Below are 260,240 nucleotides of genomic sequence, written 5' to 3'. Positions count from 1 at the left end.
AGCTGGTCTAAACTCAGTTGGGGTACCAGGCTGCTGCAAAGACAAGACACTTAAGGTGTCTGTGGTTCTGTGTAGGTTTGCTACCTTTCCCTGCCTTCTTCCCCATCCCCATTCCCATCTCCTTTAAGTTTTTTCAGCCTCCTGCTCAGCCTGCTAACACAGCTCCATGATCCTTCTTCCTGGATCGGCTGACAACTGGTTCTTGGGAAGATGTCACCATCAACCTGCCATTGCTGTGGCCTAAGACATGGCAACATGGGAAAGAATAAATGATCAGCTAGTTTTGTAACAGTGCTGACCATTGCCTCGAAGGGTATTCAAATGTAATCAGCTTTCTAAACTGTATTACAAGTGCCTTTAAAAGGGATGACTTTTACAATCAAGAATTTTGAGCTTCTGTCTTCAGCTTACTTGAGGATGCTGCATTACTATGACTGAGTCATTTTATTTGGACTTGTGTCAATGGCACTGAACTGTTATAAAGTTGTTCAATTAAGTGAGAGAATGGACCTTCTTCACTTGAAGTATTTCTGTCTTCTGCTATTATTCTGTTATTCTGCAGGAGGACAGGAACACACGTTCAATAATCTTTTCTGTTTTGTACAAGTGGGAGACATTTAAATATGGGTATGCTTTAGAAGCAGCTAGAGGAGATTGGACAGGTAACAGACAAAGCATCAACAGATAAACCTCCTGCAGGAGTCAAACCATACTGATGGATAACATCAGATGACAAACCTGATTAGTTCTGTTCCTCTGCTTGGTTTTAGTCTTGGAAAGACTGCTATACTTGTGTGCTTAGCTTTCTTTATACGTATGGAATTCCTTCTTAGAACTACCCATTGGAGAAAACAAAAATCTTCTAAGGAACTGCGGCAAGCAACGTTGTGAATAAGAGCTTGTTCTTTCCTGAGATTCTGTTTAAGACACGTGTGGCCATTTGGTTTTACTCCTTTGGCCAAGAGTTCTGAAAGAAAGCATTGCTAATTACAATTCTGTAAAACTTCTTATCTTTTTTTTTTTTTTTGTTAAAGTGAGAGATGTATGTGACTGGATAAACAAATTGCAGTGTGACTATACATAGACTTTGTCTCAGATATCTCTTTACCCCTGCTAGAACTCAGAGAAACAACACAAAAAACAATTTTCTATATCTGAACCTACAGTACTTTTATTTGAGTAAAAATACAGTCTTTCATTAGGCAAGAGATTTCTCTAGCTTTTGTTTTTTTGTGAAAATTTCAGGCTGAGAAATACAAGGATCGCAGCTTTAAAATTTCTTGCACCTCCTACATAAATCATGTGTATTTACTTTCTGTACAAATGATTTGTGTCTAGTAACACATTGAACTTGCATTGCACATTCCTCCAGCCCTCTTTGAATTTCAGTACTTTGCAGTCATTAAAGAGCTCAGCTTTCCTCTAACTTCAGTTAACCAGCATTTTGTTTTGCAGATGCAGATACTAAGGTACCGGAAAACTGAATAATTTGTCCCAGGAGAGAGAGTAAACCTTTGGCAACTGTAAGTCCAGCGTTGGGGTCTCCTGATGATAACAACTGGAACATATGCTATTAGTGAATTTGTATTAGACTGTATTTTCAATCTAAAAGGTAAACATATTAGTTCCCAGAGTCTCAAACTTGTCTGACCATACTCAGGCTTAGATGTAGTTTCACTGCTTTTGCTCCAAGGGGAGAGGCACATTCACAATGAAAGATTGTGTTCAGTGTCGAGTTTTAATACAGATGGTATTTGCAATTGTTAGATACCCAGTAATGATTTTTTGTAACATTGAGAAGAAAGAAAAAATAATAACAATGTTTATTTTGAAACACTATGAGAAATCTGACTTCTGAACCAGCGAACCGTGTTTATAACTGCTCTATAGCAGCTACTGCTCACAAAAGATGAAGGTGCCAAGGTTTTATTTATATCAACTAGCATTTATCAGATGTGCACATATGAAAATATTTAGAAGGAAAAGGTACTTTCGAAAGAGTAAGTTCAGTACAATAGTGTGCTGTGTGACTCCCCAGCCAACTCTCAGCTGCAGACATTCTGCAGTAGACTGTCATTGTATCTTCTGGGAGGAAAGGGAACATTACGTAGAATATCATACTGGAGGCAGGTGAAACAGAAACTACTGAGTTGATAATTTATCTGTCAGCTGCACTGGCATGAAAAGTGTCTTTCCTCCTCCTCCCTTTCTCGCCTTTAACATTGCCTGATAATTATCAGGTCATTTTACCATCTGTGCCTGGAATGATATTTTGATTGTCCTCCTTCAAATTTGGATGCCTCAATAGCTTGAAACGGTGTATAATTAGGTAGCATGTACTTCAGAGCTTTATGCAACTTGAATACTGAAAAATGCTGAAAAGACTGGAAAATGTGAATGGTGAAAAATACTGGTATTACAGGATTCTGTCATTCCTGTTCTGAAATGTTAAAAAGCTGGGGAATAAAGTCTAGATCTGGTGAAGTATGTCACAAAAGGGGACAGTGGACAGAGGAACCCCAAAAGCATATTTAATGCAAACATCCTTGTGTCTTACAAGCAGGCAGCATTACAGCGAGACACCACCACCTGTCTGTCATCGACTTCAAGAAAACCCTGGATGCATACAAGCTTGGCCATGAGAGGCAATTGTTCCAGTTGGGAGATAAGAGAACTGCCAGCGCCCCGAGGGCACTGCCAGCCCTGCCTGCCCCTGCCTCATGTCAGCCCCTGCCCCAGTGCTACTGCAGCAGGGCTGGTCCCCAGCTCCCCACAGCCCTGCCCTGCCTGGCCATCTGGCCACCCCACTCGTGGGCCCGTGTCCCAGCCTGGCTTGGGCCTGTCCCTGTCCCCAGGAAAGTGCCCAATGCCCAGGGCTGGGGCTGCTCCCAATACCCCTGGCTGCCCTGTGGTGCCCTGCCACCCTGGGAACCCCTAAAGCTGCCTGCCCGCAGGGAGCTGCCGGCTTTTGCTGCTCCCTGACATTAACCCGGTGTTAATCTTCTCCGCCTTGTTAGTTGAAGCAGTGAACGCACGCATAGCCTTGCAGTTCAAATCAGAAGCAAGTGGTACAAAACCAGAAGAGGCAGGCTGGCAGAAGCTTGTGGGTACCAGAAGTTGCAGCGTAGTCATAAATATGAAAATATGATGCCAAAAAGTAAACTGAAAACTCAAACCACCGTATTTCTGATTAGCACTCTCCTTAAATTTACAGCCATTGAGTTAATTTGACAAATACTCTACTGCCTTAACAAGCTGACTTTACATAAATTTGGTTCAGGAAAGAATTTAATCATGAGAATGTAATCATTTCACTGTCTGGTGGAAGTTGCGGGATCCAGAAATTTGCATTGAAAGAATAGAATATGCCTGAAAAGTTATCTGTAGTAATCTCCTGTTGGGGGGCCTTCCTTTAAAAGGGAACCATTATGTACTCTTTCCATTCAAAAATTTTAAAGGACAACCTGTAAAACTATTTCTAACTCTTTGCTAAGAAAAAGTATTGAAACAGTCTATAGAAAGAAAGAAAAAATTGCTAAAGATGCTTATTAACGTTTTACACCAGAGCAGACCAAGAGTTGTTTGCACCTGACATCTGTGTTGGTGATGCTGTTTCACACAGCGTTGCAGTGCAGAAAGGACACATGATATAGTTAGATGACATTTTAGCTTTTTCTCTTTGCTTTTGATAGGGAGAGTTATCTGAGTGATGTCTAAGCTAGACCTTATAGTGTGCAATGTAATACAGTGTCTTCTTTTTCTTCATTAGATAAAGTACCTAGTGTTTGATAACTTTGGTAGCAGGTAGTCTTCATCACATGTTGCTCTCTTAAGGTGATTTCAGGCATGACAGCAAGTGACTGGGACACAGGAGTGCAAATTTTTTTCACTTTGTTTTTATTTGGGTTGATTAAACTTCCTTGCAATAAACAAATGACAGCCCCTTCTCGCCCCCTGCAAATATAAAAATGTACTTGTCTCTTGATAGGCTGTTTCACTGTTGGAGGAACAAGAAAAGAACCCCGAAAGCAATACATTAAAAAACAAACAAGTTTTTTTTCAGCTCCTGTGTTACTGTCCACAAACATAAACATATGCAAACACTGAACAGTAACAGCCAGGCAGCGTAGAAGATCCCTTTTACCCCTTGGGAGCCTGTTAAATCGTCTTCCATTTCTCTGAATAGTCAGTTGGATGGCAACTTGTTATCTCTGTAAGTGATACCTTTCTCTGTTGTTTCTCAACACCGTTAGAAGTATGTCACATACCATCCTTCAATCTCTGTGTGACTGTAGAAGTGGTATAACCCTTAATGATAACATTTAACCCAGGTATACATGAAGCTTGAGTAAATATAGTAGATGTTTTCCAGGTGAAAAAATGCAATTCAGATTCAATTATCAATTCAATTATTCAGTTATCAATTCAACTATCTTGCTAAACTTTAAAAATTTGGGTTTTTTCCTAGACCAGCTTGTGTCCTCCTTTCCTGCCCACAACATGCATCGGACATACCACACAACTGTTGAACATTTTTATACCTGGGCTGCATAGAGTGAAAACTCCTTATTCTAAGACACTAAGTAAGAAGAGCTGTAGGACCTTTGACCTAGGAATGGATTCAGTTTGCTCCCCTCTCATTAGTGGAAAGCTTAGTTGTGAAGATCCATAGGAACTGTCAGGAGTAGTCTAGGCAAGTAACGTCTTCATTGATATGGAAGTATTTTGACAGAATCCCATTTTGCTTCCTGTGATACGGTTATCACTGGGGATAAACAAGTGACGGCAGCTGAGAATATTGTTGTTTCCAAGAAAATGGAAAATAACTCTTTATGTACTTTGGTCAAATTTTGTCAAATTGGTTGATATGTCTGATAGTCAGAATCAGACTATCCATGCACCATGGAAACTGTTTCCATAGTGAAAATCTCTTAGCTCAGAGACAGTTCTTTCTGGATTAAATCCAAGGATTCAGACTGATAATCTAGAGTTTTCTCCAACAGCTGGGAAGGTCAATACTTAAGAGGAAAATGCCACACAGCTATATGAAGGTTGTACCATCCCACTGCTGGAATGCATTTTTACTCTCCAGAGCAAGAGAAGTGCCATGGTGTTTCCTTCCATTCCAGGCATCTTTGGTGTTCAAAATGAAATTGCATGGTTTAGAAGCAGTTGCATATTCTGTCAATATTCTCAGTTACCTGCCAGAAATACAGATGATTGGTGGCATCCCTTTGTAGAACAGCTGTAATACAGTCTTCCTTTGTAATGCCTCAAAAAGACCAGTTACTCCACTGTAGAAAAACTACTTTTAACCAATGTAGTGAGGATGGAGAGACTAGGAAGCATATAATGGCAGTGTTTTTCACATTAGATACATCATTACCTGTTTGAAAACTGCTTAAGAAGGAATTATGGCCTCTTGAATACTTGTGGATCGACATACTAACAAAGCCCAGGAAGAGCACTGGTTGAAACTTGTTAAAGGCTAAATGAAAAAGATGCGTTATTTCCTAAATGCTACTCCAATACACGGAAATAAAAACTCTATTGAATTGACTGTTCTTTGAGAAGAAGTTATTTTATGGCCTGAGGACACAATTCAATGATTCTTATTTCCCAGGGAACAGGACAGCACTGGCTAAAAGCCCATCCTGGTTCATTAGTGAAATAAGTGCAGCAATTAAAATAAAAGCAAAATGCAACAAGAAAAAAGAGAAATAATATAGCAGTGGATACACCCATTCTACACTTCATAAATTCTGAATTCCAAGAGGATCTAAAACCATCAGGAAGAAATCAATGACTGGCAAGCCTAAGAACAAAAGGGTTTAAATACATTGGGTACAGTGTAAATCCTAGCAGTGGCAAAAAGCCAGCACTTGATGGGTAAATTGTTAATAGTAATGCAGAAATAGCAGAAGTGTTCAATAGGAAAATCTGTTCTGTATTTGGAAGGAAGCAAGAAACAACATTATATCCTTATACCACAAGAGAATCGGGAAGTCATTTCAACAGTAGTCAAAGGGGAACATGAACAATATCTAACGAGGGATAAAAAAAATATTAATCAACGTGGCCAGAGAAGCTGTGTCCTGGCCTGTCATGATTTCAAATAATTGGTTTTCTGAAAAGCTTCTGGAGATGTTAAATACAGGTCCATGTTACATGTTACAAAGGCAAAGTGGCTGATCTAGGTAAGAATAAGCTTCTTGGTCTGACACAAGTCCTAGAGAAGACAGAGGAGTGGTTCGTACAGGGTGCAATTAGAAAAAACGTCTAAGGATTGGAGTGGAAGTAATGCTAGTCAGTGTGGTTTCTGAAAAAAGATACCTTGAAAGACTTAAATCAAGTATGCTTGAGTATAAGCTATCCCTCTGGAAGTTGTGTTGATTGATAGGTTATCATATACGTGCAATATATTCAGACTTTTGAGAAGTACAATACATGATTTCCTATTGCCTAATGTTCTGATTAGCATAAATGAAGAATAGCTCTAGGCAATAACATGAAAATTCACGGTTTAAGAGCCAGCTGACAGATAAACGCCGAAAGTGGTGGTTATTAGGAAGTTTTAATTAATGGGAGCCATCTAAGCAAGGCTCCATAAATACAAATATTAAGCCTGATCTAGGATTTTCATTTCTGATTTGGAAGTAAATGTAAAATCACTACTGAAGGCATTTACTTACAAACCAAAATCAGCCAGGCAATAATCAGAGGACCAATAAGTTACAGAGACTCATTTAGGTGGCTTAAATTCAGTATATCTTCTTTTCCTATTTGTAAATGGATGATTTATAACATCTGAGACAAGTATCCTGTGTTTGACAGGATCCACAGTAAATGTGGAAGGGACCATTAGCTGAGGTGGTTTAGTAGGAGACAGGGATTTGCGCAGTTTCCACTATCAGGGGATAACTAGCATCTGAATTACCCACTACATATGAAATACCAATATGAAAGCAAAATTACTAGATGACAAAAGAAACCAAAATGTATTGATGTGTATTTACCATGCTGTTGGGAGACAGCGGCTAGAATCTGGGGCCAAGAGTCTGAGGGATTTAACTTTTTGACTGGACTTTGCTGCTAGCCTGCTAATGACCCTGCACAAATTACCTTGTTTTCCTCAGCCTAAGTTTCCCTGTCTAGAAAAAAGATATAACAGATACTCACCATTTTCAAAGGGTACTTAGTGAAAAGTAAGTGCCAGCTAGTCTTACTGGCTTTGTATTATCTTAACTACAGCCTTCTGTGATGGGTGTAGCTGGTAACTGCTCTACAACATCCTTCTGATAAGGAAACAGACTGACGAAACAGTTAATGAATGCAAAAGTGAGGCTGCCTTTTGGAGTCTTGCATCCTTCAATGACATTCAGAGTTCAAAGAATCAGAATGACAATATATCACCACAACTCACTGTGCTGTTTTTGCAGAGTAGCCCCATATAGCTGTAGAGACATACTCTGCCTTTCTAGCTAGTGAAGATCACTTGTGGCATGGGATAGGTAGTTGCAGACAAAGCTTCAGGGTCTTCTTTTGGCAGTTGACCAGCAGCTGACTTTGACCACCAAAAATTCTCAGTAAAAATGCCATGTTCCCTTCTTCACAATCTTTCATGTGAAATGTGTGGACATGCACCTCTCCTGCTTGTCCTGAGGTTTGCTTGCGAGTGACAGCAATGCCTCTAGAAAATGAGGATAATTGACAGAGCCATCCCTATCAAGAGTTATTATATTTTAAAAATAAACCCATAAAAAAGCACCCCCACCCATAAGGCATACCTGATACTTCTAATTTTCCAGCTTTCCTGAAGCACATCAGCCTCATAGACTTGAAGAGCTGGAGGAGGCACTGCCTATGTGCAAGTCCAGTGCTAAAGCAAGAGCTGCTGTAAGGGGTGAGTGGCTCCCAGAAGCACAGAGAACCTATCAATCAGCTTACAGAAAGGCTGTCGTAGTACCTCTACCCCTCTCAGACAACATGACGCTGTGTGACAAATCACGAGGGATACTTGTAGGAATTACTTTTAGAAGCCCCTCAGCACTGATAACACTGAAGATTTCTGTCCAAAACTAATGAAGGTTTAAGCCAGAGACTATGAAGAATAAACTTTTAGAAGGGAGCAAAGGGCGGGTATGAACCTATCTCAAGTGCCTATCAAGAGCCACAGTTCCTCTAGTCCAGTTTATTTCCTTTAGCTGTCCCAAGTAGCACTTTAGTAGAAGACACAAAAAGCCTTAACTTGGTGTTTAATAGCCTGTCTCTCCCATTAGGTTTTTATCTGATCTCTCTAACAAACATGGACTGTGAGGACTGAGGTTTCACACTTTTCGTACATGTAACTTATTTTCGAGATACACCCTGAACTTCTAATCACGTCTGGGAAAACTTCACTGGGGTCTGAAAGTCTCCATTCCAAAAGTTCAACCATTTTTTAAACCCATGATGAACGCCATCTAATTACTGAGATTGTGTATTTGAACAGTCATTCTCTAAAAAATGGCTTAGCTTTGAAAACGTAAAAATCTTTTCTGCTTTATTTCAGAATCCTCACAATATCTTTCACTTTGATTTTATTAACCAAGTTATAAAACAGCAGACATTTGTTTCTTAAACTGATTTATTAAGAAAGCTACTCTGACCCACTGGAAATAATTCACTTCAATCTCCTGCCATCTAGTGTCAGAAATAACACATTTTCACCTCCTGCAGCTGACATGCTCTTGCAACTTTAGACTGTGTAACAAAAACTATAAAATACCGTGGAATTATTTTTTTGTCAGTGTTTAGTACCTTAGCATGATAAAAAATAGGTGTGTAAGTATATAGTGGTATATATGACAAAAGATCCTTTCTATATTTATTGATTCTGATGTGTGCACTAAACCCTTGCTTTCAGTCTTTGGGGTCCATTTGGCATTGAAACAAGGTGCAGATTCATACCTGAGCATAACATAATTTAAGAAAACCCTGTATGGTCAATCAAGTAAGCATGCGTATTTTCACATATGTTTTTGGGGGTAATACAAAATATATTAAGCAGTGCTCAGTAAAACATACTTTGCTAACTTCTTCACTGATTTTGTGGTGTCTTGAGGCAGTCTGTTGTTGCAGCAGCCTAGATGAAGGTTTTGGAAGGCTTCTGTATCAGCTCCTAGTATACTGGCTCCCTCACAGAAAGATTGGGTTGCCGTGAAGAAAGGGAGGCCGGTAGGACCTTCCTAAGGCACTTCAGTAAGACCAATGCTCCTTTCAGAGTGAAGTGAATCCTGTTATTATTTCCCATCCCTCAGTGTATTAATTCACTCCACTTGTCCATTAGTTTCCAGTTCTTCTAATTATGTATGACTACATCTTCCTCTTTTTCTTCTTCTTTACTCTTTGCAGTAGTTCCTTTGCAGATTCCTTTCCAGTTCCTCTATCTTTTATCCTAGCTGTCTTTTCCAGTTGCCTCCTGAACTCTCACCCTTTAGTGATTACATTCCCTCAACACAGCAGTTTCTTCCTTTCCTTCCTCTCCCCTCCTACTTAATTCCTTCATAGTTGTAGAATCCTAGAATAATTTAGATTGGAAAAGACCCGTAAGATCATCGAGTCCAACAGTTAACCTAGCACTGCCAAGTCCACCACTAAACCATGTCCCTAAGCCCCATGTCTATGCATCTTTTAAATACCTCCAGGGACTCTGGGTGACTCAACCACTTCCTTAGGCAGCCTGTTCCAATGCCTGACAACCCTTTTGGTGGAGAAATTTTTCCTCATGTCCAATCTAAAGCTCCCCTAGTGCAACTTGAGGCCGTTTCTTCTTGTCCTGTGGCTTGTTACTTGGGAGAAGAGGCCAACACCCACCTCACTACAACCTCCATTCAGGTAGTTGTAGATAAGGTCCCCCCCTCGAGCCTCCTTTTCTCCAGGCTAAACACCCCCAGTTCCCTCAGCCGCTCCTCATAAGCCTTGTGCTCCAGCCCCTCCACCAGCTTCGCTGCCCATCTCTGGACACGCTCCAGCCCCTCAGTGTCCCTCCTGCAGTGAGGGGCCCAAACCTGAACACGGCATTCGAGGGGCGGCCTCACCAGTGCCCAGTGCAGGGGGACGGTCACTGCCCTGGTCCTGCTGGCCACACGGTTTCTGACACAAGCCAGGGGGCTGTTGGCCTTCCTGGCCATGTATTGCATCTTAGTCCTCTTCCTCTTCTTATCAAAAAATCTTTTTGTTCAGCAAATATCTCTTGAAAAAAATGTATCTGAATTTTCCTCATGTCACTTTGCCACATTCTAGATAGTGGTCCAAAATTCCTCTGGAGGCTGCATCACTTAGTGCAGGAAATAAGCAACAAATTGTTTTTAGCCTCTGACAACCTGAGTGCTAAATTAAACACAAAATAAGTAGGACAGGTTGATTTTTCTTTTTATCCTTACTTAAGGCTGAGGGAAGATTCATCATTAGCAGAGGTGAAGATCACCTTTTCTTAAAGTTAGCTGGCTGCAGTTTATATTAGCATTTAATATAATAATGTAATACACTGTCATTAATTCATACTAATATAATTTAATGTAATAGCATTTCTACACATTGTTAAATGCATGTTTTTTGCAGGTATGCACACACCTTGCTTTCCATTATAAATGGAAACAGTGAGAATATCTGAGATTGAAAAAAAAAGAATTTGTCAGTGCACCCAAGAAATAGGTATATCAGAAAGTACGGTTACTCAAATTACCCTTTGATCTTAGCAAATACAGGTTAGGACTTACTGCTTTTAAAATGTCATATCTTAGTATCTCATGTGTCAGTGATTACTGGCAATTCAGCTGCCTTTCTCCTTTTTTATTGGGGAGGAGAGGTTTGTTGTTCAACTGAAGGCTCCATCCAAACCCATCAATGTCTGCACAGGGAAGCTACTAACTTCTTGTGTGTGTGTGTGTGTGTTTGTGTGCTCCACATAATGCTTCATAATGGGAAACAACATGAAGAAAGCGATGTATGAATGGTAGTGTATTCCACTCTTTTCCTTCCCCAAACTTTTTTATTTGAATATTTGTTGAAACAGTTGCTAGTGCAATGGGTATTGATCATGTCTGGGACCTGTTGTGCAAATAATACTGCAAGTATGGTGAAAAAGTTTTTCTTCATATGTCATCTGAACTTCTCTTGCTTCAGTGTGCCTGTTGTTTCTTGTGTTCCCACCATGCACTGCTGTATTAGCCTGGCTCTGCCTTTTCAATGAATTCCTTGTAGGTACTGGCAGGGAATTATTCAGTCTCTCCCAAAGCTGTCTCTTCTCCAGGCTGAAGGTCCAGATTTCTCAGCCTCTTCTCATAGGAATGTTCCAGCCCCTAAGCATCTTGGTGGCCCTTCACCAGATGTGCAGTGGTTTAAGTGATGTCTCTACTGTATTGGGGTCCCAAAACTGTTCACAGCATTCTAGATGCTGTCTAACAAGTGCCAAACAGAGGGGAATAATCACTGCCCTCCACCTACTGGCTACATGGCTATTAGCATAGCCCAGGATCCTCCTTCCTTGTGTACTTGCTAGGCTTTGGATTGACAATCCTTTCAAATTTGCTGCCAGTGTTTCACTCTTATTTGAGCTCAAAGGGTCCGAGGTCAAAACATGGCATAACGTTGACCTGAGGAATAGATTTTAATTTTGCTGCAAGGTGGCCTGGCATAGTGGTGAGACAGATTCCCATGAAGTTTTGACAGACTCCCACAAACACAGTATTACTGCACTGATGAGCTCTTCTAACACTGGATATTTGGCAAATACCATATAATTTACTTCCCTTGAAAATTTATCTCCCTTGAACTTTGCAGGTTTATACATACAAACTGATATATATCTAGATTAAGACTACATTTTAGCACATATGCCAGTCAGGAAGACTCTTGTGATAAGTAGGCAGATGTCAATGTGCTTTTGTGTCAAGGAAGCTGTGTAGGAAGGCAATGAGAGAATTAATAGAGCCACGGATCTTCCCAACACTTGTGGTGGAAGGGATATGTAATAGACAAAGATCACTCCCCAGTTATTGCTTCCCCTTTAGCAAAGGGAAATTGGAAGAAGTTTCTGTCTAGACTAAGCCACAGAGTCTTTTCCAGGCTGCTGGACAATGTATTTCATGTTCATCTCCTTTCTCAAGACTAAAGACAGACTGGGAGAAGCACTGTAGGAAAAACATAATCACCACTGATGATATTTCTAGCCTGCAACTCTTTTAAGTGCTTTTTATTGTCTACTTGCCACGTAGTTATTCTTTGAACTAAGCTGCAAATGGATAAACACGTGTGTTCAAAATGAACTTCAAAATCACAAAGTCCACTGAAAACAGAAGTAGGATGAGCTCTTCCTTGGTACATTCCCTCGGTCTAGCAGCAGGCAGACTGAATTTTGGTACTTTTTGCATGTTCTGCCCAACTTATTTACTTAAACCAAAATTCATAGTGACCTATTAATTCTATAGATAGTGCCTGGCATTCAGAAACAGGATATGTCTCTTGGATAAATTCCATGGAAAAGGCATAGTGAGCTTTTGACAAGGCACCACTAAGCCTTTTGGCTAATTTCCAAGCACCTGCAGATAAATCCATTTCCCTTAAATGAGAATGATGTCAAATGAAGTACTTAGCACCTAATTTAGCCTATGTATAATTAAGTCTGTGGTTAATTTTAAGCAGAAGACTGGTTTCAGTTCTATATATGTATACGTGCAATTTATTTGCTACATTCATATTTCAGCAGGTGAGAAATGAGTTGGCAAAAAAAAAGTTTTTCTGGAATTACAACAATCACCTCTAGTCCTGGCAACCATTTTTTCTTGAACAGTATTTAGTAGTCCTGTGACACTGGAAAGAAAATCCCTCAAAACCAAAGAAAACAAAATGCCAAAATTGCATTGGATACTGCTGTAGGAATGGAGCACATTGTCAACTGCTGTAGGAAGCTAAGATGATGTGCTGAGGAGGGAGCAGCATCATTCTGCTTTTATATCGCATGGATATCTGTCAAATTAATTCTTGCTAGCTTCTTAAAAAGCTTTTCTAAAGAGTAGTTGCATTAATCTCTGCACTTTTGATTTATCTTTTTATGGGAAACATCATCTAATATAACTACATAGGCTCTAAACAGGATATTTGGGTTACCAGAGTAGGACTTCTATGGGAACTGTGGACCTTGAAATTCTAACTTAAGAAATACCAGTGATGTTGGAACAAGATCTACCGGTTGTTTGAAACAACTGTTTTGCCTCAATGAAACACCACAGTGTTTCTTAGCACCAGTTTAGTCTGTATAATTGATAGAATATAATTATTTTTTTCAGAAGAAATAGCACTACCACTGAAGTTAAGGGATTTGCAAAGAAGATGTGAAATGCAATAGCAGAGACAGGTTGGAATGGAAAAGATTTTTCAGTGGTTGGCACCTCTTATCTTTGATGAAAGTGATGGAGCAGGTTTCAGCTTTGAATATGATGAGAAATCAGTTTGCTAAGTTGTTTAATCGGTTCAAAGGATCTGACAAAGAGAACAAGCTAACAAAGAGCTAGATGTTATTGCTTACTGAACGCTTCTCAGAAAGATAAAATTCAGCAATCAATACATAAGAAATCTTAGGAATCTACTTATTGCATGAATAGGACAAGCAGGAACCCAAATAAAGAAAAGTTGTCATTTTTACATTGTGGTACCACTGTGAAGAGCGCTGCAATGGCATTACAAATTTCCATTCCCCTGTAGCTAGCTCATTGTCTAGGAAGTTTAGATGAAATGCACAGAATATTACCAGATAGGCTTATTAATTTCATACGAAAGAAGGCTTTGTCTGAATGAACTTGTGCTGATTAAAATAACAGAAAAATCCTCTTTAGGCTGTTTTCAGTGAATTATAACCTGAATTATATATGAAGGCCAAGATCGCCTCTTTGTAAGGAACCAGTTAAACTTGTTTTTCACTCTGTAACGTATAATGGGCTATCATTCCAGTTTCCCAACAACTGTAGTACATCTTAACACTGATATATATAGGAGGAATTCTAAACATCAGTGAAATATTTTAAGACAATCCCCTGAATGTAACCATTCCTGTAAATACCCTCTACCATTATCACAAAATAGCTCAGACCACATCTAAAAATTCTTATATTCCATGGAGGACTAATATATGATGTGTACATACACCTCTTGTACTGCTTACTTTGCAGTCAGAGCTATTTTGATCACATCAAGTTTCTCCATGGGAAGCAATTAGGGTGCTTTAGGATGTGTGTGCATGGTTTGGAACATCAGGATGTGCTAGCATGCCATCCAGGCTTGTATGGATCAACTCCTGTGGATAATATGTGTGGGATCAGGATCTGGTCTACTATCTTTGAACCAATGTTTAACCACAATATTATAAATATTTACATCCAGGTTTGTCACTTATGTATACTTGTGTTTCAAAATCAGTATATCTGTTTTGTTTTCTATAAGCTGCTTAATTTTTTTACCTATAAGCACTTGCACTAGAAAAATAAAGTATTATAATATAAAAAAATATTGTAAGGCTTGGGGAATCTATCCTAGGCATTTACCATAACCAAAGCACTATGACTAATATATGTCTAATTATGAAATAGCCACTGAGAGGTTTAATTAGCACATTTCACTTTAGTAGTGTAAAGCTTTTTATTAATAAGCTTTTTATAGATCATACAATTTCTTTACATGCATCTCAAACTGATAATTTCTAAATTATTTATTCTCAAAATATATGGGAATTTTCATGTTATAATCACGAAGAAGTCTAAGAATATTAGTTCTATTGGTAGTATTCTGTTATACTGTTTGAGTCAAAATATTGTAATGGCTAAGCTCTTGCAGCTTATTAGGATGTTTATTGTGAATAAGTGACAGAGGGAATAGTGTAAACCACTAAGCTGATACAAAGCAAAGGTAGCTGGGTGTGGGTCTCTGCAACAGGGGATCCCAACAGTGCCTGCAGTATAACTGCGGAACTCGTGAGTGCAGGCAGGCAGTGCTTTTCCTTTCTCCTTTCCTTTGTTCCCCAGCCAAGACTTAAGTTTACCTAGTTATATACCTTATGTGCCCATAACCAGACATCAGATCTTTTAATTTTAAAATTTTAAAATAAATTTATTTTCTATGGTAATCATGTTAAAATAGATTTTATCTTGCTTGCTAACTCTTGTTGCATTTCCCTGCAGATGTGTCGGGGTGTCAGACTGGAATGGCAGTTGTTGTCAGGTAGGCCTGGGGAAATACAATTGCAGAGGTCACAGGGACATCATACCCTGGGCTACATTCAATAAAAAGTAATGTCTCCTATAAGAAATTGACAATGTCATTCATTGAGAATTAAAATTTTATGGATCTGCAGAATTACGGGACATTTTTGAGCAGCCAAAAATAATGTACAAAACCAAAAAAATCCCACAAAGACCCTGCTGTTCTTACAGTACAAAGTGCCTCTTAAAGGGCCTTTTACATCCTATTAACTTAAGCCTCATAAAACTAATAACCCTAGGCTTCCACCAGGGCTCTTCTAGAGGGAGATGCACAGTGACTGAAGCGGGACTTGTTTTAAACTGTGCCCAAGAAAGCTTCTCTTTCACTGCTGAATGACGAGGAAGATCAGAGTCAACAGTCTTCACAGGATAATTTTAGGTTTTAGGCGATCCCTTTGGATTTCTTCCTGTTGTTTGCAGAATTTTTATTGCATATGGAATAATTTATCTTCTAATATCAAGGCCTGAACATCTTGCTAGGAGTAGCTCCCTGACCTGTGTTTAGAACGATAGTAGTATCAATGCAAATAAGTCATTATGGACATAAAAATCAGTTAATAACACATTCCATGTTGGATAGATAATGACCAATAATTACCATCTATTTGCTGTTGGGAGAACTATGTGACATGTGCTGGCGATCTTGATTCAGTTGGCTGCTAGCATTGCAAACCTTGGTCACATCAGAAACCGTTGCCTAAATTGGGTTTATATGAAGCTCACTGCTTCATATTTATATGAGGTCACTGGAGGCCAGGGCTGATGGCTGTGGGTAAGACAGTGTTGAGAGGCTGGTGCTGGTTCTGCTCAAGCTGAACCTTCTTGTGGATTCATGAAGGAATAGAGTCATCATGCTGTCATTCACACACTTTTCTGTACCTGTAACTCGACTAAACAAGTCAAAAGAGAGAGAAAAAATCCCCAACAGATTTCTGACAGAGCATCTATGCTCTTGTTTCATAACCATTTGGGAGCAAGGTGACTTGTCACAAGGGACACTTTTGGCAGTGTATCTGAATCATTGACCTTGTAGACTTAAGTGCCTGGAGTACACAATATTAAGTTGGGGTATGTACTAAAGTGCAATGCTCCTTGTAAGAAAAACTTGTATGTTTTGGGCAATATTCTCTCTTTAATTCACACTGTGTCTGAATCACTGATGTCTCTGGTTGCATAGGATCTAAATCCTCACAGAATATGTGCAAATCTATATTGTGCTGGTTTTTAATTTGAATTTCTCTCTCACTACATTTTGCTTGGGCACCCTGTTCCAAATGTTGAAAGAACATAAATACTAGATATTACATGTTTTTCTATCACTGAACTAAAAAGTTACAATTTTACATTGTTCCTTTGCCTTTTTTTCCCCCAATATTGCCAAGACTTGTAGGTGAAATATCAACACTAGGAACAAATACACAGTATTAACTGTCTTCTTATACTCAGCAACCTCAACCATTCTGTGATTCTGTGATAGGCGGATATGCACCCCTTGTGGGGTGCAGACCACCATGGCTGAATTAGGTTTGAAGGAATAACATATAACGTGGCTGGGCAAAGCTGAAGATGAAGGCTGCTTCATCTGTAGCAGGCTACAAAGCTGTAGCAGCAGTCAGAGATATATGGGGCTTTCCTGGGCCAAGAGATAGTGGAGGTGCTGGCCTGGGACTGGCACCATGTCTCTATGCCCCACACTCTTTTTTTCCTGGGCCCTGGGAGTGGGAAAAGAGAGAAGGGCAACGGGGCCAGCAGGGCAGCCCCTGTGTTGGGGAGCACACAGCGCTTCCCTGCCCTAGCATCAGCGAGGGGGAGTGAGCCAGGACCTTGTCTTGCTGTTTTTGTGCTTTCTCCTCCCTTGGGAACCTCTGCCTGAAGCTAAACCTGTGACTTTGACATGGTACCTTTGAGTAGGATTCATGTTAGATGCACACAAAGAACAGAAAAATGTGTAAAATTTAAGTCTACATGGTTACACAACAGCATTTAAATAATCTAGCATCTGTTTTTACCACTGTTATCACTACTAAACATCCCAATTGAAATCACTTACATCTTCAGCTGCTGAACTATGACTTCGGTCACGTTTGAATTTCTCCTACTGTATTTTAATGTATAAAACTTAAACTTCAAGTTAATTAAAGCCATCTAAATATTCTATTCTTTAAAAATACAGCTTTCAAAAATGGTGCCTCCTCAGACAGCCTAAGGTTATTTTCCTGTCTTCTGTCTGAAAACCATGTGGAAATCCTGGAAGCCTCTCAGTTGAAAGAGAGAGGAAGAAAGAGGTGAAGCAGCTGGTGGCAGGGAGGGAGCATAGCAAATGTGTTACTGGGAGAAACCAAAGATAAACTGCAAAAAAACCCCTTGAGGTTCTGGTGGATGCCAAGCTGACCATGAGCCAGCAACATGCTCTTGCAGCAGAGAAGGCTCATGGTTTCCTGGGCTGCATTAGGAGGAGGGTCACCAGCCAGTGGAGGGAGGAGATCCTGCTTTTCTCTTCAGAACTGGTGAGGCCACACCTGGAGTGCTGGTTCCTGATCTGGGCTCCCCAGCACAAAAGAGGCATGGACATATTGGACAGAGTCCAGTGAAGGGCCACAAAGATGCTTAAGGGACTGGAGCATCTCCCATAAGGAAAGGCTGAGAGAGCTGGGACCGTTCTGTCTGGCGAAGAGCAGGCTCAGGGGGATCTCATCAACGTATTCAAAAACCTGAAGGGAGGATGCAAAGACGATGAAGCCAGGCTCTTTTCAGTGGTGCCCAGTGACAGGACCGGAGACAATGGGCACAAACTGAAATGGAGGTCTCTCTGAACATTGGGAAACACTTTTTCCCTGTGAGGGTGACTGAGCACTTGACACAAATTGCCCAGGGACATTGTGGGTCTCCATCCTTGGGGTACTCAAAAGTCGCCTGGACATGGTCCTGGGCAACTGGCTGTAGGTAGCCCTGCTTCAGCAAGGGGGTTAGACCTGATGACCTCCAGAGGTCACTTGCAACTTGACCATTCTGTGATTCCGTGAACTCATCAGCTGTTTTCTTAGGTGGTTTACTGGACTTTCAAAAGCCATCAGTATGAACCCTTTTCTTTGCTGATTTAACAATGCTGCTGAATAGCTTTCCAGTTAGCATTTGAGAGCAGAGCAGAGCTGTCTATGACATGAAATAGAGGATCAGCAACGCAGATTCTCATTAAGTCCATAGACCTCATTTCTCCGAAGACTTGTTTGTTTCTCTTCATAGAAAATAGCTTAGTCACTGTTTTCCACATTTTGGTTGTTACTTTGCAAATTGCTTGCAGCTCTCATCTGTGCAAAGCATTCTCAAGATTTTTGTCACAACTTGCTTTTCTCAAAATTCCTGGGAATATCATATGCTATTCTGATCACCATTCCATCACTTAAGTGAAATACCCCTTTGAATATACTTTCACTTCTCAAATTACTATTTATAGGTGTTGATTTACTGGCAGTTGTGTAGTTATTTTTACCCTGCCATATTTTCACCTCAGTGTGGCTTAGTATTTCCTTGCAAGGCTGCAAATCTCATTGCTCTGAGCAGTATTGCCAGACAAATATGTAGCACTTGCTCATGTTTACAACAGAGGGTTAACAGCTTTTTAAAAAGGGGAGCCCCATTAATTTTTATATGCCAGAAGAACATAATATGATATGCATTTTTTAAATGAAATAAAAAATGTGTTAGATTTACACGATTACTGTGACTAATACAACCTCCTTTGAAGATGTTCCTAGTTTTCCTTGTCAAAAATGAAGTATTAGTTCACTGGTACTAGTGACTACAGTGCTTGAAAAGCAGCTTTCAAGCAGAACTTTCTTAAAAGTGGTGTGAGCCGTATTGATAAGTAGCATGTACCTGAAAAGAGAGGTTGAAGTTTTTCACCTGTGTGACTGAAATGAAAAGAGCTACTGCTTTCAGCCATGACACCTGACCTTCATGCTATGTTAAACTTGCTACTAAGTTGTCCTATGTAGCTCTTACACATCTCAAACAGTATGGCAGATGCTAGTTTTCTTCTTGATATCGCCATGCTCTGATGTTTGCCTACAAGCTTGATGTGGGCGCATCTTGCCAATCCTTGCTTTCCTTCAGAGGAAAAGTTTCCTGACTGTGAAGAAGGTGTTAGCTAGTTAGTAACAGGATACTACCGGAGAAAGGATGAAAATGACATTGTCCATGTATCAAAACAGGAATAAAAGGCTCTTATTTGTTCAGTGCTCTACTAAAGCAGCAAACATTGTGATGACTAATTGGTCTTTTCTATCTGTCCAATGCTGAGTGACAGCTGTCTGAATATCCTAAGATTTGTGTATGTACTTCTGTATTTAGCATCTATGCTTGTTTAAATCTCACTTTCAGACCACTCTGGGTCTCCGAACTCAAGTTTCTTCTCTTGCCCACAGAGAGGTCACCCCGTAATCTCATATTCGTTTTGCACTTCTCTTTGCCTCTGGTTTCCCTCCACACTTGGATAGCTCCTTCAAAGCCCTTGCTGAGAGCATGTCCAGGTACTGTCCTGCTGTCTGTGTGTGTGTGTGCATGTGTGTGTTCCTTGTCTACAGAAAATGGTGCCAGGATGTGTGCTCCTGAAAACACACAGGCAATAGGCATCTTGGCCTCTGTGCATACAACTGACCAAACATAGCTCTCAGCAGCCAACTGCTGCCATTCCAAAAATGTTTTTGCTTGGATAGATGCTTGGGTAGATGGACTGGGTGGGAAAATATAGTTAGCATCTCAACCTCTGCTCAGGTTCTTCATACTGTAGTTCTTTGTGAACTTAAAACCTACACAAATTTGTGTGGATTTTTCAAAAGGAAGAAAAAGCCACATTCTTGATAAAATGGCTGGCATTCCTCCACTTCCCATTATTGCCCACCTGGAATTCACATCCCTACTTCAGAGAACCAATTGCTAGAAATTTTAACAAAACAAAATTACTTTTTTTTTAACACAGGCAAACCCACCTTCAGCCAATTCTGACTAGCCAGCTGAATTATGTTTATTGAAATCTGTTCCTTTCCTTCTCTTGCCCTTCCTCCCCAGATTTCAAACTGACATGATGTTTGGCCTGGAAACAAATTCTGAGGGTGAACTATTAGTACTTGCCAAAGTGATAGACAACTGAACTAAATTTCAGGTGGAAAGTGGTAAAGCTGATAATAGGTGCTGCTAGTGCCATCTACCATAAGAAAGAAACAATACACCATAGAAGGAAATCGGATAAGGCTGATCTTACTTTCTGCTACTGCCATGGAAATCAGTGGAATCCACAAGTCTCTAAAACTCTTTATGGACCCTTTTCTTCTGCTGAATCCTGCTTTTGCTCTGATTTTACTACTGCAAGAGAGATCAAACAAAACCAGCAGTATTCTTGAGCCTGGGACCTCTTGTGCTAATAGAAAAGTAGAGAATAGGTGCAAACCAGAATATCATATCAGTGCATGAGAACGAATCTCGAAGGGAAACAGAAGAACACTTTCTTTTCTAAAGCTGACCTACTCAGTTTGATTGGATGACCAGGGAGGGAAAACTTTCCTGCACTCATTCTATAGCATTTCTGGTTGGCCCAGATAAAAGAATTGAAAGCTCAAATAGACTTCAACAGAATTTGAAATTCCCTGAAGTGCATTCCCCTTCTAACCATTCTAAAATCTATAGCTGTTTTCTTCTAGCTGATTCTGAAAGATAGCCTCAGTTTTTGATGCTGATAAAGGGTATAAAGGCATTTTTGTAAAGCAGATATACTAAAATCTGACAGTTTGCTCCATAAAGGATTATATTGCACAGACATGCAAATTTTTCATCCTGTCTGTTTGTTCCTTGATGTGTATTTAAAAATGGGCAATGCCACAGAAGCTGTATCCTGAATGAAGCAATTGAATAGTACTGCATATTCTAGTTCCTGAGAGTCAGAAGAAATGAGCACAGACACAGCTGTGTAGCAGAAAGTCTCTGGTGGAACCTTTCCCAGAACTGTAGGATGTGCTGCTGGCATGGGGCAGTCTATACCCTTGATCTGCCCCTGGATGGTGGCAATGAATTCAGACTGTGGACTGAATCTTCAGTCTCACTATAGCATTGAACTCCAAACTGTGTTATCCCTCATCATGTCTGGAGGTAGTCATGCGATGTAATGGTTCATCTCCAACACAGGCTTGATTTTGTTTCCCGTCAAAGTCGTTGGCCAAGATCCCTTGATTTGAGTGATAACAGAGTTAACTACATGGATTAAAGTCCTAGACTATCAGGATATGATTTTCCTGTCAAATGTCCATCTGCTTGTTGTGTGAGCATTGTGGGATGTAGACTTTTTTGATAGGGGTGAACTAAAGAATAATTTACCCTGTTCTGATGTCTTGATTTAAAATATGGTGGAAACAATCTGTGTATTATGTTCCTTGATCAGTGGCAGGGCTTTTTTCGTCATACAGTAGTTAACCATAATAATTAAGAGCTTCTGATCTTTTTCCTTATGACTCTCAAAATTAGTTGCAAATCAATTGGGGAAGGAGGTGGAAGGGAACGTGGGGGTTTTTTTGGACTGGGCTGAATGCAGTTACTGCCACAGGCTTTTAGCCATACACTTTACAGACTGAAGCACCCTTCCTGTGGCATGCCTTTGAGTACATCTGATTATGTCTTAAAAAAACCCCATCAGCCAACTACTAACCCCCAAATTCAGAGATAAGTTAATAACCTAGTATCGCGTTATGAGTCTGATGAGCGGCTGGGGGCAGGGGACACAGCCCTCCTGTTGAGTCACAAGGTTTGGAGAGGATCCCCTTGTTTTCTAAAATCCTCCTCAGAGAGGAGTCTAGCTGTGGCTAGATCCAGTCCCAGTCTCACGCTTGGTCAGCAGGTTTAAACCTAAAGGATTATATGTACAGTCACTCATCAGAGTTAATCTTTCCCTGTCAGAGTGCAGTTAAGGACTTTTACTGAAACAGTTTTGCAAAGTTGAAAAAATATTTTTTTTATTAAGGTGACAGATATAACAAGTTCAGAATTGCCATTGATAAATACACTTACTGCAAAAATTTAACTTGAGTTAAGAGTACAGCACTTTTGTTTGTAATATTGTCCTGGGTAACATCCGGCATAGACAGAGGTGCAATCTTACCAAAGAGGCATCCCTGCTTGGGGAGGAGAGAGGTCCAGGCCTGTTGACCTGTCCCATAGAGTTCTCATCCTTGGAAAAAAAAAAGATTCTAAAATGCCAGATGTTATACTCGTGGCAAGATGGACTGCATCAATTATTGTGTGCTGATTGGCCCTTAATAAGGTGTCAATTTTGGAAGGTCAGTTGGGCCCGATGCTTCAGTGTGGAGTGAGGAGGATTCAGTACAAATCCTACAAATTTATGTACAAATTCAGTACAAATCCTACAGATTTATGGTTACAGATGTGCAGGGAGCCTTCCTGGCCTTCACTGAAGCAACACAGGGCTGTGAGGCCCCCATCTCACCCCACCTGGGTGTCACTCAGTTGGTTTGCTTTTTAGCCTGCATCTGTTACCTGTTTTGCCAGATAGACATGCTGCTCAAATCAAACTCCCGACTCCACTTTGTGCTGAATACAGTCATTCATTGTTAGGTCAGGATGCTGGGGGTGGGGGAAGCACATCACCACACCTACCCTGTATGATTTTGAAAAAACAAAAACAGCCAGGAATTTGTGAATTTCAGAAGACTGAAATGTAGAGTAACTCATATTATCACAAGCAGTGAACAACAGTGTTGATTCTCAAAGGATCTTTTTTTAGGATATTTGCAGATCTGTCTTGCTCAATGTGTCAGTTGCGTTGAAATTATTCTTTTTTTTTCAGCTTGTATAAAATGTACCTTCTGGTAGTCAAAATGTGGATGTTTTACCAGCCTTGGCCTAAAAAGATTATATAATAAATTTACATGAGTTCTGAATACTTTCTGTTACTTATAAATGCCTATTAAAAACCTCTGTAGACTTTGGTTTCGTTTTAAAATACTTGGCCTGATTCTGAAGTAGCTTAAGGCCTTCATTATTTAAAGTGTTTTTCAATTATAATGGATACAAAGAGAAAGCTTTGTAGCTGAAATTATCAAGTTCCAATCTAAGAGATATTTTGATGTAAACTCCTATGAATAGGTATTCCCTGAAGACATGAAGAGCTGCAATTTGAAGTACACGCAGTGCAAAGTGTTAATATATTTATCCCTGCCTGAGAACAGTTCTCGAAATGCTTATATATACATATATACATATATATATATATAAGTATGAACTCCTGTGGACGTACTTCTGTGGCCGAATTCAAGCATGTAGAGTCTTCGCAGGGCTTGGGAGAGCAACCTAGGACAGGTGTATGTATATTCTTGGTGTGTTAGGGTTCTTTTCGGGTTCCTTTGACACCAATCCACGAGAGGGCAGTCCACAGCAAGAGTCCCGGCAGGAGCGTGTCACCGCAGCTTGCCTCAAACAGCACCCAAACTACCAGAATTAAGGAGGCTGGTCCCCAGCATCGCTCACTTCTGGTATTAAAAAGTACCACCGTGAGCCAAGTCTGCAAGAATTATTATATTCAGTGTAATTTTAGGTGAACTTTTTCTTCTGACGCTGGAACCTGTTGTTATACTTGGTTCCTGTTTTCGCAACTACGAGTTCTGTATATTTATTGAAAAGACAAAGCTAGATGGATTTAGAAAATAATAGTGATACTAAAGGTTCTGTGGCCATAATGGAAAACCCCCAAATATAGGGAAATAAAATCTATGAAAATTAGTGATAATGAACGATCACAACAAACGAAACAGCTGCTTGAAGAATTGAAATAGAATTAGGCAACAGAGAAGTGCCTACAGTATGTATAGTTTTGTACTTAGACAGTGGCATTTTTGACACTGTCAGATTGTCTCCTTCTATTAAAAAAATATGAATTCAAATATTGTTGCAGTACCTGGAACAACTAAACTGTTTAAAACTGATTCGAGTTTCTCATTTAGACCCAGAGGCTTGGCATGCTATGTTTCTGATTGCAGCATTTCATTATTTAGTGATTAAATCACCCATGCTTGTGACAATAGTACATTTGCTTTGCAGTGTGGTGGTGATGATGAAAAGGAGGCACCTGATGTATGATAAAAATTCAGCATACCTTTGTGACTGAATTATTTTAATTCTGAGCATTAATGGAGTGAAATTTGTCTTCCCTAATAGAAGCTGACTTTCTGAATATTACTTAGTCAATGAACTAATGAAACTGAAAAAAAAAAAGATTTAAGCCAAAAAGGCAAGTGCTCCTTTAAGCATTTCACAGACATACCAGGTATTTTTGTGTGCCGCTCACTTTTCTTTCCTGTGGTAGAAGATGCCATACCTCATTTGTCACACATTAGGATTGAGGTTTGCCTTCATAGAGAACAGGTGTGTTTCTATAGATACCTACAAGAAGTTTCTAACCTTAGCTTTCCTGAAAACTTCTGTCCGTGCACTGACTGAGGCGTGCAATGGCCAGTTTAATCTGGGTGCTGGTCTCCTATCTGCAAATGCCACGATAGGCACGATGACTGCATTAAGCGTCAGTGTAGAGCAAGCTGCAATGTGGCCCTGGTTGTTTTTATGTGTTCTGCATAGAGGTAAGCAGCACTTATTCTCTATGGCTACTTCTGCTGCACCACAATTTGAATATTAGTACAGAAAAAAGTGACTTGTACAGGCAGGACATAAAATTCATTCTCCCTGGGGGTCAGGTACAGGGATTTCTAGGTGCAGGGCTTCAGCTTTCCTTATTTTCAGACTCTGAGTATGCAGTTAGATGGTTTAATTTACCCTTGGATTTGAGCTCTGCTCAGCCCTGAGAGCAGCAGTGATAAAGATCCTACATATCGCAGCTTGCAGGTGGAGAAACAACTCTGTTCCATTCACTCCCTGTGAGGATCTGGTATTGTGTCCTACTGAGCTTGCTTGTATCCTCTTCTACTCCAGAACCCAGCCAAGTGCATGTGTATTATGTGTGCGTGCTTGTGGATAAATATACACCAAAGCACACATGGAAAATGTGTGTGTAGATATATACACACACATTCATACAATGTCGTAGTCCCTCTCTGTATTTTGTTTTGCATACAGAAGTGAAGAATGATGGATGTTCAGAGAGAGGGGCTGTGAGCAGGTGAAATGTGCATGCATGCAAACCCCCATTTCTGCATAGCTGGGATGAGCAGAAAGAGGTGAATAAGTAGAACTGACTGATGGAAATAAGGAGCGTGTTCTGTTTGAGAAAGGAGTGAATGGAAAGGCTAAATAAAGGTAAAAAGCCACAGGAAAGCCTAAGTGCTGAGTGCAACTGAACAAGTAGATTGGGAAGAAAATTAGTTGTGTGTTTGTGCAAATGAGTTGACCCAATGCTAATTTCTGCATGATGTATTTAATGGTACACAGTTACAAGAAAGGAGAAGGGGTGGTGGAAGCAGAATTTTGGAGCACAGAGCTCCATGAGTAGCCCTGTGCTCCCTTTGTAGCAGGACAGTGGCTGTGAGAGAGGGAGACTACAGATGGTTGTGTTGAACTTCTGGGGAGAAATTTAAATGCCTTTCAGAATTATACTGTTCCTCTATAAAAAAATACAGCATCAGTCACACAAACGTTCTAGGGGAAACAGACTGAAGGATGTGTGTAGTGATCCTGACCAGAAGACCATTGTACATTGCGGAGTTTGTGATCCACAAAACAGTCAACCTGATCAGGCCCAGGATGGGGCTGGGCTGGGCTGCACAGCCAGCTTTGCCTTCAGGCTGGTGCTGTGCTGCTTGAGTCCCTTGGCTTGGAGATAGACTCAGCCAGCTCATTGTGAAAGGAGAGCCTGCAGGCAGCTCCCACGAGGTACCTGCAACGACGCCACCTGCATGGCCTTGCCTTTATCTAAAAGTACAGCGAGATTTCATGCGAACATCCTTTCTGTTTGACAGTAGAAATTATTATTTTTTTCTTGCAATAAAATCCAGTAATAGCTCAAATGACCAAAAGTCTATGGATGTGGTCTGCATGATGTGCTGGCTACATGTGATCAGAGGCTCATTCGATGCTACACTACTCAGAGCATCTAAAGGGATGTAAATTACATTTACTTTTCTCTCATAGTGTTATCTCTAAAAAATAGAATTCTAAATGATGCCTTACCAGAGTCTGAGTGCCTTTCTTACTGGGATCATAACTGACCAGCAACTCGGTGCAAAAGGAGGTGTCAGGTGAGAGGCTGGCTGTACATTATCTAGATTTTCTGAATGATATCCTCAGCCTTAACGAAATGAGTGCCAAAACTTGTTGACAAAGGCATGACTGGACTCTGACAGCTCTTTGGAGCTCTTATTACAGAATAATGTTGCTCCATGATGCTAGGGGGTTTTTTTTTCTTTTTTTCCCTGTTGGTGACAGAACTGAGGAGGTAAATGTTACAGCTTCTAGACATCATGAGAAAGAACTGTTCAGCTCCAGACTGCCTTTGTTAGTCATGAGTGGACTGCATAGGGCTTGAGGTGAGCTTAAAACTAAACCGATCCTGTGAACTATTTCTGCACTTTTCCCTTGAAATGGTCTCCTTTAATAATAAGATTCTCTCAAGTCTTTGGCAGAATTAATAGAAATTGTGAAAGAATGAATGAACATATTAAAAAAAGAAAGTAAATTTGCCTTTGACTTTTGGACCAAAAAGATAACAGTAGGCTTGTAGCTGAGAATTTCACTTTTACAACTTCTTGGAAGATTTTCATATTAATAATCTTGGTCATTTTATATTTTTCTGATGTTCCAAGATTACAGCTTTAATTCACTTTAATCTGTGTGTGAATAATTGATCAGAAGCTTTTATATGGTGTCAGTCCAGTAGAACTACCCAATGCTTCCAAGCTTTTTACATGAAAAATGAGCAGTTCTGCCAACAGAATATGGTTAATCAAAAGAAATTGTAAATTATGTATGACACTCACTTCTTTTTCCTTTTCCTCAATAACTATGCATGTGACATGAAGTAAGTGACATTTTTATCATTAAAGGAGAAATAAGTTAATAAATGAAAATCAGATAAAAATAGAAGTGAAAGTAAGATATTGTATTGTTTGATAGATGTAGTTTAAACTACAGACTGTACAGACTGTTGATAGAAATAATTCTCCTAATCATTACTGGCAGCACAAGTAGAACAGATGGAACATGTTCCAGAAGAAAAAGATTTTTTTCTGAGTCATTCCTATTTGAAGTGAGTAAAGAAATTTAGTATCTGGGGGTGAATGTGTTGACGTGGCAGTGTTGTTTTTATCATGGTATCCGTATGTGGAAGAGATACATTGAGCAAGACAAATGAACAGAAAAATAACTAGGAGAAACCAAGGCAGATCCTAAGTTTGTGGAGTCAAGAGCAAGGACAGGAGATGAATGAGACCATAGCCTCATGATGCCATACTCTTAATATCTGTTGCATCCATGACTATCAAGGCTATCGTGAAGCAATGACTGAAGGCAAAGAGAGTATATTTGGTTAGACTAGCTGATATGGCTGGAAAAAGTAAATAATCTGTTTTGTTTAGGCACACTGAGCTTTTTTCAGCTGTCTTGTTCTGTGGAGAAACAAACAGCACTTCTAGCTAAAACCGTAAAACCTCAATCACAGCAGTGAATTCTTAAGTCCGTTTACTTCTAGGTATAATGTAAGTGATGATTTTTACTTCCGAGACCCTTGTACTAAATGGTACACAGAAGTTTTGTTTTGTTTTGTATTGTTTTCTCGAGGAGGAAGGTCCTTCCCTTCAGCTTTATAACACCAATCATTCCTACAGCAGATATGTGTGAAAGGGTGATTTTTATTTCTTGGATGGAGCTGTCTTTTCAGCTATACAGGTAACTGTGTGTGCCTCTCTGGGCACCAGGAATGTAGATTTCTGTTGCTGGCTCCAGAAGTGAATAGTGTTTTTAAACTGCATGATGAATCAAACTCTGCCTGTTATTTTTGTGGTTTATGATGTAAATTTGAACCCTTTTCACTTGAGGTAAGAGATGTTGGATTGAAAGAAGTACTGAAGTCATAAATGTATATAAGGACCTCAGGTGACACAGTATCATATGGTTACAGATGCATGTAAGTAGCATGTAAGTAGCTGTAAGTGGCTGTAAAGTAGCTGAGTCTGCAAGTGCTGGTAGTGCACAGCTGGAGCTTTATGTCTTATTGGATAAGCTGATTATTTTTTTGGTGTAACAGATGAATGACAGTTATGGGATGAATGAATCCTTACCTCATAATAAAGATGTAAAGGTAAAAAGAAGTTCTTAATGTGGTTAGCAAAGAATTTGGTGAATACATTGTGTTCCCTGTGTTTATAGATAGACACAATGGTTTATTATTTGTTACTTGAGTGGTATCCCTTCCCAAAAGCACAAAACCCCCTGAGTTCTCCTTTTACTGTAAGTGGCTAGCAATTCAGCACATGGAAAAATAGCCTGCTTGGTCAGATATGAATCTGCATTGTTTCATAATTTTCTAGGACTTCATTTCAGAATACTAAGAAATGCAGTTCAAATAAAAAAAAATTGATAAAAACTTAGGATCAAACAGACAGTAGAATGTCATCCTTTGCCAAGAAATGTTAATTTTACTATTCTTGTAAACAATTTTTAGAGTGAGGAGACTAACTTAAAAGTATACAAAAATGAACTAACCTGCCATATTCTTTCCCTTTCCTTGGTGCCTTTGAAATAATTAAAAGGTACGTGTTGAAAAGGATGATTAAAACATATTAAGTATAGTGAACACCTGCAATTATTAAAACTGAGTTTTTTCATAGATTGTTTGGCCTTCCCTGTTTTCACTGGGTTTTTTTGCTTCCTTGGAGTTTTCTCTGTCTTTTCCTTGATGAGTTACTTTACCAAAAGATTACTTTTAGAAAGCATATATCTGTAAGACTGACACTGCTATTTTCTCTTATTTAAAATTTTAAGCAGGTACCCCCAAACCTAAAAAATCAAATGCTAATAAGATATAGGGTAGTCAAAACTACTGGAGAATGGTATAATTTTCTCCTTTATTAGTGATGGAGAATCCAATACGTGCCTGCCCTCTACTCCCAATCTTTTTAGACTTTTCACAAAAGAAATATTATCTCGGTTTTTTTTTTCCTTGAGATTCTGTACTAGAGAACATATTAAAATGTTTTTGAATGGTTTCAGAATTCGCAGTGTGTCTTTGCTTTGCATAGGAGCACAATTAGCTGGCTGAGTTATGCAGTCAGAAAAAGTATCTTACTGTAAATTGTTTTGATCATATCTCTTGTTCTGTTACTAATGTATCTACTTACCTTTATTGATGTGAGAAGTACTTTTTAAAATCAGTGGTGCTACTGTTTGAGGTAGAGATAAAACTGTATGGATGCCCAAAGTCAGAGCATCAAGCTCCAGTTGTTCGCTGAATACAAGGCAAAACAGGGCAGTTTAAAACCACAGAAAAACCCATATATAAAGGGGGCTTATAAGAAAGATGGGGACAGACTTTATAGTAGGGCCTGTAGTGATAGGGCAAGGGGGTAATGGCTTTAAACTGAAAGAGGGTAAATTTAGATTAGATATTAGGAAGAAATTCCACCACCTGTGAGGGCGGTGAGACACTGGAACAGGTTGCCCAGAGAAGCTGTGGATGCCCCATCCCTGGAGGTGTTCAAGGCCAGGCTGGATGGGGCTTTGAGCCACCTGGTCTGGTGGAAGGTGTCCCTGCCCATGGCAGGGGGGTTGGAACTAGATGATCTTTAAGGTCCTTTCCAACACAAACCATTCTATGATTCTACGAGTCTATGAAAAAGTTCATTCCTTGATGAAAAACTTAGTATTTGACTAATTCTCTGGGTTTTTTTAAACTTAAGAATGGCCTTGAACTATATAAGTACAATTTGGATTTTTTCCATCAGTGGATACACTGGACAATAAAAAACAAGTGAAATGAGATATTGTGAAACTTGTGGTGGATTGATCCCAGCTGGCAGGCAACCCCCTCACCCTGCTCCCTCCTCTCTTCGCTGCCCCTTGCCAGTCACTTGCTTACTTTCTGCTGCAGTGAGACGGGAGAGAAAGTCAGAATGGCAAAGATGATAAACTTATGTGTTGAGATAAAGACAGTTTAGTAGGTGAAGGGGTAAAAAAAAGAAAAAAAGCAAACAAGTGACACAAAAGCAGAAAAGCAGTCACTCATCACACAGACCGATGCCTGGCCAGTCCCCAGCTACTTTGGAAAAAACTTCCCCTCAGTTTTATTGCTGAACATGACATTATATGGTAAGGAATATCTCTTTGCTTAGGTTGGGTCAGTCATCCCAGCTGTGTCCCCTCCCAGCCCCTTGCCAACCCCCAGTCTGCTTGCTGGTGGGCAGTGTGAGGAACAGAGAAGGTCTTGATGTTGTGCAAGCACTGCTCAACAATAGCTAAATCATCCATTTGTTATCAACACTATTTTGGTCACCAGTCTACAACACAGCATCATACAGGCTGCTGTGATAAAGATTAACTCCATCCCAGCCAGACCCAGTACACCTGTAAAAGCTGACAGACCTGTCAACATTGTGGCTTCTGTGCATTTCCATGCTTAAGAAGGACTCTATGGCTTATCTATTTTAAAAGAAAATAAATGAGAGAAGAAGATGTGAGCTCATGCTTTTATTTTGCATTTACGTTGAAAATTTGGCTGTTATCTGTAATGAAAGGTGTGGGCTTAATTCAAGATCACAAATAAAAATCCATACTCTCTAGTGAATATGGAAGAATATGGCAAATGATATTTGGGCATTTTTCATTTCTTATCTGCATGTCTGTTCTTACTTGCTCTTCAGCTCTTGGTGTTATCAAATTGTGTTCATTCACAACTCAGAGAGGTTGCTTTTTGTGAGAAAATGTCAAAAAATGTTTATTTGTTATTTAGGTATTTTAAATATTTTAGTCATCAGTTTGGAAATAGAACCAAAACAAATACATTTTTTAAATAGATGGTTCATTTCCCAGACTAGACAGTGCTGGATGATCTATAAATACACTGTATGTGTCTGTTCCTCTACTGGGAAATCAAATAATGTTAAAATACATTTTGAAGAGCTGTAAAGATTGATATATAAAATGTTTTGGGTTAAGTCCCTACACAGTGTAAATCAGTCTGGAAGCTATGAAAAATGTGATCAAACTGCATCTGATACATAGCTAATGACCAGAGAGAGGCAGCATCACCACTCTGCTTGTGTTTAGTACTCAAGATGCTCTTAAATGTTATTCTGTCCTAATTACAGTTGCTACGACAATATTACAGTATTGGCAGTGGATTGACTACATTTAAGACATATTTTCCAGTGGCATATCAATGAGCTCTTGTTCCTTCAGTTGCGTTCCACTAAATGACTCAACTTGTTCTGTGATTTACTCAAATGTTCCTCATGAACGTTTTTCATAGTTCTCATATATTTTTAGTTTTGTGAACTGTGTTGGTGATCACGACAACTGTTTCTGCTTCAGAGTTACTCTTTTGTCACTCTGGTGCCACATTAGAATCTCTGAACTTCCGCTTTTTTCCAGGTGTTTTTGGCACACAAGGGAGTCATATTTTAATCTTTCAATAAATATAAAAATAATTGCATTATCAAAAGTGCTGTTTGCCAGTTAGCTGGTAAATGGCTGGGGGGTGTTGGTGTGGAGGTGGTGGGGAAAGGCCATATACTGATGGAATAGTACTCAGAGAGAATAATTTGTCTGCTCTCCACCATGTGAAAACTTTGCTGTGAGGGTGACTGAGACTGGCACAGGTTTCTCAGGGAGTCTATGGAATCTCCATCCGTGGAGATACTAAAAAACCACCTGGACATGGTCCTGGGCAACCAGCTCTAGGTGGCCCTACCTGAGTGGAGGTGGGTAGACCATATGACCTCTAGAGGTCCCTTCCCACCTCAGCCGTTCTGTGATTCTGTGAAAGAAAATATATTCTCCACACATACAACACAAATCCAAACCAAACAAAAAGCTCCACCAAAATGAAAATGAATGTATTCAGCATAATTTTGTGATAATATAGACCACACTTTTATGACATTACAGTATAGACCCATTTACATAGTTTTAAATTACTTAACATTGTTTAATATTGGAGTTAAATTTTGCTTCTCCCCTAGAAATGTCCTCAGGATATGTAAATGTGAGTTACACAGGTAAAATCCACAGCCAGATCTCTGGAACCCTAAGATGACTGCAAAAATTAATCTTGCTAGCGCCTTAAAAAAACACAGTTATTAATCTTAACTAATACTCAAAGATTGTGCTCACACAAGGTGTATATTGTCATTTCTTTGTCCTGAAGACAGTGACTCTAAACACTTAAGAAAAATGCTTAAAATTTAACTCCAGTGATGCTAAATATGCATTCAAGTATATATGTAATACTTAATGTATTTAGGAAAGTACTTACACTCACTTATCACTCTCCTTCTGGTCTAACTATAGGGATGTGACCGTCCCCCTGCACTGGGCACTGGTGAGGCCGCCCCTCGAATGCCGTGTTCAGGTTTGGGCCCCTCACTGCAGGAGGGACACTGAGGGGCTGGAGCGTGTCCAGAGACGGGCAGCGAAGCTGGTGGAGGGGCTGGAGCACAAGGCTTATGAGGAGTGGCTGAGGGAACTGGGGTGTTTAGCCTGGAGAAAAGGAGGCTCGAGGGGGGACCTTATCTACAACTACCTGAATGGAGGTTGTAGTGAGGTGGGTGTTGTTCTCTTCTCCCAAGTAGCAAGCCACAGGCAAGAAGAAATGGCCTCAAGTTGTGTCAGGGGAGCTTTAGATGGGACATGAGGAAAAATTTCTTCACCGAAAGGGTTGTCAGGCATTGGAACAGGCTGCCCAGGGAGGTGGTTGAGTCACATGTAAATATGGTCCTTAGGGACATGGTTTAGTGGTGGACTTGGCAGTCCTGGGTTAACAGTTGGATTTGATATTAAAGATCTTTTCCAACCTAAATGATTCCATGATTCTATGTGACTGGGTCCATACTGACTTCAAAGAATCATGGTTGGGTAGATAACACAAGTATTGATTTAGAAGTTTTACGCTTTTTTCTTTACTATGATTTGAGGTATTTAATTTTTTTGATCAACTAGCTTAAATAACAATTGAGATATGGAGGATGAGCTAGTTGTGTCTGTATGAAGTGATACTCCTGTTTTCTTTCATTTTCTGTGCATGAGGACAACAGTGGTATGTGGGATGGCTGTACTGCAGCACATAAGGGAAAAATCTTAATTTGACAAGTACACATATATCTTTGCTTATACATACAAGGTACAATTACATTTTTAATGTGGGAATTTGTTGCCATTTTTAGCATATGTATGAGTAACAGGGGGATGTAATAATTATGGGAAAAAAAAGTACTTTCTAGAAGATGAAATATGGTAAACAGCAAAGTAGAGTCTTCATGTCAAATTAGGCTGGGAGAAAGGTGATAACGAGAAAGAAATTCTCGCTCCAAAGCAAAAAAGCTCTGGGAGACAAGCAGATATATAATGAACATTTCAACTACATGAAGTCTTTCCTGTGTTGTTCATTACTTTAAGCTTGTAAATGGATTCTATGTTAATTGTTGTGATCTGGGCGAGTGCTGTAAAGCACGCAAAAAATATTTAGGGCAGAATAAAAAGACAGAAGCAATTTTTCAAGGAAATGTGGACTTACATAAAAAACACATTACAGTGGCAGCATCACTAGTGTTTTGATAGTACAGGAACAGAAACATAGAAGATGATGGAGGGAGAGTCTGTAGCTGCATCCAGCGGCTGCCAGGCTGGGCTGTGGTGACAGGGCCAGGCCAGGCCACTGGCCTGCAGCTGGGAGTCAGGATCATGCCTGGTGAGGAGAACAAGGGTCAGACATGGCTGGGCAGTGCCACGGCGATGTGGCTGGGCAGAGGCCAGGCTGGGACCTGGGTGGGCCTGGTGTGGCAGGGCCCACGGCTGGGTAAGGCAGGGCTGTGGGGGGCTGCTGACTGCCTTGCTGCTGCATCACTAGGGCAGGGTAGCTGGCCTCGGGGGGCTGAGATGGGGTCCTGGGCTGTGGGCAGGGTTGGGGGAGCCCTGGTAAACTAAAATGGCCTCCTGGTCGTAGCTGCGGGCAGGGTTGGGGGAGCCCCGGGGGAACTAAAATGGCCTCCTGGTCATAGGCAGTGTGGGGAGCCTGGGGGAGGCAGGGCAACGTTGTTAAGGCTGGTAAGTGCCCTCAGGGCCCTGACAAAGCAAATAGGTCTCTGTACACATACTTGACAGAAAATTTATCTGTTTTAATAATCTTAACCTGAAGTTGCTGTCTGTGATTTTTTGCAGGTTTAAATGGCAAAGCAGTGTCACCATTGTGTTTGTACAAAGGCAATGACACAAAATCACAGAATGGCTGAGGTGGGAAGGGATCTCAGGAGGTCCTCAGGTTGAGCCTCCCTGCCTGGACAGGGCCACCCACAGCCAGCTGCCCAGGACCGTGTCCAGACATCTGATCCCTGACAGAGATGAGGTGAGAGTTCTTTCTCGCCTCCAAGTAAGAAAGAAAATTGGACAGGGTTTTATCTTGTCTCAGGTATGCTGAGCTCACTAAGGTAACTAACTGGGCTGTTTTCAAGCAGTGAGACTGCCCTTTGGCTGTATTTCAGACATTTTCTTATTTCAGTCACTGTCTCCTATGTAGTCTCTAATTAATATAGATCAGATTATTGATTTCCTGCTGTATACATAATGTTTTTCCCCTGTGGAATAGGTTATATCCCACATACATTTTTGTTGTTTAAATCCTTAACACAGCTCTTCTTACTGTGCATGTGAAATTTTTCAGGGAAGACACCAGACATTGTACTTTAGAATAAAGGACAATGATTGCTTTCAAAGTAAAGTTGCTTCAGAAAAAGTTTTTACTCTGATTGCTTGAGACTGGGGAACTGTTCAGTTAGGTAACATACTAGTAAATCACACAGCAGTTATATTGTATTTAGTTTTTGAGCTACCATGCCAAAACTTGAGCAGAAGCTGTAGAGTTTGCGTTGTACAAGTGCTGCAGTTAACACAGCTAAATTCTAAGTGAAAATCAGAACAAGTGTATTTAGGTTTTGGTGGCTTGCTGATGTTGTCTTATTGATTCTGCTTTCTCTCATAGGTGATTGAGAAAACAGGGAGGATCAGGACAGTAGAGCAAATAGATCTAATCTGGAGCAACAGCACTGCTCCAGCTCTGCAGAGCTACATGCACGATGGGCCACACCAGCTGACATAGCAGCACTGGGGTGAAACAAAACTGAGGTAAGAAAGCAACTTTTACATGCTTGAGTAACAACCTGAGACTAAATTCCACGCGATGACTGAACATGCAGAAAATGTTTTCTGACTAGAGAGACTGGTGTACTTGGTTAGTGTTTGGTATCAGGGGCACTGTTGGCGGCATAATCTTGTGGTGGGTTTGTTAGTTGTTGGGATGCTGGTGCAGTATGGGTGCAGGTCAAGGGAAATTTTGAGGGTCTGTAGGGAACAGCAGGGTGACTTCTAAGACTGTGGGGGTAGGTTCTACATGTGTGCATGTGGGGAAAAGTGTCAAAGGGGGCTTGAGGGATGGTTGGGTATGACTGCAGGAATCAAAGGGCAGTCATGGGCTAAACAGACTCCAGCTGGAGAATTTATTGCCGATTGGCAAAAATTGATTGGGGTATTGAGAAAGAAGACAAACAAGACTTGGGGAAAACACCTTTCCTTCCCTCTTCCAAGACTTAACTTTTCTCCAGACACTTCTTCGATCTTCCTTGTCATCATCTCCCTTATTGTTGCTGTGGGTTATTCTCAGTCTCTTTTGTGAGGTGATGGGTGGCACAGGCAGTTGGGGTTGGTGTGTACCAGTTTCCTTCTGCGGCTCCTTACTACTTTTTCTCTTGCTGCCTCTTTCTTCTTAAGTTTTCCCTCTGCTCTGTGCTGGTCTTACATGGGGCTGCACCACATTGTTGGCTTATGTTAATCTTGACCCTCAGGTCCTTCTCTGCAAAGCTGCTTTCTAGCTGGTTGGCTGCCACTGCATGCTGATGCTTGAAGTTATTCTTCCCCAGTGCGGGACTTCACATTTCCTTTTGAACTTCATGGGTTCTTCTCTGCTTTCTTCTTCAGCCTATTGAGGTCCCTCTGAATGGCAGCACAATGATCTTGTCTATTAGCCACTACTCCTGGTTTTATGTCATATGTGAACTTTCTGAGGATGCACTCTGTCCCATCACCCAGATCGTTAATGAAGTGGTTGAATAGTATTAGACCCAGTATCAGCCCCTGAGTATACCCCTAGTAACTTGCCTCCGCCTGGACTTTGTGCCAGTTACCAAAACCCTCTGAGCCTGGCAGTTCACAGAATCACAGAATGGCTGAGGTGGGAAGGGACCTCGTGTCCAATCCCTCTGCTCAAGCAGGGCTACCCAGACCTGGTTGCCCAGGACCATGTCCAGACAACTCTTGAATATCTCTAAGGGTGGAGACTCCACAACCTCTCTGGGCAACCTGTGCCAGGGCTCAGTCACCCTCACTGTAAAAAAGTGTTTCCTGATGTTCAAAGGGAACCACCTGTGTTTCAGTTTGTGCCCCTTGCCTCTGGTCCTGTCACTGGGCACCACTGAAAAGAGCCTGGCTTCCTCTTCTCTACAGCCTCCTTTCAGGTATATGTACACATTGATGAGACCTGCCCCTCACCCTAACACAAGCCTTCTCTTTTCCAGGCTACAGAGTCCCAGTCTAGGCTAAACGGTCCCAGACATAGATAGTAATGATACCAGATAAAGTTCCTATATTACCAAGTGTGTTATAGTTTTTCAATGAATGACACAATGAAAAGGATATTTTCTACTAAAAGGACTGCAAGCCTTGGACTTTGAAGCTGTGCACTGGAGGTGGCTCAACTTCATCCTACAGCAACAGGACCATCCTGGGCTTATTACTGTGAATCTTATAGAGATTTTTCAATATAACGATACTGCTCAGCTGCTCAAATCAAACTCTGCAATCATTTGTAATTTGCTGGATAAACCTCAGTTCACCAGTCCTTGCTGGAAGTCCAAATCCTGTATCTAGCATTATTAAGCATTCATGGAGTCAAGTACCAGAACTATATGCCACTGTCTCACAGGGAAGCAAACTGCACTAGTAAAGTAAAAATCTTGTGTATTGCAGTCATTTGAAAACTAATGGAAATTATAAATATTGAGGGAACATTATTATTCTAATAGAATAAATTCTCTTGTCCAAGAAGGGAAAACCTATCAGATATTAAAATTTATACTGATTTGTATGCATGTTACTGTTTAGTTTCCTACAGTGACATTTCTGCTAGTGTGAGAGCTGCCCTTCACTGATACTTCCAGTTCACACCAGCAGCAAATGTAACTCTTTTCAGTGGGAGGTACTTTGGGGAAGCACCACCAGGTATTTTTCACATTATATGAGCAAGGAAATGTGAGTTATGAAGGTCTATGAAAACATAACAGCTGCTAAAAAAAAGGACCTATATTGATTTGAGGGTTAATGGTAGTCAAGTATGTAAATAGAGCTAATAGCTGGTAAGAACCCAGATGTGAAGGTAGTGAAATGACTTAATGGTGCTTATATGACAAATTAGTGGTAAGCTCCAGATTCAGTTCTTATTTTACTGCTTCCTGGCTGGTAAGCCATGCCTCTTTATCAGTATATTTAAACATGTTTTTAAATTGTGATTGCACTGTTGACAGAACATGTTTGTGTGCTGTTTAGCCTCACAAGCATTTCTGCAGTTCCAGCATTCATGGAGCACCTGTACAGGAAACATTCTAGATTTCAAACAATGTCATAGTAGCTGAGTGGGAATTCTTACTGTGGAAAATAAAAATGTTACTTCCACAGGAAATTCCCAATCATCCATTCCCATGGCTGCCTTACTGCACTTATTGCTACACAGTCTTTATGGATGGCCATAAATGGATTCTGTTCCAAACCTATCCTTTATTCAAATTACTGATTTTTCAGCACTCATAAATCAGTGTGCTGTCACTGGCAGGCATGCTGATATCCTGCATCTAGTAAACTTTTGTCTCAGAGCAGCATTATACTGCTGCTGATCTTTAACTCTTCTGTTAGCCATAGACTGATGCTAAACTTAGCTAATAACCAAGAGGAGATTAGTATTAAGTATTCATAACACTTGGCTGTTTCAGGTTGCATTGATTCTTGGCAGAACAAAAGTGTTTTAAAATTGGCATAGTCAGCAAGTCCTGCATTCTCTTCATAAGGAGAAGTTATTCAGGGACAGATGTCATACCAGGCTGAGTATAAGAACAGGAGTGTAGCCAGCAGGTTGAGGGAAGTGATTCTTGCCCTGTGTCTTGCCCTTCAGAGGCTACTGTTGGAGCACTATATCTTTTTGGGCTCCTCAGCACCAGAGAGTCATTGACATATTGGAATGACTCCAGCAGAGAACCAACAGGAAGCTTAGTGGGGCTGGACAGTGTGATGTATGAGGAGGGGCCAAGAGAACCAGCTGGGTTTGTTCAACCTGTAGAGGAGAGAGATGGAACCAGAATGTTCTTAGAGTTGTAAGGTGGACAGATGAGGGGCAACAGACACAAGTTAGAACATGGAACATGCTGACTCTACAAGGGGAGCAAACCCCATAGGAGCAATGAAACACTGGAGCAGGTTGCCCAGAGTAGTAGACTAAAAACTCAGTTGTGTAGCCTGCTCTAACTGCACGTGCTTTAAGCAGGATGTTTGGTCTAGAAGTGCTCCAGAGGTCCCTTCCACTTATATGAATTTTTCATTGTATGTCACTGTAACAGTTCTTGTACATCCTTCCAGACCCCTGGTGTAGGGACCAGGCAAAAGGGATTTTAGAGTTCCAGACAAACCTACACAGATTAGAGGAATCCAGTCTGATTTACTTGGCTGGGTCAGAACTGATTATTATTTGGTCCCATGGTGCTGGGAAAAGAGATATAACATCAAAGTCTAGATTTACCTGGTCAAAGTATTTCTTAAACACTTGTATTACTAGTTATACATGTGAAAAAAAGAAATTTTCTCATAGTCTCAAAGGGCTGCAGTTAACTTATCCCCAAACTGGGTACTGTTGTAGTCTTAACCAGTTCCTGCCTGAAGTGCAAGGAGTGTTGCTTTGACTTTCTTCCATTATAAATAGCAATATTTTGTGCTGGTATGTGATTTTTGTAATCCCAACCTTAACATGTAACAGCATAGGCCTTTTTTTCTTAAAGGAAGGGTAAGAGAATGAACACATACCAGATCCCAGTCATGTTCCTTAATGCCTGAGTAGTAGTCACTTGGATCATACCACAAAGACCAGGTAAAAATCTACACAGAAGAGGCTACTAAAAATACATACAATACTCTCAGAAGTGTGCAGTCAGTGCAGAAAACTGTGGGAAGGTGGAAAAACTTAGGATCAAAAGGTATTAGTTTTGTATGTCAGATGCTTCTGGAGGACCATCAGCTAAGGAGGAAAGCTGTGATTATTGATAGGCTGAGATCCTTCTACCCTCAATGTAACCTCATCTTGTAGTGTCACATAGGAACAAACTGGGAAAAAAATCTCAAGAAGATTTGGAGTTTAGTTGGTATGACTTGACTGCAAGATCTAGATGTTTAGGCTAAACTCACGTAGAAGTAAGCATAATACTGAATCTTTTCACTTTCTACTGTATAAAATTAGTTTTGTATTTCCAGCTTAAAATTTAATTTTTGTAAGCAAATTTTCAGTTTAAGTAATATATCAAAATGGTTGTGTTACAGAAACAAAATCCTGGAAGACAGAGGAGCTGAATGAAGACATTTGTCTTTTTTAAAAAAAAGTTACACATCCTTGTTCAATCAGTCTTGCCTGAAAAAAAAATTGTACTGCTATAGCTGACATTTTATAGCTCGCTGGGGGCAAATTATGTGAATATATTGGTAAAGTCATATATGTTATTATGATAGGTAGACATGAAAGGAAAGGTTAAAAAGAAAGAGACTTGAGTAAATTATCATGTTTTATTTAAAGTATTCTACAAACATTTAGTATTAATGTGTAATCCCTTTATGCTTGAAGAACTAAGTATACTTATGAAGGAATCTGTGTGGTTTTTTCTAGTTCATAGATTTTTTTGGTAGTGATTTTCTATTTTGCTTTTAATGATTTATGTCCTTCTCCTACCTTCCCAGAGAAGAAAAGTGTATTAGGAACATGCTGTAAACCAGCAACATTTCTGCCTCCAAATAACTACTGCAACTCCATGGTAATATGTTTGGTTTTTTCCATGTACATAGCTAAAATAAATGGGTGATAGTTCAAGTAGGGTTAGACTGCTAGTCCATATTTCATTTGAGTCTTTAATGGTCAGTGAAATTAATGGAATTATCATATTTATGTCAGCTGATGATCTAACCTTGTGTCATGTTTCATGGTTAAACGACATGGCTTGGACTATGGAGCCTTGGCTTGGATAAATGAACAGAGAACATCAGAACGTACAAATCGTAGTTTGTTTGTGAAATAGCTTGCTATAAAATAGTAAGTTGCCACTGTGGTAAACTTACCATTCAGATTTTTTTTTAATCCTGCTTTTACGAACAGAATGGTTTCAGTTCTTCATATAAAAACCTTTCAGCAAATGAATACTCTGCTGTACTTGGTCATGATTTCAGGACATATCCAGTCTTACTCTGCTTTTCTGGTAATAACTTCTAATAGAAGAAGATTTTTGAAGGATTTATTTTGGCAGAAGCTTCATCTTCTGACAGTAACAATCCTACCTAAGGAAGAACATATTTAGGTATCTCTATAATAGTTATCATTCTTTCAGCACCTTAATGAAGAAAATGCATCAGCCATAATACAATTCAAATTAGTTTTTCAGTTTAAAGTTTATCTTTTCCTGACTGACAGGTCTTGCTAGAACCCCTAATTCGAAACAGTTTCAAAATACTACTCTCTCCAGTCTTCTACTCTCTGATGGGTTGGAAATACAAAATATCTGCTTTAGGTATCATCAACATTAAACCTCTGGAGTATAATGGCAGTTTGTTCTGTACTTTCAACTTTTAACTAGTGAACTCAGTATCTCAGCTGTTTTTTATTATCTATACAAGTTGTTGCATGGCAAAAGAAACTAGGAGAAAAAAGCAGCTTAGCTGCCACGTACCTTATAGCATATCATAACTCCAACAGTCTATACTCTTGCTTTGGCAGAGACAAAGAGATACAGTGCAAGTGTTGGTTACTTAAAAGAAAATGGAAATCTTGAGACCAGTGTTGTTTTGTGCTGGTATTACCAGTGTGACTTGTGCTCTGTTACATGTATGTATAGCTTGCTTCTGGACATCTGCTTTATGTTACATCTCCTTGTCTGCTCCCCACCCTCTCTCAAACACACATTTGCAAGCATAAAAAATAATTTCTGACAAAGCAGGAATTGAGGGTTTGTGGTTTTTTGTCTTGGGCTTTCAAGTGATTGATATTTGAGGCTCCTGTATCACTTCATCCAGCAATTAAAGCAAGATAGAATTTTTTTTGACCTAATTAGTAGCCTTGCTTTATTTAAGATTAAGATTTTCAGTAAATATTGACAGTACATTACACTGCACATGCAATGCCTAGAGATTACTGATCAGTTTTACATCAAAAAAATTGAAAAAAACTATTTTAAGTCATTGTACAAGGGTAAGAACATTAAAATAGCTGAGAAAAAATTCAGCTTTTTGAGCAGCAAAAAATAATTTTGTTAAACAAAATATTTAATGCATTAGCCTCTGAATAACTGTAGTGAGTCTTTACACTTTGAGGAACAAAATTTCCTTACTTAAATGCAATAAAATTACCTCTTGTATCACAGGTATTTCAAGCTGAGTGAAAGAGTGCCTTCAAGTGGGTCTACATGTCATGTACTTGCCAAGGTATAAAGGATGCCTGTCAAAGTCAGATAGAGATGTGTCTATCTTATAGCTTGTATCAGCTGATGAATCTAATGTTCTTTCCTCCTTCTAAATACTGCAGAATAGTTGGGCATGTTCATATAATAGTTCAGCCACTATTGCTGGAAACTTATTGATGAGTACTGTCCTCATTAACTATAGACAAACAAACATGCTATTGTCTTTGGAGAGCTCACTGTACATCAGCTAGCATTTCTCCTGAAAGCTCATAATTAGGTTCTTATTATTAGAGGATTTTTTTTTGCCCTTAAGTAAACCAAATGGAAATTCATTAATGCTTTCCTTAATAGCAAGTTTTGTTTAACTGTCTGTTATCTGAAAGTCAAAGAAGTGGCTGAGTTATTTTTCTGTCACTGTTTCCACATAAAGTCCTGCTCCTCAGTCTCTGTTTGGTTGTTCTGCAGAGCTCCCGTGAACAGTTCAAAAAAGGTGTTTTAATTGATCAGTTACGGTTTCTTTCCCATTGAGAATCTACGGTCATATAAATCTGGCTAGCAACATGAAAGACTTTGTATACTCTGAAGTTAATTTGTTTTATTTCTCACTAAGATGTGGGAGTTTTTTTGAGATTACTTGTGTAAGTTGTATTCATCTTATTTCAGCTTGCATGTTTTATAATTAGTTTCAGTTTCCTATCATTTTTTAAAAAGGTTGCTAAATGTCTAGTATGAAGAAGTTACAATCAGATGTCCTCTTAAAATTGATGTGGAGTAACTGTCTGCAGCTGTCCATTCTGTCCTTCTGTTTAGATACTACATAAGCTGAGGCTGTAGTTTGAATAGCTTTCATCAAGGTACACTAAGCTGGTGTTCAACCTCGTGGAGACCATTTTTACTTTGTTGTGCTGGCTCCATGTAAGGTCTGTTTCTTCCTGAGCTAATTAGTTCCTGAGGAGATCTTGCCATGCATTTTTGTTGGTTCATGTTCTTTTAGTACTAATTTAAATTCAAAAAGTATGTGAACTAACTGCGTTCCTGTCTTGAGGTTCCGGAGATGTGTTGTCTCATGCTAGATAGCCTTCTGAAGAAAAACACCTATAGAGATCACTTGCCATTATGAATTAGGTGGCTTCTTGCTGAAGGATTTCTTAAAGGTGCAATTGATTCTTACAGGGAAAGTCAGATACACTCCCTTAAATGAATCACACATCACCCCTTTTCTTAAGAGTTATACTCTGTATATATCCTTATAGATTTATTTTTGAATGAATCAGATTTGGATCATGCAGTAGATCCTTACACGCTAAGTAAAGCTGAGTGTTAAGATTTTGTTTGCTACAGATGTTTGCCATGTCCCTTGTGCTGGTGGGAATAATAATGGTTGAAAGCCTTGCAGATAGATAATCATCATTATTAGAGGCTTGTGGAAAAACTGTGTGGCAAAGTCCAGAGCATTTATACTTGGAAAGTAATCATGTAGCATTTTGGGGTAAAAAAAGTCTGTTTTGGGGCAGGGGACACACAACACCAGCCGATATTCAGAATACCTGCAGAAATCTTTTGATTATATGAGCTCACTGTAGGCATTATGTTGATGACTATATTATGTTGCCTCCACAGACTTATGGTGGTTGGGGCAATTTACATGTCTTTGTGGTTAAAGTACCTCCATCTTCCTTCAAAAATGCAATAAAGGAAGATAACAGAATGGATTATTTTGGCCCATTCTGTACAAATAGTGACTTAAAACCTGTGGCTGCAAAGATGGTTTACTTTAAACTTTGTGGTGAATGAGCAGGCAGCAATGTGTCAAAAATGAACTCCTCCATTTACTCACCCTCCAACACTTACTTCATAACAGTTTACAGTTAGTCCTGTACTTATTAACCTTTTCATTGCTTAATACAGTAGTAAAGCCACCAGTAAAACTGTTTTTGTTCAGATGAACTTTTTTAGCATTTGTTAATCACATTTATTGGATGGATCTCTCAAGAATTCTTACATGGTTGCGAAGATTGCTACAGGAAAAATGGCTAATTTTAGCTTTGATTGATAGCCATTTCTGCATTTCATGGACTGTTCAAGGCAGGTTAGAGTAGGAGAAATTGCTGCATTATCAGTATTATCTGGAGAAAAGGGACCTCCAGCAGTGTTTTCTTCAAGGGGAGTAGAAATGGTTGGCTTGTATTAGTCTGTCCCTATTTTTGTTCTTCAGGGAAACTAACCCTGGAGGGAGAAATGTCTTCAGTGTCAGCAAGCCGCCTGCAGAATGAGCTATCCCATCTATTGATATAGCTTCAGAAATGTATTTCAGCCTTCTCTGAAAAGAAGATTTTGAATTCCCAGCTGGACTGAAGAGACCTTTGCAGTGCTGTGATACAAGATAATATGCCCTGCAGAATGTTTGCTTTTGTTCACATGTGATACTGGAGTTGTCTTGCACTGGTAGCCATCATTCAGTAGCAACAGAAAAAAATTCATGTGGTTTTCCCATAAAGTACAGAAGTGTCATGGCAGATCATTGAAGTTTGTTTACTACCATCTGTCATGCATAAGGGTTTTAATATCTGGAAACCTGTTCCAGGTCATCAGATAGGATCACAAAGATGATTAAGGGAATGGAGGCTCTTACACATGAGGTGAGGCTGAAAGAGCTGGAACTGTTCCACCTGGAGAGGGGAAGGTTCATTGGCAATCTAACAATGTTTCTAAAAGCTTCATGGGAGGGAATGAAGAAGGAGCCAGACTCCTCTTAGTAGTGCTTGCTGACAGGACAAGTGGCAGTGGGCACATTAAAACCCATGAAATTCTGTTTGAACACAAGAGAGGACTTTTGGGTTTTTTTACTGTAGAACACTGGTCAAACACTGGCACAGGTTTCCCAGAGAGGCTGTGGAGTCTCCATCAGTGGAGAAACTCAAAACCTGGCTGGACAACCTGTTCTGTTGCCCTGGGCAGCCTGCTGTAGGTGACCCTGCTTGAGCAGGGGTGTTGGACTAGATGATCTTAAGAGGTCCCATCGATCCTCAGTTATGTGGTTTTGTGAATAGGCCAAAAGTTGTGTCATGACATATTTTTTCAACAGGACTCTTTAAACGGAGTTCAAACTTGGGCCTTGAGTACCCTTGGACCAAAATAGTTCTTGTTGCATTCCATATTACAGCATGCCATGGGAACAATTTTTTCTCTAAACCTGTGGCTTTCACCATAGGGAGCAAGAATTGCTCTCTCACATGGTAGCATAATCAAGAGACTGTTTTACATAACTTTTTTCTGTAGCTAAGACAGGTAGTGCTATTTACTGGTTAGGTTCCCCTATAAATCACAGTGTGCCTAAAACATTTTGTTGGGCTGAAGTTTTTCATCTTGTGTGTATGTTCTATCTTTCTTTCATTTTATTCTTTTTCCCAATGTTGGTGTAGTGAAAACTACAATTGGAGCAATTCAGCTCTTCCCTGAAACTAGAAGAAAAGAGTAATTTGCCCTTGTCTTTAGTACTTCGAGCAGGTTGTCAGGAAAATTGGCTAAGCCTGTATGCACGTATGCTTTCCATACACAATCCATAGATTGTCTATGGTGCTTTAAACTACTTTTCCTATCATTGCACATCTGCGTGGGCTTTGCTGGGTTCAGTGGCCTTAAGTGAGTCATAAAAATCTTTTCTGTGTTGTCAGGAATGCTTTTGCTGGCCCAGATAGCTGGAGCTGTCTGCCTGAATGAAGGGGCGCGAATCAGTTGAGTGAGGGCAGCAGGAGTGTAAACTGGGACAAGGATCACTTCAGCTTTTAGGTCTCCTGGCAATGAGATGACAGATGTAAATGGAAGGAATTCTTACTACTATAGATGATGGGGAAGAAAAAGACAGTAAGCTGCTGCTCCTGCCTCTTTTAGACTTCACCTTGGTCTGTGAGTGTGCATGTGGGTTGTGACAGCTAATGGCATGTGGCTGAAGCAAAGAGCAAAGGGGAATGTCTGAAATAAGAAACTGTAGCAGTCCCTTATTTGTGCTTTCCTAAAAGAAAGAAATGGTGCTTGCTGGCAGGAAATTCAACTAGCTTGAGGCACTTGGCTATGACTGCCTGAGAAAGGGCACCCACAAGCATTTAGGAGTGGCAAAGCAATAGTGTGGTGTTCTCTTCCAATGGTTCTGGATCCTTTTGCTGGTTATGACTTGAGAAAACTTCATTGTGGGGTTCAGTGTGTCACTAATGTTTTGCCTTTCCACCACAGCATCAGCCTTCCTGGTGCTAATGCAAGTGTGAAGCACTTAATCTCCTCCATAGGATCAGGGCAGATGACACAGGGCTTTGGGACTTTGGTTCTGTCCCTCACTGGTGAAGCCCACCTGAGAGGGTGAAAAAGTTTTGAGCTAATAATCAGACATGTTGTCTATTTGACACAGTTTTTCTAAGTGAACTCGCTTCAATAACTGAACTGTGTTGGCTTTTCTGCCCCAGCCTGTTTTCAGCCCATCAGTCCATTTGAACCAGATTTGGCAAAGGAGTGAGGTCCTTGAAAGGATGAAGTTCTGATTTTCATGAAAATCAGTGTTGTTTTTTTGGAAAGAACTAACGTCTCACTGAGGAAAGAGCTACACTGAGGTCAGCAGACAAGTTCACAGGCCTGGCTGCACATGCATAAATGGCTAAACAGGGTATCTGTAGCAGAACCAGCCCCAGAAGCTGCTGCTTCTTGCCTAGGTTTTATGCGAGGGAGCTGTGTGTGTTTGGGAAGGGGAGAATGCAGGGAAGTAGGACACATTCAAAGAAACAGGCTTTTTTTATTTCTGCTCTTTGAGAAACCTTTTGGGAACTATGTTTTCCATTTCCCAAAAGATGTCTGAGGCAGACAGCTAGATGACGTTCAGTTACCAGAACATGAATATCTTTGCTTACTCTCTCCCGGTAAGGACTCTTGCTCCCACAGCTTGTACTGTGGCTTTAGAAGTGTTTTACACTTTGATTTTAATTTTATTCCTCCCTTTTAGGATGTTGCAGGTTTAGAAATATACTTTGACATTGGAACCTTTAAGTTGAGGACCTGGGTTTTCTTTCCAGTCACAGTTTGAAGAGCTAGCCAGAGGAACCTTAAGCTCTCATCAGTGGTCTCAAAATGCACATGGTAGTGTCCTGACATCTCAGTTTTCAAGAAATCAGTGCCTTTTGTATAAAGTAGCTGTATACTTCTTGCTAGCTGTTTGAAAAGTTACTGAATTCTTTTTTTTACTCTTTTAATGTATCGTGCAAATCTGGACTTCCAGTGCAGACAGGAAAGCTGTATAACCTGGGGATTTTATAGCACCTTGTTTCAATAAACAAAAACCCCCTACAGAACCCCTTATCTCAGAAGAACTTTTCTGTACGTATTGCAGAATGTACTGTTTGTACCTGCTAGCACATGCTTAGCTCAGTGTGTGCCGAGAGGAATATCAAAGCATCTATTTTCAATACACATCAGTTGCAATACACATTGTAATATACACCTCGTGGGAAGGCGTGGAAGGAGTTGAGATGTCTCTCTTGCTGATGATTACACGAAAACAAAAACAACTGTCGATTCCCTGGCCAGCCAGCTTGCTGGGACATTTTTATAATTCTTGTGCGATGTTGCTGGAGATCTCCAATTAGCCTCAAACTGGAGCTCGCAGCTTGTGTGTGAAACAGGCAGCTGCTGGCACGCAATCTTCCCTGAAGTTGTTTCCTTTCCTTTTTCCTGAGATTTAGCGAAGGGGGGGAAGGGGTTGGAGTCACATGGATACAAAGCTTTTGATTAATGTCCAAGTCTGGGCTGCTGCGGAGGCTTTCCAACCTCTCAGCTAACAGGGCGAGCTGGGAACCAGTGACCGCTCGTTTCCTCCAGGCTGTCCCCCCTTCCTGACTGGAAAGGCGCACGCACTGGGGTGGCTCCTTGCCTCCGGACCTCGGGCCGCTGCTGGAGCTGGGTGAGAAGGGACCGAGGCTGCTGCGCGGCTGGGGACCGGCCGGAGCCCGGCCCCGCTATGTAACTTAGCGGGGTCTTTTGTTGTCCTTGTCCGCAGCGCAGTGCCGGGGCGCTCGGGCACGCTGCCTGCAGCCGAGAAAGGCGCCGGGCTGGGAGCACCGTCCTTCCCCGCTGCACCATGACAGAGGAAAGCAAAGGGGAAGGCAAGGGGGAAAGCGTGAAGGACTTGGAGAAGCAGCTTCGCTTGCGCGTCTGCGTCCTCAACGAGCTGCTGAAGACCGAGCGGGACTACGTGGGCACGCTGGAGTTCCTGGTGTCGGTGAGCGGGGGGGGCCTCGCCTCGCCCGGCGGGGCCGCGCTCGCCGCGCAGCCGCTGGTGCGGGGCGCGGGGCGGGCGGGGAGCGGGGCGGGCTGCTGCTGGCCGCGGGACCGCGGGGCTCGCAGCGGGGGGGGGTCTTCCGCCCCGAGCTCTGCGGGGCGTCCGCTTTTGCCGAAAAGCGACGGAGAGTAACAGGTTTTGAAATAGCTGGGGAGGGGTCGTGTTGTGTCGTCCCCCCCCTCCCCAGCCGCTCTCCTCGGAGAGCCTGCACTGGTGACCTCACTTAAACGCTGATGATCTCATTTCTCCAGGCAGGGAAGCTAAGGGGGTAATGTGTTTGGGGTCAGGTCTGCCTCGGGTGTGAGGGCTTGTGTTCCAGGGCGCCGTAGTTCCATTACTTGCCTTAGTCCCTGAAAGAGGGCGGTGCAGGGAGGTAAGGGGAGGACAGCGGGAGTGCTGGTGTGCAGCAGCTGCCTGGCATTAAAGCCACATGTGGTACAGGGTCAGCTGGGAAGGTAGCAAGTTCTGGTGAGAGCACTGTTGGAGCAGCTTTAGCTTCCCTTTACGTCTGTCAATGTTGCTAGGTTTATTTGTGGCAGGTAATACCCTAATCAGACCGGCAGCGGTTTTCACTCTCAAAAAGCCAAAATGACAAATTATTATAGAACGGATGCAGGTAGTGTTCATTTGCACATGGTCTTGACAGCATCGCTTTAGGACCCTGTTGAGATAAATATGTCCAAATCAGCTGCATAAGTTAAAAGATTTCACAGTAGCCCCCTCGTACTTTTCTCTCCTCCCCTGTCCTGCTGAAGAGGGGAAATCCTTCAAACTGCAAACTTCCTGCTTTGCTGCCTTGAGATCTGTGAACTTTCTGCTTATTATCATGAAAGAGGAAATTCCCAACTTGGCTGTCACAGGGAGAATAAAAGCACAGACACTGGCGTGAAATAAGATCTGCAGAGTAGCTTATTTTCTCCATATGTTTATCCTCAGCAGAACCATGAAAAATGGTAAATGGTCCAATGTGTTTTCTTTTTTTTTAGAAAAGAAGTTTAACACGTATGTTTAACAAAGTGACCGTGTGATTATGCTTTACTTGCTTCCATTTAACAGTCAGATTTTACCTATTGTAAAAAATTATCTATCCTAAGGGAATGTTCTTCAGTATCTTCAGCCTCAAATTTGGTGTGTGTTGGTCTTAGATCATTTCAGCAAATTGAAATAATTTGTAATGTCTTTAATTTTGGACTCCACATTTTAAGACACAACAGATGTTGATGTTTGAGCAGTAAGTGCTCAGCTTCTTCTAAAGACCAGACCGTACACATTTCAAGTTGCATCCAAATACTGAATTCAGTAATAACTCTTTTTGCACTTCGGATCAAGATGATCTAAATAAATTGTATGGAGAAAGGGAAGAGGGCTGGAGTCAAATACCTGGTTCTGTGTAAAGTTTTTCTTACTCATTAATGGTTGCAAACAGGGTTCAAGTAACAGTTCAGAGATTAAGCCTGTCAGAGGGAAATGTCATGTGTTCTAACTGTGCTTCAGCCTTGGTTTCAGGAAACAACTTCTGAGCTTTCCTTTGGCCTGCCTGATAGGACTGCTATTGAGAGCAGCTGTGGTGGTGGATTTATAAGGGCCACTGGACTAGGGCCAGTATGGAGACCTTCACACTTACTTTACATAAGGCATCAAAACTGTCATTGTATTTGTTCCTATGGTTACTTGTTGATCTGGAGGCTAGATCCTCTCATTTATGTGTCTTAGGCTTATGGCTGGTTCCCTCTCTTTTTATTAAAACCATTATCAGTCCTAGGACCAGCTCTTCTGAGATACAAACACTGTCCCAGTTTACTTTGTTTCACACCATGAGGTGGTTTTGGGGCCCACAACTTGGGTTCCTTTTGGATGCAAGTGATCTGGAAGGTTTTCTGTAGGAGCACATCTGTCTGCTAGTGAGCGTGCAGTTCTTGGGACTAGTCTAGAGCTAGTCTGAAGTGGCCTTCCCACCAACAGTGTGGGATCCCAGCACTTACTATTTCTCTGTCCAAACCTTACCCTGTTTTCCAGGATGTCATGTGAAAGTATAAGCAGCCTGAGGGGTTGAAGTTCCAGTAAAAGTTAAGAGTTAGGCTTCCAGGTTGCCTCAGTTTGTTGTAGAAACCGTGTTTCCTTTTTGACTGAGAAGCTGAAGCTATTTATAGTCTTTGTAACAGTCTGCACGGAGTACCTGCAGTTTTCACTGTAGTTAACAGTAACAGAGTATTCACTTAGATAAATGAAAAAACCCTGTGGTTTCAGGGTTAGAGCCTATTTCTTCTGCTGCGTTCCAGAATGTAATCTTTGATGATGTGTATGGTTCATGCAGAAAAATACGTTAGGACTTGTGTAGTAGCGGTGAGCAAGACAGCTAACTTTTCACCAATTTGGATTGCAGTTTCCATTTTGTATATATGCCCTGTTGAGGAGGCAGTTAGATTAAGGAACAGGAAAGTCCAGATTTCTTCAATTGATTGTTCTTGCATTGGAAAGGGGCAGGATATAAGTGAAGTTTGTGTGGAAGCATGGTGTACATCATACTACACATAACTCATTTTCCTGAGTACTTCATGAGATCATATGGAGTGAATTGATAACGTGCATGACCCCTTTGGCTGAGGCAAAATTACACTGTCGCAGTGGGCAATATATAATACAGACAGGAGTGAAAGGGACGCATAAGCCTGATTTATCCGAGTGGTGGGAGAAGGAGGCCTCTGTTGCTGATGCAGTCACGTTGGAGAAATGGGGCTTTCCCTGGTACAGCTTGTGGCTCGCTGGAGAATGAAGAGATTATAAGGAGCAAGTGGCTTTGCTGGTGTGCATCAACATGGGAGATGCTTTGCTGGTCTCACTGCGTTGGAAACATGTCTATTATACGTTACATTTATTCAGGTGCTTCAGTTTATGTTAAAAGGAAAGAGTGTCTCACTGAGGACAAATTTCTGGTTTTTTTATTTAGAGTATTCTTGTTGCCCTACTTCTCTGTGATTCTTCGTCTTCCAGTTGTCATGAGTGTAGTGAGAAACAGCTTTGTTTGTGTGTTCTGTCAAAAGTCTACAAGGCTATTAAGTGCAAAGCAAAAGATTTAATATATTCATTATTTTATTAGATAATGTAGCTGAGTAATCATTCCCATGTGAGTTCATTCACCTCTTCTTTTTGGCTTTACGCTGTGTAAATACAGTGTATTGCTTTTAATTTGCACTCATCACAGATCAGGTCTGAGTGGAAAGGTCTTGTTGTATTAATATTATTCTTTCAGATCTCCTAAATCTTCCAGTAATAAACTATAGTAGCGCAGTATGTTGAGACATCAGTAATACTGAGCAATAACAATTTTGGACCCATTTGAGTGAGTTATGTAAACATATGTGAGGTGGATAAATGAAATCCACCAGTAGTTGCAGCAATGTCAGAGGGAGGAGGCATGCACAGGAAGTTATGAAGAAAGGCTTACACTTTTCCTTCAGATACTTCATTGTAACATTGAGTGTCATTGCCATACCAGAGGTTTTGTTCTTGTTAGCATTTAGCATTTCTTAAAAGAAATAAATCTAGTGATGGGAGAATTTACCTAAGGTGCTAAAATGTCTTTGAAAACTGTATCTACAGATGGAGCTTTTGATGAGCTACAATATAAGGTTTCTGTTAAAAACTATTCATACTTTACTGGCTAAATTAGCAGTTGGGATTTTTCTGCTGCTGGGTGATCTCGCTGGTGATCATATCATCTTCCTATGGCAAAATCTTTGTTTTCCAATTAAAAAGAAGCTGTACTTGCAAGGATAGAGGAGAATCTTTTTGCTACCGAAGTGCACTGTCTGGAGTGGAGAGAAAGCAACAGTTGGTGAATATTTATGTGTCATCCGATTGTGTAACTCAATAAGTAATGCTACCTTGAGCGTTCATGGTAAAGATGCTCTTTAAAAAAATGTTGTGACTTTATCAACATATACCTTAGCTATTTCATTCTTTACAGCAAATGAGAAAGCATGTGTATTTACTGTGCACTGTGTAAACATAATGAAAATTTTGTATTTTGCTCTATAAGCACAGTTAGCTAACTAGAGTAAAAACTACATAAACTTTACCATGATTTTCATTGATCCATGATTTTTTTCTGGAGAATTTATTTGAATTTTAATGACTTTTTAAAAAATAAGTTGCGGTGGTTTTTTATATTTGTGTACTGTTTTCATGTAAGGTTTCATTTACTGTATAAATCAGGGTACTCACCTGAACCCTCAACATAGCAGTAGTAAAGAAACCAGTCAAACTGTGGGTAGAAGTTGCTGAGAAATTAATAAGTATTTAACAGTAAAGAGTTGCCAAAAAGTGGCTGGCTTAATTTGTCACCTTGTAACTTGGTGTAAGGCTTAGTTTTTATAACAGTGCTTTACATTGACTGACTGGCCAGTAAAGGCAAACCAGGCCATAAAGAGCTGTAGGATGCAAGTACGCTGCAGGGATATAGGCTAGACACAATAGTAGGCAAATATATATATGTATGTAAAAAAATATATATGAAAATGTATATATATATATATATTTGTGAAAAATTTTATTTTGAAATAAAAATTGGAAATGTAATGGATCTGCTACATTTGGTACTTCAGGGGATATCCACGGAAGTAGAGTTTATTTTTCTATGACAGGGATTGTTTTTCTGGGCAGTTTCATGTTCTGACAAATTTGACGTTGATGGGAATAGAAGCAGATGTTGGCACTTGTGTAAGCCTTCCAAAATGCCGTGGCCTCAGCTGGGGTGACTAGTTAGATCTTGAAGCAGCTGGGTGAAAAAACAAAGCCAGTTTATTATGTAGACTATACTATGGTTTACAGAGTCTCTCCTGTGAGTATATATACATTTGTGCCAGTTAGCTTTCAAATCTTAGTTTAATTCCATTAGATCCTACTGTACTATCTTCTCCCCTCACTTCTGCTTGCACTAAAGTGAAAAAAAGGGGTTCGCTTTCTTTAAATGTGTGCCCTGTTAAGGGAAGCTGAATCCTTGCTTTTCAGTAGGCATAAAGAGATCTTGTTTATAAAGTTTGTTGCCCAGCCTTCTCAGTGGCTGTGCGACTCCTCAAAGATCTGTATTTCCCTGCCATGCTGAGTCTTTCCTTTCGCTTGGTTCAATAGGTATTTCTCTGGTTATTGAGCAGACCATTTAGTTGCACAAGTGTAATTGAGACTCCAAGTAAACTTCAGTCAAATTCAGTGTTACTCACACTGACTGGCAATAGAGGATTTATGGCCTGGATTGCAATTCCTGAAATGGTCATGCTAGACGATGACATTAGGTGTTGGGCCTTTCACAAAAGAACCATTTTTAAATGATCTTTTCTGGCTGTAGTTTGATACGGTAACAATGTGTGTGTGTTGTTTCTGTGTGTATGTGTATATATCATAGAGTATCTCAAGTTGGAAGGGACCCATGAGGATCATTGAGTCCAAATCCCTGAACGTGTTATATGTATATCTCGATTACAGTAATGATTAGTGACTTCATAATGGTTTGCATAATTGCATTTATATTCTATAAAAGGGATTAAATGAATGGAAGGGAAGGGTTTTAGCTGGCTGCATTTTTTGATAAGGTTATGTGATTTCCTTTCTCTTCAGAAAAAGAAAAACAACATTCTATGGCTCCTTCATCATAAAAAGTCGAAAGGAAGTGCAAACACAATTACCATAGAAAGTCAATATCTTTTCCATTCACTTCCAATTTCTGCTGTTTTTAACTTGCTTAAGTGTTACAAAAACCGTTGAGTGTGGTATTCTATTCTTATTTGACTTTGCTTGGCTATATCAATAGCACCACCTGTGGTCTTTATCAGAGTAACGGTAACCACTTAAAAGCTGTTTATTTCTTTGTAACTCCTGCCCCCAAGGTTGAATGCTTGCTTTATAGAACGGATTAGCAAGAAAGATTATTGGGGTCTCTACTAGCTAAGCACAGAGTTCATGCAAGGTATGGCAACAGCAAAAAGTAGAGATTTTTCAGAAGTTTGGAAGCATAGGGAATTATACTGCATTATACTCTAGACAGATGTTTCATACTTTTCAGTGGATTTCATTTTACTGCTCTCAGTTGTACCTAGACTATATTGTGAAAAGCTGCTCTTTAACAGGAAAGGTTCAGCTGTTTGTTTAGCTGCTCAGTGAAAATAAAATACTGAAAGGAGAAATCTTTGTTTCACAGCACTTAAGAAACTTTTCTGTTCCTAAGACTTACTGTAGACTGAGACACATCATGCTGAAGACCATGATATGCTTAGAAATGTTGTACAATTTCTTGATTTGTCTGTATTTATAAATATCATCATATTTGCAGTATTCCATTTATTCCTTTGCTCTGCCTTATAGCTCGGTGCTGACTCTCCTGCCACATACATTTCACAAGTTTGTAATATGAGGTGCTAATTCAGAAGAGACTACTTGGAGGGGACCATCAATCAATAACTCTAGAATTAAGTTACTCCGTGCAGACTAACACTGTTGAATAGTATGCTGTTTGCAGTAATTTCAAAAACTTATAGAGACATACTTTTCAACCCTCTTCAGTAGTGATTTTTTTCACCATTTTAAAGCACCGAGTACTTTGAAATGATACATTCCAAGGCTGGTTTGTATTTTTCTGGTAGGGTTAGCAAGAAGAACAATTTTGACGAAGATGTCGAAGGCAGAGTTAGTATTATACTATAAGAGGAACTGAGAAGTTCTTCACATTGGAAACCAAAAGGAACTGAATTTTGGCGAAAATAAACAAATCCAAACTGGCTATGGTTGACCTAAGATACTGATGGGGGGCAACTTCCCAGTCTGTAGGAGGCTGTAACCATGTGTCTGTATGTTAAGTACATGTCCCTGTTTGGAAAGGAATTGGGCTACTCATGAATGAAATACAGACTTGAATAAGGTAATCTCAGTTAATAATTAGAATGATTTAGGTTCTATCTTTTTATACAAGTATCTTGAATAACTTCGAATACCTATGTACTCATGCATATTCTTTTTCAGGAATTTTGTTTAAATGTTTTTGCTTTAATTCTGAACTACATGCATATTGGTTCAGTTTTCTGTTTTGGACTGAGCAGGATTATGACTGTCTTTGGTGAATAGATTGTCTGTGTTGGTGTGGGACTCAAGGGAGAGCTTAGGGACAGGTTGCTCAGGAAGAATACAAAGACATGCAAGAATGGAGATAGCGAAGTCAAAGCTCAGCTGGCATTGAAATTAGAGGTGTGAAGGGCAATGGAAAGAACTTCCATAAGTACATTGATAGCAAAGGAAAGCTAAGGAAAATGTGTGCCTACTGGTCAGTGGGGCAGGGAGCCTTACGAAAAGGGGACATAGGAAAGGCTGAGTACTCCATGCTATTTTTCCTGGTGTTTTCACAAATGAGGGTTTTTCCTTAGGCCTCTTGAAGCTTACTTGAAGATTTTGTGAGAATGTGTCACTGCCTACAGTAGAGGATGGCAGAGTTACAAACTACTTGTGACAATTAGACATACTCAAGTCTAAGATGAGATGGGATGTGTGTGAGCAAGCTGGCCAATGTCAGTGTGAGGCCTGTCTGTCATCTTTGAATGGTCATGGTGACTGGGGGAAGTTCCCAGTGACTGGGAAAATGCAGATGGCAAACCTAGCTTCAGGAAGGCCAAGGAAGAGGATCTGGGGAAATGCGAGCTTGTCAGCCTCACCTCATTCCTTGGGGAGGTAATGCCGTGAATCATCTTCAAAACCATTTCCATGCAGCTAATAGAAAGGAAAATGATTAGAAACAGCTTCTGGAGATCTATCAAGGGTGAATCATTCCTGGTTAACCTGATTGCCTTCTATGAGGAGATGACTGGCTCAGTGAACTTTGTGAAAGCTATGGATATTATTTGATTTAACCAAAGTCTTTGCATGGTTTCACATAGTATCCTTACATCCAGATCTCATCAGTTTGGACTGGGTAAATAGACAGTAAGTTGGGTGGGAAACTGATGGATCTGTTAGACTAAAGGGACAGTTGTCAACAGCACAGGGTACAAATGGTATCCAGTTATGGGTAGTGTCCCTCAAGAACCAATGCTGTATCATGTCTTCAGTAACGTTCTGGATGCTGGGATAGGATGGTGCACTTTGAGCACTCAGATCTCACAGGGTGGGGTACTGACAGTACTGATGGGTGCCTCATGAAGTTCAGTGAAGGCAAATACAGAGCCCTGTACCTGGGAGGGAATAACCCTGTCCACCAGTAGAGGCTGGGGGCTAGGAAGCAGCTTTACAGAGAGGGCTCTGGAAGTGCTTGTGGACAAGAACTGGAACATGAGTCAGCCGTGCAGTCTTGCAGTGCAGAAAACAATCAGCATCCTGGACTGTTTTAGCAAGGATGTCACCAGCAGGTCAAGGGAAGTGATTCTTTACCCTCTACTCTACAGTTGTGAGACCTTTGTGGCATACATTTTGGTCTCCATAGTTCAAGAAATAAATTTACCTACTGGAGCAAGTCTAGTGGAGGGCCAGCATAGTGAGGAGGGTCCTGGAGCATATTACTGTGAAGAGGGGCTGAGAGAGCAAGGTTTCTTCAACCTTAAAAAAAGAAAGGTCAGTGGAATTTTTATTGTTGTCTGCAACTCCCTGATGGGTAGATATGGAGAAGATGGAGCCTCATTCCTCTCAGAGATGCAGTGGAAGAAGGAGAGGCAATGGAAGATGGGAAATTCCAATTCAATGTGAAGGGAAAAAATATTATTTACCTTGAGGATGGTCGAAAACTGGAATAAGTTGACCAGAGTCTGTGGAATAATAATCTTTATTTTGTGCAAAGCTGAACTGGGCAAGACTGGGCAACCTGTTGTAGTTGATATTGGTTTGCTTAAGCAATTGGGCTAGATGAACTCTGGAGGTCCCTTCCAACCTACATGATTCATCCATTTTGCAATTTATTGTTGGTATGACGGGGAAAAAGACTGTCTTGAAGTTTCAGCTGTTCAGGACAGCAATTTTTTCAGGTTTGTTTCCTTTATCCTCTGAAATGCAGTACAGATGGCCAGGCTATACTTCTCAGAAAACAAATATTCAAAATCCAAGAAGAAACTCAGATGCAAAGATTTTTTTTTTCAACTGTATTATATTTACTCAGGAAACAGATAACCTGGCACTTCTGTAATATTTTCTATTCAGAGAGATCTCAGTGCATCACTGTCATTCATAAATCAAATCTGAGTAGTTTTACAAATGGGAAACTTGGAGACAGATCTTGATTTTTGGGTCCCAGTGGAAGTTAGTGGCAGAGCCAGAAATATAATCTGATGTCTTGATTCCCAGTTCAGTAGTCTGACAGCAAAGCAGCCCTTTCCCTTTATGTATAATTAATGCTAGAAGAATGGTTGTCTACTTAAAATGTCTGAGAAACTGCAAGGATAATTCTTCAAAGCCAGCTTCATTTTGTGTCAGCTTTATTGCTCCTATGATTCTCTCATGGACTGTTCACAGCTGAATTTCTCCAGTTGTAGGGATAGAACTGAGATACTAGGGGATGACACTTATTTTAAGTCCTGTGAGACCTCCTGATTCTCCTTTATGCTCTTGGCAGCCTGATTGCCATGTCACCTGGCATACCTTATGAGCTTTCAACTTCAAGGCTGGTGAGCATGAGTTTAGTGTAGGGGAATGGGTAGGAGAAACAGCTAGAACTGAAGAATAGTGAAAAGACCAGTAATATGATGTAGTAGGGTAGATTTTCTTATTTCAGCGTCAGTTATGTGATGCAGGCCCCCTGACAAAATGATAATACCTTGCTGAATGGAGCAAAATAAATCATCTACTCCTTGACCTTCCTAGGGAAGTTTTATATGCATTCTCACTTCAAAATTAAATTTAGCTGTAGCTGCTGGTATTTGCACCTGGAGTTTAAATACATGATATGTATTGATAAGTTTGCTTTCTAAATACACTTTTGCCTATTGTAACAACTACAGCAAGTGACCGGTAGCAACTGACAGGTGAATTTACAATAAATAAAGTTTTTTGTATAATTTGCCCTGTGAAATATACTAGTAATTTCTCAGGCTGTTTAAATGGAGTCATTCCTAGAGTGAGAGATGAATATGTTCCTACATGTTGACTTAACAATCCCAGCCTTCTTATACTAAATCAAACATGATGTGACAGAGGAGCAACAGCAGAGATGGAATGCTCTTAGAGAAGCCTCAGAAGGTAACTTGCTGCCCTACCCAGTATCCATGTTAGTAACGTGTCACAGTGTAGCTCAACAGTAATGTGGTAATGTATTGGAGAGCCAAGTTGTTTGAGGTGTGTGCCTGGTGTCTTCTGTGATGTTCAAAAATGAGGTGTTAAGAGCCCCATCAGCGATATAAATAAATTGGAATAGCGTGGATTAGTCAAGAGCAATCAGCAGTGAGGCTGAATAGGAAAGGAGAAACAGGCTGCAAACATGGAGACTGTCAAGGCCAGGATGAGTTATCCATGATGCTTATGCAGTTAATCCTCATTGTAGCTAGTTAGGTATGGGCTGGGCCATTGGAAATTCTCTGTACTTGGGACTGTAGACTCTTGGTAGATAACAAGGATGTTTTCATTTGTATCACAAAAAGCAATATAGAGAAAATATAATTGGGTAGTGGCTGGTCAGAGCCACAAGGCTGGCCAGGTCTGACTGGTTGAGGTACAATGATTAGTGTCATGTACTTGGCAGTCTGAGAAAGAAATCTGAAGGTGACCCTTTGGAATATGTGTGTGGCTGTGACCTCTGAGTCCCCAGCTGAAATGGCTGGGGCATATTTCAGGAACTGTAAGCTAGAAAGAAAGACTAAACCACAAGAAAGTTTTCTTACTTGGTCTAGAATTGTGTTTATACTTGTACTTGTCATAAATGTCTAGTTTTTTGAAAAGCCTAATTTCTTTGCCTTACTAACTTCATGAAGTTGTGCTTACAGAAAGCCTTCAGTGACCTGTATCTTGGGGCTTGTTTAGGCAGGGCTTGTTGGCAAGTAGTGAAGGGTGAGTTTGGTAGCCAGTTACCTGTACTGGAAAGACTACCTTGTAATAGGCACAAAGTGGTGAAGTAGACGAGACACTTTGAGACGTGTTCAGTGGCAAACCCTGAATCATCTGTATCTACGTCCTGACAGCCCCCCCCCCCAAAAAAAGTAACAGTTCAAAACATGATGAATGTGTTTCTAAAACAAAGCTGGTTTTACGTTATTTCCCTGCTAAAAATTGCAGATTGGGAATTAAGTTAAATACTGATTACTAGGTAACAGCATTAAAGTGGAGCAACCCCTGAAGTAATTCAGTAGTTTTATTTTCTTTAACAAAAGATACCATAAGAGTCATCAACTTCCCATTTTATGTTATTGAAATAAACTAGAAAGTACCAGATAGAAAATGGAAGAATGGCAAGCAAGATTCTTCTTCCCTTCCCCTTAACACACTTTCAGGATGCTCTCAGTTCTTCTGTGAACTTAATTTGCCACGTTTTTACTTTTTAATCCCTATTATGACATTTTGAAAAAAAATTGGGCACTAAAAGCACAAAGCTGTAAAGTTTAAATGATGTGCTGTGTAACAAAGTGATTGATGCCTGGGATGCTATGAATTTGTGTAACAAGACTGGAAAATCACTTCATTTTATTGCTTAGTATGTGCTAAGTTACCTTACCCAAGGAATTTAAGCATATGGTGTGTCCACATGCCTAGAAGAAATAGCATACAACAGGATGCTTTGAGACAACATCCTCAGATTCTGTAGTGTGAGCATGGTAAAGGGAGTTTTAAGTGTGTATTTTTGTTTTGTTTTTTTTTTTAAGTGCTTTGAGAGTCATAGAGGCATTTGAGATTTAAACATCTGGAAGCAATGGAAGCTCTAGTGTATAAGAACTGCTTTCATTAAGCAGATAGCAAAGGTAGAGGGAGAGAAGAGTGGCACACACCTGTAGAGTTAGTGTTTTGTCTCTTGCAAAATGTTCATTGCTGAATAGTTCCTATTTATCTTTTTATTGCCTGTGGGGGAGACTTATTCTGTAGAAGCCATATAAAGCAGGAAGACAGTAAATATGTCCTGATTTGTAGAATGCCTTTGTAAAAATGGCCACCCTAAATTTATAATGATAGCTGTTTCCTTCCTTCCTTCCAGTGCCTGCTGATATTTGTTCCTGAAAGCTTATAAAATACCACTTAAAAATGAACTTGCAGTATAAGATAAAGACCTAAAATGAGAGGTGTTGGAATTGCTGTGCTAGATTTAATAATAGGTTTACCACAGTAAATTTTTTATAATGGTTAGTAGCATTACTTAAGGATGGTGTACTTCAGGCATGAATGGTTTGGGGGCTGTCTCTACTGGACATTGTGTATGCAGGGTCTGGATGTAAACTAAGTAATCTCTGAGTTTGCCTAGTTTATTTTTGTACAGTTTATATTTTTTTTGGCACCTGTAACTTCTGAATGTGTTTCCCACAAGATAATCTCTTTTGCTCATTTTAAATGTCCTGCCTGAAAAATTCACTATGTGCTTGCGTCACTATTTTTCTTGTTAGAAGTCCAAGTCTAATTATTCTTGTTATGAAACCCTTTTCACGCTTCTGATCATCTTTCAGACTCCTTTGGGATGAATTCTTCTGGTGTCAGTATCACTGATCTTCACTCAAGTTTTGTTCTTCATCTTTTTCACAACACTCTTCAGAGGGTAAAAATTAAAACCCCCAAATATGTATAATAGATGTTTGAGGTACTGAGTTATATTTTTTCTTGTACCAAAAGATGTTAAAGAATTCTGTTTATCCTTCTTCTGCGAAGTGTTATTAGCACATTGCTTAGGCCCTGCTTTCCTCTCTTCATTTACCTTTGAATATTGGAAATGGTATTTTTAGAGATACGGGAACATGCTTGAAGTATGAGTTGTAGCTGCCGTTTGATCCTTCAGACCACTCTGTTTTGCAGTGTGAAACAGTATGTGGGGAAAAGTTATGGAAAAGAGGTCTCAGTAGAGGATAAAAGTAGCCAGCAACAGGAATAAATGTGAAGAATGAGAGGTGTGAGATTACTGGAGAAACTCTGCTTTGGAAACCAGGGGGAGGGAATACTGGAAATGGAGGAAAACTGCACAAACGAGGCAAAAAGGAAAAGGGAATGGTTACTGGTTCTTCTAAAAATGAAAAAGCGCACAAAACCCCCGTTGGAACATGTCAAGTATGTGATGAGATTTCCTCATACTGTAGTATTTGTGTTAATAAGACAGGCATCACTGTATTTTGCAGTGCTAAATTAAGTGCCACTTGTGGTCTCAGGAGTTAACAGTGTTGGATGGCAGAAGGGAGTGTGACAAGCAATAAGGTAGAAATGTGGTTTCTTAGATATCTTCAAATACAGTCAGCTTGAGGCGTGAAAATATCATTATTTTGCATTTGGTTCTTCTGTGTTTATTTTAATTTATTTTATGATGAAATAGGAAGTTTCAATTATTATTAAGAGATAATTGAATTTTGTAATTAGAGAGCAAAATGTGAGCTGTCTTTAGCTGATCTCGAGACTTCCAGGTTTTCAAGATGATGTGACTGATTTAACATTTGGAAAGTGACAAGTTTTAGATTGCTTTATAATGTTGGAAATATTGTTGACAGAGTTCAGATCTTTCTGTGTGTGAGGAGGAGACCTCTTAAACGGAAGGATCATATTTGCTGTTTTTTCTAAGTAGAAAGGCTCATTTTCTAAGATGTTGATTCTATAGTTCAGCTACACAAAACCACGTGTAACTACCATTAATAATAACATTGGAATTAATGAATGGAAATTAAAATATTAATTGCATGTGGTTACTGCATTTCAATATGCTGTAATATACTTGGAAGAATTCTTTATGTGGAGAGGGGCAGGAGAGTGAAGACCTGATAGCAGTAACTTTTATTTTTGTTTAAGTTTACTCCTCATTCATTTATCTCTTCAACACTGTGAGATCCTGTTTATTAAGAATAATGCCTGGAAGTTGGCAGTTATATTCTGAATGAGTGTGTCAATTTCTTCCCATATGCTACGAGGTTGTCCCCACAGGAAATAAAGGGACTTTTTTCCATGTTTAGTTATACTGAACTGTTATAATAGTCAGACCGGACAGAAACAATGGGAAGGAAAGTTTCCTGTTTTCCGCAGATACTGAAGAATTCTTTGGCCCCAAGGAAGGCAAAGCTTTCTTCAGTCTGAGTGTAAATGCACAAAGAACTGGTTTTCATTAGTATATGAAGTTGCTGCGATTTCTATTGAAAAGCAGTGGTTCACTCTATTAAATGTTTTACAAGGCAATTTACTGTCTGTTCTACCTGTCTTGATTACATTTCAGTACTTGCAGTTAGCAATAGTAAATTACAGCAGGGAAGGCTTAAAACTTCCCCTTAGAAATGCTCAAATATATTGTGCTGTGGTTAGAATGCTTTTGGATAGGTGATGAAACACAATTATTTTAAAGAATCCTCACGTTTGTGTGCCTACTACGGACCTGACTTTGACATCCTCAAAAGGGAAATGGAGGAGAATATGAATAGCAGACTTGAAATCTTTTCAGAATAATAAAATAACTGCAAAAAAGAACTGTGCTTTGTTTTTTTATTTTACTGTGCCAGGACAGAATTGGGGAAGGCTGGTAAATCAGTGTCTCAGCAAATACAGTGATGAAATTTTCATGTGAAGCTGAGGATAATTTACACTGACACTGCTGCAATATAAGCTGTGGTTTTCCATAGGTAGGGAGAGACAAAGCATCTGACCCTCCAAAACAAAAACCCTCAAAAAACCAACCCATTGCAAAAGCCCTTTACGGTGAGATTCAGCCTGATGTGTTCATAAAAGATTGCTTGTCTTCAGATTTCCTATACATATCTTACAGAACACTCCCATGAGTTGGTAGAGATGACCTTCAGTCATGATTAAAGCTTATTCTAGTTAGAATACATGAAGATAAATGTTTAACAGGAATCAATCGTTTCATTCAGTAGACCAGATGAAGAAACTTTTGCTAAATTGAGTAGTTACTGCTCAGTCTTGGTAAATTCTTAACTTGGATGTTGTAATGGAGTTGTCAATATGTACAATCACATAAAACATAGGTTTTCCAAATTTGCTTGCAGCACACTTCACTGAGAAATGTTTTCGATAACAAGATCCTTTCAGACACTTTTCATGGCTCTGAGTCAAAATTGTCAGGTGAATTGGTAAAAAGGAATTGCTTTTTACTTTCTGAAGCTTCTCCTATTTCTGTGTCAAACCTGCTTTGGATATAAATGTGATTTTACAGCAGTTATCAATGTCAGTGTTATGTAAAATACTCTTCTCGTGACGTTTAAAGTGATTTTATGTAGGTTACTGTATGGAATGTGTGAGTCAGTGTTGCTTTCTGCTGGCAATTGTATCATGAAAATGAAGTTAATTTGGGCATTTTGTGAGAAATGTGTGCTGAAAATACATTTGATTAATTAGTTCTTACCTGTATTACAGCAGCTTCCAGCACAGAAATTGACAATGAAGTTTTGCATTTGTAGCTTTTACTACTACTACTACTAAGAGAGCTAGATTTGGATTGAATGGTCTCTCTCTCTCTCTGTCAATATGACCACCATGACTACTATCATGCATTTGCATATTATGCATCTTTGTACTGAAAAATTCCCCATATTTACTTGCCAAGTGTGGTTTGGCTTTTGACTGCAAGAACTGTTAGATGTAAAACAGGATTTTGGCAAAATGTTATTGTGTGTCTAAACTGTTTGTTCTTTGTATACTGTTGTCTGTCTTAATGTGCCACGGCAATAAAGGCTGTAATGGCTATTCCATTCCTTTTCCTGTTGTTTTGCAGCCACCAAACAGCTCTGGGCTAATGCAGCGCTCTGAATTCCCCATTTAATTCTAAATCTTTTAATTTCACAGAGTAAACATTTCTTATATGCTGGCCAGTGGTAATGGAATGAAGCATTCATTATAGTTATCCCATGAAATTCCAAAAGGAATTTACCAGTATATCACAGAAGTTCTGGTTATTGACCCTTTATTTTATCTACTTATTTTTGTCTTGCAGGAGACAGTGTTGTTCCTTATAGATAAATGGACTTAAGCAATAGTTGCAATAGTCAGTGACAGTAGGGCAGCTGTAGCTTTACTGTGCACTATGGATGGGAAGCAAATACTTGCACGTTGAATATTCCTGTTGTGGTATGAAGTCTTGTACGGTGAAAGGTTATGAGATTTTTTTTCTGGTTAATGCAACATATAAGTGAACTAACTGCACACTTGTCACATGCAACCAAATTTCTAACTCCATTCACATCTAAGGTTTTGAGAGAAAATGAAGGCTAACTGGTACTGAGAGGATCTTAAAATAATGGGGTTTGGCCTCGAAAAAGCCTCTACTAACACGTATATCTGGCCCACCATACCTAGTATGTCTCTAATTCTAGTTTACACACATCCTAAAATATTATGTGGATTGTAAAGCCATGATGAGTCACGACCAGACCTCACACATGAGTATAGTTTTTTATCACATTTTAATTGTTACAGAAACATATTGCTAAAACAAATTTTAAACCTTTCATTTTCTCACTTTATTTTATGCCTGTTGTGTGTTATATGCATATTTTCTTCTCTGGTAGCTTGTCTTTTTTTTCCTTTCCTTTTTTCAGTTTTTTGTGGAGGTCTTTTGGGGGTGTGAATGTGTGTTGTTTTTTTTAAAGAAAAAAAGCTTAGTCTGTGGACTTTAGTAACATCTCATTGATATTTGAATTTAGGTCCCATATTTTGTATCCAGGGAAAAGTGTGTTATAATTTTTCTCTTTTTGATTAAAAGTGTACAATAAAATTGTTCAAAAAGCACGGTAGATCAATGGTAACTAATCTATTTGAACTTGAGAGATAAAGATAGGTCTTCAAAATATTTAAGGGCTATAGCCAATCTTGGAAGCATATGCTCTGATAAATGGTGCAAAGAGATTTAAAAATCCTTGTGAAATCCCTAAGTGGTAGTTCTCTGTAGATGGGTGCATCCACAGGAGGTGTCAGCCTGTCACTGCTGGTCCTTATGCCTCCGACTCTCTGTAGCTGTATGTGCACAGGCTGTGTCCAGGGTACGGAGAAGAAGTAGTCAGCTGTCCATGTGAATCTGCTCTTTCTAGGGGATGATTAATGTCCTGGTAAAAATGGATAGTTAACATAAATTATGATGTAGCCTGATGCTATGCCCAGGAAGACCTGAGGAACCAGATACTGGTTAAATTTCAGATTCTCCTCCAATCTCCAACACTTCTGGTGCAGAGTGAAAGCGGTTCATCTGCCAGTGCTCTTGCCACCCTAACCTATTCACATGGGAACAGGACTTAGGCAGGGCACTTCATCTCAACCTCTGTGTGTACTTACACTTGATAATTTTCTCTCTTTTTTTTTAAATGCTCTTTTAATGACTAGTGTTCAGGACTTTGCCACCTGGCCTTGGGGAATTAGATACTGATGCTTTTTCTCCACAGAGGCTCATATTTTTTAATTATAAAGTCTATGACCACTTTTTCCCTTAATGAGAAAGAATGGCTTCAGTGATAAGGACTCTGGTAATGCAAGAATGAAAATATGTTTAGTTTGCCCCTAATTTTCTGTAAACAAACTTTTGCACAATAAGCTTCTAAATTTGTATGCTCATACTTATGGATGTCCTGTTAATTGGAAATTACAGGGGGAAAAAAACTTCCCTTAGATTCTGGGGTGAGGTGGAGAACAGGCTACTGATCCTAGTCTAATAACAGTTTTATTTCCAGGCTCTTTTTAGATAAAGGGAGACAAAGCAATGCTAAATCAGAATAGTAAAAGAATTATGTTGTGTAATATATGTATATGCAGATATGGCTGTTGGTCTGTCCTAACCTGAGGCATCTACTAGAGGTACCTGTTTTTGGAGTTGTTTATCTAGGTAGTTAATTTGGGAAGAGAAATTGCCTCAAGGACTAATTCAGAGCACCTTGGTTAGGAGGCTTTCTGTCTCTCTTTCCTTTCCATCCCATTACGTATTGTTAAATACCTTTCCTAAATGCTGACCAATACATAATCCCTCCCGCCCCCCCCCCTTTGTATGATCCATTTTCTTTATTGGTGTTACGTCAGCAGCCAAGATTTCCATCAGATTTGTCTATGCATTTTCAGATTTAGCTTTCCCATTAAAAAATCTGTTCTTACACTGTAAATAATTTATTCACATTCCATTTTTTTACTGTCAGTCTTTTCTGTCTGCCCCTAGTATGGATAAAAGATGACCATTTTTGTCACTTCTCTTTGGTAACCACAAAAATGAATAAATTAAGTGACCATGAATAAAATACTTAAGTTTCCAGAAGCATACTTAGTGTTTGTGTTTCTACAGGCTTTTACAGGAGCTACTGTACGTACTTGTGGCTCAAGAAAAGCACTAAGAAGTTAGCATTATCCTGGAACTCTAGTGTCATAATGGAAGTGCTTTGTCTTCGTTTAGATAAATATTTACTTTGAAAGTCTAAATTTACATTAGCCAAAAAGACTGTTAATGTGTATTGTAGATTGTGTGTTCTGATAGTAGTGCTGGATAACACATAATGGATAAGCATTCTCAAAATGCCACGGTTATTTTGAGATTTGCATGTTATTTATGATAGATTCAGGGTTTCATTATTTGGAACAACTGGAACTCAAACCATGCTGTTCCTGTCAGTGGTGCCACTGTGGGTGGGTGTTCTGATGCCTGGCATCTGGAGTCGTTGCTGAATGAAATATGGGGAGGACCAGAGACAGAGACTGCTGAATGTTACAGCAACTGCTAGCCATACCAATAACAAATTGCAAGAGAAGAGACTTGAGTGTGTGGAATTTTATTTTCTTAGCTCAAGCATTTTAATAACTAGGGTAACTTTAAGTTTTAACGTGTACCTATGGACACTGGAAACATTCTATAGGTTTCCTGTATTTGGTTAGAGAAATAGCATAAAGGGTAAATTTAGCTGTCTCTTAAGTGATGTGTCTGAAATACTGAACCTCTAGCTACTTCTGAGGTAGGTTAGCCTGCCATAGTGCAAGAAAACGTGATGTGTAAAGCTGATCCACTATCCTGCTGAACAGGTTCACTGGTATGAGAGTAGCCATTGATACTGCTGGGGGAAAGAGCAGCAGGCTTTGGGAACCTGGCTGAGACAACTGTTTTGGAAACAGATAAAAGAGAGGACTGGTTAATTTGAAGGTACTGCAGGGAAAACAGCAATGGGATAAGAGAAAATACAGGGCTTTAGGTATTAACAATAGTTTAAATATAAACTGGTGCCTTTCAGTGATATGTATGTGCCCTATGTTAGCAAAAGGTTGTTGATAGTGCTTTATTAATTTTAATTTTAAAAGCCCATTCATTTGATCTCATGATGTAGTATTTAAAGTTTTTAAGGTGAAAAGAGCATTTAGTGGTTTTATATTTCAATACTTTTATAGTATAGAGAAAATATGATGCTGACTTTGTATAGCATGGTGAGTAGTGACTTCGTTCTGCATGTATTTAAGCACTCGGCACAAATGAAAAGCTTATCTTTATTGTTTTATGGCCGTCAGTAAAGCACATTTACTTTTAATGAACAGATAAGATGCAAGAGTAGGGTTCTGAAGATGCAAGAATAGGGTTCTGTGTGTGTTTGGTCAGGAAACTGGCACCTTCATATTTCATAGAACTTTATTAAACATGAGAGAGAGCAAGACAAAGTGGAGGATGTGGTGGGGTTATTTTCCTAATGTCAGAGAATTGGCTTTTACTCTTGTGTGTGAATCCAGTCGGTCCAATCAAGTGAAAAGCTCGGAAGCGCTTGGTGGAGGCTAATTAGAAGCCTCCACCATCGCTGCCCACAGAATCTGTTTGCACTCAGTGTTCTTGGCACCCTGCACACTGCTGCACTGATTTCACTCTTCATCTGCCATCTCTGTACAGCCGCTGAGCCTGTTCCAGTCCAGAGCCGCTGGCCTGAACAGGATTTTTTGGGCAGTTATGTCTGATAACCTGCACCCCTTCAGTACTGAATCTTAAAGCTGAATTGGGAAAGACTGTGCCTATTCTCCCACTCAATGAATGTGTTGATAAATGCAGGATCAGGGAAAAGGAGCATGAAAGCAGAAATCAACAGAATTATGAGGCAGGAGTGGATGACGAGAGTAGAAATGGCAAGCAAGGGAGCACAGGCAGGAAAAGCCAATAAATTCTAAGCAGAAATTAATACATAAGAACACAGACATAAGAACACTTGAGTGTACTTGCCTAAAAAACTTGGACTGAAATTCCGTGTTCTTAGGTCTTCCTGTTTGTTCCTTGGCTAAGAAGTAATTGTGAAACACTAGGAAAGTGCAGTTTCTTGCTCTGGTAAACTCTGAGGATTACTTAATCTAATATTATTACCAGTTAGTCCACTGAAGCAGTAGAGATTTCTGCTCTGAATGTAAAGGCTAATGACTTAAGCAGAGGTGAGTATCAGTTTACATGGCAGAATGTATATTTTTCAGCTTAAAAAAAGATACTACTGAAATGATTGCTAGAGTAGTACTTCACTGTTCATCTTAAGTGAGTTGGACTGAGAAGGGCAGGGCAAGATCAGTCTTTGTTGCAGTGCCCTTGGCTGGTGTCTGTTGCCCTGTTACTCCTCTTGGTTGGTTGCACTGTCACCATAGAACAACTTTTTTTTCTGTATAGAATCTACTCGGTGTTGTAGATTAAGACGTAATTTGTGCAACAGTGTTATGATGTTGGGGACAAGTAAGCCATCATTCAGCTAGCCAAACTATGAATCTTGACTCTTCTTCCTGCCATGATCATCACTTTGCTTGACCGACCCCATTTTTTTTTTTCAGCAGCCAGGGAATACATTTTACTGAGGATCTGTCATGTGACAGGGAATGGGCGTGATCACAGTAGAAGTCCATTGCTTTTACAGTGTAACACCTGGTATTAAATCTTTGTCTGAAGACAGCCTTGAGTCCTATCTTTCAACTTTTGACAAAGCACCTGACACTTCATCTGCAGTTTTGTTGTCTGATGTACCTTTGACTATGGGACAGAGAGATGCTGCTTCTGTTGGATAGAGAGAGGCGAAGCTGCCTCTGCTGTCATAGGGGTCCTGTGCTTGGGGATGATTTCTTGCACGTGCTGGAGATCAGTACCCTTCCTTGCGCTGGAAGCCAGAAGCTTCCTTGACAATTCATAATTGATCTGTTGCGCTCTTTGTATATAAGCATAGGTTACTTAAGATGCACTAGAGTATACATTTTTAGTAAAATGGAATGCTTTTATAAGTAGTTTAGCAAAGTAGAAGCATTCATTAATGAAAAAATGCAAAGCCCAAGGGTTTAGTAATATTTACTATTTGAATGGAAACATATCTGCATAGATTCTTTGGGTGTATATATAGAGAAAGAACTTTTCTCCTGAAACAGAAAAACTTGGATAGTTTTCAAGATGGTTCTGAAAACTGAAGTGATAAACTTGAATTATATGCTAGGAGGTTTAGTAAATTCATGTTTTAAATGAGAGAAAACCATTAATATAGTATTCTATGGAAAATGGTGGTATTTTATAGTTCTACTCTTTTAAATATATATTTGAAATTGTTTTGAAAAATGCATTATTGAAGTTGTTCTAAGTAGTATTTGAACATAGACTACAGAAGAGAACTGAGCAAATACATATATGAAACAGACATTGTGTTTGTTTTTTGAAATTTTTAATAGCCTGTTCTCCAATCTGACTCAGCTTCTAAGTTAATTAATTACTTGACAGCAGCTCGTTCTTTGTCCAGATCCAGCAATATTCTATATCTACAATTTAGCTTGTTATGAACTTCTTTGTGTTAAGTAGGACATCTATCACTAATTTTGAAGGAAATATGAAATTTCATTAGCCTAAATAATTATGTATTATTTTGTATCTCCTGAAAACTCATTGGCTGTAGTACTTTAATCAAAAACATATGGTAGTTCTTCAAGTGAATAGAAGAATAGGGACTTTACTGTTAAAGTAATTGTATAGTAAGAAAGTTTTTTTTGGTTTGTTTGCTTTTTCTTCTTGATCAGTATGTCCCGATACAAAAACAGAGACAAACCTGTATGGGCAGCAGGGTGCAGAGTCTCTGGGGTCAGCAGTAACTTAGGAAAAGTATGCAGAGAGGTCAGAGATCAATTTAGGGGCCTATTTATCAAGGGAATGAGTCAGGATGGCTGGTTCGCCATTGGTTCACAAGTTGATTTAGAAACCAGGAGTGAAAGCCGCAGGATGGAAAGTGCAGCTGAGATCTCTCAAGCGTGTGCACTGATGGTACTGATGCCTTTCTGGGTCATGGTCGTTTCACCAGCAAAAGGTTGGTTCCCCAGTCCCCCCAGCAAAGGGAAGGGCGAAGGCCCCGGCTGGGGGATGGAGGAGGAGGAGGGCATGTGGCTCACGCCGTTTCATTCACAAGCACAAGGATGGCAGAGGGCCCAGATTCTTCATAGAAGTCCTGCACAGCAGCTTTCAGTCTAAATTCATGCCACTGATTAGATGCAAAGTTTCTTTTCATTCATAGCAGCCAATTCGTTCCAGTGAGCTGAGAAACATAACATAAAGTATAGAAAACACAGCAAGTGATTGCCAATTTCTAGGGAGATTAAAACCTTTTTTCTGTAGCTGAAGTATGCTTATCATGTAGATTTCCCTCATCATGACTTGTTTTCAAAGTTAAACACAATAGCAGAGTGAGCTCTAGTAAGCATTTGGTATGCTTTGAAACTTTTCTCCCTAGCTAATTAATGTGATTTCATTTTGGAGGATGGGTGGTGATGCTGATACTGTTTTTGTAAAGAAGAAAACTCGATGCAGAGTTTAGAATAAAGCTGTAATGATTGGTGTGACTGTAATCAGCTTTTTGTCAAGTTTTTTTTAACCTTGAGAATTATCCATACCTGTTTTCAGATGTAATATTTTTGTGTATGTCTCTAATTAGAACTGTATAATTTTTTATTTGTGGGTTGGTTGGTGTGTGTCCTCCCCTCCCCCCCCCAGTTATGTTAATGACTAAAACCTGTTAATTATAGACAAAACTGTTCCATTAAGAACAGAGAATTCTGTGAGTAGCAGAAAAAATTGCAGAAAGCATTCCTAGTTATTAGCTATTAATGCTCTAAAGATCAAGGTAGTGTGTACAACTTAGAAAATGAATGTGCTTACCAGCTTTTGATATACATGAAGCAAATAATTTTCTCCTGTACCGTCATGGCTTTGCTGGGTTTGAATAGTTCTGCAGAGCTAGAAATGTAAGCAGATTTCCCCTCATTTTTTACTTAGATGCCAGAGTAACAGTCACTTTCAAAATGCTGTCGTGTTCTAGTTTTGTGGCTTGTTTTACATAATCAATATGATGTATACAGTCAGGTTTGGGGTTAGTTTATGTCTCAGTTGTTTTGTAAAACAAAATTAAAGCCACAGTAGATTCATTTTTGTGTATGGAATGAGCCTGGACCATCTTACTGGATGGTAGGTAAAGGGTCCTAAAACTTTTTCCAAACTGTACAGTCAGAAACATTCAAGTGGTGGTACAGTTAGAGGTTCAATGCATGTGCAAAATTTAAAAATTTAAATGAATTAAAGATGCTGAATCAGAGTAAAAGATCTTTGTGATCTACATTCATAGGATGAACTAAGAACTGTTGTGCCCTATCGTTACTAGGTCTGACCAGAATAAAAGGGTGTTTGTTTATTATTGCCATCTGAGGACATTCTTCTTCCCCTCTATTGCTCTAAGCTGTCTGCAGTTTCTTATTGTGCTTAAAAATGGAAATAACTCTTCATAACTGAAATATTTGTGTAGCTGTTTTGTTTAGTTCTTAAACATACTCAGCTGTACTAAAGCAGAATTGAGAGGTGGTATTTAAATTATTTGCACCTGATAGAAAATACATTCAGGAAGAAGAACCCCAAAAGTGCATGAAAACAAAACAGTGGTTATGACATTGGCCTGGATGATGATGATGAGACTAATATTTCTACCTTAGTTTTCAAGTGGTAAGAAGTGTTCTCATTGTTATTCAGACCCAATTAAAAGTAATTGTGTTCTGGCATTTTCCTTTCTGATAAATTTGAACTGCAGTGATTCTTCATTCTCTCCCTTGAAGTCTGGGATATGAATCGGAATTTTGGGTTTTCAGATGTGATGAGTTAAAGATGCCTCTGGCATGTTAATATATTTGAAATGCAATGTGTTATACCTCACATTCCATGAGTCTTGAATTGAAGGTCAGAGATTTCAGCAACCATATGCATTGACTTACAAAGCTCAGTGTGTTAATAAAAATACTTGAATTTTTTATCCCTTTGAAATCCAACAGGCAGTTGCAGAATTTCACTGAAATTTGCATTTTCAAAAAATTACGCTCCATAAACCCAGAATTGTTTGAGGACTTTGCTTCATTACACGTGGATAATTATTTCCTTTGTTTCATTTCTATATAGTTTGGCAGGTGTAAATGTAAAGTAAAAAAAAACAGATTCTGATGCAACCTTTTTTTCTCTGGCGATGCTTCTGAAAGATCTAACTCATCCTTCCAGTGCTGCACAGATTACCTAGCTTCTAATCTATAGATGGGGGAACAAAATTATCTGCTTTCAGTATTTGTAAAAATTTTCAATCCCTGAAATATTTATTCAGTGGAGCACCCAGGAATTTGAGAAAGAGAATATGTTGACTATTCTTGATGATGCTGTGATGATGAAGATGTGGTGATGATATGCAGATGCCATTGTTTATCCTGTATTGTCCAACAGAAGGATAGGATGACCACAACTAAGCATTGCATTCTCTGCTTTAAGCTGATTTTAAAAAGCAAAAACCTCTGATACTTGTCATAGTACAGTTAACAAAGTTTGGCAATACTAGAGGTGTGTTCATTTGGTTTATGTTATTGTTCTACGTCACTGGTTTTTGAATCACATGACAGTACAGAGAGGTAAAAACTAGAAGAATTTTGAATCTTCAGTTTCTGAGGATTTAAAGCAATACACACAAGCAAAAATATTTCCGTAATGAAATACTCTAATTAATTCAGTTAATTAAAAAATAATCAAAGAAAGGAGTGTATATTTTTATTTCAAAGATCAGTTTATGCCACAGTAAATGAAGGAAGTCCAAATTTAGGATTAATCTTAATAATCTCTGGAATTTGGCCCATAGGCAGAATATTAAGACATGTAAGTATTTATTTCGTGTACTCATCTTTCTGTAACTTCTCTTACAGTCTTTTTGACTAAAAGTGCTTTTGAATATATTGCTTAGTGGGTAAATTCCTCCACACGGGTTCCTTAAATTGAGTGATTTGGTTACTGTTGTAGCCTGTTCCAGGCATGTGTGATGTGTTTCTAACTCTGAAATTCTAGCTTATATGAGCTTACTAACAGTTAACTAACTGTAGGTACTGCAGGTGATGGTGATTTTAGGAAACAAGACATTTACGTAGCAGATGTTGATAAAAATGCTCTTTGAACAAATCTGCTGTTATAAATTCCCTCAGTTCTCTGAGGTGGTAATAATTTGTAATTTCTTTTTGTTTAGCTTGCAAGGCCTTATGAAATGATAGTTTAATAAGAAAAGAAGTAACTAAAACTTCTCTTACTGTAATTATAAATAAGCAACAGTAACATACCTTCAGCTCCTTTTTTATAATACCAGCCTCCCTGCTTGCTACCAAAAGGTGGGGCAGGCAGCAGTCGTAGCCCCTTCACAAAGATGCCTTGGCCACGCTGTCTTCCTGTGTCAGCCAGTGGCCCCTCTTGTAGAGGAGCGTATGTGAGATAGTGCCATATAGCAAAAGATCACATTATTATCAGAAGGAAGCAGGAACTATTAGTACCTGAGAATATGTTAACAAATGGTATAAAAAGTCAAAGGTAAGTGCTGGCTGTGCTGCTCTTGAGAAAACCCAAAGCAGCTGCTGTTAGCTTCAGACTTTAAAGATGATCTGTGGTAAACTAACTACCATTTTAGCCAGTTCTTTAATCCCAATTGAAGGGATTGGTTTCTACAGGTCAGAAGTCTTATTTTTGTGAAGGAGATTGACAGAATTCTCAAATACTGAGCCTTTACAGGGCAGATGATGATACTAGTCATCATTTGACATTGCTCTTAGAAGTACAGCTTTGTGCAGGTTAAGAAGGCTGTTTCAACAGTTGAAAGCAAGTCCTTACTTCTGAAGAAATCCTATTTCATTCATACATATGTTTTGGGAGTGAAAGAAAAAAACAACACTATAATAATTCACTGTAGAGTTTCCCTGATTTCATATAAAGGATGAGACAGACATGATGCCTGCCTCCCTGGCTCTGATCGCAGGGTTGCTGTGTTAGAATTCAAGCCTAAACTATCTGCACTTTTCTCTCAGGGCACTGAATTTCTGCATTGTGTGTGGAGAAGGTAAATGGTGAATCTTCCTGCTGCAAAGGCAGCTATTTCCCAAATGTTCTTACCTGGGGTGTTGTCGTAGGGTGAATAGATGTACGTAATTTTTCTTTAGATTTTTAACTCACTTAAAGGAAGGAGACCTCTTCACATCTCAGTTTCATTTGCTATTGCAATAAATTACATTTTTCTGGAGACATTGAGTGAACTGTTCATAGGAAGACGATAAACTTCAGCAGTAGTCTCAGAAATGCTTCTCACAGGTACTGTCTCCAAAAAGCTGTAATTTACAGCCTTATGGTCTTGAGTATAGGAATGGATGGAGCAAAATGAAAGGAAGTAAGTTAATGTATCTTATGTGACATGTATTATACATGGGAGAAAATTATTACTTTGGTTGTTTTCTTTTTGGATTTACAGAGCATCTCTTGCTGCTATATCTGTGTGTTAAATGTAATCCACAGCAATCTGGTGTCTATAGGACTGTGATCTGTAAATTCAGGAAGGGCCTGCCATTCTGCCCAGTGCTCCCACAGTTCCATGGAAGAAGTTAACTGGTCGTGTGGTTAAGGTTCATGACTCTGTGACCTTATTTTTTAACTGTGGCTTTTTATTGTAACTTCTTAGTAGTTATTTTAAAAAAAGGGAAAGATAATGGTCTTTCCAAACTAATGAGGTAAGAATTGCTGTAGCTCAAAACCTCACTTAAAAATTGCTTCATTTCTAAAGCGAAAAAAAAAATAATTTAAAAAATGAATCACTTTAAAACCTCATAGAGCTATCTATTTAAAATCTGGGATATTTTATTTTTGTGTCTTTTACACAGTTTAAAGGAAAAAGCAATTGGTAAGAAGTGCACTGGCAAGTTTTGCCTTTCAGACTTGCTGCAAATTTTATAAAAAGCGCATGCACAGAAAACAGATACAAGCAACTTAATTCTGATGCAAGAATGAAAGGATATGCAAAATGGGCTGCTTCCAGCACTTAAACACAAATTTTGAAGGAAGGTTCCAAAGCTGTATGCTTCTGAAAAACTTGGAAACCAATGGCAATTCAGTGTGTGCATTGGTTGTAAAACTATCTGCTAAAAATATCCATTCAGGATAGTAAAAGCACTCTTAAACTTTTAGCCCTATGTAAATTCTGGTATCATGGACATTATTAGTGTCTTCCATTTATATAAGAAGTGATGTGACTAATATTTGTCATATGGTCTTTGCTTTTCTGCAAGGTCTTTTGCTTTTCTGCAGGGGGTTAAAAGCAAATGCAGTTGAGTGTTTTGTTTCGAGAGGTTTATGGTTTTTTTTTTTGTTTGTTTGAATACACTTGTTGTTATGTTTTGTTAAGGGAAGGCAAAATCAAAAGAATGTGTTCCGCACTTGAACGGAAGGTGACCGAGACAGCAATGTGCCTTATTTCCTGTAAGAACATCAGGAAATACTTCTTGTAAAACCACTAACGATGGTCTAAGTTTTTTCTTTTTGTATGAATTAATTAGAACATTACTTGCAGAGAGCTGCATGGAGCCTCAGGAGCAGAAATGTCCATCATAACCATTAGTCTGAGATTTGACAATCTGTTACATCGTCAAGGCCCTGTCTGTGTGTTTCCTTGAAGCCATACTAAAATTCTGTAGAGAAGGCGAATAGGCATGATGTTCTCAGTTCATTTTGCTTCAGGGTTGTGTCTGCGTTCTGCACTAGTTGGAGTTATTAGGCGCTGAAGGCTTCCTGCTGGGGTACATTTACAGTTATGTAGATCTGTTATGGGAATACAGGCCTTAATAATTATTCCAGTTGAATGTAAGTGGATTTAATGAATTATGTGGCTTTACTCCTCTCAGTGTTGATTGTTTTTCATGGAAATTAAGCCTTTTAATTGCATCTTTTCAGAACCCACTTTCGTTTGCAAAGAATGCCAGTTGATTTTTGTATATAGAAGTTGTGCTTTGTTGCAAATGTGTGGCAGCATTCCTTTTTCACTTTGAGCTTCTACAGTTATTTAATGTTGCAAGTATGTTGTGGAAGCTCAGTGTATTGTTTGTAAAGTGCTTCCATACCCCTGGATGACTGTGCCTCATATTTACCATCCTCCAAATATTGAGAAGCTGTTTTTTACTTGTGATGACAATAATCTTTAACCCTGCCCTGCCCCAAATAAACAAACAAACAAACAAAAAAAACAAAACAAAAGAAGAAGGTAGGGAGAAAAAAGCCTGCAGTAAACACTGAGTAAGTACAGTGTGTGGATATACACAGATAGATAGATCTGCCTCACTGACTGAACACTTACTGGAGCCCCATTCAAAATAGAAAGCACAGATCTGTCTTTGTGGGCACCTTAGAAGAGCTCCCCAAGACAGCCATGCCCCATTTGCATGGTCTGAACAGCAGTGCTGGGCTTGCTGGTATAGCAGAACCCAGCAGAAACAGCCTCAGGTTCAGTCACCTGGGGCTGTGGGCGTGCTTCTGAAAGCACGGCTTGTCTTAAATGATAAAGGATTTTTTTTATTTTTTTTTTTTATAGGAGTTGGTATTTTCCTTTTAAGATGTAACCTGCATATTTTATAAGACTTGATCCAGAAGTCTACATTTCTGCAAACTGCAAACATAATTGACTAATGCATGAAAGGAGGTAGAAGTACAAATCCTCTGATGTTGCATCACTAACATTGGGTGTGCTCTAGTGTGGCACAATAAAGAGAGACTGTCCTGAACATTGTTTCAGCCTGGAGTTAGTTACCACCCTCTTACCAATGAGGTCTCTGTCCTAATGTCTCTTTGAGAGGGGTGTTCTTCTAACATGAAAAAAAGGGTTGAGTTCCTGCTTGCATCAGCACATCCTTACTGTTCTGGCTGCTTCCTCCAGCATTTTTTTCCTGTGAGTGAGGTTGACTGAAATGATCTTCATGGCTTTGTTTTCATCGAACTTAGAAGAAAATGTTGGACCTTGAAATTTCCTACAATCTGTTCTGGCAGGAACACGTCAGTGGTTTCAGGTTAAATTAATACACTCAGTCAAGGATTACTCTTTTTCCAAAATACTATGTTAAATTCTGTGGGAAAAGCAGTTCTTTTTGCATCCCAAATATCTAATTAACCAGCGCTTTTATGAGCCTTTGAGACTTGAATCTGATACGTTTAGCATACAGTCCTGTGTGATAAGGAAAAAAGATAGAGAAAAACATTGATGCTGGATTTTGCCTTGCATAGACTTTGACTGAACATTCATATTTGAAGAATGTGTTTCAGTTAGAGTGTCTATCCTTTCTAAAAATGAATGACTGTACACCCAATTAGAAAAATAGCTTGATCCTGAAGTTCTAACCCAGTATAAATTCAGTCAGATACTTGGAATCATGTAAGAGGACTTTAAAACATGTTATAAAATTAATGCAGCCATCTAAACCAAATTCTAAAAAAGTGGTATGGTTCTTTCTATGTGTATGGAGTGCTGCAAGTGACAATACCCTGACAAAATCCACCACTGACATTTTACTTTACTTTTTGCTTAGAATAGCCTGGTTTAACATCATACAGATAGTGTACTTCAAAAGGGTAACATGACATATTTATTGAAAATATGTGGCTGAATTCAGTTATTTTCTCCTGAGGTTCATCTCATAGCATGAGAACTACAGGAGTAGGACTAGACCATACAAGTAAAATGTCATTCACGAGGAATGCCAAACAAGGGAACAAACCTGCTTTTTACAATGGCAACAGTACCACAAAACTAAACCCCAGGAACTCAGAACAGAATATCCTCTCAATTATGGATAATTTTAATTGTATCCTGACTAGTTTCACTTGTAGGACCTCCTCATGTGAGACAGTGCATTTGTAAATGTACATAATCTAACAGTCTGGGCTCTACGTAGGGTGGCTTTAGCCAGTGAGAAGTTACTCCAGTTTATAACAAATTTGGTATTTCAGGCTACATAACAGGGTATTGTACTAAGATCCTAATGTCCCATCTATCAGCCTTTGCTCTGCCCCCTCGGTCCTTTTTGCTTTTTTGGAAAGCTCATTCAACCTGATTCATGAGGAAGTCTTTACATGTTATATAGAAATAACGGAACTCTCAAGAAAGTGCTTAGTAATTATTACTTCTTGTATTTAAATAACTGACTAGGCAGGAAATCTGCTGTGGACTTTTGAAGCCTTGGTAATTGTTACCCAGGTATTTGTCTTTCTGATGTGTCCCAGGTCACTTTCACATTGCTAGAAAACCTGTTGTTATTTTGAACTTAGAATATGTTGATTTTATTTACCATGGTAGTGGATCTGATAACAGTTGATATATTTGACTTTGCATCAGCTTCTGCCAGTGTGAAGACTGCTAGCAAAGCACCTGGGAGCAATAGCCCTGTATGCATACTCTTGAGGCAGAGTGAAAAGTCAGGTTTTAGCAAAATCTGATTCAAGTTATTTATAAAGTGATCAATAAACACAATTTGTCAACTCAGGATAAGAATTGCAAATTGATGACAAAATATTAGTTTTTTCAAAGTCATTTTTTCACTGAAATCAGTGACTAGGCATGTAGGACTTTTTTAAGGCAAAACCAGATGTGTAGGTCCTCCTTCCTATCAAAGTTGCAGTTTTACATTTGCTCCAACCAGAGGCAAACAGTAAAGCTGGGGATGTTTTCTTGTGGTCAAAAATTAAACCATTGGCATTCATGGGGATTGCAAAGCACATACATAGTCTAAACACAGGAGCTGGGAGGATTGTGTCTACTTGACTTGTCTCTAGTGTCCAGGAATCTCAGAAACTACACACAAGACCTTTGTGCACATATTGACAGCACTGGAAATTGTGAGACTGAATAGCCTGAAGGAACTGCTGATAGTTTTCTCATGGTGATTACAGGAGCATTCACATGAACATTGCACCCACTGGTCCAGTACTGTTGGCCAAGCTTATTCAGACTCCGTTACTTTATCTGAATCGTACAAATTCTACTACCTTATCTAAGAAAAGTTTTAAATAGCCCATAGCTCAGCAACCTGGCTATGAATTACCAGGAACACCTCTCAAAAACAGCATTATGCACTGACTACTCATGGGATACAGGGGAGGTTTTGGACTCTTTAAGAAGCCAAATCTGCCTGTCCTACACTATAGTATGTGATCCAGTGTCTGGTTGTTTGCTAAGACAGAGGCTTCGGGATACAAGATGTGAACTTTAAGAGTTTGATCAAGATCATACAATTCATGGAGAAAACTGGGAAAAATGCTCTTTCAGAAGTAAGGGCAGAACTTTGCCTCAGTTCCTCTGTTATCTAGGACATGAACAAAACAGAGCAAATACAATAAGCAAGCAGGTCCTTTTTTCTCCTTTGTGGTGAGCGGAGAGGAACGCTTCAGGAAGATGAGAGATTTATTTTGTTTTGTTGTGTTTTCTCAGAGGATTCCCTGATGCAGTAGTCTTTTGAGGACCATGTAAAAATGTGATTATGTAGGAGCAGGAGGCTCATGCCTATTGACAACTTTGCTTGTTCTTTAGTTTGGGGAATTTCCAGATCTTTGCATGCTGCTTAAATGAAAAATGTGGAGTAGCTATAGGGATGGATGCCAGATTGACAGCATTGCACAGAGACTTGTGCAAGGTGCATTCAGAAACCCTTCTGGTTTCACAGTGTGCTATAATCCAGAACTTTGCCATTGGAATTTTTCATGTGCAGAAGAAATTTGACAAAAATGGGTACTGTGGGAGAAGCTGGCTGTGCAATAATAATATTCTTGCCCGTTCGTTGAATGGGAGCATGTTATGGAATCTTTTCAAATCAGTCTGCTTTTTGAAGAGAAGACAAAAATACAGAGTATTGTGCAGTATTTACAGAATGACTTAGTCTTTTTTTCTTGAACATAATTAATTGCATAGGTAGATACTTGTGTGGAGCTATGCTAATTACTATTACCTGTTTACATACCAGCTGTGTGACAGACAGGATATGTATGTACTTATGATTGATTTCTCAGTCTGATCTAGCTGCTAATCTGATTGTTGTCCTGCCTTAGCTCCTGGAAAAAGGCCAATGGCTAAGGCCCCTTTCTGTCTGAAAATGCACAATCCAATGCTAGATAATATCACACGACCAGGAAAACTACATTGGCCATAAAATCCTTTGTGCATTTGCCTTGCAAAGCATACTGGTATATTGAACAGCTCTGTGTTCACTGGGGATTTGGCCTCAGTTTGGCCCACCTTTTCTGCACATAGAGATTTCTTATTTCTTATTTATTTATTTAGTTGTTTGTCTGTCTGTCTGTCTGTCAGGCTTATTTATTTGTGATCTGGTTGCTGCAAGTTGACATGCTGAGTGTTGCCTATTTCCAAGCGCTTACTGTGCTTCAGGAGGACTTTGTAGTGCTGGGGCCTCCACCCTGCTTTGTTCCTTAGGTGAACTCTGATTTTTTTCAAAATAGGCAGGAAATTGTGCTCTTTTCCTTTGGTCTATTTCTTTGGATGACAATGAAAAAGAAGTGTCCTCGCAGTCTAAATGGACAGTTGAAAAACAATATCTGGATGTCACCCATCCCTTCAGAAAATGAGACAAGCTTTCTGGTGCTTCCAGAAGGGATGCTGTATCTATGAGCTGCTTGGATCTGGGAATATCTACCCTCATGTATGACAGCTCTGTGAACTTAAGCCTTGCTATACTGTCCTTATCACTAAATGAAGACATCTCTAGAAGGCTTTTCTGTTACGTTACATTACATTGCAAATGGATGTTGCATTTCTTTATTATATATGACCAGGATGCTTGTCCACTCAGGGTTCAGAAGGAAAATGTGCAGTATTTGCCATGCTATCAAAGTTCCTTGAAATTTTCTTTCTGTCTTAGTCCTGGATGCTGAGTTTCTTTACAAAGAGAGTAAAATGTGATGTGTGCTTACTGAGCTTCATAGATAACAGCAGAGACTACAAAATAAAGAAGAAAGTATTCCCTAATACCAAGTTAGTTTTTCTTTCATGCTAATGTTTGAATTCATGTTGTTCAGCTGATTTATTATAAAGGGACCTCAGTTTTCTGTGATGACTATTGTATTTCAAAAGTTCTGCTTTTGAGTTGGTCATCAAGAGAGGGCTTATAGTATCACTGATAAGGATTTAAATTTTTCCATAGCTCGTGTGGTAGAGTTAATCCTATTATCCCAGACTTAGAACAGAATTTGCTGAAAACCATTTAAATGGTAGGAAATATCAATTATGTAGTGAGAGTGTCGCATGCTGGTTATTGAAGAGTTACCCTTGTGGCAGAAATCATAGTGGCAATATTAGGGCTGAGACTGTATTGTGGCTTCATGCTTTTCCCTTTGCACGTTGGTTGCTGGTAATTCTGGTGAAGCAGCATATTAATGGAAAGGAAATTCCATAAAAATTTAAAAGTAGGATTAAAATGTAACATAACACCCAACAAATAGAAGCCTAATTGTAAACTTTAAATCTTTTTGTTTGTTGGACCTGCAGTGGTCTCCTCTTTAAATGACAACATACCAGATTAACATCCTGTTACCTAAATATTCACGCCATGTTTGGTCAGTAAATGTCCAGTATATTTAAAATGCTTTTCACATGGGTGTGTTTTTGTTACCCTCCTCTAGTCAAAAGAGCCATAGTTCTGCTCATTCCCTCACATTTGGGGGAAGATGTGAAACTGTTCCTGCTGTACAACACTCTTTTCAGCATCTTTGGGATGAGAAGGTATACAGGCTGGGTAAGTGTTTGAAGTACAGGCAGTGAGTTGCCTCCAATGCTTGCCTAGTTTGGAGTGAGTTGAAGGAACAGGAACATGGTATCAAAACACAACAAGCCAATTTATAGTCAGCAAACAGGATGATAAACTTCCTGGAAGCTTGTAGTTTATTGCTGTAGTTGATGTAACGATGATGTAAGTTTGTGCATTTTTTGAGCACTTCTTTTTAAGAACAACAACGAATTAAACAGTACACATATTCCGTCACCATTTAGTTGCTGGAATTTATTTTCTGGCAAACTTAACTGTTAGGTTTAGTTGTATATTTTATTCTTCTAGTTAGTTGCAGTCTGTAGCAAACCTGAGAAGTCAAGACTAGTACTTAGTACCATAATTCAGTCAAACATATTTTAAGGATGTGGGCTGTCTGCTGCTATGTAGTTGGCCATACTATTTTAGGTTGGAAGGTGAAGGTCAAATCTCTTGGGAATGATGGTTTTGTTTATCTATAGAGATAGCATCCATCATTGCACTGCAGTCTTCACAGTAGAAGAGGCTAGAAAAATATTTTGAAATGGAACTCCGTCTCTTAAAAAAAAAAAAAAAAAAAGCTTGTGGAAAGTTTCTAACTCTGTGGATTTGGCAACTTTCCTCTGTACTTATCCCAGTTTCTTTCACATGCCACTGGAAAAAATAAAAGTCTAGCAATTAGTAACTTTTTAATAGTCAGTTTGGGGAAAGTAATATTCAGCCTGCAAGATCAAGTAACCTACTTTTCTTTTTGCTGCTCTCTGACGGGATTTCAGCCTGTTAGTGCACTTTTGGCTTCATTTGTGTGTGTGAAGTATTAATTCTTCTTCAGGGCTTGTGCTTCCTAATTTAAAGCAAACCTGTCTTCCCACAAGTTTTTCTTCCTCTTTCCCTTCATTTTTGGTATAATTGTGAATAATGCACATCCGGGAAGATGTTAATAGAGAATGTGTTGCCCTGGCCTCACTGCCTCCCTGCTGCTGGTTCTTCCTACAGGCAGGATCAAAGGGAAGGAGGGAGATAAAGAGAATTCTACCAGGATCATGGATGGACCTGAAGACTGTCAGACTTGGTCTTGGCATCAGCTCTCCTCCTAAAGCTGCTCCCTAGCCATGGTATTGCTTCTGAGGCTATTTTGCCTGTATTTTCAAGCTGTCTCTGCTGATAAAGTCATGCAGTGCCATGGCTCAGATGAATTTGTCATCTCTGAGACAGCTGTACTCTGTTCCTTAAAAGAGGGGAATCAGGCTTTGTAGTGGAGGAGCAGCATCTTGTAGTCAAGAAGTGAATCTGTGGTCACAGTGGCTTTTATTGCCCAGCAGATGGGCCTGTGCATGGCTTACCATCTGAAAGTTCAATGCCTTTGGTTTGCCCAGGCATGGCAAACTATAGTGGTCTATTGTAGACAAGAGGAAAACTTGTGGAGGCGTCATTTCCTCACCCAGAGGAAGGACTGCAGGATCTAAAACTATTGAAGATGTTGGAATACAATACTTGATATTTATTTATGGTTTCTTGATTTCCTGGTCCCACTAACACTATTGTTCCCTTGTGTTGTTCTTAGAAGTCTGGTGTCTGGGGTTTTGAATGGTTTAGACAATTTTTAAATTTTTTTTTAGTTTGGAGAATAGGAACTGAAAGTACGTTCCTCATGACAAATTCATGAATGAAATAAAAATAATAATAATAAAAACAAATAAATGTTCCTTATCCTTGTGTAACCTTATGTGGAAAGACTTGGTGAGACTTTAGTTTGAGTAATCAACGTGGGTGTCTTGGTAAGCAGCATTATGTCCTGGTATGAGCAATATTCAGTGCTGTCAAACTCTGGCTGAGTATTAACAGATGGCAGTTGCCACCAAAGTGCTCTGCTTGTACTTGTCTGCAGTTACAGTGCAGGTGAGGAGGGCAATTCGTGTGATGCTATGACAGCTGAGTCTTCTCCTTTTTTAATTTAAGTAGCGGTCTTAGACTGCCCCTGTGGACTGATTAGGAGTGGCAGTTTTTATTGTACTATTATTTACAGAGTTAATGTCTGAAAAAGTCCCCAATTCTCTCTGCTTCAGCTAGAGGATGGTTTAAAGCTTTTGATAATAACTTAAAAGAATGAGCCTCTTATTTCAAGAAAAGGTAGTAATAAGCTCTCTCATCTTAAGGTCCCAGCATTCAGACAAAAATTTAATTAGGAAGGCAATGAAAATTGTACTGTAATCAGATTTTGTCTTTTGTTCTCTTATAAAAATAAATGAAAGGAGCAAGAACAGCCATGCAGTCTTCGTGTTCCTGAATAGGGAAAGGAGAAAAGAAAGGACCACTGAGAGAAGGAAAGCCTGTTAGCATGTGTGGGGTTATTTCTCCCCAGCATGCACACAGAATCCCGGTCCATATTTCTTGAAATTACACATTTATTTGACAGTATGGCAATCCAGCTAATGTGGATAAATTCAGATGGTATGGCTTTATTCCTGCAGCTGTATTCTGGATGTGAATATGCTCCATTTATTTTTCTAAAATCATGTCCTTGGTGATCATTGTATCCTTCAAGAAATGAAACCTCTTTGATGGATGTAAACTGAGATTAGCATGTAAATATCCTGTGATATAATTAATGTTCACCAGATGTTTAGATGGTAGCATGAACAAAAAAGTTGGAGCGCTAGAATTTTTTTATCATGTACTCTTTCTGATAGTTATCAAGCCAATAAAGAAATTAAAGATGAACTGTTCTTTGCATTTGTGCAGTTGAAGCATCTCATGAATCAAATATAAGCCAGAAAAAATATTATTAATGATTGCATTTCCATGGAAATTGGCTCAAAACCATATAGGCAGATGAAAATTCATGAGACCAGTTCATGGCAGGCAATAGGGGCATGTAACAATCTTTTGTTTGTTATGAAGCTGTGTGTAAAATAATTTAAATTTTGGTGTGGTTGTATTCTTGTTGGAACAGAGTTAAGACAACTAACATCGGTATCTAATCTTCAGAAGGCAGTAGTTTCCTCATTTACTAATTTTATTCTTTAAGTTCTAGATTGAAATAAAAAATCAGTTTTTCAAGACAGGCTGCAAAAAATTGCATAGCTGTAATTGTAGTTTTTTCCATGGATGATACAAGAAATGTATTATTTTTTCCCAGCACTTGAAAACATTTGTTTGGAAATGAGAGTTTAAAGTCACAAATCATCTAAGTATACATGTGCCACTGCAGTATTTATTAAATACTTAAAAAAATGTATTTTAAGTAAAATAGTTTTAGTTTTTCAAGGTGAATTTTAAGTCCACTTCTTTTCACCAGAATATCTTTGATGGAGAATCGATCGTGGTTGTAATTTAATCTTTTAACACTGCGGTAAGATCCAGTTGAATGGGGTCCCGTTCTTTCATTGAATTGTCAGTGATTCCTGTAGGATCCTGAATCAGAAGTGCTGGGGGTCTGACCCTACAAAACTGAAAGCTGGGTCTGTGCCAGTACTCAGAAATTGTAAACCTCAGTTTACTGCTCCAGCCAGTTGGATTTCTCAGAGTAGTCTAGTTGTTTAGTTTCTTCAACCTATCTACTCTTGATCATTTAGCAAGAAAAAAGATGTTAAAATTCAGGAAAAATACTCCAAGAAGAGAAGCAAGAGTTTGTCACCTTCTTACAGTAAAGTTGTGTGTTTCTGCTTTGAAACAATTTCTTTTTAATTCAGACCTTCGTGCCTTAAGTAATTACCATGGCTTTGGTCAGCCTTTCTGCGAAGAATTGCTTTGGTCAGCCTTGCTGACCAGATACCAGTGAATTCAGTGGTGTGTGCTGCCCTGGGAAGAGTTCATTACTAGATTACAAGAAGATCTCATTACTGTTGAGAAATTCTTTAATTTGTTTTCAATTCCAGCATGTGACAAAGTGGTACAAGGTGCAAGTGCTAAATAAGCTGCTGTTGGTAGCAATTAACAGAGCCTGGGTTTTGTAGATGGGCTGTTTCTTGGTTTGGGATGGTGGGGTCATTCATATCAGTGTTACATTTCATTTAAAATTCTGAAATGCGAAAACTAGGAGTGATAGTAGGAGCTTTGATCTTAAACAAATATTAAATATCTAAAATTGTTTTATACAAGTGTGATAAGACTGTATTTGTCTGATGAAGACATTTTGTACTACATGATGGTACAGCAAGAATAGATATCATTATCTCTGTAAGCATGTGTGTTTCTATGTTTTGTTAAATACTCCCCATTATCACTATCTTCAAAAGTAGTCTGTCACTAAATTTATTGCTGGATAAATACATTACAGCTGAAACTGCTTTCTGACCTACTTACAAAGAGGTTCTGCTCTCAGTGTTTGAATTTTCTTGTGAAGATGATCCAGTTTTCCAATGAAATTTTGAGAACTTCACAGCTTCACAAAAAGGGGTGGGGGGGAAAGAAGTGATTTAAACCTGCAAACACATGTAATTTCACCAGGGCAGGCGTATAGAACCTCTGCTTGATTTGTCTACCTGAATTCAAATATGTCCATGAACATTTGGATCAAAGATTAATGGCTCTACATATCTGTGTAGAAGGAGAATTACTGTTAAGACAATCTGCTGTCAGAATGGTTCCCCTGATGCAAAGTGTAGCGTATATAATCTTGGATTTCAAATTAAGGATCAAATTCATGGAGATGCTTCAGCCACTTTGTGCATGGGGGCTATTATTAAAGCCCACTTTAATGACCATTCTGGCTGCTTTGGGTGTTCTGGTACATCATTTCTTCACAGTTGTGATTGAATTGATTTACAGTTAATGCTACACATCCAAGGCCAGTGGAAAGGTTGCAGGTTAGTATTCTCTTAACGTTCAAATAAACTCTGGTTTACTGGACTTGAAATTTTAAGTTTTTTCCCCCCATGATTTGTAGGACATGAAAGCACGTGAGTGCAGCCATGATACTTGAACATATGAAAATTGCTGTGAAATTATTTCAAATTAATCTGGAAATGCAGATGTTACTGGGTGGAGGTAAACATGCTTGGGATAACTGTAAAAATATGGATTCACTTTAACTTTTGTTGTATTTCTTGGGAGCTTGTTCTCCATGATGCTTTTTTTGTTTACCCTACCTTTTGTTGACAGTAGTAAAGCCTTGCTTTTGGTCTAGGATTACTTGCTATGTTTTCAAGGCCTTTCCATGACTTACCGTTTGTATTTATTTAATTGTATTATAGATCCTCACGTCTTTTGATTATGCAGATTCTCAGTTTTGTATATTTTATAGGTGAAGCCAAAGTATATATAATTGTCTGGGAGTTTTACCAGAATAAGACTGTTGTCATAGTAAGAGACTCAGAAATGTTGCACATGATTGTTGCATGAAATGAGGCACCATTGCATATAAGCCTGTTAATTTGGTTCCATTTGGTCATCCCAGAATCTATCTAAGTGACAAGTGATAGGAATCAGCGATATGTATCCCAGACATAAGAGAGATTTCCTTATGCAGGGAAGTGTTCTGATTTCTACTGATTGGAAAATAACTAAATGGGATGTTCCTGCTTTCTTCTGTGATTGGGAGGGTACTTTTTGAAGGTGCTGTATTCAGTAAAGCTTCTCTGTAGACTTTGTGAAGAATTGAAATTGGGATAGAAAACTGCTGTTTCATATTCTTCCCTGCTTCATATTTTTCTTGGCATAAGTGTGCAAATACAAATGGCAGCCAGAATTGGCACTGAGTAGTGTTTGAAAAGTACAGTTTATACAGCTCTGGCAATAAAAATTGTAGAACTCTCAAACAGTCTAATTCCTATTTAGCAACTAACCCTATTAAACATTAAATAAACTCACAATTGAGGACTGTGCAATCCAATACTAGAAAAATAATGTATTATGAATTGAAAACTGAGCATATAAAAAGAGTTTGGTGAGCTCCCATTATGATCGACTGTCAGTAGTTTCAGGTTTTCTCAGTTTATAGGTAAAACAGGTAGTTTTTTAAATTGGCTGCCTTAATCATTAAGGATTTAATTAATTTTCATTGGTGCTGAGTCGGCTTTCCTCCCTTAATCAAATGCAATAGGAATTAAACTTTAAATTTTAATTCTGAAAGTGGAGACGTGATGTGTTATTTCAGGTTTCTTTTTCACAATTGGGGATAAAGATTATGGCTCTTTTAATTCTGGTGGATATTTTTGAGTCAGAAAAGACTCAAACTTGTTTTTAAAACATGTTAATGAACTTTGGCAAGCTAAAGAAGGGAGATTAGCAGAGAATTACTTTCTTGTACTATTTTTGAGATTTGTAACTTATTTCTAAAATTGAATCAGAAAATCTAAAACATTCTTTCAAAGGGGTAATTTGTGTCAAATGTATTTCTTGACCGTTTTACACTTTCTGAAATTTGTGAGTTGCTGAAGGAAATAAAATTTGAAGTGGAGAATTAAAAAGTTTTCTCAGAAATACTTTGGAAGTGTTTAGTTCTTCCAAATCTGTGTTCTCCTACTAAAAAAAAAAGTTTAGAAAAATCATCATTTTGGGAGTAAAAATTAAGTGAAAATTCAAGATTTTTTTAATTAGAATAAACAGACATGTCTGCATAAAAAAAGCAGAAACTGTAGTATGAAGTATAAAAGTTTCAAATTATTTATTATTTTCTAATTATTACTGCAGTTTAATGGGAACATACTGTTACTTCCAGATGTACAGTTGCTCTGAAGTTTCCTAATTTCTTGTTCTGATTTGCTGGTAGCGGACACAGCTGATTTCACTGAGATTTCCCAGTAAGAACCTAGTGTTCTGTAAATTCAGGAAACTGCTGACTTTTATGAGGTAGACTTTGTTTGTAGACGTCATTTCTTTTCCATTCCACTTGAGTGATACAAGATCAGTTGTATTATTAGCAGTATATTATTCACTTTGTAACATGCACCAACAGGACCGTATGTATTACCAGAGGGAATTCCACATACATGTGAACATCTTTCAATCCAGAGTATCTTCAGTCCAGAGCATCTTTTTCTTCATCAGGAAATCTTCAAAATACAATGAAGATTAATCTTGTACCTCTTCACAAGCATGCTGGAAACATTTTATTTATTGATATGGACGCTTCTTTTTTTGTCGGTTGATCTGTTGCAATCTCAGCAGTCTGATCAGAAATTCATATGGGACCGGCAAATCTCTCTTTCCCCCTTACCCTTCCAAAGACTGTCTGTTGGTGATGCTGAGGCTGGAATCTAACCTGTTTGTAGTTTTAAAGGGATAAAGGCCCAGTTAGCAGCAACCCATGTTGCATGAAATATTTGCCAAGAATATTAGGCAGACTGTCTTCTGCTCAGCTTGCAGATGGGTGTGTTATGCTGGTGTATAGCCTTTCTCTAAAGCTCTAGTTAAGCTACATTTTAATCAAGAAAGAATTTAGATGATCTTCAAGCAGCTCTCTGCACATGGCTTCAGATTGTAGCAGCATATGTGAGCTGGCCCAACATCCAGCCTCTGATTTGGTAATTCACTTAGGCATGATCTTAACTGAGTATGTGAGTAACTCCATCTTTACTCACCAACCAGACTTGACTTGACCTGCAAGAGCATAGCTAGTCCTCAGAAAACCATTCTCCCCACGTGAAGATATCAGATGTGAGTGTTGGGATCCTTGACATCTGGGAAGAAAAGGGAACAGATACCTTCTGATTCTGGCCAGGAAAAGGTTGTACTAAATCTTTTTGAGAATGGCTTCAGGACAAGGAAGAGGGTGGAGACATCTGACTTCCTGCTTGGCTGAGGGGAACTGGACTTTGACTATAAATCCCTTCCTGTCATCTGCTGTGGAGCTGAAAGGAAGGAAGGGATCAAAAGTGAAAGCACAGTCATAGCTCAGGTGATTTGAGAGGTGGGGGAGATCAGTTTAGGGCGCAGTTCCTCATCAAAGGAGGAAACTGAGTTAGCAGTCTCAGTGGGCATGATAGGATGAAGAAAATGGCAGTATAGAGTTGAAAAATATTGTCAGTGGTGAGGGAAATATGGAAAGGGTGACTGAGACACAGGACAGGGTGAGGAAAGGTTTTCTTGCTCTTCTCTTGGAAGAAGTTTTCTGATACAATAGAGAAAAACTTTATCAGAAAATAAAAGATTATACATGATGGAGAGAGGGTTAAGATTATCCCAAAATGTGGCAGTGTATTCACCATGTATGACAAGGTTCTAGAAGATCCATGTTTCTTCAATGCAATAATTTTTGTGTGTGTGTTTACTTCTAAATTCATGTTTACTTTAAGGAAGGAAGCCAGGGATGCTCTTTCAGGCAGACTCGTGCCCCTTTGGGGGCATTCTGAATGAACGGAGAAGGGAATAGTTCTGTCTGTTGTGAAAGGAAATTAGCACTAGAATGGAAAATATTGCAGATGCATCCATCTATTCCCCTGTCCTTACAGGCAGCAGAATCTGAAGCCAGCTTTGAAAGTGGCTGTAGTAGGTGCAGTAGGGAGAAAGAATACATCTGATCTTGGCTCACGCTCTCACTGCTGGTTTTGATTTATCCAGTCCTGCAGGCAAGATGGGAGAAACAGGTGGTGCCTCAGCTGGTGAATTACTGGAGAGAGGAGTCTTTTGTTCAATAGCAGAAGCCAGCCTGAGCCTCTGCTGCCACTGCTTCTGGCACAGGTTAATGGGAAGAGGAGGGTTAGCACACAGGGCTTACCACAGCTGCTATTGCTGCTGCTCTACTGAGATTTTTTTTTTGTGGCAAAATCAAGCAAAAGTGCTTCAACAAAACTGGCGTGGTGTTCTTCTGGGACCTGGAGTCTGACGTGCATTAATTACAGTGTACAGGACCTCAGACTCCTGTGCAAAACACTACCTCAGTGTCTGCAAGCTGAATTAGCCATGATAAGAAAATACATTGGGCTAGTCACCTATGATCTTGAGCAGTTTTCTTCCAAAGTGTAGGTCTCTGTGTTCTCCTTAGGATAATTTTGAATATTGTGAGAAGAGCAAAATATTTTCCAGCATCCAGATGTCTATAGATACACTAAGAATGGAATGAAAAAGCACAAAAATCACAAGTGTTTCAAAATTTGTGAAGACAAGGCTATTATCGTAGACACAAAATTGTAATATGTGAACATTTTCCTTGTTGTGGCTTTCTTCTAGGATTTTGTCTTTTGGCAGTGTGCAAAATAAGATTTTATTCAGTTTTAATGTACAAAACATCTTGCTAGCTTTATTCAGCAGGCTTCAATAAGATAGATTGGGTGCTTCAGTTGAACTGGTTTTCCTAAAGTGAAAATATACAGGAAATGACCTTATTAAAGATACCTATGTTTCTGCAGTGCACCTTGGTTTTGTTTATGACAGTATAGATTTAGGGGTAGAAACAACGTTAAAAAGTCTAGGGGAAAAAAAAACCCTTTAATTCTTTTTTTCAAATGAAAAAGCATATTTCTTTCTAGGCTCACAAAAGTAGGATGATTGCTTTCAGAAAAAATAGTTACATGTATTTTGTGATCCAGGTGCTCTGACATAATTTCAAGACTTAATTTCTTGTCTGTTGAGAAGGCAAAAACTCTTTGTACCCTGGGAATCTTCTGCAGACAGACTTCTTTGTCTTCCCTGATTTCATTCCAGATGCCAGAGAAGTCATTTGTGCTGTTGGCAGCTTCTTGTGCTATCTGTAGTGGTGGTGTGTTTTGGGTTTTTTTCCTTTTTCGTATTTTTTTTCCAACAACACATAGAGCAACTATGGAGAAAAAACCCCTCACCGAACAACCCAACAATGCTACTCTTATTTCGGTAAGACCCGAAGTAAAATCCCTGTAACAGGAACTCAGTGTGTGTTCTCTGAAACACACTGCCTTCCAAAATGGCAGTAGATCAACAGATAGGCACACACATTAGTGTTTATTTGGCATAATGAACAGATTCTTTCATAAGTCTTTGAATTTGGATTTTCAGTCCCAGTGTTTCCTATAGTGTGTTACAGCAGTGTCAGGCAAAGGGTAAAAGAGTTAGAAACAGGGACTAGTAGAGAAATATGTAAAAATATTTTGTAGGTAATAAATACACATTCATGAGAAAAGGATATAGTTGCCTTCATTGTTATTATTAGTATGAAATCTTCTGCAAATGTTCTGTGTAATGCTTTGCCACATTTCTCAAAGGTAGAGGCAAATTGCCCTACTCCTTACCAGTGTGGTACATAGCCAGAAATAAGAGGTTTTATGTCCCAAGTAGGACCTGAGTGGAGTTAAGGAACCTAAACTGTTATCCTAAATATTTTATATATAGCTTCTCCCTTATTCTGAAAGACTCAGTCAGCACCCCAGGTTTCGGTCTGAATTTGTCAAACTTCTAAAGGTGTGCCTCTTCGTGTTTAGAATTTCTCAGCATTCTTGGGCATTTCTTCTCCAAAGCAGCTATACACTGATCATTTAGATGCCATTTTGTGTTAATGAAGTTTCCAGAAGGATGCCTGAGGAAGTTCAGGTTTGTCATTTGAATGTCAGACTTTGCAGAAGCAGGGGTTGTAGCAATCTGAGTGACTCAAGGATATTCCTAGAATGACATTTTTCCATAGACACTTCTAAACATTGATAGATGAAACTGGATTATTTATTTATTTTAATGTAAACAACAAACATCCTCTCTTTTATCTTTCCTCTTCACTTGGTCTTTTAAATACAGACTTCACTTTGTGGTACCCAGCCAGATTGCTCCTCTGAAATGTTTGCTGGAGATCTTTTAAAAGAGCCATCAGCAAGAGTCATCCTGGCAGAGAGTGCCAGGAGCAGCAGACCTCCATTCGCAGTACTGCAAGGGTGAATCCATGTACTATAGCAACCTAGTTAGAATGCTGGTAGCCCAAGATGAAAATTTGGAGAGTTTTGTTATGTTAAGCTAAACTACATGGCTTTGCTGTTACTTGAGGAAAATCAGAATTGAAGGTAAGTTAAGGGAAACTCTGGAATACACTTGAAAAGCTTTGAGAAAGTTGAGGTTCACTGTCTAGGTGACAAGGGTCTGGAATCCTGGAGTGTACAGGGATACACGTTATTCTCTGCATTTGATGTTGTGGTAAGAAACATCTACACTAATGTAGATTAAATCTTGAAGTAACCTCAGCAAGATGTGCAATATACTCCAGGAAACAAAGATGAGTCATGATTTACTGACAAGTGTGCATGATAAATGAAACCGCTTTAAGTTTGAGCTGATTTGTGCTTTGGTGGTTTTTTTGGTTGTTTGTTATTTTTTGGTTTTTCCTTTTTTTTTCATGAGCATGGGAATCATGTATGCCAATTGATTTCTACAGTTGTTTGCTCAGTCCAGGAGCAGGGGCTGTTCAGCTGTGTCCTTGCAATTTGTAATACTTTGCTCCTTCATGTAATTTGGTGCTCGGTAATGAGTGTGGACTTTGAGCAGCAGGCTTGAAGTTATGGTATAATTTTTAGAAACCACTCTCTGCTATTTCAGAGGAGTTTCTGACTTCTTTGTGTGTGTTCACTTCTTTAATTAATCCTAAATTGGCTGAGATGTCCATTTTACTTCTCTTTCATTTTTGTACAGGTGTGTTTTTTCTATGGTTAGTAATTGTTTATGCAGTGTATTTTCAAAAGCTGCTATGAACTTTTTTCTGTTGGCTCAGCAGCTGTCAACTCCTGAGTAGTTTCTGTGCATCTTTATATATTTTCCTTTTAAGGTCTGTTCTATGTTGGGGTCCTCCTCCTTAAAGCTGTGTCTACAAATGACCTGCTTTTTCTTTGTGTACTAATTTTTGAAGAACTTTTCTTGGTTGTCCTTAGCTGATGTTCAGATAATACTGGAGCCTCTTGAATAGTCATCTGTCTCTCAGGCCTACTGCGTGTTCACGCGAGTTCAGAGACATAGGCGTTTCCGTAGTCAAAGGGCTGGATTAAGTTATTTTACACTGTAACAAAAACAGTTACTTCTCTACCCTCCTGCCTGGTGACAGCTGGCCTGTTCTCCCTAGCAATGTCCCAGAGCAGAGGTGTGGTGTGTGTGGAGTCAGTGCTGTCTTCTCTGTTCCAGGAAGGGAGTTGGTGAGGGTATTTGCATAATGGGAACCTGGGTTTCATTGTTGCTTTGCATTACTCACTCCACAGCAGGTGAAATACACCAAGGATGGGTCTTGGTGGCAAGTGGATGGAGGTAGACATTTCCATCCTGCCTGCACTCCTTGAATTCTCTTACACAACTCTTCTAGAAAATATGAGTATTTCAATTATTTTGAGATACGTGTGGCTTCATAGTGCTCTCATCTAAGTGCCCTGAAAGGTTCAAATGGTCACATCCACTGATTTGTGGGACAGTATTATGATTTTTTCAGGAAGCAAATCCACATTGATAGGGACAACAAGTCTTTAGGAAAAACCGGAATTGTGACTACACTACTCCTGCAGTATGAGTGCAGCAGCATAACATACGGGCTTGCACCATGTTGCTCAAAGGGGCTGAAATCATCCTAAGCCTCCCTACCTTAATTAGTGACTTGTGTCTGGGTTCTGTGTTTGGATTTTCTGGGATTCAGTTTCTGATAACCTCTGCAGATGTGGGGTCTGAGACAGTGCTGCTTGGGCAGCTCTGTTTATTGCAACTGATGTATATTCTTTTTGACCTCATGACTTTTGGCTAGTGTCTTGAATCACTCAAGAATAACTAATGCTGCAGCTTCCAGGTTGGTCTCGGTTTTGCCTTCAGCCAACTGAATGTTCACCTTCCTTCACAGTTACAGGAAATGAAGATCTTCTGGGATAACATGAGTGTGGATGAGCAGTATGTTTGGTCTATGGGGAAATAATTTGAACAGAGAGAGATTACAGATAGTAAAAATAGACATGAGTTTCAGATGTAGTTCTTGCAATTCCGCCCACCCCCCCAAGTGAATTTAAAACTGTTGGCTGGTTCTTTCAAAGATTAATTTAGAATCACAGAGTGTAACAGACTTTCACTCTATGTGGGATTGCTTGTACACTGTACAGGTGATGCACACAGCAAATTTGCCATAACCCCTGTGGATATTTATAGCAAGGAAGGATATAAAAGGCTGTCGTCCACCAATGGTTAACTGCTGCAAATGAATTAATGGCATTTTTTACCATCAATAAAACATTAGAAAGAAGGCACAAATAGTCAAAAAAAGAGGGGTTTAAAGAATTAGAAAAACTGCATCGCTGTGGATCACTGTAGAGAGTTATATGAAGCATACAATATACTGGCAATATTCCAAAAATAATTCTGTTTATGTCCTGGATAACTAGATTTGTCTCTTCAGTAACAAAATTGTCTAATGCCAGTTACATAGTCTTTTTCAGCAGAGAAAGGATCACTGCTTGGGAATGAAAATGTTTAAGTCCCAGCAGAGAGAAAAAAAGGGTTGCTGTGACTGCTGTACTTCCACACAGGGGTTATTTATTGCCTCTTTTATGGAATTTGCACCATGCCAGAATTTAGATGAGTTCATGTACAGTGTACAATGCACAGTGACTTGAAGCTAAATGGTTATGAAAGACATGACGTTTGTGCATTTGTGGTGCCAGTTTTTAATGACTAAAGAATATGCATGTCTGTGTGAAGAATTTTAATGTAAGAATTCAGTCTACAGTGTGTAGATATTTTCAGAATGTCCCCAAGTCTTTGTAATGGAATGAGTTCCTAAAAATTAATTTTATCCTTTGTGCCTAAATGTGATTTATTTCTTTTGGAATAATTTACTGTACATTGCTCTTTCTTGTTGTCTCTAGTTCTTGAACATGAAGTATAAGAAAACTTACTCTTTTGGTATTTCATTAGTGGTATTACTATCTTCTCATTTGATCCCCAGGGATAAGGTTCTTTGGGGTGGAAGAGTGGACATTTTCATTAAGTAAAATCAGATGCATCTGGCTTGTTTGAGCCAATTTACTTTATAATAGGTTTGATTACTAATATAACTCTTACTTGTGGTTACTAAGGTAAAAGTTACATTTCATAGTAGTACCTCCTGACTAGTTTTAATTTAGAAATTAGTGGATTATTTTGGCTTGTCTTGTAGTCAATTTGTAAAGTGCTAGAATGAGATTTTGAAAATGGCCCATTTTGCTCTTGCTTGATTGTAGTATGAGTGCAGGGTGGAAATGGCATTTCAGAGAATGTTAGTTTCTCAGCTTCATTCATACTTCACTGTTTAACTCTTTAACACTACGTAGATAGCGTTTTATATCATGTTAGGATGACAGGAGTACTAAATGCTTTATAAATAAAACACTTGTTTTAACATCCAAATAATATTCTTATGTGACGCCAAAGTGTAAGAAATTTGGGAAAGAAATTATAAGTGTAAAGTGCCAAAAGTTGTTTGAGTCTTCTTGAAATGTTTTTCCTTATTTGTCTTATTTCATGCAGGCTTTCCTTCACCGAATGATCCAATGTGCTACAGCCAAAGTGGATAAAAATGTCACAGAAGAGACAGTTAAGGTTAGTCTAATTGCATATTTCTTCTGTTTTGCATCTGATGTTTTATTTATGTATGCTTTATTCTTTTGCAGATGTTGTTTTCAAATATTGAAGATATTCTTGCAGTTCACAAAAACTTCCTGTCCTTGGTGGAGGAGTGCTTACAGCCAGAACCTAATGCGCAGCACGAAGTTGGAACCTGCTTTCTTCATTATGTACGCTATCTTTTATTACAGCCTTATTTCACATTTTTCCTTTATTAATTGTCTTTTATTAATTACTGTTATGATGATGAGTGTACATAATCACGAGGACAAAATACAACTTGATTGCATAATGTGGAGTACTTTGAGATTATCTCTTGGTTACTGTCATTTTAAAAAAAAAAGAGGAGTAAAATGGAGAATGAACATATCAAATGGGCAACATTTGTTTGAGAGGTGCAAGGCTCAGGGTTGCATGAAACAGCAAAAGTAATAGTACGCTTTATTTTTATTCTGATTTATGTATATATTTATAATAAAATTTTATTTTATTATAAATATATATTTATATATAAATACAATAAAAGTTTATTTTATTAAGAATAAATTATTTTATTTATTATATAATAAATATATTGTTATTATATATTTATTATTTTGTTTTTATTATTAAAGGGTATTTATACCCTTTGATGCTAAGCATAAATGTGAATATTTAACAAAGAATTACATATGCTGGGTAAAATATCTCCATGGCTCTGGACTGTGAAGATATTTTACTTCTGACAGTTGCATTACTTCCACAAGTATGTTTGTGTGCCCTGTAGTAATTGTTTTCTAGAACTATTATTTTTCCTGTTGGAGCAAAACAAGGATGTCAGCGTTACAGAGCTCTGCAAAATCAGGACAAGTTAGTTTGCTTTGGTTTGCAGGCCTAACAAAAAGTCTAGGTTTCATTGTTATCTCCTGTTAGGTTAGAGTCCTGTTTGTTTGCTAAGTCTTTATTTATTCATTGTGGGAGGAGAAAATTATTAATGGTTCAGGAAACATTTTACAGAAGTTGAGTAACATCAGTTTTTGACTCTGCAGAAGTATGGATCATATTTGCAAATAAGTGTTTGCAGATGAAAAAGGTAATGATGTCAGCAAATAAGCCTCTTGTGCATTTTCTTCCTAGTTTTTTTTTCCCCCCCGGTGTTTTGCGATAGTTCAGCCTCTGAAATTTTTTAGCAAAACCTTATGAAGTTCAACAGAGACAAACAGGGAAAACATAATCCAGGAGTGCAGCACAGGCTGGGATCCACCCGGCTGGGGAGCAGCTTTGTGGAAAGTGACCTGGGGGTGCTGGCGGACCACCAGCTCACTATGGGTGAACACTGTGCTGCTGTGGCAAAGAAAGCCAACAGGATGCTGGGTTGCATCAAGGGCGTCACCAGGAAAGATAAAATAGAAGATAAAATAGTAATTATCCCACTTTATTCGGCACTTGTCAGGCCACACATGGAATACTGTGTTCAATTTTGGTCCGAGCTATATAAAAGAAGATGTGGACAGGCTGGAGAGGGTCCAGAGAAGGGCCACAAAGATGATCAAAGGACTGGGAAGCCTGCCATATGAGGAAAGGCTGAGAGAAATGGGTTTGTTCAGCCTTGAAAAAGGAAGGCTTAGACGAGACCTTATCACCATGTTCCAGTATTTAAAGGGTAGCTACAAAGCAGGTGGAGACTCCCTTTTTACAAGAAGTCACATGGGTAAGACAAGGGGTGATGGATACATAACAACAGGTATGTGTTACTCCTGGGGAGATTCTGATTGGACATGAGGAAAAATTTTCACAATGAGAGCAATCAGCCATTGTAATAATTTCCCAAGGGAAGTGGTGGATTCCTCAACACCGAACACTTTCAAGGTTTGGCTGGACAGGGTGCTGGGCCATCTTGTCTAGACCATGCTTTTGCCAAGAAAGGTTGGACCAGATGGTCCTTGAGGTCCCTTCCAACCTGGTATTCTATGATTCTATGATTGAAATTCCCAAGTGATGCTTCCAGACTGTTCATAATTCTAATTTGAGGCTGGGCCTTAAATAATAAACGTAGAAGGAAAAGCTGACCTTCCAAAATGAAAACTATATTGGCTATTAGCTTTGAAAAGTATTAATTCCATGTTTTATTAATTAAAAAAAAATTAAATCAAAATGGCAAGTGAAGAACAATGTATTTCTTTGTTTCTGCAGAAAGAGAAATTCCGTATCTATGATGAATACTGCAGTAACCATGAGAAGGCACAGAAAGTTCTTCTTGACCTTAACAAAATAAGAACAGTGCGGACGTTTCTTTTGGTAAATAAACTTTGAACTGGTTATGGTATTAAGCTTAATACTTTTGACTGGGCAGTGAGTTGTTAGCACTGTTACCTCCACCATAACAACTACAAGCACACCTGCAAGTGGTTAGCAGGCGGTTTCAGCTGGGGATGGTGATTCTAGGGGAAGTGGTTGCCTACGCCATATTTTCACTGCTGCACTTGAAGCTGCGTGTAATACAGCATTATAGGCAGTGTGCCTTGAACTTGCTGATCAAGAGGCAAGGGTGTAAAACCAGCTGTGTCTGTAGAAAGGAAAAGGAATAGGATAAGATATATAAGGAGGGATAGGGAAAGAAATTACAGAAAGGGGGCTGGAGGACTCATCAGTACTTCTGAAGAGAAGGTTCATGTTCTGGTATTGTAGCCACAGCTGTGCCACGTAGGAAAATGTTTTGTTATGGATCACAGGAGTAGCCATCCTGATCTTAGATGCTGACTTAATATGAGGTCAAAAGAAACAACTACACAATTAGTCTTTCACTGTATAAAGCAAATAAAGGAGGGGTTTTAAAATGTTATGACAGTTGACAGGCCTTATGATTTTCTCACAGCAAAACCAGTTTCCATGTAAATACTGAGTTTCCTAATAGTTGACATAAATTGTTAAAAGAAGGATTCAGCGTGGAATCATTTTTGTGTTTTCCTTCATGGTGTCTTGTGATAACAAGGTCGGCTTTGAAATGTGGAGCCTACTATATTGGAACTTCAATACCTGAGAAGGTGTCCATAGATACATCAAACTTCAGAGTGATCAGATCTGATTATTGCATTTTGGGACTGGAGAGCAAATGACACTACCAGCAAAATGTCACAGTGCTGGCAGTATCACAAGTTTTATTTAATTTTATTAGTTATTTTTAGCATGCAGTAGGCTTTCACTGCTGCTGTTGACAGAGTTCGTGGTGAAGCTGTCCTATTGCTGGATACTGGATCTGCCTTCCTAGCTGCATTTACTTACAGACAAGTTAATGAGCATTGTGTGAATTTCCTTATTGTAGGGGGGTATGGGGTGACATGAAGTGCCATCTGCCTTTTTGCTAAGAGTCTCTTATTCAGCAGTATTTCATTCATAGTTAAAAGCAGCTTCAAAGTTGCCCTGTTTTTCCTCAGCGGCTGACACAGGTATCCTTCACCTTGCCCCAGACTGAGGAGCTTCACACACATGGTTCTTGTATTGGGATCAGCATGGCCAGACACCAGAAGAAGGGGTGAATGCTGACTACAGAGACAAAAAGCAAAATACTCTGGAGAAAGACTGCAAAGAGCTTGTTTTGTGAGAAAGGAAACAAAGTGTGCAGTTGTGGCAGTTCATGATGTGTCAGTGTCATGTACTCCTGGGTGCATGCACAGAGCTTTCACAACTGCTTTCGGTTTCTCATAGATTCAGGACAGGTCTGTAGAATAAGTGGCAGCAGTCTAACCTAGAGAACAGGAGGTCTGACTGTGTGATTTGAAAGTGCAGTGAAGCCTTCTAGCCAGACAGAACAGTTCAGGTCATTAGAGATACAATTACCTTTAAATACTTGGGAGCTGAAACCAGACTTTTGAGCCTTTGAGTATAGGCTCAAATATATAAACCATAGTCTGCATTGCCATTATCTTGCTTGGTCTTTATCAGTAAAGCTTTTTTTGTTGGCAGGTTGAATGAAATCCTTTAGGATAAAGAATCCTTTAGGATAAGACAGAAACTGCTTAACCATGAGTACAAAGCGGAGACTAAGGGTGGGCGTAGAAATCCCCATAGCAGCACTGGTTATGGGGTATGTGCGTTGTGAGTTACGTGCTGAGTGGAGCAGCCGTCTGGTTGTGTAGCCTCTGTTCCATCAGCAATGTGTCTGCATCCAGATTTGTGGCCTGCGTCAACATACCATCTGGCTGTGCTAAACTACTTTTGTTTAGTGTTCTCAGTTTAGACATCTTGCTCTTTGAAGCTGTAGATTATCTCATGCCATTGCATCACAATTCCTTCTGATCTCTCCATAAAATAATTTTCATCATTACTTTAGGTCTTTGTGTACTTACACTTTAATTCCAGCAATTCCAAATATTTGCTGTGATGTCCCTTGCATACTTTGTTATCCTAAATAGTCCTTATTCTTTTCTCTGGCTCAGCTGCTTTTTCACAGATGCTTCCACCCAATATTTCATGTATTATTCTCTGCTTCAATAGTTTGATGTCTTGTCAAAGCTTACTTATTCTTTAGCCCACGGCTAAGTATATTTTATTCAGTACACATAATGTTTAAATATAGAAACATGTAAACAGAACACTTTTTTTGGGGTGTGTATTAGGATGGCCATGTTCAGACCTTTCAGACCATCTTTGATGCTACTTAATGTTGCAGACACGTTTTGAAACCAAAAGCCCCTACAGTGGACACCCTGAATTATTTTTTTTTGTGTTTGTTGACATATGAAAGCATATTTTTAGCATTTTATTTACTGTCTTTTATTTATAAACTTAAAAAAAGCCCTCTCTTAATCACACTGGATGAACAAGGTACCTAGGGGAGATACCTGTGTAATGCCATTGTGTCTTCCTTGTCATGTATGGTAGTCAGTGTACCTACCTGTGCATGTGTTCAGGCCTGTTCTTTTGACAGTCTTGCAAACTTCCTTCATTACATATATGTATATAATTTATATATAGCTTAGCCTATATTGCTGTGTACATACGACCTTGTCTTTATTTCTGATAATTTTCTTGGGATTTTTTAATGATTTGTGAAACTGTTCACATCCCAGAACTGCATGCTCCTTGGAGGACGCAAGAACACAGATGTACCATTGGAGGGATATCTAGTAACGCCGATACAGAGAATATGCAAGTATCCCCTTCTTTTAAAGGTACTTCCAAGATTTTTATTTAGGACTTTATACTTTCTGTATAAAACTGGTTGCTAAGCATATTTCCAAACTGCAGGAACAATCTCTCTACACAGTGAATAATGTCTTTATTAGATATCGGACCCAGACTTGCTCTCATTAAAGCTAGTGGCAAGTCTTCTGACATCAGTATTAAAAAAACAGAGGACTTTGGCTGGGTCAAGACAATTAGCTCCCTTCTGCATCTAATTGTAAGGTTGACTCTCCATTGTTGAATATAAGTGAGCCATTTAAGGGAGTTTAATGAGACTGATTTCAGCTGGGTTTGACCATGCCCTTGCTTTAAGTGCTTGGGATAGCAGAGTTGGCGACATGCTTTGATGATTCTAATTTACCATCAGCAAACTGTAAATGAAAAATATTTATCAAAAGGATTTGTAAGAAAAACTGTAGAGTAACAGTAAGATGTTGTAGGTGGTTCTATGCACGTTTATATGTTTATTCTTATTTTACTGTTACAACCTAAAACTTAATGAAAAATGTAAATTTACACTGATAAATATTAGATATTAAAACCTCTGAGTTACTGAAATTTTTCCATGTTAGGAAATTAAATAATACAATTATCAGGAAAGTAAATATTGAAAAAAATATTTTTGCTTAACACATTAAGGTCTAATACTGTTTATTGTTTCAAATAGAGAGAGAAAAGCCAGAGCAGATAACGTTCGAGAAGCTACTTGAAATCTGATTATGGGACAGCATTTTTTACAGTGTGTATGAGTTTCTATCTGAAACATTGCCAGTTTTGAGGCATATGCATTTCATTGCACTGACATAAAAACCTAAAAGTAAACATGTTAAAATAAAGATTTTTAGAAGAAGTTAAAGAATTTAATAATTTCAGTGATGTTTGAGTCATCCCAGATATCTTTGGTTTTACAGTTCCCTTGTCCTATTTTAAAATTATTTTTATATTCTATTTTTTGAATGAAGGATCTACAGATAAAACAGGGAAATGACTAATTACTCTAGGGGACAATTAAATTAATATAGTTATGTTAAATAAATGTAAATATAGGGTGTTGTGGCAGCAGGGTTAGGGCTCCAGAGGAATGTACCCACGCCTCCGTCAGCATATGCACTGAGGGCTGTCCGTAGTCAGTCCAGATGTAAAGGGGTAGTTGGCAGATTGAGATGGGAAATCTCAAATGAGTACTGGCAACTCCACTTTTGTTTTCTAGTATGGCTGCCATTACTAGTAACCATCTGAAATCAGTGAGTCACCTAAGCTATTGTTCAGTTTTCTGGTGTATTGCACTAGATTAAACAACAGTGTGGAGCTAAAGGAACATGTGTTTGGCCCTGAGTTGCAGGAAAGGCAAGTGTTAATTTTGACATTAGTAAACTAACATTTTTAAGCAGAATTTTACCCTTGCTGTCGAACAGTTCCATCCTGTGGATGGAAACAAAAAACGCCCCAGTCCCCCAAAAAGAAGCTCAACATGAAGAAACGTTTTTGGAGGGAGAAAGTAGCTGAAATGCAAACTTTTTCCTAAGTAGTTTTTTTTATTGTTAGTCATTTATTTCTCTGAGTTTTAGTGTCATACTAGGACACAATGCTGGAGGGTTTATTTTCCACCTAGTAAAAGAGAGGTATGGCTACTTTTTGATTTTGTATCCTAGTCTATTTAAGTCTCCTGTAATGTACATTTAGAGATCAAAGACAGGTTTCTTTTTTCTTTTTTCTTTTTTTTCCTTCTTTTTTCTTTTTAAATGTCTAAATAGGAATTACTGAAGCGGACTCCAAGGAAGCACAGTGACTATGCAGCGCTAATGGAAGCCCTCCAGGCCATGAAAGCTGTCTGTTCCAACATAAACGAGGCCAAGAGACAAATGGAAAAATTGGAGTTTTTAGAAGAATGGCAGTCTCATGTTGAAGGATGGGAGGTACTGTCCTAAGATTTGTCACTTTGTATATTGAGGGAGTAAGAGTTTTCAACAAGCATATATTGTACTGTTTTTGTGACCCTGAGGTACTGTCAGCTCCTCAGTTCTGTGAAATCTCAGCTTTTATTAGGGATCTGCTCTGTAAATTGTGTTGTCCATGACTGATCATCTCTGTATAAAATATCAGACTTCCAGGAAGGAGGGCAAATATTTAGTGTCAGCCTTAGGATATTGATCATTTACATCAACATGCATGTGTGCACACATACACATCTATAAATCCTCATTTAACTGCTGCTGTGATTTAATGCTGTCCATGGCTGCCTAATTGCATTTTGTCTGGTTGAAAAAAATAATTGATAGTTTATTATTGATTAAGCACTGAGTCCATAAGTTTTTTTCAGCTTGTAGGTAGTCCCTTACTGTTTGCTGAGCTAAACTAACATAAATGTATTCAATAGAATCTGTGTAAGACTTATTTTTTTTCCATAGTTTGCAAGTGGAAGCTCTTTAATGCTTTAGTTTGTGAAGAAACCATAGGTCTGTTTCTGAGTTAGTTTTCAATAGTAACCAGAAGAGCCACCCTTTCCCTTAGATAACAAGATCAAGTACTTGTAGTAGTAGAATCTTCCTTTTGTATTATTTTGAGCACTATCATTAGTTTATACAGAAAGATAGATGTAGATAGGAACGTATCTTTAAATTGCCTGAGTTTTTTTCTATTGAAACATCTGAGCTGCCTGCAGTGAGATGAGAGGGAAACACAAGTGCAGTTCCAGTAAAAAAAAATGTAAGCAATGTAAATGTTTTTTAAAAACCCCATTTTGAATGTAATACACTTTTTTTTTTTTTCAGACACAAATTTCAACATGGAAGTAGTTCTTCCTTTTTTGAATGGTTTGCTCAAATGTGCTACTTCTCTTCCTAAGAGAGATACTTAAGAACTAGAGAAAGATATTTTTATCCCTTTAAGCTCTGTGGAAGGCTTGCTGACTGGAAAAGGTAGCAAGGAAAAGGTATTTTTTACATGGTAGTCTGATAGACTGAGACCTGATCTTTCGGCTGTGTAGTGGGAAACGACATTTGTACAGTGCAGAGAAAAGAAAGGATTAGGGACACTGATGGGACACTGAATCAGAGAAGGCTTTGAGATAGACCTGTCTGAACTTCAACTGACACAGTTTGTCAGGAAGTGTGACAACTAAAAACTAGAATATTGATTAGAAGGGTCAACTTTTAAGTAGATGCTCATAGTAATAGATGAAACAGCAGAAAGAAAAAATAGTGTCTACACAGTTCTGTTCCCTCTCTACATCTCCTCCTTGCCACCTGCTGTTTCTTGAACTTGCTGTGCCTAAGTACACACTCTGGTTCTGCAGCCGTGGATTCAGTCTCTCCGATGCTTTCCAGAAGAGTGCAGCAGAACAAGTAACTATCTGAAGTAAGCATAAAAATTGTGCTGAACAAAGAACCTCCTAAATACTGCCCATGACACCACAATATTATTTCCTGTCTGCTCCACATGAAATCTCCTGATCTGTGGACTTATGCAAACTTTTGGTTTGTTGTTAATTGAGTAGTATGGGAAGATTTGATTAATTGTAAACATGGATTAAGCAACCAGTTTTACTTTAATCAAAATTCTTTGTGTTACTTCAGTGCATTGTGGGATTTGAAATGTATCACTCAAGGTATTTTTCCTGTGTAGCAGCATTTTCAAGAACAGCTCAATTTCTGTAATTGGGCTAGGTATAATTAGAGCACAGCAACCCTCTTATGCTGGAGTTCAGGGCACTGTAATCATTTGGTACAGGACTGTTAGTATAGCACCTTCCACAAAAATTCACTGTGCCTCAAGAGAAGGAATTTTAGCAAGTAAAAAAGCTATATAATTACTGGTTTGTATTCAGACAAGCCTTTCTACATTTAGTTTTAATCTTCAATCTTAATTATTTATAAAAACAAAAGCGTCATTAAAGACAAATGACTTGTGTGTGTGTACTCACGCTATGATATCATTTGTAGGATTTTGAAAAACAAAGGACTAGTTAGATAAAGTAAACCTCTAAATGTTGTAATTGAGAGGAGGTCTAGTTGACCTAACACTTTCCAAAAGAAGCAATATCTTCACAGCTGATTTTTTTAGACTAGGTGAAAATAAGTTTCTTTTTTTTAATTAGCTTGAACTTGCTGACATCAGCAATAACTTGGAAAGACTAGTGTATGTGAAATTAAAATGCATTAGACATGCTTGTACAATAACTTCATGATGGAAGCAACAGCAAGTTAAGTGCTTATAGTGCTGAATATTTTATGGCAAGGAAATTTGTTAAATAATCCTTATTGCCTATCACTGACTTTATTCCTTCTATTATTTTCAGCTTTTCAATTAAATTTTGTACTGCACTGTAGTGATTAATATTATTCTACTTGATTTCAGTGCCTGACTCTTACAGATATTTATCAAATCCATCTTAATGAATGCTCTGCAGTGTAGAATTACAGTATTATTAACTCAGTGCATCATTAGTCATGGAAGTCGGTTAAGACTGTTCTCAAACCTTTAAACCTGAAAAGGGAATCCACTTTCCTGCATTGTTTCTTCTGAACCCTTAGTAAGGCATACAGTAGTAAATATGTTTGCTGTTGGAAATATATTAATAAGTCAAGCTAACAATAAGAAAGGATAACAATACGGACAGAAGCATGGGAAACAGTCTGCTCAGAATGTGTTCTGTGAACCGTAACATAGGAATTTCCTTCCAACCTTGTGGGTTTTTTTTCTTTGGTTGTTGTGTACCCACAACCCCCACCCTCCACCCCAATTTAAATTTAGGATTTCACTTGTGCTTGAACTCTGAAATGGCATCATTGTTTTAAAATACTATGTTTTCAGTGGAGTTATGTGGTGCTTATTGTAGTTTAGCTGATCAGGTCTGCTATTATCATATGGCAACTACAGGGTGCCCAATCTGGCAAAATTGCACTGATCTTAATATGCGCATCCTTTTCAAACATAATATACAGTTAGTCCTTGAAATGGTAAGAATCCCAGAGCATGTATAAGAGCTAATCGTATTTTGAATGATTCCCAACAACAACTACAAAAAAACCTCTGAATGCAATGTATGAGAGTGGATTTAATTAAATAAACATCTGGTTTTCTGCATTGCCTAAAAATAAAGAGGCAAACTTGTTGGAGATTTCCTTCCAGAAGGAAATGCTTTAGCACATTGCTTGGCCCCAACTAGAAGGAAAGGAAAAAAACATACAGACTATTTTTAGAATCTGATCAAAGCATGGCTTGAATTCCTATACATAAGTGTCACAAAGTGAAGCTTTTCTTTATTATGATAAAAATACAGATTCATGGAAAAATGGAACATCTGTTTCAAGAAAGTCATTATACTAAAAATTTTCTTTCTCACTTAATTTCCTAAGTGGTTAAATTTATTGGCCTGAATTCAGAACTTGTGTAGGTGGCTGTTTCAGCTGGAGAATGGCTCAGCAACTGAAGGAGTCTGTCAGTAAAATTTACGTGGAAGTTTCAGTGAGAGAAGAAAAAATAAAGTTGTTGCATTTGTTGTGATCTGGAAACTGAACAACAGTGTGAGTCACGGACCAATTTAGTGACAATAGCATGGGGTATTCTGTTCTTTTCCATTCTGCCATAACAGCAAGTAGTATTTTAATAGAGATTTCTGTTATAAACACCAGAAATTTTGGCCCTTTCCCCTATTTTATTTCTATTTCCTATGCCCATGTGCAAGTACTGAAGAGTATGTCAATATCTGTAAAATCTGACATTTATCACTGTTAATGTGTTGGCCACTGAATCAGTATGGTCAGACCTCTGTGTTTGACTGAAATTTGCCTGGAATATGTAGATAAGTAGCTTTTGTAACAAGCAAAACCAACAAATGCTGCTTTTCATTGCAAGGTAATAAAAGTCATAAATTTTAATCTCAAAGATGGGTATTTAGTGACTTAAGGATTTTTTAAAAACAAAAAAAATACTGTTTTAAATTTCTTGCATATAGTCTCTTTCCTTCCAGTGCATTTTAAAGCATTTATTTTATGATACAGTCATGGTAGCCCACATTTCAGACCTCTTGCCCAAGCCTTTGCCTTAGTGGAATGATAGGTGACTGACTGGCAGCCAAAGGTTGCTAGAAGCAGTTTTACCTGAACAGCCTGCAGGCTCTGAGATCTTACAGGCTTTTAACTTCCTTACCAGCTGTCTTGATAAACCACAGAGTCCTTGGCACTAGTGCTACCCACAGGAGAGGACTGCTCTAGTTAGATGTTCGGAGTCTTCAGTGACTCAGTAGGATAGATGGAGGAAAACCTAATCTAGATTCACAGTATAAGCCTGCTTTGCAGGTCAGTTTTTTCCAATTGAATCCTTTATATGTTTTATTGGAAGATGATTAAAACAGGTTTATTTCTACAATACATGGCATTTCGAAATTGACCTATTACAAAAATGCTGGTTTCACTGAAAATGCCCCATCAGTACTAATTGTGGGTAATTTAAATGCGTAGAAACATGAATTGCAGCGTAGTAGTAATGATTTTACATTTAGGTTGAGCAACTGCATGATCTTCCCTTACAAGCCCTGAGTATAAATGTACGTATTCATGAAATCTTTGAAATAGCAAATTACTTTCCAGGTCCATATTGCTCATATTTGAGATTTCCATGGTAATTTCAATTGAAACATTTAGTAAAAACATGCTTGCATTAGAAGGTTTTCGTAATATTTGTTAGAAAAGTATGGCTTGTAGGTAGTATAGTTCAGCTTTAGCTGTGCAGTAGATAGCCTCACCTGCTTCTGGGACAAGAATGATCTTTCATCTGTTACTGCAGCCTCAAACCTTTCCCTATGAGGGAGACAGCTCGGAGTTGGATAAATGAATTATCCTGCTGGGCTGGATATCAACTGTAGCTTGGTGCTCCTGCTTTAAAGCCATGTGGAGGTTCAAGGTGTAGCTACATCCTTCATGAAATCATTGTTTTAGTTGTCAGTCCTTGTTTGAATTGCATGGTGGATATGGTAGTGCTTGTGTGCCCTCTGCTTTATCCTTTTTTCATCATGTTTTTCATCCCTAAAGGAAGCGCTCACCCCAGGTGTATAGACAGCAGTGTTTTCACATAACATGCCCTTCCTCTTCCTTTCAACTCCATGCCCACCTGAAGTCTAGGAACAGGCTGACCCTTACAGTGTTACATAGACAAGAGGTTGGCAGGTTTTTTTTCTCTACTAGCAGGCTTATGTAGGACAGCCAGATGTGGCTTCTGATCCTGTTACCTTATTCCCTGGAATTCAGCAGATAAACCAGCAGTAACAAAATTCACTGACCTGTGGCCACACCAGCACAGGTTGTGATCTTGTCAGAAGGTATCTGATAAAGTGAACTGAATGCTGTTCAGTGTTTGGATAGGAGGGCCTCCAAGGGAAAAAAAGTATCTCTAGAATGTTTTTTTCATCATTTAGCAGTTTATATTAGGAAAGGAAGAAAATGAAGATGAAAGCAGTAGCAAAGGGTAGTAATGTGATACAGATAATTTTCACTGCCGTATTGTAATGTTGAACTTGAATCATGAATGAAGTAAATCCTGACGATTCACGTAGCCTGAATTATATATGTTTTAAATATGTATAAAATATGGTATTTCATAACTTGATGCAGGCAAGTAGCAGATCTTTCTAGGACTGTTGGAAAGAGATTGTATTTTTCTACAGTGAAAATGAAATTTTTATGTAAAAAGAGATGAAATGTTTTCATAAGACCCTTTCTATGAAAAAAATAGACCCTTTTGTAGAAAGCTGAAACTGCTGATACGATTTTGAAGCCTTAAGCTGAATTTTTTTGGCTTCCCTACAAAATAACCCCAGATTTCCAGCAAAACTGAAGTTTTCTGTGAAAAGAAACAAGAAACATTTAAAAAATATCTATCCTTTTAAAATGCAAATTATTATTAAGTACTATTCCAGCAAATTTTAAAAGCAAAATCAGATATTGTTTACTCCTTTTAATACACAAAGACAACGAAATAGAATGGAACAAAATTATCTGCTTTTCTGTAGTTGTGGTCAGCAAGCATTAAGTACAGCCCTAAATTATGCTCAACTTATATTACTGAGTGTACTTTTAAGGTGCTCCAATATTTGGTTTTAAATAAAACTGTAAAATTAGTGTGCCGGCTTCTGGTTCTGATGCTGTCGTAGGAAGGGAAGTATGGTGTAGTCTCTATGGATGATGTTCATTTTTGGCTCCGTTCAAACCTAAATGGAAATGAGTAGGTAGGTAGTTCTGATGCTGAAGCTGCTTTATTTAGAGACCTGAATTGTGTTCCAGTGTGATGGCTGTGCAATGTCTCTTATCATCTCTGTAAACAGACTGCATTCGCCTCAGAACAGTCTGAGCTATTGCTCAATATTCAGGGATGTGATGTACAAAGGATGAATGGTAAGATGAAGAGCTGAGAGCAGAACCCATGATTGCTTCTTGGCTCTTAATTGAATGCATTTTCCTTTGGGCTACTGTGGTTAGATCAAGAAGAGGAAGTAACTACAGCTATTGCAGGCATAAGTCACTCAGATCATCTGTAGTTGAAAGGAAAGTCCTAGCTTTTGTGGGTTTCCAAGCTGGCTGTTGACTGCCTCAAGTTAGGAAACTCCTCAAGCCATGGATGGGTATGCTTGATGCAGCCAGCAGGCATAGTTATCAATAAGGTCACATGGCTGGATGCATATAGCTCATGGACAGGAGCTTTGCCCCACAAGCACGTGGATTTTCAGAATAGCAAAATACACCTCCGAATTCAAGGCAGGCTTTCTTGAGAGGTAAATTTCTCTTTATAAGGCGTAGAAATGCCATGACTTTTTCACAGAAGTATTTTGAGGAAAATGTTAAGCTGTGTTAATTGCTTCTTTTTCATTAACCTTTATGAAAATGCCTGAAAGAATGATCTACCTTGAAGTAAAAATGAGGCATGAGAAGTTTCATTTGAAACATTTAAGCTTAGCAGAATTCTGATGTCTTGAGATTGTGTTATGAGGAAGTATGCTAGACAGTCTTAGTTGTATGTGCCACTAATAGTTTGCCTGACTTTTAAACTTAGCTGTTTTTTGATTTTGTGTTTAGCTTTATTTAATGTAGAAATATATACCCTTGATGATGTTCAAGTTACAGGTTGCTTCAGCTTCCAAATTCATCTTGGCATGGATTATGTCAGACATTTCTGACTAAATAGTAAAGTTACTGAGGATAAGAGTTGTTGTATGAAGTTGGCCTGATTTTTCAGGAGTGATCTTGTGCACATACGTAATACAATTTGGAAACTTTAGCAATTAAACCACACACCCTCTCCAGTTAATGGCAATACTGAATGAATACAAAGCTGGTGTTAAGCATCATTAGAAATTATTATTTAATTACAATGTAATAAATTACCATGAATTTTATTCTTGGCGTTTCCAGAGAATCATTATGGTTGTGAGTTTGTATAAGAAACTTTTCCTTAATTGGTGCACAGTCCTTCAGTTCTCGCAGAATAAAAAAATAATCTCTTTCCAATTGATTTTAGGGGTCCAACATCACAGATACGTGCACAGAAATGCTGCGAAGTGGACTACTACTGAAAATTTCAGCAGGAAATATCCAAGAGAGGATATTTTTTCTTTTTGATAACCTTTTGGTCTACTGCAAAAAAAAGCACAGGTAAATGATTAATTTATACTTTCAAAAATAATGTATTTTTCTCACAGCAGAGCTAATCCTTTGTATGCTCTTTCATAAGAATATTTGAACACCACCAATGTGTTTACTGCAGTTAACTGCAATATAAAAGTCAGGATTTTTAGAGGGGAACTGTCACCCAAAGAGAAGTATATTTAATTCAAACATTGGAAATATTTTATATGAATGCAGAATCCAAATGATGAAAGGGACACACAACCTGTTTTGTCAGTCTTCCACAACAGGTTATATGTGGTGGCCTCATTCTCTTATGCGAAGGGTCAACAGACTGAATTTTCAGTTCAGACAAATGAGTATTACGGCTTATGCTATAAAATAAATCTTTACAGATTCAAGAGTTTCAAGCCTTGTATTTCTAATCAGGGAAAACAGCCAGGAAGCTGCTGCTTGCTGCATTGCAAGGAGCAATACCTTAGTTTAGCAGTAAGCTTCTGCAGTTAATATTTGGTGCTCTTATGCTTCTGAGGAATAAGACCTCTGTGTACATGCATCCCTCTTGGAACTGCTTCTTTCTTTGACCCAGAACCTGTTTTTGAGTAGCCACTGAATACATGTTACTGTATAGATCCTTGATAGATTCCTAGATACGTGAAAGACCTTGAATATGGTCTCTTAACAGCGCTGCTGAGTACCATTATCTTTGCTCTGTCTCTGCACACTTGTGAGTGGTGTCAGAGGAAACTCCCATCATCGACCTTAGTGTCCAGTTGAGAAAACTGACTGCAACTGCTGAAACAGTAGCTTTATAAATCCAGGTTCTACGGTCATCACCCCTGCCATGCCCATTGGATCAGTGTGAGTGCTGCAAGATTTTCAAGGGTGGTTCCAGATTTGATAGCCAGCTTTCATCCTTTTTTTTCCCCAACTGTCTTTTACTAGTACCCTGGATTGTCTGTAGCATCCAGATGAAAGATGTTTTTCTCTGCACCCGTAATATCAATTTGTTTAGATTAGTGCTCTGGCTTGGAAGTGGTCCTATTTAAAGGATGAATCCTGACCTAGCTGCTTTTGAGGGCTGTACATGAGAGGATGGTCAAGTGAAATGTTAATGCTAAAATGTACGCTTAGTGCATCTGAGTGAAGGTAGCTGGTCATGCAGTCCAGCATGTGGGAGCACCCAGCACCATCAGCTTTGGGATGAAAAGACTGAGGGCAGCCTGATGACATAATGATTTCCTCCTCTCCCATTGCTTTAGCTATGTGTGGGGAGTAGTGTGTGCTTTTTGTCTTCTTCTTGCTACCTGTTTTTGGTGGGGGCAGATGAGAGGGATGGAGATAGGAGGGTTGGATAACAAAGACCAGAAGTCTTATATCTGTGTACCACAGCATGTGTTGCGTAGTCTAGTTGTAAAATCAGTAGTACATATACAGCTACAACCACCAAAGTAAATGGAAGTTTATGCATAAAATGCACAAATCTGAGACCAATTTTTCATTAAGGCTTTAAAATCTTATTAGCAACCCTTGTTGTTTGCTGTGCTATATAGTTTATATATGGTATTTTTCATACGAGGTTTTGCATAGGTCTCATCATTCAAAAGTATTATTTTAAATGCTTTAAAAATTATTTTCCCAAATAAGTTTATGCTCGTACTCATTTTGTCATACATAAGAGCAGGTGGCTAAGGGTTGGATATCACTCTCCTGTGCTAACTATAGGGATGTGACCGTCCCCCTGCACTGGGCACTGGTGAGGCCGCCCCTCGAATGCCGTGTTCAGGTTTGGGCCCCTCACTGCAGGAGGGACACTGAGGGGCTGGAGCGTGTCCAGAGACGGGCAGCGAAGCTGGTGGAGGGGCTGGAGCACAAGGCTTATGAGGGGCGGGTGGGGGAACTGGGGGTGTTTGGCCTGGAGAAAATGGGGCTCAAGGGGGGACCTTATTGGTCTCTACAACTACCTTAAAGGAGGTTGTAGCAGGGTGGGGGTTGGTCTCTTCTCCCAAGGAACAAGTGGCAGAACAAGAAGAAATGGCCTCAATTTGCACCAGGGGAAGTTTGGGATGGTTAGTGGGGAAAATTTCTTCACTGAAAGGGTTGTCAAGCACTGTAACAGGCTCCCAAGGGAGGCGGTTGAGTCACCGTCCCTGGAGGTAGTTAAAAGTTGTGTAGATGTGGCCCTTAGGGATGTGGTTTAGTGGTGGACTTGGCAGCGTTAGGTTAATGGTTGGACTTGATCTTAAGGGTCTTTTCCAGCCTAAATGATTTCATGATTCTATGGTAGACTTGTGGTTAGATTCACTGTAGCACTTGTGGAGCTTCTTGCTGAACCAATATGTTGGGAAGATGAGACTCATCAGTATGTGGTGTAGAAAGTGGTAATTGTGGAAAGTAGCCATGAACCTTAGTGATAAAGAATGTCTTGTAGGGACCTTTCCACATGGTAAAGCTGCTGAGTTTGTTCTGTAAGAACTTTATTCAGACTTCCTAAGGAAGGTTTAAAAATCTTCTTCCTCAGTCAATATTGTTTCCTCCTATAGAATACTCTGTTAACAGGGAAGCATTTACATGTGAGAAGATAGTTCATTTATACTTCACTAGCTATAGTGAATCACTCCTTTGCTTTTGTTTCAACTCTTGCTTAGGTTGCAGAACATTTGGAACAGTCATAGTAGGAACCATTTAAGAACCTTGTGATTATACCTAGTGTTGAATACTGAATTTATTTCAAGGATATCCTCCTAAAACTTCTCAGTTGCATTTTTATGTAGACTGGTTAAATATAAACTAAGCTATTCTCAAAATTTCTAATTTTTGCTAGATTTTGTTGTCTGACAATTACAATTAAATTACTGATTACGTAGTATCTTTTCACTTGTCCACCTATGAATTACTTATTTTTGTAGCCATATTCTAGTTAAAATGCACTATTAGGTGAAAAATCTCAAAACACACAACAGGTCTGCGATTTCTTTAGTTTTGAGCAACCATGTCCTACATGTCGTTGGGTGACATGTAGCTGGATGTCACATGGTGACGTCTCTGATGACATGAGAATAACTCAACTTAGAACATAGTTTCAGAGTTTATGGTGGGAAATGAATTAGTTATATGCCAGCAAGATACTTTGGGTATTGATTGGCAAGTAGGTAAAGAAAGTGTTGCTCACAGGAGGTTTGTATTTTGGAAATTTTACAAAAATTGACCTATTTTTATAATATGAGGTATTTTGTGTAATTTTAAAGCATCCTTTTGCTGTGGAGTTGTATAAATGTAGATTGCTAAATTTGGGTTCATAGGTACAAAGGTCACTAGAATTATTAGATTTACTTCACTTTTAAGAGAAAAAAGTATGTAATACTGAACCTTTATGCTTGGTGCTGTTTTGTTTTTTGAAAAATATATTATTCAATTTTTGAATAAGAAATTTATGCCATATTAGATTATTCATTAGACTGTAATGTTTGAGAGGCAGGTCATTTTCTGAAGTTTAGTACCTGTCTGGAGTGAGTGAAGGTCAGAATTCAGACGATTATACCTTTGTTTGATATACACTCTTTACCATCGTTATAGGCAAAAATGGACAGAAAAATCATCTCTAGCTTGTCTAAGGTGGGAAAACCTACTTACAGCTGGGGTTCTCAAAAGGCCTTGACTTCACTGAGGACAGAGTTACAGCAGTGCACACTGCTTTGGAATACACCACTGTGAAACTGCCACAAAATTTTGGCAATTCTGAATTGTAATTCTTGGTTAACCCTTATGTGAGGAAGAAAGAATGTTGTCTTTATTCTTCCATGCATAAATGCCATTTATGAGGCTAATATGGGTAGGTCAAGATTCATATCCAAAGGTGTTCTTATTTCATTTTTTCAGTCATGCTACCCTTGTGTTGAATTTCTTGACTAGCATAAGGAGGCTGCATCATTTAGGAGGAAAGATCCTCTCAGTACAGTATTTTGTCTTTGATGGCTGACAGTGGCATATAGATACCAAAGTGGTGGGACAGAGCTTTTACAGATTGGAACTTCCCTGATAAACTCTCATGTCAGCCACCAATTTGCAGCTTAGTCGTACCGGAGATGGATGTTGTTTGCATTAGGATCAGCAGTGCCCCATTCAGCAACGGTTTCCACAGTTCAACTGCACATGTATAAATGTATTGTGATTCTTACAGTAGTCTTTAAATGCTACATGTCCAGGTAGTGGTGCAGAAACATAGAAAAAGGTGGTGGATGACATGCCTACCTGCTCTTTCTTTTATCAGGCGATTGAAGAACAGCAAAGCATCTACAGATGGCCACCGTTACCTTTTTCGGGGCAGGATAAATACAGAAGTGATGGAAGTAGAGAATGTAGATGATGGAACAGGTGAGTATATTTGTGTTGCTCATTAACAGAGCAGTCTTTTGAGGTGGTGAAATCAAATGCAGCTTTGTGATTTCTTTGAGAATGGAGGGTGCTTCTTATACTCAGAAAGCAAGAGTAAGATGCCACTTTAAGAGCACTATCTGCTTGTATCAAAACTCTGCTCCTGTGACAGATCATTGCTTTCATACATTATTAGCTGGGCAGTTGTAGATGACTGTTTTACACAAACATGAACAGAGTAATAAAATAAAGTGATATTTGTTGCTCGGCTGAAATCATATATTTATCTTCACTTTACAGCATTCCAGTGCTCTTAAACGATATTATCCCTAGGTATATGATATATTTGTAAAAGCAAACGGAATAGTTACCTCTGTTGGAATGAAACCTCAAACACCATAAATACTGAAATTGTAAAATAAGTGTTTAAGAAAAAAGGAAGGATGCTTTAAATACCTTTAGGGATATAATCCCTATGATTGCTTGAATTTTCCTGACACACATTAGAAAAGTGAAAAACCAAAGTAGTCAGAGAAATGTCAACTTTTGTTTTAGAAACTTGAGTTTAACGTTTGAGCTTAACTGTTATAATTTCCTTATGATTAATAAGGAAAACCTTAATAATTTTCAGCTATTTAATGTAAAATTATAAAAAAAAAAAGGGGGTGGTGGTGGCGTGAAACCTGCAGTGGCATTGCAAATATGTAGGTCTGGAGGAAATTTATGTGAGTTATATATTACTTCTCCTGATTTAAAAGTAGCATTAGGTTTGTCCTACATCTATGGATTCCAAGCATTTCTTAATGTAGTTCCTTTCTAAAATTGAGCATTAATGACAAGGATCCTACAGCTCAAGTAAGCTTCATAGAAATCCTTAGTATAAGTTAAATATTTCTTTAAAATCAAGAATTTTTGAAATTGTGTTCCTTGTTTTAAAAACAGTTTGCTCACTTATTCTACTGGGTAGACTTGGAGAACTGTTTGACTATTGCTCTTTTTGCGACAAACCAGTTTATTGGAAGACTGTTCTGTCTGTCCTCCATCTCTTCTTTTTAAGTCTTTCAACCTGTTGCCATGGGTCATGTTTTCTAAGTTTTTATTACTTTTTGTGTCTTTTGGAATTTTGGTTTGTTTTTTTCCCCCTAGTTTGTTACATTATGAAGTGTCCAGACCTGAAACTTTACTGGTGCCAAGTGGAAGAGAATAATTACTGTAGTGCTGCATGTGGGATGTCTGTTACTAATCCCAGGATTGTCTAGCTTTTCTGAGAGCATTATTTTTGATTTTTTAGTTTGTGTTTCAGAATCCCACACCAGATCCTTTTGTGCATTACTGGTGCCTTTTCCATTCTGGTTTATACTGTATTAATATCTGAGAGTAGGTCCTAATAATTACTTTATTTTCTGTACTGAATTTTGTCTTACTATTTCCAAAACTTATTAAGCATTCAGAATTCATGTCTTGTTCCTGAAAGTTCACGCAGTGCTTCTTGCCTGGGTGCCATCAACAAAGTTATTGCTGAACTGTTTAAGCTCTTGGTAGAACTAGGGGAAAATGCTGAACATAAGGTGGAGCACTGTGGTGTCACACTTGGTTAATTCTCTTTGGTTTTTATACATTTTTTTGTAAGAACTCCTTGACATCTGTTTCAGGCTATGTGCTTTACCAGGCCCGCAAATTTAATTAATGGGTTAGAGATACCTGTGGGTACACTGTAGGGAATTTCATCAATCCTCATTGACTTGAATATAATTTATCCAATATTCTATATGCTGCTGTTTCCCTTTTCTGGCCTGTATTCCTGCCCAATTGTTAGCTTTATTTGTATGAAATTTCAGTCAATGCCTTTTTTTATGCAAAAAAGAAAGTTGAGTGTTTCAGTCTTTTATGTTATGTATTATTATTACATGCTTTAGAAATAGGAGACAGTTTTCCTGTTTCCATTATGTCACTTTCTAAGAGGGTATCTCTTAGAAATCTTGACATTACTGTGGCCACAGAGGCTTATACCCACCATATTCTTCCTGATGAATACCCCAAGAATTCTGTATCTCTTTTCTTTCACTGGTTCTGATACCAGATACTGCCATGCTTTTAGTGTTGGCTTTAGCAAATATTTCTTTTTTTCCTCCTTCCATGACTGCCCTGCCTTTCTCAAATCTGTCCCACCTTTCTTCATTTGTTTGTTGTAGCTATTCAATCCTTGATCCCTGTCACACCATCAGTTTTCCTTCTTACTTGTTTTCTTTCTCAGTGAATCTTCAAGTATAATTTGGCTAAGCACAAATCATCTTCCTTTCTATTCCAGACACCAGTAGTCTGATTTCCTCCAGCCACAGGACATTTTGCTGCCATCCCCATTTCCTACAGCCTTACACATTTTACTGGAGGCTGTTGTGCTTCCTTCCCACTTGCTCTCCTGAGCTATATCAAATCTTGTTGCCTTTATATATGCAACGTGTCTAAAATCTGTCCTCCTTTCCACACTTATGAAACATCAGTTAATGGTTTGGTTATTTTGATTTCTAAATTATTAGGGTGGCAGGTGCCCCATCCATGAAACATCGAAGGTCTGGTTGGACAGGACTCTGAGCAACCTGATCTAGTTGAAGACACCCCTGCTTATTATTGGGGAATTGGACTAGATAACCTTTAAAGGTCCCTTCTAAGCCAAACTATTCTATGATTCTATGGTTATTTTTACCTGCTTTTTTCCCCATATCCTTGCATTTTCCACCTTCTGCATTTCAGTTTGTCCAATATCCTAAAGTATTTTTTTCTTGAAATTATAGCTATTTTACCCCTCCTTTCTATGGTTCTCTTTGAAATGTGGAAATGTCTGTGCTATTTCCTGGGCCTGTAGCACCTTTCTGCCCTTTTCTTGCCACCCTCTCCCCCTGCTTTAGAAAAAAATACTTAATTTTTCCTTCCTTCTGGTCAGAAGTGTATTCCCTCTCCTCACACTGATACTTTTTCTTTCACTCGGTCATGATGCCCTTCTTTAACCTTGCTTTGTCTTGGTTTCTTTACTGTTCTGTGTTCTTGTTTTTTATTCCCTGTAGTCATCCACATTTGAACTGTAACCTGGTGCTATTGGGCTGTATTCTTTGTCTCATCTCACTCATAAGTGTAGTAGTCTGGCTGTCTGAACCTCATTCACATTAGCTTTGCATGTGCTTTTTTTGGCATTGTATTATTTTATTTTCTTTAATCATCAATTACTGATCACTTTCTATGTGGAAGCTCTGCGTGCAGAGTACTTATATATTCGTATCTATGCATGACTCTTTCTCGTGTACTCTTCATGGGTCTCTAAATGTCTGTAAACATTAGACTTTTGAGTCCAGATGATGCTTCCACAGTTCTTTACAGTAGATTTGGGGATCCTCTCTTCACTTGGTATAAGAAACCATAAGGCTCTGCGGAACACGAGCATTCGCTCTCAGCATTGATAGATGTAGGAATGTAGTTTTCGTTGTTCTTAAGTAGAAGCACAGAAATAGGAAAACAGATTCCCAGTGGGATTTATTGTCATGCTAATGACATGCCTACAGAAATTAACAAAGCTTTTTCTGAAAAGCAATTTTTCTTTGATGAAATTAGGCCTTGGCTGAGCAGTGCAGTTGGTGTAAGCTTTCTTTTTTGTTTCAACATCATGAAGCATTCTGGTTTTTTTTGATTGCACTGATTAAAGTGGAATGTGTATTACTTATTAGGGCAGACTATTTGTGTTCTTAAAACAATGTGGCTACGCAACCACTTGCAAGTATTAGAAATTTGGTATATTGTGATGGTATTGTTTTTTCTGTGTTCAGTTTTTAAAATTCAGTTTTGAGAGAAAAGTATATCTATAAAGGCATTCATCTGCCATTAAGTGAATGTTATTCAGGTTATGAATACAAGCACTTGAGACTTAGGAAATTCCAGATTTATGGTTGCTTATATTATCTTAGTTCTGTCCCCTGTTATCTTGAAATGAGGCACAATATAGAAAAAGCACTACATGATAATAGTAACCAGAGACTGCATCAGAAAGTATACAGAGGGGGAAAGGAATGATATTATGCAGCAGTTATTTCCTTGGTATTTCTGAGCATCAGTGCTCCTAAGAACTTAAAGTCTGAGAAGCTTAGAAGTACCTCAATACAGAGATTTCTGTTTGGTACTGCAAGAGAAGAAAAAGAATCTATTGTATATGGCTGTAACAAATAGCTTCACAGGCATCTCTCAAAGGTTTGAGTCTTGAATGTTGAACAATATATTACAGTTCAAATGGCAAGCTTTAATGTATTATCAAGTATCTTTTGTCATCTTTTGTCACCTTTTCTTGGGAAGTTGGAGGGTTAATGATTTGTTAAGCATGCTTATTCAGACTTTGCATGGGGCAACATGAAGTCTCATGCTCTTCCTCCTTCTGTTAACTATTATATCAGGTTTGCAGATCCTTTGTTTAGCCTGACTGGCAGCTGTTACTGCCTTGATGTGAAGAGTGTGCATATATCCTATGCAGCTGGCCAGTCAGAACTTTCATACCTGCTGGCTGACTGGCTGGCCGGTATGTCCACAGCTGTTGGTGAGATTTTGTTCCATAACCAGTCCAAAAAAGGTATGAGTTTATATGGGATGATAGTGTAATGCTGAAATACTTTTCAGGAGACTATGGGCATGGGTGTACTGGGGAGAACAAATTGCTCATGGGAACCTTGGAGAATTGTAGTCATGGGGAACGTGGGGAACAAAAGAGAAAGCAGGGGTGTTGCAGTTAAATGCAGAGATTGAAATTGAGCTGGCCATCACAGGAGTGTGTTACTATTGCAAAACTGGGTGATAGCCACCCGTTTTTCTCCACTTGAAAACATTGCCATCTGTGCACATTAGGCAATCTTAGTACCTAGCTAGGTTATTGGGCTTTTCACAGAATTTGGACAAGTTTGTAGTGGCATGAGATAAATGTGGTCAAACTGCCAGTGTTCTTGACCCTGCAGTTACAGAGTTTCAGATGCCAAGGATGCTGCACGTTTAAAATGTCATCTTTACATAGAGATACTCAAGTGGCTGGATGAGCCATTTTTTCCAAACTAAACTGCTTAAGTGGATACCAGTTTCCTGCCCAGAGTGAAATGCGAGGATCTGAATCTATTTTTGAGTCTGAGCCATCATTTTTTACCTTTTTGGCCACAATTTTAACTGCTGCAGTTCACTGCATTAGAAATCATAATATTTGCCTTCATTACATGGGTGTTGTGCTGATAGATATATGCAATAACAAAGACCACAGGAAAAATATCACCCTGTAGTTTTATATGTATTAGCCTGTAGCTTAATAAATAAACAAAAAGGTGCAGCTAGGGCCATATTGCAAGGTTTGGAAGTATATGCTCAAATAATACAAAGGGACCTTAACCTTCCTTCCTCCAGCTGTGCCTCTGATCTCCAAAGGTCTGTGGTCTGTCAGCTGAGAGCTTCTGTCTGAGGCTTCTTTCCTTTCACTGATTTGTGACTCCAATTTTCTGACATTGAGTGTCACCATATGATGGCTAGTTTTCTAGAAACAGTGTTTTTAAAGGCACAAAGAATATCATGTATATGTTATGTGAATAAAAACATGTATATGTTATGTGAATAAAAACATGATAAATAGGTGATATAAACATGATGTTGCAGAAATAACTTAGTTCGTTCCCCCCCACCCCCTCTCACAGACTTGCTTGTGCTTTCTTTACACACTTTGAATACTAGACAGTTTTGTTGGTTTAGAAATTAGCCATCAGTCTCATGAGTTCCTAGTAGATCCTGACATTTCCCAGCCCAGTATACAAAGCTTGGCTGCTTTCCATCTAATTAAAATGCAGAGTTATTGAAAGGATACTAGCATGTCTGCTGAGATTTATGATAAATCTTAGCAAGCATGTCAGCAAGGGTTTCAGTTTTGGAAAATCCCATCTCATTATACAAAATAGGGCTGAATTATGAAAAATATTTACAAAGAAAAAAGCTCTGTACTTATTACAGTAGGTCAGGGCTGGCCCTAGGACTTTCTTGCCTCTTAATGAAAGTTTGTGGTGAGAAAATGTTGACCTTTTGATTTTCTTAGTATTTTGTACGGTGGTTGCTAGTTCTAGTTTTAATCTGTATTTTATGCAAAAAAATGTATTTGTTATCATGAGGCATTTATGGCTTAAAATTTTCCCCCAGGAAATGCATGTAATCATAGTGAAGGATATTCAGGAGTGTTAGTTTTGGAGAGGAAGTCTGTTTAGCTAATTTCTGAGGAAGATTTATGGCTAGCATGTTAAAATCAAGTGTTATAGAAGTGAAGAAAGACTAATAAGTAGTAAATTGTCTGATTTTTATAGCATAGTGTTTACATGTTAGAAGTCAGAAGTTCAAGATATCTAAGGACATCAGCAATTGTTACCTCTCTCCTATAATGTGCACACTGAACATAAGGCTGTTAGGAACGTATTTCAAAAATTATGCATTTTGTTGATGCATTTTTTTTTTTTAAATCGGGGTAAATCTTGTATTGTATTTCAACTTGTTTTAACAAATAAGTGTAGATATTTTTTTATTCAGGTAACCAGTAAAGAGATATCAAATCTATATAATATGCTTACTTGTCATACAGAAATTGTATTTCCCCCCCCTGTATATTTAGTCCTTTTAACATTTTAATAGTAAGTCATTCAATCAGTACAGCAGCTTTGAGTGATTTAAGGGGCAAAACCACAATGCTGCTTTTTAAAGGAATTATTTATTACAGTTTAACATGAACAAAAGTACTCAAAGTACCGTCATCTGTTCTTTTAATAGGACTCTGCCTGTTTTAGTGTTAAGTTTATACCTTCTTCCATATGCTAGGCAATTCTCTGTTACATTTTAAGAAGGACATTATTTATTAAAAGTTAAAAGTACAGCTTATTAAGTTATAACATAGTTCACAAGCAGCACAGATAACTTTAAGTTAATTTTTATTCTTCTTTATTTCCTGAGCTTTATGTGTAAAGAGTTCTTAGTAATTATAGAAACCGTTGCTTTTTTAAGTATTGGTGCTCTTTAAGCCATTCTGTCTATTCCCAGCTGACTATCACAGCAGTGGCCACACTGTTATTAATGGCTGGAAGATCCACAACACAGCAAAGAACAAATGGTTTGTATGCATGGCAAAAACCCCTGAAGAGAAGCAAGAATGGCTGGAAGCTATTTTGAAAGAGCGAGAGAGGAGAAAAGGTAGGTTAATAAACCTCCTTGTGTTGCTTTGCCAGAAATCCATGCTGTATTTTTATGTTGAGATATAAAGCAAAAACAACTGCTAGGCAAACTTGTGGTGTCAAGTTCAGCTAAGGTTTATGAATACCATCTTGGAAAAAATAAATCAAACTTGTATTGGGAAGGGCATAATGGCTTGAATCATGTAGGCTGGTAGCGAATGCTGTTTTGGAAGTGGGGAGATGATTTAATCTATGATTTTGCAGCCGATCCTCAACCAGTATAATTTCACTGAGGCCTGTGTACTGTTATGGTTTGTAATATATGACGGTCTATTCTAAATGTCTTGTGGGATTTGTATGCTTTGCTTCCCTTTTGTGACTAGCTTTTTGAATCACTGAAATGAGCAGGTTGTCTGTGTTGGATCTTCATGCAGATGATCCAACATGAAATAGTACAGAATATACCCACAACCTCTTCTTTGATGTATTCTTCCATCTCCAAGAAAGTAAGAAATCACCATTGACGAAAAATGTCTTTTTGAATAACTGAATTACGTTGGAAGAATACTTGGTTGAAATATAGTCCTGATCTCAAATGCAACCATGAATAAACTCATGTATTCAAGATGAACACAGAACAAAGTAGGACCAGGGAAAGATGATGCATCATCATCTTCTGGAGCTAATTTCATTTGCAAGCTAAAATATCCTAATCAATAATGATGTTTGGAGCCTTGTTATTGAAGGAAAAGATGATGTTGTAGTTAGATCTGAGATTTTTTTCCTGGTCTGTGCAGATTTTGTGTCACCTGTTGCAGTAGGCATTGATTTGCGCCTCCATTGTAAATGGAGACCAGCAGTACATTCTTCTGTCTTCTGAAGTTGAATACTGAACGTTTGTAGGACATCTTCCGTAGGACCAGAGTTTCAACTAGGGTGTCTGAGCGCCGGCTAATTAATAGTGACATCAGGAATTAATAGTAGAAAAGCTAAAATGATGCCTTAGATGCCTCTAAAAACTTAACATTTTAAAAATAACAAATGAAAAAGCAATATGATTAAGATGGTGTCAAATACAACAAAAACCAGGTTTGTCTGCTTCTCTATGGGGCCTTGTCTGAAACTGGCTGAAAAGGTTTTTAACAAGTTGCACTTCACTGTTAAGTTTCTTAGCTCCTCTAGACTCTTGATACATTTAGGTAAGAAACAGAGTAAGTAGGAGTATTTTATGTTGAAGTATTCTTTCTACTTCACATTATACTATTGAGCAGCTGGTAGTTGAGGTGAGTGTGCACCAAAGCCTGCCAAGCTTGAGGACAGAGGTCGCCATCCCAAAGTCAAGCCATGGATTTTAGCATCCAATGATTCAGGGAAATTTTCAGATCCTGGCATTCTCAGTGGGTTTGCCACCAAGGAGACAGCCATGAAAGGAGGAGGAGGGGATTTTGTATACACTTAGTTTGCAACACAAAATCTTCAAAAGTAGTTCTTGAAGATCTCTGTTAGTGTATGAATATATACATTTATCTTACCTTCTCCAGCACAGTGATTTTTTTTTTAAATGTCTGTATTAACATTTCTTGCAAAGCAGGAGGTGCATCAGCTTAATTGCAATCAAGTTGCCAAACAACTTGGGAATCAAACACCTCTCTTTTTAGAATTCAAATACTATATCTAAATGCACCTGTAACACTTTCCCATTCACTATGAACATAGAGATGCTTTAATTGTATGTTAACTTGGTGAGACATAGAACCTGTTTGTGTGTGTGTATATATAGGCAATTACACTGAAGTCTAAGTGACTGCACATGTGAAAACAGTGTTTTGTCTCTTTTGCAAGTCTGAGATGAACTAAATCAAGAACACGCTTCCCAGAACTCTTGGGCTGGGGGTGAGGCTCATGTGAGTAACTCTATCCTGGTTGTGCCGTTTGTGCCCATGCATTTTTTTGTAGCGGTCCTGTAGACTCCACATCTCTCACACAGGTTGCAGTGATCTCCGGATTAGGTAAATACAGCACGTGGAGCAGGAGTGAGGCACAGAAATACAGCTTGAGTGTTCCATGTAGCTGGGGCTTGCTACGCCATTCATGTTGGGAGACTCAGAGATTCAGGGTTCTTAGAGAAATTCAACTTACACTTTTATTTGGAATCCATATAGCAGAAGCTGAGCAAAAGGGAGAAAATGCCCTGAATGAGGTATTTTAGCAAAGATTTCAGTGGTTGTAATTGAATTATCAACTGGGATGACTTTATAGATTGTATTTTCTTGCTAGGAAAGAAATCAAGCTGAATTGGAAACGTTTTGCTAGGAAGTCTTTCTGTCACTTTTGGGGCTTTTCTGTAACCAACTGAAGCATTCAGTTAGTTACAGAAATTTATTCAAAAGGTGGTCATCTTTAAGACTGATGTTGCTGTGGTGACCTGATTCAAACAGCCAATAGAAATAAGAGCATCAACATCCTATGAGCTCCAAAAGTAGTATAGCAGTGAAGTTTTCTTTTCGCAGCAATACACGAGGTTTTATCTGTGTGGCATCAACACTATCTGGCTCATGGATAATGAGAGAGACTCCTTTTATCTGTGTCCAGTACCATTGTTAGCTTTTTCTCATGACAGGTACATTTTTTTCTGGCAATATTTTCAGAACTGAAGAAGTGGCAGACTGTTACTTAGATTGAATGTGTACAGTTATAGTTTTAAAAATGTGAAAATCTGAACAGAAACTGAGAACATGTGCACAAGACATTTGAGAAATCTGTGGATTTGTCCAGAATTAATAATTGTTTATTGAGAAATCACATGGATTATTAAGATCTGTGGTATTCCTTGGAAGCACAAGCTTCTGTGAGTGGCCAGTAGGATGCATAATTCAATACAAACTGGTTTTGATCATCTGTTACTTAGAAGACATGATGATTTTCTCAAGAAGCGAAACAGAGGAATATAAACCAGTAAGAAATCTTGGAACAAACCCCTTTCTGCTGTTGTAAAAATCCTGAAGAGAAGAAAAATAATCAAGTTGTGTATATGCTTTTGTGAAAAAGGGGTGAATTATTATTAGGTGAAACTAACAAATGTATCATGAATAACTAGTAACTAGTAATTGGAAATTTGAAAAAGTTTCCTTTAAGTGAAAACATTTTTATTATCACATGATAAGAGCAAAACCAAGGCCCTTTTCTTTTAAACTTGTGAAGACATGACTACTCCCTTTGAAACGTTCATATACTGGTCTAAAAATCACGTCATTAGTATTTATTACTACAATATCAGTCATGATGACAATATAGTAACAGTTTAACTTCACTATGAAGAACGTAAAGATATCATTTGGTTATGCATTACAAAGATCAGATGTTTATGATTTAACTTAATTGTGAGTATAACAGTGGAAATGGTTCCTTTACTTTTTTTGTATGTAAAATGTTGGTATTGCTTCTTTATTTGGGGAAGACACTAAAATATAATGGCAATATCACTTCATAAAATGTTAATGTGTTTTTGTCAGGTTTAAAATTGGGCATGGAACAGGACACTTGGGTGATGATCTCTGAGCAAGGAGAAAGACTGTACAAAATGATGTGCAAACAAGGGAATCTCATCAAAGACAGGAAGAGGAAATTAACCACTTTCCCCAAGTGCTTTCTTGGAAGGTATTATATGCATTTCATAGCATGACTTTTTACCAGCTAAAACCACATTTTAAATCTTCTTTGGGATGCTACGGAAACTGTGCTTTATTTGCAATATCTGTTAGGCCTATTTGACTCCCAGAATTTAACCAAAATGTAAATTAGTCTGCCTGAAATGTAAATATGTTTACTCGTATTCCAAAAGTAGCTTTATTAAAGGAGCAAGACTGCAAAGATATGTTGAAAATGTGAAAATGCATTAAATAAAATAGTTTCTTTAAAGAAACAATTCCCAGCTTGTTTGATGCATTTTGTCTCTGAAATGCCTAGTTTAGAATATCAAATTTGCTTTATTCCACTTTAAACAATCTCTGTCTCTAAGACTGTTTCTGTCCTCCTCTTGCCTGAATGTGAGGGACAGAGTTACTAAATAAAGTTTACATGTTTAAAAATTTACCCCTGTTATCAGGAGGATCTTTATAATGCCATATAATACCTATGGCTTAAGAAGACTAAATGCAAGAGAAACAGAAAGCCATAGAGACCCTAAAAATGTGTATATGACCAAAAAATGAGTTTGAGGGGCAGAGGGTTTATCACTTATTTCATTTGACCATAAGAGTTAAGTGTAGAACGTATTTTTATAAAGTACAGCGACTTTTACGCAAGCATAGTGAAGATACTCAGTGGCTTCAAATGTGGAAATGAAACTTGAGAGATTTTCATGTACTGTCAGAAGACACATAGCTGATAAGAACTGAAACCAGGATTAAGATTAATGTTGTGGTTGAATCATGTTCCTTCAGTGAAGTTGTTGGAAGCAGGTAATGAATACACTCATGGTGAGGAGCTGTTTGTGAAACATTTAAACCTACCATTAAATGGCTGCTTTTCTATGCTACCTTTGAAGTGGACGCTTTTGAAGTAGGCTTTTGCTGGTTCCCAGGTCACCAGTTAAAATCCATGAATGTGAATTTTGCACGACCTCTCTACACTGTTCTTTTGATTTGTAACATGCATGCAAATATCTTACATGCTGTAAATTTGCTGTCTCTCAACTGCATCAGGTTTCTTGTGATAGAAGCCAGGTATTTCCTGCACATGCAGTATGTACTTTGTGTATATGCTCAGGATATCAACGTGTCTTGACACACCTGGGAAGTCACAAGCGTACTGTTCTGTCATACTGGGATTATGTTCTGCCTTCATGGCATATCTGCCCTGGGCAGGTGCAGTACGTATGCCTGGGATTGTCTTATATTTGACTGGTCAGATGTGTCTGTGCTAGTTAAGGAAATCCCAGGAAGCATGGCAAGTCTTTACCGTGTACAGGGTAAACTTCATACAGGCAAAACTTCTGAGTAAGACAAAACATCTCAAGGGGAACCTTATGTATGTATGATGAAATAATAAAGTTGAAATGAGTGGGTTTTTTAAAGGTGATATGACATTCTGAAGAGCATTATGCCTAAGAATCAGTTACTAGATTAGTAAGAAACACTGGTAACTGAGAGGGGAATGTAGTAGAACTGGTCACATGATATTTAAAATTTGTTCTTTATATCTGTTCTTATTTCAGTGAATTTGTGTCATGGTTGTTGGAAATTGGAGAGATACACAAATCTGAAGAAGGTGTTCATCTTGGCCAAGCTTTATTAGAGAATGGCATTATCCACCATGGTAAATATAATTAGTTTAAACTTACTTGCTTTCAAAGTAATTGTTGTAATTAGAGTGGACTTAATTTTGACAAAAAGATGGTCGTTAATGTTGAATCTGCGTTATATCCTTGCAGGGACCTCATGGGGTCATTGTCCATGGCTAGCAGATTTCCTGGGACAGACTCCATTAATTTAATCAGATTACATCTATGCTGTTGGGATCACAACATTGCTAAGAGACCTAGAGAAACATTGCTATTCTCTTGTAAACAAAAATAAATTCTGGGGGAACAGAGAATGGTAGATTGCTTTTAACATTTTAAAACTTTTATTAAGGCCAGGCTTTCTAGGGATACATGTTCAATTAAGAATTGTAGAAGAGAGTGAGTCACAGTTGGCTCTTGATAAATGTGCCTGCTCGTCTGTTTGGTATTACAAGCGGAGCTAGTGGAATCCAACCTAGAACCCAACAGTTAAATCTTTTGACTTTTAAGGCCTTACTTACACTACATTGTATAGTTACTAAATTTGGTATTTTTATGCTGACACTTTCAGTCAGTCTACCTGCATTTAGGTCATTCTGGAGAGAAGTATTCTTCTGAAATGGTTCAATTCTTAAGCCAGTAAGAAGGCTTGATTTCTGAAGGTAATTTTCATTGGTAACATTTTTCTCTTACCAGTGCAGGTCGTCATCTCTGTCCCTTTTACAAGGTACAGTCCAAGAGGATCACATAAATGAGCTGGAGAAACTCTTACTTTTGGAGCCATGTTTGGCTTACATGCACCTTAAAGAAAAACAAATACTGAAACAGTTGTGAAGTTAGCTACTGTTCCAGCATAGATCTAGGGTGTGTATTTAGATGGAATCATTGATAATATACATTTTAATAATTTAACCAGCAATGAATTTAATACTTAACTTTTTAAAGTTCTTTGCCACGATGTTTTCAGTATCTTTGACTGGAAAAAAAGTGGGAGTGCCACTTAGCTGTGTGCATTTTAAACATATGCAGAGTAGGAGGAAAAACATTAAGGTTATTCATCCGTAGTCATGTAGTCTTTAATTCTTTAATGTCAGTCTACATGGTTTTCCTCCACCATCATCAAATGTCAGATGCTATTATGTTTACTACACATAGAATTGTTTTCAATGGAATGATTCTGTTGCTAAAGATTCTTCTCCTGATCTTGTAATTTATATCCCAAATACACTCATAGACTTTCTCAATACAGAGTTAAATGAATATTGTGTAATTTCATGAAATAAAAGGGTAATTATATTAGAGCATAGAAATGGGAGCCAGACATGCTACTTGAATAGTGGATCCAGCTGTGGTTCAGTGAAAATAGAATTCTTAAAATAAGTTGAATGAACCATCTGTTTCACAGAGGGAGCAAGGGAGAAAGAAAGTTTGGCTGTTACTCACATTGCAAATGTTATAGAGGGCTTTGTTAGACTGCGTATTCACTGTGCTGGCCATTATTTTCACTGTGCTGGGCTTCATTCTAGCAGTGACAGAACCATGTTGTGATGGACATTGTTTTATTTCCTGGTGTTTGATCTCTTGCAAGTAGAAAAATTATGGTTTTCCCATGTTGTTGTGTGTGTCGTCCGTCCCCCCTGTCCCGTCCCCCCCCCCCCAGTTTTGCAGAAGGGGAGAATCTATTTGTATGTTGCTATTTTGAATCCACCTAGTGGCATTCACTAATATCTGAAATGACTTTTATTAGCCAATGGGCTGAGATACTCTGTCCAGTTTCTTGCTGCTGCTTATTAGAAATGGAAGCTTCCTCTCAAGGCAGTAAAAAGCTTTGTAGTTACAAAAAGAATCTGAATACCAGATAGTGTTATCAATAGATATTTACATGTCTGTGCGATTCCTTGGACTGAGTCAAAATTACCTTGGCAAAAAAAAAAAAAAAAAAAAGTAAAAGAAAAGACCAGTTTAAACCTGGATCAGTTCCCTTTTTCGTAGCGTGTGCCATATAAATATTTGTCCCAAGACAAAATATAGGTACATTGTTGGGAGTGACAAGCAAAGCAGCTTGGGGTTCCTTATTTCAGTGGTAATGCAGTGTTCTATCAGCTTTAATGTTTAAAAGTCAGGAAGTGTGAGCTCTGTAGACCTGCTCCTTTAGTGTCTGGTGCACTGTGTTTAAGTAGAGGTTGCAAAGACAGAGTGGTGCTCGTGTTCCTTGAAGGGTATAGTCTGCTGTGTTCATCATGGGCATGCAAGAATGTAAAGGTGCTTTGTAGTCCTGGTTCCCTCCCAGTGCATCTCTGTAAAGCGAGGAACAATCTGGCCTTAGGCAATACTGTCCTGGTTATGGTTTTTCTATTTTCTGTAGCTGCTGGTTTTAAAAACTCTTAATGTATGTTAATCTAGTCGAACATATTTTTTCTCCTTCAAAAGCAGGATTATTTTTTTTTTAATTACAGAACTAGAAGATATCTTTTTTGCTGAGTTAAATTTATATTCCATTAAAATTAATTTAGATAATTATACTAGGTATTACATGTGAAAATTTTGTAGTCTGTAGTTGATGTATTGAGAAGCAATGATATGTGAAAGAACTTAGGGGTTATTTTGGATAATTACCTTATCGTGAACCATCAGTTCAATCAGTTGGGATAGTGTTCTGGGCTTTACTGTTAGTAGATATATTGAATACAGGTAGAGAAGTTATTTTGCTCTTGCACATGATGCTGGTGAAACCACTTAACATATGGAGTCCAATTTTTATGTCCATGTATCAGATGATGTGTGGAGATACTGAACAGCTTGGAAGGGCATGAAAAATGATGCAGACAGAAGCCACTTGACTATACAAAGTTTATGATGCCTAACTAAATTTTTTGAAGAGAACAATGTATGATGGTTTAATCACTTGGTATAGGAAGGCACGCACAGAAGAATTATCTGACATTGTCAGGCCTGTTACTCTGATTAATGAAGACATACCCTCTTTTATCAGTCAATGACATGCAAATTTAGTTTAAAAATTAAAGCTTACATCTGCAAGCAAAACAGTAATTAATACAAGACAGTTATCCTAGGGTGGTGCTGGTGCCTAGTCCTACCCTCAGCCATCAAATGAATCGGCTGTGTTTCAGAAAGACTTGCTGTAGAAGTTTTGTATCATACGATATGACTGTTTTGGCAAAACACTTGGAAGTTGTGAAGTTTGTTGCTGGAATCTTGTGAAACTCTGGAAACCCACCTGTTCACATCCTTTTTCATGGGTCTTTGGGGAAATCCACACCTTCATAATGATTGCTGGTCTCTTGCACATAAGACTTTCAGCTGGCTATGTATGGAGGAATACATTCCCTCTCCCTTTTCTCCCCAGTGCAAGACTGATCAGATGTGTTGTGGAGGGTTTGTATTTTTGCTGGTTCATTGGAGATTTGCCTCAGTGAGAATTAGAACAGAGAATGATGTGGAACAGTAATATGAATAGTTGCAAAAGAAGCTTTATTTGGCTATTTGGTTAATATGCTTTACAAAAGTACTGAAGACTAAAAACATTTGAGAACCTAATTTTTGAGGCTGTTCCCTGCCTGTTTGTTCATCTTACTCTTTGCCCTGTGACTTGAAATTGTTTGGTTTCTTCTGGACTACTTAAACATTGTAAGAGATGTCACTGGTGACATAAAGGAACTTAAGGCCAATGATCTAATTGGGCTTCCTGCCCTCCCTGTCTGAAGTCTACCTATTGCTGTGTAATGGGCTGTTACTAGAAGAAATGATGTTGGCCCTCTGGTTGATTTCTTTAGAAAGTCACCTAACAACTTTTTTGTTTGTTTGTTTTTGTTGTTGTTGTTTTTTTTTTAAATTTAGTTACAGATAAGCACCAATTCAAACCCGAACACATGCTGTACAGATTCCGATACGATGATGGAACATACTACCCCAGAAATGAGATGCAGGATGTGATCTCTAAGGTACAGGACAGAATAGTTGCTGTTATTAGGAAGAACCCATCAAAAATGAAGGTTCTGCTTGAAAAAATTGTAAAATACTATGCTAGGATAAACAACAGCTGCTCACTCTTGCCTGTCTCTGTATTTATGTGAATCAAATTAGGTTTTCCATTTGTTAGGGAAGATTTTGGCTTACTGTTACATATTTTAAGTACAAAATTAAAGTTTGTTATTTTTTAGTTATTTTTCTTATTTAATGGTTTCAAATGCAGGATGCATTGCCTGTGTTTCTGGGTTATTCTGAAGCTGGTGTTTCAGTCTATTGTATTTTCAGTCCATTTTAATAGATATGAAGCTGTATGTAGAAAATTGGGTTTAATTTGCTCTTAAATCTGAGTGTCTCTTATTAGTGCCTTAACAAGGCAGTAAATCTGCAGTCACATAGATGTTTAAACACAGGTAGTGTTATCCATTTACATTACTGAGCACAAAAAAATGATTGAACAAAGTTGCCTTTAAACTTATTAATATTCAAAATCATATTCATGATTTTGAGGTGGTAGAAAATGTCAGCATTTGGGTATTACATTACAGAGTCATTTACTTTTCTGCTGGCATTTGTTAGTGTAAGGTGTATCTGGAAGAATCTTCAATACTGAACTACTAGGCACAGCGAAGTAGAATGGAATCTAATTTGACACAGCTTTTGTTATATGTGTTTTTTCTTGCATGTTATAAACATAAATGTTTTTTGACAGTCTGCTAAGTAATACTAATGTGATTTCTTTTTTAAAATACAGTTTTCTGATAATAGTTTCTTAAACTCCTCCAAATATTTTATTTTTTGTTTTTAATTGAAGCTATTTTCAATCTTTGAGTCTTTTTGCCTTTTTCTTGAGTTTATTGGTTAGTTGTAATTTCAGTTTGCCAGTAACATATGGATGTATATAATCAAACGCAGTGTTTTTACTCATTTTGTGTGTAGAATAACAACCAGTGATTGGGTAGACCTTAATGCATGGAAAAATTGCTTTATCTTTCAGGTTTTGTATACTTTTCTTTCAAAGTACTATACCTTCAAAATTTTTTTAATGCTACCTTAAAGCTGTCCTTTTTGCGTGTGTCTCAGTGAAGCTTAGATTAGATCGGAAATGTTTTCTTTCTCACAGTTTATTCATCAATATTGTTACAATGAAATACTAAGTTTTGGCATGTGAAAATATACAGAAATTTGAACAGACTTTTTTTACTATCTAAATGAAGTACTGTGTCCATTCCTCTTAACATTCTGTGTGATGTGAATGTGTTGTTAACTAACCTCATCTTTCTCTTTAACAGGGTGTACGACTGTACTGTCGCCTTCACAGTCTGTTTACCCCAGTAATTAGGTGAGTCCAATTGAGAAATCCTTAGAGAGTAATTCAGAAGAAGTATATAACCTGAAGATACTGTGTTTGAATGTAGGAACCTAACCCATCCTTTCAGTATTCGTCTCTTGGGAGTAATCAAACAAGACTGAAGGCCTATCAAGACAAAAAGCATAACTGAATCATTAAATGATTGCAAGCTCCATTCAACATGACCTTTTTTTACAGACTTTTAGAGCCTTCTAGGTCCTGATGGATATGCTTATATGCTTACTGTATATATTAATATACTCCTTTACTAGCACCCCATTACCTTATTTGCAGAGTCCCAGCTGTAACAAAACAACTGTATTTATACTCCAATGATATTATTGCCCAAGGAAGATACTGTCAGCCTCCTCCTTTCTATCTACACTGAACAGTTTGACTCACTTTTTTACTCCAGAGGCAACTTCTGAACCATTAGAACACACTCAATTCATGCTTGCACTAACTTGTTTATAAAATACAAGTTTTCATCTGTTAGGCTCTTTTGAGGTTTTGTTTTTTAAAAATTGTTTTGTTTTGAACAGGGATAAAGATTATCACTTGAGGACCTACAAATCTGTGGTTATGGCTAACAAACTGATAGACTGGTTGATTGCACAGGCAAGTATTCACCTTTTGGATTTAAGTATGTTTTGCATTTAAATTCTAAGTTACTGATGTATTAAGCAGAATAACATGCAGACACTTTGTCTAAGGGTTATTGGAACAGCCTCTGTAAGTGTAATCCTCTTAAACTAGTAAAGTAAAAGCAATCAGCCATCAGCAGCCACGCTGCTCATCCCTGTGGTGCTTATCTTCCTTATTTGCAATTGAACTTTAAATGTTTTAATGAGACTTAGCTTTGTGATTCAGCATGTAACACTGTTCATGGCTTAAAATGAAATGGATAGGCTCTGAAAAACTCTGAATTACTAACTAAATGGACAAAAGTCAGTACCAATTTGCTGTCATCAATTCTGTTTTATTTTCAGTGAACTAGGAACAAGAACAAGGTATCCTGTCCACTCAGTCAACATGCATAAGTTTTATAAAATAAAAGTTAAAAACGTTGACGCTTTCAGATTCTTTAATGTTAAATTTTTATGGAGAATGCAGTGTTGCTTAAATGTTTACATTTATTTGTAACTATGAAGAGGTATACCATATAAAGGTCCCTTCCAACCCAAACTATTTTATGATAAACATGTATGTATTGTTTTATATGTATGCTATAAATGTATATATGAAGGTGGCAGTGGTAAATATAATCTTTAACCATTGTCAGCCGTGTGAAGTTATGCCATTGTGCATAGTATCCATCTTGGTGCTACATTAAAATATATTAAAAATATGCTGCGGTTTAATAGGGGGATTGCCGGACAAGGGAGGAAGCTATGATATTCGGCGTAGCTCTTTGTGATAATGGATTTATGCACCATGGTAAGTAAGTACATTCTGTACAAGGTACGCTTACCTTTTGTTTAATGCTGTTTACATAGCTGGAAGGAAATGCAGGGGCTGGTAGAGATATTACAGAAGGGATAGAAAGTTCTTTCATTGTATTGCTAAAGAGACCTGTGCTACTGTCTTCCGGAAAAAAAAAAAAAAAAGCTATTGTATACTCTGAAAATCAGTTCCAGTCAATTTTAAAACATGTACTGAGGAATTAATCTTCTAAAGTATTTAGGAGGGGGCAGTTTTATTAGCCACTTTGAAAGAAATTTCTTAAGATAGTAACACATATTTGGACAGGTGAGACAGTAACATTTAGGAAATATGTAGGAAAGAAAGGAGACATCTGGGGGGGAATGAAGGGAGTATGGAGGAGCATGACTTTGAAAAAGTGAAATGGTGACAACGGGAGAAAGTGGAGTGTAGAAAAATGGGAAAATGATAAGGACAATAGTGAAGAAAGAAGGAGGGAGATGAGAGCAGAAGTGTGTGCAGTACCAAAAATGAGGTGAACAAGGTCATGTTTAATACCATCAGAGGGAAGATTTCAGTGAAAGGATTGAAGCAGTAGGTAATTTACTGAAATAAAGAGAGGAAGAAATTATTTTCTCATCAGCTTGTTTAGAGAAGGAGGGAGAATTAACTTCCTGTCTGGCATTGTTCATTCTTTTTCCTTTCACTTTTAAACATACAAACTGCATACATCTGCTGTTCTAGTTGCTTCTACATCCCCACCAAACCCATTTCTAATACTGAACCTGACATGTTTCACCACCTGGAGAGTGCCAGAACTTGGTGGTAAGCATCTCCAGCAGTTTTCCAGAAGCACTGTTCAGAATCATGTTTTAAAATTCTTTTTAAGAAGAAAACTTTTGCTTGAACATTTTCACTAAAACTGTTTCGGGCTAATGTGTCATCCTCAGCTTGGTGGAATCCAGATGTTGTTGTTGAAAATGAGCTTAGTGATACCTATGTGGAACGGATCCAAATAAAAATTGTTGTTCACATTAAAAATTAAGATTTTCCTAGATTCATGCAGAAAAATAGTTTGCTAGCATTTAATATGTGTATGCATTTTTGGTATTTTCCAAAAGATGAAAGATTATATTAAAAAATTTAACAAAAAGGATTAATATGTGTGGTTTTGTATTATACAGTGTTAGAGAAAAGCGAATTTAAAGATGAACCACTGCTGTTCCGTTTTTATGCGGATGAAGAAATGGAAGGGTCAAATATGAAGCAGAGACTCATGAAACATGATCTGAAAGTAGTGGAAAATGTCATAGCCAAGTCATTAATGGTGCGTGAAACCCAATGATAGTATGCTTTGATGAATGAAAAAAATGATTGTTGTGACAATATGTTAGCACTGTGTATTGTTATTTAATGGAGATATACTTTAGCTCTCCTTTCTGAACAGTGTTTTGAACAATTTTGTTTTTCAGATTAAATCTAATGAAGGCACCTATGGTTTTGGTTTAGAAGATAAAAACAAGGTGCCAATTATTAAAGTGGTGGAGAAAGGATCAAATGCTGAGGTATCAAGTATTACAAATTATCTTCCCTGTTTTATTCACTTGATCACAGGTGTATGTTTTGTACATCAGTTTGCAAAATATGTAGTAGTAGAAGGTAACAACAACAACTTTCCAGGAAAGCTGTGGTTGTGAATCTTTTTTTTCCTCCTTTTTTTCTTTCCTTTTTTTTTTTTTTTTTAAATATTGTTCTGACCATTATCAACACTCATTTTCTGCTCAGGTAAATTGTTATGTTGAGCGGTGATATAAAATTTATCATTTTATTTTTGTACATTTTATAATATTCCAGTGATGACATTAATCATGAGTAGAATAAATATTTTTGGTAGAATATGAAATGAATATAAAGCTCGTCTGTGAGTCACACTTGATATATTTCATAAAAAAGGATGTGTCAAGCTTTGGATAAAGTTTAGAATTTGACAATCTGAATGAGTAAATTGCAGCCTTTCTGTTTGTTAGTATTGCTTTAGATACTTTTTGGTTAAATTCATATTCTACTGAACTGCATGGGAGTCTCTATACATGTATAAAGAATGGGTCTTTTCCATGAGAGAAAAAAATTGAACCTGGATCTCAAGCCTTTCTAAATCTCATATTGGAATAGAAATTTCAGATGAAAATAGATACGACAAATCAATAATATAATACAGTCACAGAGCCACACAGGAGTGATTTATAGCAGTCAGGTTTTGCTGTGATCTCAGACAGTGGTAAAGCTTAGCCTGTGCCCTGAGCTGCTCTGTGTACTCCTGCCATCCAGCTGGGTACAGTTCCTTTCTTGTTAGACCAGAGTTTAAAAACTCTATGCAATTTGGCTTGCCATACCTTTGGCTCAAAAGCCATGAAACGTTTGAGGATATTGTTTTGGTTTGGAACTTAATAAATACTAACTTACTAAAATATTAATCAGGTCTTTCCTTATGAAAATAAGCTTTAGTTCCTTTGGAGAATGATGGATGGACAAATTAGGTAATATCATAAAAAATAAACTGCCTCAAGCTATAGTGTTAAATATTACAAATATTAATTGATATTGTAATACTGTCATAAAATCTTGATTAAGACTAGTCTTGTATTTTGATCTCTTCAGAATGAATATTTACTGTACCCTTCATATTAGTTTAACCAGTTCTAGAAATGTTTTGTGGTGTAAGTCTTTTGCACATGGTAATTGAAGGAGGCGTAAAGAATGTACAGGAAAGATGTGTGTCATTATTTCTATTGGGATTTCATGCCAGCAGAAGAAAACATAATGTTAGTGGTTATAAAAAACAAACATATACACAACTGCTTTTGTTTTCTAGATGGCAGGCTTGGAGGTTGGGAAAAAAATCTTTGCCATTAACGGTGACCTGGTTTTTCTGCGACCCTTCAGTGAAGTGGATTGCTTCCTAAAAGCATGTTTAAACAGCAGAAAGCCCCTGCGGGTTCTTGTGAGCACCAAACCACGGGAGTAAGTTGACATTCCTTTGGGGGAATTTTTACAAACTACAGTTGAAGTGAATTTTAAAGGATTGGTGGAACTTCAGACAGCACTACTGTAAAGTTATTTGAAATGCTGCATCTAATCTGACTTTGTAAGGTCAAGCAATTTGATATGCTTTGATTTTGTTTTATTACATTTGACAGTCAGCAAAAGTGAAACACAAGTGCTTTAGTTCATCAGCTCTGCCACTTTAAATACCTGCAGGAGCCACAAGAGAACATGAAGTTTCCCTGACTATATGAACTGGTTTGATCACTTACCTCTCACTGTGTTTATTAAACAAGTTCCTCTGTCTGGGGATTAGTTGCTGGTTTGGCAGAAGTTGGACTCTGTGATCTAATGGGCCACTTCAGCATGTGTGCTGGTTGTGTTAACAGCAGGAGCAAGTAAACAGCTCTCCACCTTTATGTAACAGATGTGTTTCTGTTTTGACCATTCCTACCTAAATGCAATTTTTGTTACGTTAAAGAAATACAAAATGAGGCCTAATGGCTGGGTTCAGTAAGTATGTAAATGAGTATAGGTCTATTAATAAAGTTAATACAGTTGTTACTAGTTTATACATACGAAAGGAAGAGGAAAGTAAGAAACAGTGGTCAGGAGAAATTTTGATTAAATTTTGCAGGGTAAGGAGGAACCATCCTCTCTTACCAGATAGCGCAAAGTACCTTGGAAGTGAGTCTGGTTCAGTGGTGGAGTGGAGACACATTTCTCCTGTTATGCAGTGGAATGCATATGGCACCCAGAAAGGGGAAAAGAGCAAAGAAAGAAATATGGCATAAAGATGATCATCTGGACAGATACTCCGAGAAAACACCCAAACAAAGAAAAACAACACCAAAAAAATTTTCCTCAAACCAGTAGAAGATAGTGTTTAGCAAACATAAAAGGCATATACTTGGCCTTTCTTTAATGTAGATCTTGGTTTAATTTGACACATCTTGCCTGTAAAAATATGGGTGGATTTCAAGATTAACAGAGATGATCTAGTGAATGAGGAGTTCAGAGGGGTTGAATAATTTGTTTCTCAGTGCTGCCTGCTTTTTGTCAGGAGCTGCTGCTAGCACAACTGTGTTGGCAGAAGAGACGATTCTTTCCTAAATTCTTGGCCTAAATTGCCAGTGATGGTCTTTCATAGCTCATTAGCATGTTCACAAAACATTTTCAGAATGAAACCATATAGATTGTATCAACTTTAGTTAATATATAAGTATACTAAATGATGCTATACTTCAGAAAATATTTCAAATTAAAATCTATTAAGCTCAAGAATATTCTAATATTTTTAAAAAATGTGTAGACTTCAGTGGGTTTTGGATCTCACCTCTGCTGATAATCATCTCCAAATACTAAACGTGTATACCAGAAAAAACCGAAGGTACAAGAAATGATGCAGTGATGCTATTCAAAACCACCTGTAAATGAAGTTTATTACGGTCCAAATCTAAAATCACTTTTCAGCATCAATTTGAATTTGTCTGCTTTTGCACTGACAAATGGAGCTTGTAGCAAAGATCCCTTAAGTAATAAGGAAGCTGGCTCTGGAAGTAAAGGCTGCGAAGTTGAATGAGTGCACTGTTATGCATGACCTAACTAGCTCTGATTAGGGCTAATGCAGCTGTGTTGCTTTTCCTGGAACCTGAGCTGATATCATGCAGATATGCTAGCTTACTTTGGGTGAGCTCAGGGCTTCATTTTAAGGAGCAAATGTGAATTTTGATTCTCAGAACTGCTTTTGTTGGTTATGTTTGTCAGTAGGCATATCACTGTTGCACTAAGACCCAGCAGGAGTGCAGCACAATGTGCTTACAAGTTATATGAACAGCAGTAGCCAATTCTTGCTTTACAAAACCCAGTACTTTCTATAGGTGCTAGAAGAAAACTGCAACAAAATATTTTTTCAATAAAACTCACCAAGCAGACACTTCGATGGTAACAAATTGTAATATGGATCTAGTCTCTGCAGTCTAATGCAGTTCTTTTGTCAAGGCTTGCCGTGATCTGTGGTCCCCAGGCTCTGTCCTCTTAGCTGAGAGACTGCCTGCCTTCCCAGAGCTTTCAGTGTTCTGTGCTGTGGCAACTTACCCAAACTGCAGTCCCTTTGGGAGGAATTTTAAAGCCGTGGTGCTTAGGTTGTAATTGGCATATTGAATTTCCCTGCAAAATAGTATTGCCTTCTTCTGACTGGTTTTGTTATCTCACTTCGCTCTGATTTCTGATGTCAGTGGTACAAAGTGTCTGGAATATGAGCGATGCTGAATCTGAGACTGTGAAGTGAATGAAAGTGGGGCATCTTGCACCCTTTTAACCTACTTACTGTTGTCCACTTTTATCTTGAATAACAAAATGCTACCTTTTGCTGCATTCATATTGAATGTTTGCTTGTATCAGGACAGTGAAGATTCCTGATTCTGCAGATGGACTTGGATTCCAAATCCGAGGATTTGGCCCATCAGTTGTCCATGCTGTTGGGAGAGGTAAGAGCTGTCAATGGCAGTGGTAAACAGATACTTCATGTCTAAGTGGCATGGCTGAGATAAATCCAAATTAGGTCCAGTGATTCAGCTGAGATTCTTTGTTTCTTTTAAAGTAACATACAGTATTAAATAAAACAAAATAAGATTATTTTGTGTTCTTATACTTTGTAAGCTTTGGATAGTTTTTCTGGCTTTTGACAAATGTAGGGAAGTTAAGTTAAGGCTGTGCATTCTTTTAGACTAAGGAATAGCTGTTGGATGCAAAATCACCTCCAATAAATGAGTGTTGGGAACCACTCACTTCCTGAACATTAATTTGTTAGGTAGCCATGTGGTTCTGCAGTGTTCTGAAAACATTTTACAGAAAATGCAATTTTCACAAATCTTTTCAAGGGTGCTAGTAATCTAGTCTGTTTTAGTAATTGCAGTGTTTCCTCTAAACACTGTTTTGTCCATTTTGTGATGGGATTGTCAAATGCTTGCCATCCCTAACTCAGTATGTTATTGACTGGTACACTAGCAATAAAAGTCCTTCTGCAAAGAAGCATTCTTTGTTGCTGTCACATGTCGTTAGAGGTGGAGCCAACTAACACTGTATTTTCAGCTATTGTGGGGCAGTTTTGTCTTCCCCCCCTCCCCCCTCCCTTTTGTAATTGAGGAATTTAAAGTGAACAGATCTGCAAAGCAGCTAGATTTGAACAAAGCTGATGACTCTTTTTCTAGGCTGTGGTGCCAGAAATTAGGTTTTCAAGAGAAAGTAATAAACCACAGACTGTTGAGCTGATGTGATAATTGTTTCTGCACCTGGATCTCAATTCAACTGCCTATCCTTATTCATTAAGTACATACTTTATTCCAATTAGCCTCAACAATATGTAAGTGCTTGCTTGTGTGGTTTGCTAAACCTGAAAGATTTTAAGCATATGCTTAAATACTTTGCTGAATTGGGACCTTGAGTTTTTTGAAGAAATGGTATGGGTTTTTTTGGAGAGAGAGAGATGTAATAAGGCCTATTTAAACGTTTATTTTTAAATCTTTTTTTGGGAAGCGATCAATAGCTCGTAATGGTGTAATTTCCAAAGACTTTCTTTGATACTGCATTTAAAATGCAGCTCTCATCTAACCTGATAGTACCTAAAATGAAGGAAATCCAGGTATATTATTTAAGCTATTTCCTTGTCAAGTCTGCTCAGCTGACAAGTCATGACAAGCTTTCTATTTGTCAGCCCTGCAAATTCAGTCTAGCCTTTTCTTTTACAGGAGCTAGCTTCTGCATCTCTGCCTTGCAGTCTCTAGGCAATAGAGAATGTTCAGGTAGCTGGAACTAAGGCCATACTCCAACAGGCTGTCTTTCAAGACTGGGCTTGAGTCACACTGAAAAGACCTGGAGACAGCTGCTATTTTCGTAGTACCTATTCAATGCATAGAAGATTTTCCCAAGGTGGTTATTCCAGTGTGAAAATAAATTGTCAAACCGTCTATTTTATGTTGCTCAAAGAGAAAGTTTTGGTGTTGTTGGTTTTTTTTTTCTCAAACAAAACAAACAAAAAAATTGAGATCTCTTACTTGATTATCTTTGCGTATTTTGAATAAATCCGTAAAGCACTCTGTTATAAAAGAGTTGGTAAAAAGATTAAAATAAGAACAAGATCCTTGGGAATGCTTTGGATTTGGGTATTTTGCTTAGTGTTTAACAAGAAACACTAGTATGCTGTGATACTTTATGGATTATCAGAAAGCTGCTGTTTTATATTTAAAACACAGACATCTAAAGTAGTCAAGATGCTCATAAGCTTGCGGCATATAAAAAAAAATCACAATAAAAGTGGTCTATGTTATAATTAGTGAGTTTCAAGCTGGAGCCTTTTTATCCTTTTAAAATCCTTTTCTTTAAGACAGAATTTCCACACTGTCGTTTCAAGCTGGAGCCTTTTTATCCTTTTAAAATCATTTTCTTTAAGACAGAATTTCCACACTGTCGTATCACTAATCGACATTTGTTTTATTAAACAGCCTTTAGAAAAAAGTGTGATCTCTTTTTATGGAATCATCTGCTGGGGAACTCCATTTTCTTGGAGTCTAGCTGACTGCAGAAGCATCCTGTGGTCAGAGGAACTAAGTAAGAGTCAGTGAGAGCAGATTCTGATTTTTAAATCAGGCTTTTGGACTGAAAGCTCTAAAGGAGATGTTTAGGAAAAGAAGTCTGTTATCTGTGTGGGTTTATTTAATAGGAACGGTGGCAGCTGCAGCAGGTCTTCATCCTGGCCAATGCATAATCAAAGTGAATGGAATTAATGTTAGCAAAGAGACTCATGCAAGTGTTATCGCTCATGTCACGGCTTGCAGGAAGTACAGACGGCCAATGCAGGTATGTCTCACTTCATACCCTTGCAGATTTTCTTCTTTTTTTTTTTTTTTTTTTTTTTTTGTCAAAGTAAACAGCGTACTCTCTATCTTTGTCCACATCTGTTGTGTTTGAATGGGATGAGGGGAAAGGAGTGGTGAATAAAAGTGAAGGGAGGCCAGTTGAAGTAGCGAAGTTAAAGATTGCTCAATATATTGCTGATGTTCGAGGTCTATTTAATTTCTCCATTGAAATAAATATAAAGCTACAGCTCTTTTTTTTCTCATATGGTATTTTTAAAGGATTATTTCAAGTGTTTCTGCAGTTCTGTGCAGAAAGCATTATGAGGTATATTCTCATCGTGATGGAGAGGGATTTACACAGCTCTCTGCCAGCTCAGCAGCAGGAGAATGCAATGCAAAAAAAGCTGATCTTCTTCCAGGATTTTGTAACACTTCAGCACATAGCAGAGTGCACATATTCCACCTATAAAAGTCTCTGTCTTCCCATTGCATCCCAATCTTGGGAACAAACATACATTCAAGGACTCAAAATTTATCTTTTTTTTTAATACATACATGCAGTTTTTGTTATCTTTTTCACGTTAGTTTAGGAGAAAATCTCAGGATCCCAAGGCAAAAAATTTAAGAAGAAAACAAAACCAGCTGGATTCTGTAATGTAATTTTTCCAAGTTCCTGCAAATTTTTCATGAACTGTGATTCAGTATCATTAATTAACTTCACAAATGCTTCCAGTACATGTTAATTGAGAAGAAAAATCCAATTAAAATCAAGAGTGAAATCCTTCTCCCACACCAACTGCATAGATATGAGATAAGAATTACAAGTAAGAGGTAGTTAGAACTGTGTCATGCAAATACAGTCTTTATGGAAGTGTTTGGACATTTGTGGTTAAACTCTAATACAGAATTTAAGTTGTTACATACCATATTAAGATCAAGCCCACCTATTCTTTAAAGGAAGATGCACTCTAGTAAAGAGAGGGTGTTTTGTGCACTAGTAGCATAACTGGCTAGAATAATAGATAAGTTAAATTCTTTATAGCAGGTGTGTTCTCTCTGAGTGCAGCTGTAGAGTTCCTATAGGGATTAGTGACAACCAGAGAGGACTGATTAATGTTGGCTGGCATGAATGCCTTGACATGCAAAATTACTTTGTTTTTTTAATCCACTTGTGTAATATGTTGGAGTATTTAACACTTTTTCCTATACAGAGTATTTATTTCAATCTTAAAAAGCAGCTATCACAATTCAGCAGATCACAAATAACTAAAATCCCTCAGACTGACAAGAAAAACTTCATTTAGGATGTAGTGCTATCAAATGCTATGGGAGAAGTGTCTAGACTGAAATAGATGGCAGTTTTCCCATGGGTGTCAAGACAGCTGAAATTTCATTTCCTATTCAGAAGTTTGAGTTTTTAATTATTGGGAAGATGATTATGGATTTCTCCTATTTTGTAAGTACAGTGCATTAGCTTATTTAATTAATATCAATTTAATATTTCAGTCTCTCCTGTCATTGGCAATTGCATAATTGAAAGAGAACTTTTTCTGTTTCCTGCATATTCCACTTCTCAGGGTGAGGACTCTTCCTGATTGCCTGGAGCATGAAGTTTCATTTCAGATTCTTGCAGTGTGAATAACTGAGTAACTTCTTTTGGACAGTGTTTATATTATTTCTGTCTTGTCTGGAAAAAGAAAATTGAAAGCAGATTTTACTTCTTAGAATTACAATTTCTTTGCAGTGATACTCATCATGCTGTGACAATTTTATGCTTAGTTTGTGCCTCTGTAATGGTTTTGGAGACCATTGCTCCAAATCATACTGCATTCTGTCTTCTGTTAAATTTGGAGAAACAGACTACCAGTTTAAGTTGTTACTCCTTCTATTAGGTCATACTAAGATCAAATAAGTTCAGTGCCATTGAGTGAAAAGTAGAGCATGGATGAATTTAGGAAACAGTATCTTAGTCATACAAAAATATAGTTATCTATGATTAATGGGGCAAAGATAGCAGCTGAATATTGTATGTTAGAGAAGCATAATCAGATGTGCTTGGGATTTTGCGTGACAATTGTAACATTTGGCTTAAACTTTTGCTATCATTGCTTAACTTTGAACTCTTCCACAAACAACTTTTTAAAGTCTGTGAATTAGGATTAGTCATAGTCATGCCATTTATTCTGCTGTAGCTGTTGGAGAGGGAGTGATAAGCTGACTGCTAAGCTGCTTTTGAAGGGTAAGGGTAAGAGAAGAAGTAGTCTGGAGATGGCATGCTTGATAGGCCCTTCCACAAGGATATGATGGGCGTGTGGCTGAGTAACTAAGGGGGGAAAACAAGATCTAAGGCATATGTGTGGCTTCTTTATAGGTTGTATGACCAAGTCACTATTTCTGTGCTCATGTGTCACTCAGTTGCATGAGATGCAGGATTTCCAGGGCCTGTGATTCTGTCTTTTTTGGGGGTTTTGCTAAGCTGGGGCAAAAATAAGGAACATCTAGTAAAATAACTGTAGTAAAGGCAAGTATAAGTAATGAAAGCTGTAGTGTATATTTTTCTTGCCAGTGGCACATGGGTGATAGATTAACTGGACACAGCATATCTTTGTTCGGTAGATGCACAGCAGATTTAGCAAGACAAAAATCGGTTCTCTTTATTTCTTCACAACTTCTTGTCTCAAATACTTTTCAATGTGCAGTTTGATTTGAAATGCCTTATATTGTATTTGGCAGAGACATGAAACTGATGGATGTCATGGTATCACAGACCTCATATTGTCTCATGATAGTACATTCTGAAATAAAAAGCTGACAAAATACCTCAGATGGTTTTGGAGAACACCAAAATTATCTGTAGTTTTAAAAAAATGGTTATAAACTTGGAGCTCAGAAGGCAGTAAAGGTAGTAATAATCAGGGAATTAAAGCAAATATTTCATGTTTGAGAGCAATGAAATAAGTTGCTACCAATTGTACTTGCAAAGTTTTTCCTAGCTGTCTTTTTTTTGTTTGGTATTTTTAGCAAGATTCTATACAGTGGGTTTACAACAGCATTGAAAGTGCACAGGAAGATCTTCAGAAAACAAACACCAAGCCCTCTGGAGATGATGGAGGAGATGCCTTTGACTGCAAAGTGGAAGGTATGTGATGCTTGTTTTGATTTTGTTGTTGATCAGAACGTTTGTGTAGTAGCAAGAAAAATACAAGCAGTAGTTTTGTTTTCAGAGAGGAAGTTGCAAGCAGACTGTAAGGTGCATTTTACATAATGATTTGCTTTTTCATGCATTCTAAACATGTAAATTTAATTTGCCATTCTCTAAAAATTATTATATTTCCCATTTTGAGAAAAAGCTTCTGTGAACACTTTCGGGAAAATCTGTTCAATTTTCATTCATAGGATGCATAATCCTAGGAATTACCTAATCTGTTTTCACTACTGGTAATCATTTAAGGCTAAATTAGATGCATTAGTCACTACTGCACAAGAAATAACAGATCAGTTATCCTTCAGATTATTTTCAGGCAATTAACATTTAGATAAAGCTGCACTCATGCATCATGGTAATTAAAGCGACAGTTAACGTGAACTGTATTTATGTTCTCTGGGTAAATGCTGATACTGTGATTTCATTTCTGAATGTTGACAGTTTTTTCATGGTAATTTTCTTCTAGTTTATTTAAAGTTCTTAGTTTTCCCTTTTTTTGGTTGGTTTTTTTTTAATGTTTCTGGATTATAAATGAAATTAAATTAGTCCCTTCAATAACTGTTTCTAAAGAGGGACTACTGTGACTTGTCTGTTCATGCCTTTTTAGCAATCTAGTATTTTAACATCCATAAACCCACTGGTGTTCTGATTTTTAAATTATTCAGCTGGTAGGTAGGTTTTTTGATGAGCATTTTTAAATAGAATGATCAGAGTATACCTGTTACTAGAATGTTTGCCTGTGTCCTTTTCAGTTTGTTTAATGACCAGCCCTCCTCAACTGATTTGTGTTATTTTCTTTATTCTAGAGGTAATTGACAAATTTAACACTATGGCAATAATTGATGGGAAGAAGGATCATGTGAGTCTCACTGTTGACAATGTTCATCTGGAGTATGGGGTGGTTTATGAGTATGACAGCACAGCTGGAATAAAGTGCCACGTGTTAGAAAAAATGATTGAACCAAAAGGATTTTTCAGCTTGACTGCAAAGGTATGAAGCAATTTTTATATGTATTAATTCTTACTATGCTTAATACCAATGGACTGACATCTGTCTCTTGCTTATTCTTAGGATTATATGTATTTTATTTAGTATCTTACAATTGGTCACCTTTATACCTTTGACATTTTGGAGAATGATTGTGCATCCAGGAAGCAAACTAAGTTATGGCGTGGTTAAAAATTGAGCCTCTAAACTGGAAAAAATATAAAAGAACTTTAAGGTCTTCTGTTCCTCCTGCCCCCCTCCCTTTTTTCTTAATTATCAAAGAAAACTTGAAAGAAAGTCATAGACTCACTGATATGTCAAAACTTGGTGAAAGTAGGCTATAGTTTCCAAAAGTTACTTAATCTCATCAGGATTGCATGTTCAACTTTTAAAATTTGTTTCAGTAGGAGGAGTAGCACAAGCTCTGTCTTTTCTGCGTTTGAAAGTAAAATAAAGCTGTACATACAGGTGCAAAATCACAGAGGAAGAAAAAGAAAAAGTGCAACTTTAAAATTTACTTTGGAGTTTTTATTTTGTGAATATTCCAAATAGTAAAATCTGTGATTGCTGTGAATGGGATGTGAAATTTTGTATATATATAATACTGTCTGGGTCAGATTGACAAATATTGTAGTAATACAGCTCTCTTACTAAGTTTGTTTTCATCTTTTCACACACATACGCATGCTAGCAAAGCACAATTAATAAAAGTATGAAAGCCCTTTTTCTTTACTTTTGGAGAGTGTATTGATCCCTGCAAATTTCTTTTTCTGTTGATATTTCCATCAGAAGTGTAAACTAAAGTACTGATATTTTACTGAAATGACTGAGACATGGGCAAAGGTTTCTTTTCCCTGACTTCACTTTGGAGCCAGTCAGGTTGATAGACAGGGGAGTAACTTCTTGAACCAGCATCGCAAGATTTGCTAGAGCTGGTCTAGTCAATGCTTCAGGTCGTTGGCCTTAAAGATGTTAATTCTTGCTGTAATTACAATTTCATATAAATTTTTTAAGTTACTACTTTCTAACTGCTTATGAAATACTTTTCCATTCTTGTATATAGAGTAGTTAAGTGAAGGAGTACTTCCAGAACACTGATTGTGGCCTTAAATAATGCAGTGTCATCACCCTTAGTGATTAGGCTGACTAATTAAATATTTAGAAACTATTAGAAAACAATAAGGAGATGTAATGTGACTGTGTTAGAATAATGTAGTGTTTATATCAAGTGATAGTGGTCTAAATGACTACAAAAGGTCCAGTGGTAGAAAAATCAGGTCCCTTAACTCAAAGGCAATAATAAAAAGTGTCATAGCACTTCATCAATGCAAATGGTTTTAAATGATGTAAGCATAAACTTCTCTGTATGTTCAGTGGGGTCTTATGCTTCTCTCCATATGCTTCCTTCTCTCTATGGTGTGTATTTGTTGCTGCTTGGCATTAGGCAATGAAGTAATCCTGCCCTGCTTTCCTATACTGTGCAAATCTTTGTGTTAATTATTATGACGAGAAAGTATGCAAACTTGTGCTGCAAAAGTTACTGGGTTTGAATGCACTTATTTTAATGCACAGCTGCAAAAAACCTCACTTGAATTATTTGAATTTGTATTATTGATTAAACCTGACATAAAGGAAGCTTAAAAGTATGACCAAAGTGACTGCGGGGTTTTAGTAGAGTAATTGAACACTGTAGCAGAAGAGTTAAAGGCTTAATTCATCCTGCTGGGGACCTGTAGAAAAAAATTTCTCAGGAACTAGTCATTTATAATCTGTGACATCTTAAAAACTTCAGGTTTTGCACTCCAAAATTTCTGTATGTTGTCATTTTTTTCAAAACTCCTCGGTCCAGCTTATAAATCATATATTCTATCTGTGATCGTGAATAGTGTAATAATGAACTGTAGCAGAAGTGACGTACAGACATGAGTCTCATGATAGATTAATACTGTATGTGTTGTTTGTCCACACTTCTTTGAGTATCTCTAAAATGTGAGCCTTTCCTTATTTAGGTGCCTTAATATGGATTTTGGGTGCCTTTCTTAGAAAGCCATTTTGGGGTGTTTTTTCAAACCAATCTTCAGAGTTGGACCCAACCAGCATCTCCCAAGTTCCCCAACACAAATTTCAATGCTTGAAATGTAAATCTGACTCCAAAAAAAGGGCTATATACTACCCTCATCTCTGCAACATGCCTTTTTTTCCTCAGTTTTCTATCACCATCACTTGCTGGCTCTATTTCCATCATAGCAAGACTTCAGTCTTTGCTGGGCAGTATAGCTTATTCTGTTTCCTGTTTATATATGCAGAATGTACAAGAGGATAGCACTCAGTTTTCTTGCATGCTTTTTCAACGTGTTAGTATTGCTTATACTGCCAGACCAAAGTTTTGCTACAAGTAATGAATTAATATATCAGCTTTGCAACGTGTGCTGTTCAAGAAAATACAGCAGACAATGTATTTCGGAGGAGCTATAATGGTTACATTAGTAGTAAATTAGTAGTAAACCCATTATCAGACAATGTCATGAGAAGCCAAATAAAAGTAGTTATTATGTGTATAACTTCTGCAGGAGATAGATTTAAAAAAAATGTTTGCTTCCCAAGTTTCATTAATTGTTGTTATGCAGCATTGCCTGTAATGTTAAAAGGCAACTGGTTATCACGCTTTTCAGCTTTAATTGTAAGGGATTATAAGTAAGGGGTTAAGAGGTTATCCTAAACATCATATTTCATAACGTACTGCTCTTGTTTCTATTGTCTTAGATTCTTGAAGCACTGGCAAAAAGTGATGAACATTTTGTGCAGAATTGCAACAGCCTCAATTCCTTAAACGAAGTGATCCCCACTGAGCTTCAAAGTAAATTCAGCGTCATTTGCAGTGAGAAAATTGAGCATATCTACCGAAGAATCTCTAGTTATAAAAAGGTATGACCGACATGTCCTAACCTTGTTGATATTGGTCTTTTAAGGGAAAAACAGGGGAATGTGGTACAGTTTGGACGTTTAGAGTTCAAACATACTGAATGTTTGAATATTAAAAATGTCTATTGCAATGGCAAAAATATAGCTGAGAGTTTAGCTATTTTGAGGTGTGACTGCTTAAACTGAGTAATTGCATAAACTGTGTTCAAACTGTGCTCTTTATGATCTTTATGATCCCTTTTTTTAGTCACTGGGTAGATTGTATCCTTTCTTGTTTACTGTGTTCAGTTTTAGATACAATCAACTGCATATTTCCCACAAAAGGCCCAGCATTCTTGTAAATGTCTTAAACCAATACTCTAGTGAATTTGCAGATGTTAACTAAAAATGAAGCAATAACAGCAAACTTTTTTTTTCCTTCTAATGCATCTTAATTTTAAATAACAAATTGTTGCCCTTTTATTCATCTTCTATGCCCTTCAAATTGGTACGACATTTTCTAGCATTACTGTTAACAGTAATAGCTCTGTAAATTGTTAGATTAACTTGGGTTAATAAAACATGATAGCATGGAAAAAAGAAGGTGCTGACTTTCATACACTTGAAATCTAAATTAATGAGATGTGAATTAATAAATAACCCAGAGTATGACCTCGAGTTGCTGTCGGTGTATTTCTCTATAGTTGTATATCTGAGCAGGGCATAAATGAATCAACCATTTGCCAATTTGTTAATGGAAACTTAATTTCTCACCCTGGCTTCTGGTTCCTCTCCCAAACAACCTAAGCCTTGGGAGTTTGGAGCTAGTTTGAAATAGGCCCAGAATGGCTACATAGAACTGGCTCTGCCCTGTCTTATCTCAGTTGGGGATCTCAGCTGGAACATTTACAAACTGGTCTGTCCTGAGAGTTAATATGCAAAAAATTGTAAAGAAAAACGGAAAAAGAAAAGGAAAAAGAGGTTCAGTGTAGAATTCACACCATTCTACAAGTTGCATGGAAAAGAGCAGATACTGTTTTCTTGGTTTTCAAAGGAAAAGGAGGGAAAACTATAAGGAAAACATCAGTAGGATGAAGGCAAAAAAGCAGCTTTCCAAAGACTTTTCAGGGTGCTCTTGGACAGGAAATGGAATAAACTGAGGAGTCACTGAAGGGGACATCAAAAACATATTAATACTGCATTACCAAACATCCATTCTCTCTTGTTTGCCTGAATTATAAACCTCTGTGGTTTCAATTTGATTACAAATCAATATATTTTTTAAAAAAATAATAAACTAGTTAGTCTTAACATTAATAATAATGTATTTAGAGTTTGAGTAACATGTAGGTGGTTTATACCTTTTCTGTAGCAAAAATATTGAGCACGATATATAATCTCTTTACTGGAGGCCAAGGCAATAAATGAAATTTTGTTGTGTTATGCTGGATATGAAATGGACAGCCTCAGGGAAGTTTTTGTAGAGCTTATACTGTTTAGAAGCAGATATTGCTGATATAAACTGCACTTTCAAGCTCATCTTCTCAAAAATCAGTAGTTTCACAGTTACAGCTCTTAATGACAATTAGTAAACACAAGTGAATTTCAGGAATAGGTATGTCATTTTCTTGGCAAAGTAAAGGTAACCATAGTTACAGGAGAGTTCTGGAGTGCCTGAGCCCAGCTTGGCTGCTGGTTTCACTGTGAAAGTTCAAATTCTATAAATAGAAACTCTGCAGATTTCTGCAGTTCCTACTATTATTATTATCAGAACATTTTGCTCATAATAGATCTCAAGTCCAGGGCCATGAGTCCCAGATGTTTCTCAACACATATATGAAAAGAATTTTGGGCCTGACTTATGACCTGATTAAATTGTAGCCAGGCATTCGGTCTCTCTGGAGCAGGATGTGTGGGAGATTGAGATGTGAAATATGTACTGCTTGCAGGAACATTTTCATCATTGAATGTCCTTAGTGCCCTTCTTAACTATTTGTACATTCTTCAGCCTTCAAGTAATTCCATAATTGGATTTCTTGTAATCTTCCAGATCTTGTTCTGATATAAAGATTTAAATGTAATTAATCAGTCAAATGTTCATCTGGCTGGAGTAATATGACACCAAAACAAACAAAAATTTACATCCCAGCACAAAAACCTTTTATTACTCAGAAGGGACATACCTTTGTTCAACTGAAGTGTTAGTCAAAACTTGACTGATTGAATTTGTACTGACATTTATTAGGGAAGGAACTTTGCAAGTTAACTTTGAAACTATTCTTATGCATGATCTATGCTCCATAGCTGAGGTAGGTCTGTGCAGTATTTTGACTGGAGAGACAGGGTGATTAAAATAATGGGGCCTTTGAACTGATTATGTCTTTTCCAGAAAAAATCCTCCCCTAACCACAAACTGCACTGGAAAGGGGAAAAGGACATGTTTAGACAAAAATCCTACTTGTGACTGACAAGTCTCTTTTCTGATGGGAGAGCTCAATCTCATGACTTTTAGGATTCTGAAGTGGGTGTATTTTCTGAATGTCCAAACTTAGTATGGTTTAGTCTTAGCCATTTTGGGTTGACATATCTCATCTTAAAAACCAAAAACCTCCAAGCCTGTTCAAGAGTGTGTACAAAATTTCAGGTGTTATAGTGAAAAAGATACGAAAGCACTGCATTAGAATTAGACCATAAAATGGGGGTGTGTGTGTAGGGTGGGGGGTGGGAATTTTCATAATTGCTGAACTGATACATAGGTGAGAGAAGAGGTGGTGGACTAGCAAAGTCTGTAAATGGTGTTTGCGGTTTTTATGATCCAGTGTTTATCAGCTTCACAGAATCATTCAAAATCACAGAATAGGTGAGGTTGGAAGGGACCTCTGGAGGTATTGTCCAACCCCCCTGTTCAAGTGGGACCACCTAGAGATGGTTGCCCAGTACCGTGTCCAGATGGCTTTTGAGTATCTCCAAGGAGAGAGGTCTGACAACTGCTCTGGCCAAGCTGTGCAAGTGCTTAGTCACCCTCACAGTGAAAAATTGTTTCCTGATGTTCAGAGGAAACAGCTGTGTTTTGATTTGTACCCATTGCCTCTGGTCCTGTCACTGGGCACCATTGAAAAGAGCCTGGATCCATCATCTTTGCATCCTCCCTTCAGGTTTTTGAACACATTGATGAGATCCCCCTGAGCCTTCTTTTCTCCGGCAGAACAGTTCCAGCTCTATCAGCCTTTTCTTATGGGAGATGCTCCATTCCCTTAATCATCTTGTGGCCCTTTGCTGGAGACTCTCAAGTATGTCCATGCCTGTCTACTTCTGGGAAGCCCAGAATGGGACATTGTACACCAGGTGTGGCCTCACCAGTGCTGAGTAGAGGAGCAGTATCACCTTTCTCCACCTGCTGGCAGCACCTCTCCTAATGCAGCCCAGGGAACCATTAGCATGGACTTCATCCTTCCTGAATATGAAATTCGTAATTCATGGCTTCCGATTCTGTCTTTATTACAGCTTCAGGCAAAAAAATCAGATTTTTTTGCAAGACATTGACTTGAAAACATCTATGTCAGCAGGTGTTTATAAATGTCATGTGTAGTACAGCACTGGATCATAGAGCATTTCCAATCTTTCTTCCCAGGGGGACACAATATTTTATTACATTGCAAGGGAAATAAATTCTGTCTCCTTTTTACAAGGCTGTTTACATTTGTAAATATAATTTACTTCAACCCCCCTCAAAAATAGAAAATGAAAAATATTTTTCTTTCTCTTGTAAAGATGGAAATCATGAAGTCAAGCCATCTGAAGTCAAGGATGCCTGGAATACACTAAACTTTTGTTTTCTCTTCAGGTACACAAGTTTTGTCAACCAAGTACTGATGCATCCTAAGCTGTTAATAAAAATTTTGTTTTCTTTCTCACTTCCAGTTTTCAAGAGTATTAAAAAACAGAGCTTGGCCTACCTTCAAACAAGCTAAGTCAAAGATTTCACCACTTCACAGCAGTGATTTCTGTCCAACCAATTGCCACATCAATGTGATGGAAGTGTCTTACCCTAAAACCTTAACTTCCCTTGGTAGTGCCTTTGGTGTACAATTAGACAGCAGAAAACATTTTTCCCATGAAAAGGAAAACAAAGGCACTGATCAAGGTAAGTCAGTTGAGCTTGAAAGAGCTACTGCTGGTGCTTCAGATAATACAGCCTTAAGAGGTAACTGGTTTAGGTTTATGTCCCAAATATTAAAACTAAAGACATGGCTTTATGAAATTCCTCTAGTATAATACTTTAGGTTTATTTTTAAAGCATAATAAAAAGTAGTCATAAATCCACAATAATTTTCCCTCAAGTAACTTGACTTTGATATGCAAAATGAAATGCAAAATTAAATATATGAAGTTTTAAGCAAGACAGTATTTCAATGTTTGTTAGGTTTTCTACTAATTTCAAAAAGTATGTTGAAAAAAAGTTAATGTTGTAACCTCTTTGGATTATTCCCAGGTAAACTGAATCCCATGATTTATGTCCAACATACCATTACTACTATGGCTGCTCCTTCAGGACAGTCTCTTGGCCAGCAAGAGGGCCATGGTCTGAGGTACCTCTTAAAAGAAGAAGATTTAGAAACACAAGATGTCTATCAAAAGTTGCTGTTCAAATTACAAGCTGCACTGAAAGAGGTGGAAACATGTGTCTGTCAAATAGACGAGTAAGTAAATGTTACCATCTGGACCTGCCTTTAATTTTTTCATTGAAGATACTGGTAAACCTGGGTGTCCTTTTTGCGTAGTGTGAGACCAATGTTGACTTCAGCTATAATTGAAGGTAAAGAATTTACGTGTAGGTAATATTATATTTTGTTGCTTTTCCCAGTGTCCCTGATTTTTTCCCACTTTAGTTTGTAGCTTTTGTCTAAAACGTGGAAATGCTAATTGTTTTAAAATGAGAGAAATATGAGACCCACACGACATCTGTAATTTCACTAGGAATGGGAACAAAGGGCAGAGGTACAGAAACAGCTTTTTTTGAACTCTTCAGGTACTGAAGAGAATAGTCCCGAAGATAAACTTTTAGGTAAAGCATTTTTCACCCATAGGAAGATTATTAGTTTGTTAGACATTTTTCAGAAACAAATTGGCCATAACGAAGAACTATGGATCTAGGGAGGGCCACTTTTGAATGATGAGGATACTTGACTTGAATGTAGAGACCCAGAGTCTCACCACAGTTTGTCCTCATTCATGACAAGGATTTAAAACTTGCTTTTCCATTTGTGAGGTAAGACTGCTGGGCTATTTACTGTCTCAGGATGAGGATGAAGAAGGGTGATAGGTCTTTCAGTTTTGGAAAATTCCATATGTAGTGCAAATGTCAGAAGTTACTAATTTTGAAAATACAAATAACACAATTTTGGGGGTTTAAAAGACTATTTTTCATTATCTCCACTTTGATAAAGTGGTATATCATTGCTTCTCCTGGTATTTTGAAGACTGTACAATCATTTATCCTTTCATAGTTACTTCAGAGTGGGAAATTTTTGTACTTTTCTAGTGGTAACATGATGTAATAGTTACACAGTAGTAAGTAATTGTAATGTATTACATACTGCGATAGGAATGAGAGTAAGTGGTCTCAGATTTTTTACGGAAAACATTGTTTTCTGTGCCTTTATGTAGTTCTGCTAATTATCATGCTGAATATGAAGTCAGTTAATTAAATTTAAGATAATTTCAGTGCTTGGGTGCACTTAAAAATAACTGACTGTAAAGCCTGTGTTGTCACTCTTCCTTTAAGGAAGTCAGAAAATTACATGTGAAAGATGAATCAATAATTCGGGAAGTTCCAGTTCCCAGTCTACCACACCTTTCCTATCCATTCTCTTGAGCCCATGATGCAAAAGCACAGGAACTTCAGAACCTTTCTTTCATACACATGTGTAAATAAATACACGCATACACATGTATATGCTGTGTGTACAGATACATACATATGTTAATTTTGAGAGTCACACAGTTGTGACAGTAAACATAAGGGTTTACTTTCTTTTCTGTCATAAATTTCCTGTACACTGACCTTGTAGCAGATTCTGTATAAGGTGCACAGATTTATATAGCAAATTTTACCTTTTGCTATTTGTAAGACTGAGACTTTTCATACTTTATTCCTCACAGACTTTGAGTGGACTGCCAGTGCATTATTGCTGTGGAGGAAAGCAGTTCTATACAGGAAACAGGATAGCCGAGGGACCTACATAATGTTGCTGAACAGGGAAGAGGGAAGCTGGGACTGTCTGGGTGTGAGCAGTTCAGCAGTATGTGGTGTATCACAATAGAACATAGTTACAACTACTAATTAATTATTGAGAGAAAAGTTAGAATTACTAAGAAACAAAAGATAGAGTAGTAAGATAAGATAATCAAACAACCGTGTGTTAATTACAAATATTTGTACTTCGGCAGCTAGAGGAAATGCTTGAACATACCTATCCTTGAACTTTATGAAGACTGTAGAACTTCTGTTTTCTGTTACAACATAGCAACAATAAAATTGATGTCTTTACTGAATTGCTTATAATTATAAGCAATCCTCATTATTACGATTTTCTCAGGACAGAAAATATGAACATGTCATCACAATTCTAAATTTATAAGATATTGAATAATAGAATAACGGACCTTTGGTACCCTTTATAACAGTACTGTTGAAAAACTTTTGCTCTCCATGTTACTAGGTGTTTCTGCTCTGTGTTGAGGTCAGTAATGGTCTCTCTCTCAACTCCCAGAATCATGGGGCAGTGTTACCTGCCCAGCCTCTCCTGTCTGTTAGTGAATGAAAATGAACTGAAAAAAAGTGCTTCACCTGAAGAGCAGGTCTGTGAGAGCTTGTGGATTATGGGAAGGGAATGTCTAAGAGAAGGTTGTGTACTCCTACATTAACTTCATAATAACTTTTGTCATGGCTCATTGATGAGATTGCATTGTATAAGAAATGCAGTCCTGATGGAGAGGGAAAGAGAGATACACACACAAAAAGGTATATATCCCCTTTTCGTAGCCTCTTAAAGTTCCACTGATGACTCATTCAAATAGTTTAATAGTACGCCAGTACTTCTTTAGTACCATTGCTAGATGCCCACCATTGATGCTAGTTATTGTATAGAAATAAGTCCTCCCAGTTGTGTTCCATGTGGTGCCTCTTTCACATGCAGTCTGTCTATCCCACCTATGTTTTGGAAACATGTCTGTTGGGAGTATACAAGAGACTTGAACACTTTCTGAGCCTCTGTGGGGTGCAGAAAAGACAAAGCAGCTCAGAGGTTGCGGGTTTTTTTGTTACTGCCTGTGGCTATCAATTTTTAATGTTTTGACTCACCCTAGCAGGTTTTATTTGTTTCTAACATATTTTTAGGAATCTGTTGATTTGGGTTGCATATAGGATTAATTCCACATGTGTGAATTTTTTTGGTCAAGATTTAAATTTCTCTGTTTCATGGAAATTTTCTGCATAGTTACAGAGAATTTCTAGCAGTTAGTTACTACTTGCTCACATATTTCTCCTATGAGACACAGACACCTAAGATAATACTGTTTTGGGTAGACCCATCTCCAAGGAAAATGTGCATTTGCTGCATTTAAGAAGAAAAAGACCACTTAAAAAAAAAAGTCTCTTTAAGCATGATCATTGGTGGGTTTTTTTGCATCCGTGTTTAGGTTTGTGTGTTTTAGACTCCCTGAACTGGGTTTCAAAGAGCACTTCAGTGACCTCAGGAACTACTAGCTCCAGAACTCTGTTATCCAGAGTTCCAGCTTTCATTCATGGTAGTTCAGCAGAAAATTTTTCCTTAGAAAAAGAGCCTGCCTGCTGAGCAGAAGTGAAAAGCTCCCTTAGGAAAAGCTCCAGCTACCTTAATCAGTCTTTTACTGAGATCTTGGCAGCAGTGACTAAACAGGCACACAAAAGAAGAGGATATAATAGTCTGTGTCTTGACAGATAATTACTCAGGGGAAGATATTTTCAGGAGGTGAAATTGCAGTTCATTATGATTGTTTCTTACTCTTGATTATTTTCTTGCAACAACAAAATCCACAAGAAGTTACCAGAATAGATCTGCCCAAAGGCTGCTTTTGGTTTTTCTAGAAGTGGATGGTAACAGGAACACAGGGAAAAACGAAAGTATAGATTAATCCTTGTCCTTATCTCATCTCATCTTCCAGCAGGCAGTGCTACAAGGTCTTTCTGGAATGGACCTTTTGTTTTAAGAGCACTGTTAGAATGATCTGCTATTAATTTGTTTAATTCCTTTTTGAACTTCTGTTGTATTTTTGTACTCAGAAAGTGAGTTTTACAATTATGAAGAACTGATTCTCTAAGGTCTGCATTTCTTGGGATATATTCAAGAACATGTATGCCCTAGTGGGTAGAGCAAAACTGAACAGTGCTGTGAAATACAGTGACTTAAGTGATAGGGAAGAACTGAGTTGTGATTTCACGCTGGTATGAAGTGTTAAGGCATCATGTTAAGCCCAAAAGTTGTCTGTCTAGTGGATGAGTGAGTTTAAAGTCCAGTAAAATTATACCTTTTGTATATCGTAGTTACAATTCAGATCCTTTTTCTTTATGTAGGATAAATATCTATCTTTTGTTAGCTCTTAGCCAGAGAAAGCTATGCAGAAATGATGAAAGGATTTGCTAAAAAGCTTTACTTACCATCCTTGTCTCCCTCAAGTTAATGCCAAACCCTATGTTAGCATCTGTTGGGTCTGATTTCAATGAGACCAGGCTTGATATACCATCTGAGGTATGTATTCATTGCTATACAGTCAACAGACAGTATTATAGGGATAATCTACCTACCGTATTTCCAAAGTATATGGTTTCTGTATATGTATTTCCAAAGTATATGGTTTTATTTATATATAAAAAACTTTTTCCATTCCTGAGAGTCCAGAAATTATTTGTGTATACTTAAAAACTTTATGGTTGAACATGGTGTTGAACACTTTATCTGTGTTTTGTATGCAAAAAGTCACTGCTCTCAGTCCAGAAACTTCAAGAACACCTTCGGTTGTTTTCTGGTAGAGTATTTTTGTCAAAAGAGTAGAGAAATTTGGTAGCTCAGTAGTGATGTAACTGTAGCTGAAAAAGCTAAGTATGAGTTGCTTCAGCTGGCAGACCCCCATAAAATTAAGCTGAAGTGTTAAAACCCTTAAAATCAGAATTCCCCTCCTTGTGTTGCTAATGCTAATATGTGTGGTGAGAAATAAAAGGAAGGAATTCTGAATGCTAGCCTTTAATAAAAATTAGGGCAGCGATTTTGTTCACAAGATACGTATCTCCTGTAGCTTCGCTTCAGAAGTAAGAATTATGTGTAACAAAAAGATCTAATGTATGTTTGAATCATGCCATGTATTTGATAGAAAGTTTGCTAGTTGACCATTCTGACAGCTCCTACAAAAAATCCTGCTACTCTGTCTAAGTTTTACAGGAAAAAAAAAGCTTAATTCAGTGTCTTCTGATTTCAGGCCGTTAGAAGGTCATTTTTGCAAGAAAAATGCTGCCTTTCAAATCCAAATACTAGTTTGAAAACATCATTCTAATGGAGTGTTTGAGTAATAGGAATTAAAGAACAATTGGCCATTATAGGTGTTCTGATCTTGAAAGTAAATTAGAACATCTCAATATGAGTTAATCACCCAAGAATATGAATCTTTTACTTCCAGTATTTGTGCATGTTCTAAATGTAGAAGTCTGCGCTGTTCTCTCCTCTTGACTGGATGTTGCTTTTGTGCTCATCACAAAAGCTTGTAGATTAATCATCAGTTTTACTAGTGATCCTGGCTTAGACACTTTGAATGTCAGGGAATACACAGATATGTTAATACAGAGTATTAAAATGCCTTAGTGAAATAGGTTGTGATGCAGGCTGAGATGTCTGGTACAGTAGTAATTGAGAAACTATATATCTGTGAAAAGCATGTATTTTCTTTGGTTTGTTTTCTTGATTTGTGCTGAAAGTACATGGCTCATGTTTAAAATCAGTTATGTTTATATAAAATTTGACCTCAAGTGTTCAAGAATGTTCTGTATCTCTTCCCTAGCCAGAATCATTGCCTTTGTGCAAGATTGAGCATTTAGTAATGCTAATGGGTTTCATGGTTACACTTTTTAACAGCAGAATGTGTTACTTTCTTCTCTTGTTTCAAATAGATATGGCCCAAGTTAAGATTTCCCTTCACATATTACAGAATAATAGTTGGAGGATGTTGATGAGAAATGTTAGCATGTTGTTAGCTCGCTTGTGAAAAACATGAATTTTTCTTCTCTTCCCCCCCCCCCCCCCCCCAGCCTTCTTTCTTCAATAACATATTCTCCCAAATCAGAACGTAAAACACCTGAACCTTTAATACCAGCAGACAGTGATAACGAAAAGGGGGAAAGGAATGGGAAGAAAGTCTGTTTCAGTGTGACAGGTGATGAGCAAGAAGATTCTGGTCATGATACCATCAGCAATAGGGATTCTTACAGGTAACTACTAATAACTTTTTATTTGTCGACTGAATCAAACCTGTGGGTTCATAGGCTGTCAAGTGAGACTATGAGTCGTATCAGAATATAATGATTCCGACATTTCTAGCAGAGTAATAACTAGCATCAAGATGTGTTACAAGATGTGTAAATTAAACTCTTTTATTAGTATAGATATTAGTTATTAGATCTTGGTATCCCTGTCCTTTGTAGGATATCACAGCCAGACATGTGAAGCTTTACTTTAGATTACCTGTTTTATAAAAAAAAAAACAACCCAGAAATATTTTCTTTTATTATGTTCCCCAACAACAAACCAAATATCTGCCTTGGAAAGCAAGATGCCAGAGCCACCACTCTTGCTGATCTAAAGAAAAGAAGTATCTGTTTCTCAACATATATTCTTCACCTTCTTCCACTCTAAAAATTAACATCATCTCATCTCTAGAATTCATAATGCATTATGCTTACTGTGAATGAAAATGCAAAGAATTTTAAAAAGGAGTAATTACAGCAAGCATAGGTCTTATAAAGATGATCTTCTATTGCTTAAAGAGAATTGGTTAACTACATGATAGAAAATCTAAATTAGAATTTTAGCTGCAAGTAAAATAAGGGTTCATTATTTGTTCATTATCATGGTTCATTATTATGCCCAGAAAGTAGAATCTCAGTAGGGTCATAATTTTTTCTACAGAACCCTGTGTTGCTGAGATCTCTTGCATACACTAATATTTGATTATTGCAGCATGGTAGATAGGAACTCTTTGTCAGGGTAGCAATGGAAATATATGTATAAATTTGTACAGAAGTAAATGTAGAGATAATTTGCATAGATTAAGTCCATTTTGTTCTAGCCATGGGGAGCACACAAGCAAAGTGCTGGTCCAGCTGAAGTGCATTTATAATTTCTGCATGTCCATGATGTGTCAAATTGGCTGTGCAGGAGCTGCTCCAGTGGCTTGTGCTTGCTCCAGTTGCAGAGTTCCCCAGTTGGCACAAGATTTATCTGTGGAGAAAGAAGGTGTTACTTAGGACATGGGTACCACTTAATTTGAAACATTTTCTTTATTCTGGTTCCAGTCATTTATAGTCCATTCTGGCTGTTTAAGAATAGTAAAATCTAGGGTTTCATATCCAGAATAATCATAAAATCTGTGAGCTTGGAACAATCATTAGAGTGAGATTGGAATTCTTTGTTTCTTTGCTTAAATAATTACATTAGGCAGTACTTAAAATCTCCAGATCCCATAATGCCACTGGTTATTACTGGAACTAGTGGACTAATTTCAGCCATTAGAATGCTCTCATTTTGTGATGTAGGGTCTCATTCTAAACCTTAAAATACAACACAACACAATAAAATGCAGAATGATATAGCTGATACATCTAATCTATTTCTCATTTTCCTGTGTTTTATTTTCTCATGCTTTACAGAGTCCGGTTTTAAATAACCTTTATATTCCCTTTGGAGACTTTAATAAGTGAATAAAGCTAGTTAGAAAACATTTTGTAATATCCAGCCAGAAGTTCTTAATACTCCTTGGGACTGTTCACCCTCTGTTAGGAACATGTTGTTACTGATGTCTTTTCATCTACTTAATTGATATAATTACAATCATATCCTATTCCTTCATTTTAAAGTTTTCCCCATTCACTTACCTGGTTGGTTACAGGTCCAAAACGTATACCTGAGCCAGGAAATGTAAGTCAGTATGCCAAAACTAGTGAAACATCACTACTGTATTTATAAAAATAAAGAAAATAAGTAAGGAGCACATGGGTATGTGTATAACTGCAGCATTATATGTAAAATATAGATAAGTCCTATCCTGGTGAGTGGATACACCCAATTAATAAAACCAAAATGAGATCATTATATATATGTGTGTGTGTGTATATATATATATCCTTTAGGTAGACTGCTACATTATCTTATCCACTTAGGTTTTTAAGATTCTCTCTGCTGGGTGGTTACTTAAGTATTTCCTGCATTGAAACTAAATGATAATGTGGCTAAATAACTCTGAAGACTTTGAGTTCCAATTTATTTTCATAGGATTTTTAGTACAAAAGGCTATGTTTTACTGTGTTTATGCTTCAGAAGTAGGTATGTTCTCCATCTATTTTCTGTACAGAACAATTTATTTTTGAGATAAAGGAGCAGAAAAAACCCCACATTTAAATCCCCAGATCTTACTAGACCAATGTGGGTCACATTTTGTATACATAAAAGTTTTAACTGAAGTCACAGATCTAAGTGTCTATACATGTTTAATAATACAAACAGTTGGAAGAGATGAGATCATAAATAGTTGTAATTTGAGTTTTGGTGCTACTCAAATGGATCAAATCTCTTCTAAACACATTATGGATTCTAGTTTGCAAGTCGTAAACTAGATTATTTTGTCGTTTGTATTAGCTATGAACTAAGAATACAGAATTTAAATGTGGAGTCACTAAAACATTTGAGGCTACAGTTTCAAAAACTGTCACTTGTGTAAGAAAAATTGGTGGGTTTGCATCAAAAGTGTGTATTATCATTCCACAAGTATTTGTTCACATGCAAGGTGAAGGGAGACAACTGAATCATCTGTTTTCGGAATTAGGTCTTCCAAGTCCTACCTGGATTGCAAATTAAATGATAACCTAAGTTATAGGGATATTTATTGTTGATGAAGAATTGTACAGACCATCTCATCATTAAATTTAAAAGGGGGAAAGGGAAAGAATTTCCATAATGTTGATACAGAGCCTGTGTTAAGGGACATTAATTCTTTTTTTGTTTTGTGATGTTTTTTTTCAAGCGATTGCAACAGCAATAGGAATTCCATTGCCTCATTCACCAGCATTTGTAGCAGTCAGTGCAGTTCTTATTTTCACAGTGATGAAATGGATTCAGGTATGTTTATAAAAGTCAGCTGTGAATCTGTCATCTTTTCCTTTTATTCAGTTTTATTCTTTTCATTTGCCTGGCAGTTTTGTTGTTTCTGTTTTAAAAATTGCATCCTCCTTGGTAAAAGAAGTGTGTCATTTTGCTTCTGCCTAGTTAGTGCTGCGCTGAAGAGTCCTGTGAAAGTAAGCCAACATTCCAGCATCTCTGTGAATAGACAGAATTAGTTAGAGCTCTTAGGGTCACTGCTTTTAACCACTTTCATGCCTTAACCTTGACAGTGTGTTATGTTGCACAGAGTAAGGAGCATTTTAGGTGAGTGTGGAGTGCTCTCCCAGCCTGTGTCAGCACCCGGATGGCAGGATACGGCTGTGTATGTTTGTAGGAAGGAATGTGAGACCACATAGAAGCACATTCTTGTTTATGCTATGACAAATTGAATCTAAATAAATGCAGCTGCTAATAGGAGTGAGATGGGATTTAACTGCATGGAGTACAAGGTCATATACTCAGGGACTAATAAAAAATACTTGCTCTAAGCTGGGAGTTTATAATTTGGGAATGACTTAGCAAAAGAAAGAACTGGGCGTAATTAGTTGAATATGAGCCACCAGGGAGACTTGGCCATCGAAAGGGCAATTTTTGTTGCTAATTGTACCAGGAGAGGTATTTTCAGTCGAGACAGGAAAATATTAATGACGTTACGCAAGATAACAGAGATACCTTGTGAATAACTAGATGACTGCTTTCCAGAAATAATACATACTTACAGAACTGAGCAGATACAGAGGAAAGGATGAAGGACATAATGAACTGTTAATAAAAGAGGAGACCCAGGGTCTCTATCTTCAACTTAAGATATAGATGAGCTGATATATGCTCATGCATCATCAAGCTGAAGTACCAGCTGAGATGCCTAAAAGAATATGTCTGTGCTAGCCAAGTGCAGATACAGTGTTTGAGTTGATAAATACTGCTGCTTAGTGAAACTCCCACTCTCCTGACAACTTAATTTTCTTCTAGTTCCAAAGCTAACCTGGTTAACTCCAGATCAGGGCTCTTTGGCACTGTGCTCCATCTGTTGCAATTAAAACCCTGTAAAGGGTTATAACTACTGGCTGTAAGGACATCTAAATGAGATAAAAAAGAATCAAGGACAGAAAGGTGCTATTTAAGTGTTTCACTGACATGAGAAAAATGAGTCCAGATTGACCATGAATAAATTTGGATTATAAATTATCAAGTGGCTACTTACCTGTCACTGCAACAGCAAGGAGGAAAATCAGTTTTAAGCTCAATATTTCACAGCTTTTCAAAGAGTTCAGGTTGCATCACCCATTGCCTGAGAGAGTTAGTGACTGAGGGCAGTGACCTACAAGAGTCCTCCTTTGTGCTCTCTTAGGAAATGATGTGGTATGTACTACTAAAAGCTTCATATCAAATACAGAATTTGTTGAATTACTAAAATCTCAGAACAATTTAATTATTAAGAATATTAATATTGTGAATTACCTGTAAAGTCACTGTAAAAATTATATTGTGAATGCATTTCAGTGGCTTCATGGTCTGCTATATTATGTTCACATTACTTAACTATTTAGTCTGGTGTTTAGGATGTTCTCCAGCATAGAAGGATTGGATGTTCTGGTCACAGAATAGTTGAGGTTTGAAGGGACCTCTTGATATCATCTAGCCCAATCCCCTGCTCAAGCCGGTTAATCTAGAGCAGGTTGTCCAGGACCATAGCCAGTAGGTTTTGAATGTGGTCCGTTCTGTAAGAGCTATTTCTGTGTTACTGAGTAACTACTAAATGCAAAATATATAGGGACATATAATCCTGAAAGCCTAGCACTGGTCTGTGTGCCAAGTAGTTTAAGCTACAAAGATTTTGGAAAATGTACTGAAACTTCTAAAGTTTTTTATTTTAAAATATTTTTCAGGTGATGAGCTTCCCATAAGTGTTCGAATCTCCCATGATAAACAGGACAAGCTCCATAGCTGTTTGGAACATCTTTTTGGTCAAGTATGAGATTCTTTTTCTTGGCTTTGATACTAATGTCTGTGTTTGAGCTAAGTTATCGTCAGCAAATACTCCCTTTTCTTTTTACTTTTGCTTTCCGCTGTTTACTGGGATGGTATGTATTTACTCATTCTCCTTCAGTTCTCTGTAAATAGTTAAAAACTGTGAATTAAACAGGTCCTTATATTTAGTCTAACATTCCCTAGTTTGTTACTTTAACTAGAGCCATTAGGTAAGAAAGAATCCAAAACTACTTCTCTGTAGTCCATATTTCTTAAAGAAAGAAATTCTAATCGTTACTGTAAAAAACATCTTTCTCACAGAACCTTGATCCCAACAGGTCGATTCCATTGTCAATCTTCTGAAAGGACCAGCTGTGATGAGGGCCTTTGAACAGACAAAATATTTTACACCAGGTCGAGGCCTTCAAGGTAACGTGTAATTCTGTCTGAGAAACAAAAGACAGCTTGAAGCGTACACGGATATGACTACTATTCAAGCTGCGTGCTAAAGAACTGATGTTGCTTAATCTTGGTGTATTCTGCAAGAGCTAATTGTTGGAATTCTCGTAAAGTAGAATTTATTCTTAGTTGAAAACTAGCTTCTTACACTTTAAATTGTAGAATGAACTGATTATAGAATTTCTGAGGTACTTGAAGCAAGATACAGGTTTTGTACATTGCAGGTGTTTTTATTATGTTTTTGTCTGAGCTACTGAAGCAGTTTCTGATCTTTTTTGTTACTAACACTGGATTTTTATTATGTTTTTTAGATATTTGTGAAGTTGATTTATAAATAATTTGCACATGTAGATTTATAGTCTTAGTAATATTTATGCCAAATATATACTTGTATAAGTATTATTGATAATTTAAAAAAAATGCTGTATGTAATTTCAGATACTCTGCTAACAGTCACGTAGTTGCTTAAGTCTAAGTGTATAAATGGGTACTGGTGGTAGCCATAAGATTATGATAAAGAATGAAAAAGACTTCTTTCAGTGAACTGAGATTAAAGAAAAAAGAAAAAAAAGCTCAATGGGAGACTGAATATTGTATTGATATTTATAATAGGACCAATAAAATCATAATCAAACCTGCATATGTCTTTTGGCAATGAAAACTAATTTTAGATGGCCAGAGGGTGGATCTTTGGCTTTTATTAATCACCAAAATCCCACTGAAGTCAACAGAGGATGATTACTCTAGCCCAATTATCTGATTTTTACAAAACGTAAAGTACTTCCCCCTCATTTAATTTGCATGGAAGACCACATAACCTCCTGTTTTTCTTCTTCCTTCTTTGTTTCCTATTTTGGGACCAAAGTAATGGGGATGAACCTAGATCAGTTCTGCTCTCTTACGTTTCTCAGTGTTTTAGATAGAGTACCTAGTAGGCTTGCATAACAAAATGTTGTCCTTTCAGTGGTATTATAAATGTTCAGTTAGACACAAGATATGAACACGACAGGTATTTTATTATTGATCTGCACCATCTTCATGAACCATACAAGGAGCATTTCAGTGGTTTGAAAGATAGACTAGGTTAAGTAATAAGTAATTTTGTTTTAAGTTTAATTTTCCGATTGAATTAATTTTTCCCTTAGAAGTTCCAGGGTCCCACTTACTCCATGGAGACAGGTACCTTCTACTTATGTACCTGGTTCAGAAACAGTCATGTTTGGGAATGCTGATTGCTCTCTCCTTTGACTAAGTAGAGAGCTTAGATAACTCTTTGACCTGTCACCCTAGCTTTAACTTAGAGTTAAATAAGTCAACAGCTTCTTGAGCTGTGAAAACATTTAGGAATTGATAATGTCTTACTGTGGCTTTCTAAGGAGATTTAAGCAGAAAAATGTTATTTTTGTCCTTGCTTAGAGTTTCAGCAGGAAATGGAACCGAAGCTTAACTGTCCAAAGAGGCTACGACTCCACATTAAGCAAGACCCTTGGAACCTCCCCAGTAGTGTCCGGAGTCTTGCCCAGAATATCAGAAAATTTGTTGAAGGTTAGTGAGAACAACATGCCCATAAACACTTTGTTAATGATAGAGAGCCTGGGGAAGGGATGGGGAGATATACAACTGCCTTGTGTTGCTACTAGGCAAGGTTTGCTGAACACAGTGTATTCTATGAGAAATTACTGAATTTCAGGACTTTTTTATGTTCTGTGTATCTCAACTGTCTCATGTTCACCCTATTGGCTTCAGATACTGAAGAGAAAATTGTATCTTCTGACAAGTGAAAACAAATGAAACATAATGTTGCACGCTCTATGTTATTTCAGTTGCTGCTGAAGTCCAGTTGGCTTGACTGATTTGTCACAGAAATTCTTGGGACTCATACACCAGAATGAGGCTTTCCTTGAAATTAAACTCCCATTTTTCTACTGTCTTAAATGGAAGGATGAAGACTCTGTACAACTTTTGTCCTATATTTTGTTCTTACCTGGTATTGATCTGGAATCATTATCCATCTAAATTCATGCTCCCTCATTTGTCATGAAGCCAAACCTGTTCCACTGGTTTTCACTTACTCCATCACAACTGATCCTATCAGTCTTCCTCCTCCACCTCCCTCCCACCACTGTCTACAAGTTACCTAGTACTCTGCTCCTCTTCACCACCAAGTGACTATGTGACCTGAGGTGTTCTGCATTCTCCCCTGACTCCATAAGAAAGTAACTGGGATTTCCTCTCCAGAAAAATCTTGCCTGGAGCTTCTACTTTATTTCCTGTGCTGTTTGATAGAGAAACAGAAATAATGAGCAAAATTATTTTCATAAACCTACTTGCACTAAGAGTCTACATGGGAACAAAAACTTGTCAGCTCTAGGTCTAAATGATTTGTGTGTATGCTTAGCTCCTTTTGTTTTGTTGGCTAATTTCCATGGTGTCCCATAAAAAAACTGCTAAATCTCAGATCACCGGGGAAGAGCTTTCTGATAAGTTTTATTAAGATAAACCTCCAAAAGCCAACGAGCCAAACCAAACAAACTCCTCCTCCTCTGACTTTTGGTATTTCTCATTTCGGATGCAATCATATTTTCAGGCTGTGGGTTAGAAAATTATAAAAACAGCCTCAAAAATACCTCCTGTTTTTTGAGGACATCACAGTGGATTGAATCTTCAGTACTAAAATTGCTTCTTTTAGTTTTAATGTTGGCTATCACTGAGTGAAAAGTTTTGGATTCTTTTTTCTATAGATTTGTCTTCATCCTAAACCAAATTATATTCAAGTATTAATCATGGTTTCTTTCACAGTTCAGTAGGAATCTAAATGTGTGTTTAACACCTTTCATTGCCTCCCTTCTGAAGCTAAGCCTAACAGACCATTTTCGTGTAACTTGTTTGCCCATAAGTAGAATTAATAGACTTAACCCATTTCAGCGTTGGTCATATACCCTCAGTACTGAGCTGAGGTTGTTCAGATAAATTTGGTTTTAAATCTACACAAATTTCTATGGGACAGTTAAGCAAGGCCAAAATTACTCGCTGCCTCTATAATACAAAACTTTTCTTTTTGCAGTACTACTGTAATGGAATGGTGATATTTATCAGAAGGAATCTTGATGTTACGGAACAATAAAACTGTTGGCATTTTCTAGTGTCTTAGAAATTAGGATTAAAATTTTCTCTGTGAAGAAATAATAGTAACTATTGCAACTATCATGATTGTGAATGTTATATGGTTCAGAGCGCTAAATAGTAAAAGACATTATTACTGTCCTGTTCAAGGAGAGCACACACTCCATCTTACCTTCTGTCATCACAGTGTCTCAGAAGTTTTCTGCTAATTTTAAATATTCTTGGCTTTCCCTTTCCATCCATGGCATCTCAGCTTTTGTCAGAGATTTCCAACTGGCTTCTGTGTGATCTTCTTAACCAAATACATGGGTTTACATGTAAAACTATCTTCTTAGGCTGTTTATTCACCATAAGTCTTTACATCTTTCTATTCCCTTGTAGGTTTGGTTTTTTTTCATTAATTTGATTCTTGTTCCACCACCTCCAAACTGGTATCACTAGTACTTGTTCCTGGGAAGGAGTCTGGAGAATCATGATCCACTTCATCATAATTATGATTTGCCTGTGGTGTAATGGATACCTGAAAGCCTATGATCCTGTGGCTTCTCTGGCATGAATAGCATGAAAGAGAAACAGGAGAATGGAACTGAATAATTGCTTCTCTAGCCTTAGTTTCCAAGGCGTGTCTGGACAGGTGTATGTCATTTAGTGTTGAAAAGATTCAGGGCAGAAATGTGCTCCTCAGGCAGATTTGGGAGACTGCTGTGATTCAGACAGGCTTAGGCCTGTGTAAATTAAGACTTGAGAGACAACCAGCGGCTGGACCTAACTGAGATCAGATGAGCACAAAGCAGGGTTAAAAATGCTTTAGCAGCTAATTTTCCCCTTCATATTGACATTTCTTGTTTTCTCCTTTCCAATCCTACCATCATGCATTGCGTTCACAAATGGTCTGGATACCTAGAAGAACCGCAAGTACTGCCCTGAGCTATTTTGGGCTGAAAATCTAACACATGGTACAGAGATTTATCACCCTGTTTTCCCTCTTATTTGCCTGATTCAGAAAAAAGAAGAAAAAAAAAAAAAGGTCCCCTAATTTGACTGCTTTGTTCAACTTGTCGTCATAAGCCCAACTAAGTCTTGGGATTTTAGAAGAATCTTCATGTTTGTTTATAAGCAAAAGGCAGTATTTTCATAATTGAGGAAAGCAGATATATTTGTCTCTTCTAGCAGATGCTAGAGGAAGTAGTCAAAGGAGAGCACAGATACAATTTTGTTCACTGTGGGGAAAAAAATCTGTTGTAATTAAAACCTCCAATTGTTATAGACATACTTAACCATTATTGATGAATCCTAAAGTAAGGATGAATGCTTTCAGTAAGTGCATTCCTTATTGAAAACTGACTCATTTTTATTTTCATAAAAATATCAAAGTCTATTGTAATTTTTTACTCATTGTTCTGTTGTGTTGTAAAACGTGTTGCATTAGACTGATTAGTGCTCTAAAGCAGAAAGAGGCATGGGAGCCCCACAAAAATGAGAAACTTTAAGCCCTAGATCTTAGGATTCTTGTAATTTACTTTAAGTATGAAGAAATTATTAAACTCAGAATGCCTTGAGGATGATCATTCTAGTCTGTCAGTTTTCTTTTTATTAGTATTGGAATTGGGAGAAGAATTTTTTTTAATAAATCTATGAAGGTTCGCACAGATTAGAAAAAAAACAAACCAGAAAAAAACAACCAAACTTTTCTTGACAGTAAATTTAAAGCATATGTGGAGATTGCTTTGTCTCATTTCATTTGTCCTACTATATCATTACTGTAACTATAGAAAACTTTTCTTTCTGTAAAAGGCAGCCTTAGAAGGCTAATCAAGTTGATAGAATTGAAGAGTTCTCTGAAATAGTATACCGATCCTAGGAGGATTTATCTGGAGCTAAGTAACTAAAGAAAAGATGAAAGTTATTTCTTGGAGCGACTGGGCCTACTAAATTGTTAAACTGATAAAGATGAAAATAAGTTGTTGGCACAGGCAGATCTTTAAAGGAGTGCTTGATTTTGGAGCAGGAGAGAGCAGTAGTCAGGGCAGGAATTCAACAGTCACTGAACAGAGAAAGAATAATGTAGGTACAGGGTTGTGGATGTATGTGAGAGATGTAACGTGAGAATCAGAAATCACAAGAGGAAAATCAGAGGGGTGACTTGTGTAGGAACCAGGAAAATCACAAGAGGGATGGAAGGAAAAGTAAAATCAAAACTGGCCAGCATAACAACAGAAAGTTTAAAGAGAACAAAGAGAAGGAGAAATTTCTGTAGCTGTTTTTTCCCAAAGGAAGAAAATGTAAGATTTTTGGTCAAAAGAAGAGATGTTTTAGAGCAAGTCAGTTTTCTATTCAGCTAGTTGCATAACTGCATAAGGAAGTGCAGCTGTTTTGCTTGGACAAAAATTTAAAGTTTAAACAGGAAATACTATGGAATTGAGAAAGTTCACATCTATTTTAATTTAAATTAGGAGCCTTTCAGTCATTAAAGGTATAAAAAAAAGTATTTCAATTTAAATCATAAAACATGCAGTGCAAATCTCAGTCTTATTTAAAAAATATTTTCAGATGTAAGAAACAAAATAAAACTAAAATCTAGCATTTACTGGCAAAGATCAGAATATTAGAATAACATGATTTTAAAGAAAAGTACAAAAGAATGTTTAAGAATAAAAGAAGTTAAAGGCATCTTGCATTACAAATTATTTAGTCTAAAGAGAAACTGCTAGGTAGTTATTCCTTGCCATATGCCATGTAGCAAGAAGGGGTGAAAACTTCTGTAGCATTTGGAATTTTTTGAAAACCAAATGGTTGACATCCAGGGTTCACTTCTAACCCCAGATAAATCTCTACTTACATAAATAAACTAAAAATACTCTTTTGCCTATGGGTATGTTTTGAAACGGAGAAGACTTAAAGCAATGATAAAGGAGAGTTGCAATGTCCTGTAATTTTCTCAGAATCAGGAAATCATTGTTTATAGATATGTCAAATGCTTTTGAATTCAGAGATACAACAAACTAATATAAAAAAAGCTGCAAGTAATAGCCTCAGTGTATCTAAATTCTTCAGGTAAATGCTGTATTTCCCTATATTGTATTTTTAGTTACTATGCTATGTTCAGACTCCAAGATGCCAAGTTACTAATCTCTGTAAGTTTTTTTCAAAAGACAGAAGGCTAAGGCAAAGACCTACCACCAGGCAATTTTCAAGAATAACCGGTAATTTTGAGTATTTTAATGCTTGTATTTGAGGTTTCGTGGGCATGCATTTCAGAAGCGTAGGCACTGCCAGTTCTTTTTGCAATGTTTGTACAGCTTGAATGAAGAACAGACTTGAAAGGTTTTCTTTTTTCAGCATAGTCACCTTTGGGGAAGATTGTGGCTTTTCATGGATGTGTGCAAGTACACGCAGAATCCAGATGGTGCTGTTGATACAGTCAGCTCCAATGTCAGTTCTGTCTTCTGAGTTATATTCAAATTTCAAACATATTAGGTTAGTTTAAGTAGGGGCCAACATGTTCCCAAATTGTCATATTGTCCATATACCCCATAGCAGTTCTGCTGGTCCACTCAGCAGGGCTTGGAATAGGACTGCACAGAAAATTGTGTAAAAAGTCTGGAAAGATGCAAAAGGCAGTTACTGTAGGACAGCTGATGTGCTGGAAGTTTGGCATGCTCTAAGGTTAGGGGAACTTTTTTAATTTGGCTTTTCCTTGCAGTGGTGGTTAACATTTTTATTTGTGTTCTGCTATGTGGTAAAGAGGAAGAATCACTTCCCTAAGCCTGCAAATTTTGAGTAGTTCCCCCCCTCAAAAAAAAAGGGGGGGGGGGGGCAGAAAAAAAATGTAAAGAGATAAAACCCCAAGTTTTTGGTAGTGTAAATTAATACTTTTTTTTAATCTGTACTTTTTTACTTCACAGACTGTTAAGTGAAAAGAAATGCTTGAAGTAAAATAAAATCCTGAAGGCTGAGAATAAAATGAAATGCTTTTGTATTTTTCCTGGATGCTTTGGTGTACATTAAAATGAAGATAGTTTTAAATTTTGAAGTATGGAACGAGAGAGGAAGAAGAAAAAAGAAAGAATTGGGGTAGCCTAGTAATCAATGAAAACTGGTCTTTTTTAGTTTTAAGACTGGAATTCTTCATATTTGGACTTGCACTGGCCAGCTGCTACGCATGTACTCTGAGAAAGCATCTGCCTCTTCATGTGTTTTTCTCAGTGTTGGTGCTTTTGATTATTATCAATTTTATTAAGTCATTTGTAAAATTAAGTGAAATTGAGACTCATTACTGTTTTGTAGGCGTAAATCAGGGTTGCCTACACAAGAAAGTGGAGTTAAGCTGGTATAAAATGAGAAACCATAGATGCATTATTTGTTGGTGAAAACATTTTGAACCGTGACCTCAATATATTTTCTTTTTTCTTTAAGAGGTGAAGGCACGAATACTCTTGGCACTTCTTGAGTATACAGGTAATTTTGCTTCTTTTGGGGGTGGGGGATGTGAATGTAGATGGTTTGAGATATTTTTTTTTTGCTTTTGGACAGAATACTGTGTTTAGAGAAAGGAGAAAAATCTCGGTTATGATAACCTGATAATCAACAACGTTACCGCTGTGTTTACGATGAGGATTCCTGAAGACCACAGCAATTCCAAAGACATTTCTAACAAACATTGCACATTCTATTTTTTTTTTTTTTAAACGCAAAATGCCTTCTCTGGTCATTTACTTTGGATCTAGGCAAATGAAGTAACTTCTAAATCACTGAATTTGTGCACAGTACTTCTGTTGTCTTTTTTCTTTTGGACTTTTTGCTATCTTTTTTATTTTCTCTTTGTTCCCATCTATTTCCAGACTTACCTTACTATTCTAGTGCATACATTTCCTTTTATCGTTTTTTTACAGAATATCTTTTTGTAAGTACCTCCTTTTTGGAAGGGGTCTGATTATTTTATCTATTATTCTGCCATCACCCCATACAGCATACAATTTCAAATACATAAAATAGGCATTGTGTCTGGAAAATATCCATAAATCAGTATTTAGAAAATAATACTTGGAAGAATGGCAGAAGATTCTCTATAGTTTGTAGGTGTGTAAGTGCTCAAGTTAAGCTGTCACCTTTAACTGTAAAAGCTGATTATTTTAACCATCTTGCAACACTATATGAATGCATTATTGTTTCATGGTTTTGTTATGACACAGAACAGCAGTTTTGTAAAGGAAAATATAACATTTCTTTGTTGACAGATTTGCTCCAAATATTACAAAAGCATTTAGTAATTCCTCAGGTGTTTTAAAATAAGAAGTGACCTGAGAAAATACCCCAAACTTTATTTCTTTAAAGCAGTTTTCCCTATTTACATGGTTTCATAAGTTCATAAATTCTATAGTTTATTTTTTTATAACAATCTTTTTGTAAAAAAAGCCCAAAGTGCTCTTGGATGCAGTATCAGATGTTCAAGTAGTATTAAATGAGATTTGGAAATGAGTTGTTGGAGACACAAGGGGGCTGCTTGAGAAGCAGGTGATACTGAGGAAGGCACTGAAAGTCAGCTGCTGTTAGGCAAACAGAGATAAAATTGAGCAAAGAGAGGAGAGAGAATGTGTGTTGGGCTCAAATCCCTGAGTGCTGCTGTGACATTGGAAAGTTTCTGACCATGGAGAAGCCAGTGGGATTTTTTTAAGCTGGAGATGGATGGAGTTTTTAAAGATGAAAATTCTGTCTGTACTGGATTCTGCCTAACTTGAGAGATCAGAGAGAGAGAGAGGTTAATTTTAATAATAATTAAAAAAAAACAATGAGTCATAGTGCAAAAGCACTAGTAATTAGACTGTTTATAGAAAATATACCTGAAGTTCTAAGAGGCTGGCAAATGGAATCAAAATGATAGTAAAAGAGTGGTCAGTATTATCAACAGTCAAGGAAAAGACTGAAGAACTCAGAAGGGAAACAGGCAGAATGGAGTTACTTTGAGAAATACTTGGAGTCCAAGAAAAGCATATTTTTATGGCCAGTATTAATTTTGTGAATACAGAATTATTTCTGCAGACTTATCCAGTCATCTAAAATTTTGCCAGCTTCACAGAGAAAGTGGAAAAGGAGCTAAGCCTCTTAAAGGCAAAGGAATCTGAAAGCGAGGACAAAGATTTTAGGCTTTGGAAAGGCTTCGGTATCACCTATCTTCTCCTCTTGTTCTGAGAAAGATTAAGTCTACCTGTACCATTTGTGATTGATGTTTGCCTAAAAGCTCATAGTGATAAAAATACTTGAAGACCTTCAGAAAAGAGAAGGAGAAAACACTGAATATTTATTACCACAATTTTGTGCTTTATTGAGAACATGTTTCCCTTTCTAACTCTCTTGACCTTTAGCTAATCTAATGTCTGTGCCATCTAGAATAAATTGGTAGGTTAGCTAGTCCCTAATTTAAATCATCTGCTAATAGTTCCATAGACTTCTACATAGGGACCTGTCCTGGACTCTCCTGATGCCAGAAATCTCTGCTGCTTACTGGATATGTGGTGCTGATCTGTGCTTATTTTATAGATTACATATTCATATATATATTGTATTTGGTTAGATTGTGTTCTGATAGTAACACTCCTATACTCCCTGCCTGCGCTTTACAGCAGTCAGTCTTCATCTGCCCTACCCGGCTGGTAGCTGTGGAGTTGACCAGATGATGCAGTGATACTAAGAGCTTCTGACCCTCCTTGCTTTCCTGTGGAAAGGGAATGTTTTTGTGCCCAGCTGGTTCTCACATTGCAGCAGAGATCTGACTCACATCCATCACCTTGTAACATCGAAAGTACATAGAATTGATGGCATGGATATTAAAATCAACAAGATAAACATACATTGTTTATGAAGATCTACTTTAAATTCCAGATTTTAAAATACATTTCTATATAATTTTAGAATTATAAAATAATCTTTTTATGTGGTAAGTGGCAGGTTTGGTTATGGAGTGCTATTTACTGGGAGTGACATAAGGCTGTAAACTTGTAATTTACTTTAAATTAAAATGACTTGGTTTTTAGACAAAAAGGAAAATTCTGGTTTGGTTCCTTTGCTGCTAATTAATCTCCTGCTCCATTTTTTCTTTTCCTCTTTTGGATTTTACCCATCCACAGATAGTGAGATACAACTGAGGCGCGACATGGTCTTCTGTCAGAGCCTAGTGGCCACAGTCTGTGCCTTTTCAGAGCAACTAATGGTGGCCTTAAATCAGATGTTTGACAACAACAAAGAGTATGAAATGGAGACAGTGGAGGCCAGCAGAAGGTGGTTGGAACAGATAGCCAGTGCAGGTCTTCTCCTTCATTTCCAGTCCCTGCTCTCACCTAACCTGGTAAGACTTCTCATGTGGCATGCTTGGTTACAGCCTGTGTTTGTTCCCTGAACCAGGGGTGCTGTTGAAGTGTCTCAGTTAAAAATTATTTTTGGTGTCCTTTGGGCTTAGGTTGTTACTTAATTAGCTGCTATTTGGAAAATTCACTGTTTAGATAATTACAGATATGGGAAATGTTTGTTTGTGATATGGGAAATATGTTTTCCACAAAGACAGTATTATGTTTGTTTTGAGTCAGCAGATAGTTTTACCCCTGACTCCCCACTGCTCTTGTAGCTGTTCCCTGGGAGTCAATGTAGCATTAAGTGATAATCAGAACTTCAGTTTGCAATATGCAGTAATGCAAGATAAATAAAATAGCTAGTCTGGATAACTGTATGATACACCACTCCCACCCCCTACCAAAGCAATAAGTTTGTAGTAGCTGAAGGACTAGACAAGCTAGTCTGTTTTGCTCCTGTCAGGGGAAATCCTCATAGCCTGTCAGGGTAGCTGGAAATCTGCTGTTTCTTCACAAGGCATGGCAAAGAGCCGTGGCTTAAACAATTAGAAGGGACATGGCTTTGCAGTCCCCTAATCACCAGTTATCCAAAGTGCTCCTTCAGCTATTTAAGCTGCTTCTCACTAGAATTAGAACTAGACTAGTTCTTGCTAACCTGAAGAACTGTGACGCAGTCTGCATGGTCTGAATTGTGGCAGTCTTCTCAACCTCTGGAATGGCTCACTGAAAATAACTGATTTGGTACATCCGACTATATAAAAGTCCATGCAAATAACAGATGATGTTCCTCGTATCAAAGGTCTTCTTTATCAAAGATCTTATTTCCTTGCCTTGTCTATCTCGCCAGCAAATTGCTGGCAAGCTAACCTGATAAACTTTAGAAGCAGAAGAGATCAATAAAAGTAAAGGTATTTCTAAATCACAATCATAGTGTTAGTCTATGGTATTGTTGGAGAGCATTTACTTGAGCTATTGTGAGCAACTACCTCATAGGTAGCTGAGGTACCTGCATGGGTTTGCGTGGGACAGGGCATGTCAGGACAAGGTGTGTGGCTTAAAAAAGGGTAAAGTCGGTGTCTGGGAGAAACAGGACTCTATATCTGCATGAGGAGTATGTGAAGAAAGCATGGTCAGGGGAGCTCAGGCTTGTGTCTTGAGTCTTGCATGCTTTTTAGCACCATGCAGCACCAACATGTCCTGGTGCTGGAGTCCTTGAAGTTCATTAGGTGCCTGTCGGTGTTTTTCCATGTATTTGGTTGTCATATTCTCACAAAATAACTGTTGTCTTTACAGCACTGAATACTTCTGTTTTTTCATTCAAGATTGTAGAGATTTCCTTTGTAGTGAAAATGTGTGCTACTTGGCTATTTTCATGTAATCAGATACCAGCAGTACACATTGTCATATTGAAAATGAAACTGTTCAGACTCTTCTAACTGTTCTTAACCAAGGGGAAAGTATTTAAAGACAACTTTTTCAATACCTTCTCAGCACTGTTTTGCTTACAAATGATCCGTGTTATTTTAAATAAGGGTATTTGAAGGAAATTACACTCATTATGGCCAGAGTTCAGTAAAGAATGAGCAGTTGTGCAAAGATTTCCCATGTCACTGAATGGTTTTCAAACTGTTCTGCTGATAAACTGCTCTGTCCATAGGGACTTCATAAATGGAACCAGGAGACAAAATACTTCTAGCAGCTTTGCTTTTTCATAAATTCAAGGGGGAATGCTATTTCACTGTGTAGATCAGGGAAAGTCATAGTTTTGGTTGTTTTTGTTTTTTTTCTTTTTGCTTTCTATAATTCAGTAAGCTATAGCTTATTCTTATTTTATAGGCAGCTAGTTTTATTATTCTTTGCCTTCGTACTTTTTCAGTTCTTAGAAGAAAAATACATGCCTCGGATTTCCATTTGGCTCTTGCTTAAGGTGCTAGGGGAGAGTTGTATAAAGAATAGAATTACTTTAAGTGATTATTGATGTCTGCTATAATTGCTCTGCATATTTAACTCAAGGTAACCATAGTTGTAGGTTATGATTTTCCTTTTTAAAGGTTCAGTGAAGTGTCCTGAGAAATTAGTAGTCTACTTCCTGAAGCTTTTTTTGTAAATTAGTCTGGATCTGTTTAGGTATCTCTTCAGCTCAGGAGTACACAGAGTGACGCATAGGTGCAAATCAGAATACTGGCATATCTATTTGTACCTAGAGTTTTGTAGGTCAAGGTGCAAATCGCTCTGAGCTACTGGTTCAATTATTGGTGCTTAGAGTGGACATGATGAACTCTCATCTATTGTTTATAAATGAAAGGCTAAAGTTACAGTGTTTTTTAAAGAAAGCTGCTAAAAGAAAAGAGTTTTGGTTTTCACATTTCCACTGTTAATTTACAAGCTAGACCTGGTGTCAGGACAAGCTGTTGAAGTCTGGTATCTTACATAAAGAATAATTACAGTATTATTTGATTAAAATCTATAAGAAGTAATGGTAGCTATAAATTACCTATTAATTTACTCTGTGAAACTTAACATTCAGTTTAATAATTTTGGACTAGTAATAAACGGGAAGGTGCTGATAGATAATGTAAATATCTTTGTTTGTAGGAGTTAATTAGGTTATACACTCCATCAGTGAAATATTGTGCAACAATCTGTAGTTACTTTTATGTCCTGCTCTCATATTATTTCTGGTAGGAAAAACATCTGGCTGAAATGACCATTTCACTTTTTCTTTTGCCTTTTTTAGGCTGATGAGCAAGCCATGTTAGAAGATACATTGGTTGCACTTTTTGACTTGGAAAAAGTTACTTTTTACTTCAGACAGTCAGAGCCAGAACCACTAGTTGCAAGTAAGTAATTATAATTAGTATCTGGCTTTTACTGTTTTTCTGTATTTGTAATGTTTTTTTTCCCCTAGAACATTACCTCCCGCAGGGAGTATTATATAACTTGGATTATGGAGAATTGGTAGATCTGGTAGCTCTCCTAATATTCCTAGACATCCTGAAATACAGCTATCAGTGACAATGCAGAATCATTATCTGGCCATGTCAGTAATCTTGGGGCAAAACTGTTTGCGTAACCGAATTTTCCACTTGGAGTATGTGACTGCATCAGGAAAGTCCCTGTAAGATCTAGTTGTTATTAAAGTCATATGTAAAACAAGTTTGAAGGTCTTAATAGAGGAATGCAACAGAGATGAGATGGAGAAGCATCAAAAACATTTCATTTTGTCATCTGAAGGACAAAGTAGTTCTTGGAACCATTCCTTGAAAGGAGATGGCAAACACAGCTTTAAATTGTGCAAGAAACTTCCTCTGAGACCTGCTGGTGCAGACAGTCAGGGTCCTGAACCCTTCCTCCCAATACTGCTCAACTCACAGGAAGGGACTGTCTTCACAGTCTGCTGTTTGCACCCTTCACTCATTTTCAGCCACTCCTTTATTAATATGTTTTCAGCCAGTAGAGATTTTCCTGCAGTGAACTTTGTTTAGTGAGCAAAAAGCCCTCATTTTTTCCTGTCTCATAACTCCCCTGGGAAGGGAGGAAAGCATGTCTGCTTCACATCAAGCCTTTCTAAAACAATTCCCTTGCTGGATCAAGACCACACATGAGAGAACTTCTGCAATAACCAAAACCAGAAGACACAAGGCTCCTCCACAAAGCTGCCTGCACTCTGAAGAATTCAGTAGTGCAGGACTGGTAGTTAGGTAGGAATCAACCTATATAAGAAAAAGAATATTATATTTCTGTATAATTCAAGAAAAAACCCTATTCGGAGTATCTGTTTTAAAAAGAAGCCCTGCCAAACCAAGTACCAACATGGAACTGGAGTTACAGGAGGGTGGGCTGATGGGAAGGTTAACCCTGTGCCTGTGTCATGAGCATTCACGTTGCTATATCTTCCAGCTGAGGTGTCAGTGCTAAACCACAGATAAATAGAAAGTCTGTGTGTTCTAGGATAGTAATAAACTCTGCCTTTCCTTTTGGTTTAAGTGTTGCCACCTGTGTGCCTGACTGTGGTTACAGAAGACAAGGAACTGGCAAATTTGGGTTTTCCATTTAAGATTCTGCACAATCGATAAAAGAAAAAAGTTCTTCTTACTACAAAAAATAGTGAAAAATATTCCTTTGGGATCTCTTCCATATAGGTACAAAGTAATTTATACACACAGTGTAAAAACTGCATAATAATATGATTATTAATGCAAATCACTGAATTTTATGATACTTAAACAGGAAATACATATAAAGCTTAAATTGAATTAACTGACTTCCTCTGAGAGATTTAGCTAAATGGACAATTTTTGTCAGCTTTTCCTAATGGTCATTACACGTTAATCATCTGGCATAATACACACAGTGTACGTTGGGGAGTCACTGTAACTGCAAAGTCATACTGCTAGTTGCCCCGAACTCTACACCATTTGATGCATTATGACATTTAGTTTGTTAAAGTGTAATCAAATGTGCTCTTAGAGTTTCATTATATTCTACCATAATACATTTGTTTTCTCAGTTGAGTCCTGATTTTTAATAATAATTTAATGAATATGCTGGTAGCTACTGTATATTCACTTGTGTTCTATCCCACACAAATCTGAGGAGAATCTGACTCTATATATCACACCGATCTTATGCATCATGCTCCTGAGGAAGGCATGTGAAATATGGCTAAAGGTATCCTTCCAATGATTTCAAACTATGCGCTGTATGTGGATGTTTCTTCAGATTTACAGGGAATACAAGTTGGATGTTGCCAACTACGTGATTTGCTTAGTATTGTTGCTGTCACTGATGGGCTGACGAAGATGACAGTCTTCTGTCATCAAGACTACTTTTCTGTTTGTCTGCTTCTTGATAATGGATAGGCCAAAAGTGACCACAGCAACACTGAATATAATGCAAAGTGCGGCACATACTAGTTTTGTGTCTGCAGTGATTTTTATCTAACCACGTGAATTTTGGGTGCAACAGTTTCTGGAAAAGGATGTGTCATTGCTTTTAATGAAATAGTAACACTGACTGTATTCTTAGATATACCGATCACATATCAAGCAGAAGGAAGCCGGCAAACCCTGAAGGTTTACTTCTACCTTGACAGTTACCATTTTGAACAGCTTCCTCAAAGGCTGAAGAATGGAGGGGGATTTAAAATCCACCCAGTACTTTTTTCACAAGGTAACTTGCATTTTAATTCCCTGCACCCCCTACCCAATTCTTTCACATAATACTTAACTCTCTTTAAAACTCTACTTACTTACCCTGATTTAAATCCTTTATAACTATAAGGGTAGAATGCATATATTTAAATATGTTGTTTATTGTAGGCATTTATTGATATCTTTGAATTAAAATGTGAATTTAAGAAATGCTGAGATTTGTGATAAAAAAATAGAGGCACGGGTATACATTTCTGAATTTATACCTGTTATATGGTTCCAACATCAAAGAATGAATCCTCTTTCACCCATATTGTTTTGTTCTTTGTAGACATTAGTGAAAAACAGTGACACCACGAAACTTGCTTTTAAAACTGTTTTTCTTTCCAAATGCTATATTTTCCTTTTACTTCAGATTTAAGGACTGAATTGTTATCATCTGAGAATTCTGTCTCTTTAAAATGTTATGAAGATTTAAATAATGTTTTCAGGCTTTTGTAGTTATGACACTGCAAATGTTACTGAAGTGATGAATGGTGGTGCATCAGCTCAGGCTGTTCGAAAATTGCAGGCAGCCTGCATTAGCTGCAGTGTCATTACAGTCATCAGGAGCGTGGAGTTTGATTCACTGAAATGGTGAATGCGAGGTACTGATTGCCTTGAGCCGCATTTGATTTCAGACGGAGCTGAAGGTATTCTGGATCATGTGAAAGGCTTTGAGGGTCTGTGTGGAATAGGCAGAAGTCAGGCATACAAATGAAGGTTTTGAGGAGGTCGCTGCTAGAGGAGGAGGATGTAAAAGGAAATAGCAAACAGTAAGATACGTGAAGAAAAAGCCAAACTTACTGTAAACTTAAAACACAGATTTTTTCGAAAAATAAGATCCCTGAAGTCTGACTTTTAAACAAACTAATAAAGACACACTTCAGTGGATTTCATTTGAACAGATTCATTTTAGTCACAGGGGAAAATGAGAACACTGAGCAGGAAATGCTTTCAGTAGAGCAGAAAAAAAGATATATAAAAGAGAACAGAAAATACCTTGGTTCAGAGGATATCCTGGAAATAGTAAATTTTTTTAGATTTGGAGGGGCAATTCAGTGTGCTATAGAACTTACTTTGCAGAATTCTTTCCCTTTCTGTTTCCAGAAGCCTGAAGTGTTTTAGTTTTAGGATAAGCATCTTCGTAGTCAGCTGAAGGAAAAGGGCAAAGATATTTTAATAATTTTCAGTAATACAAAAGATTTCTTCTTTCTTCATCATACCAAATTTCTTTAATTTTCAAGAATCCCCCTCCACAATAGTCCATTAGGCTCCAAGACAAAGAATTCCTGGATAAGAAGTTAAATCCAAGTGTTTAAATCATTATTTTGAGGGGTTTTTTTCTTCATTAATGAATTAGTTGGGATTTTAGTTTTTACTTCTTTCCTGTGAGGTTTGGCTGAGTTGCCATCAAAGTAACTCAGTAGATCTCCAACTTTAATTGAAATTTATTAGCTACAAATGTAGAAATCGTCTGTAAGTTCCTCTGTGAAGTGAATTCTTGCTGCCCAAGCTTAACAGAACTAAGCTGTTTCCTGCCTGAAATACAATAGATTATGATGTTTTCAAATGGAACATTTGCAAAATCATGGGTTTGGAATATTTTACCCAAGGCATAAGTCAGTACACGTCTATCTCTGTGTTGCTCCATTCTGTGTTGTTTAACTCCATGCCTAAAATTACGAGTCTATATATTTGCAGGATTGGCACTGTAGACATTTTTAAAAGTTTTTAAATGTTTACCCAGGCTATATTATTTATCCCTCCCCATATATAACAGTTTTGTGCAACCATACACTTAAGTGTATACATTCAAATGGATCCTGATTTGCAGGACTGGAGTCTGAGAATATTGAGGTATTGCTCTTGGCACTCAGATTTCTCTATTTCCTGCATTAGAATTGAGATCTCAGTAATAAATAAGCTTAATTTAAAGACGTTTTATTTAAAATTGCTACTTAGTCTCAATTATGTAGCGGTTTTACATTTTTTAGTTTTTCATAGAATCCTAGAAAAATTCAGATTGGAAGGGACCTCAAGAAGTCTCTAGTCCAACCTTCTGCTCATAACAGCATCAACTGTGACATTAGATCAGGTTGCTCAGGTGTTTATCAAGTAGGATCTTGAAAACACTGAAGGACAGAAACTGCACAACCTTTTGGGTGACCTGTTCCACTATTTGACTGCCCTAATGGTGAAAAAGTGTTTTCTTTCTATCCAGTTGAAGCATCTCTTGTTTCAATTTATGTCCATTGCAGCTTGTCCCATCAGCATTGTGAAGCGTCTGGTTCTGTCTTCTTGTTGACCTCCTGGTAGCTAATGGCATTTGACTAGTAGATCCCAGCCAAAGCCATCACTTGTACAGGCTGTGCAAACTCAGGTCCCTCAGTATCTCCTCACAGATTGTGTCCTCAAGCCTATGACCATCTTGTTTGCCCTCTGCTCAACTCTTTCCAGTTGATCAACAGCTTTTGTGTACTGTGGGACCCAAAACTAGACACAGTATTCAAGATGCTATCTAATGAGTGTTGAGTGAAGTAAGGACAAGCACTTTTTTTAGTCTACTGGCCATGCTTATGTGAATTCAGTTTAGGATGCTTTTGGTTTTCTTGGTTGCCAGAGAACACTGCATGTTCAGCTTGCTGTCTAACATGGCCCCAAAGCCCTTCTCAGCAGAGCTGTTCTTCAGGCTCTGCCTTTCCAGGTGCAGGACTTGACATTTTTTCTTGTTCTGTTTCATAAGGTTCCTGCTGGCCCATTCTTTCAGCCTTTCTGGATCCCTCTCTGGGTGTCCTTGTACTTGAGTATATCCTCTGCTTCTCCCATTTTGGGATTAGCTGCAGACTTGACTTAGCCTCCTCCATGTCAGTGATAAAGATGTTGAATAATATAGATCCCTGTTATATTCTGCTTGTAACGGGGCCCTAGGTACACCATGTCCCATTTGCTACAACCCTTTGAGCCTACTCACCCTTCCCATTTTTTTTTCCTATTCAGACCATAATGGACCAAGTTGGATTCAAGAATACCATTGAAGACATGTTTGTAAGGAAAGCATCCTTACAAAAGAGCTTTCTAATATATTAGGTAGAAAAATGTTAAACCCCTCAGAAAGGAGAGAGTCAAAGCACACACTGGGATTCTCTGCCAGCACCTGTGAGCATGTCCCCCACAGTGCCTGTACAGGCAGAACTATGTGCTCCAGCCAGTCCCGACAGATGACTTGAGTTTCCCGGTTGGGAATCTAATTGAATAAAAACAACTTTATGCCATTAAAATAAGCTGGATGGGTTATCAACTGTGTTTGCACTAACATGCTATTATAAATGGAGTACAGCGGATATTTTTGTGGGGGCTTTCTGGTGTGACTTAGCACCAAGGAAGTTAAGAAGCAAGTCTGACTGTTGAAATTTAATATTTTTTGCACAGAAGTAGAATTACAAACTCTGAAAGCACAGAAGGGGAGTGCAATTTGCATGTTCTTTCACAATGAATGAATTATTTATTAACTGTTCATATTAAGCAGTACAAGCAGAATTAATATTCTGTGTGCAGCTGAAGCTGTAAGACAGCAGCATGTTTCCATCAGAACTCTGCTTATTGCTTGCATTTTCTAATAGGGTGATGAATTCTTAGAATATGTAGGGATCATTAAAGTGGCAATGTTCCTAATTGTAAAATCTTTAATACTTCTCCCCCAAAAAAACAAGAGGAGAGGCTGTGTTCTGTGTTGTAATAAGGTTAACCTCTTAACATGAAGATCTTGATTTTTTCAGTCTGAATTTTCTTGAGAACCTTTCAAACACTTACTTTGACTTGGCTAAAGAAAAGGTTAAACTTTTCTTTTTTTTCTTTCTTTTTTTTTGAAAAACTACTGCTAGGAAGAGCATCCCAAAATGGAGTGGTAGTGTGTTCATTTTTTCCTCCTTTTAATTTCTGTGCAATGATCATATGAAAAGGATCGTATGAAAATACAATCCTTCCTTTACTGGGAGTCTTTGTTTAGTTCCTGAGTTCTTGTTGCAATATTCATCCTTGCTTTGGTGAAGTGAATACAGCAAGAGTAGTCAAAATCAAGTATTTGACTTCAGAAACTTACCAACTTACCTGATCCCTGAAAAGGAGCTTATAGGGCATTTTTAGAGATCCAGAGAAGTTTGCTTTACTTGGACCGGAAGGAAGCATTCACATTATCTGTGGGAATAACCAGAGGTTCCAGTGCTCCACATCTCCAAAAACTGGGCTTCCAAAGTTGTTAGGTCTCTCTGTGAAAGTAGCTGGTATGTTAATCCCTTTCCTCTACCCCAGCTCATTCTACAGTTTTCTTCCAGGATATATCAGAACTAAAACCCACATTTGCATTCACAGAGCAGAAGTACTTTAATTAGAGAAACAGAACTCAAACTATGGCTCTCCTTTATATTTTACACAGGGCAAGAAATATGTTTTTTCTTGTAAATGAAACCTTAAAGTGGTCTGTATGAATTTGATGACATACAGAAACAGCTCAGCAATCCACAGTGGGGTCACTGCCTCAAGGTTAAAAAATAATTCACCCGTGTGCGAACAAAGCTACGAAGAAGGTGAATGCTAAATATTTAATACTGATTTTTTTCTTCTACATTCTCCTTTCTCTTTTCACAGCATTGGAGAGCATGGAAGGATATTATTACAGAGACAGTGTATCAGTAGAAGAATTTCAAGCTCAGATTAATGCAGCCTCACTAGAAAAAGTCAAGCAGTATAACCAGAAACTACGGTGGGTAATAAACCAACATTCCTGAGATTGGTTTACCAAGTTCGGCTTCTCAGTTCAGTTTCTATGACACATCTTTAAACTTAAGTGTATTGTATGGTGGGGTTTTTTTGGTGCATGATTGAATAAGTTCCAAGACTCATGGTTCTGACTTTTTAATTTCTGCACTGTTAAGTTACTTGTTAAAAATTTGTTTCGCCGTGAAAGCTATAGCTGTAGTTGCCTCCAGGTTGTTGGACTAACGCATATAGAAAAGGAAATATCTACGTGATCACAAATGGAGTATGAATACTGCTAAACATTATGATCTGATTTTGCAGACCGTATTTATCTAATTTCTACAGAATAGGACTTAAAAATAGTGTTGTTTCCTCAAAGCTATGCATCTTCCTCCCCGCTCCCCCTCATACTAACGGGAATATAAACATATTTGGATACTTGCATCAGCTTCAGGTACGAGTTACAGAGTGCATACTTGCCAGTATAAGAAAAATTATGCAGCTGTGTATTTCAGTAACTATTTCTTTAAGAATTTGCACATAAAACCAGAATTTCTGGTATACAAAATAACCTGTTAGTTGTGAAGTAAAATAATAAAGATATGTACATAGACCATTTGCATCTCACTGTATTGGTGAAAAACGCCTGTTTGAGTACTCTTATTTGCATGAGTAGAAGAAAAGGAGCACAAAAGACTGCAGTAAAATCACATCTGTTAATTTCTGAAATTCCTGAATCAGATGGAAACACTATCATTTCACTAGAACTGTTAGGCAGCTTTTAAAAGCAGCAGAGAATAGGTCTTAAAAGAAGTTAAGGACAGTGCAGAAGAGGAAAGAGGATAAATGAGAGTCTCTCCAATTCCTTCACCTCTTGGCCCAGTCCTGTCTTTGGAAGGTTTTGTTCATGATCTTGCAAAAGTATTTCTCTAATGTGTTAACAGAGCAGTGGACTTTCTAGATTCTGTTTTAATCTAAGCAGTACTATTTAGCAAAAATGATTTTAAATCTGTTTGCATTCAGTGAGTACTGTATATTTCATTTATTTGTGACATCTGTGTCAGTGCACTTCTGTGTTAATGACAAAGATAGTATTTGTTTTCCACCTTCTTGTATTAGAACTTCCAATGGGGGGGCGGGGGGGGGGCGGGGAAAGTTTCCTCCTGAGTATTTAGTTGACAAGGCTTATGTTATAAATCAGTTTTACAGAAAGCTTTGGTCATACCAGTATTTGGCCTAGATGAAGTCAGTTACTGTTGGAAAGAAATTTCTATCAGTTGGACAAGGCAAGACTTTTTGTGCAGTTTTTTCTATGAATAGGCCCAATTTAGCCCCCATGAAAATCCTTAAAAGAAATTCTTCCTGACTTTATGCTGTAGTGTTCCCTGACCTTGCTTACCTCATGTGTTAGGACCTCCATTCGTGCTGTGGCTCAAATGAGGTACATTCCTCTTACGGTGGTGTTACTCACAGTTCTGATCAGTTGCTAACCTCCAAGGCCTACTTTTGCAAGAAGTTACTATGAAAAAGTTAGCATTCAAAAAATTACCGTGGGTAGCTGTGTCTAGTCACAATAATAGGAAAACTGGTGGGTTTTTTTTCTAGCCATCTAATGCCCAATGAGAATGTTCAGTAATTGATTTTTTTGGTTTGCTTTCTGGTAAACTCTACTCATTTCTCAAATGAGGCACAAACAGCTTCAGGAATTCACTGACATAATGTGAAGAAGGAAAACAGAAAAGCAGATGCTTCGTTCTTGTTCTGCCATTTGCTAGCCTGTGTAGGTGTTTGGCCAGAGAATCTAATAACGTAACTACAGCAGCAAAAGATATTAACATTTGGATAATTGCTCTAAAGGACAAAGAAGTGGAATTGAATATTCCCTGGAAACATACTCAAGTGCAATAATACTCTCTTAAACTCTTCACATGGAGGAAATCCTCTGTGCAGAACCACCTAATCGGTAATAAAATAAGTCATTCAAGGCACAATCCATAAACCATTCTTTCTCCATAGAAAAGGAATGCATTGCTTGCTTGTGAAATGAACTTCTTGTAGTCTTTCCATTGGTACAGCAGCAGAAGGCAAATGGGAGCAACAGCAAAGGAAAAAGTAATGGGAACAGAGGGTGGGAACTAGTGGGAATGAAACCACTGGTTGGCAGTGAGACTACAACTGAGCCATCTATTGATGAGAACTCTTGAGACAAGTTCAGCTTCTCTTATTCCTCACACATTTAAATAATAATGCTCTAATGATGTGAAACAGATGAGACCACTTTGTTGTGTATGGTCCCACTTACAAACACAGATGTTGGCCTTACTGGGGATGTACTCAAGCAGGACAGCAAAATTAAAAATGAGTAGTACCTTTGCTCAGCTACTTCTAAATTTCTTGTGGTAACATCTTGTTAGTTTGAGTATAGAAAATTTTTAAGGCATGTAGTGTCTTTTGGGTGACAAATCTGATACTGATGTGTGCATTAAAAAGAATTAATTTGCAAATTATTTATCTGAATGAATAAAAAGATCCATTTTTTCTGGTACCTAAAGGGAGCCTACAAGAAAGCTGGAGAGGGACTTCTTACAAGGGCATGTAGCAATAGGACAAGGGCTAGTGGCTTTAAACTGAAAGAGCGTAGGTTTGGATTAGATATTAGGAATAAATTCTTTACGGTGAGGGTGGTGAGACACTGGAACATGTTGCCCAGAGAAGCTGTGGATGCCCCATCCCTGGAAGTGTTCAAGGCCAGATTGGATGTGGCTTTGAGCAACCTGGTCTGGTGGAAGGTTTTCCTGCCCATGGCAAGGAGATTGGAATTAGATGAACTTTAAGGTCCCTTCCAACCCAAACCATTCTATGATACATTAATAAATTTTTACTGGATTTCAGGAAGGATAACTTTTATCCATAATATAAAGTCATAAAGTCACGAAGCTGAATCCTTGATTTTATTGCAAAATTCATTTGTAACTGTGGAACTGTGACCAGCTTTTTCACAGTATCAGAAGTGATACAATAAATCCAGGTGCAAAATTGTCCTCTTTGACACTGATTTGAGCATCATAAGAACTTCTGTCTTTCATGGTTCTTGCTTTGGGGCTTTTGCAAATACTACCTCAACTATGAAATAGTAATGATAAGATTATCATTTTTATGAGAATGCATGAAAGACATTTGAAGATTGATTATAGAATTTCATGCTTATGTGGAATGGAAAGAATGTCCCTCTATCTTCTGTAATATGCTTAACCCTAGCTATTTTAATCTAATTAATAATATAAGGGAACTTTTATTATGTGGCCAGCTAAAGTGGAGTTTTTCTACAATTTCTGAGGCAACACCCCCTACCCCAGCAGTATGTAGGATGTCCTTTATCAGAAAAAAAAAAGTCAGTTTAAAAAAACCCAAGCAATTCTTAGTTTATTAGATTTCTGAAACTGCTGTGAAATCTTCAGCAACTGGCCCACAATTATTCTTAATTATGCTGGATTTCTTTTTCACAGTCAGATTACACTTATTTTTATAGTTAACCAGTTCTGTTTCTCTGACACTGATAAGGAAAAGAAATTTATGCTCAAATTCAGTTTGCAAGTTGAGCTGGTGCTAGTAGTTGCCAGCAATACAAATTTAACTTCATCAAATTGTTTGCTAAAGAGAAACATGCAGTACAGCTAAGTGAAAGTAATTAGGTCAGCAAAGGTTTTAAAGATCTTTATTACTATGTGTTTGATAGCTCAGCAGTTGTCTTCTAATTCAGAAGAGGACCAGAAAGAACTTGTGTGTCTCACCTGTACAGGGGCTGATGTTAAGTGAGCCCCTTCTGTATTCTTCTGCCTCCTCCCACTTTTCCCTCATCTTCCTCCTTTGGTACTCCTTGCTGTTCAAATAGGCTCTTTCCGTTCTGAATCAGTCCTTTTGCTTTTACAGATACCAGAGACCATTTTGCTTCAGCAGCACAGGGCACAATGGTGTTTGAATCCGTATCTACTACAAATGCTGATAGCAATACCGAAAACTCACAAATGCAATGTATTTACTTGGACTGCTTGGTTGATTTAAGTATTCTCTTGCAGATTGTGAGCAATGTAATTGTAAAAGCACGAGGGTAAACTTTTAATTGTCATTTGTGAAGCATTACTGCTTGAAGAATTACTTAGTTACAATACAGTCTGTCCTTTGAATATAATTTTTATATTTGGGAAAGGTCTCTTTCCTGCAGAGTGAGATTCAGTATGGTAGTTATTACTACATTGCATGGAAATAAATCTTATCGTTGTTACTGCGACCAAAAGATTGGTTGCAATGCAGACTCGTTGGAAGCTGGGACAGACCTGACAGACAGGTTAGCTAAATGGCCATAACTCAGCCAGTCCTTGGACTAAGTAAGATAAAACGTTTAATGGGATATGAGAACAGTTTTAATCCTCAGAGAAATTGGGTTTTGGATTAGCTTCCTGCAAAAATTAACCCATCTTTTTAAAATGGACTTCGATGAGTGTAGGAATGACAACTTCTCTAATGTTGGTCCAAGTTAGCAGAGGTTTGGACTTGATGGCCCAGAATGGGACTTTCCATCTACAGTAGTAAGAAAGCTTGCTTTTCCAGTCTTCCCTTCTCTGCGAGTATTTGACATTTTATTAGATTAGTCTTTTTTCTTTCTCTTTCTCCCCCCCCCCCGGCCCCGGTGTCTGTGAACTCTCTTTCTGGGGAAAAAAATGGGGTCCTTCCTATGACATTCTATTAAAATGCAATTTTCTACAGGTGCTCCTGGTTAGCTTCTTAATCAAAAAAGTCCAAGCACATCTGCTCTGTAGTGTTTTTTTCCTGGATATGTCTGTGCATATGAGGGATGTATCTCAAAGGCAGAGAGGATATTTAGGGCACAGATCATTCAGTGGGGTGCAGGGCTGTGGATCTACCAAATATGCTTCCAGCTTCTGGGTCTCTGCAGTATGCTTTGCTGCACATTGTTGAGTGCAAAAGCAAACTATGGTGCCTAAAACTGGATATCAGTATACCTGTTTGGATTCCAAAACTGTCTATGCAACAATTTTTAGCTGATGAAAAATTAGAGAAATCACTGGCTTTTAGGTTCATAAGCATTTCTAATGCCTTTTCAGCATCTATGCTTGCATATAGGCATCTAAAAAGCTTCAACATTTGGTTCCTGATGTTATGGTTGCTTGGATTTGGAATATTCAGAGTGAAATATGCAAAATAATAGATGAAGGTGAGATTAGGAGAGCTCTACTTTCCCATAACTTCTTTTATCCCCAGCGTGGCACTTTCTTGTGACACCCCTGACTGTATGATGACCCAGTTCTGCACTCCAAAGATAGGATCATGCTGTGGGAAAGACAGCTGAGGTTTTCTGTCCATCCCCACCACTGGTGTGGGTGTTAATTACCACTGTATAGTAATTAACTTGCCTGTGCATCAATAGACAAAGAAGGTCTGGAAAAAGTGTTCCTTCCAGCCTGCCATTCTGTGTGATTTGAAACTATTCTTTGAAGTCAGCTGTGTCCAAGGCTATTGCCAGCTTCTTTTGTAGCCTGTTGTACAGCCATAATAAAAGAAAAATTAAAGCAAGTATTAAAGGGAAAAGGCTATTTTTTTGGTGGGATTTTTCCGCTATGTTGCTGCTTTCTTGGATATAATTTTAGGAGGTAAATGCAAGTCTGTTATGCTAAGGAAGCAATTATAATCAGTGAATCTAATGACAAATGATTTAGCTAACTACCCTCATTACATTGAACATCTGATTATGTGGAATGTAATATTTGTCATTTTAAAGTGTTTCATTTACAATGTAACTTCAAACAGTTTCTGTGTCTGAAGCCTCCTGTATTTATTTTATGGCATAAGTAGCCCTCCACAGAATGATAGCAAACTTAATTCTTCATTCAGGGATGTTATAATCCATGAGGTTTTCATGTTGTTGGGTTTTCTTGTTTCTTTTAATTTTTAAAAAGACAAGAAAAGGAAACTATTTCTGCCCCTAGAATTTATGCAAGCATGGAACAAAATCTGTCTGAGGAATAGAACCTCTTTTTTATTTATACACACACGTATACATGCACAGCAGCCTTTCAGGCTGCAGGCTTCTTGGCAGGCTGATGTTTTCTGTATCCTGTATAATTTAGTCAAGGCAGAAAATACATGTGATGGCATCATGGCTTCAGGCTGAACTAAAATTCTCTAGTAGTTGCTTTGGTATAAGTGAGATACAATGACACAAAGGACAGATCCACTTAGAGATAGTTAATTACTATGAAAGAAATAGCTTGTCTGTCTCTGGAACAAACTGATGGGTCCTCAAGGCAATACCTGTGTTATCACAAAGACCGGATCATATATCAATTCTTGTAATAAATGCATTAAAAGCTACCTTCAAACTGGCAGATTCCTTCCCCCATTGTTTCCAGTGCCAAGCTTTTCCAAACCAAATTGCTCATGTGGTTAAGAAGCTTATGTTGTCTGTCCTTATGCCGCTGTTGTCCTGTGATTTTAGTCTTACTCTCCTTTCCCTCGTGTCTGTCCACTTCAGTGAGCAACATGTTAATGAGCAACATGAACAGTTTTTGTCATTGCCGTCAGATTCAGAAAAGAGTAACCTGAGGAGAGTTACAGGCTTTGGAGAGTGATTCTGTGAAAATATTTTTTTTTGGTGCAGTGGAACATTTGTAAAGCAGTGAAAAACTGTTTTCCTATTTTCAATACTAGGTATTTGATACATTGTTTTGTGTTTAAAAAAAGCAACAGTAAAACTGGACTGCAGTGCTACATACACAAATTTATCATGTAGGTTTTATTACTATAAAAATTGGAAATCTAGTGACTTTTATATTTTTAAGATGCGGTTCCAAATGAACTAGATACTCATGGCTGAACTCTCTCTAAATGCAAAATCTGTATGAAGGAGAGATTGAAAATTAAGTATTTACTCTGAAGGACATAACAAGGAAATAATAGCTAAATTTGTCTCCTGATGAACATAATGGGAAGCATTTTAGGTAGAACAGAAATTAAGATTCATTGCATCTAACTGAAGCAAGGCCAGAGAGATAATAGAGAGATCCTGGATAAAGTAAATTAAATTTGTCTATCTGGTCTAAAAGATACTGCCAGGTGTTCTGAATTTAGTTTTGGGGTATTTTTTTTCTTCTCTTCCAGTGCTATGCTCTTTCTGTGAGTGTAAATTCATTCTTTCTTGAAGCTTTTGACAGAGCACAATCAGTATTCATTATAGTAGTGTTCCGAAATTGAAATTTGTGTGTCTTGATAGATATATATGCTGAGTCTTTGCTCAGCGAGGTGGACATCTTGTTCATTCTGCTTGCTTTATCCTTTGCAAACACAGAGAACACGTATCCACAGTGATCAGAGGTGGAGCCTTTTCTTTCGCTTCTGGTCACTGATAGGAATCCAGCCCAAGCCTGCAGCTTGTACAGCTTGTAGCTGTAGTAGAAACTCTGACCACACAGTGATTTTTTGGCATGTTGTATTTTTTTAACAGTGTATTCCATGTCTGGAATATCAGGAGCCAAAAAGGAGACATCTACTGTCTGAAAGGCAAATGTGGAAGCAATTAGTACTAATGCATTCAGTGTGGATTTGGCTGTTTGGATAGCGATGGGAGAAGCTGGAAGGTGGCTGTAACTGATCTGTGGCCCAAGAACTTCCCTTTCACATCACAAGTGGGATTGTTTCAAGTGATCTTGGAAGTAGTTAGAAATGCTGGAGACTAGATTCCTGGAAAATAGGAGTTAAAATATAGCATGTAAAAAGTGGGCAGTACATAGAGCAAACGGTATTTTTTTCCATGTTTTGTCATCCATGACTTTCTGTCTTCGTATTTCTGTGCTCCCATTTCAATGATTCCTTGCTTGTCTGTTTATAAAGGCTTGAGAGTAGGACTGTGATGTGCCTGCTGGGCTGCTCCTTTGCAACCATCCTTCTCTGTTTGCACCTCAGATACTTGTACTCATCCTAACACCAAGTCGTCAAAACGCCCTCTTCACAAACTGGAGAGAATTTAAATTGCTGGGAGACCAGCAGTTTAGCCAGGTGCTGCAAGCTTGCAAGGAAATGAGGAGCACTATGAAGAATCATCCCCTCTGTCTAAGAGTCCAGTTTCTTAGGAATTTGGTTTTCAAGGGTTGAAAGTCTGTGTCCCAACCATGCTCCTAGTCTACTCCGGTAAAGCAAACACTTGCCAAGAAGGCTGTTAAGTTTCATTTCTTGAAATTTTCTTAGCACCCCTATACTTGTAGGTATTTTTGTGCATAACTAAATTGAATTATTTTCCTCTTTTCTCTGTGTATTTTGCTTGTTTCACCTTACAGTCACATCCTCCTCCCAATAGACTGCACTGTTTCCCATGGTTCTGTTTGCTTAGACTGACAAAAGCTGGTTTGTCTCTTTGTGCCTGGAGTAAGCCAGGAATCATAGAATCGTTTAGGTTGGAAAAGACCCTGAAGATCATCAAGTCCAGCTGTTAACCCAGCACTGCCAAGTCCACCACTGAACCATGTCCCTAAACACCACATCTGCACATCTTTTAAATACCTCCAGGGATGGTGACTCAACCACATCCCTGGGCAGCCTGTTCCAGTGCTTGACAACCCTTTTGGTGAAGAATTTTTCCCAATATCCAATCTAAAACTCCCCTGGTACAACTTGAGGCCATTCCTATTATTTATTACTTAGGAGAAGACACTGACACCCACCTTGCTGCAACCACCTTTCAGGTAGTGGTAGAGAGCAAGAAGGTCTCCCCTGAGCCCCCTTTTCTCCAGGCCAAACACCCCCAGTTCCCCCAGCCGCTCCTCATAAGCCTTGTGCTCCAGCCCCTCCACCAGCTTCGCTGCCCGTCTCTGGACACGCTCCAGTACCTCAATGCCTCTTCTGCAGTGAGGGCCCAAACCTGAACACAGTATTTGAGATGTGGCCTCACCAGTGCCAAAGGAAGGGTTTACTGAGTTGCTTACATGTGAAATATGAATTACCTGTGGTAAGTTCAGAGCTACATGGTGTTAAAATTTTCTGTTCTGCACTTCAGTTTGCATAGTAGTTGTGAAAGGTCAGAATATTGCTATGTCTGCCCTTTGAGAATTTGAAATTGTGATAATGTCATGAAGGTTTTCTTTTGCTATAATTAAACCTTTTTCTAACTAGTAATGACCCTGTATGTGGGATTGTACCACTGACATAGATGTTAGGGCACATTATTTAAAATCACTAGGTCTTAGTATGGGCTGAGAGGGTAATTGTACTTGGTAATTTATCATTTATTGAGACTTACCATTTAGTAGAAGGAACATGTAAAACACTTTTAGATTTGCTGTGACGGCAAATAGTTTTCTGCAATGGATACTTTGTACTACAGAAACAATTGAATATATATATATATAAATATATATTTCTAAATGTCTGTTTATACATATCATATGCATACTATCCACATGCTCACCTATATAGTTAACCAGATGGCAGAATGCAGAACTGTTATTAAAGCAGTACAGAAGTATATGTACATATATATACAAATGTTCAGAGATATTCTTTATCTATGCCATAAATACATGCTTTGTAGTTTGTAGTTTGAGCTGAGGAAAAGAATTAGGGACAGTAATTCTAACACTTCCTGACTCTGAACCTCTGTACTGATGTATCTTTTGCCATGTTGCTGACCATGCTTATCTACAGGATCTTGAATGTCTTGTGACATGGGCTTGAAAATCAAGTAGAATTAAAATATATTTCCATCTTTCTATTGAAGACAGTATGAATTTATTGAAATATATGCCACAGTGATAAAAATATAAAAGACTAAATTCTTCTCTACTATAACATCAGAGCAAAACCTTTCTAGAGCAGGACCCACAACTTGCTTTTATTTAATGCCATAACCCAGTTACCTGCACTGCCCCCTCTTTCCCACTCCGATAATTTCTTCACTATCCTTGTGTTTTGAAGAAGAGATGGTCAACATCTAGGATAACCCTGTGGGCTTCCTGGAACAACCAATGGAGAGTAAGACTAGAAACCTGGCTTTCCTTGAATTATTTGCATGTACAAAGTTACTCAGGAATGTGTGTCTCTGCAGTTTTGCAGCCTCTGTAGAGTTCAATTTTCAGTATTTCAAATGTCCAGGATTTTATGTGACCAGGTCAGTTTTAGAGGGTACCCTGTAAAATGCTTCACTAAGAAAACATCAGTATTTCTGCATCTCCTTTGTACTCAAATTCTGGGAAAACATCTTGGGAAAGCATTCATCTTATGACAGATTTTTCTTTTTGAACCCTGAGATGTTTGTTACCTCATGCCAGTGTAAGTTTTCCCTGAGATACTTGTTCCTTTATTTGACATTGTTACATAGGGTATGTCTTACAAAAGTGGAACACAGCAATAATCCCCCATAGTTTTAATGCCTATTGGATTTTCTACCTTTTTTTAAAGAAAGGCTTTTCTGCTACAGCTTAGGGAAATTGTAAGGCTTATAGAAGCAAAACTAGCATCACATTTGCAGACAAAGAACTATGATTTCATTCTTGTTCATTTCAAATGGATTAGAAAATATTGTCCAAATTGGGCCCCATGCCAGGATTGCCATTAACTTTTCCCATAAAAAATGATTAAGGACCTTAACAAGCATTTAGTAATTAAGTGAAGTGCTTTGGAAATTTATATGCTGTCCACAGTTTGTCATGTTCTGTAAAATACTGAAGACATTTTTTATGAAAAGCAATAAAAATAAAGCACTTGAGAAACATCTGGGAGTGTTATCTGATTGGGGGGAATAGTTTCATTTGTAATAGGGTACCGTGATATTTAAAATTAATGTTGTGCATAGTTGATTTTTGTTTGTTTTTTAGGTTAATGAATAATTGACTGAATTAATGGAGTAATTCCTATAATTGTATATCCCATTCTAGTGTCCGTGTTGCTTCATTTTGTACTCTGAGTTGATTATTTTCCATGTACTCCATTAATGTGTGTACTGTTCTATATTTGGTTTCTGGTTTCATTTAATGCAGCTGAATTTGCTGAATAACAGTCCAAAGAGAATGGGAGTGCTGAACAGATTCTGAATGAATCAGATTTTCCTGTGGCATGGCAGGAAAAAACAGTATAGGCTTTCAGTCTGATAATGTTCGGTGGATGGCAGAGTGATGCTTTGTTTTTTAGCTTTCCTAGCAAAGAAAAAGGTTGGTCTGTTGCTGCTGAGGTAGCTTTTATGTTCTGTGGCCACTCAAAGTGATTTATGAGTAATTTTCTCTGCAAACCTCTTTTCCTTCCAATACTCCCCAGCTTCCTTTGACACAGAGTACATTCGGGATCATGCAACAGGCTTAATGGAATAACAGAACTAGATTAGCTTTGTTGTGCTTTCAGAGGGGATTAATTCAAACCTTAAATTTGGGAGAAGATGCTTTTCAAAACTGCAAAAGTAGGACAAACAAAATAGACTAGAATTAAAGGTGGCTGGATTTTTTTATCAGCTCAGTTATTCCAGATTATTGAAGAATAAAAGGTTATTCAAATCTGCAGGCTGCACCTCTACCCTGCAAGTATGTAACAATTTGAATAATTTCTCTGAGGAATAAAACCATAAAACGGTGGGGAGAGTGATTTTTAACCATGCATGTTATATGAATCAGTGTTTTAATGACTGGAGAATCCAGGTGATCCTGTCATTTGAGAGTTAGGATGCAAAGATGCATTCTTTTCAGTGTTTATTTTCATATTTTATTGCAAGTGAAATTTGGTTACCACATAGTTCCAGCCTGGGTCACGGGTCAGCTGTGACCTTTAGTCAGGTCTGTTCCTTGTGCACAGGCAGTGAAGCTGCATCATAGTGATACCCTGAGGTTTCCACTGGAGAATCTGTTTGGTTTTATTTTTTCCTACGCATTCCATAGTTCAGTGTGGTTTTTCTTGGTGTGTTTTATTTTAACCTTGGATAGTATTGCTGCAGTGGTAGCTGTTGCCTGGTTCTCACTGGATGCCTCATCCAGGCAGAGAAGCCTACAAGGTGTTTCTATTTTCAGCTGCCCCAGCAGGTTTCAGGAGCTTTTCTACCAGCAGGATGAGTTTTGTGATCAGAGAATCACAGGATGGTTTGGGTTGGAATGGGCCTTTAAAGATCATCTGGTCCAACCCCCCTGTCATGGGCAGGAATAATATTTTTTTTTTTTTTTAAGCAGTGCTGCAGAGGCAGAGAAACTGTGATCTTATCCTGGAGATATGCAGGATATTTCCTCTGCCTATGAGACATTTTAATGATCGTTTATCTTTGAGCAATTTGCTTGTAAAGTAGAAAGAAAAAAAATACTCCTCTAGTATTCCTGAGTTGAAGGACACAGAAGAGCTCTGTGCTTCCTGTGCTAAAGTTCTTCCTTTCTGGTGTTAAGTAACAAGTCTTCCTGTTTTAGGAGAGAAGGATAGTATGGAAGCCCTCTGTACAAAATATCAGTCTCCTTTATGCCACACAGAAATTAGCCAGCCTTTGTCTTTTAAAACAGTGCATGTTGCATTTACCCATTTTATAGAAACCTTTTCTGGTACTATTCACTGATAAATGAAAGATTATAGAAGGAACTGGAAGAAAGTGGGTTGATGAGCTTTAGTACATAATAGATAAATCTGATACAGTAAATATGCTTTCTCTATCGTGTTTGTGTTCTGCAAGTAAATAAGTAAATAACGGTTTTCTTTGATTTTTCCTTTCATGCACTAATTTATTTTCAGTGTGCAGAAATCATAGAGAAAGGCAGTTTGTTTTTTATTTGCATGTGCATGCATGAGTGGATGTTGCAAATGCCGTTTTGCTTCTATATGCATATTTGCTCCTTGTAGGGTTTTGGGGGTTTTGTTTATACTGTGAGCTTGTATACATTTACTCTCAGTACTGTGTAACGTATTTGGGATTCTGGTTTTATATTTTTTCAGTTATATACATCTAAAATAAAAAAGCTTGTGGTGCATGAGGCTCAGGCAGTGTTCATATGCCAAGTTTCCCATAGTCACTATTAAAATCTAGACAGTTGTTACCAATCTTTTAATGGATTGCTTTGGTGAAAATCACTTTCATATCCATTTTTTCTGCTAACTAGACATTACAATTTTGCACTGTACTGTCAAAGGCCAGAGGGAAAGTTTTTGTCTCCAGAACAAAAAATGTTCCTTATTACTTTAAAAGCAAGAGTGAGAGTGCCTATTTACCCATGTACTATTCCTTGATCCTCTCAGCACTAAATTAAAAAAAAAAAAAAAAAAGAAAAAGGATGGTGTCTAAGAATAGTCACTTACATACATTTTGTTCAGGAGTTTAAACAATTAACACGTTTTTGCCTTTTTATGTTTGTTCTTTCAGGGCATTCTACCTGGACAAGTCAAACTTGCCTCCAAATTCAACATCTAAAGCGGCTTATATAGAAAAGGTAAATAAAAATGTTAAGTGCCTGTTTAAACTTTGCATGTTACACACTGTTTTTTTAATCCTTTCCTGAGGCTTTCTTAATCCCATCGAAAATTTGAATTATTTAAAGCTGGGGCAGGAGGTAGGTGTGGGGGTGGGGGCTGGTGTGGGGCATGGGAAAGAGGAGCTCTTGCAGCATTTTGTCCACCTGTGTTTTAGGGGTATGTGATGCCATGTGCTTCTGTATCAAAAGGTGTGGCTGGAGGGTGTCTATAATATATTTTTCACTGTGCTTTCAGAGCAATGCAGATGCTCCAGGAGTATATGGGGGTGGAAGGGTAGGGTGAGGGAGAGCAGGTGCAGTCAGAAATTCTTTGTTCTGAAAACTGGAAGTGTGGTTCCAAATTAAATACTCCTTCAGCATCCTGCTCAGAAGGCTCTCTTCTGAACCTCCTTATTTAGGCTTTCTTCAAATGCCTTCATCTGTCTTTTAAATCTCTGTGACTGAGAGATCCTAGGGGCTATGAAAATTCATTTAATGCTCTCTCCTATTGTTGGAGAGTTAATGCCCATATTGCAGCCCAGTAGGGGAAAAAAAGAATTTCCTGGGGTCTTCCCTACACTGACTTCAAGAGTGATTGAGCTACTGCAGCTTGAGAAATACACCAATCATCGGCTGAGCCCTATGACAGACTAAAATTTTATGTTGGTATCAGGCAGCATGGGTGTTAACAGACTGATAGTTCTCGTTTCTTGGTTCCATGCTGGACTGCACGGGAGGGGAGTAGGACATGTGTCTATGCCTCTCCTTCCCTGGTGAGTCAGCAACTTTCTAAGGAGTCACAGGTACAGCAGGAGACATTTAGCTGTATGTGGAGTGCTTGTTACCCCTAAACACACACACTCGCACTCACACTCTAACTCTCACACTCACTCTCACACTCACTCACTCAAATTGATTTACTTGACCTCTGTGCTTTCCAGTGAAGTAACCTTCATATGGGAGGAAGTGAGACGGCGCTTTCCCTAACTAGTTAAAACTGTCTTTAGGGAATGAATCTGTCTTCCAAAAGATTTATTCTTTGAATATTAGGAGGGGTTGTTGGAATCTTTGAGTATTGCTGAAATAAAGAGAATAGGAATTTGGAATTACGAGGTCTGAAAAACTGCTTGTGAATGTCTCCTTTACACAAAGCACCACGAGGTGATGTTTTTCATTGCTAGACCACTCGAAGGTTCTTTCGCTGAGAGCAGCCTTCCACTTGAAACTGCCTTCTTTACTACTAAGTGCATCATTTATTTTCTGTACAGTAATGCTGAGGTTATTTTAAATCCTGCTACAAAGTTAACTGTTCTTGTTTTGTAATATGTTTTTGTCACTCCTGTTCATTTTTAATTTTCCATGTTATTAGTCAAGATTAGGAACTAGACATTTGCATAAATAAAGGACAGTGTTGTTTTAATTATAAGCTGATTTTCTCAGTGAGTCGGTCAACTAGTCTTGGCATCCCTCCTGTATATGTGTACAGTTGTAGGTTGCCTCTTCATGGCCTCCCTTTGCCAATACCATTAATGGAAATGGCACTGTTGGGTCTGTTCAGTCTATTGAAGTGAAGAACACTTCTGTAGGCAAGACTGGGAATGAAACAGTGATGGTAAAAATTGAAAAATTTGAAAACGTTGTCATAGGTCGTGGAGCAGAAGACTGTGTGCTCTGTATTTATGTTATGGAATTTGGCTTTGGCTTTCTGTGCCAGCCCTGCTGTTGCATCTGCATCTGTGATGACCTGCTCTAGAAGAGCATTTCATGTGCTTTCAATAGCAAATATTTAAATATCTCTCTCCCTTCCTGTCTTGCAGCTGATGAGGCCTCTCAATTGCTTGGATGAACTTTACCGACTCATAGGGTCCTTTATCCGATCCAAGCGCACTGCTGCCTGTGCTTACACTGCATGCAGTGCTTCTGGAGTTGGATTGCTTTCAGTGTCATCTGAACTCTGTAGCAGGCTTGGAGCTTGTCACATAATTATGTGCAACAGCGGAGTTCACCGGTATGACAATTTCTTTTCCTCCTTTTGTTTCCAATAGCTATTTAGTCATTGCAGGTTGGAGAATGCTGCTTTTTATTTATAGAGAGGTCTTACACTAAATATCTAATATCTTAGACTAAATAGCTAACATACCTGAAAGATTTGTGGTGAAATTCTAGAACTGTATTTGCAGTGACTGATAGTACAATTTTGTTTTGTGCAGTTATAATGGATTGTTCCTCATTCAAGTCAGTAAAAGGCAGAAATCTTAATTGCTAAAGCAGAAAAAGGAAGGTTTCCTAGGTGAATAACACCTACTATATTAAACTCTTAATACAGGCAAGAAATGCTGAAATATTTACTTTGTATGCTAGGGGGAATTGTAGTGGAGCCCATTTCAAGGAAAAAAGTGAAACAGAAGAGAGGCATTTTTGCCAGTGTACCTTATAATAACTAGAAGCTCAGCCTGTATAACAGTTAGTGTGAGTAATACAATGTCAAAAAATTAACTGAGCTGTAATTGATGGATCTTTGTCATAAACGCTAAGAGATTTTAATAGCAAAATATATATATGATGATACACCAATAGAGCTCTCTAGTACTTCATTATATTCATCAAAGGCAGCAATATGTTTATGTTCCAGCTGAGCAGATTACAACTTTTTTGTACATTATACCAAAAAAGCACAGACCACAGTTGGAGGGGGAGAAAGACCCCAATAAACAAAAAACCAAATGTAACCAAGAATCTGATGCTGAGTATCTGCTCTTTTTATAAGAATTCCAAACTGTAGATTACAGGTTAAAAATACGCTCCTTAGTTTCTGATCCATACAAATCCTTGTTTTAGCAGACTTGGTAACCATTACATTGTTTTAGAACGAGCATTGCTTTCTCCTAATTTTAAGTAATGTCCTTTATTTAAAAGAGCTTTGAGGAAGGGGGGAGGGGGGAAAAAGGCAACATAGCTGCAATGCAGATTACCAAGCATGAAAAACAGGAAAAGCTCCATGTATAGCCAACACAATTAAGTTGTATAAAAACAGTGCTTGCCATTTCTTTTAGCAGAGATTACAACAGACTATTTGTATTACTCTCCATCAGTGATACAAGTGTATGCAACGTGCTCTATACTGTACTTGATTTTAGGCAATAACAGAAAAAGGCTGTATTATTTAACACTAGTCACTGTATCAGATGAAGATGAAAATACTATATACTATGGACTGCCATGAAGCTGTCATTTCAGAAGACCATGAAGCTATACAGCTTGTCTCTGGCTCTTTATTTGGGTTTCAGTTTCATGTCTTATGTGATCAGAAAAGACATTGGGCTTAATATTGCCTTTTTTAAATGAAGCTGAGAAAGACTACCTCTGGGTTTTGTCATGGTCCCATGGATTACGTTCTGAACTTGCCAGCGTATTTGTGCTAAAAATTCTTCTAGTTTAAGAATAAAGTCAGAGCAACTTCAGTAGCCCCAATAAACTATTACTCCACAGTGTGTGGAGTCACAAATTATTCAGAATAATTTGATGACTGAATAAGAAGTGGTATGCTTGATTCTGAACGTGAGCTGTTCTTAGAGGAAAATAAATTATTCATCAGATTTCTGCTCAAAACTGGGGCTAATTCAAAGATGTAAGCAATTAAATGTCTACTTAAGTATATTTTAAACCCACAAAATATTAGAAAACCAATATATTGGCTTTTGAGATTATATTATGAGCAACAGGAATGGGACTTAAATGTGTTATGTGTGGGTTTCCATCTAGATGTTAAAGGATTCAAGATCAGCTATTTGTATAAAGGTGCAAAGCACCTCTCTAAAGCATGACTACTTCTGCTTTACAGCAAGTCCATTTGTACTTTTGTTCTCTTTTGCATTAATACTGCCCTTGTGCTCATCTGTTCAGAGAAAGAAGCAACTCTTGGCATTATCCAGAGGCATTTTAAGATAGGCCCTCCAAGAAAAAGGGATGTGTTACTTGTGATTTTATAGGTAGTCAAAGAGATTCTGCCCTGAGTTCCAAAGAAAACTCATGTATTTAGAGACTAGAAGGGATTCTTGTGTGGGCTTTTTGTTTGTTTGTTTGTTTTTAATGGTAAATGTTGAGGAAGTTTTTTTAGCAGTTTCTGGAAGTTATTGTTGTGGATACAAACTGGGAGGATGAAGAAGTTTTTCCCTAGAATCTGAACTCATATAAAGTCACTTTGTGTGCTGTTTTCTCTTTCTGGCCTCCCTAGGCCACACCTCTACAGTCCAGCACTAAGCAGGCCCTGCTTTTTGGCATTCTGAATTGCCTTTGCCTGGATGGAAAGCTTATTTTGTCTTCAGCTAGTAGGCTTGCTGGGTGAATTTTGTTCCCAACTTTCTACTGCTAAATTCTGCTGCGATTTTGTGAACTACTCCCCTTGCTGCCCTGCAGAGTGGTCTTGCAGCACCATGAGATCCTGTGAGGGAGACAGAAGAGAGGAGTAAGATGCTGGATTTGATAGAGTCCCATAGACATAGATGATTTTGCCTGTTGCCTGCAATCTTGAAGGCTAAATTCTTCTGTTGGAATATTATTTAATCAAGGCAGATAATCTTGCAAAATAGTACTCTTTAAGTTGTAAGTTCTTCTTTAGAATTCAAGCTACCAATTTTAAGTAAGAGAGGATATTTATGCCTGGTTGTATTTAGCAGTGTATCTGGCCCTCTGTGTTCTTAGAAACTAAATGGTGTGAATGCTTGATTGTGATCAGTTGCAGAAATTCACATTTTGCTGGCCCAGACCAAGGACTCAAAGACTGTTGTTTAACATTATGCTAGGGATATTAGAGTTGAAAACTGGTATTATCTACAGGTGCTACTAAGGCAAGCAGATGGGGGAAAGATGTGAATTGTCTGTGCAAGTTCAACTTTGAAAGTAGATTTTTCCATTTACTAGTTTTGCCGGCTTAAAAATAAAGAATAATCAACTCAGAGCAAGGTTCGTCTATGCTTTATTTTTTAAAACCCTCATTTTAGCCTAATTTCTATTATTGGTCTCTAATGAGAGAGAATGTCTGTGGAAAAGTACAGGGTGCTTTGCTGATGAGCATCTTTTGTTCATCAGGAGTGGGAACTGAGAAAACCTTTAATCTGTCAGAATTTAGATATATTTAATAGACTTTAAACAAAATATATATGAACCTTCTCTTGCTCAATTTATCTGTCTCTTACTGAACTGACTGGAGAGCCCTTTCTGTGTTTTCTCAGTTTAGGTGTCGTGGATTGACAGGGGTGGGGGTGTGTGTGTCTCTGCCACCCCTCCTTCTAACCAGAAGCAAATCCCAGATAGCTTGGGAGGGAGGCGCTGGGTGGCAGTCGAATGCAGAATAGGCCAAGAACTATGAAACAGCAGCTTTGTCTGCTTTGACAGTGATTGCTGATCTCTGGATCAGCAGTGTCTTGGTTTCTGACTTCTTTGTGATCCATATTAAATTGCTTTTTACACTGCACTACGCTAAAACAGCTTGACAGAGTTCGTTTTTTCATCCCCATATCCAAGATAATGCTGGGGATTTTGAATTGCTGGTGATTGCTTTGCTTTGATTTTTATTATGACAATATGTTTACCAGTTTGTGTTAGAGCCTTCAATCCTATATCTATTTCAGACAGTAGTTCTTCTTAAATATGTTTCGATCACCAGAAGAAGAAAAACGGGGTAAAATAAGTCCCTTTAACCTCAGTGCCCTAAGTGACATTGAATACTGCAAACTCCCCTTGGATTATTGTAAGCAAACATGCTTTGCCTGATCAACACCAGGAACCGCTCTAAATTAGTCCAAGAAATCAATAGTTTGCCTTTCTTTTTCCTTTTATATCATCCATAATTACATTTCTGCCTGCCAGTCAGCTGTCATCCTGTAAACAATGCTCTGTTTCCTTTACTTCTATTAGTTCTGTTTGAAGCTGCAATCTCTCTGTACAAATGTAGGTGATGAAAGGCACTTTTAAATTTTATTGAATCATGATGCTAGCTCCTGCTTGAGGGAGAAGAGTGAGACTGCACTGCACAGACATGTCCTAGCCTTTTTCAGTGCCAAAATGAAATTAGGTGCAGCAGCTGCAGAAGTCTATTCAGGGACCACAGGCCTTACAGGCTCAAAGTAATCACTTAAAGCATCCAAATGAAACAAATCCCAAGTTTATTTAAAATTTTGCATTTCCTGTAGGATAAGAGAAAAGAAATCTTTCATAATTTTGATGAACCCCAGAAAAATCACGGTCTTATTTTCTTTTCTGAATTTTAATTCAGAAAGTCTCTCCTTAGTATTACCATCCTTCAAGCAGTGGGGTTCTGGCTGGCAGACGCTCGGCGGAATGATGAGGCAGGTTTTGCCAAGGGTTGATTATGCTGTCTCCTGTAGCTGGCACAGCTCCTGCAATCCAGCTAAACCTGCTCCATCTTCCACATAGCAAAGCAGAGTAACACCATAAGCTGTCCATCATGGCCAGCTGCCTTTCTGTGAATCAAATGAAACAATGTGGAAAATAGGTATTCCGAACATTCATATTATTTATATATATATATATACACACACACATATATATTTTAGACATTCTATCATAAGAGTTTTTCCTTTTAGGTTATTTCAGAAATTTTTCTGTAAGAATTTAGTTCTGAGCTCAATGGCTGCATGCGACAAAAAAGACGTCTCCTTGAAGTTTTGCAGCTGTATTTAGGCTGGCTGTTAGCTCCACAGTAAGAAGGCTTTCTGGGATTGATTGGACTACTTTCAAGAGGCTAGTCAGCACAGTCTGAAAAACTAATCCTTGCACCTCTCCAGCTGTCTGCACTAAACTGTGCTTGTAGTCCGGCTACCTTCCCGTTTAGTTGATACCCTTCTGGTTTTTAAATGGCGTTTTGTTATGTCTGTCTACAATTAATGTCTTTTTGTGATACCTTACCTACTGAGGCATAAACAAACTTCTCGTAAAATAATTCAGGATAGTAGAGTATTTTATTCTGTGCTGGTTACTATTTGAAAACTGTTACATAATTTTTAAAGAAGTGAGAATTTCTCTTAAGACAAAATAAGACATTTAGCACAAATCACTTGTTTCTACAGTGATCATCATTTTATTTTGATCTATATTTGCCTTTCGGGTAATCTGGTACATTTTTGCTTTGTTATCTTTAATAGTTATCTCTAAAAATTATCTCTAATAATGTCTTAGATTTTGAGTTACTATTTCCTTTAAAATGCAATCTGAAAATGCAGAGAGGTGCATAAAATGCACTGGAACAGATAAGATGGATCTAAGTTGTTACTAGTATGGATTTCAATGTGTTCTTTTTTCTGTTTGGATTCCTTTTAACGTTACGGACATTTAGCAGTAGGATCGACACACAACTCCATCACCGTACTCTATAGAATTATCCTCTCATGCTTCAATTCCTGCAGTATTGCCTTATTTGCCGTCCACATCTTTGGAAGAATCTGATTCTTCCTTACAAAAACTGCTGTGTTGCAACAAAAATAGAATAGAGATCCTCTCTAACAATCTAAATAAAACCTTATCCAAATCTTTAATTTTTAAAGTGGAAGTGGGTTAAGTGAATAACCTGAACTATTGCAAGACGGGAAGTAAACTGCAATTTTCCAGCAGATTTACTTGCCTGCTTACATGGGAAGAAGCCTTTAATGTGACTTTCTGCACAGAACGAAAGATAATGGCTGAAGCTGCGTTTTAACTTGAGGTTATATTTATTTTGTTTGTTTTTGCAAGTGCCACTGAGAATAAGCAAACAAAAGGCATAGGATACTTTGAATCTTTTGGAAATGCTGATCTTTCTAAAAAAAATATAAATAATGTAATGATGGAAGTGCCTTCTTGCAATGTGTCCAGCTGGTTAGAGGTGGCAAGATCTTACAGAAAGAATGTTTGTGAAAAAATTGAAAAGATGCTCTGTGCAGTTTTTTTAACACTGATGTATGGTGAGAAGTAGTGCCTTCTCCCCTCCCCCCTTATTCTTTGAAAAACTCCTTTTTAATAAAGGTGGGATAATCACATTTTATTTCTGGAAATATATTGGATGATAGGAATCTTCCAAAAAAACCAAACCAAACCAAAACAGAAAAATTATTACCTACTGCATGTTTCATGCTTAAGTATTAGAAGAATTACTAATATTGAATCTAATAAACCCGATTAAAACTATATTTGTAACCTACAAAAGAAGTCATTGACCAAGGTTAGGTCTGAAATGTGGCTAATATATACTTACCTCCCAAGCATGATTCTCTAGCTTGCTAAGTTCATGCCATCTACTTCAGCAACTCAAAAATTTGTTGGTAGCTTGTGTTTGAAAGTACCTGGTAGAACTGTGTTTGATTATCTTGTTGTGGGATTGTAGATATGTGCCTGATAAGGAAGTTGGGATATATTTATTTTGAGGTTTGTGCAACTATGGAATCACAGTAGTGCCTCTTGTAAAGGAGACCTGTGCATGCTGATGTTTCATGGATAAAAGGCAGAAGTTCCATTTAATATCTTCCACAGATAAGTTACTTTTGGAAACATTGTTTATGGTTACTGAAACATCATAATGCAATAAATGTATTTCACATGCAAAGTAATAGCTTTCTGTATCTGGGCAAAAATAACACAAATTTTGGACTAACCTTCAATGGATGGGTTCAATCCAAGGCTGATTTTAAAGTAGTGGTCTTTCCACACTGGGAACATCTCAGCTTCACAAAGGTTCATAAAGGAACTCAACCTAAGTCTGGAACTCCAGTGGAATTTTAGTGTAGTTGTAAAATTCCACTGTAAATATTGTAGTTTAATGTACAAACTTCTTTCTCGTTTTCTGTCTAATACATGTTGCCTGGCCCAACTTCCCTCTCAAGAGATGAAATTCTGTTCACAAAGTTTCAGTAAATGGGCACAGATAATGCAAACTTCAATTTTACTTGTGTGGAAACATATTCCCACAATGAAAGGAGCTTAGAAATTGTGGGAGGGTCTTGAGTGTTAGGCCTGCCTATACTTTTTATGCTTATTTCTTATAGTTCTGAACAACATTTTCCCTCCTTTTTAGGCTTATCATGGCCTATTTTCTTCTTTGGGTTACTCATGCAATTAAGAACCAATGGAATTACCCAGCCATCACTAGTAATTATAGAGAAATACTCTAAAAATGTTTACCTCAAAGTAACCTACTTTAGTACTAAGTTTTTAATTGCTGCATACACTGACATAAATAATAGCTGCTCTATAAGCATTAATATAAATGACAGTAGAAACAAATTAATACCTAATAGTGTAATTGGTTTAAAAGGTGGTCAAATGTAGGTACGATTAGCTTATGATGTATGGAAAGAAAAGTAATTAAAATAATAACAATAGCATTAAATTACATGTTGAATAGAAGCTTTAGATTTTAATTAGACTAAGCATACATGCATCCTTTTCATACTTTTTTCCTATTCACATAGCCAGAACATAATTCATTTTGACGTCTCTGACTGTGGTAACTACTAAACCAATTTGTTTCACCTCATCTTTTCTATTCAGGGCATTTTTCTAAGGAATGTTTTGATGCATCTTTGGAGGTAGGATGGCTGGAATCTTAATTGAAACGAGCATGAATTGAATGATTAAGATTCTTTTTGCTCTGGTAACATAGATACACAGTTTTCTGAGTGTCAGCTCGGTAAGTAGTGTACATGAACTCAAATTATTTTTCCTTTCAGGTGACGTTAAACAAGCTGTCACCAAATAATCCATTAGAAAATTTCAATCTGTTTTCGTCTTTTACAACTCCATTTTTCAGTGTAGGTGTATGTCTATCCAGGTGATTTGCAGCCCTTTAGTAAAAGGCACATCCAGTCAGAAACTAATGGACTAGTGGTGGTAGAAAATTATTTTAACCTCTTTTGTTCAGGATGATCTGATCCAGAAGCTGTTTGAAAGTTTGTATTTAAACTTAACGTCAATGCTGTCATGACTGATGGGAGACTGGAGATAGCAGGCAGTAGCTGGAAGCAGCTGCACCCCTTTCTGTTCTTGGAAACCAAGTGGGTAAAATGAGGAATTCTCAGCCCAGTTGGGCTGGGAAAGCCAAATGTCTATGCTGCCTTGCTGCTGTAATCTGTCAAGGCAGGGAATTTGTGATTCTAACTGACATAAATTCTGAGATAATGAATTTGGGTCTTTTGTTTTTCTGGCATAAAAGAAGGGATGAGAGGAAAAGAGAGGGAGTGAAAACAGATTTTGATTTGCTTACACTGTAAAATATATGAATTTGGGATTTATGCTTCCCATAACAGAATGTTAGGAGAGCACTGCATTTCTCCATTTTCCTTGTTTGGTTTGTCTGGGCTGATTGTATCCAAATGACCAGATACTTTCAATGGTCAGAATTGCTTCCAGATTGCTTTGTAAACTTTAGTACCATCTGCTTATCAGCACTCAAAATGAGGAGGAAAGGTGGATTATTACATATTGCATGTATTTGCTGACTATCCTTGATATTGAGCCTTTCTCGGACCACCAGAACAGTCTTACCATATGAGGAATTCCTGCACAAGTTGTGTTGGTTTAAACTTGGATTTCCTTGATCCCTTTGTACTTGGCAGCCCTGTTGAGTTACAACTTTTCCATGTTACCATCTGATGTTTTGTGTGTGCATTTGTTTCTTTCACTGCTGGTTTCCATGGCAGTTTGTGATAACAGATACGTAGTAATTCATAAACTATATTGAAGAGCTGGGAGAAAGCACAAGCATGTAAATGTATGTTTAGTGGTGCGTCAGTTCAGCATAGCACCGTGGAAGGTTTGTATGATCAGTTTTATTAGAGGATTTTATTGATTCAATATTCAACCAAAATGAAGCTGTTAGAGTGGTGTTGGTTTTTGTATTTAGAAAGTAGTAAACATTTCATAATCACATGACAAAAGCCGTAACTAATAATTTGTATTTAATTCTGCCATTCATCAGACCTTTTACATGCTTTAAGAGAAGGCAAAATCTAGCAATATTAAATTACATCTCTAATGAAATACTATATTGAAATGCAAACATGCCTCTGATGCTACTTTAACATTTTTAACATAAGTTGATGAGTAAGAATGTTTTTTAAAAGAAGCAGTGGATGTGTCTAACCAGCATTACTGTAAGACTTCACCTTGAATGTAAAATTATTAAAAAGGTGTGATAGTAGTTAACATCATCACTGCTGTCATCACTACTAATTTCCTAGCATACATTAAAAATATTATCCTTAGAATTACGATTCTTTTTTGCCTTGAGGTGAGAGCTTCAGTTTTAGCCTGTGTTTCAGGTTTGTACCGTCATTGTTGTCTACCTCCATAGTAGCCTATCAAAGAAATCTTCATTATGCTGTTTTACACTTTGTCTTTGCTTCTCCCACTCTAGTTATGTCTGTCTACACACTTGGCAACCTTATTTCCAAACCATGGATGGCATTGTCAACATGTAGACAGCTCATAATGTTCACGATCACCAGCCATTTCATCAGGTTTTGGATAGGGAGCAGTTTGGTGGTCTTTTCCAATCATAAGATTAGTGTTTGCACCTAATTCTTCGAGCTGACTGACCTTCATTTAGGAGATTCTTTTGTTAGTTTTGATTCATGCATCCAGATTATAGTTGTTCTGTTCTTTCAGTCATTTGGGTTCCAGGAAGATGAGATTTATGGGAAAATTGGCTCAGTAACTAGTTGGTTGAAAGCTGTACTTTGAGCTCATTAACCTCTATTAGACCTACAGAGAGACTTTTTGCCCTTTTTCTCTGGCTTAGATTACACCTGTCAAATTAGATTTCAGATACTTTTGCTGTTTTTTTTCTGTTGTCGGTGGCACAAAGCTTCCTTTTTACAGTCTGATCTTGAAGGATAGATGTTTATATTTTGGTGCTGGCAAGTATTATGAGCATGTACTTTATTTGTGCAAGATTTCACCTTTCAAAGACAAGATGAAAACCGTGTTTGAAATTTCTAGCAAATATTTAACTATTATGCACCTTAATCAAACATATAACACCAAAGATCAATAGATTTTTGCTTCAAGTTGACTCTGAGGTCAGTGTATACAAGAAACTGGGGAATAAAAATTAATTCATTACCAAGGAAAATCACTTAGCTTATAAATTTTTAATGAAAGACCATTAATAAAGCTGCAGATCAAATTTAGTATCTTCTACACTCATGCTGTGAAACTTTTTACAGTCCATAAATTTACTTAAGTAGTATTTAAAACGAGTCAGGGTTTGGGTTGTTTTTTTTCAGTAAGAAAATAAGTGCAGACACATTTTTCCTCCTACAGATCTTATGCTCAGTAAGAAGGGTGTTTGATTGAAACATATTCTCCGTTAGGTGTGCATAATTTAAACTATGCAGAATCTTTTGGTCAGGATTTTCCCAAAAGGCTACTCAAAAGTCTATTTTAACCATGTGTCTTTGTTTTATTATTTGAACTTGAAATACACAGCTTTTGTCACGTTGTGCTGAGGTAGGATCATTTTCTGTATGACTCCTCTTGCTGATTGAAAAAATCTGATTATTGCAGTACTTTGGCTGTGAACAGAAAAATCATCAAGCAGCTTATTAGTGCAGAATGGAGCCGCTCTCACCTCTTGGATGACAGCAGCCCTCAAACATGTTGTGCTTTCCAAAAAGTAGCTGTTTCTAGTCAGTATTGTTGCCTTTATCTGTGAGTCTTCTATAGCTTTGGTCTTGATTGCATGAGAAACCAGCTATCTATGCTTGTCCTCACCATGACAACTGAAATCAGATGGCATGTCCAAAATGACTTTCCCTACTGCTTCCTGTCTGTAGTGATTATACGTTGTCCTACAGAAAGATCTTTAGCTCTGAAAATTTCCAGGTTGCTCTGACAAAGCAGTTACAGCCTTTTCATTAGGATGCGGTACCATGATCAGTTTTTGTCCTCAAGTGTTTACTTGAAAAAGATTGGCGAAGTAGGAAAGGACAGTTTATTTGAAGGAATGCCCTATTTACTTATTTATTATTGTTCTTTTTTGAAAGGGGTCAGTGTCTCAGAGGTGGACTGAACTGCACTAATGTGCCATGGGAATAACCAAGCTAAATTAATAGCAAGAGGTCAAGACCTTGGCACCAAAGCTAGGGTCTGCATTAACAGTGGAGGGTGAGAGATGTGCAGAAACCACCTGCAAAGGGATTTATACAGTTACAAAAATTTCTTCTTGTTGGGTTGTCCCTCTCTCATGCACTTGCCAAGTGATAGTCAGGCTGTGGTTTCTGTTGGTTGGTTTGTTGGTTTTTTTTTTTAAATAACAGCAAAACAAGGCAAATGCATTTGGTTGTAAGTCAGCAGGAACACTTGTTACACTCAAAATCTCTCTACTCCAGAAACATTTTAGTGTTCAGGCTAATACCTGCATGGGTAGGGGAGGGATAGGAGGCAGATCTACTATGTAATCTTTTTATTTATACTTTTTTTAAAAAAGACAATTGGTCCAAAAGCCATTATTATAAGGAAATCACTGCTAACCGATAGCTGACTTTTATCTTCCATTGCAGCTGCACTCTGAGCGTTACCCTAGAGCAGGCAATCATTCTGGCTCGGAGCCATGGGCTACCTCCCCGCTATATCATGCAAGCTACAGATGTCATGCGCAAACAGGTAAGATGCTCACTGTGGGTGAGATCTTGATGTTTCCTAACAAGATGTTTCCTATCATCAAACAGGAATGACTTGACCAAGCATTTTTTAACCTCCATCTTAATGTTGTGTGATAGCTGTGTGAGTTTTCTTACTGTGGGTATTTGTTTATCTTTTTGATTCTCTTCCTTTATTGTTGACTGAACCGTGTTGGGGTTTTTTTTGTTTTGTTTTGTTTTTTTTTTTAAATAATGGTACAAGCTGGTTTTAACCAGCTGCTTGCTTTCTTTGTATGTCTAATGCGTCATAATTGTTACAGGGTTATGATTTTTCTTAATTTTTGTACAGTAGCTGCTGTGGCATCACCTTACATCAGAATAGTCTGTTGAGTAAGACTATTTTAATATATATTATCTGTAAAAAGAACTTAAGATTATTAACTATTGTTATTAAAATGACTCATGTACTGAAAGAAGGGGAAGTGTAGGAGGGAAGGGGAGAAATAAATACTATGGTTCTTAACTTTCCAGGCAAGATTCCTGAGGACGATATGCTTATTTCAAGATAGTGTTTTCCACTCTTTGGTCATAATAGAATATTAGGATTTAGAGGCTGTTGTGGGTAGAAAACCACCTCAGTATGAACTCTTAGTGCTAACCTATGACAAAAAATGCTGGGTTAAAAGACAGTATCAACTGAAAATGGGGGGTACATTCTACTGCATTGGCACAAGTTTTCCTAGAATATCTTGTTATCAGGTAAATACTTTCAAAGGATGTTTGGAATCTTGAAAGGAGTTCAAAGGATGCGCGCAAATGATCCAGAGGCTGTTAGACAAGGCTTATGAAGTGAAGATTAAAGAGCCCAACCTATTCAGTCAATCAAAGAGAGGTTGAGTGGGGGCTTAATCACTCTGTGTGCGTATGGAACATACATTACAGCCTGTGGTAGTTTTCAGCCTTATGACAAAAGCATAAACAAGATACAGGATGCACTCAATCCTGAAGTGACAAGAAGATAAACTAAGTATTAGAACAATTAATCACAGATAAGGCAAGATGCATATTTTCTGCTTTTGAGTTTGCATTTGATTTTATTATTTTCATTATTTTTGCTATGTATTCCATGCAGCAATCTCAGTTTAGTTATGAAAATTATTAAACAGCTGTATTTTACTTCTAACTTGCTGTGGACAAAAATACACATATGCTAAGTCAAACCTTTAGTCTGTTAAAGCAGTTGTGTAGGTATTGTCGGGCCATAGGTTCTGATCAATTGTGTGTAAATGTTGCTGCCTAACATGGATACATCAAAGTAATTAGTCTCCTTCCTTTTTATATCAGACTTTCACTGTATTTGGTGCATAAATTAAATTTCTGTGGTGAAAAAATACCCTCAAGGGTTTTGAATCAGAACATGTAGGTCTGCTCAGGAATTACAGCTTTAGCTTGACTCGAAAAGAAAGCTGTTGCTGTATAAGGATAAACTTGCATGTATAGGTTGGTATGTCTACTGAAGTTCTACACAAAAGGTAGATCTGGGTATTTTGCAATCAAAAAATGTGGACATAGAATTTTACACATCTGCTTGCAGCATTTATTCTGTCTAAAGGAACATTTTCAATGCACAGTTCTAGATAGTTTTCAAAAATGCTGATTAATTTGTGGATCTTCTGCAGTTTATTAAATGAAAATGAAAGACGAAAGTAACTTGCATGGTTCTGAGCAGCTGTAACTGTACTTGATGAAATAGAGATGTAGAAAGAAGCCTCCAGTGAGGCTACATTCTCTGAAGTGAAACAGCAGGTGATCAATAGCTGTTAAAGATACCAATATCTCAATACCACCCACAGACACTGCAGAAAAGCCTGCTAGTACATCAAGCCAGACTTTTTTCACACATTCTTCCTCTTGCAGGAAACCACTACAGCATTTAATAGAGTAATAATCTTCTGTTGTAATTTTAAATCAGTCTTGGAGTTCTGTAGTAGAAATATAGCGCTCCATTAAATTCTAAATGTTTTGGAGTGATTTCAGCAACACGCTGTAGTATTTTCTAGAAACCTGTTCCAGATTTAATGTTTAAATTATCTGTAGGATTCAACTGTCAGGAGCATAATGCAGGACATAAAACTTGGATGGGAGAAAAAAAAAAAGGCTTCTTGGGATTTGATGCAGAATATTTAGTTAAAGGGCAATACCTGTGTCTTTTACCTGGCTTAATATGAAAAAACCCAACCAAACAACAACTTTGTTAGCCCATTTACACCCTGAGTCTTTTGCAGAATAAAGGGATTAGCCACAGGGAGGTGCAAATGAAAGGACATCTATTCCACCTGTTTTGGAGAAGCCAGCAATGTCCTGCCAGCATCGGCTTTGCACAGGGGGAAATTGTCTCTACTCAAAGCTGACACCTCTTCCAGCTTGGGGAACCAGTACTGAATAATTGGAGACACCTGACTGGATGACCTCAGGAAGTGGTTTATTCCTTTTAAGTTGAATGAGGTTGTCATCACATTTAACAAGTCTCATAATAGTTCTGATGTTATTGTTGGAACAATTTTCAAAGTAATTGCCTGTCAGTTAGAATTAGGTATTTGCAAGCACCTGTTTTGCGAGAACTAAATAAAAGAGACTGACTTGTGAGAGTTGGTATGAACTTGGGTCTGTGGGATGGTTTTAGTTCAGTGGTTTCCATTTTTCGTCTGCTAATCTAGTCTAGATTGATTCATAAAATAAAAATTTTGACAAAACATCCCAACTATCTTTTAGTAGCTTTATCTACTAATGTATATTTATTCATGTAAACATCTGTACCCACAAAATACTATGTAAAGCATCCTGACAGGAGCGTGTCTTTGGGATGCAGCAAAATGTGGCGAGGACAGAGGCCTAGGAAAGGAGCTGCAGGAAGGCACAGGGCTCTGAGGAAGAAAGGTAACTAAAAAGCTGATAAACAGAAAGGGCTAGGAGAGAATTTGTGTTGTCTTTTAAGTGAGTAATCATTTTTCCATGCCTTCTCATGAGTCTGGTAACAGCACTACATTTTGAATAATTCTGATAAGAATTGTACTGACTCAGAGCTCTTTGAGCAGGGCATGAAGAGAATCCTTTTTCTTTATGTGACTGGATCTTGCTATCCTTAAATTAGTGTGTAGCTTGAAAATAAATCTATTATTTTGTTCTCACGGCAATGAGAATACTAGTTCATATATAACAGTCCAGAATGATGGTGGTGTCTCCTCAGAGCTGCTGGCATCTTGCACAGGTGCTCTGGCACTACTGATATGCAGAGGGAAGCATTCTGGAGCCACATAGCACAACTATCCCGTATGCCTACATGAGATAATCAGTGTCATTATTTACATTGCTATAGCTTTAAGAATAACATTGGAGAATATAAATTAACAGTATATTGAAACAGAAATGGTATAATGCTGCTCAGTGAAGACAGATGTCACGTAGCAAGTTAGTAGTAATTTTTGGGGGCTTTTCCTCCAAAGAAATAAGAATCTGGTGGTTGTAAGTAAGGTCTAATTTGTTCCCCTGGTAAACAGTAAATTCCATGGTTGTATAAAGCTAGACTCCTTTTTAAATCAATGCATTTGATTTATTATGTGAGCAAGATACTAAAATTAATTTGTCTAGTGAGTGATGCAAGTAAAAATAGGCTGGTTTTGTTCTCAGAGGTAGTCACAGCTGACGTTCAGGATCTACATGTGATTAATTTAGATAGTTTTCCCATGTATATGTATATTCTGGCTCTCAGTAATGTTAATCATATGCCAGTCTCAGCAGTCTGTCATGCTGGGGTTTCTTTATTATGATAGAATTTCAGAAAATGGCACTGAAAAAGGGAAACTGAAGGTGATGGAGATCTGGACTCAACGTGCCTAACTTCATAACCAACACTGGATCAGCTATCCTTACATAATTAATGACACATTTGTCATATCTATTAGAAGTTTAAGAACAGTGCAGACTCCTGCACAGTGTTTCCCAAGCATTCTGTCCCAGAGTTTCCTTAACCTTTTCAATAGGATGTTGTGCTTAGTGCCTCATTTGAGGGTGGATTTTTTTGTGTGTTTTTTTTTTTTTTTTTTTTTTTCTTTTTCCCCTCAATTTCAGACTCCTGTTTTCAGTCCAGTACACTGTAGACTTAGAGACCAGATTTTAACTCCCTTTTTAGCAGTACACTTGTAGTATTTTGAATGTTTCCAGGGATGGGGCATCTATCCCCTCTCTGGGCAACCTGTTTCAGTGTTTCATCACCCTTATTGTAAAACATGTCTTCCTTATATCTAATCTGAATTTACCTTATTTTAGTTTAAAACCATTACCCCGTGTCCTATTGCTACAGACCATACTAAAAAGTCTGTCCCGAACTTGATTATCATTTCCCTGATAAGCCATCACTTGTGTACATAGAAAAAGATCAGTTCACTTGATCTTTCTTTTTTCAGTTCTGTTTTCTTACCTAATAATTCTCCCTATTCTCCTCTGAACTCTTTTCAAGCTTTTATTAAAGATGAGAAGTAACCATGAAGAATTACAAAAGGATTTTACAGGACTTGATGCTTGAGCAATAAAATGGCAGATGAAAATGAGTGTAGATAAGTCTGAAGTGATGCACATGGGGGAAAAAACCAAACCCTGTTCACATTCAAAATAATTTACTGCAAGCTTGCCATTATATCTCATGTTCAAGACCTCAGGATATGATAGAAAACATCAGCTCAATTCTCAGTAGCTATCAATAAAGCAAATCAGAAGTTATAATAGTTTAGGCAAGGACAGACGACAAAGTAGAAATCATGCTGTCATGACCCTTCATTTTGAACTGATTCCTTCCATGAGAGTATAACATAATGGAAAAGGTTCAGAGAGGGTCAGAAAAAAAAATGATCAGTGGTTGGGAATGGTTTATAGACAGGGCAGACAGACAGTATAATCTAGGATTGTTCAGCTTGAGTGAAGAAGGATGTGACAGAGGGCTAAAGAACATGTGGCATGGATAGGGAGTGACCACTGTTCTCACCAGTGCAGAACTAAAGGCATCAGATGAAACTGGCAGATTCAAACCAAAAGAAAACAGTGGTTCTTGACACAACAAGCTTGTATCCAAGATGTGGATCTCCTTCCACAAGGAGGTTGGTGATGTGAATTATTTATGGGTTCAAGATGATATGGGAAAGAAGAGAAAAGAATCACTGAAATCGATTAAAAACATACTGCTGAACAGAGGAGGTATTGAGTGACTAATGACTGAATTCTGGAGGAGTTTCTGGGGAAAGACATATGTTTGTTCTGGTCTGTAGTCATGTGTCTTTTGCAGCTGTCGGAGAGAAGCTTACTGAGCTAGACGTGAAGCTAGTAAAATCATTTTTATATTCTGCCTTCAGTTTTGTAGGTAGTCTAGGGTTTTTTTTTCTATCTTTACCACTATTTTTTTTCTTAAAGAAATGTAAGGACACAGTCTTTTTTGTGCACGAGTTGATTTACATAAACTCTGAGAACCTACCTGTGTGGAACCAGCCAGCTTTTTTTTGTCTTTTGTTTGAGCCCATAACAGTGAACTAATACCTTGTTAATTACCTGGGTACCAGATTTCAGTCAAATGCAAGGTCTAGTCTTACTCTGTGTATTGCATCAATGATTATACATCATTAGCTCCCATTGCAGCTCTGTTTGGAATGTAAATTGTCTTTGATGTTTCACACCAATCTGACATCTCAGTGTAAGAATTCTGAGATTATATATTTTTGTTCACTGTTATTTTGTCCTTAATTTACGTAGTACAGAAGGAGAAATAAAGGGAGAGTCATATGTATTATAGACAGAATAAGTAGTTTCCATGTCCTTTAAAATGTTAGAAAACACAGGGACTGTAAATCTAACAGATACGTTTTTTATTACTACTTTACATTAATAAAACTGCAATTTGAAAACCATACCTCATCATTTAAAAACAAATTTTACTAAGTTCTTTCATATGTCTGAGCTAGTTTGTTTGCAGAAGAGTTGGCATTTTTTACTGTCATGGTATATGAACGTTGTGTGTATTTTATCAGCTTCCTCCTTACTGGATGAGTCAGTGAGACAAAGTACTTTCGTTATTGTTTTTCAGGTCCTTCCAACCTTTTTTTTTGTGTGTGTGTGATTCTATGATGATAAAGGAAGATCAGGACCTGTATTTTTCTAATCCTAATTTAGTGCCTCAATTTAGGACATTTTTTCTAGATTTAACTAGAAAGCTATTAATAGGAAATAATCTGTAATATTTGTTCAGAAGTTCATAGGAAATAAGTGACATTTCTGAAAAGAACTTTGTTACCCATGCCTTCTACAAAGAATGGTGACAAAAATTACACATATTGAAACAAGATGCATTTGGATTGTTTTAAACCTTAGATGTTAATTTTTTATGAAGTCTTTTGTGTTAGTAATATATATATCTGCATTTATTTAATGACAAGTGGAAAGATATTGTCTCTTTTCTGCATAGTTCTCTACTATTAATTAGTATTAGTATTTTATATATAATTAGTAATTAGAATTAATGCAGTGATTTTACTTGTTCTCCACCTTAGAAGAGGAGAGTTGTTTTGGGGCATGGAGCATATGTATTAATTAATTATAATCAACAGTTAGGTTAATCTAGAAAGCTCACAAAACTTTCTAACTTGTGTTGGAATAAATGAAGCAAAATTGTTTTTCTTTTACAGGGTGCAAGAGTACAAAACACAGCCAAGAATTTAGGAGTGAGGGATCGAACGCCACAGTCTGTGCCAAGGTAACTGATTGTTTGTGTCCTAGACAATGATTTTTTCTAGTTTGTACCAAATTCTGTCCTAGATGCTCAAAAGCTAACAGTAAACATTGACTGTATTGTGCACTAATTGGTAAGCTTGGGCTTTTAATGTCCATAAAAACAATTGCATTTTTAACCATACAGTTTTGGTTAGGGAATTAGTTGCAGAAGTTTAGGCTATGTAGCACTTCAAAACATTCATTTTTGAAAAATGAAGCCTAATTCATGTTAATTAGGAAAACACTGGAGTTAAGTCCTTAGTCACTTGTGATGTTTAGTGTTTGGGAGAAATATTTGTAACTAAACCCATACCCCCATTTTAATGAAGTACTGTACTGCAGTATCTCTGCAAAATCATGTTCTAGTTGCTTTTAGAGATGCTGTAGTCTTTCTTTGTCTCTTTCTGAAATAGCCATTAGAATGAAAAATGTGACCGTTCTATATTTATACAGCCTTTTAATGCTGTGATGGATTGCAGATATCTGAAATCTGTCTTAACAAGCACACTACTTATAAATGAAAATAACCAAACAACAATGTTCTTAATTTTATCTTAAAGTGGCTTTATTAATCCAGTTCTAGCTTAAACCTCTTTTTAACCAGTTTAAAATATATTTATTGTTGAATAATGAAAGTACATTGAATGAGCTGAACAGATATGCGCAATACATAACAAGCTGTGGTGTTTAAATTTCAGTAAGGAAACAGGGAATTAGTAATACCTGATAGAGGTAGCCATGTGAATCAACACGTATGTTATCCATAGCCTTCGCAGAAAGACTGTCTTCTGGGCTCTGACCACTAATAATCAGGAACTTTTTCTTAGGCAGTTTGCTCCACTTTTCTTAGGTGTCCCAGTTTCTCCCAGCAGGGATCAGGCTACTGCTCATAATTTCTTGTAACAAATCACTGCTCGTTCTTCTGTGCCCGTGCTTGATCTGATTCTAGAAGAGGAGTGTACCTTAAGTGTACAAGTTATGAGAAAATCTGAGTAGCAGCTGCTGTTCAGGTGCTGAGTAGCAGCGTTTGTTGGAGCATATATGCATCTTGCCTGCCCCGTAAAGGATGTTACATAAGATCTAACAAAAGTACTGATTCTAAAGTAAGTCCATCAGCAATAAAGTCATCGCCCTTACCAGCAAATGAGGGCATCCCTTCTCACAGTAGTGACTAACTTAGGGGTAATCCAGGGCCAAAACTGACTGGCATTGTGGGAGCCTAAGGCGGTAAAATAACTTTTTTGTTACAGTAAAAGCTACGAGAAGCCTTTTCATATTTTCAATGGTACAGTTTTAGCCTTAAATGGCCTCCTCCTTCATGACATAATTCTGGAGGCAGCCGAAGAATGGTTGCAAACCAAACTTTTCCCTCCTCTAAATGACAAAGCACGTATCTAGATTTAGAGCTTCTGTGATAAGGGAAAAATCTAAGTTCTTAAAAAGAAAAACTTAGCTGTGAGACATTTTTTGGCTTTGCATCAGTTGAGGAAAGATCACCTCTTTCCCATTGAAACTACCACAACATAGCAATGAGAAGCTGAAGAAAAATTACGAGAGTTCCTAGAACACAGAGTAGACAGATGCATACAGCATGCCTGCCAGTCAGCAGCAACTGTCTTCGTTGCTGCGACGACATCACGGTAGTATCTTTTTGACCTTAGCGTTCGGAGCATGTGGTGTCCCATTAGACAGGTAAGTCACGTAAGTCAGAATAGTCACCAGCAGGAGTGTTACCTTTGATGTATAGGTAAACAATACTGTGGGTTGCCAATTCTTTGCCTTGAAAAGAATTTTACCATTACATTTGGTTCCATTAAACAACTTAATGGAACCTTCAGTGTCGCTTAACGGTGTTCTCAGTTGTCTGCAGTTGCCACTGTTTTCTGTCTTTCCTCAGCTGATCTCTTTCTACCATCTCAAATAGTTGTTCCATATAGAGAACCAGAAAAGGCCGTTTCTGCTCTACGCTGTCTTCAGCAACTGTAGCTCATTCAGGATTTATGCAGCCTTGTTAGTTTGTTTCAGAATTCCCCTAGAATTCCAGTCACTTTCTCTGAAGACAAGTAATCTTAATGATTACCATTTTAACCTGAAGAATACAGAACTTGGTACTTGGGGCTGAGCTTCTCTGCATATTGTTCCATAGAAATCAGATTTTGCTAAAACATTGTCAAGAACTAACCCCACTGCAATTACTTAGATGAGATTCTGACAGTAATTTTGTCTGTCTTCTGCCAGGTTAGAATATTACTCCTTTGTTACAGCAGCAGAATCAAATAACTCCTGTTTATTTTTCTCTGCATACTTGTCTGTGTAGAGATAAGGCCATCTTAATATCTCATTGGTATACAAATATGAGATATATATGTATTGTTTTATATATGGTTGCTAACAGATAGTTTGGTATCTGCACGATGTGACCTTAAATGATCACATTACTGAACTGCCAGATGACAATGTGGAAGAGCCCAATGATCTTCAGAACGCATCGTGGTGGAGGCTTGAAAGCAGGTTTTCAACTGCTGTGTGGGTGACAGAGCTGATGCTCCCAGTTTTTACCATCCAGAAACAACACTGCTGGATAATCACTTCCATTAAGATTCAGAGAAAACTTATTTAGCCCATGGCCATTGTGTGTTGTCAGTGTCTCATGGGTTTTAACTCCTGAGGGAACTGAAAGCAGAGAACAGCAGCTATCCTGCCCTGTTCTTGCATAGCCACAAGGTGCTTTTTCTGACAAGGTCTGCCTAGATGTTGGAAGAGGCTTTTAGTGCTGATGGAGGCAGCCATACATACCGTGCCTCACATAATCTCAGTAGCACAGTATCATGCCAAGAAGGCACCAGCCTACTGATGTTGAATTGTTTGTGGAACCCAGCCACATGTACAGATTATTGTTTTCTGTGTTGATTTGTAGTATGATTTTTAGATTTATAATTAGTGAAAATGTAGTCATATAAATTAATGTGATGTTTAGCAGGCAAATTTGCAAAATATTCTTGGAAATCTCAGACACCCTGAACATCTTAAATATCCCTAGCCCCCAAGCCACTGGATGATTCACCACCTTGTCTGCAGCCAGACCTACCAAACCTGCTATTTCTATTGCTTTGGAATTTCAATATCGAAGATTCTTCATGTGAAATATTAATGCACATGCTGTGCTATTGTCTCTTTATTTTTGGCTTCTGATGCTTTTTCTCCTTCCCATGCCATACTTGGTCTTTTCTTTTTGCTATTCGTTCAATGATACACTTTCCCTGAGGAAAATATGTAATCTCCAAATGAGATCATGTCTATTGCTTGTTCTGATTGCTGTGGTTGCAGAGGAGATGCTGTATACTGGACATAACTGAGCAGAGAGCCTGAGGTCAGAACAACTGCCATTTATTTTCAGTATTCCTAACATTAGGTTAAAGTTTCAAACACTTGCTGATAACCAAGTCCATGCAAAAGGGAAGTTCAAAAGCCTTCATAAATGAAGGAGTGGCTATTTCAGTCTGTACTGAGGCAGTCATTTGATCCAAATCTTACTGGCCTTGACTTCATACGTGTAGAAACAGGCAGGAAAGAATTTAAAATCTTCATGCTGGTGTGTCACATGTCTGACATCTGTCTTAGGTTCTTCAAACAGTATCAGTTTTATAGGAAACTCAGTTAGAGTGAGGTCTGACTGTGGCAGAACAAAACAAAAATGGAGGCAATTGCATTCACCAAGCAGCTTTTCCAATTCAGAAATTCAAAGCAACAACTAGTAATTGGGTTACTGGAGATGTAGCTTTCTCCAGAATAGGGTCTTCAGTGCAGAAATACAAATACTGGACTAAACTGGAATGTCTTTATAAGATTGCTTCTAGCTTTGTGTTTGTAATTACAGCACTTCCAATGTAAACATTCATGCTCGTGAATAAGATTTTACTGGTCTTATATCAATGTTATTGACCTAAATTCAGCAATTCTTGTTTTGCAATGCAGGAAGACTTAATTTAGTTTGTGTTCCTTAAATTTACTCATTTTAATAATAACCAAGCTCTCAGAATAACAATTGCTTTGTTTTTTGTCATTGTCAGATTATACAAACTATGCCAGCCACCACCACCTGTCGGAGAAGAATGAGGAGGACTACTCCAGAAAATAATCCAATAATGGTCTTTAAGATACAGGGACTGTATGACAAAAATCTGACTGCACTACAGCAGTATGTGCCTGGGTTTTTGATAAATAGAAAACCTCTTTACTCAGGATAAAGAAAGAAATACCCTAAATATTCTCTATTGGCCTGGAAAAATTCCTTCCAAATCTGTGCACTCCAACCTTACACTAGTAGAACAGGAATCTTCCTTGGGAATTTTACACTGGAATCAGGTTCATTTGATGTGTCTTGTTCAGTCACATGATAAGTACAGCCAGCAGCTTGAAAACAAATGTCTTGTTCGGAGAGAATGACTTCGCTCGTACACTACACAGAATGCTTACTTGTGGAAGGAATAAAAGCCTAAATAAACCAGGCTTGATAATGAGGATGCACTTCATATGGGGCCCTTTGCACTGATGATCCCTTTTTTTCCAGTTGCCATCATAATTTCTCAGAACGATGACATTACCATTTCAAGGATATAATGTAAGTGAGGTTTAAAGATGGAAAAATCATCTCAGAATTGTGTTTAATGGCTGCAGGCAGACTGCTGCTATGAACGTGTGCCTGTAATCAGTAAACTTGGCCATGTCTTCAGCAGTCGTTGTCGTACTGCTTTAGGAGTACCTATACAACATATGAGGTGAAGTTTTGCCCTTTTTTAGTTGCCATTGTAATGAAGAAGAAGGGTAAGCCTGATCTTCATCCGTAGTTAGACTGAATTTCAGACTCTGTCTAATGGATGATTTACGTCATCGCACCTCTGCGTTTCAGGGTTTTCCAGAGTTGTGTATATTCTTGTGTAGCAGTATACCAGCAAATCTACATAAGGCAAGGATAAGGCAGTATTGTTATGTTTAACTGGAAATGTCTGTGGTTTAAGTTGAAGCGTAGTTTGGGGGGTTGATGTCTTATGCTACCATTTCCCTTATTTTGTCAGTATTGTTTTCGATAGCATTTCAGTTCTTTGGAGTGGTAATTGTGATTGATTTATTTTGAAATTGTACCGAGTATTTAGAGGGCCCAGGGAAAATATATCTGTGTTTGGCTGTTCTTTTGGCCAATGAATGTTCAGAGAAAATGCCCCAAATTAAGTTTTATATGTGAACACATTAAAACAAAACCTATATTCTGAAATAGTTCAACTTGTAGCAGTAGCTACCCATTCTACTAGAGCAGGACATACACTGAGTAAAATTTACTTTTTGTACAACAGCAGCCTATAGTTACGCTGTAGCAATCAAACCTCCAACATAACTGTGGCAAATTATCTAATTATTTATAAAATCTTCAACAAATATATTAATCCACAATTAAATAAGTGAGAATTCAAAATGAGCTGTACTCTTGCGGAGTGTTTTTTATATAGGGTATCTAGGGGACTTGTTACTTTTCTCCAAAGGAGGAATTAGAGCTCCTACCTTTTTTCAGTATTCTTAATGTTTTTACAGACTTAAACTTTGCTAAGAAAATAAATATTTTTATATATCCACAGATATATATGTCTGCGCATATATGTGAGTTTCAATATGTATATATTTATGTACCTTTAAGGTCCCTTCCAACCGAAACAATTCTCTGATTCTACGTAGTTACGTCAGTTACTGGTCCAACCTTAAATACAGAATGTTTGCCTTAAACTGTGACACACAATAACGAACACTTCAGTAACAATTTCACCTTTCTGCTTTGAAGTTTACTCTCTTTCATAGTTACTGGAAGCTGTAGGACTGTAATCTTTTTGATTAAAAACAAAACAAAACCAGAAAACGAAGTTTTACTCTTTAGAAACGTATACTTTTTATGTAGGATGACCTAATGCTTGTACATAAGAGTGAGTCACGATTTCTGTAGTTGCTGTTCTAGTCCGGATCTCGTACTGTTGGACGTGTTTTATTCAGAGAGGTAGTGTTGGCTAGGGTAATTCCTGCCCCAGGCAAAAGCACCAAAAATGTTTCAGTTTCTGCTTGTTTAGGAGTGCAGAGAAGCCATAACCAATTTGTGCCAAGAATGGTGCTGGTTTCAGCCCTGGCTGCGAGCTCGCATCTTCCTGTGAGATTTCCCCATGTAGCCTTTGCGTTTTTACTGTGAGGCGAGTCAGCTGTCAGCTGCATGGAGCTGCTGATCCTGTACAATACAAAATAACCTAGAGGACAAAATCTGTTGCACGCACACACATTTTTGTAACTGGTCGTTGCTTTTCTTTATTGCACTGAAAATGGCAGGAGTGCAAATATGCCAAAATAATCTCCCTGTATAATATGGTAGTTGTCTAATTTTTGTTGTTGAAAGCATGGAGTAATAGACATTTGTAAATACCAAGGTACAAAGAGTTATGAGCCAGTCACTAACCAAATTCTTGAGCTATTGTTTCATGACTGTGGAATAGAAATCTTGACCTCTTGTTTTTGTGTCCAAGTTTTGGTTCTTTATTCTTTTTTTCCCCCTCTAAAGGCAGTTCTCAAAAACTTATTCAGCACTGGGAGCTTCATTAGCAACCCATACTGCAACATGAAATACCTATTTAGCCTGGTATCAAAGGGGCTGAAAAAATTAAACTCTGGTTTTCTAGTATTATAGGTAGCATGTAAAGACAGGATTTCCAGAGGAAATTGGACATAAATGTCCCACTGACTGTGGAAAGTGAGTGCCTAATTTCTCAAAATTTCCTTCAAAAGCCAGTGTTTGCTTGAAACATTGTGCAGCTTTTCTTGTCCCTCTGTTTTCAGAGCACACCACGCATTCTAACACATCTGGCTTCTAACAATGTTAGATGGACCTTTAAGAAGCCCATTCTTAAATTATGCTTTTCTTACTTGGTATATAGAGAGGATGTATTTGTTCCTTATGCAAGGTGCACTTGCAGAGTGAAAAAAACCTGTTCTCATCAGGGTATGTTTATCCTCTCATAAATTTTTAGACTTACAGATGACAAGATGACCAAGAGTGATGATTTACAATAACACCCATAGCTTGTTAAATCTTTGCTTCTACAGCAACAGATTATGTAGCCTATTTTTGTGACAATGTGTTGAACTGCTTTAAGGAAAACATTCTGTACGTAACTTTTACTTTTCCATCTAAGACAAGTGTAATTCTTCTGCGAATAAATTCAAGGATCTAGAGACATACGTTACTAGATACTGACTACCATGATTCAGTGGTAGTCTGTGGGGAATGTATAGGAGCTTTAACAGCTGGGAAGGGAAGGTTAAGGGCCAAGGAACAGCTAAGTTGCCATAGCGTTCATGCTTGGAGAAAACATAGGTGTTGATTTTAAAGCAGAGCTGATGCTGTTTGGCCTCTCTTTGTAACCATCGTCTATGAGTAATAGGATGCTAAACAGTTTTAATCAATGAAACGAGCATTGATTCAGTCTAGTTCCCCAAATTAGGTATTTTGTAACACTTACCTTCCTTGTAGATTGTAAATGTAAATGAATTTAAAAAATGTATATATTCCAGTTTCTCAGTATCAAACATTTTTGTATTTAGTGATCCATTTTAAAGTAGATATTCCTGCTGTCAGCTGAACCAACCGACCACTTTTATGTCCACTGAGAGAGCTGCAGTCTTGAGTGGCTTTTTAGATAGTTTTCACTGGGTTTTAGCAAAAACGTCAGGTTTTCAGGTTGTTTTTTACTTCTTTGTTTTAATGCACTCAGTAGTGGTCAGAACGGCTCTTATACTGTTTTAGAGGCAAAATGATTAAACTTAAATTGATGAGGATTTATAGTAATCATACTTAAATTTCATTTGTTGGAATCCCCTAATGGAAAAAAATGAATGAGTTTTATTGATCTGTTTTTAGCCAGAGAAATTCACAAGCAAACAGCAGCAATTTTTTTTGTTTTATTAATTCATTGTCAGATGTAGTGTGTGTATATATATATATATATATATATATATATATATATAAAAGACAATTGCCTGAATGTGAGTGTACACATCATGGTTAAGCATGATGCTCAAAAAAGGAAAGTATCTTCCATTTATTTTCATTTAAATTGTGAAATAAGTAACTGTAGTATATATACATATCGTTCTGTACTCTACAGCTACTTCATGGATATGTCTGCCAGCATTTTAAGCATATTTTGCACTGATTTTGTTTAACATTATGAGGAGAGGAGAGTTTCTCAAGCTAATGCATTGCCTTATGTATTTTATCTCTGTACTTGTTTGTAAGTGCAGGTAGTGCTCTTCTAATTGTACCCCAGCAGTACACTGGCATTGATAAATTAGATGCACAGTACACACCTGTCTCAGGATACCTGGATTTTTCATCATTAGGTTTTAAAGTATAAAAAGATACTGAACTCATATTTTTGTATGCTGACAATTGTGTAGGGCTTTTTTTGTATACTGTATATATCAGTCAGGTTTTCCTAATGAAAATGTATTATTAGGAATGTTTCTCTTTTCCTGCTAGAAGACATGGGTTTGTTTTCTTTTTATGTATGTATAAATGAATACAAAGCGTGCACAGTCATTCAGATGTTAACACCGGTGAGAAATTTCAGATTGTCCAGAGGCCAATCAAGTAGTCATTTCTTATGTTCTTCTCCAGAAATAACATCTCCATGCTAGACATCCTATATGGCTAGAGGGGAACTACTTCAGAAAGAACTTTGGCTTCAGTTTGAAAGTCCAAGAGAGTGTTCAAAGTAGCTGGGACATTTCTGCAAGTACTTAGATTTGGACTTTTCTGAGAATATCCACATCTTTTGTGGCTGTGGGTGTCCTGCCTGTACCATATGTCAGATTTAAAAGACTAAGCAGCCTTATTAACTTTTAACACCCTGTATATAGTGTATGTATTCAGTAATACTTGTGTTACACTTTACAAATGAACTTAATTTCTGCATTGAGTATTGCACACATTTTTCAAATGAAGAATATATTGTTTTTAACGTCTCATTAAGCACGAGAGCATTACTGCTTTCAAGTATTATGTATAAGTACAGCCATACACAGAATCTCTCAGTAAGCTTTTGTTTTAAAACAGTGGGTAGCAGACTTTGTTGGAAGTAACCTTTGGAATTTGATGTTAAATATCCTTGAAACATGGATTTAAATTACTTTTTACTTTTCTATAAAGTGCCTGTGTAGCATACTTTGAATCAGTTGCTGTATTGATTATGGGTTGAACTAATACTTTGTACTTTTAGATCGATGGTATTTTTTTTAGTCTACATATTAAAGACTGGAATGATAACAATGTATTACAAAATGTCAGACAGTAATAAAACCATTCATAATATGGCCACTGCAAATCTCTTCATTTGTGAGCAAGAAATAAGTTGGTGGGAGGGTGTTGGGGTCATTAACCCTTTCACTGTGGCTACCCTAGGACTTTCTGCAGAACAGAAATTAAACTGCTAAAAATAAATGTTTATAGTAAGAATCTCTTCTGAGAACACAGGCCCAATCTAGGTTCACTGCTGACAATCGAAGTGTATCTTTATAGACAGTGTAAAACTGAAGCCTGCATGAGCAGCACTCCCTGGCTTTGGGCAGCTGTATTTTGTGAAGGCTGGAAAAGACACAGCCATGAAAGTCCCCTTCTGGCCCCATGCTGCTGTTACTGCCCACGAAGGTTCATCACACCCACCATTTCAGGCACTCCCTTGTCTGCAGGCTGAAGCGTGAAACAGTCATCATCTGTTCACTGCTGTGCACAAGGATCATCGGACGAGCATAATGTGGAGTCTTGTGCTCCCACCGCTAAAAGAACACCTATAAATGACTGATCCTTTAGAGGGATTGGGAACTAGTGCCTAGCTACTGTTGGGATGCCAGGGGTTTGGGGAGTTGCACTGGATGTTTCTTTTATAGGACTGAAAGCTGATTAAATGTTAGACCTGCCTGAGCAGTTGTCTGTGTATGAAGGAAGTTCTGATTTCTACATGGTTGTTGTGATCAAGACCAAGAGGAACAGTGGAGGCAGGACCAAAAGCACCTGCAATGATTTTGTAAAATCCCTTTTGTTTTCCATCTTGTGCTAGCAGGGAGGAGGGTGAGGATGGAGTATTTCTGTGTAACTAGACTTCAAAAGATAACTTTTTTTTTGGTCTTCTCTCCTAAGTACTCTTTTATCCCTAATTTTGTGAAGGAAAGCAGCATGGAATTGCAGAGAAGTATCGAGAAGCAGAAGTGACCAGATGATTTCAAATATGGCCTGCTTTTCCACCATCGTAAGTGAGGTTTCTTTTTTCAGTGCTTCTCATTTCTGTGGTCTTGACTTCTCACCATGAATACATCAGAGATTAAGTCCAAAGAATTATTTTTTTTGATCAGTGTACGTGATGGGAATAAATAGTGCTTTGAACCAACTTCTGAGAAAGAGATAAATTACACCATGGTAGCGCTTTGGTGTCCAGCAGTTTCTCATCTTTCATGAGGAAGCATTACTGTCATCATCATTTGAATGTCAAAATGTCTGCCAAAGGGAGTTCTCACACTTAGGTGTCAGAGAGCATATGAGGCACAGTGTGAGTCCACGGTTCAAAAAAGATAATGTATATTTGCCTCAAAGTATGTGTCAGCTAACCTTTGAAAGTTAAGATACTTCCTTTTAAATGTTACTCATAAACTTTTATTTTATTACTTTCTTTTTTATGGCTTATTGTGTCATGCAGAAACAAGATAGATGATGCTCATACTTTGCTTATACTAATGAAGTGGAATTTCTAACAATTACTTCATTCTTGCTTGGTGAAATCTTAGTTCTCTGAAACTGCTTTCCCAGATAGTACCGGATACCTTTTTTTCCCCTCCCCTTTTGTTTCACTATACATTTGCCTCTGTGGTGCTGCCAGGGTCCTGAGGGCACTAAAAGGCCCCAATTGCCCCAACCACCCTTACCCCTGCACCCGCTGGCGCTGGATCTGGGGCAGCATTTCAGCTCCGGCCTGGGCAGCTCATATCTCCAGCCTCAGCTCCTGGATGGACATTGGAACCTGTGTTACGGGTAGCTTTGTCTCTAGTCCCATCTTCTGCTGTTTCTGACTGGACTTTCCGGATGGATCCTCCACCTGATTCAGAATTTCGCCTTGTCTGATCATCCCTGGACTGTCTGCATAGCCTGTTGTTATCCCGGTCCTGCCAGGGGGAAGCCACTGGGCTGTGTGCACCCACGGGTCCTGGCTTGTTCTCCTTCAGGAAGCAGACCTGCTCTTGCTGCTCCCCAAGAGGAGTATCCAGTGCTGCCAAGTGTTGCATTAAAGCAGATCAATGGACTAGAGTGCTGTAGTGGGGGAAAATGCCCATGGATGTGAAGCCTTTTCTATTGATTTTAATCTTGGGACTAGGGGTAGCATCCAGAGTTTCCCTGTAGCCCTAATTTGGTGAAAAGATTTGAAAATGCATCTCCAGAATATGACAGGATGGGGAGGGGAGGAAGGGAGGGGGAAGATACAGTTTATTGAGGAGGAAAGCAAGGTAAGACGAGTGCTGAGTAGCGTCACTACAGCAATGAAATGTCCTGAAGATCTGACTTAATTTTTTTCCAAGTAATTAGCACAGTCCATATGTTATTAAACAACTGCATCCTATATAGAAGACTCAGTGTAAATTCTTAGTATTTTGACCTACATCCAGAATATTTTTTTTAAACCTCTAGGTTTTAGCTAGTCATGTTTTGTTCTTGTTATTTAGATTTCTTTACCAGGACAAGGAGGGACTTTAACATGTGGAATAAATAATTGTTGTCTTTCCTTGTGAAGCATAGCAGCCTCTAAGAGTAGGAGGAAATAGTACTGGATATATTCTAGTGGCATCAACAAATAAAAGGAACACAATAAGTTTTGATTCTGCTTTCATTTAAATGAATAACCAAATTTTCATCGACTACAGAGGATGAATCCATAATACTGGGACTATTATGCCAGAACCGGACTAGCTTGCATGCTTGTCAATGCGTTTAGTTCACCTAATTAATGAAACAAGTTAATGTCTCCAAGACACAAAGCTTGACTGGAAATGAGAGGCAGACCACATGTAATCAATGGGGTTTTGTCACAACCATCCATACAGTAGGTCTAATTAAACCAATACAGGGCAAGATTGCAAGCAAATGAAGAGCAGTACTGCATTAACTAAAGTCAGTGCATCGTTGCAAAAGTGAATGACAAAGTATCACACAGATTGAGATAGAAATAATGTCTGATCCGGATCAGTGCTACTTGTGCTCATACATTTCAAAATATGTTGAGTAACAGTTGAATTTAAATTCAAGACAAGGTGAAGCTTGACTGAATGTTTATCAATATATTAGATGCTGTTCCGAAATAGGAAAATACGTAAAGCTTTTATATATTAAGAAGTCAGGTAGGTGTTTGGAATTTTGACAGCACACCCTGGAAAATTGGTAGCTTGGGAAACATATGGAAATAATTATAATCATGTGCCAATTTTAAAGGACGTTTGTGGGCCTCATACAGACAGAACAGACAGTAGGTTTTCATTTCTGGACTAGTTCCCATGACTTCGAGAGAAAGCATTAATATTTGAAACTGTAGTGTGGGACTAAACCACATTGTCTGGATACTCATCACACAGCAGTCATGAGAAGAGAGAATCTCTTTTAGTCTTAATCCTTATCTTGAAAGAAACAGAAATTCCCTGCCTAATTACAGCTCTCTTTCATTTAATGAACTCATTAATTCATGGTAGGTTAGATGCCTTTCAGGGGAACAACGGAAGTTAAGATTCCAGTCACATTAATGTTAAAGGCCTGTTGTGCCTTCAACGCCTGCCTCTCTTGAAGGCCACAGTCTGGAGCTTCCTGCAGGAGCGCGTGTCCTGCTGGTGAGCGGTCAAGCCAAAAGAGGACTCTGAAGATGGAGGAATGACCAAAGTGCTTTCTGTGAAGATTGTGGTAAAGAAGCACCCTGTTTCCTTTGGCGTTTAGCTATAATCTAAATGAGCTTATAATAAAAAAGACAGTTCAGTATAGTGAAAGTTGAATATGAACCTTACTGATGGTCTTCTATATATCTGACTGCTAGAAAAACAGAAAACGGATATTCTGTACCAGTTAGAATAAAAGTGGGACAACTATAACATGTTTTAGAATGGTAATAAAGTTAGTAATAAAGAGTGAGAAGGGCAGAAAAAACAGTGGACATTCCTACTTTGCTACTAGGTATCCTTAATATTTATATTTAAAATTGCTTTAGGCCACATTAGATCAAAAGAATGAAGATGTATCACTCGTTATAATTAGGATTTCAGTAAAATTCAAAGCAGTTCAAAATTTTCTCCAAAGAAGTAGAAAATTTGATAGAAACTGAGGAGCTCCTTCTGTTCTTCCACCCACCAAGTCCTATTTCGCTGTTTCTAAACACTAATAATCCATGTGAACGTTCCTTAGAGCAGGCTCAGTGGGGCGGCCAAAGAATAAACCAGCATGAAAAATGGGCTCTGCTCATACTCAAAGGAAAGAAAATCACAGGTGCTGAAGGCTCTTCAAACGTGCTGAGCCACAATAGTTTTCTGTTTCATTCAGCACTGGTCTGATGTTTGTCACTGAGCAGGGCTGTTGGTGTGCTGCAGAAACGCAAGCTCTGCCAGATTATTGCAGTTGTGATAGATGGAAGTAGGTCTGCTTTGAATAAGGTGGGGGGAAAGGAAGGCATGTGATTCCTCTTCTTGCAAAATATGCTCTGTGGATCACATACATGAGTGTTCAAATACACCGCTACAGGGAATAAGACTTTTTGTCAACCTGGATGGTAACAGCCAGTCTACTGAAAAATGATCTGCTGTCTGCATCCTGAAGTGAGAGTTGTGCAGTGATTCAGCTACTGATAGTAGCACGAAGATGTGGGAGGACAGACCAGAGATGATGCCTAGGTTCCTCTGCCTTGCACTCTTGTCGGACCAGTGTGTATTGTGTAGCTTTAGCAGGAGAGAGAAAAAATTGCTCCTCTTCCAGAGGACAGCCAGGCCACTGGTGTGCAGTCCTGGGAAAAGCACGTTCAATTGTTTTCAGGTAGAGGAGAGCGTATGTTTAGTTTGGACTAAAAACTTCCGAATGCCAGGCCACAAACCCCCGAGATGATTTCTGCACCCTTTCAGCATGTGGCCCAGTCTCATGTGTGTTAGATGTTACAAATGTGTGTGCTTCGGTTCAGGCCTGCTTTGTTTCCAGATCCTGAAGGCAGCTGGATGAGAATTATGCTCCAAGCTATTTGCCTGTGAGCCCTGGGCATAACCAGAGCAGGGCTACAGTCACTCAAAGGATTTCTCAGCCAGGAGGAAGGCATCCGGGGAGTTTACGCAAACACACAAACCGTTCTCAGTAATGTCTTTGGACTTAATGATTGACATCCTGGTATAGGTACTGAAGTTGTAGTTATCTAAAAGTAAAATCAGAAATTATGTCATATTTTTCAAAGTGACCTAGGGCTGGGTTATCAGCCTGATTATATATATATATATATATATATATATATGTGTTGATATATGATATATATATTTTCAGCTAATGTTAAGATATGAATCAAAGGAATTAATTCAGCTTTGAACTTGGGTTCTGACATGTAACCTGGCTTCTATTCATTTAGTCACTGGTGCTACCAAAGTATCTAGGTATATCAGTCATTTCTGAGAATAGAACTGATGCTCCTGTTCCATTAGCCAGCTCTGCTAATTTTACCATTAACATCTAACTTCTTCTGACTTATGGCAAGAAAAATCTTCAATCCCTTTTGTGAGACATTTGTATTTGGATACCTAATCATGAAGACAACCACTTGTTAAGATGTCTAAAGCCTTGTACAAATGATTTCCGTGGTAGTTAGGCATCAAAATGCTTTTGAAAATCCCACCAGGGTATCTGCACCATTTGTAAAGAGGTAGCTTTAAAAGTCTCATCTAGATGCATATAAAATGCAAGATGAAGGAGGTAATATTCATGGTGTCATAAACTTCCTTCAGAACGGAAGTGAAATAGCACTTCTTGTAAACAAACTTGATCTTTCATTTATGATTTTTCAGTTTTAAGAGCAGTGCACATTTTTTCATACTCACATGAGGTTCCAGTATTTAATATTGTCAAAGCAACAGCCTTTCACTTGTTCTGTATGCTGTATGTTTGTCTAGTTTGGCTTGAGTCATGGCTGTAGAGATCTTTCCCCAGAATTGCCAATCCCAGTGTGTGGCAAGTTATATTTAAAATCTTACTGGCAAATGATCAGTTATTCAGAGATCCTGGTTTATATTCAGAGCTTCGTTTTCTCTAACCTCCTTTCCAAAGGTCCTTGAATATATAAATGTCTCGGCTTAATGACAGGCTCTCTGGCTGGCTCCTACCCACTGTGAACTGTGAACATGTTGTAATTGTACCACCACAGCTTCCTAGACATCTCAACTATCCAAAGATATTTTTTTTTAAATTGTGTGTAATCTGGAAGGTCAGAACTCCGGTCAGTCAGTGTTTCTGTTGAAACAGCAAGAACTAGTCCCCAGCAAGTATTCCCTGAGGGAGATGCAAGGCACCACAATAATCTTAAAGCACTGTACAGTCATCGTACTCATGCTGTTGGTCAGTCTTCTAGATACCCCATTGTTCTTAGATCCATGTGGAAATGTTATATATATTCTCCCTGTCCTATTGCAGGATTGTAACTAAAGTTAGGAAAGGAGGATAGTTCATGACCATGGCAAGGAATTAAGAAGTCTCTGAGCAGTTTCCAAACGCCAACATGTGCTTAAGTACTTTACGGTAAATGCATGGAAGCTTTTCTGCTTCAACATCTGTGGGACATGAGTACTATTCCTTCCACCTTTAAGGTCTTGCTGTTTCTGTTCTCTCTTTCTCTGTTTAAAGGCATGCAAACGCTGCTTACAAGCATCTGTGTCCCAGTTTTTAATGCTCTCAGTGACAGCCAACTTTTAAAGTCATGATATTTGCACCAGTAAATTTCCATAGTGAACTGCCTTCCTGCCTGCTTTGGGGCATCCCCAAAACTACGCAAGTCTCTGTTGCTGTCTAGTAAATGATTTAACCTCTTTGGAAACCAAAATAGACATTCTCCTGTGTATTTCACTAGCAGGAGTTTTTTTAGAACACAAATGTCAGATCAGAGCTCACACACAACCTTGAGAGTGAGGTGGTATAGCCAGGTCATCCTCCAGCAGATAGGGAGTACAGCCCACCTATGTTCATTGATTTTACTAGCAGTACAGTACTATAGATAGTTACATGAAAGTGGGAGAGGAAGATCTGCGTCTCCTGGACTTTCTGGAGAATTGATAACTTTTCAAGAAGCACCAACTGAGAGAAGGGGTGCACTGCTGAATCATGCAGTTCTTCTGGCAGAGGCCAGAATTAATTATTTCACTACATAACTACAGATTATTCCTATACAAAGGGTTTACGTGGTCTAGACATGCCGAATCAGGCCCCTGTCAATACTCTTCAGGCTAATGATTAGGATGGTATTTATTTTGAAGCTATCAAAAGAGAAGTTATGCAATTTGCTGAGCCTGTAATTTTGTTTGTAATAATTAATTAGCTCCGTTTTGCCCTAAATGTTCTAACAAATGGGTCATTTGCAACAAAATACATTCAGAGGTACTTCTGTATTCTGTCTACATAGTAAGGTAAAGATTTACATCAGTGGATTAATTATTTAGCATGCTCTCATCCTCTAAACATAAAGGCTATTTTTTTTCTCAAGTGCCTCCAAATTACCTAAGCTGGTGAGGAAGAAGAGAGCAGCTGAGGAGGAGGGGGGAGATAAATAAGCTGTTAAGGTGGGTAAGCTCTTTTGATAGAGGCAATGCTCAAACCCCAGGAACTTTAACAGCAAAACCTCTTTTGGCCTGAAGGAGCCTTCACTTGATTAAGAAGATGAGAGAAAGCTCACTCGCTCCTACAGATGAAAATAATATCAGAATGGCAGCATAAAACATTTTGAAGTGGAGTTCTTGCATTATGTGGGGGTTGGAAGCCAGGCAAGTACACAGCGCATTGTATATTCAGGAAAAATATAGACTCTATTCTATGATACACATTACTACATGGAGGAAAAACAACTATGGAAGAATTAGAGCAACAGATTCATGTTTCATATATCCATGGATTTGAAAAGGTTTTGGATTGCATTCAGGGTGATTTTTTTTCTTCACAAAATTTGCTTGGATAATGACATAACTCTGTAGTCTTACTATGACTTGGACTAGTAAGCTGTATAAATTGTAATTTTGTAATTCTGTAAAGAAAGCTATGGAGGCTTTAGCCATTGATACTGCTCAAAAGCTATACTAAACATACATAGTTGATTGCCATAGTGTTGTTAATGCTGAAGAGGCTTCTGGAAACAGGATCACACCTACAATCATAAAAGAATGTGTTTCAGAATATCTGCCATTTTTTGTTGGTAGCAAGTATTTTGAAGCACCCTTGAGGATGCTTAATGTGCAGAAGCGTCTTCCAGGCTCTGGTGGCCAAAATGACAGTGGTTTAAATTTAGATTTTACTGAACTTTAAAGTGTGTGATTGCTTTAATTTGTTTGGGGAAAAAAAAGTCTCTAGGATGTGTACCTGGAACAAAACATTATTTCTGCTTTTTTTTTTAATTTTATTTCTTTAAATGCACACACTGTGTGTCTGTATAAACATTGTGAAACAGAAAAAAATAATCATATTGCATCCCAAAGAAAGATTATTCAGGACAGGAATCATTAAAAGGACTATATTGCCAATATGCATTTGCTTTTATGTTACTGCAGAACACTTACTGGGAAAGTAATGCATTAATACATTAGTTACCTCTTAAATCACCAAAATGAATTTAAAATAATCCAATGACTGCAAATGTGACGTTCTTAGCGCTGTTTAACTTCATTCTTCCTGAAATTTCCTTGACATGGCTCTTCAGTATCCAAAGAAAGAACAATTTGGCAACTAAATTTCAACAGTTCTCCTGAACTTACAATGAGAAAAGTGAGGTAAAAGGACATTGCATGAGGAAACAATATATTTGTAAAATATAAACAAAAACACCCCAAGCCCTCTCCCCACAACACTTAGGTAGAAAATTCTTCATGGCTGGATTACAGTATGCAAAAGCAAATGAAGCACCAAAGAAATGTGAAGAATAGGGAGCTTCTGTGTACTGTAATTCCAGGAAGGGGCTGGGGGTCGGGGGTGGTGGTGTCTGCTTTGCTTATACAATTTCTTTTCAGTTTTTTCCCCATTGGATTTTATGCAACACTGAATAGCTTTATCTGCTATAGAAAAAAGAACTTGTTTGTTTTTCTGTCATAGAGAAGATCTTAAGAATCTCCTTAGGAGATGAGGACTACTGACTACTGAGTAATTTGGAATTACTAAGTACCTGGGACTGAATTCACTAAAACTGCATGTAGGACTGGTATTGATTATTTGGAATGAATTCCTGTATTTTTAGTGAAGCATTTAAAATACAAGAGGTCACCCCCCACCCCCCCAGGAAAAAAAATTAAAGATGCTTTTTTATTGTTGCACAGTATTTTCAAAATTGGCAGATGTGTCTGCTCCTACAGATTATACTGTCTGAAGGATGCTTCAGGGTCAAACTTCAAGCTTAAATCAAAACAAACACAGGGATAAAAATCTACTTCTTACCATTTTTCATTTCAACTGTTGCAAAAGGAACTCATTCTAATGGAAGCAGCTCAGCTGTCATATCTGCTTATCCCTAGAGTGTGGAGGAGCCATGTTCAAGTAACTGGCACTGACTTAAAAGTTTCTTGCTACCTATCTCAGAAACAACTCAGGGCTGGCATTTTATAAGCTGTGAAAAGGTTGAAAAATCATCGTGTCTTGTCAGTTGAGAAGACCTGCTAAGCAATTACATAAAGCTGTAAGATGGATGCATCAATTGTTCCAGTTTTTCAGACTCCACATGGGAGTGTCTCGGTTAATGAAAACTAGAGCTTTGTTCTTTGCAGTAGAGACAGCTATGTGCATCTGAATTACATTGGTGTTATTGCCTTTGGAAAGGAAAAAGAAAAGAGTGCATTTGGAGCCTCAATAGACTAGAAATTTGCTGGTCTAGTGGTTCCAGAGGCAAAAAAAATCATCCCTATATGGATCTGCCTCTTGTGCTCTTTGCAGCGGGTTAGCAAACATCTTCCTACTTCGCTGCATTGAAACAGTGGAGAAATGGGTAGTTACTTTAAGACTAGGTGTGCTTGGCTCTGACGGGCTCACTAATGCCTGGAGTAATTCCGATTTTATTCCGCCTTTTTGTACTACCAGTGATGGGACCTATCCAGAATGTCAAGATGTTTCTTTTGGATGGAAGTTAGGATACAGAACTGAATCTGGATTTCAGCATGGTCCACGGCCTCTTGCTGGATGCATAAGTATTACGCATTGTTTTGTATGTCTAAATTGATCAGTGGATCAAAAGCTGCATAAGCCTTATGTGGAAGCCTGAATGCTTAAGTTATTTTTTAAAACAGGACTGAGTTGGTGAGTCTCTGCAGGGCTGTGTTTTGAGAAGTCCAGTTTATTTTACTGTAAACCATCATGTTAGGCCTGTAGCAAAAAAACTTCTGAGGAAAGGCTTTATGTAGTATGATGGCCATGAATATAAAACCAAACTACAACTATTTCTACAAGATTTTCCTGGTAAAATGAGGCACTGTCAATATCACATCTTGCATCGGTGTTCTGCTATGCATAATGTAAAAAATAATTTTGAATACTCTTACTGCAAGGCTTTTTTGCCAGACAGGTAGAACTTTCTTTGATACTTTGATACGTAGATTTGTGACATTGAGAAGACAGAGAAGATTTATATTTTTTTACTTAAGCAAATTCTGCTGTCATTTGGAAGTCTCCTTTTCTAAAAAGTATTCTATCTCTAAAAAAAAATATTTCTGCGGTTTTATCATGGGTGATACTTTTTTTCTGGAGCAAGTCCATAGATTCCAAAGGCCTTACATGAGAACTGCACATGCTCATTGTGACCAGATTTTCTGTAGTACTGAAAACCAGAAGTTCCATTGATTTCACCAATTCCTGTGTGTTCGCTGAAGCAGACAGTTCCATCTTGGTGAAACACTGAACGTGAAAAAATAATGCTTATTGGCTCATTGAGAGACTTCAAAATTAAATCGGTACAGGAAGAAATTTTCTAAAAGTAATGTAATTAAACCATTTAAAAAATACAGAAGTGCAATAGAAGGATAAATCCAAATAATGAAGCCTTCTATCAAGCAATCACAGAAAATCATCCTCTTCCCCAAAATAAGATTTTTCTATAACAAGCCTCAATAAGCTGTTATTGTATTGATTTCTATAAAGAACAGCTTACAGTGTATCATGTGAAAAATTAGATCTATTTTTTTTTTAAATATTGCCAAACTTAGTTCCAGGCCTTCTACAAACCTTTCATGAAGCAAACTGCCACCTTATGTGTTTGAGTTCAGCAATGGGATGGAATCAAACTAGGATGAAAGTTGGCTCTATCAAGCTTAAAAACGATGAAAACTTCTGTAAAGTGTTTTGCTTTGTATTGGATTTTTTTGTTTGTTTTTAAATACCTTGCCATTTTCAAACTTTGCCTGAATTCATATGGTAGTTAAGTGATGGGAGTCTTCAGATAAGGCTTTGAAAATGTACATTTTAAGTTCCATACCCTAAGGCTTTGGTGCAGGTTGTATCTTCCAAGGAATGAGTCCACCCCAGCCATGCTCGTAACAGTTGCAAAACTAGCACACTGGTTTCTTAAGCAGCTGGTGCATGCAGCTGTATAGAATATTGTGCATTCCCAGAAATAAGAAAGAATGTGCATTCTTCATATCTTTACTTTCCAGGAATACATGGAGAAAAGGAGAAGACTTCAGCTCCAGACACAACGATCATCAGGCCCAGGATTGTGAAATTCAGGTTGTCCAAGCAGTGGGTGCTGGAGATCATCCTGGAGCAAATCCACAGTCAGAATCAATGCACAACAACTGGCCACAGGACAGTGACTACCAGAGGAGGTCTGTAAGGAACATGAGAGAAAGAGGTGAGGGATATTAGAACAAGTCTAACAATGCTTCTGGGAGCTTATTAGGTTTCCTCTCATACCTGACCATCATGCTATCATGGTAGTCTTCCATTTGGAGGCGGCACCCCCCTCACACCTCACCTTGCTTACTTAGGTTTGACACTGGGGCCAATGCTATCTGGCAGTGTCATTGCTGGGATGGCATGTACCTTCACAGCCCAGCTGTGCACGGCACCAAAATGTGGGGAGCGGTAGATGCACTGGAGGATAGGATGCCATTGTCAGGGGCCTTGATAAGCTGGAGGAATGGTCCCATGGCAACCTCATAGAGTTCAGTAGTGGCAAATGCAACATCCTTTATGTGGAACAGCAGTGCAGGTTGGGGTAACTCTTTATCTCGGTGACAAGTCTGGAACCAAGGGCCCAGGGACTGTAGTGATGAAGCTGGTCGTAAGTCAGCAGTTGCAATGAAAGCTAACCACACTGTGGGCTCTCTTAGAGTGTAAACAGCAGATCAAGGGAGTTATCCCATCTACTTGGTACTCAGGAGACCACAGCTGGAGTACTCTGCCCGGTTTCAAACCCTCCCACCATCCCCGTACAAGAGATGTCTATGAACGGCAGGGAGGGCAGAAGAGGGAAGACAGGGCTGGAGCACATGGCACACAAGGTGAGGTTGAAGGATTTGAGCTTGCTCAACCAGGAGAGAAGGGGTTGCAGAAACAAAACCAGATTCTTCTGAGAAGTGCAGAGCTGAAGCACAAGGTGTGATGGTCATAAGATAAAATGTGGGAAATGCAGAATGACCAGTGTTAAGGGAAAGAGTATTTGTCACCTTAAGCACTGACCCACTTTGCCCCAGATAGGTTGTGAAATCCACCATCATCCTTGCAGATTTTCAGCACTCAGCTGGAAAACAGCCTAAGCAATCTGATCTAACTTTGAAGTTAGCGTGGCTTTCATGTCCCCGCTGACCTCAATTACTCTGGGTGCTGAATCAGTTGCCAGTAGATGAAGGCCTCAGCCACCAGCACGTTCCTTCTAGACATGCTGACCCCAGACTGGTTGCCAGCTGACTGGTACAAGCTAAGGGCGGTAGGCCTCACAGGCTTCCTGAAGGTGCTAAATATGGTGAGCCACATTCTCAAATATGGCTGTCTGCCTCTGAAAATTCAGGGCAGGCTTCCTGGTCATGCCAGGAGTGTTGAACCATGTGTCTTCAACAAGTGGCGTTTGTTTTCTGGATTCAAACTTCCACTTTGTGATGGGGAGCCTGGCTAGAATGGTGTCAAACGGTCCACCGGTCAGAGACCTGCGCCGCTGATGGAAATGTCTCCTTCTATGCACCACCAGTTTTCAAACACCAGTTCTTGCAGACAGTTGGCTATCTACATAGCAATGGCTTGTGTTATGCACTGCAGGAGACTACGGGAAGATGGCGTAGACTCTTGAGCAGGAGGAGCAAAAGGGGCAACAACAATTACTACTGCACTGAAGTTGGTAGCTGTGGATATCTCTGGCTGTACCTACTGCATGATGTTTCACAAGGTGTCACACAACAGGCCTCCGTGCAGGTGTGAAGAGATGCAAGGCCAGTGGTATGCGAAACTGCACTGCAGCTACTTGGCAGTGTGGATGAATCAGTGTGCTCATGAAAGCACTAGTCTTGAACTTGACCTTGCCATAAGTAGTTGGCCTCTTCGTCCTTTTATGGATCTTAGGGATAATGGGGGCACATATTTATGGTTCTTTACATTCCCAGAATATTACATACCACTTAACAAATTATTGCTATTGACTTCAAATGTGTGGTGGATGTGTCAGCAATTTCATTAGACTGTTAAATGAAAGGCAAAGAATGATAAGAATCAAATGTTCCATCACTTCTGGATAAAACTATTCAACAACAAAATACAGTAGAAAGGTGAATGCCACTTTGAAACTAAAACCACATTTTCAGTGCTTCTCAAATAGCCCTGGACACCTGCATGGAAGTTAAGAGATTTCACTTTCTGTAGTAAAGGGACTTAGAAAAAGCATAAAAAAAGAGCAAAAGTAGGAGGAACACAAGTCCCAGGCTGCTAATGACAGTCAGGTGCCATCAAACAGTTGCCTGCAGTAGTTACCTGAACCGTGAATATAACATGACTTTTTGACTAGGAAGTCAGAACTTCTTTACTATAATGAAAGGTTTCCATCCAAGAATGTATCAAGAAAGGGGTTCTAACTCATCGAAGTTTTAGTGCCTGGGTGTAAGACGGAGAACAGAATCCTAAAATAGAGCTTTAAAACAAGGTAAGGTATGCAAATAGATACAAAAAGGAGAAATATTTGAATACTTAAGTTTTCTTTGCCACCAATAAAAACAGTGAATGAGATTCCTCAGGGGAATGCAGAGATAGAAATCTGGCTAAAATACAGCCTCCCCATGAGGACTCGAATACTCTGCTTCCTCCCTTCCTTTTTGGAATGGTCTTGGTTACCTATTGAAAAATTAATAACAGAACACAGAGATAGTGATGATAAAGTACACATGCTTTCATCCCTACAGCGTAGCAACCAGTGACAGCACAATGATTCAGTAAGATTTAGAGATCCAAGAATCATTAGAGAAAAAACAAAGAATAAAGGTGCATTCCTAGAACAAAACACTGTTTTCTTAGCTGTCAGAATATTCTATTGAAAATTGTACTTTTAAAAAAATGTTGGCTTACTCTCAGTACATTTTTTCTGTTAAACCTTTTATTTCTTTTTTTCTTTCTCCTTTTTGTGTGTGTTTTTTTTTTTTTTTTTAACTATAACTGAGTTTCACGTATACAGAATGCTGCTGCAGCAAGGTTGGGGATTTTTTTCCCTCCATGTCTTTTGTGTGAGAGATCTCAAATAGCAGAGGGAAAAAAAGTGTAAATTAGGAAATGCTTGCTATCATAGCATGAAGAATAGGAAATGCGTGCACTCTCTCACACTGCAGGTCTTAAGGAATATACTGGCAAACATATGTTTCAAGTGATACAGATGTAGCTGATTTTGCCTTTGGACAAAAGAATGACATATAGGACATCTCAAAACCTTTCTACTCCTAATTTTCAATGTTTTTGTGACATTCTAGTATGAATCTAAGCTTGCCCTGACCCACAGTCTGATAATGAAACACAGTCAATGTTAATTTCGTATCACATTCATGGTTTTGCACATCTGCTAGCATCAACAGAAAAAAGCTCTTTCTTTACTTTGAATGTTCAAAGTCCCATTTTGGAACTGATGGTATCTGGTCATTTAGAACAAACATGGAACTACTTCAAAGCAACCATTACCATAAAACTTCTATTTTAGACATGAGCAAAGTTATTTTATTTTGTGTTAATGTTATGTAAAATAGAAGTTAAGCATGAAGATACCTACTTTCAGCTGCTATAAATAAGAATGGTATTACTGAAATCAATTAAACCATTTCTGCCTGTTCCAAAAAGTTATCTGATCATAAGCATTTTGCTACACGATTGTGTGTGCATTACAGAAGTAAAAATTATTGCCTGCCGCTGCTATTGGGAAGATTCTTGTTATCTTACCTACTAGGAGTTTTAATAAATTGGGTAGCATAAAAGATGTGAATCCAACAAAATGTAGATTAGAATAAAAGTATGGCAAGTCTACTTGTGCAAAAGCTGGAACTGGAACCAAAATGTACTGGAAAGGGTATTCTGCAGTCTATAGCAAACTTTAATAATAGCTGGCCTTGCCTGTGGAATATGGAGACTTTTCAAACAAACTGTGTTTGGGTGTTATTTTTTCAAGGCAATTATAACCAGACATATAATCTTGCACTTCTTTATTTCTTCTTAATTCCTTGGGTATAATGTGTACATGCATATATATACATACATATGCACAGATATACACACATACATAACTGTACATATATACACGTGTGTGTACGAATAAAATGTTCTTTTCTTTTGCATTTGTCCAGGTTTGGTTTTTTTATACTATTTGTCCTATCTGCCTCTGTGGACTGGTCTCATATTTCCCAAGATGCAGACCACTCTGCTCCTGTTGACTCTGTGCTCATGAATCTATTAAGACCTGTAAAGTTAAGCATGTGTATAAATCCTTTCAGGAACAAGGTCTCAGGTGTCTCAAGACACCTAAATTTAAACATCTGGATATTGCTTCTATTTGATCTTATAGTCTCCATGACTTCTATTACAACAAGGCTACCTAATTGCTTATGTGTTCCTACTGGCCCTGGCTCCCTTATTAGATATTTGCAATACTTACACATGACCTTTTCCAGTATTTGTGGATTTTTCACTGAATTGTGGTAAGCAATCTGTCTGTGTGCCTTACTGTTTTGACTTGTCCCTCTTTGTCTAGGAGTTTCTAACAATGCCGAATTCTGCAATGAATCTTTTTCTGATCAAGAAAATTTGTCCCATTTGTCACCACATTTTAATTACTGAGTTTTCCCTCTCATTTGCATATGTGTTCAGGTTTTTAATATGTTCTGTGATGTCAGGGTTTTTTTCTAAGTATTACTTGCTCTCTGGATGCAGCACTTGTCTGATTTTGCTATATAACCAACCCACCAAACCAAAATCTAACTGCCATTAAAAGCATTAGTTCTGCTGAAAATATGTATTATATATAAATATATATTGATTTTAGTAATATAATGCTTTTCCTGCATAGAGAGCACTTATCTCAAATCATTTTAAATATTTTTAAATTAACCTCTATACACATTAAAATAAACGTGCAAATGCCCAATGAAGTTAAAGTAGTTATGATTTTTGTCCATATTATCTGTTGAAATAATTTCACAAAGGAGACACTGAAACTATTTAGTAGATAAAGTGCTAGTTTTGATCCCACTTAATTGAAAGGTCTTTTTAATTTATCTTACGATTCCCCTTCCTAGTTCCGATAATTTATGAATAACCTTCCACCAAATTTCATAAGCTAGTTGTTGTTTTGCTGCTAAGTTTATACTATATTCTCTGCCACACTCCTCAAATTCCTACCATAATAGCAATCACATTTTTTTAACCATTCCTCAACAATGTTTACCCAATCTGTAGACCTGTATGTCCATCTACAGATGGACTGCAAGTCCATTATAAATGTACTGGTTTCTTATTGTTGTGTTATGTTCATTCAACGTATCGTTACCATTTTGCAGCACTACTGCAGTCAGTAGCTGATATTACATTTGTGGACCTGCTTCCTAAAGAAATGATAATCTTTTCTTTAGAAAACAAACAAAACCCCGACTCTTTCCCACAGGAAACCCCTCTGCTTTCTAAGACCAGTTTTGAAAAGTTGGTAAAAAAAATTGCAAGGTAACACAAAGGCAGAAAACCAACAAAGGTCCAGAGATACATTTAGAAAACTTTCTGAAGTGGACTGGAGCATTTGGGTCATTATAGGAATAGATAAGGGAAATGAGGATCTGGGAAAAGCTGGGTCTCCTACTTCCTCCTCTTCCCTTGGTTTCTAATTTCTGGAATTGATTTTCACATGCAGAGAGCAGACTCGAGGGATTCTTGTTTAGTCAGTACTTGAGTCTGCAATGCAAAGCAAGTGGAAGCCCCTTGGAGAGTTCTGTGTACCCCTTAGCCACTATCCATTTAGGTAATTAAAAGGAAGATGCCAATAAATCTTTGGAACAAATTCTGATACCTTATTCATCTCAGATAGCATCTTTGTCTACGAGTATTCTTGATATATGTGTGAGTGGAAAGTTTAATTATATAGGTTAATGGTAATAATATTACTTCGAATCCTTCTGAAGAAGGAAGTCGAATTTGGTCAGGAGCTGGAATCCACTCTGCCTCACAAATAATTCCTGAGCAAAGTGGTGTCTTCCATCTCGTTGGGCGTTAAATCACACCAGATTAATTCTCAAGCTGCAAATCACTAATTCAATCTACTCAAGTCCCTTTATGTGTTTTGGAAGAGCATCCAAACCTGGTGCAGCCTGACCTAAATTAGTTTGTATAAGCTGATGAGATCACAGAACAACGAGAACTACTGTTCATTTCTGCCATCATTAAAAAAAAAAATAGGGGCGTGAATACAATGGCCGTATTACACAAAGGAGAGACATAAGGACTTGCTAATTACATTATTGAATTAAATATTAACATATGCATAACAGCATCTAAATAGCTAAAGGCTGCAAAATCAAGTACTCATTTGAAGTAGAAAGCTATGACAAATTGTTGGTATAGCTATTCACTGTGAGGCTGAAAGTTCCTGCCGATTGCCAGCTGGAGGAAAGAGAAGAGGGAGATGGAGGGCAGAAAATATTCCCCCCCTGCCCCGCGATAATTACCACTTTACTACCTACTTGCTAGCTTTTGTGGAATAAGCATATAAATGTCATATTATAGACAATAGGGTTATTGAGAAAAGAATGAAAACTCTTGGATTTTTAGGCTTTCTTTATTGAATCTCTAAGGTTTTTTGCATATGTCTATTAATGTATGTTTCCATTGCAGAACTGGGTAAGACCAGACTAATCCAAGGAAACTCAAACCCAACATCTGTACCTTTGCCAAGTCTACATAGTTGTATCCACGTTCACTCTATATTAATTTATAAGGGCTAAAACTCTGGGGGATGTGGAAGGATCACAAACCTCTGTGTAATGTATTAAGCTGTACCATTCCACATCTTTTTGTATAAGAAAATACGTGTATACCAAAGATCTTTACTACCCCCCAGTGCATTATATTTTATTGGAAGATTTCTATTTTGCCCACCTACTAGAAATTCTGAACTGGAAAAAAGAATGCCTTTTTTTAACTGCTGGTAGAAAGTAACACATTTATATGGAAAAGCTCTTCTTTCACCTGGTAATTTAAAGACTTCATTCCTGGCAGTCTTGCGGCCTCGTCTAACACAGAACAGGAAAATTGTTCTTTCTAGAATCCTGATCCAAGAAATTTGAAATTCCTTAGAACTGAAACGCTTCCCTACATTATGCAAGAGTAAAGTTCAGGTAAACATAAGAAAAGTGCTGATAGAAAATACAGCACCACAGGAGTGTCTTTTTGACAAGTAACGAGTTTTTTTCACCTGGATTATACTTTTGAATAAGTGTCTACTGTGGCTGTCACCTTGTCAAACTGTTGGGTAGCATTTTAAGAATCTTTTGGGTGGTATATTAATAATAAACCGCAAATTATCATCACAGTCCAGTTGCTTTAGGAAAACTTAATGGAACAGAATGTATATGAAACCTATTGGATTCCTAGTCTGCCACTAGAGAAATTTGTATCTTTACGTCCCAATTTCTCATTCTTACTTTATCCAAAGTGACATTACTTTTGTCATTAAGATAGATCAACCACTGCAATTTATATCTTCCCAAACCCCAGTTCCAGTCCACTTCTTAAAATCACCCTACCTCTTCTTGCAGCATGCATTTTGCACACATCTCATATCTGTTTTTATTGTAATCACTCATTTCCTAATATACCTTCAGCTCATATCTTTTTTGCTCTGCTTGGCATGGTCCTTGGACTATATCCAAAATGGTGTCTGATCTTATTGTTCAGTAGGCTGAGAAAAACACAGCTGATCTTATCCCACAGCTCATCACCACCATTGTATTCCCCATAAATTTTCTTAGTCATGCTGGATTTTTATTGCACTTACTCTACAAATCTAATGGAAATGCTGTAGGACTTATGAACTAATCCTTTGACAGGGGATGTTAATGTCCAAGCAAACCTACAAGCATTGTTTTTCTTGCTCTCAGAGATCAGTATCAGTTTTCTGTTAAATACATAGTGGCAAATCTTATTGTCTGTAATTGTTGGGCACTACGGAAACAGCCTTATTTTTGTGTCTCTGAATCAGCTGGGAGATCATCTTGCCCCTTGGCAACTTCAACCTACAGTCCAGGCTTGACACTGAAGTCTACTTGTGTCCTCATACTCCTGACTTTCACCCTGTGTGGGTGTAGGGGCGGGCTGATCTGAAGCCTGTAAAAAGAAAGGGTGTGTTTTGGGGCCCAAGCAGTTCCTTCATCCCATATTCTTGTGTTGCTTCATTTTGAAATGATACTCTGATTCCTTCCTTGCACCTCCTCTGAATTTTGCTGGCGATATGGCTTTCTCTAGTGCCCCGTGGGGCTCTTAACTCCATTACCACCGTCTCTGCCACTTTATTCTTTGCCTCAGAGTCTGAGGGCAGAATTTCATGTAAAGAACATTATGTCTTAATCTAGTAATTTTGATGTATATAAGCGTCAACAGTCTTGCAATTCTATTACATTCTCATAAAATAAACTACAATTACAGTCAATTTCCTGATTTAGCTACTGCCTTGACCAATTGCATTATATTTGTCTTCAAAAATATAGTATACATTTGCATTTCTGAAACATTGTTTTTCAAGTTTCTTGAATGTGAACAGAAACTGAATTAGACTGTTCTGTACTTGTAAGAAAAATGTCTTCTTGTAGTATTTCCATTTCTTTCCCTTGTCCATGCAATGCTTTCTGTGAACATTTAGAACTACCTTAAAAACACTTAAAGATATGTTTAACATGTTTCAAAAATAATTTTCAGGTTGCAGCTTCTCTCCTGCTCTCCTTAGGTAATATCCTCATAGGAGGTGGGAATGATTTCAATTTCATTCAGAAATCAGAACCAGATAATTTTGAAATAGTATGTATTTTTTTAATATAATGAATGAAAATTTGAAGAGTGTGTCCATAGGCTATCCAGCTTTTGATGGGAATGTACTGGTTTAAGGTGTGGGTTATGGTACAGATCTGCTAATAAGGTAGAATTAATTGACTTTATTTGATTTTATAAAATCATTTGGAGTAAGAAATATATTTTAATGAAACTTGTAGTTGCACAGCAAAAGCTGCTATGAAATCCTCTGTACAGCCCTGTAGCAAGGCCAAAAGAATAGGTCAGAATCACCTAGTAGGAATGATTAGAACTTAGATAATAGACTTAAGATTCAAGATGATTGAAGATAATTAGATACAGTATTTACAGGTAGACTGGGTAGAGGATTTCTTTGTATTTGACTAGTCTTCTGTATGTAGAAAGTGTATTAAAATGTCAGAATACAGAATTAATGTGAACTGGGGAGAGTCGACTGGAACAGCTTGTAGTTACCTGCCAAGAAACGGTGAACTTTAGTAAAAGGTAATGCCGGCACAGGGAGATTGCGACCACTGACTCATATACCACCTACCCAAATCGTACCCCAGACACATTTCTGGACCTTTCTAACCTTTACTGCACAGAATCGGATATGGGAGGAGAGTATGCTAATGATTTTTGGGAAATATCATGATTATGCATGAATACTTAATGAATATGCATGGATAATTTCTATATATGGTGTCTGATTTTGAAACTTGGTGTGCACTGATTGTGAGAGGACTCACTCACGCACCCGGCCGTCAATAAAGAAGTGTCTGCTTATCTACATCAAATTGGTGTTGATAAGCTCTTCATTCCGAGATTTCGGTAACAGTTATAGTGGAATGTGGATTCATATTTGAAATATCAGTTTATTCAGATGGCAAGAAACACTAACTAAAAAGGTTAGTATTTCTTATTGCTAACCTACTTTTAAACTAAGAAGAAAATTTTGTTTACGTAACAGTTAATTTTGTCATGAAAAGACTTGTAACTTGTTAACTCATTGTCGTGGTTTAACCCCAGCTGGCAGCTAAGCACTGTGCAGCCGCTTGCCCACTCCCCCCACTGGGATGAGGGAAAGAATCAGAAGAGAAAAAGCGAGAAAACTCACTTAATAAAGATGATTTAATAGGTAAAGCAAAAGCAACACGGGCAAGCAAAGCAAAGCAAGGAATCCATTCACCACTTCCCACCGGCAGGCAGGTGCTCAGCCATCCCGGGAAAGCCGAGCTCCATCCCAGGTCATGGTTACTTGGGAAGACAAATGCTGTCACTCCAAATGCTCCCCCCTTCCTCCTTCTTCCCCCAGCTCCATATGCTGAGCATGACACCACATGGTATGGGATACACCTTCGGTCAGTTGGGGACAGCTGTCCTGGCTGTGTCCCCTCCCAGCTTCTTGTGCCCCCCCAGCCTGCTCGCTGGTGGTGGGGGGTGAGGGGCAGAAAAGGCCTCGACTGTGTAAGCGCTGCTCAGCGACAGCTGAAACATCCCCGCGTGATCAACACTGCTTCCAGCACAAATCCAACACATAGCCCCGTAACAGCTACTGTGAAGAAAATTAACCCTATCCCAGCCAGAACCAGCACATTCTACAGAACCAATGATTTCTGAAGCAGCTCAAACTTCTTCACATGCTGCCTGTGTCTCTTTTTCAGTTGGACTATAGTGGGCTTTGGAACCTCTGTATCCCCAACCCCAATCCTGGGTGTTAACCTCAAGTCTCCCCTGATACTTTCAGCCCATACTAGCTACTACGAAGAAAACTAATTCTATCCCTGCCAAAACCAGCATGCTCATACCGGTGTATATCCTATGTGAATTTCTGTTAAAAAGTAATGCCATAAAAAATATGTCAACCATTTGGACCAGCCAGTCATAACTGTATAAAGGAAATATATTTGTACATAGTATCATTACTGTCATGCATAATGAAAGAACCAGGCAGTCATTTCTAAACTAAAAAGAACTAAATATGTTGTTGTAATGCTAGCAAATAAATGATTTTGAGAAATATTCAAAATACGAATATTCCAATAAATGAGGCAGAATATAGATTTTCATTGTTGTAGACTACGGATCAAGTAAGAGAGGACACAAACAGGGCAAAAGAGCGGTGACCGAGACTGAAAAACTCTTGTCAAGAATGGTGGGGGAGAAGAGGATTGAAGAATTTTGAAAATCAGTGCAACTTCAATCTCAGTGCAGATGTGAATGGAACTTCACGATGGAGGAGGACATCTGCAATAAAGTAATTATTTCTATAGAGCTGGTATTGGGTAACTACAATTATTTTTCTGTCCTAAGAACCCTGAATAGAAAGGCTAAAAGGGTGATTTCTTGAAGCAAGACTTTACCGTTGGTGGAGACAGAAGGTCTCCTGAGGTACTATTTATTAATGTCATTGAAACAACTGAAGCTGGTTACATTCTTTGTAATTTAACTGAAACATCAGGTCTGCAGCCTTAAACAGAACTATCTTTATTACAAATGTTTCAGCTTCGGCAGATGAGAAGGGCAAAACAAAGCCTAAAGAAAAACTAAGATTCCTATTGTTGGAATCCATGTTAGCATCTGAGATGAGAGTAGTAAGAGTAGATCCTGGGATAAAGAATTTTTTCAGTGGCTGGAAAGCTTCATCTATGCCAAAGAAAGGGGTAGAAGGGAAAGTAGGATACCTAAGCAGCTTTTATAGCCTAGGCAGAGAAAACTCTGTACAAAGTAAGAAAAGAGATGCTGATTTTATGGTAGGAAAATGCATTGTCAGTGAAAATCTGGATTGTTCTGTGTGATGTGCCTAGGTACCAGAGACCAAAATCCAGTCATCTTTGTTTCTTCCCCCCCTCCCCCCACTCATATTGAATTGGCAGAGCATCCTTACTAATAAAGAAGTAGATAATGTGCTTATCTACTTTGACAGATCTTGTACTCATCTATTCTGAACACCTCTTCATAGCAATCATAAATGATAAACAGGAAGTGAACAGGGGGAAAAGAACTGAGAAAAACATTTGAGTAAGAGGGGTACTGCATTCCTGAATGGGCGTGTGGATTAATTATTTCAGAAAATGTTCACTATCAGTTTAATCTCCAATAACTATCTGAGCTGTTTCTCCAAACGTTTCAAAATGTTCCAAATACCAGTGTACTTTATCTAAAGCTCAGTAATAGCAACCTGCGTACATGCTCACAATCTGTTGGCGATACCCACAATCCTGTTAACTTTCTTACATTTTCTCTGTTTTAAACAGACTGCTCATTCATGCATTTTTTTCTTGATTTTTTCTTTTTTGGCTACTGAAAAAAAAAGGCTGCACCAACGCATCTGGCAGATCCATGTATTTCTGTTTTCTGAAACACAACCTTTTAAAATTCCTTTCAAAGCTTCAGGCTTTCTGTTCTTTTTACCCTTTATCCTTACTGTGGACCTGATACTGATCCCACTAAATTTAGAGGCATAGGCTCTGTCTTGCAAATGTGATTCCAAACCTCTTGGAAATTTTTCCTCTTATGTACAAGTAGACAAATGTGTTGTTTACTTTGTAATTTTGACAAAACTGCCATCATAGCATAGTATAGTAAGCTTGATATATATATAATTTTCTAATGAACCATTACACATGGTCTACAATACTTCATGCATTCTCCAGAGAATTAATATCATACACTGCATGATTCTAGTACTTTGCTCACTCCCACTATTTTAGTTATACAGATACTCACACAGTTTCCTCCCTTAATGGTTTTCCAATCACTTAGTCCTTGTGCTTCTCTCCACACTTTTTCAGCTTCTGTTCCATCATTTAGACATCATCAAAAAGTCCTTATGTAAATTCACAATTGTGAGTATTCCCTATTTCTTTTTAAAAATCCCTCTCCTACAGCATTTGCCAAAAAGCCTTAAAAGTCAGACAAATTATTAAAAAATTCTTATGCTTATCTTTGATAAGGTACTGAAGTCCACAAATTAGTCTTTTAAATAATTTATTAATGCTTACCTAACAATTAGAAAGTAGTTCTTGTTGTAAAGAAAGCCACTATGCTGAATTTCTATAGTGCAGTATGAAAAATACACTATAATTCTACATGGGTCAGTTGGCATGAGTATTTGCCACAGAACAAAATATCCCAAGACTCAGTCCACAAATACAACTGGAATAGAACTGCAGTCCAATTCATGTAAACACACCAGTAAGATTTAAAGCAAGTCAGACAATGATTAAATGATTACCAAAACATTAAAATTAATTGCAGTATTGCTTATAAGCACTGAATTAGTTTCTCTATAATATACGTAGCCTATATTTGCAGGCTTTGTTCTTTCCAGGGGAAGCTGGGATCAACCTGCATATTATTTTTTATATGTAGAGTTCAGAATTTGTATTTCCTGAGAAGAAGAAGACTGAACCTAAAATATTTCTGTAAAATAGGCAATACAATCCTCAATTTGCATGAAAAAAGTTTCCAGCAAAATAACCGTCTATATCTTTTCATAAAAATGCTCAGACACAGAGGTAGCCTAGTCTCCAAATGAGCCTTTCCATTTTGCTACAGTAGATAATCCTTTATTTCAAAATTGGTTAGGACAATGAAGCTTATGAAATGTAAATTGCTTTATCAAGTGCTTGAAAATTAATCTTAGATTAAAAATACATTTTAAAATATTATTAGGGACGTCATGTTACTAGTAACAAGCCAAGCTTTTCCCTCTCTTTTGAGTCAGGAGACAAATTCAATTAACTTTTTGATAATTGTCTGATGTATGTTCTTATTGTAATGCGTATGATTTTAAGTGCTTCAAGTTCATAATTGCTAGTGGAAGACACTATGGCTAGGATTTGGTGTATCAGGTCGAAAATGTAACTCATTATCAAGGCAGCAACCTACGAAGATCTGTGCACATGCTGCTTTAGGAAAAGCAGTTGAAACTTTATGAAAGCAGACAGATGCAGAAAGGTTAAATGCGTTACATTCATAGCAGAAATATCAATCTCTCTTTCCAATTAAGCAAATCAGCCATGATAAAATAACCTTGTGTCCAGTGTTTTCCATGAGACACAAACCCAAGGGGATGGATCCCAAGCCAAGAATTTTTCCCCTTTAGAAAGAATCAGATGTGTGTGTGACGGCAGAAACACTGCCAAGGGCAAGCATTCAATGGCACATTCAGTCCAAGGTCCTTGTCCTCCTCTTCAAGGACTGTAAAAGGCATTGGCATTAATATTTCAAGGACTTCCTCTAATACCCTGTCCCTCCAAGTATAAGCAGTAATCACCTAAGGAGATACTATTACTGAATAGTTGCTAAGCTTCCTATTAAAGGGAATGAAGTGGGATCATTGGTAGCCTCCCTCTCACTAAAAGGCGACGCACACCTCTTTGCCTGGAATTTTATGTGAGGATAGCAATCTTTAGATTAGTCAATTTTCAAATTTTAAGTTCTTATCCCTGGGTATTGTCTTCAAAGCCAGCTCCATTAAGCCTGGAAAAGGAGATACATTGGTGTTGCCAACTCATATATTTTTTTGCCATTACTCCTTTCATGTTGATCTTTTTCTGCCTTTAGGTCCTGCAATCAAATGGCTACAACAGAATCTTTGCTTTCGCTATAAAAAAAGTTACTGGAGCTCAGAGCTTTGTGTCAAAGGAGGGGGCAGAGGAGGAGGGGGGGCAGAGGCCTTGAAACTGTGAAATCTAAACTTTTAAAATCTATTTTAGGGTCTTTCTTGATGATTTTGGCTTAGACCCTTATTTATTTATTTATTTATAGATGTTGGAAGCTGGTATTACTGGTATGCTCATTGAGCATAATCCTGTTCATTCTTAGGTGTGTTGTGGTAATAAGCAAGCTGGAAAGTGCATTTTGGGGCTTCCTGATGAGTCAGGAGTGTTAACTTGTGTTAAGAGGAGAGGAGTTGGAGTTACATACACAAAAGCTATCTAGAGCATCTGAAAAACATTGTCCTAAACTTCCTCTCTCCAGATTGGCTTTTGCACCGATTCCCTCTTCAGCAGCTTTAGCAAGGTTACTTGCTTTCAGCAGCTTCCCGAAGGAGGGTCTTGCAGGCAGCCAAGGTTTAACAGCCCTCCTAGAGTAGTTAGCTGTAACCCACCTCCTCTGCTGGCCGGCCCCCCTTCCCACTCTCCCCTTTGGGAATGGCATCGTCTATCAATACACTTTAAATATGTTTACCTTTAAGCACCTGGCAGCCTAACTTACATGTATGTTTTCAGCTAAAAAACACATGCTGAAATGCCTGGTAGTTCAGAGCCTACATAACTTCACCACTGCAAGTAATCAGGCTACAGTTAGCAGTCCAAACGTTTATAGTAACGAAGCAGCAAGTATACAAACGTACCGCAGGTTTATCGACCCTTGGGTAAGCCCTGCGGTCGGAGCGCAATACGCACTACGGACGCCCCGGGGCTGCAGCGCGGTGCCGGGCCGCCGGCTGGGTCAGCTGCAGCACTTGTCCCGGCCACGTCCCAGACCTTCCCGCAGCTCAGAGCGCAGCACGTCGGCAGCGTGGCTCTTTATTCCCCCCTAGTGGCTGCCCTGCATAACATGAGTTACTCGTCACAGCCTAGAGCTCGCCCAGCCTCTGGGGACAGCGGTACAAGGGCTCGGTCCCGTCCGGCTGCCACCCCCGCCGCCGGGGTGCCAGCGGCGCAGGGACAAACGCGCTTGGTCTGGCAGTGCTCCAGAGGGAGGGGAAAGGCACAGGGTTTGAAGGCTTGTGCTTTTATGCTCTTAGCCACCACCACATAATTACATTAATATTTGTATCCCTCAGAAAGGCAGAAGAACGTCACGGTCAGTTGGTGTTTTAAGTCTTCTTTGAGTCTCTGGGTATTAGTGTAGCTGAATGTGAATCTGGGCTATCCCTCTTTCAGCGGGTACCAAGAGCTCTGCTTAGCAGGCTGCGCTGCAGCCTTAGCTGGCTTCCTAATAATGCCTGTCCGCAGTCTTCTGTACTGCACTTTAAACTGTGAAATCTCAGAGCGGGTTTGTCCTTGAAACGTATTTAATATATACAGTCAGCTTCTGCTCTATTAACAGGGTGCTCTTAAGTATTGCTGCTTTCCCTTTTACCTACATGCTACATTCATGCGTAGCCAAACAGAAAGAAAACAACTATAAACATGCTAAAAGTGGATATAAGCTGCAATAAAGTCTTTAAAGAGTTGTGATTTCTAATAATGGTTGGATGGATAATAGGATATTTACTAAAGTTTTCAAGTTTAGATGATTTTTCTCTGAATAGGATGAGAGAAGAGCGTTCCTTAACGAACTATTGGAAGCAGGAAAGTGAACATGATGAATGAAAACAAATTACACAATACATCTGAGCATAACAGGAATTAAAGTAGTCACGCGTCCTCCTTGAGCACAGTGTGGGTTTAGGAAGCTTGGATTTTCTACCGATCTGTTCTTGTCCTTACGGAGAGCCTGAGGATAATGCAAGCTTTTAAGTTCCCAAGAGCTCCTGCCCTGCAGGGAACAGGAAATGTTTTACCACAGAGGCTGAGTGTTTGTGACCAAGATCATAATTATAAAGGACAAAATATCCAACACTTAGGCTAAATTCTCGAGAATGATGATGCGAAGGAATCTTTGCTCATACAACAAGTCTGAGGCTAGCCCAGATTTTGAAGTTGTATGGCTCTTACCTTGGTGCGAATAGAACACCATAGGAAGGAATTCAGGGTTGTCTAAGCTCAAGCTGATGCTTGTAGGGATACTATCCTTTACTGAGTAAGTATAAAAACTCCCACCAAACAAAATTAAGTACGCCAAATCATTAGCACGAGCTCTCCAGTGATGTCATTCCCAGTTCTGTCTGTTAACTTGATGTGGGATAAAAGGTAAATTGGGTATTTCAGTACAATGTACCAAGAAGCTTCAATTTCTTTTGGCAACATACTATCTGAGCAGATCCATTTTTAGCGGAATACTAAATAAAAAGCTAGATGGCAGATTTCTAGGTCAGGAACTGCTAGACCTCCATTATTTTAAACAGCTTGAAGCACTGCAATGTTCAGCCTGTGTGTGTGTGTGTCTGTATGCCGTTTTAGAAAATTTTAAAACAGGGGTTTGTAAAGTTCCAAGGCTATGCTTTAGCAATAAAAAATAATACCTCATTTATAAAGTGCAGGAACTCAGGGATTTTATTGCCCTGAAGGTAAGCTCAGTTGCATTTTTTTAAAAGTACAAGCATACTCCAAGAATAGCGTTTAGTCAGCTGTTGAGTAATGGCTCTCTTACCTCTTCAAGTAATGATGACTTTGCATAGACTATCAAACTCAATAGAAACAACCACAGTAATGGCAGGGAAATTCTTTGTTATAAAGTTATTACATTAAAGGAAACAGTGACAAAATTGAAAGCTTTATAAAGAAAATATTGCCAGGTTTTGATGAATACCACCTCTTAACATGCCTGCTAGTTGTTCTCTTTTTCCCCTAATTGTTTTTTGAAAGGGTTATTGAGGATTTGATGATGATTTTTGATAGCTGAAACATAAAGCACTTAATGGAAGCTAGAAAGCCATGTACAGATCTGTAATAAATTCATATATTGCCACAATAGATTTCTCTTAGATATGAATGTCTCTTTTGCACTCCAGATGCCATCACAAAAAACAAACTTCCTACAGAGCATATGGATCAAATTCTGGCCAGCAGGGAAAAAACTGTTGACTTGGCACTGGATACTTGTGACCCACAGAGTACCTTTACAGCCTGCCAAGTCATCAGTTTCCTTTTCTGCTAGGCAGTGGCAGCTCTGACTCCTGAAGAACACCTTCTTTGCATGTGAAGCCTGGGTAACTTAACTCCAGCAATGATGAATGGGTACTGCAGGTGCCCATAACTGAAAATTCGGTGCTCAGCGTTAGAGCTGCAGCAACCTTATTCCTGAAAAATGGGTGACAGAACTGAAATGATGTAGAATCCTATGGAATTACTTAATAGGCCCCTACTCCAGTGAAGTCCTTGAACTAAGTCAAACCAGAAACAACCTACCAAAACATGCGCGCTCTTCTCTTGGTGAGAAGAGTGAAGGAGGAGAAAACCGCTAACATACGATGGCAAGAAGCACGGAGCTCAGGTATCTAGAATTGTGGACACAGGATAAGAACTGAATAATACAGTGTGGTCACAAGCATCTTACAGTTAGCTCTGTTCTTTCGTCCCCCTCCCTGTCTTTTTTTTTTTTTTGAATCTTACATTTTTTACTTTGTATGGCGCATAATATTTTGAAACTGGGACACCTTTCATTTTTTGATGCCTGTGCACAAATTCTTGCAGTCATTTCTGTTCTTGTTCAGTCCTGAGTGTTACACAGATGTATATGCTATATACTGTTATTTTAATCCAAGAGATTTTTTAAAATATCTCTGATGCTTTGGTATTAAAATGAAAGTTCATTTTAAGAGACCTGTATTAATACCAATTTTAAAAACGAACTTAAAAATCTTAATAAATTTAAAAAAAATGTTTTTCCCCTAACATCTTGAGAGGACAGAAAGGACACACCCAGCTCTCTGTGCTTATTTGCAAATCACATGATTTCTTGATTGCTATCTTAGTGTGGCTTGTTTTTATGCCTTCTTGG

General features: G+C 38.0%; 1 protein-coding gene across 2 annotated transcripts; it reads left to right on the top strand.

The window, feature by feature from the left end:
- The first annotated feature begins 48,035 nt into the window (after window positions 1-48,035).
- On the top strand, window positions 48,036-228,854 carry PREX2 (phosphatidylinositol-3,4,5-trisphosphate dependent Rac exchange factor 2). Of its 2 annotated transcripts, XM_056331919.1 has the most exons (41): window positions 48,036-48,191; window positions 48,288-48,509; window positions 97,107-97,178; window positions 97,250-97,372; window positions 99,375-99,479; window positions 102,251-102,352; window positions 104,120-104,281; window positions 111,876-112,009; window positions 116,253-116,356; window positions 123,437-123,586; window positions 127,080-127,224; window positions 128,783-128,883; window positions 132,707-132,810; window positions 134,128-134,177; window positions 134,729-134,804; window positions 135,551-135,623; window positions 136,793-136,935; window positions 137,081-137,173; window positions 138,481-138,629; window positions 141,054-141,139; window positions 143,371-143,507; window positions 146,528-146,645; window positions 147,518-147,702; window positions 150,463-150,624; window positions 154,522-154,744; window positions 155,093-155,300; window positions 160,937-161,116; window positions 163,924-164,018; window positions 165,950-166,032; window positions 166,370-166,460; window positions 167,907-168,035; window positions 174,030-174,071; window positions 176,738-176,955; window positions 179,694-179,796; window positions 181,985-182,128; window positions 186,796-186,910; window positions 200,288-200,354; window positions 202,193-202,383; window positions 213,926-214,028; window positions 220,732-220,799; window positions 224,887-228,854. In XM_056331919.1, the coding sequence occupies exons 2-41, from the start codon at window positions 48,369-48,371 to the stop codon at window positions 224,930-224,932; spliced, it is 4,821 nt and encodes a 1,606-aa protein (XP_056187894.1). In that variant the 5' UTR covers window positions 48,036-48,191; window positions 48,288-48,368; the 3' UTR covers window positions 224,933-228,854. The 2 variants fall into 2 exon arrangements, with proteins under 2 accessions (XP_056187894.1, XP_056187892.1); XM_056331917.1 differs by having other exon boundaries at window positions 48,037-48,509.
- The last annotated feature ends 31,386 nt before the right edge of the window (window positions 228,855-260,240 follow it).

The sequence above is a fragment of the Falco biarmicus genome, chromosome 3 (assembly GCF_023638135.1).
Source record: "Falco biarmicus isolate bFalBia1 chromosome 3, bFalBia1.pri, whole genome shotgun sequence".
Classification (NCBI taxonomy): Eukaryota; Metazoa; Chordata; class Aves; order Falconiformes; family Falconidae; genus Falco; species Falco biarmicus.
Note: the sequence above shows the minus strand (reverse complement) of the source record. Positions and strands in the feature narration are given on the sequence as shown.

What these genes read in the sequence shown, in the direction of transcription:
- PREX2 (XM_056331919.1), top strand. Translation starts at nt 48,369, where the DNA reads ATGACAGAGGAAAGCAAAGGGGAAGGCAAGGGGGAAAGCGTGAAGGAC. An exon ending in CTGTTTACCCCAGTAATTAG is followed by an intron (nt 134,178 to 134,728) that starts GTGAGTCCAATT and finishes TGTTTTGAACAG; the next exon opens with GGATAAAGATTATCACTTGA. An exon ending in CCCTGCTCTCACCTAACCTG is followed by an intron (nt 176,956 to 179,693) that starts GTAAGACTTCTC and finishes TGCCTTTTTTAG; the next exon opens with GCTGATGAGCAAGCCATGTT.